Source organism: Heterodontus francisci, chromosome 13, assembly GCF_036365525.1.
Source record: "Heterodontus francisci isolate sHetFra1 chromosome 13, sHetFra1.hap1, whole genome shotgun sequence".
Classification (NCBI taxonomy): domain Eukaryota; kingdom Metazoa; phylum Chordata; class Chondrichthyes; order Heterodontiformes; family Heterodontidae; genus Heterodontus; species Heterodontus francisci.
The window spans coordinates 54,350,730-54,639,087 of record NC_090383.1 but is presented as its reverse complement, the minus strand read 5'-3'; the positions used below and the strand labels follow the sequence as shown (position 1 = coordinate 54,639,087).

At 44.9% G+C, this 288,358-nt stretch overlaps 2 protein-coding genes across 3 annotated transcripts in view; one reads left to right on the top strand and one right to left on the bottom strand.

Annotated features, from left to right (window-relative positions):
* sft2d1 (SFT2 domain containing 1) overlaps positions 1 to 16,365 on the bottom strand; it is a 179,438-nt gene extending 163,073 nt beyond the window's left edge. For both annotated transcript variants that reach the window (XM_068044835.1, XM_068044836.1), the window contains exon 1: positions 16,185 to 16,365. In XM_068044835.1, coding sequence (XP_067900936.1) covers positions 16,185 to 16,247 — 63 coding nt within the window. In that variant the 5' untranslated portion in view covers positions 16,248 to 16,365. The remainder of the gene's footprint in view (positions 1 to 16,184) is intronic.
* A 36,561-nt stretch (positions 16,366 to 52,926) lies between these two features.
* si:zfos-1056e6.1 (uncharacterized protein LOC107988029 homolog) lies at positions 52,927 to 228,395 on the top strand. The gene is made up of 9 exons (XM_068045797.1): positions 52,927 to 53,007; positions 78,700 to 78,767; positions 86,591 to 86,638; positions 92,908 to 92,972; positions 132,998 to 133,035; positions 142,413 to 142,492; positions 170,744 to 170,806; positions 183,285 to 183,335; positions 227,915 to 228,395. The coding sequence occupies exons 1-9, from the start codon at positions 52,938 to 52,940 to the stop codon at positions 227,966 to 227,968; spliced, it is 537 nt and encodes a 178-aa protein (XP_067901898.1). The 5' UTR covers positions 52,927 to 52,937; the 3' UTR covers positions 227,969 to 228,395.
* Positions 228,396 to 288,358: the final 59,963 nt, after the last annotated feature.

Here is a 288,358-nt window from a genome sequence, read left to right as displayed (position 1 = left end):
GAGGTTCAGATGGATTACATCCACGCATTTTAGAATAGTCCAGGGAAGAGATAGCACAGGCATTATTACACATATTTAACAATTTGTTAGAAAAGGGTGCAGTGCCAGAAGACTGGTGGATAAGCTAATGCAATTCCTATATCTAAGGAGGACAGAACAAATTTATAGACCAGTTAACTTTTAACACAGTTGGTAGGAAAAATGATGGAATCCTCACTAAAGGAGAGAATAGAAGAACATCTAAAAAGAATATAATAATGATAGTCAGCATGTATTTCAAAAGGGAAAATCTTGCTTGACCAACCTTATTGAATTCTTTGAGGAGATAACAGAGAAAGTAGACAATGGTAATGCAGTAGATATAATTTATCTGAATTTTCAAAAGGCCTTTGATACGGTGCCCCATAATAGACAAATAAGGTCAGAGAATGCAGAGTCAGGGGACAAGTGGCAGAATGGATTGCTAGCTAGCTTCAAGACAGAAAGCAGAGTGTGGGAGTAATGTAGTTATTACCAGTGGCAGAAGGTGGAAAGTGGTGTTCCACAAGGTTCGGTGCTGGGACCACTGCTGTTCACAATTTACATTTACAATTTGGACTTTGGAATCAAAAACCTTATTCCTAAATTGGGGGATGAAACCAAATTGGGAGGGAAAGTCAATACCGAGAGGACTGCAAAAAATTGAGGGCAGGACTAAACTTGCAGAATGGGCAAATAATTGGCAAATGAAGTTCAACATAGATAAATGTGAGGTAGTACAGTTTAGTAGGAAGAATAGGGAGGCCACTTATTACTCAGAATGTGAAAATCTAGGTGGAATAGAGGAACAAAGGGATCTCGGAGTACAGACACACTAATCACTAAAAGTTGCATCACAGGTTAGCAAAGCCATTAAAAAAAAACGAACCAAACACCAGGCTTTATTTCTAGAGGGAGAGAACTGAAAAGTAGGGAAGTTATGCTAATCCCGTAGCGAACCTTGATTAGACCACGCTTAAGAGAATTGCGTGCAGCTCTGGTCCCCATATTATAAAAATGGACGTAGAGGCACTGGAGAGGGCGCAGAGAAGATTTACAAGGATGATACCAGAAATGTGTGTATACACATCAGGAAAGGATGAACAGGGTGGGCCTCTTTTCTCTTGAAAAAAAGGCAACTGAGGGGTGACCTAATAGAGAGCTTTAAAATTATATAAAAGGTATTGATAGAATGGATACTGAGAGAATCCTATCACTTGTGGAGAAGAGCATAAATAGAGGCCATCAATATAATATAGTCATTAAGATATCCAATAGGAAATTCTGTTACGACCGAGGTGGGAGGAGTCCACTGTCTTTTCTAGTTCCACTACTCCACAGGTCACAACGTATATTTAAATGTTTACCCAGTTACCGATACGGTCAATCATAGACTCTACTCTTTATCCCAGAATAAAATACACCAACCAGGTTTCTTTAATAAACAGGGTTATCAGTTTATTATAAAACAAGACTTAACCAGTAACGAAGCAAAGCATTAACAGAGTGAAATACCTTAGCTCCTCACACGCATGCGTACACACACACACAAACTGAAAGAGAGAGATATTCTTTTTAGAGTTACAAAAAAAAGACAAAAAATACTTTGGCCAAATACTTGCTAATTCTTGAAAAAATAAAAAGATATTGAAAGAGGTCAGTTGTCCCTTTTTTGGTTTGGCATCCCAAATACGCGTGGTTGGCTGTCGCTGGAATATTTCTAGAACAGTTCTTTTTGGCGATGTTGAAGATCAGTTTGGCAGATTTTCCAGGCGAAATGTGTGATCAGGGGTTTTTGGCGCCCTGCATTTCAGGAGGAATGCAGCATCAATTTCTCTATTCCTTACACTCGCTTCAAATAGCTTCTCAAAGAGATGGAAAAGTTGGCAAGCTTTTCAAAGAGATGGAGAAGGCTGAGCTGGGGTGATTGCTCATGGCTGTTCTTTTTAAAACTCCAACTGACTGTCCAATGTGAAACCAAAACAATATCACAAGAGTCAAGCCTCCTGATCCCTATAAATCTTGACCTGTCACTTCTCTGTAAACATCTACCCCGAGTCAAAAAACCCCTGCTGGGTAATTATCTGAAGACAGGCGACCTCCAGTAAGGGCTGTTTACAAACCAAGTCCAAAAGACCTTATGACCTTTCCCAAATAAAACAATGTCCATAATTCTAAAATACATGAGTTCTCAAAAGACCCGAACAAAATATACAGAAGCACTGTCGTAACAATTCAGAAGAAACTTCATTACCCAGAGAGTGCGAGAATGTTGAACTCGTTACCACAGGGAGTGGTTGAAGTGAATAGTATAGACGTATTTAAGGGGAAGATAGGCAAGCACGAGGGAGAAGGGAATAGAGGGTTACGATAATAGATTTCGATGAGGGAAAATGGGAGAAGGCTCGAATGGAACATAAATGCTGGCATGGACTGGGTGGGCCAAATGGCCTGTTTCTGTGCCATATATCCTATGTAACCCCCTTCTCCAGTAAAATCTGCTCCAACATCTTTGACAATGTAGCACTCCTTCAGCCCTGAAGTACAAGCCTGAAATTATGTGGTCAATCTATGGAATGGGACTTGATTTCAGAACCTTCTGGTTCATAGGCAAGTATGATACCATACACTGCCCAATAATGAACAATTAAAAAACTGAATTGAGAACTTAGAAAACCAGAGCAACAACAACTTGCATTCATATAGCACCTTTAACATAGCAAATCGTCCCAAGGCAGTTCAGAGGAGTGTTATCAAACAATATTTGACACCAAGCCATATAAGGAGATATTAAGACAGATGATTGAAAGCTTGTTCATAGAGGTATATTTGATGAGCATCTTAAAAGGAAGACAGAAAGAAAGGTGGAGAGGTTTGGGAAGGGAACTCCAGAGCTCAGCGCAAAGGCAGCTGAAGATACAGCCGCCAATGGTGCAGGACTGAAAAAAATTGGGGATGTGTAAGAAACCAGAATTGGAGGGGCACAGAGATATCAGAGGGTTGTAAGACTGGGGGATATTAGAGAGATAAGGAGAGGCAAGGCCATGAAGGCATTTGAAAACAACGATTCAAATTTTAAAATTGAGTTACTACCAGACTGGGAGCAGTACCGTATTGAAGCAAATTTACTAACTTTCCTGTATTGTTCACATCCAACTTGAGCTATGAACCCTCTAATATCCTCCTTGCTGGCTTTTCTTAGTCCACCTTCCATTAACTCCAACTCCTCGAAAAGCAAATGTCATGTTCTGCCTGCACTGAGCCCTTCAAACTAATCACACTCTGCCTCATGACCGACATTAGCTCCCAGAGCCCCATGAAACATATGGAACCATTGCCCTGGTCCTTAAATCCCTTCAGAACCTCACTCCATTCAATTGTATCCCTGCAACCTGTCTCTGGGCTTATAAATTTCTGACTCTAGCCTCTTGTGTAATTGCACCTCGTTTCACTCCACCATTGGTGGCCAAGTATTTTGTTGTCATCTCAGTCTTACTATTTTAAATTTCTTCCCTAAATCCTTCCTTCTCCACTTCTCTCTTCACCTTAGGTGAGGATCTCTTGCTTTAAGATAACAATTAAAAATCCTTTTTGGAGCCCATTACTTACAAGTGTTTATGTGCCAGTTTTGTGTGTATGCAAAAACATAGGTGATGCAATGTTATTGGTAGTAGACAAGGTTATGGACAACAAGCTAGAACACAAACTGTTGATGCTTAGGTGCATATTGTTTAAACAAGTAGTACTGCATAATATGTTTCCGCAAAAAGGATATTAAACAATTAATTTTGAAGCTATTCAGTATTTTAACAGCAGGCAGAAAAACAGAAATGTAGATAATTTATACTAATGAAACATACTTGTGGACCCCAGGTTCGGTGTATTGAGAGAGCCAGAGTCTAAAGGCCTGAGGTCTTTACTGAAAGTAAGAAACCCATTTCCTGCTCATAGACAGTGATTTTTAAAGCTATGTTCAGCACCATCGTAATAACACTATTTGATATAGATAAGCTTCTGATACCTCAATTTATGCTGCACAACCGCTGTGGGGCAAAATTCAGTACACTAACAGCAACTGAAAAACTACATGCTGGGAATGTTTAGGAGTACCATTAGTCTAGTAGAAAGATGCAGATAAAAGAAATGTTTTCTTGTTGTGGAGATATTCCAGTTAACATCCCTTGTATTATACAGCATTGCTGCCCAAGGCCCTGCCTTAATAAATAAGGGAACAGTTACACTTGCTGGAAAAACCTCTCTTCGGTCCTGCTATTAGGCTAATGCATACCATTACAACATCACCATCCTAACTGAACTTGAGCTGAGCTTCCAAAAAAAGGACAGTGGCAGCACGAATACGAAGCTGGCTGAGTGACAGGAAAACAGTAGTGGTGAACTGTTGTTTTTTGGACTGGGGGAAGGTACACAGTGGGGTTCCCCAGGGGTCAATACTAGGACGACTTTTCTTGCTATATACGAATGACTTCGACTTGGGTGTACAGGGCACAATTTCAAAATTTGCAGATAACACAAAACTTGAAGTATTTTGAACAGTGAGGAGGATAGTGACAGATTTCAAGAGGACATAGACAGGCTGATGGAATGGGCAAACATATGGCAGATGAAATTTAATGCAGAGAAGTGCGAATCTATACATTTTGGTAGGTAGATTGAGAAGAAACAATATAAAATAAAGGGTGCAGTTCTGATGGGGGTGCAGGAACAGAGGGACCAGTACACAAATTGTTGAAGGTGTCAGGGCAGGTTGAGAAAGTGGTTACAAAGGCATACGGGATCCCGGGCTTTATAAATAGAGACAAAGTATAAAAGCAATTAAGTTATGGTGAATGTTTCTAAAACACTGGTTCGGACTCAATGCAGTATTGTGCCCAATGCTGGGCACCACACTTTAGGAAGGATGTGAAAGCTTTAAAGAGGTTGCAGAAAATATTTATGGGAGTGGTTCCAGAGATCAGTGACTTCAATTACACATGGATAGATTGAAGAGTCTGTTCTCCGTAAAGACTGGTTGCAGAAAAGATTCACAAGAATAGTTCCAGAGATGAGTGACAACAGTTGTGCATAGATTGGAGAAGCTGTTCTCCTTAAAGAGAAGGTTGAGAGGAGAATTGATAGAGATGTTCAAAATCATGAGGGGTCTAGACAGAAAATGTGCGCATTGGTGGAAGGGTCGAGGACTAGAACACACCGATTTTAAGGTGATTAGCAAAAGAATCAACTGTGACAGGAGGAAAACTTTTTTGCAGAGCAAGTGGTTAGTATCTGGAATGCACTGTCTGAGAGTGCGGCGTAGGCAGATTCAATCAAAGTTTTCAAAAAGGATCTGGATAAGCACCTGAGGAGAAACAAATTTTGGTCTATGGGGAAAGGGCAGGGGAATGGAGTAGCTGAGTTGATCTTTCAGAGCGCTGACATGGATACAATTTATCAAATGGCCTATTTCTGCACTGCAATCAATTCATGTTTCTATAACCACATATCCTCCTTCCAACAAAAAGAAAATCCTTAAATTGAAAGTGAAATACTGCAGTTGCTGGAACTCTGAAATAAAAACAAAAATTGCTGGAAATACTCAGCAGGTTTGGCAGTATCTGTGAAGAAAGAAGCAGAGTTAACATTTCAGGTCAGTGACCTTTCATCAGAACTGGCAAAGGTTAGAAATGTAATAGGTTTTAAGCAAATAAAGCCGGGGTGGGGAAAAAAGATAACAAAAGGGAAGGTGTTGATAGGACAGAGGGTCACAGAGAATAACTGACCAGAAGGTCACGGAGCAAGGGCAAAGGGTGTGTTAATGGTGTGGTGAAGGACAAAGTGTTAGTGCAGAGAGGGTGTTAAATGACAGAATGATGAACAGCCCTGGCCAAAAGCACAAACATGGAAAAAAAAGTGGGCGGGCACATGGTAAAAAAATGAATGATGAAACGAACTAAAATAAAAGTAAAATAAAAAATAAAACTAAAAATAAAAAAAGAGGGGCTCTGAAATGATCAAACTCAAATTTCAGCCCGGTAGACTGTAGCATGCAAAATCGGTAAATGAGATGCTGTTGCTGTTCCTCGAGTTTGCATTGATGTTCACTGGAACACTGCGGCAAGACCAGAACAGAGATGTGGGCATGAGAGCAGGTGGGTGTGTTGCAATTGCAAGCGACAGGAAGCTCGGGGTCATGTTTTCGGACTGAGCAAAGGTGTTTCGCAAAGCGGTCAACCAATCTGCGTTTGGTCTCCCCAATGTAGAGACCACATTGTGAGCAGCGAATACAGTATACTAAATTGAAAGTAGTACAAGTAAATAGCTGCTTTACCTGAAAGCAGCGTTTGGGGCCTTGGATAGTGAGGAGAGAGGAGGTAAATGGGCAGGTAATCCTGCGATTGCATGGGAAAATGTCGTGGGAAGGGGACAAGGTGTCGGGGATAATGGAGGAGTGGACCAGGGTTTCGCGGAGGGAGCAATCCCTTCAGAATGCTGACAGGGGAGGGAGGGGGAGATGCGTTTGGTAGTGGCATCATGCTGGACGTGGCGGAAATGGCAGAGGATGATCCTTTGGATGTGGGGACTGGTGGGGTGGAAAGTGAGGACAAGGGGAACCCCGTTGCGGTTCAGGGAGGGAGGAGAAGGGTGAGGGTGGAAGTGCAGGAAATGGGCCAGACACGGCTGAGGGCCCTGTCAAGCACAGCGTGGTGGGGGGGGGGGGGGGGGGGGGGGGGGGTGGAAGTCTCAGTTGAGGAATAAGGAAGACATATCAGAAGCGCTGTTGTGGAAGGTTGCATCATCAGAGCAGATGTGTCACAGATGGAGAAACTGGGAGAGTGGAATGGAATCCTTACAGGAGGCAGGGTGTGAAGAAGTGTAGTCGAGGTAGCTGTGGGAGTCTGTGGGCTTATAATGAATATTGGTAGACAGCTTATCCGCAGAGATGATTTTAGATTTTTTTTAGATTTAGAGATACAGCACTGAAACAGGCCCTTCGGCCCACCGAGTCTGTGCCGACCATTAACCACCCTTTATACTAATCCTACACTAATCCCATATTCCTACCACATCATCACCCGTCCCTATATTCCCCTACCACCTACCTATACTAGGGGCAATTTATAATGGCCAATTTACCTATCAACCTGCAAGTCTTTTGGCTGTGGGAGGAAACCGGAGCACCCAGAGGAAACCCACGCAGACACAGGGAGAACTTGCAAACTCCACACAGGCAGTACCCAGAATTGAACCTGGGTCGCTGGAGCTGCGAGGCTGCGGTGCTAACCACTGCGCCACTGTGAGACAGAGAAGTCGAGGAAGGGAAGGGAAGTGTCTGTTTTGGACCATGTAAAGGTGAGAGAAGGATGGAAATTGGAAGCAAAGTTGATGAAGTTTTCCAGTTCGGAACAGGAGCAGGAAGGGCACGGACACAGTCATCAATGTACCAGAAAAAGAGTTGTGGGAGGGGGCCCAAGGAGGACTAGAGCAAGGAATGTTCGACATATCCCACAAAAAGACAGGCATAACTAGGACCCATGCGGGTACCCATAGCAACACCTTTTACTTGGGAAGGGACGAGTAAGGAGTTTCCTCTACATTGGAGAGACCGAAAGCAGACTGGGCGACCGCTTTGCGGAACACCTTTGCTCAGTCCGAAAACATGACCCCGAGCTTCCTGTCGCTTGCCATTGCAACACACCCACCTGCTCTCATGCCCACGTGTGTGTCCTGGTCTTGCCGCAGCGTTCCAGTGAACATCAGCGCAAGCTTGAGGAACAGCAACAGCATCTCATTTACCGATTTTTCATGCTACAGTCTACCAGACTGAACATGGAGTTCGATAATTTCAGAGCATGACAGCCACCCCCCTTTTTCATTTTATTTTAGTTCGTTTCATCATTCATTTTTTTACCATGTGCCCACCCACTGTTTTTTTTTCATGTTTGTGCTTTTGGCCAGGGCTGTGCATCATTCTGTCATTTAACACCCTCTCTGCACTGCTTTGTCTTTCACCACACCATTAACACACCCTTTGCCTTTGCTCCGTGACCCTCTGTCCTATCAACACCTTCCCTTTTGTTATCTTTTGCCCCAACCTTGCTTTATTTGCTTAAAACCTATTACATTTCTAACCTTTACCAGTTCTGATGAAAGGTCATTGACCTGAAATGTTAACTCTGTTTCTCTCTCTCTACAGATGCTGCCAGACCTGAATATTTCCAGCATTTTTTGTTTTTATTAAAAAGAGAAAGCTCTTGTTCTGTTAGGCTGTGCAAGCCTCAATGCACTGACTCGTCCTATAATCACAAGGTCTATGGTAACAAGTTAGACAAACAGCATTTGTGGGGGGAGAAAAACAATGCTGCTACTATTCAACAGCACAAGCTCGCACATTTGTGCTAACATATCAGATCTGACGATGTCAAACCAGCATTTCCTCAGTTTAACTGAGAAGTATGAAACTGTACTGCTCCCAATTTTAAAACAATAAACGCTCCACAAATTCATTAGCTCATTTTTGGCCAGATATGCTTTTGTACCATCCAAATATGCTTCAACAAAGGAAAAAGGCTGAGATACTGGCAAAGCACCACTTTCAGATATAATTACTCTGTTGGTTAACTTGCAGATAACAGATTAGAACTGATTCTGTTACAGCAGTGTTGTCCAATACATTAGCCATATGTGGCAAATGGGGAATCCAAATATAGTTAATTATACATTCAGTGTCCGTAAAAGATCACAAGGCATTATGCAAAGAGCAGGGAAGTTCTCCCATTCTCCTGGCAGACATTTATCACTCAACCAACAACTAAAATGAGATAATCTGCTCATTTATTTCATTAATGTTTGTGGGATTTTGCTGAGCGCAAACTGACTGTCATGGTTCCTACACTAAAAATGTGATTACCCTTTGAAAGTACTTAATTGACTGTAAAGAGGTTCAGGATGTCCTGAGGTTGTATGAGATGCAATATAAATGCCAGGTCTTTCTTTAAATAAATAAAAAATGAGTAACATAAGCTGTTGTTGGGCATGTCATCCAATGTTCCCTGTAAGTAGCATGCATGGCCACGTAGCAACCCGAAAGGTACAGTGCAGTCCACTCAGAAGCTTTCCCCTCTAAGATACTATGCATGTGCAGCCATGCAAAAATATGTAAAGGTACCATGCACTGAAATAAACAGGCCACACACAGTGAAAAAAATTAGAGGGGACATTGATGCCATCTCAATAATAATTTGGACAGTCTAAGTATGTATATTTTTAGTGCATTTTTCCAATATCAAGATATTTTGAAACAAAGATGAAAAGGCTGAGGGAGTTCTGGGAGGCAGGGTGGGTGGGGGTTGTGGTATAGTGCTGAGGGAACATCTGCCAATGGTAAAATAGGAAATGAAAAAGCTGGAGCTGGAGGGGGGGGGGGGCGGGAAAGTTGCACATTGGGATGTATATTCATTGGAATTCAGAAAGAAAGAATGAGGGGGGATCTTATAGAAACATATAAAATTATGAAAGGAATAGATAAGATACAAGTAGAGAGGATGTTTCCACTGGCAGGTGAAGCTAGGACAAGAGGGCATAGCCTCAAGATTAGAGGGAGCAGATTTAGGACTGAATTGAGAAGGAACTTCTTCACCCAGAGGGTTGTTAATCTATGGAATTCCTTGCCCAGTGAAGTAGTTGACGCTACTTCAGTAAACGTTTTTAAAGCTAAGGTAGATATCTTTTTGAACAATAAAGGAATTAAGGGATATGGTGAGAGAGCGGGTAAGTGGATCTGAGTCCACGAAAAGATCAGCCATGATCTTATTGAATGGCGGAGCAGGCTCGAGGGGCCGGACGGCCTACTCCTGCTCCTAGTTCTTATGTACGGTTGTATTTTGAACATAACCCAACAGAAATCTCAAAGGTCAAAGTTCAAAAATTTGGAGTTTGGCTTTGAATATTTAATAGATTCAGCAAATCCAAACCACCCACTGAGATAATCTGATTTTAACATACTTACTCTTTTACTTAGTACATAGAATGAGCTACCTCCATTTTTAAAGGAATTAAGAAACATATTCACTCAAAAAGGTTAGAGATCTGATGCTTGAGTAAGATTGATTAATGCCTAGGTATTGATGTAATAGCTTGTGCTTGGTAGTTTATTGTATAAATATGACTAAGCAATGCCAACATGTAACAGAAAACAGTCTGATGGCAATGACTGAGTGAAAAATAATCTTGGTTTGCCCGACACAATAATTTAAATGACAGAGCTTAATAAGCTGAATGATCCTTTCAGAGACCACGCTCAAGGACTACTTATTCAATCTCAGATTGCAATATGAATAAGTTGGCCATTTTGGGGGAAAACCATTATAGTAAATCAAGGACTAAATAGCTAACTGGACTTGACTGAAAACAAAACGAACCGCATTACTACACTCACATGGAAGCATTAACTCGGAATTACAAGCCACCTCTTGTATGCAAGTTTGAGGCAGGTATCACAAAAGCTCAGATGGTGAGTCAATTACATGATCCATGGGTTGTCCGAAAAGAAGTTAGATCTTGAAGATGACCATATTAAGTGATATGGTGAACAATTTAATGGAATACTTTCTACTGCAATCAAGTGGCACATGAAAATGTTGTTTGTTTTTAAAATAAAATATACTACTCCTACTGTACCAATACACAGCACAATTATAGAAGACTGTCGGGCAATTCCATGAACCCTAATTTCCAGAGGTTGGATATATGAAATTAAATTCCTGTGTCATGAAATACACCAGCAAACTTAAGCATTTACATGTTCCTAGTATGTGTTAAAATACATTCATGTCACAGCTGTCTTCAAAAGATGTAATTGTTCCTAACTTACATAAATGGCCTGGATTCAAAAGCTCAATGCTAAGTAGTCAAATTTGCAGATGTCACTAAGCTAAAGTGGAATCACAGGAAGCAGATCAAAAATAACAAGAGTTGGAGGAGTGGGCAGAACAATCGATGAAATTTAATCCAGACTAGTGTAAAGTTGAGCACATAGGAAGGAAAAATAAACATGCATACTCCACAAATGGTGTAGAGCTAGCTAAGAATGAAGCTGACAGAAACTTAGGAGAAACAAAAGCAAAACACTGCAGATGCTGGAAATCTGAACTAAAATCAGAAAATGCTGTGAACACTCAGCAGGCCAGGTAGCATCTGTGGAGACAGAAACAGTTCACGTTTCAGGTCGATAATCTTTTGTCAGAATTGGACTTAGAATCTTACTTAGGAGTGATTCTATGTCCAATCAATGTGAAGCAGAAATAAGCAAAGCCAATAGGATAGTGGACTACACGGCCAAAACAGAATATGTTAGAGGAAGTAGTGACAAACATTGTAGCAGTCTTTGGAGTCAGAAATAGAACTATCGTTTCAGGTCTGTGACCTTTCATCAGAACTGGCAAAAGTTAGAAATGTAATCGGCTTTGAACAAGTGTAAGTGGGGGGGGGAGGGGGAAAAGAAGGACAAAAGTGAAGGTGTGTAATAAGGTGCAGGGCAGGAGACATTAAATGACAGAGGTGTCATGGAAGAAAAGGCAAATGGAATGCTAATAGTTGTCATTTTAATTCACCACCCCGCTCTCACGGCCACACTTCTGTCCTTGGCCTGGCAAAGTGTTCCAATGAAGCTCAATGTAAGCTTGAGGAACACCACCTCTTCTTCCGATTCGGCCTTCTGGACTCCACATTGAGTTCAATGATTTCAAAGCATTACTGCCACTGTTAATTATTTTATTTTTTAACCATGTGCCTGTCTTAAACTCGTTTTCATGATTTTGCTTTCGGACAGAGCTATTCATTATTCTGGCATTAACACTCTCTCTGGACTCATATTTTGTCTTTTACTACAACCAGTACCACTCCCTTTGCCTTTTGTCTGTGACATCTCTATCATTTAATCTCTCCTGCCCTCCACCCTATCACACACCTTCCCTTCTCCCTGCCCCCTTTCACTTGCTCAAAGCCTATTACATTTCTAACTTTTGCCAGTTCTGATGAAAGGTCACAGACCTGAAATATTAACTGTTTCTCTCTCCACAGATGCTGCCAAACCTGAGTATTTCCAGCATTTTCTGTTTTTATTTCAGATTTCCAGCATCCGCAGTATTTTGCTTCTATTGTTGTAACAGCCTTATTTAGATCCCACCTTGAATACAGCATCTAGTTCCGGTTGCCAAGAAACAGACATTCAAGAACTTGAGGCAGAGAAGAGCCAAAAGGCTGCTTTCTGTCAGAAGTCTCAGTTACTTAGAATTACATCACAATAAATTACTTAAAGTATGAAAGATAGATTGCGGCCAGAGGTTTTGACAAACTGAATACAAAATATAATTCACTGCTTTACTACTAGTAAGTGCTGCATTAAAGTTCCGAACATTTGAAGCCCTCAGCAACAAAACTGTGTAATAAAGGAGAGCTTACATTTCAGATATGCATAAATACATGGAAATGATATGACCTTCAAATGGCTTGGAACGCATACTGTCCATCCGACTGCTCACCGCCTCTGGTCCAGTACACCTACTCAGCATCTATGCTCCAACACTCTGCTCCCCACCTGAAGTTAAAGACCAGTTCTACGAGGAACTCCATAACATCATTAGTAGCACTCTCAATACCGAACATTTGTTCCTGCTGGAGGACTTTAACGCCAGGGTGGGGGCCGACCATGACTAATGGCCCTCCTGCCTGGGGAGCTATGGCATTGGAAGGATGAATGAGAATGGACAGAGACTGCTGGAGTTGTGTACCCATCACAACCTCAGCATCACCAACTCGTTCTTTCATACAAATCCCTGTCACCAGGTTTCATGGAGGCACCCAAGATCACGTCGTTGGCACCAGCGGACCTCATTATCACAAGGCGAGCCTCGATAAACAGTGTCCAAATCACACGCAGCTTCCACTGTGCAGACTGCGACACCGACCATTCCCTGGTGTGCAGCAAAGATAGACTCAAACCAAAGAAGCTACATCACTCCAAGCAGAAGGGCCGCCCGCGCATCAACACGAACAGAATTTCTTATCCACAGCTGTTACATAAGTTTCTAAATTCACTTGAAAAAGCCCTTCAAAACACTCCTACAGAGAATGCAGAGACCAAGTGGGCCCACATCAGAGACGCCATCTATGACTCAGCAATGACCACCTTTGGCAAACGTGAGAAGCAGAATGCAGACTGGTTTTAATTACACTTTGAAGAGCTGGAACCTGTCATAGCCGCCAAGTGCATTGCACTGTTGAACTACAAGAAAGCCCCCAGTGAGTTAACATCTATAGCACTTAAAGTAGCCAGAAGCGCTGCACAAGGAACAGCTAGGCGCTGTACAAATGACTACTGGCAACACCAATGCAGTCGTATTCAGCTGGCCTGACACCGGAAACATCAGAGGAATGTATGATGGCATTAAGAGAACTTTTGCGCCAACCGTGAAGAAGATCGCACCCCCACCCTCCCCCCCTCCAAAGTCTAAATCAGGGGACATGATCACTGACCAACGCAAGTAAATGGACTGCTGGGTACAGCACTACCTAAAACTGTACTCCAGGGAAAATGTTGTCACTGAGACCGCCCTCAATGCAGCCAAGTCTCTGTCAGGCATGGATGAGCTGGACGAACAGCCAACAAAATCAGAACTCAGTGATGCCACTGATTCTTTAGCCAGTGGAAAAGCCCCTGGGAAGGACGGCATTACCCCTGAAAAATTCAAGAGTGCCAAGCCTGCTATACTCTGTGCATTCCATGAACTGCTTTGGCTGTGCTGGAATGAGGGAGCAGTACCACAGGACATGCGCGATGCCAATAACATAACCTTCTATAAGAACAAGGGTGACCGCAGTGACTGCAACAACTACCGTGGAATCTCCCTGCTCAGCATAGTAGGGAACGTCTTCGCTAGAGTTGTTTTAACCAGGCTCCAGAAGCTGGCTGAGTGTGTCTACCCTGAGGCACAGTGTGGCTTTCGAGCAGAGAGATCGACCATTGACATGCTGTTCTCCCTTCATCAACTACAGGAGAAATGCCGCGAACAACAGATGCCTCTCTACGTTGCTTTCATTGATCTCACCAAAGCCTTTGACCTCGTCAGCAGACGTGGTCTCTTCAGACGATTAGAAAAGATCGGATATCCACCAAAGCTACTGAGTATCATCACCTCAGTCCATGACAGTATGAAAGGCACAATTCAGCATAGCGGCGCCTCGTCAGACCCCTTTCCTATTCTGAGTGGCGTGAAACAGGGCTGTGTTCTCGCACCTACACTGTTTGGGATTTTCTTCACCCTGCTGCTCTCACATGCGTTCAAGTCTTAAGAAGGAATTTTCCTCCACACAAGATCAGGTGGCAGGTTGTTCAACCTTGCCCGTCTAAGAGCGAAGACCAAAGTATGGAAAGTCCTCATCAGGGAACTTCTCTTTGCTGACGATGCTGCATTAACATCTCACACTGAAGAGTGTCTGCAGAATCTCATCGACAGGTTTGCGGCTCCCTGCAACAAATCTGGCCTAACCATCAGCCTTAAGAAAACAAACATCATGGGACAGGACATCAGAAATGCTCCATCCATCAATATTGGCGACCACGCTCTGGAACTGCTTCAAGAGTTCACCTACCTAGGCTCAACTATCACCAGTAACCTGTCTCTCGATGCAGAAATCAACAAGTGCATGGGAAAGGCTTCCACTGCTATGTCCAGACTGGCCAAGAGAGTGTGGGAAAATGGCGCACTGACACGGAACACAAAAGTCCGCGTGTATCAAGCCTGTGTCCTCAGTACCTTGCTCTACGGCAGCGAGGCCTGGACAACGTATGTCAGCCAAGAGCGACGTCTCAATTCATTCCATCTTCGCTGCCTCCGGAGAATCCTTGGCATCAGGTGGCAGGACCGTATCTCCAACACAGAAGTCCTCGAGGCGGCCAACATCCCCAGCTTATACACACTACTGAGTCAGCGGCGCTTGAGATGGCTTGGCCATGTGAGCCGCATGGAAGATGGCAGGATCCCCAAGGACACATTGTACAGCGAGCTAGTCACTGGTATCAGACCCACCAGCCGTCCATGTCTCCGCTTTAAAGACATCTGCAAACGTGACATGAAGTCCTGTGGCATTGATCACAAGTCGTGGGAGTCAGTTGCCAGCGATCGCCAGAGCTGGCAGGCAGCCATAAAGGCAGAGCTAAAGTGTGGCGAATCGAAGAGACTTAGCAGTTGGCAGGAAAAAAGACAAAAGCCCAAGCGAAGAGCCCTGACAACCAATTTTATCTGCCGTACCTGTGGAAGAGTCTGTCACTCTAGTATTGGCCTTTATAGCCACTCCAGGCGCTGATCCACAAACCACTGACCATCTCCAGGCGCTTACCCATTGTCTCCCAAGACAAGAAGGCCAGCCAAAGAAGAAGAAGAAGCTGAAAAGACAATCTGAAAAAAATCTTAGGGATATGACTTTTGCAAGCTAGGAATGCAGATCATATGCGTTTGCTTCCCGTATTGCATAAAGGGTAAATTTGAATGTCATCATCCATAATTTAATGATGTGTTTTTCCTTGCAACCAACCGAATTGCAGAAATTTTGAAACACGTCACTCGCTTCCTCAGCCACAGAATGTGTGCAGCCCACAGAACAAGATATACAAGGCGTTAAAGGGGAAGGGAATAAAATTCATAAGGCTACTGCAGAAAATAAACAATATATGCACCATTCATTTCGCACATGTTTTACTCCAGTTTGAGACTGGTCACCATGGCCAGCGCACTTTCAGTCAAGCTTGAAACAAAAAACACAGTCCTTCCGCGGATCACCTGTTTGCTGGACGGTCGGCTCGACTTTTCCCCGACTACTTATAAACCCCAAGTTTGCAACAGTTCCAGATTCAGGATTGATATTGACGGCGAATACTTTACAGTTTATCGTAAAGGTGCAAAAAAAACTTGTGCAGATGGAGCTAGGAAAATACGAAATCGAAGCAGAAAATACATTAAAGAAAGAGAATACTTCTTTCTGCAATGAGGGGGAGAGGGAGGGGTCTGCGGAGCTGCTACAATATTAACTCTGAGTGAAAGGTGAGGTGAGGAAAGCAGTCGCAGCCTCGGCCGGACACTCAGTGACAGTAAAAGATACAGCTGAGATTTTACCTGTGCTGTCAGGCCTTGCTCCTCATCCTCCTGGCCGCTTAGAACTCTCCGCAATTTCTCCATTGATTTTAACCAGAGAGCAAAAAAAACAACCGAAAATGAAACTTCCGCTAATCTGCCGACACCGCGACAGCCCGAGCAGCAACCGGAAAACAACGGCGTCACCCCTAAAACCGTCCCCGAGCTGCTGTGTTCCTCGTCCGAAGCCCGAACGGGATAGTGTGTAACACAAGGGGGGCGGGTCGCGTGAACTGGCTACCAGGCAGTGTTACCATGGAAATCAAAGAGCAAAGGCAGGTATGACAATACTTTGATTAAACCAGAGCACATCGACAGAATGATGAAAGACAGAACTTCGTAAGAACATTATAGGAGTCTGAAGCTGACTTCAACAGCACTTTTCCACCTTATCCACATATCCCTTGATTCTTTTTTGAGCCCAAAAAGCTGCCAATCCTAGCCTTGAATATACTGAATGACCGAGCATCCATAGCCCTCTGGATAGAGAATTCCAAAGATTCACAACTCTCAGTGAAAAAATTCTTTGTCATTTCAGTCTTAAATGGCCACCCCCTTATCCTGAGAATATGCCCTCTAGTTCTAGACTCTCCCGCCAGGGGAAACAACCTCTCAGCAACTATCCTGTCAAAGCTTCTCAGAACCTTACAAGTTTCAATGAGATCATCTCTGATTGTTCTAAACTCCAGAGAGTATAGGCCCATTCTACTCAACATCTCATCATAGACAATACTCACCTCAGGAATCAATCTAGTGAACCCTCACTGCATCACCTCCTAGGCAAGTATATCCTTCCTTAGATATAAGGAGACAAAGACTGTGCACGGTACTGCAGGTGTGGTCTCACCAAAACCCTGTACAATTGTAGCAAGACTTCCTTGCTCTTCTACTCTAACCCCCTTGCAATAAAGCCCAGCATGCTATTTGCCTTCCTTATACTTGTTGAACCTGCATGCTAACATTCTGTGTAAGGGCACCCAAATCTCTCTGAACAGCAACATTTAAATGTTTCTTCCCATTTAAAAAATAGTTTGGTTTTCTATTCTTCCAACCACAGTGAATAACCTCACACTTCCCCACATTATACTCTATCTGCCACCTTATTGCTTACTCATCTAACCCTTTGCAACCTGTTTGTGTTTTCACAGCTTACTGTCCCACGTAGCTTTGTATCATTAGCAAACTTAGATGGTCCCTTCATATTAAGTCATTAATATAAATTGTAAATAGCTGAGGCCCCAGCACTGACACCTGCCAACTTGAAAATGTCCTATTTATCCCTACTCTCTGCTTTCTGGCTGTTAATCAACCCTCTACACATGCTAATATTTTACCTTCAAATATATGAGCCCTTCCTTTTTAAGTGACACTTTACCAAATGCCTTTTGGAAATCTAAATATACTTCATTCACTGGTTCCCCTTTATCTAACCCGCTAGTTCCATGCTCAAAAAACTCTAATAAATTTATCAAATAGGATTTCCCTTTTATAAAACCACGTTGACTCTGCCTAATCATATTATAATTTTTTAAGTGCCTTGTCAACACCTTCTTCATAATAGATTCTACCATTTTCTGGATGACATGTTAGGCTAACTGGCCTGCAGTTCCCTGTTTTATGTCTCCCTCCTTTCTTGAACAGCAGCGTTACATTTGCTTCCAATCTGCTGGGACCATTCCAGAATCTAGGGAATTTTGAAAGATCACAACTAATGTATCCACCACCTCTTCAGCCACCTCTTAGAATCCTCGGACGTCGGTCATCAGGTCTAGGCTTTTAGTCCATTAGTTTCTCCAGTAGTTTTTCTCTACAGATATTAATTACTTTAAGTTCATCACTCTCATTAGTCTTTTGGTTTGTCATGAGTTTTGGTATGCTTTTTGTGGCTTCTACTCTGAAGACAGATACAAAATTTTTGTTCAGTGTCTCTGCCATTTCCTTATTCCCCATTATAATTTCTCCTGTCTCAGTCTCAAAGGGACCAATGCTTACTATTGCTACTCTTTTCCGTTTTACCTGTAGAAGCTGTTCCAATATGTTTTTATTTCTTGCTAATTCACTCTGATATTCTATTTTTTCACTATTTATTAACATTTGTTTTTTCCTTTGCTTGTTTCTAAAACTCTCCCAATCCTCAGGCTTACTCCTAATCGTCTCAAGATTATAAGCCTCTTCTTTTAATCTAATACTATCCTTAACTTCTTTAGTCAGCCACGGCTGGATCATTTTTCCTGTGGCGTTTTTGTTTCTCAACGGAATGCTTTCTCATTGAGAACTTTGAATTATTTATTTAAATGTTTGCCACTGCTTATCTACCCCCATACCCCTTATTCTGTTTTCCAAATCAACCTCAGCCAGTTCACCCTCATACCTATGTAATTGGATTTTAGTGTCAGATTCTTGTTTTTGACTTAAGTATGTCACTGTCAAACTTAATGTGACATTCTATCATATTATGATCACTCTGCCTTGTAGGATCCTTTACAATTAAAATACTAAACAACCCTGTCTCAATACACAATGCAAGATCTAAAATAGCCTTACCCTTGGTTGGTTTCATGATTTCTTGTTCTAGGAAACCTTCTCTGCAGGTCTACAATAAAAGGTCTCAGTTAAACAATGCATTTTTAGTCAGTGGCGAAAGAACGACACACACCATCCCAAAGTGCTTTACAGCCAATGAAATGTTTTTGAAGTCACTGTTGCAATGTAGGTAATGCGGCAGTGAATTTGCACACAAAAAGCTCCCACAAACAGCAATGTGATAATGACCTGATAATCTGTTTTTGTGATGTTGATTGAGGGATAAATATAGGCCAGAACACTGGTGATAACTCCTGTACTCTTTTTCAAAGTCGTACCATGAATTATGAATTATTATGCCATAATTGCAAGAAACAGCAAGGCTCTTCCACCAATCTGATTGAAGAATCCTCACTGAGAGTCTAAACCAGGAAGTGTAAAGCAGGGAATATAAATTAGATTAAACGATGTATAGGAAGCAAAATGGGAAATACAGATGTGATTAAGGGAGAGAGTCAAAAAAGACAGAAAAGTAAAAAAAAAGTTTTGAAGAAAACTCCAACAATAATTTTCTTTTGAGGCAATTTAAATTTTCAAGGCCAGAGATATTGTTCATCAGTAATTATTATTTCACACAATGTTAAAAACTCGCTCCTGCATGCACCAGCCCCAGCTTTTCAGACATTTTTAGTGTGGAACTAATGGGTAAGTACCCAAAGTTCACACTGTTGCAGCCACTTCAATGCTGAGTCAATTGGCGAGGACTGTAACAGTGCAGCCAGTGGCGGAATGGGTTATTTCTGACAGCATCTTAACTGAGCATGTGCGGATGCCAGAAATTGCTGAATGATTTACCCTGTTATAACGGTGAGCGCTGTTAGCCTCACTGTTGTTCTTATCACATAATCTGGCCCATAATTGGACCAAAATTTGCCCAATGTTGCATCACTGAGTTGGCATTTCACCCACTGATCCTCTCCAGAAGTGACTGGACTGTAAATTGTGTTCATTTAAATGTCCATTGGGCATACCCTTTGTAACATGAATGTGGGAGAGGGAATGCAAATTTCAATTCCCAAAAAGAAAACAATAAAGGTGACACTAGGTTCAGGTGCCCATGTGTCTCCAACAGAAGGATAGCTGCACAGGTGCCCTATCTTAAGGAGGCACCACAAGTATAATTTGAACATAAACTCTAATTATCTAAAATAACCTTATAATTCTAAATCATAACATAAATAGCAGGTTTATGGAGTTAGGCCGCAAATCAGCCATGCTCTTATTGAATGGCAGAACAGGCTCAAGGGGCTAAATGGCTTACTCCTATGTTCCTATGCCCAGAAGTCCTGAGCATTTTACTGGGCACTGCCCAGAAAAGACTGAAAAAGAGGTAAGCAAGCAGATCAATCCGCCCTGTGGGTTGCACTCATACTGAACATATGAATTGCTGTTTCAGCCAGGCTCAGGGAGAGTCACATGAGATGGCCCTTTGATCTGCCTGCCTCCCTCCAAACCAGGTACCCAAATATTTGAAGTGTGGGTGAAAATTTGGCCAAAAATTGAAGAACTGCCCCTTTAAATAATAAAAAGGACTGCAAGCTCCCACACTCCATGTAAGCATGAATCACAGTTTCAATTTTAGACCTAAAAGCGCCCTACAGTGGCTGAATATTGAAGCAACAGGCTGGGGGAGTAGCAGCTAATTATGGATATTTTTTATTCGTTCATGAGACATGAGAGTCACCAGCAAACCCAGCATCTATAGCCTATTGCTAATTGCTTTTGAGAAGCTGGTGGTGAGCCACCTTCTTGAACTGCTGCAGTCCATGTGGTGTAGGTACACCCACAGTGCTGTTAGGGAGGGAGTTCCAGGATTTTGGCCCTGCGACAGTGAAGCAATGGTGATATAGTTCCAAGTCAGGATGGTTTATGACTTGGAAGGAACTTGCAAACGGTGGTGTTCCCATTGCATCTGCTGCCCTTGTTCTTCGAGGTGGTAGAAGTCATAGTTTTGGAAGGTGCTGTCGAATGAGTAATAGAGTCATTATTGCGCAGAAGGAGGCCATTCAGCTCATCGAGCCCATGCTTGCTCTCTGTAGAGCAATCCAATCAGTCCCATTCCCCCACTCTATCCCCATAGCCCTTTAGGTTTATTTCCCTCAAGTGCCCATTCAATTTCCTTTTGAAATCATTCATTATTCCGCTTCCACCATCTGAACTGGGGTAGCCATATAAATACTGTGGCTACAAGAGCAGGTCAGAGGCTAGGAATCCTGCAGTGAGTAACTCACCTCCTGACTCCCCAAAGCCTGTCCACCATCTACACGGCACAAGTCAGGAGTGTGATGGAACACTCTCCACTTGCTTGGATGGGTGCAGCTCCAACAACACTCAAGAAGCTCGACACCATCCAGGACAAAGCAGCCTGCTTGATGGGTACCCCATCCACAAACATTCACTCCCTCCACTGCTGGTAAACAGTGGCAGCAGTGTGTACCATCTACAAGATACACTGCAGCTACACACCAAGGCTCCTTAGACAGCACCTTCCAAACCTGCGACCTCTACCACCTAGAAGGACAAGAGCAGCATGAGAACACCACCACCCACAAGTTCCCCTCCAAGCAACACACCACCCTGACTTGGAACTATGTCGCTGTTCCTTCACTATTGCTGGGTCAAAATGCTGGAACTCCTTTCCTAACAGCACTGTTGGTGTACCTACCCCAAATGGACTGCAGCTCACCACCACCTTCTCGAGAGCAATTAGGGATGGGCAATAAATGCTGGACCAGCCAGTGACGCCCACATCCCATGAACGAGTAAAAAAAAAACACTCTCATTGGCAGCAAGTTCCAGGTCATTACCACTCACTGTGTAGAAAAGTCCTTCCTCACATCCCCCTGCATCTCTTGCTCCATGCCTTAAATCTGTGCACTCTAGTCCTTGTACCATGGGAACAGCTTTTCTTAGTCTACCTGTCATGATTTTGTACACCTCCATCAAATCTCCCCTTAATCTTCTTTGCTCCAAGGAGAATAACCCCAGCTTCTTCAACCTTACCTTGCAGCTAAAATCCCTCATCCCTGGAACCATTCTGGTAATTCTCCTCTGCACCTTCTCAAGGACTTTCACATCCTTCCTAAAGTGTGGTGACCAAAACTGGATGCAGTACTCTAGTTGTGGCCTAACCAGAGCTTTATAAAGGTTCAGCATAACTTCCCTGCTTTTGTACTCAATACCACTATTTATGAAGCCCAAGATCCCATATGCTTTGATAATTACTCTCTGAATATGTCCTGCCACCTTCAAAGATCTATGCACACGAACCCCCAGGTCCCTCTGTCCCTGTACACTCTTGAGAATTGAGCCATTTCGTCCGAATTGCCTCTCCCCATCCATTCTGCCAAACGCATCACCTCACACTTTTCTGTATTAAATTCCATCTGCCACTTGTCTGCCCATTCTGCCAGCCTATTTATGTCCTGTTGCAATTGATTGGTATCATCTTCAATGTCTGCAACACCCCAAGTTTGGTATCATCAGCAAATTTTGAAATAATATTCTGTATTACAATATCCAAGTCATTTATAGTGTCGTGCAGGCTCCCACCTGCCAAGAATGAGGCATATTAATTTCACCACATGGACATTAAATTTCAAATAGTTGCTGGGAAGAAAAGAAGGCCTGATATAAGGGATTGCCAAGCCCATGGCTGGAAAGACATTTTTGCATATTAACAGACACTATTTGTAGACAAAGGACCATTCCCTGACCCACCCAATACACAAAGCCAGAAGTGGTTATACCAGTCATGTGACTACCCTGCTGGCCAACTTGGGGAGTTTTTGAATTGTAGAGACAGTGTTTGAACTGGCAGAAAGCTATTTGCTCCTGGACTGAGGCAGACCTCCTCTCCTGTTGCTCCCATCTCTTTCTCATGGAACTCCAAAAAATGATTGAAGATACATGAACCCCAAGAGAGTAAAGTCTCCCATAGTGAACAAGGCTTAAGAAGAATACTGGGCCCCAACGAAAAGCAAGATCTACCTACAAAAGGACCCTACAGTGAGCTCGAAGAACCGTAACAACTACTCTTCAGATATTACCTCAAATCTTTCCACTTTAAATTTTCTTCTGCTCTTTTCTGTCTCTGTTTGCACGTGTGTATCACGTATGCTTGCAAGCGTGGGGCACAGTGTGTATCCATAGGCATTAACCGAATTAGAGTTTTTAAGTTTAATAAAATTTCACCTTTCTTATTTATACATAAGAAAGCCTGTTTGTGCTTGTTTCTTTACCTTATAATTGGCAAGCGGTGAACAAGGATTCACCAAAAGGGAGCTAAAAATGCAGAGTGTTTAAAAAATAAAATCCTGTTACAGTAAGACCAGGTGAAGGCTGAAAGGGAACCCTAGACCTTGTTCTCACCTGGTTGTAACAGAAATTTGGGTGCTAGCGTCTGTGATTGACACACAGACAAACGAGAGATATTGGAAGTGGGAAGCCAAATTGTTCCCAATCAAAAAAAAGCAAGATTAATACAGATTTTCTTGTGGTTGTGTGTGCTTGAATACTAACATGTGTGCAACTGAAACTAGCAGCTCTTCAAGCCAGGGTGAAGTAACTTGGGATAAGTTAAAAGCACCGTCTATGGAGGAGTTGAGGAAAATGGCTGAGCACTGTACATGGCAAGGCTAGGAAGTCTGAACTCCTAAGACTGGTAACCAACCATTTTCCCTTGAATCTGAAGAAGCAGAAGCAGTGTTAGAAGCAGAGCCAGACAGGGTATTGTTAGCAAAGATACAATTGGGACAAAGGAAACTTGAATTTGAGGAAAGTGAGAGAGAGAAAGAAAAAGCCTTCCAGAGCAACGTGAAGAAAATGAAAGGAAGGAGAGAAAGGAAGAAAGACAGGAGCAGGAACAAGAGAGCGAGAGAAAGAATATTCCGGAAAGAATGTGAAGAAAGAGAACTGAAGCGGCATGAGTTAATTAGGGCGTGACAAAGTAATCCCAGTGAAAGCATGGCGACGATGGAGGAACGTAATTCAGGGCTGGGTATAGAATTGTTAAAACTAGCTCACCTAATCCCAAAATTCAATGAGGAAGATGTGGAGGTATTTTTGTGTCTTTTGAGAAACTGGCAAGGCAGCTAAAATGGCAAACTGAGACCTGGTCTCTTTTTACTACAAAGCAAGCTAACTGGAAAAGCCCATGAGGTTTATTCCCTGTTGCCAGATGTGAGTTCATCAAATTATGAACTGACCAAAAATGCTATCCTCGGGGCAAATGAATTAGTATCCGAAGCCTATCACCAAAAGTTTAGAACCCTCAAGAAGCAAGCTAATCAAACTTATCTGAAGTTTGAAAGAAGTAAGCAGCTGGCTTTTGACCAGTGGCTGAGGGCTGTTAAAGTACAGCTCAGCTATGGGAATCTCAGGGAAGTAATTCTGTCACAGGAATTTAAACACTCTCTCCCACTCTCCATAAGGACCCATGTAGAGGAGCAGCAGGTTCAGAGAGCCCGGCAAGCGGCCATTCTAGCTGATGAGTTTGCTTTAATTTATAAATCGGTTTCCTGGGGAAAAACTTTCCTAATCACCCCCACAAATCTGAAAAAGACAAAGGGTGAGAAAGCGATATCTGCCCAGGCACTTCTGGGAGAGAAAGGAAAGCAGGAGTCACAGGGTCCCTCCTCCAGCCAAAAAGGAAGGTGCTGTGAGTAAGAGTGAGATCCAGAGACCTGAGTGCTACCATTGTAATAAAGCGGGACATTTAAAAGCTGACGGCTGGAAACTGAAGGGAAAACCGGTAGGGTTAATCAGGGCACACCCGCTCAGTGAAGACGGGCACCTGATGGAAAGCACAGCAGAACAAGTTGTGGCTTTAACTGCAGTAATAGTGAGACCCAGGAAGCTTACGGCTGCAAGTGCAGGAAAATTTAATAGGATTCCTGAGGGTTATCAGGGTTTTGTACTTGAAGGGAAAGTAACCCCATACCCCTCGAGTGGGCCAAGCAAGCCCATAGTGATTCTCAAGAACACAGGGCCACTGGATCTCTTTTACTGGGAAAAGGCCTGACCTTTCCCCCAGAGAGTGCAGTGAACATCAGAATGGTGGTGAATGGTATTGAAGGGCAGTGTATGCCTATACCTGTACACTGGGTGCACCTGGGATGCGACCTAGTTTCGGGACCAGTGACAGTAGGGATTGTCCCTAGTTTGCCTGTCGACGGGGTTGACCTGCTCCTAGGTAATGATCTGGCGGGGGTGAAAGTGGTAGCCCACCCAGTAGTGAAAGAAAGCCCGCAGGAGGTCAGAGAGACAGAGCAATGGTGGAAGATGGACTCCTGCAGTTTCTGTGAATGTGTAGTGGATCAGGCCATGATCAAACTAGCTCCCCCATAGAATTCTGCATCGGCACTGTAGGCAGATGACCATGAGGTCTGCCAGTCCGAGACTTTCTTTGGAAAGTTAGAAGACCCAGGGAATGAATTAAATGCATTTTCCCTAGCTGAGGCTCAGCGAGCCGACCCAGTATTGCAAGAGTTAGCAAAGGCTGCCCAGTCTGAAAGTGAAACAGAGGGAGTCCCTGATTGCTACTATTTAAAGAATGAGGTACTGATGAGGAAATGGAGTTCTCCTCACAGACCTGAGAGCAAGGAGTGGACAGTAGTTCACCAGTTAGTGGTGCCACAGAGATACCGGTGAGAAATATTAAGAAGGGCCCACGAGACTACCGTGGCTGTACATGCCGGTATACGAAAGACCAAAACCCGCGTAAGACAGCAGTTTAACTAGAACTCCACAAAGATGTAGTAGAGTACTTCAGGAGATGCCACATGTGCCAAGTTGAGGGGAAACCCCAACCTACAGTGAAATCTGCACCCCTAAGTCCCATACCGGTGTTAGGAGGACCCTCCAGCAGAGTGCTGGTGAACTGTAAAGGACCCCCGCCGAGAACAAAAGGGGACAGGCAGGCACACGGCTGGAAAATGTTTAGAAAGGGAAGGGGAAAAAGCGACCAAGAGGGCAGGTTAAAGGAAGTCTGGGAGCAATCCTGGATAAAAACCCCTACTGTCCGGTCAGCCATCCTCGAAAAATTTGCAAAGTTAGACCCCACATCCACTTACGTAAATACAGACTCTAGAGCCCACCAGAGTTGCTAACAGCATTTACAGGATCTTGCAGAGACAAAGACCTCCAGGGGGCAGAGAAACCATGAGGGTGATGCCTCAGTCGAAGTGCCACAGGTGAATAAAGTAGAGTCTGCACACATACCTGTAGGCAGGAGTGTCCCAGAGAACAAAGGGGAGATTAACAAATAATGCTCCCCCACATTCAGACAAAAAAGGGAACCACCCATCCCCTGAAGTCAAAAGCCTTTGCATGATTCAGCAAGGCACTGAAAGAGTTCAGGATAGACCCATGACTGACTCTCTTGGAAAAAACTCCAATTTAGGGCTAATTAAATCTAACTCCCCCGCGCCCCCCCCCCCCCCAACTTTGGCAGCCTTCAACAGGAACGAAGTCCCTAGGCAGTCATGGCAATGGGCAAACTGAAGAAAAACTTCCCCAAAGAACTACATGGTTCCTCAAATGCCAAAAAGGAGAAATTAAAGCAGCACTGGTACCCAGAAAATACAGTTTTAATAAGCTTTAGGATTTACGAATGAATGGAAATGAATGAGAGAAATGCATGGTTTTCTGTATCTTATATATTTTCTCCCAACCCTTTTCATGAAATGCACCTTTTTTTCAAATCAGGGTGTGGAGGCGTCATGCAGGCCCCCACCTGCCAAGAATGAGGCATATTAATTTCGCCACATGAGAATTAAATTTCAAATTGTTGCTGGGAAAAAGAGAAGGCCTGACACAAGGGGTTGCCAAGCCCATGGCTGGAAAGACATTTTTGCATATTTGTAGACAAAGGACCTTTTGCAGACACTATTTGCAGACAAAGGACCATTTCCTAACCCATCCATTACACAAAGCCAGAAATGGTTGTATCAGTCACGTGACTACCCTGCTGGCCAACTTGGGAAGTTTTTGAATTGTAGAGACAGTGTTTGAACTGGCAGAAAGCTATTTGCTCCTGGACTGAGGCAGACCTCCTCTCCTGTCTGCTCCCATCTCTTTCCCACAGAACTCCAAAAAACAACTGAAGACAGATGAACCCCAAGAGAGTAAAGTCTCCTGCAGTGAACAAGGCTTAAGAAGAATACTGGGCCCCAACGAAAAGCAAGATCTACCTACAAAAGGACCCTACAGTGAGCTTGAAGAACCGTAACAACAACTCTTCAGATATTGCCTCAAACCTGTCCACTTTAATTTTTCTTCTGCTCTTTTCTGTCTCTGTTTGCATGTGCATATCGTGTATGCATGCTAGAGTGGGGCACAGCGTGTAGCCATAGGTGTTAACCAAATTAGAGTTTTTAAGTTTGAGTTTAATAAAATTTCACCTTTCTTCTTTAAACCTAAGAAAGCCTGTTTGTGCTTGTTTCTTTACCTTATAATTGGAAAGCAGTGAACAAGGATTCACCAAGGGGGAGCTAAAAACACAGTATGTTTAAAAAATAAAACCCTGTTATAGTAAGACCAGATGAAGGCTGAAAGGGAACCCTAGACTCTTTCTCACCTGGTTGTAACAATATAAATATATATTGTTACGAATGCGGCAGGAGCCACGCAGTGTTAATTCAGTCCCGTTGCTCCACAGGTCGCAGCATATTATTAAGCTTTCACCAAATCAGGAAAAACAGGCGAATTAAACACCCTAGTATCTCCAGAATGAAAGAGACCGAACCAGGTATCTTTAGACAAAAGCAAAACAACAATTTATTAAAACTAAATCGTAAACACTATTAAACCTACGTCTAAAGATCTTATAACTTCTTATTTTAATCTAACTCTCCCATACACATATACACTCAAAAGTAACAATAGTTAACTAATTTTAAGAATAAATAAAAAAGTATTTGTGTTTTACGTTCCTGATTAATGAGGTCTTCTGATGTGAGCATAATCAAAGTTCACTTGAAGTCTTCACTTGGATTTGATGAAGCAGTCTGCATTTGATAGGCATTCAACAGTTTGGTCAGTAGTATTAAACAGTTTTTTCAATGATAAGCACAGCAATATAAATAATTCGTTAAGAAAGAAAAGCTTTTCTTATTTACTGAGGGAATTAATTTGGTTAGTAGCCTCGTAGAATTTTTTCTTTAGAAAGAATAGAACAATTCCTTTCTGCAGATCGCCTCACTGGAAAAGCTCTCCAAACCAACTGCTTCAAACACATTTCTGCCAGTTACACACACAGTTAAAATGAACACATCATACCATGTGACCTCTCTCTCCTGCTGTTGCTCATGGTAACCAAAATGCAGCTGTGGTACACTGTGTCTCCAGATTTCTAGAATCTTCTCTCCCTTAAAGGTGCATTATTTTTAACAGTCTTAAAGGCACACTTTTTTTTAAACCAGGGAGAAAAAATAATTCAAGTTCTTGATGATATAAGAAAGCAGTGGTCCTATAGTGGTCCACAGACCCTTGGGAACACCACTGTTTACCAAATTCCAGTCTGTAAAACAACCATTTACCATGACTCGCTGTTTACTGTCCTTAAGCCAATTTTTTTATCCAAGCTGAAACTGACCCTCCAATTCCATGAGCCTCAATTTTATTAACCAGCCTTTTATGTGGGACTTTATCAAACACATCCTCAAAATCCATATATACAACATCCATTGCTTTCCCTTCATCAACTTTTTCTGTTACTTCATTAAAAAGTTCAGTTAGATTAGTCAAGTACAATTAGCCTTTTACAAATTGACTCAAAAAATCTAAAATCTGTTAGTTTTTTCCCCTGATTATTGTTTCTAAAACTTTACCCACTACTGATGTTAAACTGGCTGGCCTGTAGTTATTAGGAATGTCCTTACACCCTTTCTTGAGTAAGGGTGTCACATTTGCCACTTCCTAATCCTCTGACATTCCCCTGTATCAAGGAAAGATTAGAAGATTATGGCGAGCCCTTCCACTATCTCCACTTCCACTTCCTTTAGCAATCTGTGATGCAAGCCATCCGGACCAGGTGACTTATCCACTCTCAGCCTAGTCAGCCTTTCCAGTACATCCTGCCTATCAATTTTCACCACATTCATTTCCTCTACCATCTCTGCTTCTACTGATGTTTTGTCAGCATCCTCCACCTTAGTAAACACTGAGACAGAGTACTCATTAAGCATTCTAGCCTCGTCCTGCACCTCTAAGCATAGATCACCCTCCTTGTCCCTCTTACTACTGACATGAGAAGTGCAGCGGTGACAAAACAGAAACAAATGGAAGATAAGTTAGATAAATTAAACATGGAGAAACTGTTCCCATTAACAAATGGTGCAAGGACAAGGGGTCACAGATTGAAAGTTTTGGTCAACAAATGCTGGGGGTGGGGCGGGGCGGGATATGTGGAAGCACTTTTTATGCAGCAAGTGGTCATGACCTGGAACTCAGTGCCCACAAGGGTGGTGGAAGCGGAGACGATCAATGACTTCAAGAGGAGATTGGATGGCCACCTGAGAGAAATAGGCTTGCAGGGCTACGGGGATCAAACCTAGGAGTGGGACTGACAGCATAGCTCAGTGAAAAGCCGGCATGGAACCAATGGGCCGAATGGCTTTCGTCTGTGCCATAAATGACTCTATGACTCTCTCTCTATGACTTTAAGAGTTACAAAAATAAGAACAATTTTAAAAGGCTGGTACATTTGCTGTCAATAAAATGGAGGATATATCACATGACCCATACCAACTCCTGCACTAAAATCCACATCAACTAGAACAGAAACCAATTAACCCAGTCTACATGGAAATGAGACAGCTTATCACATATGGATGTGAGCTATACATAAAACGAGCTAAAACAAAGACACTTCTAGACTCTACATCTCCAGCTACCCTTCACCACAATAGAGTGTAAACAGCCCACATATTATCAAAATGGGGCTATCAAAAGCTATTGTACAGCCAACAGGAACTAAAACCTAAAGTCACATGGGCAAAACTAATACTTAATGAGTTTACCTTTAAAGATAATAATTTTGAAGAACAAAGGAGTCTTTCCAGATCAGCCACCAAGTCATCAACATCAGTCTGGTCTCTCCAGTCATGCGGTCAACATCGAAAGCCATCTTGAATTTCAGCACAAGACTGAGAGAGAGAGAGAGAGAGAAAGAGACCAGTTCCAGCTAACACCATTGAACCCTGCTGAGAATAGCTGAAAGCCAACTGCAGCAGATAAAATAGAGTGCCTTTGAAACAACTCCTGTGCCTGTGAAAACTGAACTAAAAATATCAGCACTGTCTTCAAATTGAAGTGAACCGCCAGAAGTCTTTAGCAACCCAGCAAAAACAAGACAACCAGCAAACAGGCCTACAACTTTAAAACTCACCTTTCGAGAAGATCCCACAAGTTTTCTTGAAACAACAGACTTTTACACCTTGCACTCTTAACAGTTCTTACCTTTTACCTTCTAGCTATCTCTTCTTGAGTGTGCTTGTGAGATTGAATGTGTGCATGGGTGGCATTGCAAACATTTCAGGTGATTTTTTTCAAATAAATCTTCTGTTTTAAACCTAAGAGAAAACCTGCCATTATCTGTTTATTTGGCAAACAAAACACAGGGGCTAAAACACAATTTAAACAAAAACACTGTGGTCAGTTGGGAGGTGAACAGTTGAAACCAGCCATGCATTTCTCACCTGGTTGTAACACTACCCACTTATTATTTGCATGCTGGTAGAAGATTTATGGATTCCCTTTTATGTTAAATGCCATTCTATTCTCATATTCTCTCTTTGCCAGTCTTATTTTCCTCTTCAATTTCCCTCTCAACTTATTGTATTTGGCCTGGTTCTCACTTGAACAATTCACCTGACATGCATCACACACCCACTTTGTTTAGTTTCATCATAATCTTTAGCTCCATCATCATCCAACGAGCCCTGGCTTTGGTTCCCTTAACCTTTCGCCCTTGTTGTAATGTACCTAGATTGTACCTGAAATGTCTCCTTCTTAAATATCACCCATTGTAGAGCATGGCTACCTGACCTAAGATTCCTGAGGACCGGAGCGGAAGCAGGCGGACCTGGGAGGAGGCTGATCCAGAGCGGGAGCTGAAAAGGAAAGAGCGGGGCTCGAGGCCCTTACCTGGTGACCGCGGCGGCGGCAGGCGGACCTGGGAAGAGGCTGATCTGGAGCGGGACCTGAAAAGGAAAGAGCGGGGCTCGAGGCCTTTACTTACCTGGAGACCAGAGCAGCGTCAGGCTCTGTCTGTGTTGGTGCGCGCTGAGATTCGAAAGAGGAAAAAAAAACCTACAGTGACATCACGGGAAATCTGTAAGGTTATTGGTTGGTTAAGTAACAGCTGTTAGTGCATTTAAATAGCTTTAAAAAAGGGAAAGTTTTTTTGAAAAAAAACCTCAAAACCTACCGCATAAATAGTAAGGTGAGTACTACTAAGAGTGTGTTTTAAAAAAAATTAATGTAATTTATTCAGGACTTTAGATTGTATTGGGTAGTGTTTGGAGTAGAACAAGGCCCCTATTGTAATTACTATTTATAGGAGTAACTAAGTAATCTAAAGGTAAGTCATGGCAGGAGAGCTCGCACCCGTGATATGCTCCTCCTGCACTATGTGGGAAATCAGGGATGCTTCCAGTGTGCAGGAAGTGTATCCATCTGCAGCTACTGGCTACCCGCATTACGGAGCTGGAGCTGCGGGTGGATTCACTATGGAGCATCCGCAATGCTGAGGATGTCGTGGATAGCACATTTAGTGAGGTGGTCACACTGCAGGTAATGGCTGCACAGGCAGAAAAGGGATGGGTAATCACCAGGCGGAGTAGGAGGTGCAGGCAGGTAGTGCAGGAGTCCCCTGTGGCCATCCCCCTCTCAAACAATTATGTTACTTTGAATGCTGTTGGGATGGATGACCTCCCAGGGGAAAGCAACAACAGCCAGGTTCGTGGCACCACGATGGCTCTGCTGCACAGCAGGGGGGAAGACAGGGAGAGCCGTAATGATAGGAGATTCAATTGTAAGGGGAACAAACAGGCGTTTCTGTGTCCGCAAATGAGACTCCAGCATAGTATGTTGCCTCCCTGGTGCTAGGGTCAAGGATGTCTCGGAGCGGTTGCAGGACATTCTGAAGGGGGAGGGTGAATAGCCAGTAGTCGTGGTACATGTCGGTACCAACGACGTAGCTAGAAAAAGGGATGAGGTCCTGCCAGATGAATTTAAGGAGTTAGGAGCTAAATTAAAAAGCAGGACCTCAAAGATTGTAATCTCAAGATTACGACCTGTGCAACGTGTTAGTGAGAATAGGAATAGGAGAATAGACCAAGTGAATGCGTGGCTGGAGAAATGGTGCAGGAGGGAGGGATTTAGACTCCTGGGACATCAGGACCAGCTCTGCGGAAGGTGGGACCTGTCCAAGTGGGAAAGGTTGTACCCAGGCAGGACTGGAACCGATGTCCTCACAGGGGCGTTTGCTAGTGCTGTTGGGGAGGATTTAAACTAGAATGGCAGGGGGATGGGAACCTGAGCAGGGAGACTGAGGAGGAGGAAACAAGGATAGAAACGAAAGACAGGAAACAAAAAGGCAAAAGTGGAAGGCATAGAAACCAAGGGCACGAAACAAATAGGGCCATAGTGCGAAATAATGCTAAGATGACTAAAAATGTTAAAAAGACAAGCCTAAAAGCATTGTGTCTCAATGCGCGGAGTATTCGCAATAAGGTAGGCGAATTAACTGCGCAAATAGATGTAAACGTATACGATATAGTTGCAATTACGGAGACATGGCTGCAGGGTGACCAAGGATGGGAACTGAACATCCAGGGGTATTCAATATTTAGGAAGGACAGGCAAAAAGGGAAAGGAAGTGGAGTAGCATTGTTAGTAAAAGAGGAAATCAATACAATAGTGAGGAAGGATATTAGCTCAGAGGATCCTGATGTGGAATCTGTATGGGTGGAGCTAAGAAACACCAAGGGGCAGAAAACGCTGGCGGGGGTTGTATATAGACCCCCAAACAGCAGTGGTGATGTAGAGGATGGCATTAAACTGGAAATTAGAGATACATGCAATAAGGGTGAAACTGTAATTATGGGCGACGTTAATCTACATATATATTAGGCAAACCAAATTAGCGATAATACTGCAGAGGAGGAATTCCTGGAGTGCATACTTGATGGGTTCTTTTGGTCCAATACGTTGAGGAACCAACAAGAGAACAGGCCATCCCAAACTGGATATTGTGTAATGAGAAAAGATTAGTTAACAATCTTGTTGTGCGGGGTCCCTTGGGGAAGAGCGACCATAACATGATAGAATTCTTCATTCAGATTTAGAGTGAGAGAGTTGATTCCCTGACTAGTGTCGTCAATCTAAATAAAGGAAATTATGATGGCAGGAGGTGCAAGTTGGCTATGATAGATTGGGGAATGTTACTTAAAGGGTTGACAGTGGATAGGCAATGGCTAGCATTTAAAGAGTGCATGGATGAATTACAACAATTATTCATTCAGTTCCGAAGAAGGGTCACTGACCCGAAACGTTAACTCTGCTTCTCTTTCCACAGATGCTGCCAGACCTGCTGAGTGATTCCAGCATTTTTTGTTTTTGTTTTTATTTCAGATTTCCAGCATCCGCAGTATTTTGCTTTTAATTATTCATTCCTGTCTGGCAGAAAAATAAAACAGGAAGGGTGGCTGAACCATGGCTTACAAAAGAAGTTAGGGATAGTATTAGATCCAAGGAGGAAAAATATAAAATGGCCAGAACAAGCAGCAAACCTGAAGATTGGGAGCAGTTTAGAATTCAGCAAAGGAGGACAAAAGGATTGATTAAGAAGGGGAAAATAGAGTATGAGAGTAAGCTTGCAGAGAACATAAAAACTGACTGTAAAAGCTTCTATAGATATGTGAACAGAAAACAAGTAGTGAAGACAAATGTGGGTCCCTTACAGTCAGAGACAGGGGAATTTATAATGGGGAACAAAGAAGTGGCAGATCAATTAAATACATATTTTGGTTCTGTCTTCACAAAATTACCTCCCAGAAATGTTGGGGAACATAGGGTCTAGTGAGAAGGAGGAACTGTATGAAATCAGTATTAGTAGGGAAATGGTGTTAGGGAAATTGATGGGATTGAAGACCGATAAATCCCCAGAGCCTGATAATCTACTTCCCAGAGTACTTAAGGAAGTGACCCTAGAAATAGTAGATGCATTGTTGGTCATTTTTCAAAATTCTATAGACTCTGTAACAGTTCCTATGGATTGGAGGATAGCTAATGATTAGGGAGCCATTCTATTGTCTCCAGGCACTGTCTCTTAGTATGTAAATATTTTCCTGCCACAGCTGATCTCTTTAAACAAGTCATTTCTTCATTCCAGCAACAGTTTAAAATTAATGTTCATATGACAAAATGAATATGCTTCATTCTTGGCAGGTGGGGTCTTCATGGCAGTTAGGTTTTCTTGTAGGTTATAAAAAACAGAAAATTAATTGTTTATTGAGCAGTACGCCTTATCCCAAAAATGTCACAATCACATCCACTCACGCATTCACTTACGCGTGCGCGCACAAACACACAGAGACACCCACACACACAATAGAGACAGATAGAGAGGGAAAAAAGGAAAGTGATTTTTAGTGGGGGGGAGGGGGAGGGGGTGCGAAGTCATGACAAACCTGTTGAATTCTCCTGGAAATCAAGTTCTCGAAGGGTTCAGGACTGAGATGATTGCAATTTTCTCTCTTGATTGAAAGTTCATTTGAAGATGGCGGATCACTTCTAGTTCACTGCTGTCTAGTGTAGATAGGGCATGTGCCTTCTGGCTTGTTGGAAAATAAGCTACTGGATGTTGCTCTTTCTCTCTCTTTCTCTCTGGAGTCTCTCTCTCTCTAAGTTCCTTTTTTAAGGTCAAACTATGTTAATTCTTACCTCCTGGTAGGAGACACTGTAGTCTCTTCTGCATGGTGATTGCACAATAGTCCAGGATGTGACTACTTTGCACCTTCTTTGTCTCAGAAGAAGACATTTAGTTCGGAAATGTTTTAGGATGGGTGCAGTTGACACCTCTTAGCTTTGAAGAGTTGGCCTTTGTCCTTGTCAGTTTTAAGACATAAAGACCAAGCTTTTTTCTTTGGCTGCCATTTTGGATGCATTATTCACTTTTTAAAATAAAGGGTAAGGACAGAAGAATTGTCTCCCTAAAGGGCATTAGTGATCCAGCTGGGTTTTTACAATATTCTAGACGTTTCATGGCCACCATTACCAATACTAGCTTTTTATTCCAGATTTATTTAATTAACTCTTTAAATTCCCCAGCTAACTTGGCGGTATTTGAACTCATGTCTCTGGATACAAGTCCAGCAACACAATCACGATGCTACCAAACTCATAAAGATAGTGCTGGAGGGTGCCACCAAAATGGTAAGTTTTAAGTTTTGCATAAGAAATGGGAGCTGGAGTAGACCATTTGGCCCTTTGCGTCTGCTCCACTATTCAATAAGTTCATGGTGGATCTTCTACCACAACTCCATCTTCCCGCACGATACCCACATCCCTTAATTCCCTTAGTACCCAAAAATCCATCGCCCTCTGTCCTGAATATACTATACTAAACATCCACAGCAATCTGTGGTAAAGAATTCCAAAGATTCATAACCCTGGCAGGTGGGGTCTTCGTGGCAGTCAGGTAAATGAATGAAGACATTTCTCCTCTCCTCTGTCCTAAATGGCCTACCTGTTATTCTGAGACTGTGACCCCACGTACTAGATTCTCTAGCCAGGAGAAACATTTTCTCTTAATAATTCCCTTAAGAATTTTATATGTTTCAATGAGATCATCTCCCGTTCTTCTAAACTCTAGGGAATATAAGACTAGTTTCTCAATCTCTCCTCATATGACAATCTTCTCATCCCAGGAACTTTTGTTGTACTCCCTCTCGGGCAAGTATTTCCTTTCATAGGTAAGGAGACCAAAACTGAAGACAATACTCGACATGTGGCTTCACCAATGCCCTGTATATTTGTATTAAGACTTCTTTACTCTTACAGATAAACCCCTTTATAACAAAAGCTAACATACCATTTGCCTTCCTAATTGTTTGCTGTAATACATGTTAACTTTCTGTGATTCATGTACAAGGACATCCAGATCCCTCTGAATGCAAACATTTTCCAGTCTCTCACCATTCAAAATTTAGTCCGCTTATTTATTTTTCCTACCAAAGTGGATAACTTCAACTTTACCATATTGTATTCCATCTGCCACGTACCTGCTCACTCACCCAACCTATCTATATCCAATTTCAGCCTCCTTGCATACTCCTCATCATTTACTTTCCCACTTAACTTTGTATCATCTGCAAACTTGGATACATTACACTCAGTCCCTTCATCTAAGTCATTGATATAGATTGTAAATAGCTGAGGCCGAAGTACTGATCCTTGTGGTACCCTGCTAACCCAAAAATATTCCGTTTCCTCTTACCCTCTGTTTTCTGTCCATTAACAGTCTTCAATCCATGCTAAAATATTAACACCATTTCCTATGAGTCCTAATTTTCTGCAATAACATCTTGTCTGGCACCATACCAAATGCTTTTTGAAAATCCAAATACACTACATCCCTGGTTCCTCCTTATCCATCTTACTCGTTACATCCTCAAAAAACTCTAACAGGTTTGCCAAACACGATTTCCCTTTCATAAATCCATGTTGACTCTGCTTAATCCTATTATGATTTTCTAAGTGTCCCGTTACCATGTCCTGACGAATAGATTCTAGCATTTTGCCTTCTGATGATGCTGGGCCAACTGGCCTATAATTTCCCATTTTCTCTTTTCTTCCTTTCTTAAATAACAGGGCTATGTTTGCCACTTATGGATTCTTGGGAACTGTTCTAGAATCTAAGGAATTCTAGAAGATCAAAACCAATGCATCCACTAGCTCTGCAGCTATCTCTTTTAAAATCCTTGGTCCTTGTCAGGTCCAGGGGATTTATCGCCACTTAGTCTCATGAGCTTCTCCCGTATTATTTCTTTACTTATACTGATTTCCTTTAGTAGAGTCATAGAGTCATAGAGTTATACAGTGCAGAAACAGGAACTTCAGCCCATCGTGTCCATGCCAGCCATCAAGCACCTATCTATTCTAATCCCATTTTCCAGCACTTGGCCCATAGCCTTGTAGGCTATGACGTTTCAAGTGCTCATCTAAATACTTCTTAAATATTGTGAGGGTTCCTGCCTCTACCACCCCTTCAGGCAGTGCGCTCCAGATTCCAACCACCCTCTGGGTGAAAAATGTTTTCCTCAAATCCCCTCTAAGCCTTCTGCTCCTTACCTTAAATCCATGCCCCCTGGTTATTGACCCCTCCGCTAAGGGAAAAAATTTCTTCCTATCCACCCTATCTATGCTCCTCATAATTTTGTATACCTCAATCAGGTCCCCCCTCAGCCTTCTCTGCTTTAAGGAAAACAACCCTAGCCTATCCAGTCTCTCTTCATAGCTGAAATGCTCCAGTCCAGGCAACATCTGGTGAATCTCTTCTGCACCCTCTCCAGTGCAATCACATCCTTCCTATAGTGTGGTGACCAGAACTGTACACAATACTCCAGCTGTGGCCTAACTAGCGTTTTATACAGCTCCATCAGAACCTCCCTGCTCTTATATTCTATGCCTCGGCTAATAAAGGCAAGTATCCCATATGCCTTCCTAACCACCTTATCTACCATGTGCTGCTGCCTTCTGTGATCTATGGACAAGTAAACCAATGTCCCTCTGATCCTCTGCACTTCCTAGGGTCCTACCATCCATTGTATATTCCCTTGCCTGTTAGTCCTCCCAAAATGCATCATCTCACACTTCTCTGGATTAAATTCCATTTGCCACTGCTCTGCCCATCTTACCAGCCCATCTATATCGTACTGTAATCTAAGGCTTTCCTCCTCACTATTTACGACACCACCAATTTTCATGTCATCTGAGAACTTACTGATCATACCTCCTACATTCACGTCAAAATCATTAAATGTACACTACAACCAGCATGGGTCCCAGCACCGATCCCTGCTGTACACCACTGGTCACAGGCTTCCAATCACAAAAACAACCCTCGACCATCACCTTCTGCCTCCTGCCACTAAGCCAATATTGGATCCAATTTGCCAAATTGCCTGGATCCCATGGGCTCTTATCTTCTTACCCAATCTCCCATGTGGGATCTTATCAAAAGCCTTACTGAAGTCCATGAAGACTACAGCAACTACTTTATCCTCATCTGCACACCTAGTCACCACCTCGAAAAATTCAATCAAATTTGTTCGACATGATCTCCCCCGACAAAGCCTGCTCACTATCCTTGATTAATCCCTGCCTCTCCAAGTGGATTCTTTTTTCCCTACCACTGATGTTAGACTCACTGGCCTGTAATTATCTGGTTTATCCCTGGTTTATCTCGGCCTGGGGATTTATCCACTTTTAAGCCCGCTATAACTGCTAATATCTCCTCCCTTTCAATGCTAATTTGTTCAAGTATATCACAATCCCCCTCCCTGATCTCTACACCTACATCGTCCTTCTCCATAGTGAACACAGATGAAAAGTAATCATTTAAATCTCACCTACGTCCTCTGGCTCCATACACAGATTGCCACTTTAGTCCCTAATGGGCCCTATTCTTTCCCTTGTTATCCTCTTGCCCTTAATATACTTATAAAATGCCTTGGGATTTTCCTTTATCTTGCCTGCCAGTATTTTTTCATGCCCCCTCTTCACTCTCCTAATTACTTTTTTAAGTACCCCCCTACACTTTCTACACTCCTCTGGGGCCACCACTGTTTTCAGCCCTCTGAATCTGCCATAAGCCTCCTTTCTTTTCCTTATCCAATCCTCTATATCCCTTGACATCCAGGGTTCCCTGGACCTGTTGGTCCTACCCTTCACCTTTACGGGAATATGTTGGCCCTGAACTCTCACTATTTCCTTTTTGAATGACTCCTACTGGTCTGATGTAGACTTTCCTACAAGTTGCTGCTCCCAGTCCACTTTGGCCAGATCCTGTTTTATCATATTGAATTCGGCTTTCCCTCAATTCAGTACATTTATTTCCGGTCCATCTTTGCCCTTTTCCATAACTACCTTAAATCTTACAGAGTTATGGACACTATCCCCAAAATGCTCCCACACTGACACTTCTGCCACTTACCCAGCTTCGTTCCCTAAGATTAGGTGCAGTACCACCCCTTCTCTTATAGGACTTTCTACGTGGTGGCTCAAAAATCTCTCCTGGATGCACCTTAAGAATTCTGTCTCCTTTAAGCCTTTTGCACTAAGACTATCCCAGTTAATACTGGGGAAGTTGAAATCCCCTACTATTGTTACCCAATTATTTTTGCACCTCTCAGAGATTTGCCTACATATCTGCTCCTCTATCTCTCCCTGACTGTTTGGAGGCCTGTAACTTGTCCATCTAGCTGCATCATTCTTTGAGACCAAATGCCTTATTGATGAGGCAGAGCGACGGCAGAGAAGGAAAGGAAGCAAATCCTGATCTCTGAATCAATTAATTAATTAATGATTAATGGGAAAATACTGAGAAGTGTAAAGGAAGTGAGGGACCTTGGAGTGAATGTCCACAGATCCCTGAAGGTAGCAGGACAGGTCAATAAGGTGGTTCAGAAGGCATACGGAATCCTTTCCTTTATTAACCAAGGGAAAGAATATAAGAACAGGGAGGTGATGCTGGAATAAAAACAAGAAATGCTGGAACCACTCAGCAGGTCTGGCAGCATCTGTGGAAAGAGAAGCAGAGTTAACGTTTCGGGTCAGTGACCCTTCTTCGGAACCGTGATGCTGGAACTGTGTAAATCATTGATTAGGCCACAACTTGAGTACTGTGTGCAGTTCTGGTCACCTCATTACAGAAAGGATGTCAATGCAGTTGAGAGGGTACAGAGGAGATTTATGAGGATGTTGCCAGGACTCGAAAAATGCAGCTATGAGGAAAAATTGATAGGCTGGGGCTTTTCTCCTTGGAACAGAGAAGACTGAGGGGAGATCTGATTGAAATGTACAAAATTTTGAGGGGCCTGGATAGAGTGGAGGTGAACGGTCTATTCACCTTAGCAGAGGGGTCAGTGAACAGGGGGCATAGATTTAAAGTGATTGGTAGAAGAATTAGAGGGGAGATGAGGAAAAACATTTTCACCCAGAGGGTGGTGGGGGTCTGGAACTCACTGCCTGAAAGGGCAGTTGAGGCAAAAACCCTCAACTCATTCAAAATGAGTCTGGATATGCACCTCAAGTGCCGTAATCTGCAGGGCTACGGACCAAATGCTGCAAGGTGGGATTAGAATAGGTGGATCATTTTTCAGCCGGCACAGACATGATGGGCCAAGTGGCCTCTTTCTGTGCCTTAAACTTTCTATGATTCTATGAATCCCATTACCCCGTGGGACGTCGTGCCCCCTGTGCCCAAAGATCTGTGGGTCGAGAATCGGCCTGTTCAGTCACATGAAGAAACTTGTGACCCTGAGTAGATGTCATCCTTGAATTGCGGGTCAGCCGCCGCCAACTGATTTCTTTAAATTTTTTTTACTTGGCTTATTGCAGATTCAGGAGGAGCAGGGGTACTCCTCCTGGCTCCACATATAAATGTAGAGGCTACTGCACTCATCGCTTGCCCCCCTTACTGATTGCATTCCCCAGCCTCTCCCAAGGACCTTGGCTAGTGTCTGATCCATCTGATCTTGCTGCCCACTGTAACCATCTCTGGGGCCACAAATTTCTTTTTTTATATATATTCTTTCACGGGATGTGGGTGTCGCTGACAGGCCAGCATTTGTTTATCATCCCTAATTGCCCTTGAACTGAATGGCTTGCTAGGCCAATTTAAAGGGCAGTTAAGAGTAAACCACATTGCTGTGGGTCTGAAGTCACATGTAGGCCAGACCAGGTAAGGACAGCAGATTTCCTTCCCTAGAGGACAGAAGTGAACCAGATAGATTTTTACAACAATTGATGACAGTTTTATGGTGCATTTTTTGAGATTAGCTTTTAACTCCAGATTTTTTTTTGAATTAATTGAATTTAAATTCCACCAGCTGCCATGGTGGGATTTGAACCCCTGGTGCTGAATCTTACGAAGGTGCTGCATTTTATGGCGGCGCACTCTGATGGCAGCGTGCATCCCGCGCAGATGCGTCGTCCCTGAGCCCTGCAATATTATGCGCAGGGGCTGATTTAAATAGAGGGGGTGGAGTGGTTGCCCCCAATGATGCCATTTTTAAAAGCTTTAAGCCCTGAGCAAAAATTTGAATTTTTAAAGGTGTTTCAGTTTTAATTTTTATTAAATAAAAATTTATGTGATGGAGGCCCTTCCCCAACCCCCCAATGGTCATTTCATTGCCCGAGATAACCAAAACTTGCCTTTTTCCTTACCCAAACTTTACCCCCCAACCTTCTAACTTTTGCCCTTCAACCCCTTCCCACCATCCCCACATCCAATCAAAAGTGTTTTCCCCGCTCCCTCACCCCTCCTGCCCTGCAAATTTTATTCCTCCCCCCTCCCCACCAGGTTCTCGCCTCAGAACACTGTACGGAGTTCTGAAGGCGTGTGAGGGATGAACGGCAGCCGTAAAATCGGCGTGGGATGGCCGCCGCCTGCAGGTAGGATCATTTACATGTCATTACTGTGCATTTAAATATTTAGATAAAGGGCCCGCCGCCAGGTGGTATTTTACCGGCCTCCCCCTGCCGTGACCAGCGGCGTCAGGGGACTGGTAAAATTCAGCCCATGTCATAGAGAGATACAGCACTGAAACAGGCCCTTCGGCCCACCGAGTCTATGCTGACCATCAACCACCCATTTATACTAATCCTACATTAATCCCATATTCCCTACTACATCCCCACCTTCCCTCAATTCTCCTACCACATACCTACACTAGGGGCAATTTACAATGGCCAATTTACCTATTAACCTGCAAGTCTTTGGCTGTGGGAGGAAACCAGAGCACCCAGCGGAAACCCACGCAGTCACAGGGAGAATTTGTAAACTCCGCACAGGTAGTACCCAGAACTGAAGCGGGCTCGCTGGAGCTGTGAGGCTGTGGTGCTAACCACTGCACTGCTGTGCTGCCCTCAGGACGTCCTCAGGACCTTAGCCTGAGCCTCTGAATTACTAGCTCAGTGATCTTACCATTTACACCACCATCTCATAAAGTCTGAAATTGTAGTTTTGATTCCTTCTTCCACAGATACTGCCTTACCTGCTGAGTGTTTCCAGTATTTTCTATTTCTTTTTCCACGGATTTTCAGTCCCTGCACTGCAGCTGTGCTGGCATACTCTCAGTCAGACTGAACCAATCTCTATAATTGAATCTAATTTTTACATCTGTATACTATGACAAGTAACATAGAAACAAATAACATAATCTTTTGTCAGAAGTTAACGACATAGCAAAACATGTTTCATTTGGAAGTATGCAAGTTAGTGAACAATACAGAGAAAGCAAACATTACTTTGAACTACTGCATAACAGTCAAGGGGGCACATGTTCAAAGAGGCATAGGGCAAATTTAGGACTGTTTTGAGGAGGTTCTTAAAAGGATGATCAACAGGTATTGTAATGGAGGCCTAAAGCTTTAAATTAGGAAACAGTTGTGATGGGAAACTATACCTTTTTTGAATGTATGAATTAGAATCACAGAATCTTAGAATGGTCACAGCACAGAAGGAGGCCATTTGGCCTGTTGGGTCTATACCAGCTCTCTGCAAAAGTAATTCAGCTAGTCCTACTCCTGCCCTTTCCCCTTAGTCCTGCAATTTTTTACTCTTCAGGTGCATATCCAATTCCCTTTTGAAAGTCACGATTGCATCTGCCTCCACTACCCGCTCAGGCAGTGCATTCCAGATCTTCACCACTTACTGCTTAAAAAAGATTTTCCTCATGTTGTTGTTGGTTCTTTTAAAGCGGTGTCCTCTGTTTCTCGACCCTTCTGCCAATGGGTGCAGTTTCTCTCTATCTACTCTGTCTAGAGTGCTCATGATTTTGAACACCTCTATCAACTCTTCTCTCAACCTTCTCCTGTCTAAGGAGAACAATCCCAGCTTCTCCAACCTATCCATGTAACTGAAGTCCCTCATCCCCGGAACCATTCTTGTAAATCTATTCTGCACCCTCTCTAAAGCCTTTACATCCTTCCTAAAAGGTGGTGCCCGGAATTGGAATTAATACCCCAGTTGAGACTGAACCAATGTTTTATAAAGCTTAATCATAACTTCCTTGCTTTTGTACTTGAAGCCTTTATTTATAAAGCCCAGGATGGGCTAAATGACCTTTTTATACTATATCACTGTCCATCTATATATGATATTGTTGAAAGATCTGGTATTAATCACTTGGAGCTACATTGCAGAAACAGAAGTGTATAAATTTTCTGATGAAAGGTTATGACTTGAAACGTTAACTCTGTTTCTTTCTCCACAGATGCTGCCTGACTTGCTGAGTATTTCCAGCATTGTCTGCTTTTGTTTCTGATTTCCAGCTTATGTCGTATTTTATTTTTGTATAAAATGTCTGCTTAGCACCACCAAATGACTGAAACTAGGGAACAACAACAATTACAACATGAAGCATGATTCAGTGTAGAAGTCAGATAGTATCTCACAGTGACAAGAACTAACTGCTGAAATAAAGCTGTGCTTTTATTACAGGTAGTGGCTTTAGAGCAATGTGAGGCCCATTATATTGTTGACTCTGTTCTCCTCCAGTCTAGAAAATAAAATATTATGCCAAAAGCATTTTATTATTTTAATGCTACAGTAGCAGTCAGTAAGGATGAATCTCATTGAAGAAATGGTATTCTGTACGTTCATATATTTCATAAAATAAAACAATTTGTTGGTTTACATCTTGTTTCGCCTTGTTAGGGTATTTTTCAGTGTGCATTCTGCATTGGTGACACATGTGAGATCACAGTATCTAGTACTGCACCAATGGTTCTATGTTCAGATCCTGAGGTTATGCTACTCTTGAAATAGATATCAAGCAGTAAGGTGCACTTTAGATTGGAGGGGCCACTTAGGGGGGTGACCCGAGAGAACAGCTAATGTAAAATTTCTGAAATCTGAAACATTGTTGACAGCAGGAGTGTGATGTGAATTGTACTGGTGGAGCGAGGGTATTTTAAAATGCTTCAAATTTTAAAATGAACTTTCTAGTAATAGTGGTATTTAAAAATGTTGACACGATTAATTGACACAGACAAAAAAAATTATATATTAAATTAAAAAAATTGAGCCGCTCATTTGACTATGCAGGAAGGAAAACTTGCATTATTTAGTGTCTCTCACAACCTCAGGATATTCCAAAGTGCTTTCCAGCCAATTAAGTACTTCTGAAGTCATAGAGTCATAGAGTCGAAGTGTAGTAACTGATGTAGTAAGTATGGCAAACAATTTTCACACAGCAAAATTTCACATAGAGCAATGTAATAATGACCAGATAATCTGTTTTGGTGATGCTAGTTAAGGAATAAATGTTGGTCAAGCCAGGAATAACTCCCTTGCTCTTCTTTGAATTAGTGCCAAAGGATGTTTTACATCCACCTGACAGGACAATTAGAAGGTTGGTTTAATATCTCATCTGAAAGATAACACCTCCAACACTCCCTCAGCACTGGATTACATGCTTAAGTCTCTGAAGTAGGGCTTGAACCCACAACCTCTGACTCAGGCAACAGGGCTACCAACTGAGCCGTGGCTGAAACCTCTAGATATATAAAGAGCGGATGTTCCCATTAGAAATGTTGAAACTGGAGAATGTAAAAGAGTAAGAATGAAAACAATGAAAGTTAGAAAAAGAGAAAAAAGAGAGATAGGGAGAAGAACAATGTAGGCTGCAGGAAGACAGATAACAACACAAATTCATGGCAAGTGAGATGGAGAGATTGTACTGCATGAAGCCAAGGAGAAAACAAAAAAGTATTGATATGACATCAGGAAGCTCCATCCAGTACTGTGATTAATGAAAATAATGGCCCAAGGCTAGCAGTCACAAGGTAACATTCTTCTTCTTTGGCCTCCTTATCTCGACAGACAATGGGTAAGCGCCTGGAGGTGGTCAGTGGTGTGTGGAGCAGCGCCTGGAGTGGCTATAAAGACCAATTCTAGAGTGACAGGCTCTTCCACAGGTGCTGCAGAAAAATTTGATTGTTGGGGCTGTTACACAGTTGGCTCTTCCCTTGCGCCTCTGTCTTTTTTCCTGCCAACTGCTAAGTCTCTTTGACTCGCCACACTTTAGCCCCGCCTTTATGGCTGTCCGCCAGGTAACAAGGGGTCACTGAATGTGCGAGTCAAGGCAGTCTTATACTAAACAAATGGTATTGAAGTAAGACAAAGGCCAAAGTAATTTTGAGGGGATGAGAATGAAAGGGATGAGAACGCGGGAAGATAAACAAGAAAAAGAATTGACAGACAAATAGATAGAACAGCAGTGGGAAATACTTAAAAAGGTGGTCAATAGAGATCAGGAGAAATATATTCCACGAAAAAATTGAAACAAACTATCCAATAATGAAATGCCTTGAATGAATAGAAATAAGGGCAAAATTTAAACTAAAAAAAAATACACTAAGTCTTTATGCACTTCTGACTGCAGCTCTGGCTCAGTTGGTGTCACTGCTGCCTCTGAATCAGGAGGTTCTCGGTTCATGTCTCACTTTCGGAATTCAGCATAAAAGTCAAGAAGCTGACAGTCTAGTATAGTACTGAAGGAGTGCTGCAGTGTTGGAGGTGCTGTCCTTCTGATGAGACATTAAATTAAAACCCTGTCTGCACCTATTAGGTGGATGTAAAAGATCCTATGGCACTATTTCAAAGGAAAGCAGGGGAGTTATCCCTAGTGTTCTAGTCTATGTTTATCTCTCAATTAACATCACAAAAGCAGATTATCTAGTCATTATCACATTATTGTTGTTGTTGTTGGAGCTTGCTATGTACAAATTGTCTGCTGGATTTCCTACATGACAACAGTGACTAAACTTCCAAAGTACTTCATTGGCTGTAAAATGCTTTGGGAGGACCTGTAGTTGTGAAAGGTGCTGTATAAATGCAAATCTTTCTTTCTTTCACATAGACAAGAAAGGGGAGGATAGGACCAATATGGGATGAACAACTTGAACTCATAGGTAATGACAGTGAAATGGCAGAAATACTGAATCATTTTACTTTGCTTCAATATTTACCGGGAAGACAAACATGTTCTGGTTTCCATCTTACAAAAAGGATATAGAAACACTGGTAAAGTACAAAAATGATTTACTAGGATAATACCAGAACTAAGAGATATAACTAAAAGCTAAATACTGCAGATGCTGGAAATCTGAAATAAAAACAAGAAATGCTGGAAACACTCAGCAGGTCTGGCAACATCTGTGGAGAGAGAAGCAGAGTTAACGTTTCAGGTCAGTGACCCTTCTTCATAAGAGATACAATTAGCAGGCTGGGGATCTTTTCTCGAGAAAAGAGAAGATTGAGAGGTGATCTAATAGAGGTCTTTAAAATTATGATGGGGTTTGATAGTATAGATGTAGAGAAGATGTTTGCACTTGTTGGGGTTCCAAAACTAGGAGCCATAAATATAAGAGAGTCACTAATAAATTCAAAAAGGAATTCAGGAGAAACTTCTTTATTCAGAGAGTGGTGAAAATGTGGAATCTGCCGCCACATCATGTAGTTGAGGTGACTAGAGTGGATGCATATAAGGAGAAGCTAGATAGGTACATGAGGGAGAAAGGATTAGCAGGATATGTCAAAAGGTTGAGTTGAATTATGGTGGGAAGGACTCATGTGGAGCAAAAGCTCTGACATAGAGCAGTCAAGCTGAATGATCTATTTCTATGCTGTAAATATTATGTAACGCTATGTGATATCTGGTGTGGGGTTTCTTGCCATCAATGGCATTCACAGATATAAAGCTGGTAATAGTCAGAGACACAGGGCGGCACAGTGGCGCAGTGGTTAGCACCGCAGCCTCACAGCTCCAGGGACCCGGGTTCGATTCTGGGTACTGCCTGTGTGGAGTTTGCAAGTTCTCCCTGTGTCTGCGTGGGTTTTCTCTGGGTGTTCCGGATTCCTCCCACACGCCCAAAGACTTGCAGGTTGGTAGGTAAATTGGCCATTATAAATTGCCCCTAGTATAGGTAGGTGGTAGGGATATATAGGGACAGGTGGAGATGTGGTAGGAATATGGGATTAGTGTAGGATTAGTATAAATGGGTGGTTGATGGTCGGCACAGACTCGGTGGGCTGAAGGGCCTGTTTCAGTGCTGTATCTCTAAACATTGAAATCGCAACCAAAGTTTTTTTGGTATCTGTGAGGTGTCATTGGGTTTCTACTTACTATTTAATGGTACAATTCTTTTTCAGGGTCATGCCATCAATGAACAAACAGTAGGAAGCAGATCACAGAGGTCACAGATCTTTAACTGCTGATTTCCTAAATACATCTATCCTAACAAACATATATATCTCGTATAATTTTGGGGGACAGGGTGACTACTACTGCCCAGTCAAAAAGCAGACCACATTCCTATGAAATTGTCTGATTGTGCATAAGCACAATTTGGCCTAACTGGGTAAAGCACATCATAAAGCCATAGTCCACTTAGGATGTCACTTCTTCAAAAAAAGTCAAGGTGGTTGGTCAGGCAAGCTCTTCCCTCTCAAAATCCAGTATGACTGATTTTTTAAATTATTATTTAAAAAATAATCTTCAAGTTTACATCTGATAATTGATTCCAATATTTGCATGGAATTGGGGAATGTAGTTACATGTTTCTGATTCATCATATTCAAATGTGGGCACCACATTAGACTGCTTTTAATCCAGTGGTACCACCTTCCCTCCACCCTCCACCCCCCCTTCATATCTTTCCTAACAATTAATGATTGTCAATAGTTGGTATCCTTCCATCTACAAAAGGTGATGGACACACAGCAAACAATCCATTTAGGTGTGGTGTCTTCTCTTGGTGCACCTTTGTTGATGGCTGTGAAGGCCAATCCTTGAGAGGCAGGTTCTGCCACAAGTGCTGCACGTGAAACTGCCAAGTGACGCTGTGAGTTGTTGTTTTTTGACATTGGCGCCTGTTGCCAAGCTGCTGTAGCAACTGGTCATCGTAATAGCACACACCAGTCCACAGGATGTGTTGCCATTTCCCTCTTTCACCAGCTAGTGACTCCCATGTATGATGGTCAACATTTAGGGCCTTCATGTCACACTTACAAGCATCCTTGAAGCAGAGATTTGGGTGCCCCACTGGTCATCTGGCCCCAGCTACCTCACCATATAGAAGGTTCATGGGGTGCAACCGTCATCCATCCTGCGGACGCGTCCAATTGAAGCTGCCTCTGTTTGATTACTGCCAACACACTTGGGAGCTCTGCCTTTGTCAGAATGCACCACAGACAGCGAAGATGAAAATTACTGAGTTTTTTTCCCTGGTAGCTGTAAGTTGCCCATGTTTCACAGTTATCCAACAAGATGCTGAGAACACAGGCCTTATAAACGATCAGCTTGGTCCTAAGGGTCAGCTTGTTATCCCATGCGTGTTTCATGAGTCGGCCAAAGGATTTGAAAGGCCAAGATTCTGGGAAAAATTGTCTGTCCACTGAAGCTCATCAGTCTCATCCACTCCTTCAATGACAACATGCACTGCACTGTACACTTTGATAGCTCCACTTCAAACAGTTTTGGAGTGAAGAATGTACTGAAACAGGGTTGTGTCCTAGCCCCCACTCTGTTTGGCATCTTCTTCTCTATGCTCCTGACCTTCGCCTTCCATGCAGATATGGAAGGAGTCTACTTGCACACTAGGTCAGACGGCAAGCTCTACAATCTATCAAGGCTGAAAGCAAAGACAGAAACAAATCATGTCCTGATCAGAGAACTCCTCTTTGCTGATGATGTTGGGCTAGTCGGTTGCACAGAAACTCAGTTACAAAGATTCATGGCCTGTAACTTGTTCTCCTTTACGATAAGCCATCAAGAAAACTGTGGTCATGGGACAAGGTGTTGCATCTCTGTCCCTGATCACACTAAATATCAACCCACTGGAAGTGGTTAGCAAATTCTGCTACCTTGGGTCCACAGTGACAAACGATCTGTCCCTTGATGCAGAGCTTGATGCATGCATCGCGAAAGCAGCTACCACCTTTGGTGTTAATGATTGTCAATGATTTACAAATACATACATCTATGGGAATTTATTGTTTTTGAGCTCTTTAGTCACTTTAAAATCTATAACCTATTATTTCCTTCTTTATTTTACTTTTGAATTATTATTAGTCCATTTAGGGTCACATGTTTTTAGCCTGAGACAGCTTTTTTAAATTGTTTTATTCTGCAAGCTTTTAAAGATGATCTACTTATTATTTTAACATCTTACAGTTCTGATGAAAGGTTATGAACCTGAAATGTTGGGCAGAATTTTAATGGGCAAGGAAAGGTGGGCACAGGTGTTGGTTTGGTTAAAGAGGTGAAGAGTGGCATTGGGTCAGGAATCCAACATCATCCTCATCACTTCCAGGTTTGACCTGGATGGGTTTGGAGGCAAGTGGGGAACCCCCGTGCAGCTGTTGGGAAACTAATTAAAATATCCAAATAGGTCATTAAGTCTCACTTTAACCCTGCAATCTGGCTTTAACAGCCAATGTACAGGTTCCAGGAGGTGAGTACACAGTGGGGAGTAATTAAATTGATGAGCTGGGAAGACTTTAAAGACTGAAATCGACACGTTTCTGGTTAGCCTGAGTGACTGGATTGTGCTGATAAAATTAATTGTCAGCCTGAAATCACTACATTAAGCATCAATTGCAACTTTTTGGAGTTACTTTCAAGTAAAGCATGGCTACCCGACCTGAACCTGACCAGACCCGTCAATGTGTCGGGTTCGGGTTGGGTCGGGTCTCTCTTTCGGGTCCGGCATTTGGGCTCGGGTCAGGTCGGGTTGTACGTGGACACAATGCTGCCTTGCTTAGGGAGGGAAGTAATCTTCAAAATTAATTTAATTACGGTAGTCGGGTTGGGTCGGGTCAGGCCCGGGAAAAAAATCAAAGGACTCGGGCCTGAGTTGGGTTCAGGTTGGATGTGGTCGGGTTGGGCCCGGGTCGGGTTTCAATTTCATACCTGAGCAGGCCTTTACTTTCAAGTGCCTTGGAGTATACTCAGCTGCATCTCAAGTTCCTTGCTGTCAGTCTGCATTGCAACATGAGAGCAACCTATGCAGCAGTTGCCTGGACCTCTGAGCAGGAGATGCAGGATCAACCACACCAGCAGCAACAGCAACAACAAGGACAACAGCAGCAGCAACATGACCAGCAGCAGCTGCCTTCTCCACAGCCACATGCCACTCAACAGGACAGAGGGAATGGACAGAGAGCTCCAGTTCGAAAGAGGCGATGCCCCCAGCATGGAGTCTACAGGCAGGGGGTGAATTCCCCCTGACAGAATGACAGAGCAACAGTGCCTCAGGAGGATCAGGCTCTTGCCAACATCTGCAGCCTCCTGGAACCAGATGTCTTTCCAAGAGGACCAGGTGGGCACGCATTGCTATGGGGCATCAAGATCACCACAGCCTTGAATTTCTTCACCTTTGGCTCTTTCCAGAGATCAGCTGGAGACTTTTCCAGGATATCACAGTCTTCTGCCCACAAGTGCATCACCCAGGTCACTGATGCCTTGTTTTCCAAGGCTGCCAATTATATCGACTTTGCAATGGATGGGACCACTCAAACACAGAGGGCTGTTGACTTTGCTGCAACGGCTGGACTTCCACACGTCCTGGGCTGATTGACTGCACACTTATGGTAATCAAGGTGCCATCAGATCAGCCTGGAGTCTTCATCAATCACAAGGGATTCCATTCCCTTATTGTTCAGCTAGTTTGTGACCATGCATGTTTGCACTAGATATCCAGGGAGCTGTCAGGACTCCTTCATTCTGTACCAATCACATCACCCACATTTTTTCTCTCTACCACACAGCCTCAGTGGTTGGCTCCTGGGAGACAGAGGCTACCCTCTGAAGACCTGGTTGCTGACCCCAAAAAAGAACTCTACCAATGAACCAGAGGACAGATACAACTGCAGCCATATCATGACCAGGGCAATGATTTTAAAAAAGCGATTGGGTTGCTCAAGATGTGGTTCGGATGCCTGGACAATGTTGTGTGTTTGCCTTTAAGAGTAATGTTCCTTTAAGATCTTTGTATGCTAATCAGCCAAGTACCAGGACATAGTCATGCGACTGCTTGCCAGAGTCACTCTGTAACTGTAACACCAAATCCTGTAAATAGATAGCTCTGTACTGTATATAATAGTTAGCTGTTTAATAAACCTGTTTGAGACCTTCAACAACCTGGACTCCACAAGTCTCATTTATGTTGCATAAAAGGTTCTCATTGCATGTTTCTCATTACAGACAGATCTGGAGGCACCTTCAATATGCCCCATTAAGTTTCTCCTGGATTGTTGTGGTCTGCTGTGCCCTTCACAACATTGAGCTGCAGAGAGGTGTGGAGCTGGAGCAAGAGGAAAGTGGAGAGCGGCTGGCATCCTCCTCCTCTGAGGAGGAGGGAGAGTAGGAAGAGGAGGAACCAGATGTGCTCAGGGTGCAGTTGTACGCCTGGCAGCCAGAGAAGCCTGGAACAGACTCATCCAGATATGCTTCACGTAATAGGTGTGCATGCAGCCATCTGAGAGTGCCATCAGAAACCCTATGACCACCCCTCCATCACCACCACCTCATGACATACTTTATTCCGACAGTGAAGCAGCCAACCATAATATTCACACCCTTTCCTCCTCATAAAGGTGGATAATACCATTCACCTGATTACTGCTGTTCAGGGTGGATGGGGGTTGCAAGAAAGTAGAGGCCATGAGAATGAGGAATTCAAATAAAGTCTTTCGTTCATTTAAATGAACATAGTTATAACTGCATTGATATTGGTATAAGCACCTTTCTGGGTCTTCCTTCCATTCTACTCTTTGTGAATGTTTCACCACCAAGATTTCCTGCAGCCATTTTGACCCCTGCAGGGGTCCCTATAAATGCTCAGCCATCATTGTCGGGTTTGGTGTGCCATTCTGCTCGCCCTATCTGATTATTCAGGAAACCCAGAAGACAGGATGCGAATATCATGGCTGAGTTAAAGAGCCATGGCAAAGCCTGGTCCAGCAGTAATTGAGTTCTTGACCTGTTCCAGGTCCCATCATTTCGTCAGTGACTATGATTTGAAAATTCCGCCTGTTAACTCTGTTTCTCTCTCAACAGATGGTGACTGACGTGCTGAGTATTTACAGCATTTTCTGCTATTATTTCAGATTTCCAGCATCTGCAATACTTCACTTGGGTGCTTTTAATCTTATCTCAATGCCCTCTTTGATTAAAATTCTCCCTGGTGCCCCTTATTACACTTCTCAACTTTGCCTTTGGTTCTTGCAGATGCCCCTCCCCCCACCTTCAATTTAGCTTTCTGCTTTTAACAACTAACTTTTTTTCTCTTTGAATTAAGTTAGATGCTCTCTTTTTAATAAATGTACATTTTCCAATACTACCAATTTTTAAAACATTTTCTTACGTTAGGGATTCCTTTTTAGTTCTTCACCCCATTTCTTATGCTGACTCTTCACACCCTTATTTCCGCTTTAAGATCTGGGTAAGACTGATACAAATTTGGTCCACGGTAGGAATTTATAATCTACTGAACATTCCTCGTCATTTGATAGATTTTTAATTATTAAAAATTTGCTATAAATAATATTAAGAAAATGTATCTGATTAACTACTACTCAAAACTATGGAAACCAGTTCACCATCCAAGTGCTTTTTATTGTTAATTATTGTTTCATGCAATGTTTGCAATGGGCACCCTTCGATTGGATTGTTCTCATCTTTTCCCATATTGTGTGCCTATTCTTCACTCCGCGACCATCTACGCTCAGCGCCGGATAATACCTGGGAATTGTAGCTGTTGCCATGGCTGTGCCGCAGTTCCTGATTGGAGGGGGCAGTGTGACATATACCCACAAGCAGTGTATTCTGCCGGACGCAGTTGTCAGTGAGGGCGATGGCTTTTGCAACTGACAAAGCAGGTCCAACCTGTATTTGGATTGCTTTGAAAAGATTGGATCTGAACGGTAAGGACGCCACCAAATAGGGTTTGCGGCTAAATCCTATTTATTTTGTTGTTGTACTGACACTTTACAGAACAGAGGAAGCGCTGTCATCAAGTGGTTGAGCAAGATTTACTTAATATGTGTCTGTGGATATATTTATTCATTAAATTGGCCCAAAATTCCTATCAAAAGGACGGCAAGGCTACCAGCTATTGTTAATGTGCAAGTGTCACAGCAAATTCAGGCGAGGGCAGATGTACGATTAAATATGGAAATTGAGAAGTTGCAGTTGGAGACGTGCTGTTCCTCCGTTAGCGTCTTGCTCTTTGGTTCCCCGTTCGAATGCAGTGTAAAGATCCTGTAGTTGCACGATAGATACGAAGTAAACTCATTTCAATCTTTAAAAAAAAATCAATCTAGGTACCGTTTTATTGACGTGTTAGTTACTGCCCGTCATCCTCTCTGGCACTGAAAATTAATTATTGCAATTGTGGAGTCTCATTAAGATTCTAATTGTTGTTGGAGACTTAAAATTTTTTTAAAAACTTATTCTTCCTGTCTCTTTTTCTCTCTCTTTCTTAGTCCAATCTTTCTTTCCTTCGCATTATTTGTTTTCCTGGACACGATTTGATATTCTAAATTACAATTCCTTCTCAATCTTTGAGCAGTTCATTTCACAAGCCTTCAGTCTGATTGCTAAGGAGATGGACAATTGTTTACCATGTTCACTCTGATGCCAGATACCCTATAGAAGGCGCTACACACTTCCAGCAACTTGCGTGGCAAAATATCATTAACATTTTGTTAACATTAAATGGACAAGGGCAAGTCTAACTAACAGCGGGCACTGTTCCTTACCCTGTCACGGCAACTCTGTGCCAATATATCATCATACATTTATTGTGGGATAATGTACATTATACAATAAGTGTGAGAATAGGTTACAGATTGACCTTGCTAGTTTGAAAAAAATGCTGGAGGGAAAGGAAATCTCTAAAATTAAATGAGTTAAATTAAATGGATGCAAGTCATCAACTGTCTGTTGGTTTACAAAAAGAAATGCGTGTACCAAGAAACTGTTAGAGGTTCCAGAGGAGGGGCTTTTCACAATGTTTGGAATATGGAGCTTTTTGATTTGATTTGATTTGTCTTGAAATTTTGGTTGTACATATAAAGTCAAATTTTTATTTAGAGAGTAGGAAATTTGTTAATTGTATTTAATTGTATGCAGGTGGTGGCATTAACTGAAGATTCACTTGTTCCCCAATAAATAGACACAGATTAAAACTGTGGTTGTTGGGTTAGGCGATGCATGCTTTTAATGTGTAATTCTGTAAATAAATGCTTATAAAAGTGTGTAAAGATTGGCTTCAGTTCTATCCTTCAACAACTGACTTTCTGGAATGTAACACTTCACCCAGGCATTGCCAAACAAAGTATGAAACAGAGCTACATCAGGAGATATTAGGGCAGATGACCAAAAGATCGGTCAGAGAGGTGGGTTTTAAGGAGTATCTTAAAGGAGGAAAACGGCATAAAAGTGGAGAGGTTTAGGGAGCGAATTTCACAGCTTAGGGCCTAGGCAGCTGAAGTAACAGATTAAAATCAAGAGGCCAGAATTAGAGGAGTGCAAATATCTCGGAGGGTTTGTGGGGCTGGAAAAGATTACAGAGTTTTGGATGATTTCAAGCTTATGGACGGTAGAGTGTGGGATGCCTGCCAGGAGTGTGTTAGAATAGTCAACCCAGTAAGAAATCCAATAAGGAATTCAGTTGAAACTTGTTTATCCAGAGAGTGCTTAGAATTTTTTTATTTTTAATTCCAAAATATACTTTATTCATAAAAATATGTAAAAAATACATTATCAAACAGTTTCAAACAGCACCAAGTCAAAAATTACAAACAGTGCAAAGGAGGTCCGTTTCCTTCAATACAATCACGAGTTGCCTCACAACCCTTCCATTTCATTGTCGTGTCAGATACATTTTTACATTTTACAGCAGACAAAATTTTCCCGATACAGTTCGAGGGGTTTTCCATGGATCCAGCCCCTCAGTTCAGCTTGGTAGGGGGGACCTTACACAGTGGTCTTTCCCCATTGAGCCTTTGCTGCAGCTGCCCCAAGCTTTAGTGCATCCCTCAGCACAGAGTCCTGGACTTTGGAATGTGCCAGTCTGCAACATTCGGCTATGGACAACTCTTTGTTTTTTTTAAAATCCAAAATATACTTTATTCATAAAAATCTGTAAAAATTACATTGCCAAACAGTTTCCAAACAGCACCAAAAAATACAAACATTGCAAGGGAGATCAGTTTCTTTCAATACTGTCATGAGTTTCTTCCCAACCCTTCCGTTTCACAATTGTCATGTCAATTACAGTTTTACATTTACAGCAATTCAGAATATTAATGATACAGTTCGAGGGGTTTCCCATGGATCCAGCCCCTCAGTCCAGCTTGGTGGGGGAACCTTACACAGTGGTCTTTCCCCATTGAGCCTTTGCTGCGGCTGCCCCAAGCTTTAGTGCTTCCCTCAGCACGTAGTCCTGGACCTTGGAATGTGCCAGTCTGCAACATTCGTTGGTGGACAACTCTTTGCGCTGGAAGACCAGCAAGTTTCGGGCAGACCAAAGGGCGTCTTTCACCGAATTGATAGTCCTCCAGCAGCAGTTGATCTTTGTCTCGGTGTGCGTCCCTGGGAACAGCCCGTAGAGCACAGACTCCTGTGTTACAGAGCTGCTTGGGATGAACCTTGACAAAAACCACTGCATCTCTTTCCACACCTGCTTTGCAAAGGCACATTCCAGGAGGAGGTGTGCGACCGTCTCTTCCCCACCACAGCCAACGCGGGGGCACTGTGCGGAGGGGGCGAGACTTCGGGTGTGCATGAAGGATCTGACGGGGAGGGCCCTTCTCATCACCAGCCAAGCTACGTCTTGGTGCTTGTTTGAAAGTTCTGGTGATGAGGCATTCCGCCAAATGACTTTGACGGTCTGCTCGGGGAACCATCCGACAGGATCCACCGTTTCCTTTACCCGTAGGGCCTTGAGGACATTCCGTGCAGACCACTGCCTGATGGACCGGTGGTCGAAGGTGTTTTCCCGCAGAAACTGCTCCACAAAGGATAGGTGGTACGGCACGGCCCAACTGCATGGAGCGTTCCGCGGCAATGTGACCAGGCCCATCCTTCGCAACACCGGGGTCAGATAGAACCTCAGCACGTAGTGACACTTGGAGTTTGCGTACTGGGGATCTACACACAGCTTGATGCAGCCGCACACGAAGGTGGTCATTAGGATGAGGGCCACGTTGGGTACATTTTTCCCGCCCTTGTCCAGAGATTTGAACATCGTGTCCCTCCGGACCCGGTCCATTTTAGATCCCCAGACGAAGCGGAAAATGGCTCGGGTGACTGCCACGGCGCAGGAGTGGGGTATGGGCCAGACCTGCGCCACGTAGAGCAACAACGTGAGCGCCTCGCACCTGATGACCAGGTTCTTACCCACAATGGAGAGAGATCGCCGCCCCCACATGCCTAACTTTTGTCGTACCTTGGCTACTCGCTCCTCCCAGGTTTTGGTGCACGCCCCGGCCCTTCCGAACCATATCCCCAGCACCTTCAGGTAGTCTGACCTGACGGTGAAGGGGACAAAGGATCGGTCAGCCCAGTTCCCAAAGAACATGGCCTCGCTCTTGCCGTGGTTAACTTTGGCTCCCGAGGCCAGTTCGAACTGGTCGCAGATGCTCATCAGTCTGCGCACGGACAGCGGATCCGAGCAGAAGACGGCGACGTCATCCATGTACAGGGAGGTTTTGACCTGAGTGCCTCCGCTGCCTGGGATTGTCACCCCTCTTATGCTCGCATCCTTCCTAATAGACTCAGCAAAGGGTTCAATACAGCAAACAAACAAGACCGGGGACAGAGGACAGCCCTGTCTGACTCCAGATTTGATCGGGAAACTTTCCCACCCGTTGATTGAGACTGCGCTACTGATGTTTGTGTAGAGCAGTTGGATCCAATTGCAGATTCCCTCCCCAAACCCCATTTTGGAAAGCACGTCCATCATGTAGGTGTGCGATATCCTGTCAAAAGCCTTCTCCTGGTCCAGGCTGATGAGGCAGGTGTCCACCCTCCTGTCCCGTACGTAGGCGATCGTATCCCTGAGTAGCGCGCAGGCTCCACAAAACACATCCAGTTGTCTCTCAAACCAGTCTTTTGAATAGAAAATATTATTTTGATATGTTAATTTGTGATTAACCCCAGGCTTCCCGACAGACACAGAATATCACAGAAGATGTCCTCTCTTAAACAGGAACCACACCTTAGGCAAAGCATTGTAGTCTTTAAGTATATCATTGAGATATTGTGAGTAAATGCTGCAGTAATATGATGTTTAAAACATTTCTAAAACCACAAATTGGAAAATAAAGTCCATAGGGAAAATCTAGTTATTATAATTTTTTAAAATTCATTCATGGGATGTGGGCATCGCTGGTTAGGCCAGCATTTATTGCCCATCCCTAGTTGTCCTTGAGAAGGTGGTGGTGAGCTGCCTTCTTGAACCGCTGCAGTCCTTGTGAGGTAGGTACACCCACAGTGCTATTAGGAAGGGAGTTCCAGGATTTTGACCTGACGACAGTGAAGGAACGGCGATATAGTTCCAGGTCAGGATGGTATGTGGCTTGGAGAGGAACTTGCAGGTGGTGGTGCTCTCATGCATTTTCTGCACTTGTCTTTCTAGTTGGTCAGAGTTGTGGGTTTGGAAGGTGCTGTCTAAGGAGCCTTGGTGCGTTGCTGCAGTGCATCTAGTAGACGGTACACACTGCTGCCACTGTGGTGGAGGGAGTGAATGTTTGTGGATGGGGTGACAATCAAGTGGGCTGCTTTGTCCTGGATGGTGTCGAGCTTCTTGAGCGTTGTTGGAGCTGCACCCATCCAGGCGAGCGGAGAATATTCCATCACACTCTTGACTTGTTCCTTGTAGATGGTGGACAGGCTTTGGGAGTCAGGAGGTGAGTTACTCACTGCAGGATTCCTAGCCTCTGACCTGCTCTTGTAGCCACGGTATTTATATGGCTACTCCAGTTCAGTTTCTGGTCAATGGTACTCCCTAGGATGTTGATAGTGGGGGATTCAACGATTGTAATGCCATTGAATGTCAAGGGGAGATGGTTAGATTCTCTCTTGTTGGAGATGGTCATTGTGTAGTGCAAATGTTACTTACCACTTATCAGCCCAAGCTTGGATATTGTCCAGGTCTTGCTGCATTTCTACATAGAGTGCTTCAGTATCTGAGGAGTCACGAATGGTGCTGAACATCGTGCAATCATCAGCGAATATCTCCACTTCTGACCTTTGTGATTGAAGGAAGATCATTGATGAAGCTGTTAAAGATGGTTGGGCCTAGGACACTACCCTGAGGAACTCCTGCAGTGATGTCCTGGAGCTCAGATGATTGACCTCCAACAACCATAACCATCTTCCTTTGTGCTAGGTATGACTCTAACCAGCAAGAGTTTTCCCCCGATTCCCATTGATTTCAGTTTTGCAAGTCTCCTTCATGCCATACTCGGTCAAGTGCTGCCTTGATGTCAAGGGCAGTCACTCTCACCTCACCTCTTGAGTTCAGCTCTTTTGTCCATGTTTGAACCAAGGCTGTAATGAGATCAGGAGCTGAGTGGCCCTGGCGGAATCCTAACTGAGTGTCACTGAGCAAGTTATTGCTAAGCAAGTGCCACTTGATGGCGCTGTTGATGACACCTTCCATCACTTTACTGATGATTGAGAGTAGACTGATGCGGCGGTAATTAGCCGGGTTGGACTTGTCCTGCTTTTTGTGTACAGGACATACTTGGGCAATTTTCCACATTGCCGGGTCGATGCCAGTGTTGTAGCTGTACTGGAACAGCTTGGCTAGGGGCACGGCAAGTTCTGGAACATAGGTCTTCAGTACACTTGCCGGAATATTGTCAGGGCCCATAGCCTTTGCAGTATCCAGTGCCTTCAGTCGTTTCTTGATATCACGCGGAGTGAATCGAATTGGCTGAAGACTGGCATCTGTGATGCTGGGGACTTCAGGAGGAGGCCGAGATGGATCATCAACTCGGCACTTCTGGCTGAAGATTGTTGCAAATGCTTCAGCCTTATCTTTCACACTGATGTGCAGGGCTCCCCCATCATTGAGGATGGGGATATTTGTGGAGCCAACTTCTCCAGTTAGTTGTTTAATTGTCCACCACCATTCATGGCTGGATGTGGCAGGACTGCAGAGCTTGGATCTGATCCGTTGGTTATGGGATTGCTTAACTCTGTCCATCACATGCTGCTTACGCAGTTTGGCACGCAGATAGTCCTGTGTTGTAGCTTCACCAGGTTGACGCCCCATTTTGAGGAATGCCTGGTGCTGTTCCTGGCATGCCCTCCTGCACTCTTCATTGAACCGGGGTTGGTCTTCTGACTTGATGGTAATGGTAAATAAAGAAGCTTTCTAATTTCTGTTGTAATTTCAGTGTGGCGGGAATGGGTGGGGGGGGGGGGGTGGTGGGGGGTGGCAGGAGGGAGTCATGTCCTAAGTTTGAAACTAAGTTATTTCCTTTTAGTTCACATTGTAACTATTGATACAAAAGCAAAGTGTACTGAGGATACTGGAAATCTGAAGCAAAAACAGAAATGCTGAAAATATTCAGCAGGAGCGGCAGCATCTGTAGAGAAAGAAACAGAGTTAATGTAGTAGGTCGTGACCTTTCATCAGAATTGTTTTGTTTTTGTTCCAACTCTTGGTGTTTTTTAGATTTACTAACATAGGAACATACAAATTAGGAGCAGGAGTAGGCCACCCGGCCCTTCAAGCCTTCTCCGCCAAACAATAGGTTCATAGCTGAACTAATTACTCCACATTTCCAACGACCCCCAATAACCTTCCACCCCTTTTGCTTATCAAGAACCTATCTACCTGTGCCTTAAAAATATTCAAAGACTCGGTTTCCACTGCCTTTTGAGGAAGAAAATTCCAAAGACTCATGACCCTCTGAGAGAAAAAATCCTCCTCATCTCTGTCTTAAATGGGCGACCTCTTATTTTTAAAAAGTTCTCGATTCTCCCACAAGGGGAAACATCCTTTCCACATCCACCCTGTCAAGACCCCTTCGGATCTTATATGTTTCAATTAAGTTATCTCTTACTCTTCTAAATTCCAGTGGATACAAGCCTAGCCTGTCTAATCTTTCCTCGTAAGACAACCCGCCCATTCCAGGTATTAGTCTAGTAAACTTTCTCTGTACTGTCTCCAATGCATTTACATCCTTCCTTAAATAAGGAGACCAGTACTATACACAGTACTCCAGATGTGGTCTCACAAATGCCCTGTATAACTGAAGCATAACCTCCATACTTTTGTATTCACTTACCCTCACGATAAATGATAACATTCTGTTAGCTTTCCTAATTACTTGCTGTACCTGCATCCGAACCTTTTGCGATTCATGCACTAGGACACCCAGATCCTTCATCATCTCAGAGCTCTGCAATCTCTCACCATTTAAATAATATGCTTTTTTATTCTTCCTGCCAAAGTGGACAATTTCGCACTTTCCCACATTATACTCCATTTGCCAGGTCTTTGCCCACTCACTTAACCTATCTATATCCCTTTGTAGGCCCCTTATGTCCTCTTCACAAGTTACTTTCTGACCTATCTTTGTGTCATCAGCAAACTTAGCAACCATACCGTCGGTCCCTTCATCGATGTCATTGATATAAATTGTAAAAAGTTGAGGCCCCAGCACTGATCCCTGTGGCACACCACTTGTTACTTCTTGCCAACCAGAAAATGACCCATTTATGCCGACTCTCTGTTTCCTGTTAGCTAGCCAATCTTTTAACCATGCCAATATGTTATCCCCTACACCATGAGCTTTTATTTTCTGCAATAACCTTTGATGTGGCACCTTATCAAATGTCTTCTGGAAATCTAAGTACAATACTCCCACCAGTTCCCCTTTCTCCGCAGCACATGTAATGCCCTCACAGAACTCCAACAAATTGGTTAAACATGATTTTCCTTTCACAAATCCATCTTGACTCTGCCTGATTACCTTGAATTTTTCTAAATGCCTTGCTATACCGTCTTTAATAATAGCTTCCAACATTTTCCCTAAGACAGATGTTAAGCTTAATTGGCCTGTAGTTTCCTGCTTTCTGTCTCCCTCCCTTTTTGAATAGAGGAGTTACATTCGCTATTTTACAGTCTAAAGGAATCTTCCCCAAACCGAGGGAATTTTGGAAAATTAAAACTAATGCATCAACTATCTCACTAGCTACGTCTTTTAACACCCTCGGATGAAGTCCATCAGGACTTGGGGACTTGTCAGGCCACAGCTCCAACCATTTGTTCAGTATCACTTCCTTGGTGATTGTAATTTTCTTCAGTTCCTCCCTCCCTTCCATTTCCTGACTTACAGCTAATACTGGGATGTTACTTGTATCCTCAATAGTGAAGACTGATGCAAAAATATCTGTTCAATTCATCTGACAGCCTCTTATTATCCATTTTTAATTCCCCATACTCACTTTCTATAGGACCAACACTCACTTTGTTAACTTTTTTCTTTTTCAAATATCTGTAGACATTCTTACTATCTGTCTTTATATTTCTAGCTGTATTTCTCTCGTACTCTAATATTACCTTCCTTATCAATCTTTTAGTCATTCTTTGCTGTTTTTTATATTCTGTCCAGTCTTCTGACCTGCCTCCCATCTTTGCACAATTATAGGCTTTTTCTTGCTATCTTTAACTGTTTTAGTTAACCACGGATGGCGGGACCCACCCTTGGAATTTTTCTTTCTTGTTGAAATGTATTTGTTCTGTGTATTCTGAAATATCCCTTTCCATGTCTACTACTGCATCTCTATTGACCTATCCCTTAACCTGATTTGCCAGTTCACTTTAACTAGCTCTGCTTTCACGGTCTCATAATTGCCCTTATTTAAGTTTAAAATACTAGTCTTGGACCCACTTTTCTCTCCCTCAAACTGAATGTAAAATTTAATCATATGATGCTGCTACCTGGGGGCGCCTTTACTATGAGGTCATTAATTAATCGTATCTCGTTGCACAATACCAGGTCTAGCATAGCCTGCTCTCTGGTTGGCCCCAGAACATATTGTTCCAAGAAAATATCCTGAAAACATCCTATATGTCGGTTAAAATCCCTCATAATTATCGCTCTATCTTTCTGACAAGCTGCCATTATTTCTTCCTTTATACCCTGTCCTTCAGTGTGGTTAATGTTAGAGGGCCTGTACACCACTCCCACAAGTAACTTCTTGTCTTTATGATTTCTCATCTGTACCCAAACTGCTTCTACATCTCGGTCTCCTGAACTTAGCTCATCCCTCTCTATTGTGCTAATACCATCATTAATTTACAAAGCTACCCCTACACCTTTTCTTAGCTTCCTGTCCTTCCAAAATGCCATGTACCCTTCAATATTCAGGTCCCAATCTATGTCATCCTGCAGCTATGTCTCTGTAATGGCTATCAGATCGTACTTATTTATTTCTATTTGCACTCTCAGCTCATCTGTTTTGTTTCGAATGCTCCATGTATTCAAATACAGAGCCTTTAGTTTTGTCCTTTTTTATTATTTTTGTAACCTGTATCCTTATCTGTTGATTTACTCTTAGATTTGTACGCTCTGTCCCTTCCTGTCACAGTCTGTTTATCATTTCCCATATTAATACCTTTCTCTCTTGTCTTGTCTCTGCTCCTTGATTTACCATATCTTCTCAAATTTGATCCCCTGCCCCCACTATTCAGTTTAAAACCCTCTCTGCTTCCCTAGTTATATGGCTCGCTAGAACACTGGCCCAGCACGGTTCAGGCGTAGACCATCCCAACACTACAGCCACCACTTCCCCCAGTACTGGTGCCAGAGTCACATGAACTGGAACCCACTTCTACTCACCAGTCTTTGAGCCACGCATTAATTTCTGTAATCTAAATTTGCCCTATTCCAATTTGCACATGGCTCAGGTAATAATCTCGAGATTATTACCTTTGAGGTTGGGCTTCTTAGTTTGGCACCTAATTCCTCATACTGACTATGCAGAACCTCTTTCCTTGTTCCGCCTATGTTGTTGGTACCTACATGGATCACGATGACTGGATCCTCCCTCTCCCACTGTAAGTTCCTTTCCAGCCCTGAGCAGATGTCCAAAACCTGGCACCGGGCAGGCAACACAGCAGTCTGGACTCTCGCTCTTTGCTGCAGAGAACAGTGTCAATCCCCCTCACTACACTGTCCTCTACTACCATTTTTTTCTCCCTTCACTTGAATGGCTTTCTGCACCATGGTGCCATGGTCAGGTTGCTCATCCACTCTGCAGCCCCCACTCTCATCCAAACAAGCTGAAAGAACCTCAGAGTTGTTGGACAATCGCAAAGGCTGAGGCTCCTGCACTCCTATCCTCTGGGTCCCCTTACCTGCCTCAGCTGCAGCCACACTTTCCTGTCCCTGAGCACTGACCGAATCAGAAGACCCTATTCTAAGGGGTGTGACCGCCTCCTGGTACAAAATGTCCAAGTAACTTGCCCCCTCCCTGATGTGTCGCATTGTCTGCAGCTCAGACTCCAGTTCAATGACTCTGAGCCGAAGCTCCTGGTGACCGGAGCGGCGGTTGGCGGACCTGGGAGGAATCGCATCCTGAGTGGGACCTGAAAAGCAGAGAGCGGGGTTTGAGGCCCTTACTTACCTGGCGACAGGAGTGGCGGCAGGCTCTCTCTCGCTCTCTCTGTCTGTGCCGGCGCGCACGCTGTGATTCCAAAGAGGGAAAAAACTTAGTGACATCATGGGAAATCTGAAAGATGATTGGTTGGGTATGTATCAGCTGTTAGTGCATTTAAATAGCTTAAAAAAATAAGGGAAATTTTTTTTTGAAAAATAACCTCAAAACCTACCGTATAAGTGAGAAGGTGAGTACCACTAAAGTGTGTTTTTTTTTAAATTATTGTAATTTATGAAGGACTTTAGAGTGTAGTGGGTAGTGTTTGGAGTAGAACAAGGCCCCTACTGTAATTAGTATTTTTTTATCGGGAGTAACTAAGTAATCTAAAGGTAAGTCATGGCAGGAGAGCTCGCACCCGTGATATGCTCCTCCTGCACTATGTGGGAAATCAGGGATGCTTCCAGTGTCCCTGATGACCATGTGTGCAGGAAGTGTATCCATCTGCAGCTACTGGCTACCCGCATTACAGAGCTGGAGCTGCAGGTGGATTCACTGTGGAGCATCCGCAATGCTGAGGACGCCATGGATAGCGCGTTTAGCGAGGTGGTTACACCGCAGGTAATGGCAGAAAAGAGATGGGTGACCACCAGGCGGCGTAGTAGGCACAGGTAGGTACTGCAGGAGTCCCCTGTGGCCATCCCCCCCCTCAAACAGATATACCGCTTTGGATACTGTTGGGAGGGGGATGTCCTCCCAGAGGAAAGCAGCAACAGCCAAATTCGTGGCATCATGGATGGCTCTGCTGCACAGCAGGGAAGGAAAAGACTGGGAGAGCCATAGTGATAGGAGATTCAATTGTAAGGGGAACAGACAGGCGTATCTGTGTCCACAAACGAGACTCCAGCATGGTATGTCGCCTGCCTGGTGCTAGGGTCAAGGATGTGTCGGAGTGGCTGCAGGGGGAGGGTGAACAGCCAGTGGTCGTGGTACATGTCGGTACCAACGACATAGGTAGAAAAAGGGATGAGGTCCTGCCAGATGAATTTAAGAAGTTAGGAGCTAAATTAAAAAGCAGGACCTCAAAGGTAGTAATCTCAGGATTACTTCCTGTGCCACGTGTTAGTGAGTATAGGAACAAGAGAATAGACAAAGTGAATGTGTGGCTGGAGAAATGGTGCAGGAGGGAGGGATTTAGGTTCCTGGCAAATCGGGACTGGTTCTGGGGAAGGTGGGACCTGTACAAGCGGGACGTGTTACACCCAGACAAGATTGGAACCGATGTCCTCGCGGGGCGTTTGCTAGTGCTGTTGGGGAGGATTTAAACTAGAATGGCAGGGGGATGGGAACCTGAGCGGGGAGACTGAGGAGGAAGAAACAAGGATAGAAACGAAAGACAGGAAACAAAAAGGCAAAAGTGGAAGACATTGAAATCAAAGGCAAGAAAAAATAGAGCCATAGTGCGAAATAATGTTAAGATGACTAAAAATGTTGATAAGACAAACCTAAAGGCATTGTGTCTCATTGCGCAGAGTATTCTCAATATGGTAGGCGAATTAACTGCTCAAATAGATGTAAATGCATATGATATAGTTGCGATTACAGAGACATGGCTGCAGGGTGACCAAGGATGAGAAGTGAACATCCAAGGGTATTCAATATTTAGGAAGGACAGGCAAAAAGGGAAAGGAGGTGGAGTAGCATTGTTAGTAAAAGAGGAAATCAATACAATAGTGAGGAAGGATATTAGCTCAGAGAATCCTGATGTGGAATCTGTATGGGGGGAGCTAAGAAACACCAAGGGGCAGAAAATGTTGGTGGGGGTTGTTTTTAGACCCCCAAACAGCAGTGGTAAAGTAGAGGATGGCATTAAACAGGAAATTAGAGACGCATGCAATGAAGTGCAACTGTAATTATGGGTGATGTTAATCTACAGATCGATTAGGCAAACCAAATTAGCAGTAATACTGTAGAGGAGGAATTCTTGGAGTGCATACGTGATGGTTTTTTGGTCCAATACGTTGAGGAACCAACTAGAGAACAGGCCATCCTAGACTAGGTATTGTGTAATGAGAAAGGGTTAGTTAACAATCTTGTTGTGCGGGGTCCCTTGGGGAAGAGCGACCATAACATGATAGAATTCTGCATTAAGATGGAGAGTGAGAGAGTTAATTCTGAGACTAGGTTCCTGAATCTAAATAAAGGAAACTATGAAGGTATGAGGCGCGAGTTGGCTATGATAGATTGGGGAATGTTACTTAAAGGGTTGACAGTGGATAGGCAATGGTTAGCATTTAAAGAGGACATGGATGAATTACAACAATTGTTCATTCCTGTCTGGTGCAAAAATAAAACAAGGAGGGTGGCTCAACTGTGGCTTACAAAAGAAATTAGGGATAGTAGGTGCAGTTTAGAATTCAGCAAAGGAGGACAAAGGGGTTGATTAAGAAGGGAAAAATAGAGTATGACAGTAAGCTTGCAGAGAACATAAAAACTGACTGCAAAAGTTTCTATAGATATGTGAAGAGAAAACGATTAATGAAGACAAATGTGGGTCCCTTACAATCAAAAATGGGAGAATTTATAATGGGGAAAACAGAAATGGCAGACCAATTAAATATATACTTTGGTTCTGTCTTCACAAAGGAGGTCACAAATTCCCTCCCAGAAATGTTGGGGAACAAGGGGTCTGGTGAGAAGGAGGTACTGTATGAAATCAGTATTAGTAGGGAAATGGTGTTAGGGAAATTGATGGGATTGCAGGCCGATAAATCCCCAGGGCCTGATAATCTACATCCCAGAGTACTTAAGGAAGTGGCCCTAGAAATAGTAGATGCATTGTTGGTCATTTTTCAAAATTCTATAGACCCTGGAACAGTTCAAATGGATTGGAGGGCAGCTAATGTAATCCCACTATTTAAAAAAGGAGGTAGAGAGAAAACAGGGAATTACAGACCGGTTAGCCTGACATCAGTTGTGCTGAAAATGCTAGAGTCCATTATAAAAGATGTAATAGCAGACTACTTGGAAAACAATGACAGGATCGGACAAAGTCAACATGGATTTATGAAAGGAAAATCATGCTTGACAAATCTACTGGAAGTTTTTGAGGATGTACCTAGTAGAATAGATAAGGGAGAAAATTGAAGCATATGGGATTGGGGGTGAGGTACTGACATGGATAGATTACTGGCTGACAGACAGGAAACAAAGAGTAGGAATAAACGGGTCTTTTTCTGAGTGGCAGGCAGTGACTAGTGGGGTACCGCAGGGATCAGTGCTAGGACCCCAGCTATTCACAATATATATTAATGATCTGGATGAGGGAATTAAATGTAATATATCCAAGTTTGCAGATGACACAAAGCTGGGTGGGAGTGTGGGCTGTGAGGAGGATGCAGAGAAGCTCCAGTGTGATTCAGACAGGTTGAGTGAGTGGGCAAATACATGGCAGATGCAGTATAATGTGGATAAATGTGAGGTTATCCATTTTGGTGGCAAAAGCAGAAAGGCAGATTATTATCTGAATGTTGATAGATTGGGAAAGGGGGAGGTGCAGCGAGACCTGGGTGACCTTGTACACCAGTTGCTGAAAGTAAGCATGTAGGCGCAGCAGGCAGTTAAGAAGGCAAATGGTATGTGGCCTTCATAGCGAGAGAATTCGAGTACAGGAGCAAGGATGTCTTGCTGCAATTATACAAGGCCTTGGTGAGACCACCTTCTTTTGGGCCTCCTTATCTCAAGAGACAATGGAGGTGGTCAGTGGTTTGTGAAGCAGCGCCTAGAGTGGCTATAAAGGCCAATTCCAGAGTGACAGGCTCTTCCACAGGTGCTACAGAGAAATTTGTTTGTTGCACAGTTGGCTCTCCCCTTGCGCCTCTGTCTTTTTTCCTGCCAACTGCTAAGTCTCTTTGACTCGCCACATTTTAGCCCTGTCTTTATGGCTGCCCGCCAGCTCTAGCGAACGCTGGCAACTGACTCCCACGACTTGTGATCAATGTCACAGGATTTCATGTCGCGTTTGCAGACGTCTTTAAAGCGGAGACATGGACGGCCGGTGGGTCTGATACCAGTGGTGAGCTCGCTGTACAATGTGTCTTTGGGGATCCTGCCATCTTCCATGCGGCTCACATGGCCAAGCCATCTCAAGCGCTGCTGACTCAGTAGTGTGTACAAACTGGGATGTTGGCCGCCTCGAGGACTTCTGCATTGGGCATACGGTCCTGCCACCTGATGCCAAGTATTCTCCGGAGGCAGCGAAGATGGAATGAATTGAGACGTCGCTCTTGGCTGACATATGTTGTCCAGGCCTCACTGCCATAGAGCAAGGTACTGAGGACACAGGCTTGATACACTCGGACTTTTGTGTTCCGTGTCAGTGCGCCATTTTCCCACACTCTCTTGGCCAGTCTGGACATAGCAGTGGAAGCCTTACCCGTGCGCTTGTTGATTTCTGCATCAAGAGACAGGTTACTGGTGATAGTTGAGCCTAGGTAGGTGAACTCTTGAACCACTTCCAGAGCGTGGTCGCCAATATTGATGGATGGAGCATTTCTGACGTCCTGCCCCATGATGTTCGTTTTCTTGAGGCTGATGGTTAGGCCAAATTCATTGCAGGCAGCCGCAAACCTGTCGATGAGACTCTGCAGGCACTCTTCAATGTGAGATGTTAAAGCAGCATCGTCAGCAAAGAGGAGTTCACTGATGAGGACTTTCCATACTTTGGACTTCGCTCTTAGACGGGCAAGGTTGAACAACCTGCCCCCTGATCTTGTGTGGAGGAAAATTCCTTCTTCAGAGGACTTGAACGCATGTGAAAGCAGCAGGGAGAAGAAAATCCCAAAAAGTGTGGGTGCGAGAACACAGCCCTGATTCACGCCACTCAGGATAGGAAAGGGCTCTGATGAGGAGCCACCATGTTGAATTGTGCCTTTCATATTGTCATGGAATGAGGTGATGATACTTAGTAGCTTTGGTGGGCATCCGATCTTTTCTAGTAGTCTGAAGAGACCACGTCTGCTGACGAGGTCAAAGGCTTTGGTGAGATCAATGAAAGCAATGTAGAGGGGCATCTGTTGTTCACGGCATTTCTCCTGTATCTGACGAAGGGAGAACAGCATGTCAACGGTCGATCTGTCTGCACGAAAGCCATATTGTGCCTCAGGGTAGACGTGCTCAGCCAGCTTCTGGAGCCTGTTCAGAGCGACTCGAGCAAAGACTTTCCCCACTATGCTGAGCAGGGAGATTCCACGGTAGTTGTTGCAGTCACCGCGGTCACCTTTGTTTTTATAGAGGGTGACACATCTGGAGTATTGTGTGCAGTTTTGGTCTCCTTATCTGAGTAAGGATGTTCTTGCTATGGAGGGAGTGCAGCGAAGGTTCACCAGACTGATTTCTGGGATGGCAGGACTGATGTATGAAGAGAGATTGGGTTGATTAAGCTTGTATTTGCCAGAGTTTAGAAGAATGAGAGGGGACCTCATCGAAACCAACAAAATTCTAACAAGACTGGACAGACTAGATGCAGGAAGGATGTTCCCGATGGCGGTGGAGTCCAGGACCAGGGGTCACAGTCTAAGGATAAGGGGTAAGCCATTTAGGACTGAGATGAGGAGGGATTTCTTCACCCAGAGAGTGGTGAACCTGTGGAATTCTCTACCACAGAAAGCAGTTGAAGCCAAATCATTAAATATATTCAAGAAAGAGTTAAATATAGTTCTTAGGGCTAAAGGGATCAAGGGATACGGGGAGAAAGCGGGAACAGGGTACTGAGTTTGGATGATCTGCCATGATCGTATTGAATGGCGGTGCAGGCTCGAAGGGCAGAATGGCCGGCTCCTGCTCCTATATTTCTATGTTTCTATGCAAACACTTACTGCAGACGTGTTTGCCCTGGATCACACTGGCATCTCGGAGCTCCCACATGCTGCAGCCGTGACACATCACTTGTCCTGCCATCCTTAATTGTTTGAATAAACTACTTTTTCATTCAATTATTTTATTTTTTTCTATATATTTTATTAAGCTTAACACTCGTTCCTTTGCTGTTTTAAATATTAGGATTAGAATGGACCTTAATCACTTCCCAGATACTCACCAAACAGGTAGCTTCTTCCTAAATCAATCACCTACCTGCTTGCCTGTGATATTTGATGCTATGTTTGATTTAAATTAAATTATATTAAAAGCTTACCTGTATACTCACCCTTGCTCTCTATGTTGATTGTGATGTCACTTTTCGATATTTTTCCCTGCTCCGCTCCCCCCGTGCTCCTACGTCTGACATATTGTGTGAAGTCTTGCATGAAGCGCGACTCCCTTCCTTTAGAATCACTCGAGGGTGCTGCCTTGTTTACAGGAGAGCTTGGGCCCAATGTACTCAATTGGGATGCAGACAGTTAGTTAAGGTCAGGTTAAATTACTGGTACCAGCCAGTTCAGAAGCAGGATTTACATCTAACCCTTGCCAATTTGATCAGGGTCAGTGCACATTTTACAACTGTTTCAGTGTATTGAACCCATGTGACCGATTGGCAAATTGTTCGGTAATGAACCAAGAACTTGCAGAAAATCTTCTATTAGTTTCAAAGTCTGACTTGAATTACTGTGTGTTTTACTTGCAGGGTATTTTCAAGAGAGTATTGAATCAATTGTGTCTGTGGCATAGACACGATGGGCTGAATGGTCTCCTATGTTGTAAATCTCTATGAATTTCTGTGTAAGAGAGGGAGACTACTCATAGACCCCTCTGGAGGGGAAAGGAGACTACTGAGCCTTCCATAAGAGACCTCCCATAAAACCCCACTGGAGAGAGACCCACATGAAGGGGAGAGACTGAACCTTCCAAGAGAAATCCCAATTGGAGGGAACAGGCCTGGCGTTTCAGCACCCAGTTTCTCTGAGGGATCCTAAATCAGGTATTAGGCCCATCATTAGCTTATGTAAGGAGCCAACCGCCTGTCTTCGGCAGCCACTCTGGATGTCTGAATAATGACCTCAATCAATCCTGGATCGGACGCTCTTCAGGCGCCCTTGGAACGCAGGATATTGGTGCCTGAAATTAGGCACCCAAATGGGGTAATAAGATAGCTTTGATAAAGAGCTCTGACCTGTTAAAGATTAAGTAAGCCACTAATGTTGTTTATTAGCCAACTGTCAATCTATATTGGTTTATGCTTGAAAAAATAGTAACTGATGATTTTTATGCCAAATCTCTTGATTTTTAAAAGTTTCTCTCCTGATTTATGAGATGATGGAGTTGGCATTCCAGCAGTCATTTGCACTGGAAGTCATCAGTCTTCCGCGAGCCATGCTGCAGCCACTGGGATTATACCGTGTAGGAGCACTAGGCCAGGCAAAGACCTTTTAAGACAGCACTAAGGGAATGCACAAGGGTGATTAATTGAAGTTTGTATGCAATATGGCATGATCTCATTTCTAAATTTGATTTAGAATATTTATTCTGTATTTTCTTTTAATTTTACATTATGGCAAGCAGACACTGTGATGGTCAGTGACAGAGGGAGGAGGGAAGTAAGGTGTGGGACTGTTGGTGAATGGGGAATTGGGGTTGTGGTTATTGGTATCGCCCTTGGATGAGTTTATCATGGACAGCCTGGGCAGAAAGGGCTGCCTAAGTTGCCTCCTCTCTTCGCCGCCTTCCTCCTCCTCCTCCTAATGCTCCTGCTCCTCAGCTGTTCACCCTATAGCTGGTGGCAAGGGCTGTTCCCTCATGATGGTGAGTTGTGCAGCATGCTGTAGACTATGATAAATCTTGACTGCTGAGTGCTGCACAGCTCCTCTAAAGTGATCCAGGCAACCGAAGCATTTTATCAGCACACCAATGGTATGCTGTACCTATTTTGGACTCCATTAAGTCTAAGGGACGCAGACTTGAAAGGTTATCGTGGACAACTGATTTAGCCATCCACCGCCAGATCTCGCTGGACCGTTTAAAACATGAACGGGTCCTGCTCCCATCTGCTACAACTGCTCACTATTCCAGGATCATCCTGGAATGCAAAGATAATCCTGGCTTCTTTCCTCTACTGTAAACTGTTTTCCTAAACCCATCTGCCACTAAGATCGAGACCATCTGATTAGCCTCCTCTGCTACATCCCACCCTTCTACCAGCCCACCTATAATGTGCTCCCATACCCTAGTCCTGAACTCGTTTCTTTCTGTAGTTTCTCTCCTTTCTCCCCTCATGCCCTCTCTGAGCTTATCTTGTCCATGGGACCCACCTCCTGCTCCCTTGATCCTATTACCAACAAACTGTTGACCACCAAACTGCTGACCACCCAATTTCCCCTCCTGGTTCCCATATTAGCTGATCTCTTCTTTTTCCCTCTCCTTTAAATCTGCCCTCATCACCCCTCTCCTCAAATACCCAACTCTTGACCCCACCATCGTTGCAAACTACCGCTCCATCTCCAACCTCCCTTTCCTCTCCAAAGTTTTAGAATGTGTTGTCACCTCCCAAATCCATTCCCATCTTTCCCAGAACTTAATGTTTGAATCCCTTCAATCAGATTTCCGCCCCACCACAGTACCAAAGAATTGTTACCAAAGTCACAAATGACATCCTCTGTGACTGTGACAAAGGTAAACTTTCCCTCCTCATCCTTCTCAACCTGTTTGCATCCATTGATACGGTTGAACACACCGTCTTCCTCCAACGCCTCTCCAATGTCGTCCAGTTGGGTGGGACTGCTCTCATCTGGTTCCATTCTTCTGTATCTAATCAATGCCAGAGTATCACTTGCAATTGATTCTCTTCCTGCTCCCACACCGTTACCTCGGTGTCGCACAAGGATCTATCCTTGGTCCCTTGCTATTTCTTCTCTACATGCTGCCCCTTGGCAACATCATCTGAAAGCACAGAGTTAGTGTTCACATGTATGCTGACGACACTCAGCTCTGCCTCATCACCATCTCTCTCGACTACTCTGCTGTTGCTCAATTATCGGACTGTTTATCTGACAGCCATTACTAGGTGAGAAGAAATTTCCTCCAAGTAAATATTGAGGAGGACTGAAGCCACTGTTTTCAGTCCCCGTTCCGAACTCTGTTTCCTAGCTACCGACTCCACCCTGACAAGAGTCTGAGATTAAACCAGTCTTTTCACAACCTTAGTGTCACATTTGACTCAGAAATGAGCTTCTGACCTCTTATTCATGCCATCACTAAGACCGGCTAATTCCAACGCCGTAGCATTGCCCGATTTCTCCCCTGTTTCAGCTCACCTGCTGCTGAAAGCCTCATTCATGCCTTAGTTACCTCTAGACATGACTATTCCAATGCACTCCTAGCTGGTCTCCTACATTCTACTCTCCATAAACTTGAGGTCATCCAAAACTCTGCTGCCCATGTCTTAATTAGCACCAAGTCCCGTTCCCCTATCACCCCTGCACTCGCTGACCTACACTGGCTCTTTGATTTTAAAATCTCATCCTTGTTTTCAAATCCCTCCATGGCTTTGCCATTCCCTATCTCTGTAATCTCCTCCAGCCCCACAACCCTCCAAGATATCTGTGCTTCTCTAACTCTGGCCTCTTATGCATTCCCAATTTTAATTACTCCAGCATTGGTGGCCACGCCTTCAGTTGCCTAGGCCCTAACCTCTGGAATTTCCTCCCGATACCTCCCCACCTCCCTTCCTTACTTTCCTCCTTTAAAACAGTCCTTAAAACCTATCTCTTTAACCAACCTTTTGGTCATCTGAACTAATATCTCCTTCTGTGTTTTGGTGTCATCTTTTGTTTTATAATGCTCCTGTGAGGCACCTTGGGATGTTTTATTACATTAAAACTGTATATAAATATAAGTAGTTGTAGTATTACATTTTCTGTGTCAGCATGGCTTCCATTTTATGCATGCTGTGAACATGCATGTCCTTTGCATCCTGGAGTCATCAGCCATGTTGTCAGTGGATAGCGCGTGTCACCCAGTAGCTACCCTTCAGTTTGTCATGGTGGCTTAAATGCAGCTGACGGAGCGAACTGCTGCAGGTTAAAGGCATCATGACTGCTGCCAGTATACCGGGCATTGACCTGTATGATTCTCTCCATATATTCACACACCAGCTGAATCATGAGGGAGTGGAATCCATCTTGGTTGCTTTATAGCTCATAGTTGACATGTGGCGCCATTGAAAAGCGATGCGCGATATGCAGTCAGTGGTACTCTGCAGCATGGGGGACCCTGCAATCCTAGTGAAGCCACATGCACGCTCCACTTACTCTGCTCTGGCAAGACAGAATGAAATGTAGTTACCTGTCAGGCTCAGTGACCTCCCTTACATAACAGTGAAAGGCAAACTGTGAGCTGTTTCAAATATGTCCAGCTTCAGCCTAGAAGGAACCAGATAAAAATTCATTGCCATGGTCATCTTGCCAGTCGTTGGCATTGTGGTCCTTGCTGTGCTCTGAGGTTGCAGTTGTGCTACAGCAAGTGTCATATTTCAGTGAAGGCACCCTTACTGAAGTGCAGACGTCACACACATTGTTCCTCACTGAGATTCAGGTAGGACAACTCCCTGAACACCCTGGGTGGATATGGTCTTCTGCTGAGAGTACTTTTCTCTCTCCTACTCCACCTTCCAGCAGCTTGTCCTGCTCTGTGTGACCTACGTTCATTCTTCAAGTCTTGTTGTAACCAAATGGCGTGGTTACTCGTGCACCCATGTAGGGAGCAACTGGTTTATGCAGAAGCCACACCAGTTCCTGTAGAGTTCTGCAACTTTAAGCAACTATAGAATGCACTAAACACTTGCCGAATTGAAGCGACAGCCAGAAGAAATAAACCCACAATTAACCTGTAAGCAGTTTGTGATCCCTTTAAATAGCACGGGTGGGTGGATCCTTCCTGCAGCTAAACACGTACTTAGTGGTGGGAGCTGAAGAGAGGATGTTACCTGGAGCATTGAGCTCTAAAATGGCACCAGTGGTGCTAAATCAGCATTGCACTCTGATTGGTGTCATGATCTGCCAGTTCTGCATGCTTGTGGTGGCTGTTCATTGCACACGATAATGACCTAAACAATATAATGTCTGGTGCAACTCACTCCTGAAGTGTGCATGCATATTGTGGATGTCATTTTGGAGATCTGGGGACACTCATAGTGCCCAAAAAACAATCCCTGTGATTTTGAACTCAAGAAAATATATAGTGCAGACATATAATTTGCAACACTTATATTTTCCAGCAGTTTATTAGAGTTTTAGCTCACCACCATATTGTCCAGACATTGATTTTGCATTCAGCGGTGAAGAAACGGTGATCGCCACTTACCTTGAAGATAGTTGCCCACATAGATCGAGCGATCTCTGTGATGTGGATTTCCCCCTTCCCAATGGCCATCTAAATCTGGCGCCAAGTCAAGGAGATTTCCAGGCATGGAGCAGTGAGTGATATCAGCAAGCAAGCTAAGCAGCCAATCACATTGTCACAGATTGCAAACCAGGAGGTTAAAAACAATTTATTCTTCACTTTGAACTTAAATTTTCAGAGTGAAATAAATGATTGGATTTAGATAGAAGCTAAAATATCAATAAAAACAAATATTTTAAAAACATTTAAAAAATATGTGGATATTTTTTTATCATAATGGTGTAATTTAACATTCCACAAATATAGTATCAGCTTTTCAGGCCAATGAGGACGCTTAGCATTAATTAAGAGGTTAGTATGCTGTTAAGGGTTTTGACAGAGTCCAGCAGTGGAGAGTAGAACTTCTTGTCATTTCATAGATTTCCCATGGATTGCAGTCTGAAGGTGCCTGAACAGTGCATCCTCTGGAGAAGGATAGAATCACTGATAGCAACTTTTGGGTTTCCATGTTACTCTGCACATGTGCAGACTTTAGAAGTTGCTGTCAGTTTTAGTGGAGTAATGCTGGTGAACACTAACAGTTTTGCCATCATTGCAGAAATTGCCATCAATTTCTGGGCCAATGATTTCATCATCACTCAAAGTAATTCCACTTATCAAGGAGTAGAAATTCGTCTCGGGTGGTGACGCAAAACGGGTGATATCAGATCAGCTGCCTGTTAAGCACAGTGCCTGATATTCAGTTTCATTGCCTATGGTGGCTGATCCGATATTGCCTGTTTTGCGCCACCGCCTGAGATTAATTTCTACTCTCGAGTGTTTTGTACTGCAAAGAGTTTTCAACCATTATAGAGTAGAGGAGATTGGCAACAATAGTATTTTCCAAAGGACTTAAGCTGAAAATAATATACCATTAGTCCACCTACTGGCTCGAGAAATGCCTAGGGATCAGTGTCTTTGTTATGGAGAAAGTCACCTTATTTCTAGAGCATTTGATTGAGTGCATTGCTCTGAAGTTAAATTGGCAACTATTTAGAGGTTTGTGCAATTAGTGCTTTGTAACAAGTTTGCATTCAATTTAATTCAATGAGCACTAATGCTGCGGAAGATGAGTTTCTGGAGCGTGTTAGGGATGGTTTTCTAAAGCAGTATGTTGAGGACTTTTAGATCTAGTACTATGTAATGAGAAACGGATAATTAATAATCTTGTTGCAAAAGAATCTCTAGGGAAGAGTGACCAAAATATTATAGAATTTTACATTATGATTGAAAATCAGGCAGTTCAATCTGAAGCCAGGGTGTTAAATTTGAACAAAGGAAATTATGAAGGTTGAGGGGCAAATTGGCTGAGGTGGATTGGGAAAATATATTAAAAGGTGCGACAGTACATAGGCAATGGCTAGTCTTTAAAGAATTATTACATAGTTTACAGCAACTATATATTCCTTCAAGGCACAAAAAACCCAAAATGAAAAGTCAGTCATTCGGGGCTAACAAAGGAAATTAAAGATTGTTCAAGGTTAAAAGAAAAAGCCCATAAAGTTGCCAGAAATAGTAGTAAACCTGCAGATTGGGAGGATTTTAGAATATAGCAAAGGAGGACCAAGAAACTGATAAAGAAAGAAAGAATAGAATATGAATGTAAATTAGCAAAAAACATAAAATTGGACTGTAAAAGCTTCTATAGATATGTAAGTAGGAAACGTTTGGCAAAGACAAATGTGGGTCCATACCAGGCAGAGTCAGGAGAATTTATAATGGGGAATAGAGAAGCTAAATGATTACTTTGTGTCTGTTTTCACTGAGGAAGATACAAGAAATCTCCCAGAATTAGAGATCCAAGGGATTATGGGAATGAGGAATTGAAGGAAATTAGTAAGAAGGTTGTATTGGAGAAATTAATGGGGCTGAATGTTGATAAGTCCCTAGGACCTAATATGCATTGGTGATCATCTTCCAAAATTCAATAGATTCTGGAACAGTTCCTGCAGATTGGAAGGTAACAAATGCCACCCCACTCTTTAAGAATGGAGGGAGAGAGAAACAGGGGACTACAGACATGTTCGCCTTACATCAGTAATAGGGAAAGTGCAAGAATCTATTCTAAAGGATGTGATAAATGGACACTTGGATAATAATGATCTGATTGGACATAGTCAACATGGATTTATGAATGGGAAATCATGTTTGACGAACCTGTTGGAATATTTTGAGGATGTTACAAACAGAACTGATAAAGGGGAGCCAGTGGACGTAGTATACTTGGATTTTCAGAAGGCCTTTTGCTAAAGTCCGCCACAGGAGGTTGGTTAGCAAAATTAAAGCACATGGGATAGGAGGTAATATATTGGCATGGATTAGGATTGGTTAACAGGCAGAAAACAGGGAGTAGGAATAAACGGGTCATTCTTGTGCTGTGACTCGTGGGGTACCTCAAGGATCAGTACTTGGGCCCCAGCTGTTCACAATATATATCAATGATTTGGATGTGGGGACCAAATGTAATATTTCCAAGTTCGCAGATGACACAAAACTATGTGGCAATGTGTGCTGTGAGGAAGATGCAAGTTGGCTTCAAGGGGATTTGGACAGACTTAGTGAGTGGGTAAGAACATGGCAGATGGAATATAATGTGGAAAAATGTGAGGTTATCCACTTTGGGAGGAGGAATATATGTGCAGAGTATTTCTTAAATGGTAAGAGATTAGAAAGTGTAGATGTACAAAGGGACCTGGGTGTCCTTGTCAATAAGTCACTGAAAGCTAACCTGCAGGTGCAGCAAGCAATTTGGAAGGCTAATGGTATGTTAGCCTTTATCATAAGAGGATTTGAGTACAGGAGTAGTGAAGTCTTGCTTCAATTGTGTAGAACCTTGGTTAGACTGCAGCTGAGAACTGTGTGCAGTTTTGGTCCCCTTGCCTTAGGAAGGATATTATTGTCATAGGAGTGCAACAAAGGTTCACCAGACTTGTTCCTGGGATGGCAGGACTGTCTGATGAAGAGAGGTTGGGGAAACTGCACCCATATTCTCTAGCGTTTCGAAGAATGAGAGATGATCTCATCGAAACCTTAAAATACTTAAAGGGATAGAACAGTGTTGATGCAGGTAAGATGTTTCCCCTAGTTGGGGAGTCTAGATCCGGGGGACAGAATTTCAAAATAAGGGGGAAGCCACTTAGGACTGAGATGAGGAGAAATTTCTTTACTCAGAGGGTTGTGAATCTTTGGAATTCTCTACCCCACAGAGCTGTGGAAGCTCAGTCATTGAGTATGTCTGAAGCAGAAATTGACAGATTTCTAAATACCAATGACATTAAGGGATATAGGGATAGTGTGGGAAAAAGGCATTGAAGTGGATGATCAGCCATGGTCATATTGAATGGTGGAGAAGACTTGATGGGCTACATGGCCCACTCCTGCTCCGATGTTCCTAATTTCTATTAGTTTTGATAATATGATAGAAACTGTCTTTGAGTGACAGTATTGTTTAGGCACTAAATAATCACTCAAATGTTAAAATCTGTATTGGTGTTCATGTGTGATACATTTAGATTGACATATTTAAAAATGTAGGTCGTGTCCCAAAGATTTATTTATATATCAAGTTGAATTATGAATTGAGTTCTTATAAATGAACATCTATGCTACGTTTTTTTCAGATGATGAAGTTACTGATGTCAAAGATATCTGCATTGTACGAGGACTAGACACAGCTGCTGCTAAGCAGGTACTTTAGGAACATTTACTTAAGTATAGTTTTTACTATTTCAAGTAAGTTTGCAGACAGCAAGTATTCTTCAGTTCTGTTAACTGATTATTTTGGTAATGTCAGATTATGCGATTATATGGGTCCATTTTACCCCCTTTGAAAAATACATCTTTTGATTAAATATGCATTGTAGCAGATTAGTGCATTATTGTACAAAGTTACAAGGATGCCATTTCCACATAGTGAGCTCTTGATCTCAGTTTGGGGAAGGTGTGGCACTTCCCTAGATTAATTAAAAATTAGAAATTAGAAAGTAAACAATATTGGTGTTGCTTTTAAGCAGAAGCCATTTCAAGAGCAGAGACTTGGGGGGAATTTTCACAGCTCCGCGGAGGCGGGTTTGGAGGCAGGGAACTCTGACATGGTCCCTCCTCCGGGCAAGCTTTCCTGGAGTGGGCTGCCACTGGAATTGGCAACCTGCTTGATGGAGGTATGCAGGCAATCAGTGTAATTAAGGCCCCAATTAGAGTCCATTTTCTGACAATGGAAGTTTCCCAGTATTGCCTTGGCCCTCTGCTGTGTTGGGAACCAGGCTTCACTTCAGGAGTGGCCTCTTGGTGGGAGGTTGGAGGGACATTGGTGACTGAATGAAATTCCGGTATACGGGAGCCGCAGGTTCAGAGGTCGAATTCCATGGGTTAATTGATCTGAGTTTGATTGTATTGTCACTCTGCTTGATTGCTTAAGCCTAATTTTGAAACTGAAACTAAAAGAGAGGCTGGAAAGTTCTAGTAAATACAAGAGTGTTTTGAAAGATATTGTACTGAAATCTTGTAAATATTGAGATATTTTAAAGTACAGTAAATAAACCGGGTTGATTTAGAAGTATTGTCAAATCTGCATTGCTCTGAGATAAATCTGATATATATATATATATATATATATATATATATATATATATAAATATCCAGAAAACCAGCGAAAACATAACAGTGGCTGCAGGCATTCCTGTGAAGGAATTTCCCGCTCCACTCTGAGGGCCCTCACAGTTCTGGGCCTTGTTTGTTTAAACTGACTTTGGAGCCTCTCGTGAGCACCTCTATTTTGGGGCACCCCCTCTGTCTCCCTCTTCCTCAGCAGTGCTCACCTCCCCTGGTGGAGCTGCCGGACAGACATTCCTGCGGGCCTTCCCATTGGCTCTTCCGCATCCTGTTCCTTAATTGGATGGCAATTAGTAGGCAGCTCTTGTAAACCAGCATTGGCGGTCACGCTGTCGGGAACCGCACGTTTGGGACCTACAAGTGGTCCCAATGTCAGGTTTCTGACACCGTGGGAAAATTCAGCCCTTGAAACCAGGTTACCTGCCCTTTTAGTCAGGGAATTATTTTTTAGCTGGCATGAAAAAAAGAACACAAAGTTATAGGAGACTAAATCATTTCAACGACATTAAATATTGTGCATTGCTCTGTATGTTGAACAAACCTTGGTCCCAAAATTATATTCCTTTTCTGGCATTTTGTCTGTGTGAAATTGGAGCAAGTACTTTTCCTTGAGGGGAAATTGAGGTAGTAGCTGTTTATTGTTTTCAACTCCCAAGTTAATCTTTACTGCCTCAAATGTCCAATTGTATTTTGTTCCTCTCTGCAATTCATCTGCTGAATCTCCAGTCAGCTATTATATGTAAATGATGCATCTCCCTCAATATGCCATGAGGAAAATCGAAGATGAGTTGGTTTTCACTGCTCAATCTTATCCAGGTAGGTTCGGAAATCTCTCATACAAAAACTATTTTTTTTTGTTCTTCTTTGTATTTCCCTTGCGCCCAACACTTTTTACTATTACCAATGCTAAGCTGGTGGATGTTGGTCTCTCAGGGACAGCAATTACCCTAAAGTGGAATTTGCCTCAAGTTTCTAAGGAACCACTTCAGCCGTCCATGGCTTACTTCATTTCCCTCACTGGTGTAGTAGGAACTAGCATAGGCACGTTAGTTTGCACAAAGGGTAGTCTATGTGGTAAGAAGTAGGTGTAAATAGGGAGAATTGATTTTGTTGGCACTTCTTGCTCTTGTTTAAAGTAAAGACAGTTTGATCACAGAATTATGAGTTCATTTCTCTATCTGCTTTCAAGTTTTGGGAGTAGGATGATGACGGGGAAATGGAGACTTCTGTCTTATGAAAGAAGTTGGCAGAATTCTTGGAAAGTGAGTGACTTTGTGAGGTTGCATGTTCAGTGGGGGAAGCACAGACAGGTGTGTAGTGACATTGGTGAGTCAATCTATATGTACTGGAAGTTCTGGGCTATCAGTTGTACAGTCTTGCTCTGGCATCTGGCTTTCCTGTTCCACTCCTCTCCTAGTGCATTCTGTGCATGCTGAGGGGATACCTAAGTAAGACCTAAATAAGAGATACTTTCAGTAACCTAGCTTCATCTATATCTTCATCTTTCTCTTCTTCCTAACATGAAAATAAAGGTATTTCCATTGAGAAATGCTTATTTGGAGTGCACAGTAGTACCTTGAGTAGAGCTGAGTAAAGGGAACAGCAAAATTCCTAACTGAACCATAGATTAGCATCTAACATAAAAGGGAACCAAAAGTCTTTTGTAAACACACAAATAGCAAAAGGATAGACAAAAGCAAGGGTGGGGCTGTTCAGGGGCCAAAAAGGAGATATTCTTGTGCAGGCAGAGGGCATGGTCCAAGTACTTAATCTGTACTTTGCATCTGTCTTCACTTGAGAAGAGGATGCTGCCAATGAAGCAGTAAAGGTGCCTGCAGTAGCAATATTGGATGGGATAAAAATAGGTAAAGAGGTTGTACTTAAAAGATCAGCAGTCCTCAAAGTAGAAAAGTCACCAGGTCCAGACACGATGTATCCTAGATTACTGAGAGCAGTAAAGCTCGAAATTGCAGAGGCTCTGGCCACAATCTTCTAATTCTCTTTTGATATGGGAGTGGTGTCAGAGGACTGGAGGATTGCAAATGTTAGTGCTCTGTTTTAATAAATGGGAGAGGGATGGGCCCAGCAACTACAGGCCAGTCAGCCTAACACCATGGTGGGGAAAGGCTTAGAGAGAATAGAACATAGAACAGTACAGCATAGTACAGGCCCTTCGGCCCACTATGTTGTGCCGACCCTTTAACCTACTCTAAGATCAAACTACCTACATACCCTTCATTCTACTATCATCCATGTACCTACAATGGGCAGGGTTTTCCATCCCAAGGCAGGAAGCAGAAGTTGGGGCCATATCAAGGTTCTGAACCTGCATCCCCCGCCCCCCAACAAGGGGAAACAGTGATCTCCCCGGACTTTCACAGGGCACCCCTTAATTAGCCTAGAGATGGGTTTGGCGGGAATGGAAGTGGGACTGGCCAAGTGTGGACCTGATTCAAAGAGACCAGTGGCTGCTGTTTTAGTGCTTTAAATTCAGTTTGGAAGATCATAGAATCATAGAATTATAGAATGCCTCAGGAGAACCAGAGACCTGGAACCCGGGGCAGGGCAGCCCGTCAGCTCGCTGATATGGACCTGGAGGTCCTCCTCAAGGCTATAAGTTTGAGGAGGGAAGTCTTCTTCCTGGAGGGTGGCAGGAAGAGACCACACATCCAGATCAAGCAGGCCTGGATGGAGATAGTTGACACAGTCAGCAGACGGAGTGTGGCCCGCAGAAGTTGGATCCAGTGTTGCAAGAGGTTTAGTGACCTGATGCACTCTGGCAAGGTGAGTGCCATCCCCAACCCTCAGGACAGGTCTTTGGATATTTACCCTCCAGGAGACATACTGGTTGAGGAGCCTCTTGGTACATGCTGAGCATGGGAGGGTTGTGTGCGCAGGCCACTTACTGACCCCTCAGAATAGCTTAGAGCCATAGTACTGAAGAGGACCTGCCAGCACTGAAACATGCAGCTTCTAATGAATAGGACATTGGCCAGAGAGGCCAGCAGTGCCTCTCTCTTTTGTCCTTGCAGGAGAAACGGGCCCAATGCCCATGAGAGGGCCCAGACAGGTGGAGGGTTCCCTAAATTCACAGTATCACTGCCATGGAGGAGGGAGCCATGGATATCGCCAGGGTCGCAGACAAAGAGCAAGTTGGGCAGGACGAGATGGGCATCCACAGTGGAGATGGTGATCAGTGAGTGCAATGCGCTCATTAAGGGGCGCATTGCACTCCATCCCGTTGGACAGCATACCGGAAATTGAGTTGCCATTGGAAAGCCTCAGCACTGTAGAACCCTCTGCTCTCCAAGGCTAGTTCTCATGATCTTGTGTCTCCCACAAGTGCAGACATTGATGCAGTGAGTCCAACTCCCTCACCATCATTGGGCCAACAGCATCAAAACAGTGCTCCGAAGAGGCACTGCCACACCTTACAGGCACACCCTCAACTAGTGCAGATACAATCACCTCAGTGGGTCCTCGCACATGGTTAGATAGGGTGGCACTGTTGATGAGCATGGCAGTGAGCAGGAGGAGGTGGCAAAGGCAGAGGCAGCTGTGGGCAGTCCCCCTCAGAGGAAGAGGAAGGAGAACAGACACAGCCCTGCTCAGCTGGGCACAGATGCAGGGCCTCAGGAGTCACAGGAAAGGAGACTCTACCTAGACCAGCAGCAGCAGATGTGCTCCCACATGTCAGATCAGAGTTCCTTGAGACAGGGTGCGATCATGGGCTGAGAATGGAGGAGTCCATCCAGCTCAGATGTGCCACCATGGCTCAGGGCTTTGAGTGCATGAGCCCCTTCATTGAGAGAGTGGCCAATCTCATGGAGAGCCATATGCAGCAGCACTTGGAGTGCATGCAGGAACTGCACACTGATGTTCACAGGATGCATTCAACACTGTGTCGCCTTGACTGTTCAGTTGTGCTGATAGCACAGGGATGTCTGGAGGGGATGCCAGTTGTGCCTCAGCTGGTGCTCCCTTCCAGCCATCCAGAACGCCAGCCAAAGGCTAAGGCAGTCACTGAGGAGGATGAGGGTGCCACCCCTCACGGGACACCATCATCATCTTCGGCCTCCTTTGCCCCTCTGGACGGAGCATCTTTGCAGCAGGGTCCAGTGATGGAGACTGCCTCCACAATGATTTCAGGTGCAGAAGTCTCTGGAGATGCCTCCATGGGCACTTCCAAGACGAGAACGATCGTCACATACATCTCAGCTGCAGGCAGAGACAAGTGAGCAGGCTGCCTCCACCTCCTCCAGGGCCACAAAGAGAGCACCACAAGAAGCAGTCAAATGTGGAGGCCACTGTGCTGGGGAGAGCACTGAGTGGGTCACTGGCGTCCTCTACCTGTAACTGTGTACTGTTTTCATTTATGAGCACCATGTAAGTAAGGACACATGGAGCCAGATGTGTGAGCCTCCTGTTATTAATGGTGGGCCAAGAAAAGAGGTGTGAAGTGGTGAAGGAGAGCAAGGGTCTGTCTACAGTGACGGTGAAACCTCTGGGCAGATGTACGTCCTTCATTGGTGGTAACAGTTCAGAGTTCCAGTCTGTATCTTCAATGAAAATGATAACACAGGCAGCTCAGAGTGAGTTCCATTCCATGCCTTTCATCCTGAGTCAGAGGGGCTCAGCTGAAACGTTCCTGAATCAGATGATCCCTGATGTTGATGGCACCCCTTTGGGGTCCTCGAGCCCTGTGCTGCCAGTTTGCCTACCCCATATTGACCCCCCACCCCCAACCCTAAACGCACACTTTGTCCCCTTGCAGAGCCCCTGTGACCCCAGACCCTTTGCAGAGCCCCTGCTAGCCTGGATCCCTTTGCCGATCCCTCTGCAGCCCCAGACCCCTTTGCAGAGCCCGCAGCATCGCACTCCCACAATGGTCTGCAAAGCCCCCTCTTCCCCTGCAGCAATGCTGCAGGCTGCCTACCCATCATGCCAATGTGCCCTCTTGCCTTTGTGCTGCCAGGTTGCACTGGTTGTGAATCGTGCCGCCCGCCATTCACATAATTGCTCATTGATCATTAAATCATTTATAATATTTAAATATATTTAAATCAGCATTTCGGCTATTTAAAATAGATTCCTGTCGCGTTGTGGCAACGGTGCCACTATTGTGTTTTGCCACCAGTAACAAGATCCAGAACCAATTTCGTGACGCTGGATTTACGGGTGGACAGATGCATTGCGATTCTCCACCCCCCATGCTACCATTCCCAGCCAATCGGCTGTGCAAAATCCAGCCCAGTGTTTGCAGGTTGTGAGATTTGGGTGTGAGGCTTACAGCAGTGCTGAGTGTGTGAGTGTGCTGAAACATGAACGTCAGGTAAGAGTCCTGATTGATTGAGATTGTTGATAGTGAGTGATGGGACTGTGTTGAATTGAGCAGTGTATGAGGCATGTGATGCAGTTGGTAGGGTATGGCATTCACAGATGCTGTCACTAACCTTGTCCACTCGTGTGAGATCATTGAACCATTTGTGGCACTGCATCCAGGTCCTCGGGGCTTGACTCCTGGCATTGACCTTCACAGCTCTCTGATCGCACTGTCTTCTGAGCATGTGGCTGGAGTGCTCCCCGGCCCCCAACAGCTACTGGACATCTGTCCTCTTTTCCACCTCCTCCACAAAGGTCACCATTGCAGCGTCTAAAAACTATTGTCATGCAGGCCCCCACCTGCCAAGAATGAGGTATATTAATTTCACCACATGGACATTAAATTTCAAATTGTTGCTGGGAAGAAGAAAAGGCCTGTTCTAAGGACTGCCAGACCTTGGCTGAAAACAAAGGCATTTGCATATTAACAGACGGTGCTTGAAAGGACAAGACAATCCACAAAGCCAGAAGTGGTTATACCAGTTGGTCACGTGACTACCCTGCTGGCCAACTTGGGGAGTTTTAAATTATAGAGGCAGTGTTTGAACTGGCAGAAAGCAGAATGCTCCACGACTGAAGAAGACCTCCTGCCTGTCTGCCTGCTCCCATCTCTTTCTCACGGAACTCCAAAAACCCACTGAAGACATATGAACCCCAAGAGAGAAAAGTCTCCCACAGTGAACAAAGTTTAAGAAGAATACTGGGCCCCAATGAAAAGCAAGATCCACCTACAATCAAGGACTGTACAGTGAGCTTGAAGACCTGTAACAAAAACTCTTCAGATATTGCCTCAAACGTTTCCACTTTATTTCTTCTCTTTTTTTGTCCCTATCTGCATGTGTGTATCACGTATGCGTACTAGCATCGGCGCGTTGTGTATCTGTAAGTGTTAACCGATTTAGGGTTTGTTTAAGTTTAATAAAATTTCAATCTTTCTTCTTTAAACCTAAGAAACCCTGTGTGTGTACTGGTTTATTTGCCTTATAATTGGAAAGCGGTGAAGAAGGATAAACCAAGGGGGAGCTAAAAACACGGTTGGTTTAAAATTAAACCCTGTTACAGCAAGACCAGGTGAAGGCTGAAAGGGAACCCTAGACCTCTTTCTCACCTGGTGGTAACACCGTGGAACCCAGTCTCACCCATGTTATGCCATTCTTCCGTCTGTCCCAGGATAGAATCAGTTATCGAACGACTTCCAACACCTGCTCCAGCCATAATACTTCCTGCTTAAGAGATGCAGCCTGACTTTACTTAGTTTTAACTGGTGGAGCCTCTCATGAGTTTGGACACAGTTAGGACTCATGCATGCTGAAATAATGCTAATCAGCAGGTAGTATGAAGTTGGTGTGCTGTCTGCGTCACATTGAAATCACGCTGGGTAATCACACATCCCAATCCCCATGCCAGTTTTCGGGGCTATCAGGTTTATTTGATGTATTTTAGAATATGCTATCATGGGCCTGCTCATTTATTGGTGCTGAAATGACCAATTGTAACCTTTTCTGTTTTAAATAACAGGTTCTCTTTACATCTTTTGGGATAGAAGATACCACCCTTGTTTTAAAGGTAATACTGATCTTTAAAACTTTTCAAAATAAATGTGCATAATTAATGATACCATGGATAGCAATTAAAACTTTCTGATTCTACACTTGAATGTGCAATTTTTTTCTTAATTACCTATGTGACAAAAATAAGAATTCTTACCTTTTCTTTAATATACTACAAAAGCAAAATTAACAAATGGAGACTATTTTTTCATGAAGTACAAAATGCCTGCAAGAAACAGGCTGCACGGATCATGAATTAGCAACTATATCTCTTCTCTTCACAGGCTGGCTGATTAAATGCAGCATTCAGCATACTACAGTGTAATTTGCTATTGTTCTCATGTTCCAACAATTCTGCTCTGTCGACCCTATTCTCACAATACTGCTGACCATCCAACTTCGCTTCCTGCCTCCCACACTAGCTTGTATTGTAAACTATTTCCTCTTCATACATACTGTCCCACTCTCTTTCAAAATCGGCCTCATCCACTCCTCCTTTCAATCCTCTGTCCTTGTAAACTGCCTCCCCATCTCCAATCTTCCTTTCCTTTCCAAAGTCTTTTGAATGTTTTGGCACTTCTCCAATCTTTTCCCAACTTTCCTGCAACTCCATGTTTGAATCCCTACTACAGTACCTAATCAACATCACAAATGACATCCTCTGTGACTGTGGTGCACCATCCTTTCTCAACCTCCTCAATCCCCCTACAGCCTTTAACATGGCTGCCTGTATTGTATTTCTTCAACTCCTCTCCTTTCTGGGATAGCGAATTCCAAAGATTCACAACCCTTTGAGTGAAGAAATTTCTCCTCATCTCAGTCCTAAATGGCCAACCCCTCATTCGGGGACAGTGACTCATGTTCCAGATTCCCCAGTCAGGGGAAACATTTTCTCAACATCCACACTTTCAGGCCCCTTAAGAATTTTGTTTCAATTAGATCAAGTCTCTTTCTTCTAAACTCCAGGGATATTAGCCTAGTGGACTCAATCTCTCCTCATAAGACAATCCCTCATCCCAGGAAGCAGTCTGGTGAACCTTTGTTGCACTCCCTCTAGGGCAAGTATGTCCTTCCTTAGGTAAGGAGATCAAAATTGTACAGGTGTGGCCTCACTAATGCCTTGTATAATTGTAGAAAGACTTCTTTACTCTTATACTCCAATCCCTTTGCAACAAAAACTAACGTAATTTGCCTTCCTAATTGCTTGCTGTATCTGTATGTTTACTTTCTGTGATTCATGTACAAGGTTTAGAGGGATTTTGAGGGAAAAAATTTTCGCCCAGAGGGTGGTTGGAATCTGGAACACACTGCCTGAAGTGATGGTAGATGCATAAACCCTCACAACATTTAAGAAGTATTTAGATGAGCACTTGAAATGCCATAGCATACAAGGCTACGGATAAAGTGCTGGAAAATGGGATTAAAATAGATAGGTGCTTGATGGCTGGCACGGATTATGATGGGCCTAAGGGACTGTTTCTGTGCTGTATAACTCTGACTTAATGAATGCAAACATTTCCTGGTCTCTCATCATTGAAAAAAAATCAGCTTTTTTATTTGTCCTACCAAAGTGGAAAACTTCACACTTTGCCACATTGTATTCCATCTGCCATGTTCTTGGCCACTGACCCAACTTATCTATATCCCATTGCAGCTTCTTTGCATCCTCCTCACCACTTACTTTCACAATTAACTTTGTATCATCAGAAAATTTGGATACCCTACTCTCAGTCCTCTCATCTAAGTCACTAACATAGATTGTAAATAGCTGAGGCCCAAGCACTGATCCTTGCCGTACCCAGCTAGTTACAGCCTGCCAACCAGAAGATGTCCCCTTTATTCCTACTCTCTGTTTTCTGTCCATTAACCAATCCTGAATCCATGCTAATATATTACCTCCAATCCCATGAGTCCTAATTTTGTGAAATAACCTCTTGTGTGGCACTTTATCAAATGCTTTTTTGCAAATCCAAATGCACTACATACATTAGTTCCCCCTTATTCATCTTGTTAGTTACATCCTCAAAAGCTCTAACAGAGTTGTCAAACATGACTTCCCTTTCATATGAACATAGGAAAATAGAAATATGTGTTGGCCATTTAGCACCTCTAGCCTGTTCTGCCATTCAATGAGATCATGTTTGATTTGTGACCTAACTCCACCTTTACCCCATATTTCTTAACACCTTTGGATAACAAAGATCTTTCAAACTCAGTTTCAAAATTAACAATTGATATAGCATCAATTGCTGTTTGTGGAAGAGCATTCCAAACTTCTACAGTCTTTGCCTGAAGAAGTGTTTCCTAGTTTCACTCCTGAAAGATCTGGCTCTAATATGCCCCACAGTCCTAGACTCCCTAACTAGCAGAAATAGTTTTTCCCAATCTACCCTATCTGTACCTCTTAATATCTTGAAAACTTCAATCAAATCACTCCTTAACCTTCCAAATTCCAGGGAATAGAATCCTAGTTTATTGAATCTGCCCTCATAGTTTAACACTTGGAGCCCAGGGATCAGTACACTGCACTCCCTCCAAGGCCAACATATCCTTCCTATGGTGTGGTGTCCAGAACAGCTCATAGTACTCTGGGTGTGGTCTAACTAGTGATTTGTATACCTGAAGCATGACTTCTACCCCCTTGGATTCTATCCTCCTAGATATAAAAGCCAGCAATCCATTCGCTTTTTTGACTTTTTTTTTCTGTACCTGTTCATGAAATTTTAAAGATCTGTGTACCAGAACCCCCAAGCCTCTTTGGACCTCCGCTGTTTCTAACTTTCGGACATCACTAGTCATGTCCTGTCAATTAGAGTACCTGCCCATTATCCCTGCTCTCTGCCTGCTTCTGCTCAGCCACTTTCCTAACTAGGTCAATAATTTGCCTTCAATTCCATGAGCTTCCATTTTTCTAGCAGTCTCTTAGGAGGGACTTTATCAAATGCCCTCTGGAAGTCCATATAAATAACATCCATAGACATTCCCCTGTGCACTACTTTATTCACCTCTTAAAAAATTTCAGTCAGTCTTTCATAAATTTGTGTTGACTCTGCTTAATCATGATATGATTTTCTAAGTGCCCTGTTACAACATCCCTAATAATAGATTCTAGCATTTTGCCTACTACTAATGTTTAGTTAATTGGCCTATATTTCCCTATTTTCTCTCTTCCTCCTTTCTTAAATATCAGGGTTTTGTTTGCAATCTTCCAATCTTTGGGAACTGTTCTAGAATCTAAGGAATTCTGGAAGATCAAAACCAATGCATCCACTATCTCTGCAGTTACCTCTTTTAAAATCCTAGGGTACAGGTCGTCCGGTCTAGGGGAGGGAGGGAGAAAGAAAGGAGAAAAAAAGAAGATAGAAGGCTAGACCCTTGGTTCTTCATTGTTTCCAGAATATTTTTGTGTCTTCTACCTTGAAGACAGATGCAAAGTATTTGTTTAATGTCTCTACCATTTCCTTATTCACCACTATAATTTCAGTTGTCTGTGCTTCTAATGGGCCCATATTTATTTGCTATTCCTATTTACATACCTATAGAAACGTTTACAATCTGCTTTTGTGTCTCTTGCTAGTCTACTCTCATATTCTGTTTCTCTTTCCTTATCAATTCCTTGGTCCTCCTTTGTTGAATTCTAAAATCCTCCCAATCCTCAGGCTTACTATTTTTGGCAATATTCTATAAGCCTCTTCCTTTGATCTAATGATATCTTTAATTCTTCTTGTTAGCCATGTTTGGACCACTATTTCTATTGGGGTTTTTGTGCTTTAAAGGAATTTATATTTGTTGCAAATTGTGTATTCTTTAAATGTGAGTCATTGCTTGTCTACCGTCATATCTTTAATGTAGTTTCCAAATCTACCTTCGCCAACTTGCCCCTCATACCTACATAGTTTTCTTGGTTTAGATTTAAGACTGCAGAACTCTATGGTACAGGGATCTGGGTGTCCTGGTACATGAATGACAAAGGTTAGTGTGTAGGTACAGCAAGTGATTAGGAAGGCAAATGGAATAGTGTTGTTTATTGCAAGGGGAATAGAATATAAAAAGGTTTGTTCAGTTTGCTTACCCACTGTTTTTTTTTTCATGTTTGTACTTGCGGCTGTTCAATTTTCAGTCCGTTAACACCCTATCTGTACTAATGGGAGTCAAGTGTTATGGGGGCCAGACAGGAAAGTGGAGTTGATGCCACATTTAGATCAGCCGTGATCCGATCAAATGATGGAGCAGGCCTGAGGGCCTACTCCCTCTTTTTTTTTCAATCCTGCTGCAAAGAACTCATGAAGTGAATCCCTGCCTTCCACACCACTCCTTTAGCCTGCAATTAACCTTCTAATCTGTTTATCCCTGTGCCAATTGGTTTGTGGAGAAGGCAACAATCCAGTGATTATTACTTTTGAGGTTCTGCTTTTTAATTTGGACCTTAACTCATCAAAATCTCTCAGCAGAACATTATTCCTTGTTCTATCTATGTAATTGGTTCCTACGTTCCAACTGGATCCGCCCCCTCCCACTGCAAGTTTGTCTCTAGCCATGAGGAGATTTCTTTAACCCTGGCAAAGGGCAGGCAACACGACCTTCAGAACTCCCGGTCGCAGCTGCAGAGAACAGTATCTATCTCTTGACTTTACTGTCCCCTATCACTACCACATTCCTTTTCACTCCCCTCATTGGAATGGCATCCTGCACTAATGCGCTAATGTCAGGTGGCTCATCCACCCTGAAGTCCTTGTTCTCATCCACACAGGTAGTAAGTATCTGTTGGTCAAAGTCAAGGGCTGAGACTCCTCCATCACCACATCTTGGATCCCTATACCTGCCTGACTCGTAGTCACACTCTCCTGTCTTTGAACACTGACCAACTCTGAAGTATTACTTAACCTAAGGGGTGTGATTTCCTCCTGGAACAAAGTGTACAGGCAACTCACCACTCCCTGGTGCCCCACACTGTCTGCATTTTGGACTTCAGCTCAACAACTCTGATCCGAGGTTCTTCAAGCTGCAGACACTTACTGTGGATATGGTTGTCCAGGATTATAATGTTCGGCACAAGCTCCCAAATGTTGCAGTTACGACACACTACCTTCCCTGCCATGTCTATCTAACCTAACTTATTTATTTATTTGATTAGTTAATTATTTTTTAATTGAAACTATCAATTTTTTTTATTATGTAACTGGCTTATTTAGTTTGTTATTAATTTAGTAAAGTAAAAGCAATATACAGTTTCATAGTTTAGAGACAAAAGGAAACACTCACCAACTAGTGGAGGTAAAAAAGAATAAAAAGCAGCACCTTTTTTCCCCTTGGCACAGAAATCCCACTTGCACTAAATTCCCAACTTTAGCACTCTTTCATCACCACTCTGTTGGACACTCTTGAGCATTCTTACATTGAACACTCTTCCATTGAGGCTGCATCCAGACTGTGGACCTGCACTAGCACAGTCCCGAATCAGAGCTTTCTGTCATTGGTTGTTGCCTGTTTTCTATTGCTAAGCCTGCCATTCATCCAGTTAGCAAATTTTCCAAAATCCCATGAGCCTTGATCTTTTGTTGCATTCTTTCCTACATTCTCATGTTGCAATGAGGAAGGCCTGACTATAGATTAAGTTGTACTTTAAATGGAACAATTAACAGCTAGCTCTGGTAGAAGGTCGAGAAAATTAGGAAAGTGAATTTACTGCATGGATGAATTTATTAATCTTGTCTCCGCCCTCTTTTTAATTTATTTTTCTTATCTATTTAGAGATACAGCACTGAAACAGGCCCTTCGGCCCACCAAGTCTGTGCCAACCAACAACCACCCATTTATACTAATCCTACATTAACCCCATATTCCCTACCACATCCCCACCATTCTCCTACCACCTACCTACACTAGGGGCAATTTACAATGGCCAATTTACTTATCAACCTGTAAGTCTTTGGCTGTGGGAGGAAACTAGAGCACCCGGCGGAAACCCACGCAGTCACAAGGACAACTTGCAAACTCTGCACAGGCAGTACCCAGAACTGAACCCGGGTCGCTGGAGCTGTGAGGCTGTGGTGCTAACCACTGCACCACTGTGCCGCCCTGTCCTTGAAAACTGAAGAAAATGGCAGCTCAAACGCAGATCGTCACCTCAGTAAACATTTTTATATTTATTTTCAGCTGATGGCTGTCTAAGGGCCAATCAAATTTTAGCTTGTTACCTCTTCCCTGGGCACCTTGCTGTTGCCAAAATATAAAAATTTCTTCTCATTAGATGTGTGACATATTCTTAAACATTTTATTTTCCAGCTTCGAAACAGTCGAGGTTCTTTGGTTCCAATTAATGGTGATGTGAACGTAAACAGCAAAGAATCGTAAGTCTAAAGTATTGTAATTAATAATTTGATCTGTTGCATTTTCCAGTCATTGTAGCAGAAGTGACTCAATCCAACCATATAATTTTGATGTACGGGGTTCCTTGGAGCACTGTTTCATCCCAATCTTAGCTTCCTCTCCATAACTACTCTGTTATCAAGATCATATTCTTCCAGCTCCACTACATTGGCCACTTCTGTTCCACCACCACCAAAGCCATTGGCTATGCCATGATTATCCTAAAACCTAGCATCTCCACCATTCTTCTGGCTGGCTTCATTAAAAATGCTTGTGTTCTCACCTGCACAAGGTCCAGTACTCCCATTACCCTCATTCTCTCCAAGCTTCACTGACTACCTGCATCCTCGTGAGTTGTCGTCAGGGTTCTTATTCTTGCCCACAAATCCCTCCACTGTCTTGCTCCTTCCTACCTTAGTGATCTCCTCCAGCCTTACCTGCCCACATGCATCCTCTGCTCCTTTAACACTAGGCTATTATGTCTCCTGTTTCCTGCACTCCATCATTGATGCTTACTTGTTCAGCCATGTCACTTCTGTTCTTTGAAACTCCCTGCCTAGTTCTCTCTACCAGTGAGGAGTACTTTAGAAATGCAAGTATTGTCACTGCCCTGTACTTTAATACAAAATTTCTGGTCAAGTGTAACACTGATTTAAACTTACTGTTTTGCCCCAGTTTGCTATTTTTTAATGCAGTACACAGAGCACGGTTGTTTTATTGTCTAATATTATCTAAAGATGGCACTGAATACGTAAGAAGTCAAATGTTATGCCAATTAATTACATAAATTTTCTGAAGACACTGTGGGTACTGATTCAGAAGGATGAACAAATCCAAACAATTTGAGGGTGCTGAATGTACATTTCACACTGAAGCATGATGAAGGTATGATAATTTTTATATTGATTTATTACTAAGAAAATAGCAGACTAGGCATAAAAATACATCTGTACACTGTCAATGACAAGCTGCTGCATATATATGAAATTGACAGCACCGATCAGTTACACCATAAGTTCTCAATCGGGGATCTGTGAGAAGGTTTTCAGGGGTCCTCCAAAAAAAAACTTACATGAACTAAAGTCGGTGCTTAATTTCAGTAATCAGAGCCAAAATGATGCCTGCACCCAATGGGCAGAATTGTAACTGCCAGGTGGGTGCGAGTTCAGGTGTGGATGGGGGGTTTAAATCCCTGAAAAATGTCAGCGGATTGGAAACCAACATGATCCACCCACATCTGGATTTTACTGGGGTGCATCTGGAGGTAAGCGGGAAACCCTTGTGTTGCTGTCGGGTCAGTTGTTTAAATATTTATAGAATTAATGAATGGAGTCTTTAATTCTGAAATCTGGCTTTAACAGCTAGAGAATGGATTTCTCAAGCTGTGTGGAACTCGCCAGTCAGCAAGGTGAGAGCACTGCGGACAGGCATTGTTCAATAAAACAGGCTGGAAAGCAGTGAAACTGCATAGATTCTGCCGTGACTATGGGCAAGGCTTGTGTTCACAGCACTTTTTCTGAGAGTGTGCTTTCACTGCTTCACAGGTGATTTCCAATTTTTTGGAAGCCCTTTCAGCTACCTTGGATGTTATTCACTTTAATCTCAACTTACCTGCTGTCAGCCTTCAGTAGAGCAAAGGAGCAGTTTATGCAGCTCTACCTTGGACCTCTGATGAGGAACAAGAGGAGCAGCATCAGCAACACTAACAGCCACAGGAGCAACACCTCCAGCAGCACTAGCTGCATTCTCCTCAGACACCCGCCACTCCACAGGACAGAGGGGATGGATACAGCCTCAAGCTCAAAGTAGGCGATACCCCTAACACAGGCAAATGGTTTACAGACAGAGGTTCAGCTTTCTCGAAATGTATGAACATCAGTGCGTGAGGAGGTCATCCTTTTCTGGTAGGTTGTTGCCAACATCTGCGCCCTCCTGGAGCAAGACCTCCTTCCCAATGGACCAGGTGGGCACGCACTACCAGTGACTATCAAGCCAACTGTCACTGGAGGGCGACCCCTGGTTCTCTGTTTTTCCCTGGAATTGTGTTCTCTCTTTTTTAAGGAGAGAAAGTAGAGAGTTGTTAGGGTGAGAAATGGATTTTTTATCATTCTTTCATGGGTTGTGAGCATTTCTAGAAAGGCCAGCATTTGTTGCCTATCTCTGATTGCCCTTGAGAACATGGTGGTGAAATGCCTTCTTGAACCACTGCAGTTCATGTGGCATAGGTACATCCACAGTGCTGTTTGGGAAGGAGTTCCAGGTTTCTGACCCAGTGACGGTGAAAGTCAGGATAGGGTGTGATTTGGAGGGAAACTTGCAGGTGGTGGTGTTCCTATGCATTTGCTGCCATAGTGGTCATGGGTTTGTATAAGGAAGCTTGGCGAGTTGCTGCAATGCATCATGTAGATAGTATACACTGGCTGCCACTGTGCACCAGTGGTGGGGGGAGTGAATGTTTAAGGTGGTGGATGGGGTACCGATCAAGCAAGCTCGCTTTGTCCTGGATGGTGTTGCACTTCTTGAGTGTTTTTGGAGCTGCACTCATCCAGGCATGTGGAGAGTATTCCATCACACTCCTGACTTGTGCCTTGTAAATTGTGGACAGGCTTTGGGGAGTCAGGAGGTGAGCTACTCACTGCAGAATTCCCAACCTCTGACCTGCTCTTGTAGCCACAGTATATACATGGCTGGTCCAGTTCAGTTTCTGGTCAATGGTAACCCCCTGGATGTTGATGGTGGGGGATTAAGTTAGTTAGTTAGTTAGAGATACAGCACTGAAACAGGTCCTTCGGCCCACCAAGTCTGTGCCGACTATCAACCACCCATTTATACTAATCCTACACTAATTCCATATTCCTACCACATCCCCACCGGTCCCTATATTTCCCTACCACCGACCTATACTAGGGGCAATTTATAATTGCCAATTTACCTATCAAGCTGCAAGTCTTTTGGCATGTGGGAGGAAACCGGAGCACCCGGAGGAAACCCATGCAGACACAGGGAGAACTTGCAAACTCCACACAGGCAGTACCCAGAATTGAACCCGGGTCGCTGGAGCTGTGAGGCTGCAGTGCTAACCACTGCGCCACTGTGATAGTAATGCCATTGAAAGTCAAGGGGAGATGGTTAGATTCTCTCTTGTTGGAGATGATCAGAGCTTGGCACTTATGTGGCATGAATGATACTTGCCACTTATCAGCCCTTGCCTGAATGTTGTTCGGGTCATGCTGCACGTGGACACGGACTGCTTCAGCGTCTGAGAAGTTGCGAATGGTACTGAACATTGTACGATCATGAGCGAGCATCCCCACTTTTGACCTTATGATGGAGGGAAGGCCATTGATGAAGCAGCTGAAAATCTTTGGGCCGCGACACTACCCTGAGGAGCTCCTGTAGTGATGTCCTGGTGCTATGTAGATTGGCCCCAAAAGCCACAACCATCTTCTTTTCTGCTAGGCATGCCACCAACCGGTGGAGAGTTTTCCCCCTATTTCCCATTGACTCCAGTTTTATTAGGGCTCCTTGATGCCATATTCGGTCTAATGCTCCCTTGATGTCAAGGGCAATGACTCTCACCTCACCCCTGGAAATCAGTTATTTTGTCCATGTTTGGACAAAGGCTCTAATGAGGTCAGGAGCTGAGTGGTCCTGGCGGAACCCAAACTGAGCATCGGTGAGCAGGTTATTGCTGTGTAAGTGCCACTTGATAGCACTGTCCACGACACCTCACATAACTTTGCTGATGATCAAGTGTAGACTGATGGGGAGGTAATTAGCTGGATTGAATTTGTCCTGCTTTTTGTGGACTGGGCATACCTGGGCAACTTTCCACATTGTGGGGTGGATGCCAGTGTTGTAGCTGTACTAGAACAGCTTGACTAGGGACATGGCCAGTTCTGGAGCACAAGTCTTCAGTACTACTGTTGGGATGTTTTCAGGGCCCTTAATCTTTGCGGTATCCAGTGCCTTCAGCCATTTCTTGATATCAGATGGAGTGAATCGAATTGGCTAAAGACTGGCATCTGTGATGGGGACCTCATCAGGTGGCTGAGATGGATCATCCACTTAGAACTTCTGGCTGAAGATGGTTTCAAATGCTTCAGCCTTGTATTTTGCCCAGATGTGCTGGGCTCCTCCATCATTGAGGTTGAGGATATTCGTGGAGCCTCCTCCTCTGGTTAGTTGTTTAATTGTTCCCTACCATTCACGACTGGATGTGGTAGGACTACAGAGTTTTGATTTGATCCATTGGTTATGGGATTGCTTCATGCTGTATATCTCATCATGCTTTTTCTGTTTAGCATGCTTGTTGTCCTGTGTTCTAGTTTTACAGGGTTGACATCTCATTTTTAGGTGTGCCTGGTGCTGCTGCTGGCCTCCCCATTGAACCAGGGTTGGTCTCCTGGCTTGCTGATAATGGTAGTGTGCGGAATATGCCAGGCCATGAGGTTACAGATTATTGTTGAGTACAATTCTGCTGCTGTTGATGGTTCACAGCGCCTCATGGATGCCCAGTTTTGCATTGCCAGATCTGTTTGAAACCTATCCCATTTAGCACAGTGGTAGTGCCACACAACAGGATGGAGGGTATCCTCAATGTGAAGGCGGGACTTTGTCTCCACAAGGACTGTGCGGTGGTCGCTCCTACCAATACTGTCATGGACAGATGTATCTGTGGCAGGCAGATTGGTGAGGATGAGGTCAAGTATGTTTTCCCCTCTTGTTGGTTCCTTCACCACCTGCCGCATGCCCAGTCTGGCAACTATGTCCTTTAGGATTCATCAATGGCCTTCCCTCCATCATAAGGTCAAAAGTGGGGATGCTCGCTCATGATTGTACAATGTTCAGTACTATTCGCAACTTCTCAGACGCTGAAGCAGTCCGTGTCCACATGCAGCATGACCCGAACAACATTCAGGCATGGGCTGATAAGTGGCAAGTATCATTCATGCCACATAAGTGCCAAGCGCTGATCATCTCCAACAAGAGAGAATCTAACCATCTCCCCTTGACTTTCAATGGCATTACTATCACTTAATCCCCCACCATCAACATCCAGGGGGTTACCATTAACCAGAAACTGAACTGGACCAGCCATGTGTATACTGTGGTTACAAGAGCAGGTCAGAGGTTGGGAATTCTGCAGTGAGTAGCTCACCTCCTCAGTCCCCAAAGCCTGTCCACAATTTACAAGGCACAAGTCAGGAGTGTGATGGAATACTCTCCACATGCCTGGATGAGTGCAGCTCCAAAAACACTCAAGAAGTGCAACACCATCCAGGACAAAGCTAGCTTGCTTGATCGGCACCCCATCCACCACCTTAAACATTCACTCCCCCCACCACTGGTGCACAGTGGCAGCCAGTGTATACTATCTACATGATGCATTGCAGCAACTCGCCAAGCTTCCTTATACAAACCCATGACCTCTATGGCAGCAAATGCATGGGAACACCACCACCTGCAAGTTCTCCTCCAAATCACACCCATCCTGCCTTCAAGAATATCACTGCTCTTTCACCGTCACTGGGTCAGAAACCTGGAACTCCTTCCCAAACAGCACTGTGGATGTACCTATGCCACATGAACTGCAGTGGTTCAAGAAGGCAGTTCACCACCATGTTCTCAAGGGCAATCAGAGATAGGCAACAAATGCTGGCCTTTCTAGAAATGCTCACGACCCATGAAAGAATGATAAAAAATCCATTTCTCACCCAAACAACTCTCTACTTTCTCTCCTTAAAGAAGAGAGAACACAACTCCAGGGAGAAACAGAGAACCAGGGGTTGCCCTCCAGTGACAATTGGCATGATAGTCACTGGTAGTGCGTGCCCACCTGGTCCACTGGGAAGGAGGTCTTGCTCCAGGAGGGCGCAGATGTTGGCAACAACCTACCGGAAAAGGATGACCTCCTCACGCACTGATGTTCATACATTTCGAGAAAGCTGAACCTCTGTCTGTAAACCATTTGCCTGTGTTAGGGGTATCGCCTACTTTGAGCTTGAGGCTGTATCCATCCCCTCTGTCCTGTGGAGTGGCGGGTGTCTGAGGAGAATGCAGCTAGTGCTGCTGGAGGTGTTGCTCCTGTGGCTGTTAGTGTTGCTGGTGCTGCTCCTCTTGTTCCTCATCAGAGGTCCAAGGTAGAGCTGCATAAACTGCTCCTTTGCTCTACTGAAGGCTGACAGCAGGCAAATTGAGATTAAAGTGAATAACATCCAAGGTAGCTGAAATGGCTTCCAAAAAATTGGAAATCACCTGTGAAGCAGTGAAAGCACACTCTCAGAAAAAGTGCTGTGAACACAAGCCTTGCCCATAGTCACGGCAGAATCTATGCAGTTTCACTGCTTTCCAGCCTGTTTTATTGAACAATGCCTGTCCGCAGTGCACTCACCTTGCTGACTGGCGAGTTCCACACAGCTTGAGAAATCCATTCTCTAGCTGTTAAAGCCAGATTTCAGAATTAAAGACTCCATTCATTAATTCTATAAATATTTAAACAACTGACCCGACAGCAACACAAGGGTTTCCCGCTTACCTCCAAATGCACCCCAGTAAAATCCAGATGTGGGTGGATCGTGTTGGTTTCCAATCCGCTGATATTTTTCAGGGATTTAAACCCCCCACCCACACCTAAAGGACATTATTGAACCAGATGGGTTTTTACAACAATCGACAGTGGTTTCATGGCCGTCATTAGACTGGCTTTTTAATTCCAGATTTATTAATCAAATTCAAATTCCACCTTCTGCTGTGATGGGATACGAACCCATGTCCCCAGAGAAATACCATGGGTCTTTGGGTTACTAGTCCAGTGACAATACCACTATGCCACCGCCTCCCTTTGAGTGAGTTCCTATTTGCACAATAACCTTTTATGTGGCAGCTTGTCAAATGCCTTCTGGAAATCCAAGTACAGTACGTCTACAGGCTCCCCTTTATCCACGGCACATGTCACATCTTCAAAGAACTCCAATAAATTGGTTAAACATGATCTCCCTTTCACAAAGCCATGCTGCCTATTCCTGATTACCCTGAGTTTTTCTAAATGCCCAGCCATAGCCTCTTTAATGATCAATTCTAACACCTTCCCCAGGACAGATGTCAAGCTAACTTGCTGTTTTCTGCCTCCCCCCCCCATTTCTTGAATAGAGGGGTTATATTTGCTATTTTCCAGAACCTAGCAAATTTTGAAAAATTAACACCAATGCATCTACTACCTCATTAGCCACCTCTTTTAAGACCCTAGGATGAAGCCCATCAGGACCCGGGGACTTGTCAGCTCGCAGCTCCATTAGTTTGGTCAGTACTGCTTTCTTAATGATTGTAATTTCCCCAAGTTCCTCTCTTCCTTTCACCTCCTGATTTACAGCTATTACTGGAATGATTTTTGTATCCTCTATAGTGAAGACAGAAGCAAAATATTTGTTTACTTCATCTGCCATTTCCTTATTATCTACTATTAACTCCCCATTCTCACTGTCTAGAGGACCAACATTCAGTTTACTTACTCTTTTCTTTTTTAAATACCTGTCAAAACTCTTGCTATCCATTTAAAAATATCTAGCTAGCTTCCGCTCATACTCTCATTTCTTTCTCCCGATTAACCTTTTAGTCATTCTTTGGTCAGAATATAAAGAATGGCAATCATCTGACTTGCCACTCATCTTTGCACAATTATATGCCTTTTCCTTAACTTTGATGCTTTCCTTAACTTCTTTAGTTAACCACGGATGGTGGGCCCTCTCCTTCGAATCTTTCTTTATAGTGGGAATATACTTATTCTGAGTATTCTGAAATATCCCCGTGAATGTCTGCCACTGCTTCTCTATTAATCTATCTCCTAGCCTAGTCACCCAGTTCACTTCAGCTAGCTCAGCTTTCATGCCCTCATAGTTGCCATTATTTAACGTCTTAGACCCACTCTTGTCTCTTTCAAACTGGATGCAAAATTTAATCATATTGTGGTCGCTACTACCTGGAGGTGCCTTTACTCTGAGGTCATTATTTAATCCTGTCACATTACACAATACCACGTCTGATATAACCTGCTCTCTGGTTGGTTCTAGAATGTGCTGCTGTAAGAAACTATCTTGAAAGCATTCCATAAACTCCTCATCCAGGCTACTATTGCCAATCTGATTTTTCCAGTTTATGTGCAGATTAAAATCACCCATGATTACTGCCGTCCCGTTATCACAAGCACCCAATATTTCTTCTTGTATACTTTGTCCTACATTATGTTAGATGTTACACCTTTGTTCAAGAAAGGTTGTGGGGATAAACCCAACAATTATAGGTCAGTCCGTTTAACCTTGGAGGTGGGAAGGCTTTTAGCGTTGATAATCCGGGTCAAAGTTAACAGTCACTTGGACGAGTGCAAGTTGATTAGGGAAAGCCCATTTGTTATAGGCAAATTGAGTTTCACTAACTTGATTGAGTTTTTTGAAGAGGTACCAGAGATGGTACCAGTCATGGTAATGCGGTTGATGTGGTGTACACGGAGTTCCAAAAGACTTTTGATAAAGTGCCCCATAATAGACTTACCAGTAAAGGTGAAGCCCATGGAATAAATAGTGACAGTAGCAACATGGATACAAAGTTGGGTGAATGACAGGAAACAGAGAGTAGTGGTGAACGGTTGTTGTTCAGACTGGTGGCATGTATACAATGGGGATTCCCAGGGGTCGGTACTAGAATCACTGCTTTTCTTGGTATATATCAATGACCTAGACTTTGATGTGCAGGGCGCAATTTCAAAATTTGCAGATGGCACAAAATTTGGAAGTATTGTGAACTGTGAGTAGGATTGCGATAGACTTCAAGAGGACGTGGGCTGGTGGAATGGGTGGACACATGGCAGATGAAGTTTAATGCAGAGAAGTGTGAAGTGGTAAATTTTTGTGTGCAGAATGAGGAGAGGCAATATATAACAAATGGCACAATTCTAAAGGGGGTGCAGAAACAGGGAGACCGAGGGTATAGGTGCACAAATTGTTGAAGTTGGCAGGGCAGATTTGAGAACGCAGTTAAAAAGGCACATGGGATCTTGAGCTTTTTAAAAAGAGGCATAGAGTACAAAAGCAAGAAAGTTATAATGAACCTTTATAAAACTCTGGTTCGGCCTCAAGTGGAGTCTTGTGTCCAATTCTTGGCATTGCACTTTCGGAAGGACATGAAGGGTGCAGAAAAGATTTATGAGAATGGTTCCATGGATGAGGGACCTCAGTTATGTGAATAGATTGGAGAAGCTGGTGCTGTTCTCCTTAGAGAAGAGAATGTTGAGGGGAGATTTGATATAAGTATTCAAAATCATGAGGGAACTAGACAGAGTCGATGGAGAGAAACTGTACCTTTTGGCAGAAGGGTCGCGAACCTGAGGACACCCATTTAAGGCAAAAGAACCAATGACACCATGAGGAAAAACTTTTTTATGCAGTGGATGCTTAGGATCTGGAATGCACTGCCTGAGAGTGAAGTGGAGGCAAATACAATTGGGGCTTTCAAAAAGGGATTGGAAAAGCACCTGAAGAGAAAAGAAATTGCAGGGCTACAGGGAAAGGGTGGGGCAGTGGGATTAGCTGAGTTGCTCTAGCAGAGAGCTGGCACAGGCATGACAAGCCAAATGACCCTTTTCTGTGTTGTAACCATTCTATGATTTCATGATTCTACTTGGAATGGAAAAATTGCAGAGATATTGGAAAAGAGCAGGTGAATGGGAGAAACTAGATAGCTGTTTTAAAGATCTGGCACAGATGCAGTAGGTCGAAGGGCCTCCTTCTGTGCTGTATGCTGTAGGCCTCAGAAAGTTAAGTGTGAAGACCTAAGAGAAAGTTGTTGTGTTTGTGTAGCTGTCTGGCAGTAGCACATAACATTCTGATAACTCTTTCTGTTCCATTCCAGTACTGTCACACCTCATTTATGACACAGACACTTGCAATAGTGACTTTGAAATTTTGGGGGCTTTGCCGCCTGTCGTTAAAACCATGGGCCACTTTTGTTTGTAGGAGAGCAGAAGGCGTCAATTGAAAACAATTGGCATCATCACCAATATGACTTGTCAAGACCCGGCTCTTCCCTCTCCCCACCCACAATAATTATAGAGAAATGGTTTTAGTTACTCGTTAAGTGGTTCTCAAATGAAAGAAGTTTTGAGGGAAATGGGAATTAAAAATTGTGGATATATGTATGTAGGATGGAAATACATACGCAGGATGAAAAGAAGAAATGACTCTTTTGACATAATGGTGAACTTGCAAAGTTAGCTAGGAAATGCAGTTTTACTAGGGCTCCTACAGAAAACCCTCAAGTGTCTGGATAAAAGAAATGGCTAAAACAGATAGAGGCAGCAAAGTTTCTATTTCATAATTAATAAAAAAGGAACAGCAATGCTGAGAAATTAAATTTTTTTTTACCACATTTTCCATTCAATCAGAGAATCAAACATCCTCGTGTCCAGCAGTTCACTTTTTAATTGCATGGTAAAATAAAAATGACATACTAGACTCAGAACTGAAGCAAAATCAGAAGAGAATTATGATTGTCAACTTCCATTATGCAGACCAGCCAGCACTCAACATTCTGCAGGAGTTCCACATATTAAATTGGGATCTCACAAGCATGGTCTGTGCTGGTATCAGTTATCTTGCTTTCCATCAGTATAGCAGAGCAGGCTTGAGGCCTGTTCCTATGTTCCTATAATGCAAGAGAATACTTCAGAGTTAGGACAATGTCCCATAGGCGTGGGAGTAAACTTTTATTGAGAGTATAGATCCTGTAATTTTCGTAAATTGTATGTGTGGGAGGCACTCCATGGGGGAAAATCTTACTAGCTTCGCAGAGGTGGATTTAGAGGCAGGGACAAGAGGAAATAAAAAAAGTTGTGTGTTGGGTCGGCTCCCCAATGCTTTCCTGCCTCTGTGTGTATTTGCCAGAGGTGGACTAAAAGTAGCAATTGTTGCCCAACAACTACAGGCAGACAATTTACATGTAATTTGGAACAGTTGAACAGAATGCGAGGCAATCTTGTGAATGGCGCCTGGGCTTCCCACTGTTTTGGCTGTTCCCACTGTTTTAGCTCCCTGGTAAGTGAAGAGATGGACTCGCAGTGAGAGATCAGAGCACCATTAATGTTCACGTTGCAGAGGAGCTCAGTGGCAGCAAATGGGAAAGCTGCTGGTTGCCCGTATCGCAGCCTTGCCATTGTGCTCTGAAATAATGGAGACGGATGTCTACGCTGGCCATATTCATGCACCTTTCAGATACTCTGTGGATGCTAATGGCAGCTGCAGTGCCTCTCTGCTGCTCCATCAGTGTGGCCCTCTGCAGCACTCCCACTGATTTTACAGTGGGGGCTGCTGGCCTGCATTGGAGTGGCCTGTGATACTCTGCGCTCCGGCCTTGGAAACCCGCCTGCTGAACTTAATTGGATGGCGAAGGCGGAGGTGGTTGTAGAATAAGGACGTAAAGGGTGAATACTGAAGACAGTGAGAGAACACTGGTGAAAGATCACAGACCTGAAATGTTAAATGCCAGACCTGCTGAGTATTTCCAGTACTTTGTTTTTATTTCTGCATTATGTTAATTTACAGTTGTGATATTCCAGTTCTGGTGGGACAGCATGGCCGGGATTTCATGTTGGGTGGACGGGAACCAGTCATCGACTGAAAAGGTCAGTGGCGAACCCGCTTCCACCTCACCTGGAGATCCGACCCGCATTTTATGGGTCCCCAGGCTTTAATTGTTCTGAGGAGGGACTTCCACCCGCTTGAGGGAGGAAGTTCCGCCACATTGAGCCGCTGGCCAATCAGTGGGCTGGCAGCTCTTAGTCCCAGCAGCGCCACCGGGAGTGGTGGCCACTGCTGTGACTGCAGCCCAGCCAAAGACATGGAGCAGGGAAGACAGGTTTTAGTTGCCTCGCTGAGGGTAATCGGTCAGGCCCCGGCGAGGCAAGGGTGGTTGGTTGGGGCGTGTTGGGTGCTGGGGGTGGTTGGGGTAGTGATGGCGGCTTTCCATCGGGCACCCTGTGCCTGATGAGCAGGGCCTCCCCGAAACCACCACCCCCCGGGACGATCTCAGCCGCCTGGTTTTTACAGGCGGCTTTTCCTGACTGCAGGATGCCTGCTTGTCGCACGTAAAATCCACGTGGAGGTGGACGAAGGCCCTTAAGTGGTCGTTAAATGGCCACCTATGGGCCTTGATTGGCCTAGGGCAGGCGGGCCATTTTCTGCTCCCCCCGGCGAATGTAAAGGGGTGGGGGCGAACTCCCGGCTCGGGAAAGCCTCCCGGGGCCTCCCGCTCCATTTCACGCCACCCACCCCCACCACCATCCGTCCCATTGGGGTGGTGTAAAATTCCAGCCCATGTATCTAGATCTGATGCAACCAGCATCTCTCCACTTTGGAAAATGTGCTGTTGAGTATTTTTATCCCTTTCCCAATGATTCACATGACTCCAATATGGTATATTTTTACACAAGGGTCAGCACTTATATGTGATTTAACAGTAGCTAATAGTATGAGAATTATATATGTATACTATAGCTGCAATTACCACTATGTGTTAGCAATTCCATTAATTTTACGAGTGTCAGGATTCTTCTTTCAGTTAACAGTTTTGCAAAGCTTGACAGATTTTAGGTTATATGGTGTCAAACAACCTTGTGCAGGTCAATTACTGTATACTTGTTTGTTTGCTACAAAGAGGGGTTTGAATAACTAATATTAAAATTTACACATCCAAGGATACAGGTATTACAATGAATTTATGTAGCTTCATTTGTTAATGACTATCAGGTATATGTTTGTTAATACAAAAATAATGACACAGAATACATACTCGATACAGATTCCACAGGTGGCAGAATAGTCTTTCAGTACGAAAAGTAGGAAAAGCCCAATAAAAGTTCCCAAAATCATTAAAAATAACCGTACAGATTTTGGTGAACTATTTTAATCATATATATTTATTGTACCTGCTGCTCAAAAATATCAAATTAAAATTTGCCTGCAACAAAAGTACAATCTATAATCTAATAAAATTGCGAGGTGGCTTTAATAATGTTGACTTGACGCTTGTTAAATCATTCTATACAGTTAAAAGGCTTACTGTGATAGCCTCAGGGTGGCTTTGTCTTTGAGGGCAAAGTTAACCTCTCCAATCTGTTGGCTGGTATTTCTGATGGACCCCACACATTTATATTCAAATAATAAATACATTAATTGTTTTTGAACACCAGCTATTTAGTACAATGAGGTTTATTTTAATCAAATATTTAATCAGTAAATAATCTGCTTAAATGAATGAAATCTCAATGTGCAATCCAGGAAGGATCTAAAGGGAGAGCTAAGAAGAGCAAGGAGAGGACACGAGAAGTCATTGGCGGATAGGATCAGGGAAAACCCTAAGGCTTTCTATAGGTATATCAGGAATAAAAGAATGACTAGAGTTAGATTAGGGCCAATCAAGGATAGTAGTGGGAAGTTGTGTGTGGAATCAGAGGAGATAGGGGAAGTGTTAAATGAATATTTTGCGTCAGTATTTACAGTGGAGAAAGAACATGTTGTCGAGGAGAATACTGAGATTCAGGCTACTAGGCTAGATGGGATTGAGGTTCACAAGGAGGAGGTGTTATCAATTTTGGAAAGTGTGAAAATAGATAAGTCCCCTGGGCCAGATGGGATTTATCCTAGGATTCTCTGGGAAGCTAGGGAGGAGATTGCAGAGCCTTTGTCCTTGATCTTTATGTCATCATTGTCGACAGGAATAGTGCCGGAAGACTGGAGGATAGCAAATGTTGTCCCCTTGTTCAAGAAGGGGAGTAGAGACAGCCCTGGTAATTAAAGACCTGTGAGCCTTACTTCGGTTGTGGGTAAAATGTTGGAAAAGGTTATAAGAGACAGGATTTATAATCATCTTGAAAAGAATAAGTTCATTAGCGATAGTCAGCACGGTTTTGTGACGGGTAGGTCGTGCCTCACAAACCTTATTGAGTTTTTCGAGAAGGTGACCAAACAGGTGGATGAGGGTAAAGCAGTGGATGTGGTGTATATGGATTTCAGTAAGGCGTTTGATAAGGTTCCCCATGGTAGGCTATTGCAGAAAATACGGAAGTATGGGGTTGAAGGTGATTTGGGGTTGAAGGTGATTTAGAGCTTTGGATCAGAAATTGGCTAGCTGAAAGAAGACAGAGGGTGGTGGTTGATGGCAAATGTTCATCCTGGAGTTTAATTACTAGTGGTGTACCGCAAGGATCTGTTTTGGGGCCACTGCTGTTTGTCATTTTTATAAATGACCTGGAAGAGGGTGTAGAAGGGTGGGTTAGTAAATTTGCGGATGACACTAAGGTCGGTGGAGTTGTGGATAGTGCCGAAGGATGTTGCAGGGTACAGAGGGACATAGATAGGCTGCAGAGCTGGGCTGAGAGATGGCAAATGGAGTTTAATGCGGAAAAGTGCGAGGTGATTCACTTTGGAAGGAGTAACAGCAATGCAGAGTACTGGGCTAATGGGAAGATTCTTGGTAGTGTAGATGAACAGAGAGATCTTGGTGTCCAGGTGCATAAATCCCTGAAGGTTGCTACCCAGGTTAATAGGGCTGTTAAGAAGGCATATGGTGTGTTAGCTTTTATTAGTAGGGGGATCGAGTTTCGGAGCCACGATGTCATGCTGCAGCTGTACAAAACTCTGGTGAGACCGCACCTGGAGTATTGCGTGCAGTTCTGGTCACCGCATTATAGGAAGGATGTGGAAGCTATGGAAAGGGTGCAGAGGAGATTTACTAGGATGTTGCCTGGTATGGAGGGAAGGTCTTACGAGGAAAGGCTGAGGGACTTGAGGTTGTTTTCGTTGGAGAGAAGGAGGAGGAGAGGTGACTTAATAGAGACATATAAGATAATCAGAGGGTTAGATAGGGTGGATAGTGAGAGTCTTTTTCCTCGGATGGTGATGGCAAACACGAGGGGACATAGCTTTAAGTTGAGGGGTGAAAGATATAGGACAGATGTGAGAGGTAGTTTCTTTACTCAGAGAGTAGTAGGGGTGTGGAACGCCCTGCCTGCAACAGTAGTAGACTCGCCAACTTTAAGGGCATTTAAGTGGTCATTGGATAGACATATGGATGAAAATGGAATAGTGTAGGTCAGATGGTTTCACAGGTCGGCGCAGCATCGAGGGCCGAAGGGCCTGTACTGCGCTGTAATGTTCTAATGTTCTAATTCTAATTTCCTTGTGGCTTTCCATATTTTACCATGTTTAAGTGAATTGGTTAGCCCATTTAGATGAATAAATTGTTACCATCTGCAGCTCATTTAAAACTGTAACGATGTGATTTATTAACTTCAACAAAGCCATTTGCAATATCACAATCTAAAGACAAATGATTTGGCGCATCTTAGTTTATGATTCATGATCAGAAATCCAACAGGCTGTTTAATGGTTCTAATGCTGTCTTGTTTAAATGTAGATGAAAATCAACTTCAGTAACTACTCATTTCGTGATCCAATATGATTTCAGCATAAAAATTTCTTGTGTAGAGTAGATAAATAAAATTCAAAGATCTAGACAAATTAAGTGGATGGGTTAAAAAATGGTAAATAGATGTCAATGCGATTAAATGTAAAATAATGCAGATTGGTGATGTAGATTGGTTTTGATTGGCATAAGTATAAAGAGAAAAGATTTGTGTATTAAAAATAGAAAATGCTGGAAATTCTCAACAGGTCTTGCAGCATCTGTGGAGAGAGAAACTGAGTTAACATTTCAGGTCAATGACCATTCCACTGAACTGATGATTATTAACTAAAGTGCTATCCCTATGTTGCCTCTTAGGCTAATCATGTGTTGGGATAGTTGCCAAGGGTGTTTGATCCTATGTCAAAACAAGTTAATTGAATTATATGTAACTTGGTAAGGGCAAGGTGACGATGCTACCTTCTTTACTGGTGTTAAATTAGCTGGTCTGGAACTTGCTGATTCATGTCTCAATCCTGTTTTAAGTATCAAGTTTACGTGAGACACTATCCAATATCCTCATTTTAGTATATTCGTGTGTTTGTAAAGGTCTTAAAAATGTAACTACTGTTCTGACTGTTCTCTTAATTATTTAAAGTATACAATCTGGTCCAATCGTCCTGGAGTCATTTAACTGTTAAACAGGGAAAGAAACTCCCTGCAAGAAGTGTGAAAGGTGACTGAGATGGCAATGCGAGGAATAAGTTCAAGTAATAGGAACATCTGGAAAAAGAAGCAGAAACTGGCAGGAAAGGCACCAAAACAAGACATCGGAGTAGAGTTTCCACTTGGTTGTGCTGATTTTATTTGATGCAATTTGTCCAAATTGGGGTAACGTCTGCAAATGATAGTAGAGTTTTAAGTGGAAAGTATGCTCAGTGCAAATCGAGTTTCCACAATCTTTTGCTTTAGTTTAATAAACATCACTCTGGAAGTCAGCCCTGCCCACAAAAGTGGCTATACCATGCCCCCAGGATGAACTCATCACCACTGGGAGTTTCCGTTAAATTGTGTCTTCAAGGAGGCTCTAAAAATTAAGCTGGTTCTTTTTCTAAGAAACTGACTACTGTAGCCCGATATAACAAGCAAATGGTTCTGAATATTTTTTAAAAGTCATTTTCAGTAATTTAAAATTGGGTTACTCACAGATTGGCACTGTGATTAAAAATGCTTTTTCATGATGCATCCATTTTCAGTGGTATTCGTCAAACATTACCAAGTTGCCATTCTTAAGTATGTCAAGGAATATTTTTTAAAGCAAATTTAAAAAAAATGATGTATTAGGATGCTGCCTGATTCTGCTGGTTCATGGTAGATTTTGTTTTTGGCAAATGAATGCAGGGAAACTAAAAAAAAACACTTCGCAAATGGGTGCAATTTTCAGTGCACTTTGCACTTGGATCAGCGATTGTGCCCAAACTCTACTCCATTAATTGTTGATACTCCAAAATAACAACAATCTTTCTATTAACTTTAATTGCCCATTGCCTTATTGTGATATTAGTGTAATCTGATCAAAGATCATTTGACTTCAGGAAGAAAGATCTTCAACTCTCCTACAAACATGGGATTAATAGCTAATCCCTTGTTTACAACATCTTCCTGAAGTCAAATGATCATTTAAAACTGTACACTCCCTTATATAAGCAAATTTGATTTAAAAAATTGTGTACTGTCACTGAGCTTTTAATCAAATTTGAGAATGTAACAATTGGAACAAAAATATCGTATATCCGCAAGGGTGGCTCTGTAAATTTATTAGATATAAACAATGAATTGGCATTAGTGGAACCTTTTGAAATGTAATGTTTCTATTTTAATCATTATGCCATGGATGACTATTATTCACACAAAATTTTCTTCATGATTAAAATAACTTGCCTTCTAATGCACTTTGTAATATATTGGGGGAAGTTATTCGGTATATTTTACTGTGTAATGTCGGAAATAGCGTATGCAAGATTACTCGGAAAATTTCAGCAAAACACATCCATCCACTTTACAATAAAATCTGTAGGTCTCCTATGACGTTGCTCAGGGAATTATATGGATCAGATCTTGACCAAAATTTTACACACCACCACCGCCCCCTCCTCCGGTGCAGGCTGGGAAGCAGGGGGGATGTAAAATTGAGTGGGAGGTGGGGTCGCAAATGGCCAGCCTATCCCAGACCAACTGAGACCCTTAAGTGACCAATTAATTGCCACTGCCGCTGGCATATTACCAGTGATAGACAGGCATTTCAACACCTGAGGAGGCTGCCCAGGAATACCTAGTGGCCTCCTTGCAGGTTGGGGGTGGCTCTTCTGATCGGCAACCCTGTGCCTCACAAGGTACACGCCACCCCTGCTAGAACACCTCTTCCTCTCTCAATCGACACCCCCACTCCCCCGCTTTGCTGGGGCCCTCCCCAGTGAGTCCCGATCCCACTTACCTTTTCCAGGGCCTCCTCCATTGTTGCTAGTCCTGGCTGGATGCATTCCCAGCAGTGGCCACTGTTCCCAGTGGCACTGCTGGGACTGAAGAGCTCTCCACCCTCTGATTGGCCAACAGCCTTGGAGGAGGACTTCCTGCCTTAGAGTGGGAGAAGCTCCGACCGAGGCCAGTTAAAGGCCTGGGCCACGTAAAATTGCTATGTGGCTTCCAGGGTCGTCGTTGGCGGGCTCCCCCCCCCCTCCCCCCCTCAACTTTTTAGCTGGTATGTGGGATCACTGCTGCAACGTAAAATTCCAGTCCTTATTTCTCCACTCCTGCTATTTCCCAATGGTTAGAGCATCATCAGAAGTTGAACTGTTGCCTAAACTGAGATGCTGAATTATTTTCTGCTTGCTGCCAGCAATACAACATTAGATATTGTATAACATATTTAATTGCCTGTATGTATTTATTTTTCTGTGTCTTCTATTCTTTGTAGCCCTCTTTCTTTGTCTTTATATTCCTTTATTTCTTGTTGTCACATCTGCTTCATCTTTCTTTCTGCTCCTCTGTTTGGGTCAATTTTAACAGGCATTGAATTTGTGCTGATAGACTGGGTCATCAGGCAGACAGCCTGATGAAATGTATGAGAGGTCCAAACTATTTTGGTGGCTGGGACCCATTAACCTATGTCAAACAAGCTGCCCACATTTCAGTGTTAAGGTGCAGCTCACTAATGTGGGGGGAGGGATTTCAGATGGACTCAGTGTCATTATAAAGAGAGACTGTGGCTGTAAAATTGGGCTCTGTAGTGCCTGTAGGTTTGGCGCAATGAGTGCTGATTTGGAACCAAAATGGCATCTGCACCACATGTGGACACTTGCAGCACTTCCTATGTTGGAGGCCATTTCGGGAAAGTCAGTAGCATGGGTGTTAGGGGTGTGCGCTGGAAGGATGTAGACTGGGCAGATCGTGATGCCAGCCAGTCTGTCATGCTGATTTGATGCCAGTGCTGCCATTTTGTACCTTGCCGCTCTAGCTAATGCCCTGTCTTAGCCTCCCATAGCCAAACATACGTTCAGCAGTAGGTAGTAGGAACGAGTCCCCCCCACCAGCGCGATTTAAAGTGATCGTCTCATACTTGCAAGTCAGTTACAGGTTACTTCCGATTGCCTCTTTGAAATTGTGGAAGTGCTGGGAGTTTGAAGAGATTACAGTGGTGAAGGCCTTGGTTGTGACTGTAGGGGCTTTGCACACACCACTTGCTCTCTGTCAAGGGTGCTATAGTCACTGTCTCCCTTGGTCTGTAGCATGAGAAGGAGATGGTCCAGAAGCAGCAAATAAGAAAACAAGGTGCTCACAGAGGGAGGAGGAGGAGGGGGAAAAGGGCTCGCTAGCAGGAGGCCTTATCCATCTTGTATCTTTTGGGAGCACACCTCTTATCTCTAGTTAAGGCAGGAGCAGTGAGTGTGTCATCAGTGATTCACAATAGAGGTGCTCTCAGAACTCTGTCATCTCTTTCAACCAAGTTTTCAACCTCAGATTAGGGCAAGGACAGTGCTGGCAGTTGCGAAGGTGATCATGACCATAGATTTCTGTTCATCGGGATCCTTCCAGGTTGGAGCAGGTGACATCTGTAAAATCTCTGTTTTCTGTCCACTCTTGCATCAGAGAGGTGACTGAGGCTGTGTTTGCCAGGAGAGGGGACTTCATTGTGTTCTCCCTGAATAAAGAGAAGCAGGTAGACCGTGCATGCGCGTTTGTCAGTATAGCGGGCTTCCTCATGGTGCAGGGTGCCAGCGACTGTACACCTGCGGCTTTGCAGGCACTACATCTAAATGCTGAGTTGTACTGCAACCGCAAAGGGCACCACTCGACGAATGTGCAGTTGGTATGTGACCATGCACAGCATGCTGGTGAATGCCCTGGATCCTGGCAGCAGTCATGATGCATTCATTGTATGCAAGTTCCCTCTTTCCTCAATCATTCAGCCACCACGTCACATGAGAGAGTGGCTGCTTTGCAACAAGGGCTATTGCTCTACACATGGCTCATGACTTCCCTCCGCAACCTAACCATGCAAGGCAATAAGCGTACACAGACAGCCGTACTGCCATGAGAAGACAATTAGGGTGCTGAAGCAAAGATTCCACTGCCTCATAAGAACATAAGAAATAGGAGCAGGAGTGGACCATATGGCCCATAGAGCCTGCTCCATTATTCAATACCATCATGGCTGGTCTTGGGCTTCACTCCACTTTCCCGCCCACTCCCCATATCCCTTGATTCTCTGAGTGACCAAAAATCTGTCTATCTCAGCCTTAAATATATTCAATGATGGAACATCCACGACCCTCTGGGGTAGAGAATTCCAAAGATTCACAACCTTTGAGGGAAGAAATTTCTCCTCATCTTAGTCCTAAATGCTTATCTCTTATCCTGAGACTGTGCCCATGTGTTTCAGATTCCCCAGCCAGCAGAAACAACCCCTCAGTGTCTACCCTGTCAAACCCCTTCAGAACTTTGTAAGTTTCAATGAGATCACATCTCATTCTTCTAAACTTGAAAGAAAATAGGTCCAATTTACTCAGCCTCTCATCATAGGACAACCCTCTCATCCCAGGGACCAATCTAGTGAACCTTCGCTGTACCACAGTGTATCTTTCCATGGCCGCTCTGGAGGAGCCCTCCAGTACTCACAGGACCGAGTGTTCCAATTTGTGATGATCTTCTGCATCCTCTACAACCTGGCCATCGCGAGGATACTGCCCTTGCTGCAATGGATTCAGCAAGCACTGAAGGAGGAGAAAGAGGAGGATGCGGATGAAGGGGTGATGCAGCTGGCACTGGCACTTTATAGACGGCTGTATTTGAGTGCCTCATTCAATTCCAGTTTCTGTGAGTACAACCCCAGATCACCATTGTACAGCAGTCTCACGCCTTATCATCCCTCTGTTCGAGCCCATCATTACTCTGGGCCACAGTCCTGAAATAAAAGCCACCACAAATCAAACATTCCATGTCAACTTTATCCAACAAACCTAGAAAAGTTAACTTGTGCATTCCCTTAGTGCCTGTCTTCTATGTACTTTCGCTTGGCCTAGTGCTCCTACACAGTTCTACCCCTGTGGCTGCAGCATGGCTGGTGGGAGCTGTTGACTTTCAGTGGAGGAGACTACACTTGGCCTTGCAGGACAACCTCGAGCAATCCTGTGCCTAGAAAGTCTGGCTTTGGAGTACACCGACGCGGCATCGGAGGCAACAGTCTGGGATGGCTGGCTGACAGGCAAGAGCAAGGGCACTGACAGACTGGCAGTGCTGGGAGGACAAATGCTGCCATCCTGACAGAGGACATTCTCCAAGGAGCTACCAGGGGTGGTGTCTAAGTAATCCGAGAACTCTACTGGAGCACAGTTTGCTGGACTGTTGTGAAATCCTGAAAGCCCCTTTGACCGGTATCAGCAGCCATGATGGCAGCGGTCTGAGCCTGCACGGCAGCAAACTGAGTTTGCATGTTAACAAAATAATATTTCATGAGCTCAGTCTGAGCTTCCACTGCAGCATTGAGGCGTTAGGTGGCTTCTGCTTATGCTGCAATGGAAGCTCAGTCATCAGCCATCAGACGATGCATCATTGAAGTCCTCATCTGAGTCCCCTTTGAGGAGCTGACACCTTGTCCTGGCTGCGGCCCCCTTGTGCCCAGTGGCTCACACACATGCAGATCCTGCCTCTATACTACCCTCTAAAGTTTGCGCAGTGCCAATACCTGAGTCGGTATGGTTGGAGTGTGACCTGGCTGGAGTGAGACATTGAGTGGCGATGGACAGGATTTTACTGTTCGTGTGGAGGTCCCGACATTGGGCAGAAATGCGTGGCGCCAGGATGCACAAGCGGGCGGTGGGACTTACCCCTTCATTTTACCATTAGCAGCCAATTAAGGGGCTGCTAGTGGGGAGGCGTCCAATTAAGGGTGGCAGTCAGGCCCTACTGCCAGCAGCTTGTACGCAGCTGGGATTTTTAAAGACACTTGTGCAGCAGTCAGCCAGCTTGAACCCAGAGGCAAGAAGGAGAAGGTGGACAGCTGAGAAGGCAGTATAGCAATGGTGACAGAAATAGGAAGGGTTGCCCCATGCTATAGCGCTGCCTCCCTTGATGCACTTGTGGAAGCAGTCTGTGAAATGTGGCAGGTCCGCTTTCCAGAAGATGAGAGGAGAAGGCCAGCAAGTGTCACCAAGAAGACGTGGCTGGAAGTGGTAGATGTCGTGAGCAGCCAAGGTGTTGTTGCCAGAACCTGGGTCCAGTGCAGGAAAAGATTTAATGCCTTGCTGCAGTCAGGAACGGTGAGTGGCATTTACAGTTGGCAACTGGAAGCCCAGTATTAATTGAAAGGTGTTATGACCGAGGCAGGAGGAGTGCACTGTTTGTTCTAGTCCATCTTTTCCGCAGGTCACAATATATATTTAAATTTCCCCACTTACCAATATGGTCAATCATATACTCTATATTTCCCAGAATAAAACACACCAACCAGGTTTCTTTAATAGACAACAAAATTATCAGTTTATTAAAAAACATGTCTTAACCAATAAAACATGCACACATAAATTGAAATATTAAAGCCCCTTATTTATCTTAGCCTCTCCAACACACACACATACACACCGGTTAACTGGAAAAATGAAAGGAATTTTTGTTTAAACACTGTAAACCAAAACAGGAAAACCAACCACTTAAGATGAATACTGATTGTGCTTGAAGACAAAAAAAAGATATGGAAAGATGTCCTTTGTTTTGGTTTGGCATCCCAAATGTGTGTCAGCAGCTGTCACTGGGATCTTCCGAGAACAGCGCAGTGGTTAGCACTGCAGCCTCACAGCTCCAGCGACCCGGGTTCAATTCTGGGTACTGCCTGTGTGGAGTTTGCAAGTTCTCCCTGTGTCTGCCTGGGTTTCCTCCGGGTGCTCCGGTTTCCTCCCACATGCCAAAGACTTGCAGGTTGATTGGTTAATTGGCCATTCTAAATTGCCCCTAGTATAGGCAGGTGGTAGGGAAATATAGGGACAGGTGGGGATGTGGTAGGAATATGGAATTAGTGTAGGGTTAGTATAAATGGGTGGTTGATGGTTGGCACAGACTCGGTGGGCCGAAGGACCTGTTTCAGTGCTGTATCTCTAAACTAAACTAAACAGCGATGTTGAAGATCAGTTTGGGTAGGCTTTTCAAGAAATGCAGCAACAGAGGTTTCAGTTCCCATACATTCGATACGCAGCGTTTCTTCAAATATTCAGGGTTTCTTCAACTACAGGAGGAAATAGGAAACTGACACGCTATTTTCAAGAGAGAGAGAACTGGGTCTTTGGCAGGCAAAAAGCAGTTGTCTTTTGCAACTGTTCAAATTGAAACTGAAAACAGTCCCAAAGTCAAGCCTCCTGACCGTTGTAAATCTTGACCTGTCACTTCTTTGTAAACATCTCCCCGACTCAAAACAACCCCTGCTGGGTGATTATCCACAGACAGGTGTCTTCCAGTAAGACTTGTTTACAAGCCAAGTCTAGGAATCTTCTGGTGACTTTCCCCCCCCCCCAAAAACCACAACGTTCAGCATTTCTTCAAGATTCCAGTTGAATCAGTGTCCCTAATTCAACTGTAAGCCCTTAAAACATATTTTACAATAAGAAAAATGCTCTCATAGCAAGAGCGCCAACGATACGTGAGGCCAAGTGGTAGACCCATGCATGGGCAACACCAGGCACCAATGTTGACATTGAGACATCCAGTTATCATTTACCCGAGACCCATGCTCAGACATGGGTGAATGATGCATTGAGGTGGCTGAATGGCTACCTCACCATGCCATCCCAGTGGCTCTGTGCTGCACGTTTACAATGCCCCAGAGTGACCAGCACATAGGCGCCATGAGACAGTACTGACGCTGCCTATGCTCATGCTTGCGGGAGAGCGCACTCGGAATGCCAGAGGGTGCCAATGGACTGGAGGTGGAGTTGATGTTATCGCTGTGGTGACACTGATGAAGGAGGAGGCCATACACATCAGATGAGTCAATGCAGGGTAGCCTGTCACTGAGGGCGAGGCAGGTGTAGAAGATATGGAGAGTCCTTAAAGATCTGGCTGCATCCCATATTCCCTACACCATGTCTGGCATGTGGCACCTTTACTGCCACTGGAAGCTCCTAACCAAGAGGAGGCAAGAGGCCTTGGTTGACTTTAATATTTTCTGGCCACCTGGTCCAGCAGCAGATGAGGGACAAACCAGAAATGCAGCAGCACTTAAAAGCTCACAGAATACAATGCCATGCGAACAGACTGCATCACCTAATTCTAGCAGAACCTCTATCGGCACAGAAAAATGCACATTGGTGGGCTCTGCTGCATGTGTAGCGTGGGTGGCACAATCTGGTGAGCACTTCATAGAGCACAAGAGGAGGTAGTGGAGGCAATGACAGCTGCAGCCACTTTCCCTTGGAGGAGTGAAAGGAGGCCCAACGATGTGCAACTCCATGCAGATGACGAGTCTCGTGTGTCAGCAGTAAAGCAGCAGAGGCTTCAGCTGCTGCATTAAATGTGTGAAGATCTGTTGGAGTTACCTGAGGCAGTGAAGTCCCATGTGCAAACGATGGAGGAGTCCTATTGGTTCTATCTCTCTGACATGTGAAAGCATGGCCTCCTCTATTGAGAGAGTGGCAACCCTCATGGGGAGACACATGGAGAGTAGGACTGATTGAATGCAGGGGCTGTGAACAGACATCCAGCGCATGGCCTCATCCATGAGGTCAATGGAGCAATGCATGGGTGAGATGGGCCAGTCATGCATCTCCCCGTTACCAAGAGCTCAACCCCTCCAGACGACCACAGGAGTGAAAGTGAGTTTTCAGATGGCGGGGAGGGGCAGGCTTCAGGCAATGGGAACTCCTCTCCGGGCGCTTACACAACTGAAGACACATCTTCAGTCCCTTCAATGGCGGCACACTTGCTGGATTCCATTCTGATTACTGAGGTGGCTCCTGCTCTAAATGTGCCTGGCCCCAGTAGGGTTCAGGTACCCCAAGGACGCAGGCCACGTCCGCCTAATACACTGGATCAAGAAAGGCAGCAGTTTGCCTCCACATTAACTCCAGGGGGAGCACCCCATAAGAGTTACTATAAGTGTGCACCTAAATGCATGGACTAGCATTTGGGGTTCACTGCGTGATATTATTTTGCTACATGTAAGCGTGTTTGATATATAATGAAAGTTAAAGTTGGTGAAATGCAATCTCTAATGAATTGTATTTTTATTTCAATGCAATAGTAACCAGATGTTAAATCCAATGACAGCATGGTCTGTAAAGGCGAGGGACTCGTGAGTACCTGGTTTGATGAAGGCCTTTGCACATTCTGGTTATGGGCACACAGAGATGCTGGGGGTCTCTGATGACAGGTCAGCAAGCACACCTCTGGGGGAGAGATTCTTGGCTCAGAATGCACCTTTGCTTGTCCTCAAGTGAAACATCTGCAGATCTGAGAGTTGTGCCTCTCCCTACCACGCTTGTCAGTGTCCTGTGGCCTGGGGGCCCCTGACACCCCCGCCTTCATTTGGCACCTGTTGAGGTGCCTCATGATCACATTTCTGCTTTGAGGATGCAGCTCATTCAGTGTCTTCCTCTGGCTCCAACTACTCCTTTGTGGAGCGCCAACTTGTACAATGTGCGGCAGATGGGCTAATATGCAGAATTGAGGGTTCATATTGCAGGGCTCCTCCAGATTTTTTGAGGCATCAAAACCTCATGTTCAGCAAGCCAATGGCCTGCTTGATGGTAGCCCTTGTAGTCATATGACAGTGGTTATATGTGTCCTCTGCCTGTGTGTTGGGGTTGCGTACAAATGTCAGAAGCCATGACTTCAGTGGATACCCTGATCCCCCAGATCTAGCCATGAAGGCTCTCGGGTGGCCTGAAGAACTTTGGCAATTGGGACTGCCTAAGGATGTATGAGTTGTAGCAGATTCCTGGAAACCCCGCACTCCACCTGCATGAACTGCTTATGGTGGTCACACACGACCTGAACATTGAACAAGTGGAAGCACTTTCTGTTCACAAAGGCACCTGGCTGCTGTGAGGGAGCCTTGATGACCACATGAGTGCAGTAAATGACCCCCTGCACCTGAGGAAATCCAGCATGACCCCAAAGCTGACTGCTCTCTCAGCCTGACTGACCTGATTGGTTGGGAACTTGATATATTGGCCAGTCTGACAGTAAATGACAATTGTGACCTCCTTTATGCCGCAATGGGCCGCTGACTGAGAGATGCCACAAAGATCTCCAGATGATCCTTGGAATGATCTGCTGGTGAAAAAAATTGAGTGCCAATGACACCTCCAAGGTGACAGGCATTGGGTGGCTGTCACTTCCCAGTGGCCTCAGCTCCAGTTCCAACATTCCGTTCAGCTCCACCATCACCTCCCTGGAGAAGTGCAGTCTGCATAGGAATTGGTGCATAGACATCTCAATGAACCTCAGCCTCTGCCAGTACACGTAAATTGGGTAGTGCCTTCTGTGACCAGGCTGTCCTCTCTGCCCCTCATCATCCACCTCCAATGGCTTCCTCAAGCCACTGGAACTGTTCTGGCTTCTACACAGCCACACCATGTGGCTGGCTGCCCATCTTTGGGCTACTCACCCCCTCACTGGAGAAATCAGAGTTTGAAAATACTAACCCCATTCCCAGATGAAGCCTCCACTGGCTTGAGCCGCCCTGGAACCATTGTTCTGCCCCCAGTAGCTGCTTAGGACCTGGGAGACACCTTTCCAGTAAAAAAATCACTTTGGCCCCACCCTCTGCAGAGCCTCCAAATGTGATAACTTGGCTTGGTTGAGGAAACACTGCAGACAGGTTCACAGACCTTCCATTTATCTTCACAACTCTGCTGGTGCTGATAACTCACCTCATTGCAGTAGGTGAGCCTCCATGCTTCCTGTTTGCCACTGGTAGGATTAAAATCACCTGGGAAAATCCTGCTCGATTGGCTCCTTAAGAGTCTTCAGTGTCTGCCCCCCTCCAGTCAGTCAGCCAGTGATCTGCCACGCCAGCCACTTTTGGAAAAATCGGCTGATAGCAGGACAACGTCAGGGAGCCTGCCCGATGTGGGCAAATGCTATTTTACCAGCCCTCAACCCCCGTCTGCATTCCCACCTCCAAGGGGCTGGTAAAATTCTGGCTGATGCTTCTTCATCAGGTTTTTGTTCCTCTAGAACTTCAGCCTCCCTCACTACTGCCTGGCCATGCAGCAGTCCTTGGGTATCTGAAAGTAGAAAGGCAGAGGGGAAGGGTTGGAGTAAGGGAACGAATGGTGGGGGAAAGCAAGCAGTACATGGTTACATTATCTGTAGCTGATAACTCAAAAGAGATTTTGCGATGACAGTGTAGCAGGATGTGAGAAGGGATATTAGGTAGGAATGTATCATCATCCTCGATAAATTCAGCCCTGCTGCTGGGCATAGCCTCAGTTGTGGCCACACCAATGAGTGGCAGTACTGTCTGCTTCATGGGGTTAAGGAGATGCATCCGCGCCTGCCCACTGCCATTGGGTACTGCTGCCTCCAATTGTGTGCCACCTTGTTCTGGAAGAGAGTGAAATATGTCAGTGAGTGTGGTGCAAGGTGATGTGACTGCCATCGTTGAATAACTGGAAATTTATGTAAGCTGTGAGATGTGTGTGTGACTTGCAGCAGTGCTAAGTGTATGAGAGTGAGGTGAGACAATGGATGTGAGGTTGAAGTTGTGATTGATAGAGATTACTGGTAGGCGAGTGAAGGTAATGAGTGGAACAGTGTGTGAGGCTCGTGGTGCATTTGTAAGGAAATGGCATATGAAGTTGAATATGCTGACTTTGACCACTGGTGCAAGGTCTATGAACTTCTTCTGCATTCAGGTTCTCGGGTCTAGACTACTAGTGTTTATAGAGCTACTAGAGCAGACGGTTATCTGCTCCCACTGCCTTCTGCATTCCTGTCTGGAGGGCCCCCTGGCCCCCTGAGGGAACAGAACCTCTCTTCTCCTCTGCATTTCCTGCAACAAGGCCTCCAAGTGCTTCATTGGAGAACCTTGGAACACACTCTCTGGTTTGTTATGCCATTTATCAAGGTTCTTCCTGCTCAGTAACTCCTCTTTCGCCGCTGAAGCTAGAATGCATTTTGCCTTAAAGAGTTGTGTAGGCTAGCTCTAAGTGTTGCTTGCTTTGCAGGAGCTTGGGCCCCCTGCTGAGACATGCAACAACTCGGCAGTGTATTCACACCTCTATTATAATAATTCGCTGGCAGCTTGAAGTTTTCATGTTGCCAACATGACTTTGCATGGGTGTAGGCTAATCATGCATCGCGGTCCCTGCCCCCATCTTATGGATTTTTAGCCCTCATTTAAATTGAGATGCAACCTCTTAAAGTGAGGATTTTCTTTTGTTCTGCATATTGGAAGGTGAACCTGAAGGACTGCTCTGCGCACTGGTATTTTTGGATGCTGCCATTTAGAACTTGCTTCATAAAGTGAGGACATGCAGGAATCTGTAGATTGCCATGGCAGGTGCTGCTGCAGGCCTGATGGGAGATAGTGGAGCTGGGAGTGTACTACAGGCCTCCAAACAGTCAGGGAGAGATAGAGGAGCAGATATGTAGGCAAATCTCAGAGAGCTGTAAAAATAATAGGGTAATAATAGTAGGGGGATTTCCCTAATATCACCTGGGATAGTCTTAGTGCAAAAGGCTTAAAGGGGGCGGAATTCTTAAAGTGCATACAGGAGAGCTTTTTGAGCCAGTATGGAGAAAGTCCTACAAGAGAAAGGGAGGTACTGGACCTAATCCTAGGGAATGAAGCCGGACAAGTGGTAGAAGCGGGGGAGCATTTCGGGGATAGTGACCATAACTCTGTAAGATTTAAAGTAGTTATTGGAAATGGACAAAGATGGACTGGAAATAAAGGTAGTGAATTGGGGGAAGGCCGATTTCAATATGATAAAATGGGATCTGGCCAAAGTGGGAGCAGCTACTTGTAGGAAAGTCGACATTTGACCAGTGGGAGTCATTCAAAAATAATAGCGAGAGTTCAGAGTTAACATGTTCCCGTAAAGGTGAAGGGTAGGACCAACAAGTCCAAGGAACCCTGGATGTCAAGGGACATAGGGGATTGGATAAGGAAATAAAAGGAGGCTTTTGGCAGATTCAGAGTGCTGAAAACAGAAGAAGTCCTAGAGAAGTATAGAAAGTGTAGGGGGGTACTTAAAGTAATTAGGAGAGTGAAGAGGGGGCATGAAAAAACACTGGCAGGAAAGGTAAAGGAAAATCCCAAGGCGTTTTATAAGTATATTAAGGGCAAGAGGATAACGAGGGAAAGAGTAGGGCCCATGAGGGACCAAAGTGGTAGCTCCTGTGTGTGGAGCCGGAGGACATAGGTGAAGATTTAAATGATTACTTTTCATCTGTGTTCACTGTGGAGAAGGACGATGTAGGTGCAGAAATCAGGGAGGGGGACTGTGATATACTTGAACAAATTAGCATTGAAAGGGAGGAAGTATTAGCTGTTTTAGCAGGCTTGAAAGTGGATAAATCCTCAGGCCCAGATGAGATGTATCCCAGGCTGTTATGTGAGGCAAGGGAGGAGATAGCAGGGGCTCTGACACAAATTGTCAAATCCTCTCTGGCCACAGGAGAGGTACCACAGGACTGGAGGACAGAGAATGTGATACCATTATTCAAGAAGGATAGCAGGGATAAACCAGGTAATTACAGGCCGGTGAGTCTAACATCAGTGGTAGGGAAACTATTGGAAAAAATACTGAGGGACAGGATTAATCTCCACTTGGAGAGGCAGGGAATAATCAGGAAATAGTCAGCCTGGCTTTGTCAGGGGGACATTGTGTCTAATAAACTTGATTGAATTTTTCGAGGAGGTGACTAGATGTATAAATGAGGGTAAATCAGTTGATGTAGTCTACATGGACCTCGGTAAGGTTTTTGATAAGGTCCTGCATGGGAGATTGGTTAAGAAGGTAAGAGCTCATGGGATCCAGGGCAATTTGGCAAATTGGATCCAAAATTGGCTTAGTGGTAGGATGCAGAGGGTAATGGTTGAGGGTTGTTTTTGCGAGTGGAAGCCTGTGACCAGTGGTGTACCGCAGGGATCGGTGCTGGGACCCTTGCTGGTTGTAGTGTACATTGATGATTTGGATGTGAATATAGGAGGTATGATCAGTAAGTTCGCAAATGAGACGAAAATTGGTCATGTCGTAAATAGTGAGGAGGAAAGCCTTAGATTACAGGGTGATATAGATGGGCTGGTAAGATGGGCGGAGAAGTGGCAAATGGAATTTAATCCTGAGAAATGTGAAGTGATGCATTCTGGGAGGACTAACAAGGCAAGGGAATATACAATGGATGGTAGGACTCTAGGAAGTACAGGGGGTCAGAGGGACCTCAGTGTACTTGTCCATAGTTCACTGAAGGCAGCAGCACAGGTAGATAAGGTGGTTAGGAAGGCATATGGGATACTTGCCTTTATTAGCCAAGGCATAGATATAAGAGCAGGGAGGTTATGATGGAGCTGTATAAGACGCTAGTTAGGCCACAGCTGGAGTACTGTGTACAGTTCTGGTCACCACACTATAGGAAGGATGTGATTGCACTGGAGAGGGTGCAGAGGAGATTCACCAGGATGTTGCCTGGGCTGGAGCATTTCAGCTATGAAGAGAGACTGGATAGGCTAGGGTTGTTTTCCTTAGAGCAGAGAAGGCTGAGGGGGGACATGATTGAGGTATACAAAATTTTGAGGGGCATTGATGGGTTAGATAGGAAGAAACCTTTTCCCTTAGCAGAGGGGCCAATAACCAGGGGGCATAGATTTAAGGCAAGGGGCAGTAGGTTTAGTGGGGATTTGAGGAAAAATTGTTTCACCCAGAGGGTGTTTGGAATCTGGAACACACTGCCTGAAGGGATGGTAAAGGTGGGAACTCTCACAACATTTAAGAAGTATTTAGATGGGCACTTGAAACGCCATAGCATACAAGGCTACGGGCCAAGTGCTGGAAAATGGGATTAGAATAGGTGCTTGATGACTGGCACAGACACGATGGGCCGAAGGGCCTGTTTCTGTGCTGTATAACTCTATGACTGAGCCTCCACAGCCTTCCGGGGTAGAGAAGTCCAAAGATTCACCACCCTCTGAATGAAGAAATTCCTCTTCATCTCAGTCCTAAATGGCCTACCCCTTATTCTGAGACTGTGTCCCCCAGTTCTAGATCCCCCAGCCAGGGGAAACATCCTTCCTGCATCAATCCTGTCGAGCCTTGTAAGAATTTTGTATGTTTGAATGAGATCACCACCTTGCCGCTTTTCTGCTCTGTGACACTTCTCCATCTTTGACCAAGCTTTTGGTCACCGGTCCTAATATCTCCTTATGTGTTTAGATGTTAAAGTATGTTCCATAATCACTCATGTGAAGTGCCTTGAGACTTTTAACTATGTTAAAGGTAGTATATAAATGCAAGTTGTTGTGTTGCACTGCTTGCAGCATGCCACTTTCATCATGTATACATCTGCATGCCTCATACAAAATCACCAGCCTTTGATGGTGTCACACACTAAAGCGCTGGGCTTCTTTCTGCAAAACAAGTTGTCACACAATACCCAGGAGCAGATACAAACAAGACAACTTCTATCCAGGTCCTATGTCCCATGAAGCAGGAAGCCCTGGAGATTGTGGCAGAGATCTCCCTCAGAGTGTCAGGGTTGGGGAGTCGAGATGATTTGAGCCTCAGGGTCTCTGCCATTTTCTATTTTATTCTATCTGTCCTTGATGCACAGTACTTTCAGGAAGCTGGCCAAACTGGTGATGCCTCACCGTTCCACATGCCTGAGGCTCCATAACCTGCACAGTACTTGCTTTTCATTAAGAGAAAAATACTGTAGATGCTGGCACTCTGAAATGAGAACAGAAAGTGCCAGAAATAAACAGAAGTTCTGGCAGCATCTGTGGAGAGAGAAACAGAATTAATGTTTCAAGTCTGCGACCCTTCATCAGAACTCGCAAAAATTAGAAATGTAACAGTCTTTGACCAAGTGAGAGGGGGCAGGGGGGAAGTAGAACACGAAGGAATGACTGTGATAGGACGAAGGGGGGAGAGGTTAAATGTCAGATGTCATGGAACAGAATGCAAATGGAGTTCTAAATAGTTGTCGCAAAAGACAAAGCATGAGTTCAAAGAGAGTGCGAATGCCAGAATAATGAACAGCTCTGTACGAAAGCAAAAACATGAAAAATAAGTTCAAGACTAGCACATGGTTAAAAAATAAATTAAATTAAAAAGGAATATATATATATATATATATATATATATATGGTCTGAAATTATTGAACTCAATATTGAGTCCAGAAGGCTGTAGAGTGCCCAGTCAAAAAATGAGGTGCTGTTCCTAGAGCTTGCATTGATGTTCACTGGAACACTACAGCAGGCAGAGGACAGAAATGTTGCCATGAGAGCAGGGTGGAGAATTAAAATGGCAAGTGACCGGAAGCTCGGGATCATGCTTGTGGATCGAGCGGAGGTGTTCTGCAAAGCAGTCACGCAATCTGCATTTGGTCTCCCCAATGTAGAGGAGACTGCACTGTGAGCAGCGAATACAATATACTAAATTGAAAGAAGTACAAGTAAATCACTGCTTTACCTGGGAGGAATGTTTGGAACCTTGGATGGTGAGGAGAGTGGAGGTGAATGGGCAGGTATTACACCGAGTCGAGGTGTCGGGGGTGATGGAGGAGTGGAGCAGAGTGTCGCGGAGGGAATGATCCCTTCAGAATGCTGACAGGGGAAGGGAGGGGAAGATGTGTTTGGTGGTGGCATCATGCTGGAGGTGGCGGAAATGGCGGACGATGATCCTTTGAACGTGGAAGCTGGTGGGTGGAAAGTGAGGACAAGGGGAACCATGTTGTAGTTCCGGGAGGGAGGGGAAGGGGTGAGGGCAGAAGTGCTGGAAACAGGTTGGACATGGTCGAGGGCCCTGTCAACCACAGTGAGAGGGGATCCTCTGTTGAGGAAAAAGGAAGACATATCAGAGGTGCTGTTGTGCAAGGTTGCATCATTGGAACAGATGCGTTAGCGATGGAGAACCAGGAGAATAAAATGGAATCCATACAGGAGGCTGGGTGTGAGGAAGTGTAGTCAGGGTAGCCGTGGGAGTTGGTGGGCTTCTAATAAATACTAGTGGACAGTGTATCCCCAGAGATGGAAACAAAGAAGTTAAGGAAGAGAAGGTAAGTGTCAGAGATGGACCATGTGAAGATGAGAGAAGGGTGGAAATGGGCAGCAAAGTTGATGACGTTTTCCAGTTTGGGCGAGCTCCTCTCTCTGATGCTGAATGGTCTGTACTTAGCAAAGGACTTGGTTTTATACTCTTAGGCCCCCACTTCAATGAATTTCGTGCTTGGCGTGATGTTGAGCTTTTCTTCCATCACCTTCGCCTCCAGGCTCACTTCTTTGGCCAGCAGTCCTCCCCCCGACCAGCAGACCCATTCACCCACCTCTAGTACACTCCCTCCACCTGGACCCCACCCTCTGGCCTCTTACCCGCTCTTGATCTTTTCATTGAAAACTGTTGACATGACATTGTCCATCTTAATTTCTCTGGCCCCCTCACTCAGTCTAATCTCTCTCACTCTGAACTTGCTGCAGTCCATCCTCTCAAGTCAAACCTTGACATTGTTATCGAACCTGCTGACAAGGTTGGCACTGTTGTTGTCTGGCGTACCAACATCTACCTTGCAGAGGCTGAGCGCCAACTCTCAGACACTTCTTCCTACCTCCCGCTGGACCATGACCCGACCACCAAACATCAAGCCACTGTCTCCAGGACTGTCACTGACCTCGTGTCCTCTGGAGATCTTCCCTCTGCAGCTTCCGCCCTCATAGTCCCACATCCCCACACAGCCTGCTTCTATCTCCTTCCTAAAATCCACAAACAGGACTGTCCCGGTCGACCCATCATTTCAGCCTGTTCCTGCCCCACTGAACTTATTTCCTCCAATCTTGATTCTATCTTTTCTCCCCTTGTCCAGTCTCTTTGCGTCATTTCGACAGTGTCTAGTTTCCTGGCCTTAACTGTCTCCCCGACATTTCTGACCCATTTCCTGCACCTCTACCCTCACCCCTTCCCCTTCCTCCCAGAACTGAGACAGAGTTCCCCTTGTCCTCACTTTCCACCCCACCAGCCTCCACATTGAAAGAATTATCCTTTGCCATTTCAGCCACCTCCAGCGTGATGCCACTACCAAACACATCTTCCCCTCCCCTCCCCTGTCAGCATTCAGAAGGGATTGTTTCCTCCGTGACCCCCTGGTCCACTTCTCCATCATCCACGAAACCTCGTACCCTTCGCACGGTACCTTCCCATGCAGTCACCTCCTCTCTCCTCACCATCCAAGGCCCCAAACATTCCTTTCAGGTAAAGCAGCGATTTACTTGTACTGTTTTCAATTTAGTATACTGTATTTGTTACTCACAGTGCAGTCTTCTCTACATTGGGGAGACCAAGTGCAGATTGGGTGACCACTTTGCAGAATACCTCCGCTCGGTCCGCAAGAATGATCCTGAGCTTCCAGTCGCTTGCCATTTTAATTCTCTACCCTGCTCTCATGCCCACATTTCTGTCCTCTGCTTGCTGTAGTGTTCCAGTGAACATCAATGCAAGCTCAAGGAACAGCACCTCATTTTTTGACTGGGCACTCTAAAGCCTTCCGGACTCCATATTGAGTTCAATAATTTCAGACCATGAGCCCTATTATTTTTTGTTTATTTATATATTCTTTATACTTTTATTTATTTTTAGCCGTGTGCTAGTCTTCAACTTATTTTTCATGTTTTGCTTTCGTACAGAGCTGTTCATTATTCTGCCATTAGCACTCCCTTTGAACTCATGCTTTGTCTTTTGCTACAACTATTTAGCACTCCATTTGCATTTTGTTCCATGACATCTGCCATTGAACCACTCCCCACACCGTCCTATCACAGTCATTCCTTCTTGTTCTACTTCCCCCCTCCCCCCTCTCACTTAGTCAAAGACTGTTACATTTCTAATTTTTGCCAGCTCTGATGAAGGGTCGCAGACCTGAAACGTTAACCCTGTTTCTCTCTCCACAGATGCTGCCAGACTTGCTGAGTATTTCTGGCACTCTTTCTTCTCACTTGCTTTTTATTGTTCCCTTTGTCTATTTGCAGGTCCCTCTCTAGAAACAGCCACTTCTGAAGAAGAAATTAGTCAAGCCAGCCTCTCCAGCCTTCACTATCACTCAAACTCTCTTCACCAAATACCAGCACAGAGATCAGAACCCCAGGTGAAATAGATAGTGAGGTGAGGGGTCTACAAAGGGTGAAGTTTACATCACAGGTGAGCAGCAGCTGACAGTGGTGGTAAGGACAGTGGAGGATACAGAGGACGAATCTAGGTCCAAGCACTGCTAAAGAGTGCACAGATTAAGACTTCAATGCTCCAGGTTTTAACAGAAGGATCTTTGAAGTGCTCCAGCAAATAGTGGATCGGTTGGACTATCTGTTGAGCAGCTACCATATCATGGTGGAGAGTTAGGTGCCACCAAATCAGCTGCTTCAATTGTATAGAACCTTGGTTAGACTGCACCTTGAGTACTGTGTGCAGTTTTGATCCCCTTACCTTAGGAAGGACATTATTGCCATAGGGGGAGTGCAACGAAGGTTAACAAAACTTGTTCCCTGGATGGCGGGACTGTCCTATGAAGAGAGATTGGGGAAACTGGGCCTGTATTCTCCAGAGTTTCGAAGAATGAGAGGTGATCTCATTGAAACCTACAAAATACTTAAAGGGATAGACACTGTAGATGCAGGTAAGATGTATCCCTTGGTTGGGGAGTCGAGAAACAGGGGACACAATTTCAAAATAAGGGGGAAGCCATTTAGGACAAAGATGAGGAGAAATTTCTTTACTCAGGGGGTTGTGAATCTTTGGAATTCTCTACTCCATAGGGCTGTGGAAGCTCAGTCATTGAGTATTTTCAAAGCAGAGATTGACAGATTTCTAAATACAAATGACATAAAGGGATATGATGATAGTGTGGGAAAAAGACATTGAAGTGGATGATGAGCCATGATCATATTGAATGGCAGAACAGGCTCAATGGGCTGAATGTCCTACTCCTGCTCCTATGTTCCTATGTAAGTATGGAGGTGTCCACTTCTAGAATATATAGTATTCTGGTACAAGGCATGACTTGTCTGCTGTCTACCGTGGAGTGGATGGTATCTTCTGTGGAATCTGCAGGAAAGCCTCTAGCGATAGCTTTTTTTGAAGGTCAGACTGCTGGCATTGGACCTCTGGCTTCCACCATCTCCTCCAGCCTGGAAAGGCTGTGCAACAGCACGGACAGATGGGATTGATTGGATGAGGGGTTGGTTTGTCACAGAATTCCTGCACTCTGTTCTCGCGCTATTCATTGGGAGAGCAGATGCGCAGTCCCATGGGACTGGATCTGGCACTGTTGGAGCTACACCTAGTGCCCTGTCAGGAGGGCGGTGCATCAGCGGCATCTTCATACTCTTATTCAGTGCCAATTTAGATGCCACCAAATCAGCTGGACCAGACAACCCTGGCAGCAGCTGAGATGCACCGGTCTGTAGGCGATCCCATTTGGAGTTGCATTGCTAGAGCTCACCCACCATGAACATTCCCAGTATCCTTGTTGGAATCAGAAGAGCCGTCTGCTAGCTATGCTGAAACCACAAGTGTACTTTAAAAAGACACTATTGTGTCGTGCCTGGATGAATATGTTGTTACGACTAGGTGAGAAACATGTCTAGGGGTCTTTTGCTGTCTTTACCTGGTTTTATTATAACAGGGTTTTATTTTTAAACACACTGTGTTTTGAGCTCACTCCCTTTTTGTGAATCCTTGTTCACAGCTTTCCAATTATAAGGCAAAGAAAGCAACACACCAGGTTTTCTCAGGTTTAAAGGAGAAAAGTGAAGTTTATTAAAACTTAAACTCTAATACGGTTCAGGCCTCTGGATATACAACGCGCCCACGCAAGCGTGCACATGTGATATATAGATGCAGATAGGGACAGAAAAGAGAAGAGGAAAATATAGTAGAGAGGGGTTTGAGGCAATATCAGAAGAGTTTCTTGTTTACTGTGCTTCAAGCTCACTTGATTGTAGGTAGTTTTGCTGTTCGTCGGGGCCTAGTGTTCTTCTTAAACCTTGTTCACATTGGAGACTTTTCTCTCTTTTGAGGTTCACGTGTTTTCACAAGATTCAGTTTCGTGGGAAAGCGATGCAGGCAGGCAGGACTGGAGAGGTTTTGTTCCAACCAGAAGCACATGGCTTTCTGAGTTCAAATCCTCTGTTGGATATTCGAATTCAAAACCTCCAACAGTCAGTCATGTGACCAAAACTGGTCTGACCACTTCTTCTGTGCATTGGGGAATAACGACGGGGTCCCCGTTGTTCCAACACATCTGTTACGATTCAAATGTCTTTCCAGTCAGGGGCTTGCACTTTTAAGTTTTAATGTTCATATGGTGAAATCATGTGTGCCTCAGTCTTGGCAGGTGGGGGGGGGTGGGGGGTGGGGTTTGCCTGACAATATAGTTTTACAGCATTTGATGAATTCATTAAAGCGAAGCAGACGTGTTTGACTCCGATTGGCTCAACATTAGCTGAGGCCGAAAACGAGCCAGAGATGAAAGATTCAGAGCCCTCGTGACCTGGATAGCCACAGGCAATGCATACCCACCTCTAATGGTAGATTCCTGGTCTGGCTGCAGCTGGTGACATAAGGTAGTGATAGGCTCAGGGCTGAATTGGAGCCTATTCAGGCATTTTGCCTCAATGATGTCAATCTATGTAGGATTTGGAGGATACTAGTATCGTTGTTGCCCTCCCACAGCAGTCTTCCTACAGCTTCCTGTGCAGCTTTATGGAATTTTTGTGGTTGTTACTTCTGTTGCTTGTGCTCTTCTTCCTCCATCATCCAGGTGGGTCTTCTCAGGAATGCTGCCATTGCTATGATGACTCACAGGTTGTAGGAGCCTGAATATGCTTCAAAAAGCCAATGAAATAGAGTGCTGTGCAATAAGCTAGGCTTAGATTCCAAGTATACCTAGTGAGTCACAAAATCATGTTCAGACCCCTTTAAATATCATGCCAAATGGCTCATCTGCTTTTTGTCCCAATTAATTTCTTGAGTAAGTCTTGCACTAAGAATCTCTCCTGCTGTTTGCTATTAAAATCGCAGCAAAGGTTCTAACTGAATTATCGGACCAGTATTCAGAGATTTTATTAATGCTGCCACTTGATACAGATGAGTGCCTAGGCTGCCTGGATCCTAACCGCAGGCAAAATGGTGACAAACACTGTGCATTTGCCATTGGCGTGTTAAGTACTCACCCAGTGTCACGCTCGCCCCTTTCAAAGCGGGTTAAAATTGCCTGTTTGACTCATTAATATCCTCATCTCTCATTCCTCTTTGTTCACCATACTTAGTTTGTTTTTTTTTCCTGGTACTGAAACAACACATGCAAAATAAAGGCAACAGATGAAGAAGCCTATTGTATAACTGGGTGTTACAGAGTAAGGAAAGCTATCCTGCAGGCCAATGCTATAAATCCATCTGAAAGGAGTCAGGGAGAGAGGCAGAAAATTGCCACCTTTTCCTCCCTTCCCACCAAAACACCTAGTGTAGCAGGCATGCGAGGTGGTGACTAAAAGCATGCAGCATCAGTCCCCCACCATTGTCCTGGATGTGGCTGATTCATATATAAGGCCATCAGACTGAATTTCTCAAGGTGGTCTGGGTACCAGAATCTTAGCAGTGTCTCAGTGGAACCTTGCACTCATCAATCTGTCAGTGAAACCCTGCAGCTGTGAACATAAGAATTACTCAAGACTGGTCCGTTAGGTGTCTCATGTCTGAAATGAAGCACAAGCATCAGGCAGCGGCATTGTGCTAACTGTGGCTGCCGACATACGTTCACTTCATAATCATGGAGGAAGTAAATGCACTGTATTTGATATATAGATATTTATTTGATATTGCTTAAAACAAGAGCCCAGTATGAGATGCCGCTAGATGATATTTGAAGAACTAATTATGAAATTGCAGGCTGGAGACTATAGGCACACTTATTGATAAACTTTTCCCTTTAAGAGGTGGTGTAGTTGTGACACTCCTTGAAAGACATCTGGAGTTGGACAGTGACACATCATCCTTACTTGCTGCGTTGCTTGTACGGCTGTTTCCTCACTGGCATTTTCGGCTTCTTATTCTAACATTACCATCCTGGTCACTGATCCACATGCTGAGACCTGTTTCCAGGACATATAGCAGGTGACATTTATTCTAGAAACCCATTGAGGGGATAGTTATTCCAATCACTTAAGCATTACCACGTTAGTTCAACAATAGGGATTCTTGTTATCGAGGTTTCCTCTTGTGACTGTAATGCAGTGTCTGATAGATATGGGAAAACATTTGATACAATGAGAATTTATAATAAGATTTTTTTTTAACAGTGAGGTTCCATTACATATCATTGCAAAGTAAATTACGGATAAGGGAGGCGATTTGTAAACATGTGGTTTTCCTACCATAACATATAGCTGAATTTTGAACAATTCCAGAGATTTTGCCTCCGCTACCTTACTGGGGTCACCATTCCAGGTATTAATCACTCTGAAGTGTGAAGTATGAAGTGTTTCTTGAAGTTGGTCCTGAACTTGCCTTTTACCAGTTTGTACCTAGGTCCCCTTGACCTGTAACCTGAAGGCGTACTCAGGATTAACTTTTTCTGTTGCCCTTTGTATCTTGTATATCTCAATATATGTTGTAATCATAACGGTACCAAATAGATTTATAGGTTGCAGTGTTACCTTGGCATTTGGAGTCACAAACTGCTCGAGCTTTGCTGTTCGGATTCATGATGTCATCTATAACCTGATGTTATGTTACTGCTCAGTAATGACTCCTATGTAATTATGATTCTCCATTTAACTTGAATTATGTTTCCATTTTACAGACCATATATTCTAGAAGTAGCAAAGCTGTCTCAGCATGGTATGTATTTTACTAATACAATTGAATTATAATTGGACTTTACTGTTCACAGGAGGAAGGTTCACAGGAATGTGGGGTTGTAGGAGAGTGGGTTGCAGGAGAGAGGGGCACAGGAATGAGGTTCACAGGAGAGAGGTTCGTAGGAGAGAGGAACACAGGAGGATGACAGGAGGGAGGTTCGCAGGAGGGAGGTTCGCAGGAGGGAGGTTTGCAGGAGAGAGGGTGACAGGAGGAAGGTTCACAGGAGGAAGGTTCACAGGAGGAAGGTTCACAGGAGGGAGGTTCGCAGGAGAGGGGTTCACATGTTGGGAACATGTTAAAGACACCACCACCACCTTTAAAGTTCTTCAACTTTGGCTTCTTCCATTATGCCACTGGAAACCTCTCGAGGATCTCTCATTTCGCTGCCCATATATGTACATGGTATGTTTCGAATGGGTTGATTGCCAGGGCACCGATTTATGTCAATTATGATGACAGTAGCCAGAATGAGCGGGCACTTACATTCGCTTCTCTGACTGGTTTCTAGTATCATCACTTGCACACACATCGTAATCTGAGGATACCGCATCAATCAGCAGTTTTTATCACCCTCAAAGGATTTTATTTCATCAACGCATAGCTGTTGTACAACCACAAGAAATGGTTAATTTAGATGTGTGCCAGATTCCCTGGGAGCTGTCATGATGCTTTTATACTTCGACAATTCAACGATCCAGACCTTTTTATTCTGGAAACAGATTTAAGGGCTGACTTGTAGGAAATAAACGGTACCCTTCAAACTTGGCTCATAACACCTGTGAGGCACCTCACCAAGGAAGCACAGCAATGCTACAATGGGAGCCATATGCCCATCAGGTGTGTCATAGAGCAAGCCATCAGCATGTTGACGTTGTGCTTCAGAGATCAATATGGGTCTGGAGGCACTTTTCAGTACTCAACTGCCAGGGTGGCCAGGCTAGATGGCTACTTGTTGGCTGGTGTGGACACTGTTATAACTAGGTGAGATAGGGGTCTAGGGGTTCCCTCTCAGCCTTTGCCTGGTCTAACTGTAACAGGGTTTAATTTTAAAAACACTGTGTTTTTAGCTTCCCCTCAGTGAATCCTTGTTCAGTGCTTTCCAATTGTAAAGCAAATAAATCAGACAGGTTTTCTTAGATTTAAATAAGAAAGGTGGAAGTTTATTCATCTTAAACTCTAATTCGGTTAACAACTACGAATATGCAACGCGACCACATGACCGCATGCATGTGTGATAAACACACGCAGATAGAGACAGAAAAAGTAGAAGGAATAAAGGGGAAAAGTTTGAGGCAATATCTGGTAATTATTTACAGTCCTTTAAGTTCAATGTAGAGTCTTTGGTTGCCGGTAATTCTTGCTGTTCGTTGGGGCCCAGTTCACGCTTCACCTTGTTTCGATGTTGGAGTCTTTTCTCTCTTGAGGTTTACATGTCTTCAGTGGGTCCAGACGCTTGTGAGAAAGCGAGAGAGAGCCAGCCATGAGAGAGGCTGTCTTGTGCCAGGTTCAGTTACAATCTGCAGTCTCTGTTCAAAACTATCCTGTGAGCACAATTCAAGCCTCCAAGTTGGCCAATAGGTTAGTCATGTGACTAAGTTTTTTCAACAAACTCCTGCGTTTGTGGATTCCAAAGCTCTCAGTGGGGGATGTAATGCTGTCTCTTACACTGACAAGGTGTGGATCACCATTGCCCAGACCAATCTCTGTTAATTGAATCAGTGAGCAATTCTTTTGTCTCTCCAAGCACTGTCTTTTAGTATGCAAATGTGCTCCAGCCAAGTGTCTGGTGATCTCTTGTAAAACAAGTCATTTCTTCACTCCAGCCACAGTTTAAAATTAATGTTCATAGAACAAAATTAATATGCCTCATTTTTGGCAGGTGGGAATCTACATGACACCTCCACACCTAGTGGAATGAAATGCAATTTTTTTAAAAAGAGCATTTCATTAAAAGGGACTAGAGAGAAGTTAAGTGCAGGAAAACACACATGCATCTCTCATTCATTCAGAAATCCTAACAGTTGTTACAATGTGTCTTTTCTTGGTAGCAGTGCTGCTTTAAAGTGCCCTTTTTGGCATCCCAATAAACATGTGGTTTTTGGGGAAGTTTTTCTGTTTGCACATTTCCATGACTGCCTAGGGTGTCTTTGTTCTTGTTGAGGTCTGCAGGTGGAGGTTTAGATTTAATTAACCCAAAGTTAGAGTTCTGCTCATGGGTGTCGGCAGTGGGCAGTTCCACTCTCAACTCTCTTTCAGTGCTTCGATGAGTCATGCAAGGGCTTTTAGCTTAGGGGATGGTTGGTTCCCTTTTTTCCTGACTGTCGGGGTGAATTCCTTGCTAATATTTCCTTTGTGCTTGCAGGTGTTTGCCCAGATTCAACTGTACTCCCCTTCAGTACTTTGACTAGCTGAGGCATCACCCTCACAGTTTCTCTGCCCTCGTGACTTTCTTTGTCTCTGCAGGTTCCTGTAAATGCTGTTAACCACTCTGTTGGGGTGCTTCTAGTGTCTGCATTCACATAGGAGGATGTGGGGTCTAACTTTTCAAATATTTCGGGATTGGCTGACCCGACAGTAGGGGTTTTCATCAGGGATTTCTCCCGGACTTCCTTTAACTTGCCGTCTTGGTCCCTTTTTCCCCTGCCTTTTATAACCTTTTGCCAACTTTGTGCCTCTGGGCCAAATGGCCTCCTTCTGTGCTGTAAATTTCTATGAAGCAGTATGATGTGCTGCGTCTTACACATAATTGTGCAGCACATCTCCAGGCCAGCTGTGTACATTGCTGCCCAGGATGCCAGGGAAGCCCTCATAGCTCAAATGTGCAGTTAGTTATTCCAACAAGAACAATAACAAATGAATACCAATACCATCACCACCAACAGGCCCCAACTCCATCTTTACACAAAACAGTCCTTCAACCACATTTACACCTATTGCACAGGTGCACAATGGGTTCTGTTATGTATTGATATTCACCATGAAGCAAGTGAAAGGGCAAGTTGATACTTGGGATGCAACAATGGACAAGATGTGGAAATGTTGTTAGTCAATAAATTTTATATGGCATTATAAAAAAGTAAATTAACAACACAAAATTTTGTCAAACACTCATTTGCATATCTCTGCTGATTTGCAATTGCTTTTACTCACACTTCCTACCACTTTTACGTGGTGTATCATGTCAGCAGATGTTGAGGCAGGCTGCTACAATCCCTGCTCTGTTTGCTGCTCTGATTGCAGAGATGCCTTTGGCCCATGATTCTGGGTTTCTGAGCCCTGAGGAACCCGCCAAAGACTGCTCCACCTGCACCTGTGCAGAGGCAGACTCGGACATTGGGAGACAAGGCGGCATGTCAGGTACTGACTTGAAGCAAAAAGTGAGAAGTGGGAGTCCCACTTTCATGTCCCTTTCACCATTATCCCTCTCCTGGACCAGGAGCACATCACTTTCACCAGTCTGCTGCACACCAGATTGGTGAAGATCAGTGCTGTGTTGTAAGCTCGCATAAAGGTATCTGTCAATCTGTTTAAGGTGGCAGAGATGTTGGTGTCCAAAGTCAGCTGTGGTCAGGACCTTCATAGACTGATCTGAGAGCATGACTGGAAGCTCTGCGAGGGCGGTCACTCTCTCTGTGCCAGACAATCTCACAATTACCTGCACCACCAATCCTCTCATATTTGAGTTCTCCTCCATCCTCTTTGCTGTTGTGCAGAGTGTGTGCTGCATGTCTCTTGGTACCTTGCAAATTTACTGATGCTCCTCTCACATTCTCTTTCACATAGATGGTTCTGATGATAGGTCACAGACCTGAAACATTAACTCTGCTTCTCTCTCCACTGTTGTTGCCAGACCTGCTGAGTATTTCCAGTACTTATTGTTTTTATTTCAGATTTCCAGCGTCTGCAGTATTTTGCTTTTATCTTAGTGCTAACTTTACTTCCAGGTTTCACGCATGTATTTCCCCCTGCGCTCTCTCAACGCCCTTTCTATTGTCAGGGCCGCTGTTCCTCCAACTCTGGCCTCGTGCATCTCCTCTCCCATTGGTGGCTATGCCTTCAGTTGTCTAGGCCCATGTTCTGGAACTCCCTCCCAAAACCTCTCTGTTTCTCTATCCCTTTCCTTTTAAGCCCCTCCTTACTATCCACCTCTTTGACCAAGTTTATTGGTCGCTCTTTTATCTTCTTCACTGTCCATTTTTGTCTGACTATCGGCTAAATTTGAACATTTTGACCTGCTCACAGCGGGGATGGCCGACAGCCTGCCGAGAACCTGGGTTTTTAGGCAGTGGGTTTGTCGGCCAATTAGACTGTTGAAGCTTCACTATTTAAAGGGACCATGTGGGGGTCAGAATGGAAGCATTCTACAACCGTCAAGAAAGAGCCAGCTACCTTCCTGGTGGAGTGTCAATGAGGGAAGGCTGCAGCACAGTTCTCAGATGCATCCCGTGATATGGGCTTTATGGGCTTGCAGGGAGATTCTGTTTTCAGCAGACATGAGGAAGAAGCCTGCCTTAGAGACCAAGCAGGTGTGTTGGAAGTGGCAGAAGAGGTGAACAGCAGGAATGCGGTCCCTCGCTCCTGAATACAGTGCCTCAAGAGGTTCAATGATCTCATCAGGGCAGGAAAGGTGAGTAGCATGTCACATTTAACCCCTTAGTCTGACTTCCCCAGCCTTCTCCCGCACAGCACTCCTCAGACCAACAGCTAGAAGATGGACCCAATTCCCTCATTTGAGGCACATTCTTACATCTCCATCTGACCATTCACAACTGACATCCATCCTCATCTTATTCCCTTACAGTGACCCTCCACAAATACTAACCATCCATCCTCTCAACATGTTCCATTTCTCACACTCATACCTCTCTTTCTCTTCTTGCAGGAGAAGAACACCAGGGAGAGGCAGAGAACCAGAAATGGTCCTCTAGTCGTCACAACCTTGGCCTCTGCAGAGGAGATGTGCTGCAGATAAGCAGAGTTTCAGCATGCATGATTAATGGCAATGGATCTACCTATGACAGAATTAGATTCCACATAGCCACATGGCATATAATACTCACTCATGTTGACTTGCTGCTAGCAGGCAATGAAAAATGATGATCTGAACGGTGATGACTGAGAACCCTCTCAACTTCTCAGTTCTAATGCATGACTTTCATTTGAATACACCAAAAGGGTTCTTACCTACATACCAACTTTAGAAAATGAGGAAATATTCACATTAAATATGAACTTACAACCCATTTCCCTGATTAAAATACCAAATTAAATTGCTGGATGGCTTTTCCTGTATCCTTGTCTTCTTGGGCCATATGAAGGAATGAACTAGACTTTTAGCAACGTCATGGAATTAAATGTTTCTGCAAAAGCAGGTCCTGCTAGTGTCCCTCAGGAGCTGGTGCTGGAGAGGAGGTCGTACACTCTGAGGAAGCACTCTCACAGGACTCGTGCACCCTGCACCAGCTCAGATACACACACTTCGGCAGGTAGGTAGTTATTACGTGGTGAGGCATACATCACAAATGAGCAGGAGCTGATATTGGAGACAGGGACAGCAGTGGAGAGTTCCTGTGGGAGGGTGAAGGACCCTCAAACTTCTGCTCAGCTGGACACAGAGGCTGAGCCTCAGGGTCATCGACGAAACAGAGTTTTCTGGAGCAGCGTCAGAAAATGGATGAGGTTCTGTCAGCATTTCCAGAGGCACTGTGCACAGTTGGAGAGAACTTGGAGGAGTCTGTCTCCACCATGTGTACCATGATTTCTCAGGCCTTTGCACTGGTGTCCACCTCAATGGGAAGAGTGGCCACCTGCATTGGGAATCAGATGCAGCAGGCAACCGAGTGCATGCTAGCCCTGATCAATAGCCTGCAAACTCAGTCTGCCAGCTTAATCAGGATGGAGGAAAACTTCACCTTGGTCATTCAGTGTTTCACCGAAGTGCCATAAAGTGCTCTCCAGCTCTTGGCTAGCAGGGAAATGCAGGTGAACCATGTTAGGAAAGAAAGTGAACATGGAAGGGGGGACTCTTCTGAAGCAGCTCCCAGTCCTTCCCCTTGCCCCCCACCACTTCAGTCAGAGCCCCCATGTGCTGCCTTCTGTCCCAATGACTAAGTTTGTCCCTAGACAGGGCAGTCTTTGGCAGGGCCTTTAAGGGTTGCCAAGATCATCTGAGTAGTCAGAGCTAAAGCCTGGCTACTCATGTGTCGGGTCGAAATTTCGAGTCCAGCATTCGGGCTCGGGTTGGGTCGGGCTGGACAGTGCTGCTTCTGGGAAGTCACGGGAACAGGCTTACCCATGATTCCCCACAACTCCATCTGCAGGAATAGCCTGCTGCCGGAACAGATGGAAGAGATTCGGGTCAGGTGCGAAAAAATCTTAAAGGGCTCGGGCTCGGGTTGGGTTCAGGTTGGTCGTGGTCAGGTTGGGCCCGGGTCGAGTTTCAATTTTATGCCCGAGCCAGGCTTTAGTCAGAGCAGGGGAATGAGCAGCCTGCCTCGAGCTCCATTGAAGCCACAGGGGTAGCACCATGTAGGAGTAATAGGAAAAGGAAGAAAAAGAATTTGTAGCTGCACAAGGATAATTACTTGGGCATTCAAAACTGTTAAATTGTTACAGTTATGTTTAATGTTTATGATTCATAAACTTTATTTCAAAGCTCCATTGTCCCATCCTCCCCATTGTTGCCTGCCACCTTCAGCCTTGAGGACAATGGTATGACAATAGTCATAGTCATAGAGTCGTACAGCATAGAAACGGGCCCTTCGGCCCACCGTGTCCATGCCAACCATAATGCCTATCTAAACTAATCCCATCTGCCTGCATTAATTCCGTATCCCTCTATGCCTTGCTCATTCAAGTATCTGTCCAGATGCCTCTTAAATGTCTTCCTGCCTCCACCACCTCCTCAGGCAGCTCATTCCAGATACCCACTATTCTTTGTGTGAAAAATTTACCCCCTTTGATCCCCTTTAAACTTCCTCCCTCTCACCTTAAAGCTATGCCCTCTAGTTTTAGTCACCCCTACCATGGGAAAAAGACTCTGGCTATCTACCCTATCTACGCCTCTCATAATTTTATATACCTCTATCATGTCCCCTCTCAGCCTTCTTCGCTCCAGGGAAAACAGACCCAGCCTATCCAATTTCTCTTTATAACTCAAGCCCTCCAAACCAGGCAACATCCTTGTGAATCTTTTCTGCACCCTCTCTAACTTCATCACATCTTTCCTGTAGTGCGGCGACCAGAACTGTACACAGTACTCCAAATGCGGCCTAACCAACGTTATGTACAACTGTAACATGACGTCCCAACTTTTGTACTCAATGCCTTGGCTGATGAAGGCAAGCATGCCACATGCCTTCTTCACCACCCTGTCTACCTGTGTTGCCACCTTCAGGGAACTATGTACTTGCACCCCGAGGTCTCTCTGCTCAGCAACACTCCCCAGTGCTCTGCCATTCACTGTATATGTCCTGCCCTGTTTTAACTTCCCAGAATGCATCACTTCACACTTGTCTGCATTAAATTCCAATCTGAAAAACAACCCTCCACTACCACCCTCTGCCTCCTATCACCAAGCCAATTTTGTATCCAATTTGCTAGCTCACCCTGGATCCCACGTGTTCGAACCTTCTGGACCAGCCTATCATGCGGGACCTTGTCAAATGCCTTGCTAAAGTCCAAGTAGACAATGTCCATTGCCCTGCCCTCATCAATTCTCTTGGTCACCTCCTTGAAAAACTCAATCAAATTTGTGAGACATGATTTCCCACGCACAAAACCATGCTGACTATCCATAATCAGTAGTAGAAGACAAGTAATGGGTGTGAAAGGAGTGGATTGTTGACTGTAGCAATGCTTTGTGCTGAAGACTAGGCTGGGATGGGGTGGGGTTGGGTATGGGGGCACACTGGGCTCAGCATTTATGGGCCAGATGGCCGCACGCCTCAGATTAGCTGAAGGTGCCTGAATGAGTCTGTCCTGGGCATCGCTGACAGCTAAATGAGCATCTGCAGGTACCTTGACTACATAAGTCTCCTGCTTCTCCTCTGAAGATGCAAAGTGATTATCACCTTCCTCCTCTGGCAACTACAGTCCGCTCTGTAATGCCATTATCATTCTGGACACCCTTGCTGGTGCAGACTGAAGGGTACCCCCAGATCAGTCAAGGCACCTGATTCATATCTTCAGTGTCTTGATGGCTTGCTGAATGACTGATTGCAGTTTTATCACTGGGAAAGAGTCCAGGTAATTTCCCACAGGGAAGGAGGAAAAACATGTGAATCTAAGGATTAAAACTATAACTGGCCAGCCCTCCTTCAAACCATTGCACTGCACATGAAATCAGCAAAAATTTGGCAAGTTAGTACTGAAATAAAAGTCTCCAACCCAGCAATTGGACCATTGATCATGCCTCCTCAGACTTACAGTCTCCCCTATCCTGAGACCTGCGATCCCTACCTGAAGCCATCAACCCCGTCCTGCAATCCCTTACATGAGGCCCACGGTCACTTACCTGTGGACCAGTGCAGTGTTAGCAGTGGTCCAAACTTGTGTGGCTTCCTTTCATAGCCACTGAATGGGAATGAGGTCCATGGTCCAATATATGGGGCTCCTCAGACCTTACTATTTATTCATAAGTGGGTTAAGTTCCAAGTATCAGAAGTGGCATTCCCAAATTTGTCAACCTCTATTTCTTCAGTATTTGATTGTATTCAAAGGTGAAATTTTCAGGTAGAGTGCATCTTTTACATAATTTAAACATGGCTGTATTGATGCCAAGAAGTGCATGGACCGAATTTTTTACCTGCAATTTGCACAAACTGAGTTGACACTTCTGAATAGAAGTCGCAAAGTTGAGGCTAGGGGCTACTTTAGATTAGATTAGATTAGAGATACAGCACTGAAACAGGCCCTTCGGCCCACCGAGTCTGTGCCGACCATCAACCACCCATTTATACTAATCCTACACTAATCCCATATTCCTACCAAGCATCCCCACCTGTCCCTATATTTCCCTACCACCTACTTATACTAGTGACAATTTATAATGGCCACTTTACCTACCAACCTGCAAGTCTTTTGGCTTGTGGGAGGAAACCGGAGCACCCGGAGAAAACCCACGCAGACACAGGGAGAACTTGCAAAGTCCACACAGGCAGTACCCAGAATTGAACCCGGGTCCCTGGAGCTGTGAGGCTGCAGTGCTAACCACTGCGCCACTGTGCCGCCCTAGGGTCAAGATAAGCAACTGTGGTGTCAAGGGAGTTAGTCACATGGCCACTTTCTCGGACTGAATAAGGGACATAAATTATGCAAAATTATGAATCTCTACCAGTTTGTTCTTTTCTTTTCAGTTGTCCCCAAGCCTCGTACTGATGCCATGACAGTTATCAATAAAGGTTTGAAGAACAGACTGCAAAGCATCATGAAGAAGGTATGAAAAATGTTCTATGCTTGCACAGCAATACAAAACATTTACCAGACATTCCCGAATCAGAACACCAGGAATAAATAAAAAAAAACATCTGGAGACGATTTTAATTGTGATATAATTTGTATTTATATGGGGTTTCACAAAACATTAGATAAGCGTTGAGAACTGGTGATTCAGGACAATTATTTACAAAGATTAGTAACAAAAATACACAATTTTAATTCTGCTTATAGAAGGTTAGATGCAATATAATTTAGAGATAGAGGGCACAAAATTGGGATCGTTTGCGCCCATTTTTTGGGCACTACGAGTGCCCTTAGACCTCTGAAATGGCATTTGTCGTGCTTGTGCACACTTTAGTGGTGAGTTGTGCCAGATACCATCTTGATGAAGGTGTTAGCATGTGTGCAGTTAATGGCCAGTGGAAGTGTACAGAACAGGCAGATCATGATGTCAGTCAACATGCAACACTGATTGAATGTAGCTGTGCCATTTTGGAGTTCGATGCTCCAGTTAATGCCCTGTCTTAACCTCTCACAGCGGAACATGCTGAAGACCCCCTACCAGTGCTATTTAATGGGATATGAACATATGAATTAGGAGCAAAAGTAGGCCATTCGGCACCTCGAGCCTGTTCTGCCATTCAATAAGATCATGGCTAATCTGTTGTGTTTTGAATTCCACACTCCCATCTATCCCCAATAACCTTTGATTCCCTTGCTTAACAAGAATCTATCTACCTCCGCCTTAAAAATATTCAATGACTCCGCCTCCACCACCTTCTGAGGCAGAGAGTTCCAAAGTGGCACAACCCTCTGAGAGAAAAACTTTCTCCTTATCTCTGTCCAAAAAGGGCGGCCCCTAATTTTAAAAGTGTCCCCTTGTTCTGGACTCACCCACAAGAGGAAGCATCCTCTCCACATCCACCTTGTCAAGACCGTTCAGGATCTTACATACTTCAATCAGACTTCCCCTCACTCTTCTAAACTCCAGTGAAAACAAGCCCAGTCTGTCCAACCTTTCCTCATAAGACAACCCGCTCATTCCAGGTATCAATCTAGTAAACCTCCTATGAACTACCTCCAATGCATTTACGTCCTTCCTTAAATAAGGAGACCAAAACTGCACATAGTATTCGAGATGTGGTCTCACCAATGTCCTGTATAACTGAAGCATATCATCCTTGCTTTTATTTTCAATTCCTGTCGTAATAAAGGATAGCATCATGAACATAAAGGGATCATCAACTACTTATATGTTAGTTGCTGTGTGATTTTGTCTGGCTGTTGCTTAGATTCTATAAGTGTTGGTGCTTTCTATAGTTGTTTAAAGTCTGCAGGGAGTGGTGTGGCAGGTGCTGAAGGAGTTTTTGCTGACTTCAAGGCTTTTTCATAAACCAGTTGCTCCCAGATATGTGTGCACTAGTAGCCATTCCCTTGGAATATTGCATGACTTGGAGATTGAACAGAGGCCCTGCAGAGTAGGACAAGCTGCTGGAAGAGGGAGGAGGAGGAGGGGGGAGAAGCGCAATCAGCAGGAGGCCATATCTGCCCAGTGGATTCAGGGAGCAATTCTCCGATCTAATCCTCAGTGAGAAACAATGGACTGAAATTTCCTGGCTCATTGGGGTCGGCTGGGAAGTGGGAGGGGTTGGAATATGACAGAAGCCTGACATCTTCATGTCACAGCTGGATATTCCGAAGGGCGGCTGGCATGGTGGGAGGACCTCATGTTTACATGCGGTTGACAGGTAATTACGTTTGTTAAACAGACAATTAACTGCAATTTCACGAGGGTTTTTGGATTTTTCTACAAGTGCATGGAACCACGGGACTTCAGAGCCTCACCGGGTATAAGGAGTGTGAGCTAGTGGGAGGTCAGTTCTGGCACCAGACAGCAGCCATCAAGAAGCCTAGCATGGCTTGCAAGGAGGGTGGAACAGCGCAGGCCAATCAGGAGAAGGGGAAATGTATCCAGCACTGTGGGGGCATACCACCAGAGTGCCAATTTGGAGTTGGCACATTTGTGGGTAAAGCAGGGGTGGTAAGAGGCCCTGAAGACTGAGTGAATCCACCTGCCATGGACCTCATTCACTCAGGTTTCGGTTCCTCCAGTGAGAAGAAGCAACAGACAGGGAGAGAGTTGTAGCCACAGGCAGTGGGGTGGGGGGGGGGGGGGGGGGTGGCAGCAGCAACCAGAGAAGCAGCAGGAGTGCCAGCCTTGGGGAGAGGATGGAGGAGAAGGGCATAGAGGGGCACACAACCAGCCTTGTGTGCGAAGGAGAGGTTACCCACCACAGAGGATCTATCATCTGAGGATCAGCTACCTTCAGATGCCTGAGATGTCTGAGCAGCAGCGTCACTGAAGACTCTATCTCTCCAGGGAGGCCATCACAGAGTCCCAGTCTGCTGTACCATCATTATTTGAGCCACATATCAAACCAGAGTGTGGCTGCTGAACGACAAGGGTTATCTGCTGACTACCTGGCTCATGACTCTGATGCATATCCCAAATATACGCGGCCAGGATGCATATACTGAGAGCCGTGCTGCGTCAAGAAACACAATTGGGGTGCTCAAGCCACAGTTCCCCTGCCCGGACCTCGCTGGAGGAACCCTGCAGTACTCACTGGAATAATGTGTCGTGATTAATTGGGGTCTGCTATATCCTGCATAACCTTAGCATCATGAGGACACAGCACTTGCCATCAGGAATGTGTTGAACAGCAGAGGAGAAGAAGGAGGAGGAGCAGGAGCAGCAGGAAGAAAGGAGGAGGCAAACAACACATTCTCTTTTTAGTCTGTCTGTCTGTATCATCTCATCTGACTATGGCTCCAGTGAACACTACCCTAAATCCCCATTTTACAACAGTCACACACCTTACCTTCCCTCTGATACTGACCATCACATCACCCTCCTGGTGACAATACTGAAATAAAACCATCACAAAACAACCATTCCAAGCTAACTTTATCAAACAAATCATGCAATATTCCATGCAAACATCAAGTAGTCACCCTTGTGGATTCCTTTAGTACTTTTGTCTGTCCGAGAGCTCCTATGCAGTGCTACCCCAATGGCTGCAGTATGGCTGGCAGAAGGCTGCTGACCTTCAGTGAGGGAGACTGCAGATGGCCTTACAGGACGACCTTGGGCAGCTTTGGCCTGAGAAGACCCAGCTCTGGCCCATCTTGACGTGCAGCAGCAGTCTGGGCTGGCTGGCTGACCGGCAAAATCAGGGAGGCTAGCAGAGTGGCAATGGTGGGAGAACAAATGCAGTTATCATGAGAGAGGACAACAGGCTCATGTTCCATGAGTCACTGCCACACCCACAGGGCAGGGCTTCAGCAATCCTGGTAAACTACGGGATTGTTTGAGACCCTCCATGCCCCTTTGAGCACTGGTGTCCGCTGCTATGATGGCAGCATTCTGAACCTACATGGCACCAAGCTGTGATTGCATGACATCCATCCGAGCTTCCACTGTAGCACCCAGATGTTGGGTGGCGATTGCTTGTGCTGCATTGGAAGCTGAAACATCGGTCATCAGATGCTGCAACATGATTGGGTCCGCAAACATTCTCATGGAGCTGATCATCACTTTCACACTGGAAAAGGTGGGCTGCAAGCTCTGCAGAAAGCCCTGTGCCAAGTTGGAGCTGGACCCCTCCATGCTTATTGACTGTTACAGCAGGATTTCTGGCAGGCCAGCCAATGCAGTAAGCATTGTGCATGCACATCAGCATCTTATTCATAATACTCAGCAAGTCTGGCAGCATCTGTGGAGAGAGAAACAGAGTTAATGTTTCAGGCCAATGTCCTTTCAACAGAACTGAGAAAAGTTAGAAATGTAATAGGTTTGAAGCAAGTCAAATAGGGTAAGAGCCAAAGGGAGTGGTAATAGGACAAGTAAACAAACAAAAGATGTGTCTAGAGGATGTGTGTATGGCAGACTGATGAACAGCTGCCATCCAGAAGCAAAAACAAGGGAGAAACTAGACTAAAACCGAAACCTACAGAGGAAAGGGAAACACAATGAGGGCCGAGATTACAGTCTGAAATTACTGAACTCAATGATGAGTCCTGATGGCTGTAAAGTGCATAATTGAAAGATGAGGTGCTGCTCCTCGAGCATACGTTGAGCTTCATTGGAACACTGCAGTAGCCCGAGCACAGCGAGCTCAGTGTGAGAGCAAGGTGGAGAATTAAAGTGACATGTGACTGGAAGCTCGGGCTCATTCTTGTGGACTGAACAGAGGTGTTCCGCAAAGTGGCCACTCAATTTGCATTTGGTCTCCCTACTGTAGAGCAGATTGCATTGTGAGCAGCGAATACAGTATACTGAATACAGTAAATTAAAAGAAGTACATATGAATCACTGTTTCAGCTGGAAGGAGTATTTAGAGCTTTGGAAAGTGAGCAGATAAAAGGAGAGGTGTTGTATCTCCTGTGCTTGCATGGAACGGTGCCATGGGAGGAGAGGAGGTGTTAGGGTGATTGAAGAGTGGACCAGGGTGCCGTGGAGGGATTGGTCCCTTTGGAATCCTGAAAGGGGAGAGGAAGGTTTTTGGTGATGGCATCAGGCTGGAGGTGGTGCATTTGATGCAGTATGATTCATTGAATATGAAGACTGGTGAGGTGGACGGTGAAGATAAGGGGAATCCTATAATGAGTTCTGGGAGGGAAGGGAACAGGGAGAGCAGAAGTGCAAAAAATGGGATGGACATGGTCGAGGGCACTGTCAACCATGGTGGGGGGAATCCTCAGTTGAGGAAAAAGGACGACATACCTGAAACTTGAAATCAGAACAGATGTGACAGAGATGGAGAAACTGGAAGAATGGCATGGAGTCCTTAAAGGAAGCAGGGTATGAAGAAATGCAGTCAAGGTAGCTGTGGGAGTCAGTGGGCTTATAGTGAATATCCATTGATAGTCTATCCCCAGGAATGGAGACAGAGAAGTCAGGGAAGGGAAGTGTTGGAGATGGACTGTGTGAAGCAAAGTTGGTGAAATTTTCCAGTTAAGGGCAGGAACAGAAAGTGGCACCTAGACAGTAATCAATGTACTGGGAAAAATGATGAAGGAGGAGGCCTGAGTAGGACTGGAACAAGGAATGTTCCACATATCCCACAAAAAGGCAGGCATAGCTATAGCCCATGTGGGTGCTCATGGCAGCACCTTTTATTTGGAGGAAGTGAGTGGAGTTAAAGGACAAGCTGTTCAATGTGAGAACAAGTTCAGCCAGGCAGAGGATGGTGGTGGTGGATGGATACTGATTGGGCCTCCATGCAAGGCAGAAGTGCAGAGCCCTCAGACCATCCTAGTGAGGGATGGAGGTGTAGAGAGATTGAACGTCATGGTGAAGAGGAGATGGTTAGGGCCAGGAAACTGGAAACTGTTAAAGTGATGGAAGGCATCTGAAGAGTCACAGATGTAGGTGGGAAGAAACTGGACAAGGGGGAGAATAATAGAGTTGAGATAGGAAGAAATCAGTTCAGTGGGGCAGGAACAAGCTGAAGGTATAGGTCAAACATGACCGTCCTATTTGTGGATCTTGGGAAGGAGGTAGAAGTGAACTGTTCAGGGCTGGGGGGGCCTATGAGGTTGGAGGCCATGAAAAGAATATCTCCAGAGGAGATGAGGTCAGTGACAGACCTGGAGGTGAAAGCTTGATGTTTGGTGGTGGGATCATGGTCCAGGGGGAGGTAGGAGCAAGTGTCGGAGAATTGACAATTGGCATCTGCAAAGTGGAGGTGTGCTCACCAGACAACAGCAGCACCATTGTTGTCAGCAGGTTTGATGACAATGTGAGGATGGACCTGAGAGAACGAACAGGTTAGAGTGAGCAAGGGGAACAGAGAAATTGAGATGGCCGAAGCCACGCTGGCAGTTCTCAATGAAAAGATCAAGAGAGGGTAAGAGACCAGAAGGAAGGGTCCAGTGGGAGGAAGAATACTGAAGATGGGGAAAAGGATCCTTTGTGCGGAGGGAAGACTACTGAGGTGGGACTATAAAGGGATGAAGCTGAGGCTTTCTCTAAGGACAGATCTTTCAGGTCAGAGACGGGAAGGTCGGAGGGTATCGTGAATACACAACAAGGGGTAAGATTGGAAGAAGGGATGGGGTCAGAGGGAAATGAAGGGGAAGAAAGATCCGGAGAGGTGTTGGTACTCTTGAGTTGGTGCATCTTACAATCCTTCACACCTGAAAGGCAGAAAAATATTTTTTCTTAAAGCGACCGATGAGATGAAGGATGAAATGAAACTGCAGACAGGAACAGCATTGATATAGAGCGAGTCAATGATGCTGAAGAGAGAGGTCGAGAGCACACCTATGGCAGCGCATGCGTTGAGTGCCGATCTCGGGTTGTGGTGAGAACAGCAGTTCGAGCAATGCTGGATGTCTAGGAGATATCTATAATCGTGGGTGGATCCGAAATAGGAAGGGTGGAATTTCAGTTAGAATCCACGTGGAATAAGTTGGAGCAGGAGTCTGTTGCTGAGGCAGGAGATGTAACTGTGAAAGCAAATTTTGTCAGATACACGATCAAACATAAGAAAGGAAATAGAAAGCAATGAAGGTGAACAAGGTAAAAGAGACAAATGGAAATCCTGCCGAAGGGAAAGAGCAGAACTTCTCCGAGGTGGGCATTCCTGAAAGAGAAGTGGCAGTGAACACTACTACAAAAGCAAAATACAGCAGATGCTGGAAAACTGAAATAAAAGCAGAAAATGCTGGAAATACTCAGCAGTTCAGGCAGCATCTGTTGGGAGAGAAACAGAGTTAACAGGCTGAATTTTACTAGCCCTCCGATGCCGGGAGGACCCAGAAAATTCTTCCAGGAGAAGCCCACCTCAACCTCTGATGCCAAGAAGACTCCACCGCATTTTACTGGTGGAGGCAAGGCATCGGTGCACCCGCCCCCCCGCCCCCACCACCCAGTTGCACGACGGTGGAGCCTTCATTTGCATAGTAAAATTAATCCAAATGCATGTTAATAAACTTAGCTGGACCAGGCGGCCGTCCCACGCTGATATTCCGGCCAGTGGCCGGAAGTCCCATGCCTTCGGATCCCCGTTTGGGGAACTGCGGTGAGACACTGGTGGGGAGGGGGGAGGAGTGTCATTTTCAAGTCGGGAGGGAGGGGAGTGGAGAAAAGTGATTCCATTGGCTGAGGGGATGGTGAGAAGGGGTTGAAGGGCAAAGATCATAATGTTTGGGGGTGAAATGGGACCGGCAAACCATTGTTTTCGGGGGGAGTGGGGGGAGAGGGAAAATGAAACCTTTCTATATCATTGTTGAGGTGGGGGGGGAGGGTTGATGGAAGAGGGGCCTCGCTTGTTTTTTATTATGACCTTTCACATTTTCCCTTTAAAAATGCAGATTTCTTTTAAGGGCTTGAAGCCCTTTAAAAATGGTTCCAGCATCCTGCACGGTGGCGCCGGACATCATTTCCCAGGACGGTGCGCCCACCCCGTTTACATCATGCGGGGAGGCCGCTCCACCGCCCCCCTCCCATTTAGCGAGCACATATGGCGTGTACGCTGCTCGTTCCGCTGAGAACAATGGCGATCTTACAAAATTCAGCCCAACGTCTCCGATCAAATGACCTTTCATCAGAACTGGGAAAAGTTAGCCTTTTATTTGTAGGCCACCTCATAAAAGTCCTCATCTGAGACCTCTACAGCAGAACTCATGTGATTTTGTCCTCACGGAAGTTGACATCTGAATTATCCTCTCCCCTCCCCTGCAGGCCACTTGTGCATGGTGCCTCAGCAGATCCCGATTCTACGCTACCCACTAAAGTATGCATAGTGCTAATATCTGAGTTGGTGGCTGTGAATGTGTGATCGAGTGATGGTGTTTTATCATCGTAAGTGTCCTGCTCCTCTTGGACTTCATGCTTCTGCACCACTGCTTGGCCAGATGGCAGCTTTTGGGTAGCTAAAAGGAGAAAGGCAAAATGGTAGTGTTGTGGGGAAGGAATCATGAGGGGCTTGCTTAGGCCATCTGCAGCTTGTAAATCAGAAGAGATTGTGGAATGAGGGGGAAGTGGGATATGAGAAGGAGGATTATTTAGGAACATAGTGTCATTTTCTATGGTTTTAGCCCTGTCTCTGGCCATGGCCTCAGTTGCAGCCACCCCAATGATTGCCAAAACAGTCTCCTCCAATGAGGTAAGGACATACAGCCGTGCCAGTCTCTTGCTGGTTAGGTACTGCTTCCTGTGGTTGTGTGTCCACCTAGTCCTGCAAAAGAGAGGGAAATGTGCCAGTGAGTGTGGTGCAATATGTTTGGGTGAGGTGGTTGTCATAGTTGAATATCTGGCAGTGCTTCCTTTATATTCTTTCATGGATGTGAGCATCGCTGGCAAGGCCAGCATTTATTGCCCATCCCTAATTGTCCTTGAGAAGGTGATGGTGAGCTACCTTCTTGAACCACTGCAGTCCATGTGGGGTAGGTACACCCAAGGTGCTGTTAGGGATGGCATTCCAGGATTTTGATTCATGACAGTGAAGGAACAGCGATATAGTTCCAAGTCAGGATGGTGTGTGGCTTGGAGGTCAACTTGTAGGTGGTGATATTCCCATCCATCTGCTGCCCTTGTTGTTGTAGGTGGTAGAGGTCATGGGTTTGTGCAAGCTATGAGATGCGAGTGTGAGCAGCGTCAAATGTATCAGCATGAAGTGAAGTAAAGCTATGAATGTGAAGTATGAGTCATGACTGGTAGAGAATGGTGGTCGGTGAGTGAAGGGGGTGGTTGGTATGAGGCTAGTGGTTAACTTGGAAGGATTTGCAAGCATAGGAAGATGCATTCACTGACTTGTGTGAGGTCATTAAAGTTCTTCCTGCACTGTATGTAGGTCCTCGGGATGAAACTGTTTGCATTGCCAGCAATGGTTATCTGCTCCCATCGCCTTTCTCAGTGTCTGGCTGGAGGTCCTCCTGGTCCTGGTGTGTAGGCCACCTCTTTTTTCCTGTCCACCTCCTGTACCAATGTCTCCAGTGATGGGTCTGAGAGCCTTGGAGTATGTTGTCTGCCCTTTTGCTTCATTTTCACTCTTCCTGCTCAGAATGTCTTTTGCAACCAGTTGCAGCATCTCGACTGCTCCACTTTCCCGCCTCCGCCGAAATTAAGTTCAGTGCGAGAAGGCCTGTGAATGGCCTTCCTACCCTTCCACCAATTGAGGCCTTAAGTGGACAAGTAATGCCCAATTAATGGCCTCATCCTGCCACTGTTGCAATTACCCGAGCGGCCCTGTCGCCGCATGGGAAGCACAGCAAGAAAAAGAAAAAATGTGCACGTTGCTTGCCGGCTCGGGGGGTGGGGGGTCTCTCGTTGAAAGGCACTTAGTGCTCACTGACAGCCAACTCTCTGCCTTTGCTGCCAACCCCCCTACACCCCCCTCCCCTGTGACCCTCACCCCGCGAGGTCTCCTGCCCTGATCTACTTGTGGCCTGGGTCCAGCACCAGCCCTCGGCCTCGGGTGGGTGCTCCAATGGCACCTCCGTGGTGGTGCTGCTCAGTATAGAGTTGCTGGCCTTTGATTGGCTCAGAGGGCAGGACTTCTGTGCTTGGTCCTGTGGAGGGCTCACAGCTGTCCAGAGAAATGCCTAATTGGCACTTGATTCGGTGGGCCTCTCACAGAAGGGGCGGTGTGGGGTTCTCAGTGGTGCTTTTGCCAGAGGTCGAGGCCTCTGTTGATAAGATAAAATCCCGGTGCTGGTCATCATCCTCCTCATCACACTCCAGGTCTTCCTGCTCATTGGTGCTTTGTTTTTCACCTTGTGATGTGCCCTCTGTCAAACTAGTTAGATTCTCCTGAGTGTGTGTATCTGGGCTCATGCTTGAATAAGTATAATGCCGCAGTGGAACTGGTGAATTAGGTGCAGGAATGGACTAGCTGGAGCTATCAGGTTAATCATCAGATCCTTCTTTCTGTTACTAAAGGATACAATGATAGTCATTTTCGGAGGGTGCACTCTTACTTTTGTTTCAGATTATCAACCAGAACCTGACTGTTGTTGTCCAACATCTTCAGCTACTACCGTCCTCCTGGTGTATCTGCCTAGAAGTTGTAGAACTTCCTTCTGATGCCTCCTTATGGACCTGATGATTGCTGTTCTTTCACCTGTGGCACTTAATTTCTACTGATTATGGATGAACTTTCTCTTTGCAAAGAACATGAAGCTTTATCAAGTATGAGTTTCATCAAGTTTCTGCTGACATTCCACATTCCACTGTGATTATAGTTTGAGGCACAGGTTGCATTTCACTCAAACACTGCACGTCGGTGTCAGAAAGTAGAATAGGTAACAGTGGAATGCCAGGACAGAGCTGCAGGCGTGTGTGTGTTCGTGTGTGTTCGTGTGTGTTCGTGTGTGTTCGCGTGTGTTCGCATGCGTGTGTGTGTGTGTGTGTGTGTGTGTGTGTGTGTGCGTGTGTGTGTGTTTTGGGGGGTGCGGGGAAGAGGTGGTGATAGGGGCCTGATGGTATCTTTTGCATTTAAACTGTGTGGACATTAATGGTATGGAGTGTGGCAGTCACTCAAGCTTCCACTTCTGGGTACTTAATGCCGACACTTACCTTGGCCAACCAGGTATGGTGATTAAAATATTTCTGCAATTTATTTCTTTTTAAATTTCCTTGTGCAGCTAGATGGAGCTGGAGTCATTTATGGCCCTGAAATGTACAACAGAGGGCTTCAGAAATGCCACAAATGTTTTGTGCAATTTTTTTACCTCAAATATTGAATTAATTAAAAAGGTAGTCATACCAAATAGTTGAACCCAGTTCCTCATTCTTATGTAATTGTTAAGGGACTCTGAAACAACAATGTTATGACAATGCTTCTACATTTTTTGTTTGGTATTTTTTTGAGGACTCAAGTATTTTAGAAATATGGACGTTATTTATTTTCGGAAAACTGAAAAGGATTCTATGGGGTCATCGGAAGGTTTTTTTGGACTTGGTTTGTAGACAACCCATACTGGAAATCACCTGTCTTCAGGTAAATACTCAGCAGGGGATTTTTGACTTGGAGAAGATGTCTGCAGAGAAATGACAAGTCAAGATTTATAGGGGCCAGGAGGCATGACTTTTTGATACAGTTTTTGATTTCACTTTGGACAGTCAATTGGGGTTTGGACAGTGTTCTGAAAGGAGTTTAAGAATCAACCTGCCAAGGATAAAACCCCAGCTCAGCCTTTTCCCATCTCTTTGAAAAGCCTGCCAGCTTTTCCATCTCTTTAAGAAGCTCTTAGAAGCGAATGTAAGAAATAAAGAAATTGATGCTGCATTCCTCCTGAAAGGCCTGCCATAAACCCCTGTTGCTGCATTTCTTCTGGAAAGCCTTCCCAAACTGATCTTCAACATCGCTTGAAAAGAACTGTTCTAGAAAGATCCCAGTGACAGCCATCTACACGTATTTAGGATGCCAAACCAAAAAAGGGACAATTGATATCTTTCCATAATTTTTCTTTTTTTCTTCAAGAATTAGCAAGTATTTGGCCAAAGTATGCTTTTTTGTCTTTTTTTGTAGTTCGAAAGAAAAAATCTCTATTTTCGTTTAACTGGTGTGAGTTTGTGTGGGGCTAAGGTAAAAAGGGAACGTTCATATTTCAATCTGTGTGTTAATGCTTTGCAGTGTTACTGGTTATGTCTTGTTTTATAATAAACTGATAATTTTGTTAATTAAAGAAACCTCCTTCGTGTATTTTATTCTAGGATTAAAAAAAGAGTCTATGATTGACTGTATCGGTAACTGGGGAAACATTTAAATATATGTTGTGAAGTGGAGAATTGGAATTAAAAAAAACAGTGCGCTGCTCCTGCCTTGGTCGTAACATATAATTGGGGCTCTGTGCAGGATAACCCAATGCCGATGACGTACAATTGTGAGTTGAGTAATAATAATTGAAAAGAGGAAAAGTTTAAAAAAAAAGGTTTCTTATGCATTAGAATAGTATTTACACTACTGGAATGGCAGTTGCTATAATCTTTCTGGGGAAGGAGGAGATAGATATCCCTGAGTGATTTGAGAAACTTAACCAAGGCTAGGCAAAAGGATTTGGCAGAATTGTTGGTGTTAGAGTTAAAACCAGGAGCTAAGAAAGCAGACATAATTGCAGTAATAGCACAACATTTGCAATTAGAAGAAGAAGGCAAACCACATGGTGGTATAGTTGAATTAGCTAAAATTCAGTTGCAGATGAGGTAGCTTTAAATTGACAAAGAAAAAGAAATAGAATTGGAAAAAAACAAGCTTGAATTTCAGAGAAAGTGAAAGAGAAGGAAGGGAAGTCGAATTGAAAAAGATGGAACGAAGACGAAGGGGTGGTCTTGACCCCAGTGAAAATTTTGGTGGGAAAAGATCTGCCTCAGCCCAGGACCCGGTGGAGAAAAGTTTAAATTTGTACAAGTTCTCCCGAAACTTGAGGAAAAAAAAAGTAGAGGCATACAGATGAAGTGGCCAAAGGAAAGCTTGAGACTGCTTATGCAAAGCAGGTTGATGGGCAGAGCTCATGATGTTGATGCCATGCTTTTTGAGGATATGTCTGCAGATTATGAGATGGCAAAAAAGACTATTTTCGCTGCTTATGAGTTGGTCCCTGAAGCTTATTGGCCAGAAATTTTGGAACCTCCAGAGACAGTCTGGGCAAACTTACATAGAATTTGAGAGGGTAAAACAAATTAAATTTTCTCATTGGATGCGGGCACTTAACTGTAGAGGCCACAAGAAACTCAAGGAACTAATTCTCCTGGAAGAATTAAAAAATTCACTTCCTCCATTAGTAAGAACTCATGTAGACAGCCAGAAAGTTTTAACAGTCAGACAGGCAGCAGAAATCGCTATGATTATAAACTTGTATGTACTTTTGAGTACAGGAGTAATGAAGTCTTGCTTCAATTGTATAGAACCTTGGTTAGACCGCACCCTGGAGTACTGTGTGCAGTTTTGGTCCCCTTACCTTAGGAAGGATATTATTGCCATAGAGGAAGTGCAATGAAGGTTCACCAGACTTGTTCCTGGGATGGCAGGACTGTCCTATGAAGAGAGATTGGGGAAACTGGGCCTGTATTCTCTAGAGTTTTGAAAAATGCGAGGTGATCTCATTGAAACCTACAAAATACTTAAAGGGATAGACCGGGTAGATGCAGCTAAGATGTTTCTTTCTGGTTGGGGAGTCTAGAACCAGGGGACACAATTTCAAAATAAGGGGGAAACCACTTAGGACAGAGATGAGGAGACATTTATTTACTTAGAGGGTTGTGAACCTTTGGAATTCTCTACCGCAGAGGACTGTGGAAGCTCAGTCATTGAGCATGTTAAAAGCAGAGATTGACAGATTTCTAAATATAATGATATAAAGGGATGTGAGGATAGTGTGGGAAAAAGGCATTGAAGTGGATGATGAGCCATGATCATAGTGCATGGCGGAGCAGGCTCGATAGGCTGAATGGACAACTCTGCTCCTATGTTCCTATAAGCCCAAACACTTTGTCCATCACCCCCACAAACCCGAGAAGGTGGGAGGGTGAAAGGAAGGTAAATGGCCGGGGACATGAAGAGACAGCTGAGAACACCCCTGGATCTCCTCCTCAGGCCAGAAAGGAAGATGCTGAAGGTGGAAGTAAGGTCCACAAGCCTAAGTGTGACCATTGTGCTTTGTGCAGAAGCTGGAAGTTGCGGAGTAAGCCCATGGGACTTATTGGGGTGCACAAAACCATGAAGAGAAAGAGGCCCTGACCGAGAGTATGACAGATCAGGCTGTAGCTCTGACTGCAGCTGTAAGGCCAAATACAAAAACCATTGTGAGTGCAGGGGTCGTGAGTAAGATACCTGAGAGTTATAGGGAATTCTTGTCAAAAGGAAAAGTAACTCCTTATCCCTCAAGTAAGGCAGGTAAACCTAAACATATACTTATGGATACAAGAGCCACCCAAACTCATTTACTGGAGAAAAGCATAACTTTTCCACCAGAGAGTGCATTGAATACCAAGGTGTTAGTGAATGGTATCGGCAGGGTGTATATACCCATACCTTTGTATCGGGTGCACCTAAAGTGTGAGCTAATGTCTGGAATGGTAACCGTAAGAGTTTTCCATTGTTTGCCTGTAGACGAAGTTGACCTACTGCTGGGGAATATTATGGTAGTAGCTTCTCCAGTAGTAATGGAACGACCATATGAAGTTAAGGAGACAGAACAGTTGCAGGAAAAGGTTCCAGGAATTTTTCCTTCATGTGTAGTGAAGTGTAGTATAGCGAGCAATGGCTAAACAAGTTCCATTGTCAGAGGTAAAATTGGCACCACAGTCAGTTGAATATCTGAAACTTTCTTTGGGGATTTGGATAATCCGAAGGAAATGTTCAGCAGGTCCTCTCTAATCAAGGCTCAGCAAACCAATCCAGAATTAAATAAAGTGGCACAATCGGCTCTAACTTAAGCTGAGGCAAAGAGAGTTCCAGAAGGCTACTATATTAAAAATGGGATTCTGATAAAGAAGTGGGGATCTCCTCACAGACCTGCAGATGAAGAATGGATGGTTGTTCACCAGATAGTGGTATTGCCCAAGTATCACCGGCAAATATTAAGGATAGCGCATGAAATTCCTATAGCGCGACATGTAGGGATCCAGAAGACCCAATCACATATGGGTCGACATTTTTATGACTTGGTCTTTCCAAGGTCGTGGTACAGTTTTGTAAAATGTGCCATACGTGCCAGATTGGGGGAAAACTGCAACCTGCCGTAAAACTGGCATCTCTAATTCCCATACCAGTTTTTGGGGAACCATTTAGCAGGGTGTTGGTAGACTGTGTAGGACCTTTACTGAAAACAAGGACACCAATATATACTCACTATCATGGATATGGCTACTCAGTTCCCAGAGGCCACTCCCTTGAGAACAATTTCTGCTAAGGTAGTGATAGAGAAGTTAACCCAGTTCTTCATTAGATATGGATTACTGATTGAGGTTCAGTCGTATCGAGGTTCCAATTTTAGGTCTAAAACTTTTCAGGAAGTTATGGATAATTTGGGTATAACACGGTTAAAGTCTTCAGGATACCACCTACAGACACAATGGGCTTTAGAAAGGTACCATCAGACCCTCAAAACGATGATCAGTGCATACTGTCATGAATATCCCCATGATTGGGATAAAGGGCTAGAATTTCTTTTATTTTTCAAGAAGAATTCACCTAATGAGTCAACTGGTTTTAGTCATTTTGAATTAGTTTATGGGCATGAGATAAGTGGTCCTCTAAAACTAATTAAATAAAGGTTTGTAGAACAGCGGGATGAATCTTCTGTGTTAGATTATGTATCCGTGTTCCGGGAATGGCTCACGAGAGCCTGCAAAGTGGCTCAGGAACACCCAAACAACTACGAAGAAATGGGCAGACAAGCATGCCAAGACATGAACATTTCAATCAGGGGATGAGGTGTTAGTATTACTCCCTTTACAGGGTGAACTGCTGAAAGCACGGTTCAGTGGTCCATGTAAAGTGGTCAAAAGAATTGGTAAAGTAAATTATTTGATTGACACCCCAGATCGCCGGAAAAAGAATCGGCTGTGTCTTATCAATATGTTGAAACAATTTCATTTCCGGGAGGAGAATAAGCAAGCACAGGTACTTCAGGTAGTAGGGACAGTGAAGGATGAAAGGGATAGTGAAGATGAGGCAGAAGGAGGCCGAGACAATTCTCAAATTGAACCTCCTACAATCCGGTTAGTTAATACTGAATTGTTAGGGAGATTGGACAATATGCTTTAATATTTACATGCAGAACAATGAGAAGACCTAACAAAGCAACTCATGGCATTTAAAGGAGTCTGTAGGGACCAGCCAGGATGTACAACCTTAGCTATGCATGATGTGGATGTAGGGGAATCCTTTCTTATAAAACAGCATCCTTATTGCTTAAGTCCAGAGAAACAGGCCCAGGTAAAAGCAGAAATCCAATACATGCTGGAAAACCACCTAATTGAACCCAGTCAAAACAGCTGCAGTTTAATAACTAAACCTGATGGTTCAACTAGATTCTGCATAGACTACAGAAAGATTAATGCAGCAGACTCCTACCCAATTTCTCGCTTGGAAGACTGTATTGACAGAGTAGGCAGTGCCACGTTTTTTACAAAAATAGATTTGTTAAAGGGATACTGGCAGTATCTTAGCACACCCCAAGCTAAAGAAATATCGGCCTTTGTCACACCAGACGGTCTTTTCCAATGCCGAGTGATGCCATTCGGGCTAAAAAATGACCCAGCCACTTTTCAGAGACTAATGAACCAAGTTTGTAGCCATTGTTCCCAACTGTGTGGTTTACCTTGATGATGTGCTGGTATACAGTGACACTTGGAAGGACCACTTGAAACAACTAGAAGCTCTGTTTAGAAAATTACAATCGGCTAATTTAATAATAAATCTTGCCAAAAGTGAATTTGCTAAAGTGAGGGTAACCTACCTAGGGCATATAGTAGGGCAATGACAAGTGTTGCCAAGAACAGTGAAAGTACAAGCATTGGTGGAGTTCCCTATCCCTTGGACTAAGTGAGAATGAGGTTTTTGGGGATGTGTGGTTTCTACCACAAGTTTGGACCAAATTTTAGTACTATAACTGCTCCACTGACAGATTTGCTACAAAAAAAGCAAACCAAGGTAGTGTGGTCAGGAGAGTGCCAAGCTGCTTTTGAGAGGCTGAAAGCCATTTTGATTAATGAACTAGTGTTGGCTGCTCCAAATTTCACTAAGCCCTTCAAGGTAACAGTTGAAGCAAGTGACCTGGGGGTTGGTGCAGTTCTGTTACAAGATGATGAATCAGGCATAGAAAGGCCAGTGGGATACTTTTCCAAAAAGCTAAATCGACATCAAAAAAGATATGCAACAGTCGAAAAAGAAAGCTTAGGCTTATTATTAGCTCTTAAGCATTTTGAGGTCTATGCACACCACAACTGCAGAGAGACACTGGTATATACTGATCGTAACCCCCTAGCCTTTGTGGAAAAATTCAAAAACCAGAATGCTAGACTATTCCGATGGAGTTGCAACCTTTTCATTTAAAATTATCCACATTGCGGGAAAAAGTGTGATTGCAGGTGCCTTGTCCAGGATTTAATTTTGCTTTGAGTTATCTGAGCGCAAAGATGGTACAAAGCAGAACTGTATTAGCTACAGGTAAAGAGTGTGTCCGTGAAAATGTGTTTTAAAATATTTTTCATCTTTTTTTCCCCACTCAGTATAATGAAACGCATTTGAAAATGGTGTTTCATTCCTCCAAGGATAGAGATGGTAGGCTGGGTGTTGCTGAAGGGAAAAAGAAACACTGTTTAATTCTAATGTCTCCCACTGCTCCTTCCCGATATTCCCCTGCTTCTTGACAAATTATAATCATTGTTGACTTTATCAGCTGATGCCCTGCCAAAAAAGCAAGCTTGCAAACGCAGGTCCCTCCTCCTTCAAAATGTGCTGATTCCTTGGGTTGGATTTTACCTTAGGTAAAAGTCAGTAGCGAACCCGCTTCTGCCTAGCCCGGGGATCCATCCCGCATTTTACGGGTCCCTGGACTTTAATTGTCCCAAGGTGGGACTACCACCCGCTTGAGGGAGGAAGTCCCGCCTCAGCGAGCTGCCAGCCAATCAGTGGGTCGACAGCTCTTAGTCCCAGCAGCGCCACCGGGAGTGGTGGCCACTGCTGGGACTGCAGCCCAGCTGATGACATGGAGCCAGGAGTGAAGGTAAGTTGTGTATGCCTGTCCAGGGGGATCGGTCATGCCCTGGTGAGGCTAGTGTTGTCATTTGGGGGAAGGGGGAAGGGGTGTCTTGGATCTCGGGGGTGGGTTGGGAGGCAGTGCCGGCCCTCAATCGGGCACCCTGTGCCCGACTGCCATGGCACCCCCGGCGCCCGGAAAGGCTGACAGCTATCGCTGGGCGGCCTTTCACGTCCCCAGCGTGCCCGCTTGCCATGGGTAAAATACCTGTGGAGGCGGGTGAGGGCCCTTAACTGGCCGCTAAGTGGCCACTAAAGGGCCTTGATTGGACTCGGTGGGGCAGGCCGTTTATCCCCCCCGCCTGACTGCCGTAAAGTTGGCTGGAGGCGGGAGCGTGGCAGGTACACCTCCCAGAGCCTCCTGCTCAATTTTACACTGCCCCCATCCATCCCCATGCCACCATCCAACCCGTTGGGATGGGGTAAAATTCAGTCCCTTGTGTCTGTTAAGTCTGTGTTTGCATTATAACCAAGTTAATCTTCTTTGAACTGAAATTATGAAAATACGCAATTTCTCATGAATATGATTGAACCTATTAAAAGTGGCATCAATCGAGGAGCCTGACCATACCTTGTGCAGCACAGGGATTTTCTAGATTTGGTTCGAGGTGAATTTCTGTTAGAAGCCTGTTTAGGGCGGCACAGTGGCGCAGTGGTTAGCACCGCAGCCTCACAGCTCCAGCGACCCGGGTTCGATTCCGGGTACTGCCTGTGTGGAGTTTGCAAGTTCTCCCTGTGTCTGCGTGGGTTTTCTCCGGGTGCTCCGGTTTCCTCCCACAAGCCAAAAGACTTGCAGGTTGATAGGTAAATTGGCCATTATAAATTGTCACTAGTATAGGTAGGTGGTAGGGAAATATAGGGACAGGCGGGGATGTTTGGTAGGAATATGGGATTAGTGTAGGATTGGTATAAATGGGTGGTTGATGTTCGGCACAGACTCGGTGGGCCGAAGGGCCTGTTTCAGTGCTGTATCTCTAATCTAATCTAATCTAAGTCGGATAGTCAGGTGGTGAAGGATGGATCACTGGGGTCTAGTCTTTTATATACTTACAAGCTTTTTTTTACAGAGACACACGTTGCATATCTTGCACCTCCGACTAGCCCTCTTTCAGTCTGCTATATATATGAACACAGTTATGTCCCCAATTAATACACACCACTTGAATTTAACACTCAACTGATACACAATTAACAAATATCAGTGGGTTATAGCATTGCTTCTAGTTACAGGTAGGATACCTTTTGTCAATGATTTTAAATCTATGCTTTCTTGGCCAACTTGCCTGAGGGAGTAGGTTTTTTTCTATCTATCAAAACCTCTAATCAACTTAAAAACCTCTATTAGATCACCTCTTAAACTTCTCGGTCCCAAGAAAAACATTCCTAATTTTTCCAACCTCTTCTCATAACTGAAGTCCCTCATTCATCCTGGTAAACCTCCTGTTTACCCTTTCTAAGGCTTTACATCTTTCCTGAAGTGTGGGGCCCAGAATTGTCCATAATACTCCACTTGAGGTCTAACCAGTAATTTATCACGTTCTAGCATGATCTCTTTGCTCTTATATTCTATTCCTCTATAAACTCAAGTAACCTAGTTGCTTTTTTGAAACATCATATCAAGTTGTCCTGCCACCTTTAAGGATTTGTGTACATGGACACCAAGGTCTCTTTGCTCATCTACACCTTTCAAAGTTGTGCCATTTATAGAGTATTGCCTTTCCATATTAGCCCTCCCATAGTACATCACTACACTTCTTCACATTGAACTCTGTCTGCTATGCTTCTGTCCATTTCACAATCCTGTCTATGCCATCCTGAAGTCTGCAACTATCTCCATCACTATCTGCCACGTTGCCAAGTTTTGTCTCATCAAAAACTTTATAATGCAACTCCCTACACACGAGTCTAGGCTGTTTATAAAAATTGAAAAGAGTAATGGACCCAAGATTGACCCTTGGGAAATACCACTGCAAACCACCTCCCAGCCTGAAAAAACATCCATCTACCCACTCCTGTCCCCATGCTTCCTGTCACTGACTAATCCAGGATGCATTTCATCTGGACTAGGTAACTTTCCAACTTTCAATACTGCTAATCTTTTTAGTATGTCTTCTCTATCTATTACAGTCCTGTCCATAACGCCCCTCTCCTTTTTAGTGTAACCTTCATATCATCTGTTTCCTTTGTGAAGACAGATGCAAAGTATTAATTTAATCCTTTGGCCATGTCCTCTGCCTCTGCATGAAGATTTCCTTTTAAGTCCTTAATAGGCCCAATTTTGTCCTTAGCTAACCATTTACACTTTATATATTTACAAAATGTTTTAGGATTCAATTTAATGTTTTCTTTTCTCCTAAACTCCTACATTATGTTGCTCCCAGATTAACTTTTTCAATTCCTTCCTGTATTTTCCATAATCTTCCTGATTATTAACTGAATGGCACTCCTGACATTTGTCACAAGCCTCCTTATTCAGTTATATTTAAATTTTTATTTCCTTTGTTATCCACTGTGCGTTCTCTTTGGATGGTCTGACTTTTCCCTTCAAAAGAATCTGTCTAGTTTGTATCTGAACTGCCTCTTCCCTGAATGCCTTCCATTGCTTGTTACTGCTTTACCCTACAATCGCTTTCTCCAATCTACTTGTGCTATGTCCCCTCTTAAATAATTGAAATGAGCTCATCCTCATTTGAGCCTTTAATCCTTCGATACTTTATGTTCTCTTTTCATAATTACTCTAAGGGTTGAATTTTACCGGCCCCTCGACGCCGCGGGTCGTGGTGCAGGGGCTAATAAAATGTTGTGGGGAGAGGCCAGCCTCGACCCACGACGTCGAGAAGAGCCTACCATATATTACTGGTGGCAGGAGGACCTCTGTGCGGCAGCCCGCCGCCTGGCAGCGGGCCCTGCATCTGCACATTTAAATCAACAGTAATTATAGTCATATTAACTTACCTGTCATCCCACGCTGGCTTTACAGCCTCCGTTCAGCCTTTGCTTGCCTTCGAAACTCCACATGGAGTTCCAAGGTGAGAACCTGGTGGGGAGGGGGAGGGATAAAATTTTCAGAGCGGGAGGGGTGGAGAAGCGGGGAAAACAATTTTAATTGGATTTGTGGATGGTGGGAAGGGGCTGAAGTGTAAATGTAAAGAGGTTGGGGGAAAGTACGGGTTGGTAATAAAGTTTCTTTTTCTGCTAATGTCCCGTAAGAAAACACTGTGGGGGTAGGGGGGGGGGGGATGGGAAATGGCCTCCATTATGTATTTAATTTTTATTAAAAAATCCTTTACAATATTTCTTTAAAAACTAAAATTTCTCCCAAGGGCTTGCAGCCCTTTAAAAATGGCGGCGGCGCCTGCTCAGTGGTGCCAGACACCATTGCTGGAGACACGGAGGCCACTCCCTCTATGTCATGGGGGGCGGCCATTCCACTCCGTCACCCCCTCCATTTAAATGAGCCCCCGCGCGTAATATCACGAGGGCTCCTTGGTGGCAATTCCGTGTCGGAAGGCCGCCAAGATGAAAGCTCGCCATCGTGGAATGTGGTATGCTGGTAAAATTCAGAACTAAAACTAAATTATATTGTGGTCACTGTTAGCTAGATGAGCACCTACGATAACACACTCCACTTAGAACCATAGCAACATTACGGCACAGAAGGAGGCCATTCAGCCTACCATATCTGCACCGGCTGAAAAAACAAACAGCCCAAACTAATCCCAATTTCAAGCACCTGGTCCATAGCCTTGCAGGTTACAGCACTACAGAGTTGACAAGGTTTCTGCCTCCACCACTGATCTGTGCCCTGAATTCCAGACACTCACCACTCTCTGGGTGAAAAAGTTTTTCCTCATGTCCTCTCTAATCCTTCTATCAATCACCTTAAATCTGTGCTCCCTGGTAATTGACCTCTCCACTGGGGGAAACAGGTCCTTCCCGTCTACTCTATCTAGGCCCCTCATTATTTTGTACACATCAATTAAGTCACCCCTCAGCCTCCTCTGTTCTAAGGGAAACAAGCCTTGCCTACGCAATCTTTCCTCATTGCTGCACCTTTCAAGTCCTGGCAACATTCTTGTAAATCTCCACCGTACTCTCTCCAGAGCAATTATGTCCTTCCTGTAATGTGGTGACCAGAACTGTATGCAATACCTCAGCTGTGGACTAATGAACGTTTTATACAGTTCCAGAATTACATCCCTGCTTTTGAATTCTATACCTCAGTCAATAAAGGAAAGCATTCCATATGCCTTCTGCACGACTCTATGTACCTGCATGCCACCTTCAGAGACCAGTGGACATGCACCTCAAGGTCTTTCACTTCCTTTACCTCTCTCAATATCCTCCCGTTTATTGTGTATTCCCTTGCTTTGTTTGCTTTCATGGGCTGAATTTTATTGGGGCGCCTGCATTCGCCGGCCGCTGCTGAGCCCCCGTGATATTACCCGCAGGGGCTCATTAGAATCACGGCGCCGAGCCGCCCTCCCCATACTACGTGGGGAGTGGCGGGACATTTGGCACAGTGAGAGAGTTTTTGACAGCTGTGCAGCAGGTGCTGCGGCCCTATTTAAAGCGCCCCAGCACCTGCTTCCTGACAGCTGTCAAAGAATACTTACCTGACTACTGAAGACTGGGGCTGCTGTCAATCTGGTAGCAAAGCAGAAAGTGCTGCAGAAATCCACCAGGTCAGGCAGCATCTGTGGAGAGAGAAGCAGAGTTAACTTGTCCAAGTTCACAGACCTGAAAGTTAACTTTGCTTCTCTGTCCACAGATGCTGCCTGACCTGCTGAGTTACTCCAGCACTTTCCGCTTTGCTGCCACATACTTACCCTGCTGTGTCCCAGTGTCCTGTGAAGTTGCGATCCTCTTCTTCCACTCAAGTGTAACATTCCTTCTTGTAGGCGTGCCACACCGGGGTGGATAATCTTAAATTTGCACATTCCAGGACGTGAGTCTTAAATCGACCATAAAAGGTATTACAGAGGTTTACAGAGAACACACTGACACAAATGGGAATGCACGGTGTCACAGCAATGTAAAACTAACACGTGTGTCCTTTTCTCTCTGTGAATGATGTGTGCCAGCGTGTAGCGCCAATGTCACATCCCTTTGCATCGTTGGCCCTTCAGAAGAACCAACCTTTGCAATAACATCATTGCCATGCCACCATTACTCATGAGCGTCTCCATGGATGCAGTGACATGGATATTGGCTCAGTCAGCTGCTGCCTCCAATGGTTTACACAGGGATGCTGAAGATGTGGACTGGTGCACAGCAGGTGAGCGAGGGTGATGGATGGCTTGCAGAGCTCATATCAATTCCTATGGAGCAGACAGCCTTTGTCTGATAAGCCACTTCCGTATATCCCGACCTCACTGATAGTCCTGCGTGCAGAACCTGGGTGCCATCTGCCCTCCCATCCATTTTCATGTTGTAGGTGTTCAGCATCTTCATAGTCCGAGGAGGAATCCAGTTGACGTCTCTCCTCATCATGCCAGGCCTGGCCCCTATTGGGTGCGTAGTTGTGCAGAGCAGCAAAGAAAGGAGCTGGCCTTTTCGGCCCGTAGTACAGGGTATCACCCTATCCATACAGGCACTGGAGACGCTCTTTCAGCATGCCGATCTCCTGCTCAATGGTGACTCATGTAGCTCAGTGGCTGGAGTTGTATCTCTCCTCTGCAGCAGTGGTGGAGTCTCTCACTGGTGTCAGGAGCCATGTCTGCAAAGGATAGCTCTTATCTCCAAGAAGCCACCCCTCCATTTGAGCCAGTTCAGTGAACAGCGATGGCAGCTGGGATTGGCGCAAGACCCAGGTGTCATGGCAGCTGCTTGAGAAGCGGTCACAGATTTGCTGCAAGCATCTGCGGTGTTCACAGACCAGCCTCACGTAGATTGAGAGGACTCCTTTAATGGTGATGTCTGCAGGTGGTAGCCTGGCAGTAGGCCCAATAGCCACATGAGCGTGTCTATGAACATTACAAAATATGGTTCTCCGGCAATGGTGAGAGTCCGTCCTGAAGCAGACATCCTCACTGGCCCTCCAGTGCAGGGCATCGGTGACCTCCCTGATGCAGCGGTGCACTGCTGACTGTGTGACCCCACTAAGGTCTCTGGTGGGCCCCTAAAAGGCTGCAGAAGCGTTAGCTTGGGAACCGCTGCCACTATGAGGAACAAAGGCATGGGATGTCCACCGGAGCCCATAGGCTGCAGGTCATCCTTGATCAGGGCACAGAGACGTGTCACCACCCTCTCTATATGCGCAATCTCCTCTGACACTGGTTCTCTGACATCCGATGGCATGTCATGTGGGGCCTCTAGATGCACGGCAAACGTAATGGCGAGCTCCCCTGGGGGGCTGCTGCTCATGACTGGGGGCCTCTGCGTGGATCGCACCTGCCTGTTGGTATTGCCTCTGACGCATTTGGATCCTCACATGCAGAGGATCACACAATGTAGGATGAGCCATACCTATTTCCATGTGATAAATAAAGTTGAACCCTGCATGTATTCGAAGGTTCCTAACAGGACATGGATTGGTGTTGATGGGTACATCAGCTGCTTTCCTGGATCAACTATGTGGTGTGCCATGGCATTGCCCATCTTGGCCAACACTCAGAGTGGCACAGCATGACTACATCAAGATCCTACCAGCTGAATCGATTGCCCCCACCATCCATATAAACCTAATGCTCCTGCCCTTTCTGGCACCCTCCCCACACACAGGGTGCCCAGTGTGCCATTGCCCCCTCACAAAGACAGAGCATACACTATTAACAGAGGGATGGTACACAGTACCTCCCTTCATGCCAGCACAGCTTTCCTCCAGTTATCCCAGACACCCTCCCTTTCAGAATGCAGAGTGAGACCCCTGTGTATCCCCCCCTCCTCCCTTTAAGAATGCAAAGTTAGACCCTGAATTTCCCCCTCCCTCCTCCCTTTAGGAATACAGAGTTAGACCCCTGAATACCGCCCTACCTCCTCCCTTTAGGAATGCAGGGTGAGGCCCCTGCATATCCCCCCTCCCTCCTCCCTTTAGGAATACAGACTTAGACCCCTGAATACCCCCCTCCCTCCTCCCTTCCGTAATGCAGAGTGAGACCCCTGAATAACACAACCTAACTTCGCTAGCGACAACTTATGCCTCTGAGGACCCTCCGGACTTACAGATCGTTAACAGGACGGCAGGTGACGGCCACCTGTTCAATGAAAAATCCGGCAGTGTCGATGGAGAGGCGGCGGGCTGCATAATCAGCAAAGGTAAGTAATCATTACCATAAGTTAATTGTGGTGCCACTGCCATGCGGCGGAGGGAGCCTCACCGAGGTCCCGCCACCACCGGTAATTTGAGGCTGGCCCTTCTCGACGTCGAAGGTCAAGGTGGGCTTCTCCCCGCAGCATTTTACCGGCCCCTGCGCTGCCACCCACAGCATCGAGGGGCCGGTAAAATTCAACCCCATTTGTCTGACCAGTCTGCTACGTGGGACCTTGTCAAATGCCTGACTAAAATCCATGTAGACCACATCCACTGCACTACCCTCATCAATCCTTCTTGTTACTTCCTCAAAACCCTCAATCAAATTAGTAACACATGACCTTCCCTTAACAAATCCATGCTGACTAGCCCTGATTAATCCATACCTTTCTCAGTGACAGTTTATCCTGTCTCTCAGATTTGATTCTAATAATTTACCCAACACTGAGGTCAGACTGACCAGCCTATAATTATTTGGCCTATCCCTTGCATCCTTTTTAATTAATAGTACAATGTTCGCAGACCTCCAATCATCTGGCACCTCGCCCGTATCTAGTGAGGATTTGAAGATGACCCTCTGCGCATCCACAATTTCCTCCCTGGCTTCCTTTAACAACCTGGGATGCAATTCATCCGGCCCTGACAATTTATCCACTTTCAAGGATGTCAGACCCTCTAGTACTTCCTCTCCCATTATGCTTATTGTATCTAATATTTCACACTCCTCTACTTTTTCTACAATGTCTACATCATCCCTCTCCTTTGTGAAGACAGAGACAAAGTACTCATTAAGAACCCTGCCCACATCTTCTGCATCCACACATAAGTTTCCTTGTACATCTCTGATAGGCCCTACCCTTTCCTTAGTTATCATCTGGCTCTTAATGTACTGATAAAACATTTTTTGGGGTTTCCTTGATTTTACCTGCCAATAATTTTTCATGTCTTCTCTTTGCTTTGCTAATTTCCTTTTTTACTTCACCCCTGCACTTTCTATACTCCTCTAGGGTTTCTAAAGTATTAAGTTTCTTGTGATTGTCATAAGCTTTATTTTTTTGCTTTAACTTACCCTGTAAGCTTCGAAATAACCAGGGGGCTCTAGATTTGGTCATACCACCCTATATCCTTTATTCTTGTGGGGACATGCCTACACTGTGCCTGTAGAATCTCACTTTTGACTGCCTTCCACTGGTTTGCCACTGATTTTCCTTAAAGTAGCTGAATCCAGTCCACTTTTGCCAGATCACCTCTCAGTTCCACTTACCCTTTTTCATCTTCCAGAAAGAGATCCAACACTGCTTCAGCAAAAGCAAAGTACTACAGGTGTTGAAAATCTGAAATAAAAACAGAGAATGCTGGAAATGATCAGCAGCATTTCTGAAAAAAAACCAGACTTAACTGGCTGAATTTTTCCTGCCCCTCGACGCCGCGGAGAGAGGCCCGCCTTGACCCACGACGTCAAGAAGGGCCTGCCGCATATTACTAGCGGCGGGGGGGCCTCGGCATGGCACCCCTTCCCACCCCCGCCGCCTGGCAGCAGGCCCTTCATCTGCGTATTTAAATTGACAGTAATTTTATTTATATTAATTTACCTGCCGTCCCACGCCGATCTTACGACCTCTGTCCAGCCTTCGCGCACCTTCGGAACTCCGCAAGGAGTTCCAAGGCGAGAACCTTGTGGGGGCAGGGGAGTAATAAAAATTTAAGGGCGGGAGGGGTGGAGGAGTGGGGAAATCAATTTTTATTGGATGTGGGGATGGTAGGAAGGGGTTAAAGGCCAAATGTTATAAGTTTAGGGGGTTAAGTGCGGGTAGAGAAAAAGGAATATGTTGGTCATTTTGGGCATTGAAATGACCATTGAGGGGTTGGGAAAGGGCTATCCACATATTTAATAAAAATTTCACACTGCTGCCCATTTAAAAATTTGCAGTAATTCTAAGGGCTTAAAGCCCTTTAACAATGGCGCTGGCACCTGAGCAGTGGTGCCGGACACTGTTGCCAGGGACACGGCAACTGCCCCTCTATGTCATCGGAGACAGCTGCTCCGCCTCCACTATTTAAATGAGCCCCCATGCATAATATCGTGGGGGCTCGGTGGCTGCTGCTGAATGTGGGCACGCCGCTGTGTTTAAAGTGCGGCACCGTGGAGCGCGGCGCCCAAATAAAATTCAGCCCAACATTTCAGGTTGACGACCTTCCGTCAGCACTGCTTTCTTCCTAGTTGGAATGGAGACATATTGATTGAGAACGTTTCTCCGTACACATCCGAAATTCATTTCCTCCCTACCCTTAGTACTATGTTTTTCCCAGTCTGTCTTAGGGTAATTAAAGTCTCCTAATATTAATACTCTATTTTTGCTGCACTCATTTGAACTTCGCTAAAAAAAACTTGTTCGTTCATCTCCTTCTTACTGTTTGGAACGCTATAAAAAATTCTCAGCAATGAATGGCCAGTATTAGGTTATTTTAAACATGAAAGAGGTTAACATTTAAGGATAACATGGAATTGCTATTTGAATGAGACAATAAACAAGTATTAAAAGTTCAAAAAGAAGATTGAGGGAAAATATCGGCCGGCACATCAGGGAGAACACCCCGCTCTTCAAATAGTGCTGAGGATTTCTTTTATACCCACCTGAGAGGGCAAACACATCGCATCGCAAAAATGGTACCTCCAACAGTGCAGCACTCCCTCAGTACTGCTCTGGAATGTCAAGCTAGATTTTGTGCTCAAGTCTGTGCACGCACAACCCACAAACCCACAACCTCCTGATTCAGGTGAGAGTGTTACCTATTGAACTACAACTGATATTTTATGTATTAACAAACCCTTTTGTTATTTTCATGCCTTTCTATTGCCACATAACACCAGTAACATCACTTAAAATAATTTATTTTACGTGAAATATTTTGAAATATTTCTAAGAAATGTAATGAGATGGAATATAAATACGATTGTTCTTTGAGTTAAATCAAGGATGTATGTCACAGTTTAGCATCTACGCAAAAGTTTTGGAATGGTTTTAATGTTTTCATGGTAAATTAGCATGTATAACATCAACAATGCTGACTTAATAGTTGCAAATTACACACTAAATTAACAGTAAAGCTACTTATAACATATAAAGGAACCAGGAAGTAATTTTTATCGTGCTGTTCTTTTCCCATCAGTATTCAAATGCCAGTAATTTCACTGATGCCATTTTTGTAAAATCTCTTTTAGATTGAGAGAATAGAGGAACTGGCACCAGAAATAAAAATGAGACGGCAAGACAAGCTAAATGAGGTACACATCATCTGATATCAACAAGTTAAATAATAATTCTACTATTGGGATTAATATAACCCCTGTGTATCGAATAAAGAAGTTAACTCTTTTATTTAAAAGCGAAATACTGCGGATGCTGGAAATCTGAAATAAAAACAAGAAATGCTGGAATCACTCAGCAGGTTTGGCAGCATCTGTGGAAAGAGAAGCAGAGTTAACGTTTCGGGTCAGTGACCCTTCTTCGGAACTGACAAATATAAGAAAAGTCACAGATTATAAACAAGTGAGCTGGCGGTGGGGCAAGAGATAACAAAGGAGAAGATGTAGATTGGACCAGGCCACATAGCTGACCAAAAGGTCATGGAGCAAAGGCAAACAATATCTTAATAGTGTGTTGAAAGACAAAGCATTAGTACAGATTAGGTGTAAATACACTGAATATTGAACAGCAGCAAGTGCAAACCTGAAAAAAACAGTGGGTAAGCAAACTGAACAAACAAAGGTGAAATGAAATAAATGCAAAAAAAAGATTGTAAAAAATGTAAAAAAGAATGTAGAAAAAGGAAGAAAAAATAACTAAAAATGAAAGTAAAATGGGGGACTGTCATGCTCTGAAATTATTGAACTCAATGTTCAGTCCGGCAGGCTGTAGTGTGCCTAATCGGTAGATGAGATGCTGTTCCTCGAGCTTGCGTTGATGTTCAGTGGAACACTGCAGCAATCCCAGGACAGAGATGTGAGCATGAGAGCAGGGGGGAGTGTTGAAATGGCAAGCAACCGGAAGCTCAGGGTCCTGCTTGCGGACTGAGCGGAGATGTTCCGCAAAGCGGTCACCCAGTCTGCGCTTGGTCTCCCCAATGTAGAGGAGACCACACTGTGAGCAGCGAATACAGTATACTACATTGAAAGAAGTACAAGTAAATCGCTGCTTCACCTGAAAGGAGTGTTTGGGGCCTGGGATAGTGAGGAGAGAGGAGGTAAATGGGCAGGTATTACACCTCCTGCGATTGCAGGGGAAGGTGCCCTGGGATGGGCAGGTATTCGCTGCTCACAGTGTGGTCTCCTCTGCATTGGGGAGACCAAGCGCAGACTGGGTGACCGCTCTTACTACCCAGACCCTTACTACCTCTTCAAAAAATTCAACGAGGTTGGGCAAGCAAGACTTGCCCTTTTGAAATCCATGCTGACTGCTCATTATTATATTTTTGGTTTCTATATGTTCTTCTATTCTTTCCGTTATTAGGGATTCCATTATTATTTTTCTCCCACCACCACCAATGTTCTTGGGGCTCGTGCTGTTTTTCCTTTTATCCCCGCCTCTCACCTCTGGTCCTGCTCTTGCCGCCGCTCTTGGGCCTTGGTCTATGTTGCATTTTGATTCTCCCACCAGGAGAAATAGTTTCTCTGTATTGACTCTATTTTATCCTTTAATCATTTCCAATATCTCAATTAGATCACACTTCGACGTTCAAGCCAAGTAAATGCAACCTGTCGTCATAATTTAACACAAGGCTGGGAACCATGGAATACACATTCTGTCCCAAGTGGGAAATCCTGAATGCTTCTCATGGCCTGGATGACCATGGGCTGAATTTTACCGGTCCCTTGACGCCGCAGGTTGTAGCGCAGGGGCCGGTAAAATGCTACGGGGAGAGGCTCACCTCGACCTGCGATGTTGAGAAGGGCCCGCCGCATATTACCGGCGGCAGTGGGACCTCTGTGCGGCGCCTGCACCCCCGCGCCACCCCCCCACCATGCCCCCGCCGCCTGACAGCGGGCCCTTCATCAGCATATGTAAATGACCATGTAAAATATTTAAATAAACTTACCTGCAGGCGGCGGCTGTTCCACTCCGATATTACAGCCGCTGTTCGTGCTCCGTGCGCCTTCGGAACTCCGTATGGAGTTCTGGGCAAGAACCTGGTGGGGAGGGGGAGGAATAAAATTTACAGTGCGGGAGGGGTGGACGAGTGGGGAAGTCAACTCTTATTGGATGTGGGGATGGTGGGAAGAGGTTGAAGGGCAAAAGATTGGAGGTTGGGGGTGAAAGTTTGGGTATTGGAACAAACAACGGATAGTCATTTCATTGCCTGAGGTGACCATTGGGGGGAGGGGGGCTGGTGGAGGGCAGTGGTTGGGGAAGGGCATCCATCACTTATCTTTCAATGTATTAAAAATCTTTTATACCCTTTAAAAATTAAACTTATTTGTGTGGGCTTAAAGCCCTTTAAAAATGGTGGCAGTGCCTGCGCAGTGGCGCCGGATGCCATTGCCAGGGACGCGGAGGCCGCCCCCTCTACGTCATCGTGGAGGCCGCTCCGCCCCTTCTATTTAAATGAGCCCCCGCACATAATATTGCGGGGGCTCAGGGACGGCGCATCCGCACGCAATGCCCGCCGTTCTTAGAATGTGCCGCCGCGAACTGCGGCGCACTCAGAAAATTCAGCCCCATATGTTCAGCAAGTGTCACCAGCTGGAGCAGCTCGAGCTCTGAGTTTTGGAGCTTGAGTGGCGGCTGGAGTCACTACGGGGCGTCTGCGAGGTTGAGAGCTTTGTGGATAACATGTTTCTGGAAGTAGTCACCCGCAGCTTAAAAATGTACAGGCAGAGAGGGAATGGGTGACCGCCAGAAGGACAAGGAGACGCAGGCAGGCATTCTGACTACAGTGAGAGTGATGGTTCCTCTGGGGAGTGCAGGCAGAGCCAAGTCCATGGTACAATGGATGACTCAACTGCACAGGATTGGGGGGACAGAGCATGCAGAGTGGAAGAGTGATAGTGGTAGTGAATTCTGAAGGGAATGGTTAGGCACTTAGGCAGCAGACATGACTCCAGGATGGAATGTTGCCTCCCTGGTGTCAGGGTCAAGGATGTTACTGAGCGGCTGCAGGACATTCTGAGGGGGGAGGGTGAACAGCCAGAGGTCATGGTTCATTTTGGCACCAATGACACAGACGGAAAGAGGGATGATATCCTGAAGGAAGAGTTTACGGTGCTAGGAGAGTGATTGAAAAGCAGGACCTCAAAGGTAGTAATCTGCGGATTACTCCTGGTGCCATGTGCTAGTGTGTGCAGAAACAGGAAGATAGTGCTGATGAATAACATGACAGGAGAGATGGTGCAGGAGGGAGGGTTTTAGATTCCTGAGGCATTGGGACCACTTCTTGGGGAGGTGGGACCTGTACAAGCCAGATGGGTTGGACCTCAACACAGCCGGCACCAATATCCTCGCAGGGAGTTTGCTAGTGCTTGTGGGGCGAGTTTAAACTAACTGGACAGTGGGATGGGAACCAGAGATTAGATTGAGAAGGGAGAGAAGAGAAGTTGGAAATGAAAGGCAGGAAATTAGTAAGTGCTTTTGGAAGGTAGTGGAAACAAAGGCTAGAAAATAGACGACAAGGGATTTTGGCAGTGCTAAATGGTATGGACTTCAATGCAAGAAGTCTAGGGACTAAGGTAGATCAGCTGAGAGCACAGAGTGACATGTGGGAGTATGATATTATAGCTATTAATGAGACATGGTGGAAATAAGGGCAGGAATTGCAGCTCAATATTTCTGGTTACAGGGTTTACAGACAAGATAGAGAGGGGGATAAAGAAGGATGGGGGTTGTTCTCAATGTGATTAAAGAAAATTGTAGCTGTGAGGAGGGATGATATGGTAGAAGGATCTTCAAATGAGGCCATATGGGTTGAACAGAACAACAAAAATTGTGCAATCACACAACTGGGAGTGTACTCTAGACCCCCAAACAGTCAGTGGGAGATGGAAGAATAAATACGTAGCCAAATTTCTGAGAAGTGCAAAAACAATAAGGCAGTAATAGTGGGGAATTTCAACTACCCTAAATTAAACTCAATAGAATCAGAGTGAAAGACGCAGGTGGAGCAGAATTCTTAAAATGCTTTCAGGAGAACTTTTTAGCCAGTACGTAGCAAGCCCAACAAGAGAGGGGGCGATTCTGGACTTAGTTTTAGGGAATGAAGCTGGGGAAGTGGAAGGGGGATCAGTTGGGGACCACTTTGGTGGAAATGATCATAATTGAGTTAGATTTAGGGTAGTTATGGAAAAGGACAAAAATCGACCAGGAATAGAAGTTCTCAATTGGGGAAAAGTAAATTTTACAAAGCTGATATGATTTTGCTAAAGTGGATCAGAAACAGCTACTTGAAGGTAAATCAATGCCAGATCAGTGGGAGGCATTCAAGGAAGCGAAAAAGGGTCAAGGTCCTGGCTGTCCAGGTGCTTAAGGGAGACGATAAAGAAAAAAATGGGAAGCTTATGACACATACCGAGGGCTCATTACTGCAGAAAACCTGAAGGAATGTTAAAAGTGTAGGGGTGAAATTAAAAAGGAAATTAGGAAAGCAAAGAGAGGGCATGAAGAAATATTGGCAAGTAAAATCAAGGAAAACCCAAAGATTTTTTATAAATACACAAAGAGCAAAAGGATAATTAAAGGAAGAGTAGGTCCTATAAGGAATCATAAGGGTAACCTGTTTGTGGAGGCAGAGGAAGAGGATGTTGGTCTGGTATTTAATGAATACTTTGCAACTGTTTTGACAAAAGAGAGGGACGATACGGACATTGCAATCAGGGAGGAGTAGGAGTGTGAAATATTAGATGAAATTAACATAGTGAGAGGGGAAGTATTAAGGGGTTTGCATCTTTGATAGAGAATTGGCACCCCATCTACAAACATTCACTCCCTCCACCACCGACGCACAGTGACAGCAGTGTGTACCATCTACAAGATGCACTGCAGCAATGCACCAAGGCTCCTTAGACAGCACCTTCCAAACCTGCGACCTCTACCAACTAGAAGGACAAGGGCAGCAAATGCATGGGAACACCACCACCTGCAAGTTCCCCTCCAAGGCACACACCATCCTGACTTGGGACTATATCACTGTTCCTTCACTGTCGCTGGGTCAAAATCCTGGAACTCCCTTCCTAACAGCACTGTGGGTGTACCTACCCCAAATGGACTGCAGCGGTTCAAGAAGGCAGCTCACCACCAGCTTCTCAAGGGCAATTAGGGATGGGCAATAAATGCTGGCCTGACCAGCGATGCCCAAATCCCATGAATGAATTAAAAAAAAAAAATCCCCAGGCCTGGATGAAACATATCATATGCTGTTAAGGGAAGTAAGAGAAGAAATAATGGAGGCTATGACCATCATTTTCCAAACCTCTCTGGTTACAGGCATGGTGCCAGAGGCCTGGAGGACAGCTAACATTGTACTATTGTTTAAAAATGGAGAAAGGAATAGACCAAGTAATTACAGACCAGTCAGCCTACCCTGGGTGGTGGGAAAATTATTGGAGATAGGATAAATCTTCATTTAGAATGACACAGATTAATCAAAAACAGCATGGATTTGTAAAGGGAAGGTTGTGCCTGACTATTATTATTGAATTTTTTTGAGAAGGGTGGGTCGTGAGGGTAGTGCATTTGAAGTAGGCTGTATGGATTTTAGCAAGGCTTTTGATAAGGTCCCATATGGCAGACAGGTGACAAAAGTAAAAGCCTGTGGGATCCAAGGAAAAGTGGCAAGTTGGATCCAAAATTGGCTGAGAGGTAGGAAGAAAAGGTTAATGGTCAATAAGTCTTTTAGTGACTGGAAGGCTGTTTCCAGTGGGCTTCTGCAGGTCTCCATTCTAGGGCACTTGCTTTTTGTGGTATATATCAATGATTTGGACTTGAATGTAAGGCATATGATTAAGAAGTTTGCATACAATACAAAAATTGGGCATGTGGTGGATAATAAAAGAATGACTTTAACTGCAGGAATATATCAATGGCCTAGCTAGGTGGGTGAAACAGCAGTAAATGGTGTTCAATCTGGAGATGTGTGAGGTAATGCATTGGGGAAGGCTAGCAAGACAAGGTAATACACAATAAATGATAGGATACTGATAAGTGTAGAGGAACAGAGGGACCTTGGAATGCATATCCACAGATCCCCGTAGGTGGCTGGACAGGTAGATAAGGTGTCCTTAAGAAGGCATATGGGATACTTTCCTTTATTAGTCAAGGCACAGAATATAAGAACTGTTGGGTTTATATTATGCATCATGTAGGCTTTGTTTTTTGCATCAATGACAGATATCATCTCAGCTGGGTAGGTCTCAACAGCCCTAGTTGCGGGTTCTGCCTTTACCAAATGAATCTTCTGCTGCTTCATAGATGATTGAGCTCACTAACTTCTAAGCTTCATCGATGCCAGCATTGGTGCTTCCCATTAAGGCTTTGGTGGGTATCAAGTGCTCTAATGACAGTGTGAAGTGCTGGTATTTTGACATCATTGCTTGTGCAAGGGATGTTGATGTGTGGCGGGCTGTCATGTTTGGAGCTGTGGAACTTTCAGGGGTGCACTTTCTGCTGCTGATGAAAAAGTGGTCAATGTCGCAGTCTGTGCTGTGGTAAATGTGGGTATGAAGAACACTGGGCTGATCAGGCCTACTCGTGATGACTGGGTCTAGTTGGAGCCAATGTCCAGACCTTGGGTGACGCCATAATACCTTGTGATGATGTCTGCCCTGGAAGAAGGTGTTGGTGATGCAGAGTTCATTCAGGGCACAAAGCTCAAGAAGGCATTGTCTGTTATCGTTGATCTTGCCCACCCATGACGACTGAGGCACATTGGCCATGAATCACTGTCTTCCCCAACATGTGCACTGAAGTTGCCCAGAATGGATAGCCTCTGAGTGCACACCATAAACCCAATAGCTAAGATGCTGCATAAACTGAAAGTAGCCAAGACAGCCGTTTTTGTTGCCTCGCCGGAGTGATAGATCGAGCCCCAGCAAGGCAAGGGTGGTGATTTGGGGGGATGGAGGGTGTGCTGGGTGTTGGGGGTGGTTGGGGCATTGGGGGCGGCCCTCTGTTGGGCACAGTGTGCACGTTCATGAGGACCCCCCCCCCCCCCCACCCCCAGCTGTCAGAAAGCCACCTGCTTTTGTCAGGCAGCTTTTCTTGGGTATGGGACGCATCTTGCCATGTGTAAAATCCCCGTAAAGGTGGGAGAAGGCCCTTAAGTGGCCATTAAGTGCCTTCAGGACTTAAGGGCCTTGATTGGCCTGGGGCCGTTTTTCATCGCCACGCCCTGTGTAAAGCGGCAGCGGAGGCGAGAGTGGGTCGGGAAGGGCCCCCGCAGCCTCCTGCTCCATTTTACGCCACCCCCTTGCCACCATCCTGCCCTTTGTGGGGTCGTAAAATTCAGCCCTTAATCTTAGTTTTGAAACTTTCAATTGACCTCGTCTCAAAAACATTTTGGAGAAAGAGTTCCAGATTTCCACTACCCTTTATGTGAAGAAGTGTTTTCTGACATGACTCCTGAATGGCCTAGCTCTTATATTAAGGTTATGCCCCATTGTTCTAGACTCCTCCACAAGAGGAAATAGGTTCTCTCTCTTTACCCTGTCAACTCCTTTAGTTATCTTAAATCCTTCTGATAATGCAGTTTCCCAATTTCTTGCCAGTTTGAAGAGTTCCAAAGCACCTTGAAGTTCCGTGGATTGCCATGCAATTTATTCTGCTTGCTTCTTACTGCCGCAGATGCATCTTCCCTCCAATCAGTGGAGCAGAGGGGGATGCACCGAAAACCTAAATCCCTTCACTTGCTATTAGAGCAGAACTGGAAAAATGGCAGGCAGTAAGATCTGCTTAACAGGAAGCAGGAGGAATTTGATAGTAAACATTTTCTTGTGTGGGAATTTGGCGGAAAGTTTCCCACCCCATTTTCTCCCTGGAACATCTTATATTTGAATATTTTTGCGTTAAATTTCTAACTATATAAAGACGCTCAAATTTGTTATAAGTTGCGACACATAATTTGTGGTGATTTGGAATCAGTATTAGTCAAATGATATACTTATATGAATTGATAAAGTTTATTTCAAGGAAAGGATATAATCAACTCTCTGATTTTCTGTAGTGCATGAATACAATACATTTCTGGTTCACTATCAATAACATCGATAGGAAGTTGCTGCAATTGAAGGATTGCTGTACCTTCTCACTCACTGTTTGCATTACCTTTGTTATGATTGCCATTATGGATAACATTCTATGACTGCCAAGTTTAATATTGATCACATCATGTATAGATAAAGGCCTGGACTACCAGCCTGCCAGGGTCGGGATCGGAGATGGGCGGGAGCTGAAAATAGCTCCTCCGGCTGGCATGCTGTTTCCCCGACTCCAACCCACTTCTGGGCCATTTTTGTGGAGATATGATTGGGGGGTCAGCAGAGCTACGCACACACATGCGGTGGGTAGCTGACACAACTCATTAAGAGCCACTTAATGGCAATTAAAGTAGGCTGACTGGGAATTTCCAGTCATCCTCTACGTGCCCGCAGGTCGCAAGCTCCATGCAGCCAGCACTCTAGGCAGGCCTACAGGCCCTTTCTGCCTACCAGGATGCAGGAGCAGCCACAGGCCGTCCAGTAGAGGGGTGCTCCCCACAGCGGTAGCCTTGCTGCAAAACTTTAAAAAGGTTGGAGAGGGAGCGCCCCCACCTTGAAGAACCCTCTCTCTCACTTACCTTCCATCGCTGCCTGCTGCTTTTTCCAAGCTGGAAGGCCTCTGATTGGCCCTCCAACTTTGATAAGGACAGTGAGCCTGTCTCCAGCCCATATAAAGGGCTCCCCCATGAAAATCACAACTGTTTTCCCCCCAGGGCAGGTTCAGGACCCAGCAAAAGTCCCAACCTCAGTTTCCCACACACAGAAGGAAAATCCTTCCCAAAGTGTTGTTTTTCATTCCACGTGTACAGTAGTTTTTTTTATATATTCATTCATGGGATGTGGGCGTCACTGGCTAGGCCAGCATTTATTGCCCATCCCTAATTGCCCTTGAGAAGGTTGTGGTGAGCTGCCTTCTTGAACCACTGCAGTCTATGTGAGGTAGGTACACCCACAGTGCTTATAGGAAAGGAGTTCCAGGATTTTGACCCAGTGACAGTGAAGGAACAGCGATATGGTTCCACGTCAGGATGGTGTGTGGCTTGGAGGGGAACTTGCAGGTGATGGTGTTTCCATGCATCTGCTGGCCTTGTCCTTCTAGGTGGTAGAGGTTGCGGGTTTGGAAGATGCTGTCTAAGGATTGCTGCAGTGCATCTTGTAGATGGTACACACTGCTGCCACTGTGCGTCGGTGGTGGAGGGAGTGAATGTTTGTAGATGGGGTGCCAATCAAGCGGGCTGCTTTGTCCTGGATGGTGTCAAGTATTGTTGGAGCTGCACCCATCCTGGCGAGTGGAGAGTATTCCATCACACTCCTAACTTGTGCCTTGTAGATGGTGGACAGGCTTTGGGGAGTCAGGAGGTGAGTTACCCGCCGCAGGATTCCTAGCCTTTGACCTGCTCCTAGCCACAGTATTTATATGGCTACTCCAGTTCAGTTTCTGGCAATGGTAACCCCCAGGATGTTGATAGTGGGGAATTCAGCGATGGTAATGGCATTGAATGTCAACGGGAGATGGTTCGATTCTCTCTTGTCGGAGTTGGTCATTGCCTGGCACTTGTGTGGCACGAATGTTTAGTTTAGTTTAGAGATACAGCACTGAAACAGGCCCTTCGGCCCACCGAGTCTTTGCTGACCATCAACCACCCATTTCTACTAATCCTACACACTAATTCCATATTCCTACCACATCCCCACCTGTCCCTATATTTCCCTACCACCTACCTATACTAGGGGCAATTTATAATGGCCAATTAACCTATCAACCAGCAAGTCTTTGGCATGTGGGAGGAAACTGGAGCACCCGGAGGAAACCCACACAGACACAGGGAGAACTTACAAACTCCACACAGGCAGTACCCAGAATTGAACCCGGGTCGCTGGAGCTGTGAGGCTGCGGTGCTAACCACTGCGCCACTGTGCCGCCTTTATTTGCCACGTATCAGCCCAAGCCTGGATATTGTCCAGGTCTTGCTGCATTTCTACACGGACTGCTTCAGTATCTGAGTCGCGAATGGTGCTGAACATTGTGCAATCATCAGCGAACATCCCCACTTCTGACCTTATGATTGAAGGAAGGTCATTGATGAAGCAGCTGAAGATGATTGGGCCTAGGACACTACCCTGAGGAACTCTTGCAGTGATGTCCTGGAGCTGAGATGATTTACCTCCAATTGCCACAACCATCTTCCTTTGCGCTAGGTACAACTCCAACCAGCAGAGAGTTTTCCCCCAATTCCCATTGACTCCAGTTTTGCTAGGGCTCATTGATGCCATACTCGGTCAAATGCTGCCTTGATGTGAAGGGCCGTCACCCTATCCTCACCTCTTGAGTTTTGCTCTTTTGTCCATGTTTGAACCAAGGCTGTAATGAGGTCAGGAGCTGAGTGTTCCCCAGGCTTTTGTATTAGGGCCACTGCTCTTTTTGATATATGCTAATGACCTGGCTTTGGATATAGGAGGCTTAATTTCAAAGTTTGCAGATGACACAAAACTTGAAAATGTAGTGAACAGAGAGGAGAATAATGGCAGACTTTAGGAGGATGTAGATGGACTGGTGAAATGAGCAGACTCATGGCAGATGAAATTTCATGCAAAGATGTGTGATGTGATGAATTTTGGAGTGAAGAATGATCTGTGGAGGAGTTCAGATCTTTGAAGATCATTGAGCAATATTATGACATTCAAGGCTTAGTTTTGTAATGGCTTTTTACCATTTCTATCTGATATGAAGATCCTAGTTAATTATAGTAGTCTAGCCAAGTTTTGTGTGAAGGTGGCCATATTTGGACAACATTTCTAAGCCCCTCTTCAAAAACTGAACAATGAATAAGGCTATTTGACCATGTGCACAATGCTTAATGTTAACACTGCTTCATAATTATGTAAAGAAGTAGCAAGAAAACAGGAAACATGGACAAGAAGGGTCAAACAACATCATTCTATGCTAAAATCTTTATTAAGTTAAACAAGTGACGAATATTTGCCAATGTGAAAGGTTGCAACTGCAACTTGAGTACTATATGAAGCAAAGCATGATTTCATGCAGAGCTTGGGATAGTTTGATCTAGCATGTCTAAATGAAGTGTCTGGAGCAACTGCAACCTTTATACTTAAAGCTCATTAATCATCACAAAGGCCTTTGATACAGTTATCAGAAAGGGAATCAGGGACACAAATCTATTTGTCCTGGCAAGACCAATAACATGATCAGGCAACTCCATTGTGGCATTCTGGGCACAATAGTTACTGATGATACCACAAACATATTTCCATAACTATCTCCAAGTTCCCCTCCAAGTCACCCACCATCCTGACTTGGAAATATATTGCCATTCCTTCGTTGTAACTGGGTCAAAATCCTGGCATTCCCTACCTAACGGTAGAGAGGGTGTACCTATATCACATGGACTGCAGCAGTTCAAGAAGGCACGTGCTGAAGGGCAGTTAGGGATGGGCAATAAATGCTGACCTTGCTAGCCATGTCCACATCCCATAAATGAATAAAATAAATCAAATAACATGAAACAAGGCTACATGCTTGCTTTGTGCTTCCTTGAGTTGTTTATTGCAGCTATGCTGGATGTTGCATATTCGATTTAAACAGGGGCATCTCTGTCAACTCTGGATAGATTGTGGGATTTTCAACCCCTGCAGACAAAGAGTCAGAGATAAGACTATACTCTTCTCATTCTGAAGCTGATCTACATTGCGTCATTGGCTTTCTGGATCAGCCTTCCATTATGAGTTGGCCACCAGCTTAAGTTAAAAAACAAATGCATGCAAAACCTTTCTAGCCTACAATAACTGACTAGGATCTCCACATTGGATTGAAATGGTAAAAAGCCATTACAAAACTAAACCTTAGAATTCAACCAAGATCATGGTCGGCGACACAAAGCTAAATGGCATGGATGGTCAGTTGCAACGCACGCTTGAACCAGGACATCAATAGCCAAATCAAAAAGGACAATATGGGACGTAATTACCACGTCATTGTGTTTGGAACCAAAACAACATTAAGTTATAGGCAAAGCTGTTAGTTTAAGTATATCTGACCTGACACTCCTTATTGCTGACATGAATGTCTGAAATGGGAAGCGTCCATTCTCCAACATTCCTCACCTTGATGAAAAATATAAATTTAAGGAAGAGTCTGAAATTAGGCCAGGTACATAAAACAATGCAGCAGCTGTTTAAATATTTCATTGAAGTATTGAAAATAAATGGTTTATCATTGTTCAACGAAGATGTTAATTTTTAAGAGACTGAATTTGCACTGCCAATCTGTTGACCTGTCTAACAATGGAGGTCACAAACCACAGTTACTGCCATTTATTTTATAGTTCCACATAATTTATGCACATTTAATTATTTCAAAATTTAATTTGATCACAGATTTTTGTTCTGGGGTAGGAATCTTGCACATCCGTGTTGTCACAAACAATTATGGAATTTGTTTAATAACAAAATACTGGAATATCCAAATATGTTTAACTGTTCTGCTGTTTATTTCCTATTTTAGGAAATAGAGTTGTTGAACCAGAAGCTGCGATTTTTAAATCAGAGAATGCAAGTAAGTACTGTACATTCAAAGTATTTGAGATAGATAGAGACTTATTGGAAAAATTGGCTAACCTCCGAAAATGGGCATGGAGATTGTGGTACGGGAATAAGCCAGGCCCATTCATTGCATTGCAGGCAATAAGTTTAATTGGTGCTGCCCGTTTTTTAAAATGATTGTCGCGTACAGCCAACGCTCCTTGCTCTGTTCATTGGGTGCATACATCAATACTGGGCCTGATACCGTGAGTAGCTAGTGCAATTAAAGGCAGCATGCGCATCTTAAAGGGGAGGTGCATTGTGGCTGCAAAAAGTGTTGGGAGTTTTTTTCAATCTGGGCTGCGATACTTTGAGCACTGGCTGAAGATGCGAGAGCACGAGCATCTAGGTTTTCAGATAATGCACTGGAGTTCTTTGTGGAAGAGGTAGAGAGAAGGAGAGATGTCCTGTATCTGTAGGTGTCGGGAGGCCTTCCAGACAGATGCTCAGGAGGTAGTGGGAACAAGTAGCATTGGAGATCGATGCCAGGAGTGTTGCCCCAAGAACATGGATGCAGTGCAGGAAAAAGTTTAATGGTCTGACATGAGTTGTCAAGGTGAGTGAGTTCATCTTCAAATAGCATATCCTACTAACTACACCACTATCCTCATCCACTGCTGAATTCTCTACACCCCTCTCATCAATATACCAACAATCTCTACCAATCAGTACTCAACCCTAAAATTCATAGACTTTACCTCACCCTCACATTACTTAGCACTGTTGCAAGCCTCGCACCACAACTCACAAACACTGGCAGCTATTCACCCATGACAGCCACATCAGCCAAACATACTACAAAACACTCACTGACAAAATTCTCTCTTTCTTGCAGGAGAAGATTGTAAATTGTATTTCAGTTGGGTGTTAATTGTATCCAGGTGTTGTATATTAATTGGGTAAACTACCTGTGCTCATACATATAAGAGCAGGCTGAAATAGTGGGATTTTTTGGGTTATATATGCATGATACGAATGTATGTGTCTGTAAATAAAAGCTTGTGCGTAAACACTAGGCTCCACTATTCTATCCTTCACCACCTGGCTATCTGAGTTTTGACAAAGGTGGTGCATAATAGGAAACAGCAGGAAAGAACTGGAGAAGGGCAAGCATGGAGGAGACAGTGCTGGGCATCATGGGAAGGGGCATCACTGACATAGTGGTTACAGATAGGGCTAAAGGGATTGATGATGAAGGCATCTACAAATCTAGTCCTCCTTCTCTCATCCCACTTCTCCCTCATCCCTCAATCTAATCTGACTCACAGGTTGTAGATGGTGGGCAGAATTTAATGCAGCCATTTAAGGTAGGTATGTTGGCATGGGGGGAATGGAGAATTGCATTGGAGCTGTCCCCCCAGAAATCTGATGTCAGCTCTGTACTTTGTCAGCAGCAGGAAAGCACCATGGCGGCATGACAGCCCAAGGCGATGGGGAGCTCTTTTAAATTGCTGAACTGATCTTTTAAATGCATTTAAATATAATGTTATGACTGGGTGAGGAAGGATTCTCAGGCTCCCCTCATGCCCCTTTCCTGGTTTGGCCGGAACAGGGTTAACTTTTAAAACACGGTGTTTTAGCTCAACACCTCAGTGCTCTCTAATTGTAATTGTAAATGAACCAACCAGACAGGCTTTCATAGGTTTAAACAAGAAAGATGTAAGTTTATTAACCTTAACACTCTAACTCCATTAAAATGACTGAAACACATGGTGCAACCATGCCAGCATGAATATGAGATAAACACACACACACACACACACACACACACACAAATAGGTAAAGATGGGGAGAAAGAATAAAGAGGGGGGAAGGTTTGGAGTAGTAAATAGAATTCAGTTACTGTCTTTAGTTTGGATGTAAAGTCCTTGATTGGAGTTAATTCTTGCAGTTCTCACTGGGAAAGTGCACACTTTCAAATTTGTTTCGCTGGTACCAGAAGGCTGAAGAGGTCCTCTGTCTTGAGGCTTAAGTTGCTTCCATAGATCCCTGGGCTGGGACTTTGCTTGGGAGAGAGACAGGGAGAGAGGGCTTCCTGCTCTTTGGTCTTCCATTTGCAGTCTGCCCCAAACCTTTCCATCAATTCCCAGTCTGGCCAGCAGGTAAGCCAAGTGACCAGCTCTTTGAAACAACATCTTCTGGGGAGGCTTGTTGATTCCCAAAGTTCTCCAGTCACGCTCAGTGGGGGGTGGAGGTTTGTCTCTGACAAAATCAATGGCTGTCAATGTCTTTTGATCATCACTATTGACAAAACCCATCTCACTAATTGAATCAGGGAGCACTTCCATTGTCTCTTATTCAACTGTCTCTCAGAATGCAAATGTGCAGCCATGTTTTCAGCCATTCAGCTCTGTGATCTTTTTAAACAAGTTATGTTCAATGTCCAGTAAAAGTTGAAAATTGTTCCATATGACAAAATTAATATGTTTCCATTTGGCAGGTGTGGTTTCCTGCTGGGGGACTTTAATGCCAGGGTTGGGGCCGACCATGACTCATGGCCCTCCTGCCTTGGGCGCTATGGCACTGGTAGGATGAATGAGAATTGTCAGAGACTGCTTGAGTTATGTACCTATCATAACCTCTGCATCACCAACTCATTCTTTCACACTAAACCCTGTCACCAGGTTTCCTGGGGCACCCAAGATCACGCCGTTGGCACCAGCTGGACCTCATTGTCACAAGGCGAGCCTCTCTAAACAGCGTTCAAATCACACGCAGCTTCCACAGTGTGGACTGCGACACTGACCACTCCTTGGTGTGCAGCAAGGTTAATCTCAAACCAAAGAAGCAGCATCACTCCAAGCAGAAGGGCCATCCGCGCATCAACATTAGCAGAATTTCTCATCCACAGCTGTTACGTAAGTTTCTAAATTCACTCGAAAAAGCCCTTCAAAACAATCCCACAGGGGATGCAGAGACCAAGTGGGCTCACATCAGAGACGCCATCTATGACTCAGCAATGACCACCTATGGCAAACATGTGAAGCGAAATGCAGACTGGTTTCAATCCCACATTGAAGAGCTGGAACCTGTCATAGCCGCTAAGCGCATTGCACTGCTGAACTACAAGAAAGCCCCCAGCGAGTTAACATCCATAGCACTTAAGGCAGCCAGAAGCACTGCACAAAGAACAGCCAGGCGCTGCGCAAATGACTACTGGCAACACTTATGCAGTCATATTCAGCTGGACTCTGACACCGGAAATATCAGAGGAATGTATGATGGCATTAAGAGGGCTTTTGGGCCAACCATCATGAAGATTGCCCCCCTCAAATCTAAATCAGGGGACACAATCACTGACCAACGCAAGCAAATGGACCGCTGGGTGGAACACTACCTGGAACTGGTCCCGAAACTAGGTCGGACTCCAAGTGCACCCGATGTAAGGATACGGGATTACACTGCCCTCCAATACCATTCACCACCATTCTGGTGTTTAATGCACTCTCTGGGGGAAAGGTCAGGCCTTTTCCAAGAAAAAGAGATCTGGTGGCCCCTGTGTCCCTGAGGATTAGTATGGGCTTGCCTGCCCCACTCGAGGGGTATGGGGGTATTCTCCCTACAGACACAAATCCTGATAACCTTCAGGGATCCTATTTTCCTGCATCCACAGCAGTATTTTTTCTGGTTCTTACTGCTGCTGCGGTTAAAGCCACAGCCTGCTCAGCTGTGCTTTCCATCAGGGTCCCTTCTCCTTCACTGAGTGGGTGTGCCTTGATTAACCCTACAGGCTTTCCCTGTAGTTTCCAGCAGTCAGCTCTCAGATGACCTGCCTTATTAGAATGGAAGCACACAGGTCTCTGAGTCTCACTCCTACTTTCAGCACCTTCCTTTTTGGCTGGAGGAGGGCCCCTTGTGTGTCCTGCTTTTCTTTCTCTCCCAGGACTGCTTGGGCTCCTATCACCTTCCCACCCTTTGTCCTTTTCAGATTTGCGGGGTTGACTAGGAAAGGTTTTCCCCTGGGGAACTGACTTGTATATTAGAGCAAACTCATCAGCCAGAACTGCGGCTTGCCTCACTGTATGTACTTTTTGTTCCTCCACATGGGTCTTTATGGAGAGGGGGAGTGTTTTAAAATTCCTTGAGGAGAATTACCTCTCTGAGGTTTTCATAGCTGAGCTGCACTTTAAGAGCCCTCAACCACTGGTCAAAAGCCAGCTGCTTACTTCTCTCAAACTCCAAATAAGTTTGATTAGCTTGTTTCCTGAAGGTTCGGTATTTCTGGCGGTAAGCTTCCGGTACTAGCTCATATGCCCGAGGATAGCATTTTTTGTCAGTTCATAATTTGATGAACTCTTAGCTGGTGACAGGGAATAAACCTCATGGGCTTTTCCTGTTAGCTTATTTTGTAACAGTAGTGTCCAGTTCTCAGCCAGACATTTTGACTGCCTTGCAAGTTTCTCAAAAGATACAAAAAATGAGCCACATGTCCCTCATTGAATTTTGGAATCAGTTGGGAAAATTTTAAAAACTGAGTTCACAGCCGTGAATTATGATCTCCATATTGGCATGCTTTCACTTGGCCTACTCTGTTGCCCCCTAGTTAACTCAAGCTGCCTCAACTCTCTTTCCTCCTGTTCCTTCTGGAATTTTTTTTTCTCTCCCTCTCCTGTCTTTCTCTCCTCTCTCTTTTTCTCCCTCCTATCTCTCCCTTTCTCTCCCTCTTTCCCTGTCTTCTAATTCAAGTTTCCTCTGTTCCAATTGTATCTTTGCTAGCAATACCCTGTCAGAGTCGATTTATAACCCTGTCTTTGATTCATCAGTTTTGAGGGAAAAATGGTTGGCCACTAGCCTCAGGAGTTCGGATTTCCTAGCCTTGGCACGGAAAGTGATCCCACACTGCTCAGCCATATTTCTCAACCCTTCCATAGACAGTGCCTTTAACTTATCCCAAGTTACTTTACCCTGGCTTGGGCAGTTACTGGCTTTGGTCGCGGACATGTTAGTTTTCTAGTACACACAACCACAAGAAAACCTGTCTCGAAATCTTTTCTCTTTTTTTGATTGGGATCAATTTTATTTCCTACTTTCAATTTCTCATTTGTCTGGGGGTCCAATCCAGATGCTAGCCCTCAAATTTCTGTTACAACCAGGTGAGGAAGGGTTCTGAGGCTCCCTCTTGTCCCTTTCTTGGTTTGGTCAATACAGGGTTTAATGTTTACAAACACCGTGTTTTAGCTTAACACCTCAGTGAGTCCTTACTCACTCCTCTCTAATTGTAATTGAACCAACCAGACAGGCTTTCTTAGATTTAAACAAGAAAGATGTAAGTTTATTAACCTTAACACTCTAACTCGGTTAAAATTACTTAAATACATAAACCAACCACGCTAGCATTCATATGAAATAAACAGACACACACAAATAGATACAGAGGGGCAGAAAGAATAACGGGGGTGGGGGGGGGGGGGGGGGAAGGTTTGGAGCCGTAAATGAAATTCAGTTATTCATTTGGATGTAAAGTCCTTGATTGGAGTTAAGTCTTGCAGTTCTCGCTGGGGCCCAGTGTACACTTTCAAACTTGTTTCTCTGGTACCAGAAGGCTGAAGAGGCCCTCTGTCTTGAGGCTTAAGCTGCTTCCCTGGGTCCTTGGGACTTTGCTTGAGAGAGAGACAGGGAGAGAGGGCTTCCTTCTCTTTGGTCTTCCAATTGCAGTCTGCCCCAAACCTTTCTGTGAGGCACAATTCAATCAATTCCAAGTCTGGCCAGTGGGTAAGTCATATGACCAGCTCTTTGTTTGAAACAACATCTTCTGGGAAGGCTTGTTGATTCACAAAGTTCTCCAGTCACCCTCAGTGGGGTGGGGTGGAGGTGGGGGCCGGTGGGTTTGCTGGAGGTTTGTCTCTTATATAGTCAATGGCTGTCAATGTCTTTTGATCATCACTATTGACAAAACCCATCTCGATCATTGAATCAGGGAGCACTTCCTTTGTCTCTCTATTCAACTGTCTCTCAGAATGCAAATGTGCAGCCATGTTTTCAGCCATTCAGCTCTGTGGTCTTTTTAAACAAGTTATGTTCAATGTCCAATAATCGTAAATAGTGTGCCATATGACAAAATTAATATGTTTCCATTTGGCTGGTGTAGTTTCCATCACAATAATTAATCGCAATTTAATGATATGTTCTCAATTGTGTGAATGGCAGTGACACTCACGTGCCTTCGGGTTCATGTCCGTTAAAACCTGGCAGCACCAAGGCAAGAGGCTTCAATGCTGTCATGGGGAAGCCGTCCTGAGCATTGCTGCAAAGGGGAAGAGGAAGGTTCGGAGACCATTGTTGGAATGTGTTGCTGTGGGCTCTGCAAGGTAGTTCGGGGTCTCGTGGGCTTTGCAAGGGCATTCGGGTTCCCAGGGACTCTGCAAGGGGGTTCGGGGTCTTGGGAGCACTGCGAGGGTTCAGTGTGGGTGTGAGGGGGTGTTGTATTGGGTTATCAGATAGCTGTTTGATGTGATTGTTCAGTCACACTGCTGAACAGTGTTCAAAGTGTGTGACTCAGTGTTCAGTGTGAGTGACTCAGTGTTCAGTGTGAGTGGCTCAGAGTTCAGTTTGTGTGAGTGACTCACACAAATGTGAGTGTGTGCCATCAGCAGGGTTGGGCTCTGAGCTTCATCAGGGACTTCGCCAAGAGAATTGTCAACAGATCAGTTGCCAAGGCAGGGTTGTCTCTGCATCAACAGTGATCTGCAGGCCCTCAGGTCACCTTGTATGGGTTTCATGCACCCTGTATTTTTGGACCCTGTGCGTTATGCGGCACCTCCAATGGAGGGAGGGCCAACAGGCAGCTGCACCTGCCCGTGAAGCTCCACACCAAAAGCAACAGCAGCCGGCCAGGCCAAGAAGGGCCCACATATGCCAGAGAGTGTACTGGACTCAGATTAGCTACCTCCAAATGTCCAAGTGCCATTATCAAGGAAGACTACGGCTCTCCAGGGAGGCTGTCACCGCTTTGCTGCACGATGAGTTGTGACCTTTGGGATTTAGGGGTCACCCCATGTCAATGGCCCTAAACTTCTACACATCTGGATTTTTCCAGGGATCCACCTGGGACATGTGTGGGGTCTCACAGGCAGAAGCGCACCGCTGCATCAAGGAGGTGACCAATGTCCTACTCAAGAGGGCCTGCGACTATTTGTGCTACCGGACCAACCCTGACCGTCAGTCCGAGTGGGCCATCGGATTCAGGGCCATTGCTGGATTGCCCAAGGGGAAGGTGTGATAGATTGCAGGCACGGGGGCATCAAGGCTCCCAGGGATCAGCCAGCCGCTTTCATCAACAGGAAGGGCTTCCATTCAATGTTCAACTGATCTGCGAATACCAAAAGCGTTTCCTGCAGGTGTATGCCCGCTTCCCGTTAAGCAGCCACAACGCCTACATACTTCGACAGTCCCAGGTGCCACAACTTTTCATGCCCCCCATTTGCCTTCAGGGATGGATTCTCGGGTACAAGGGGTATCCATTGAAGACGGCTTCTTATGCCTGTGAGGAACCCTTGCAATGCAGTGGAGGAGAGATACAACACTTGCCATGGCTCCACTCGAGCAACCATCGAGCAAGCCAATAGGCTACTGAAGATGAGGTTCCACTGCCTCAATCCATCTGGTGGAGCCCTGCAGTATTGCCCAGTGAGGGTTTGCATTTTGTGGTGATTTGCTGTGCTCTGAGCAATCTAGCACTGCAGGGGGGTGGGGGGGAGATCCTACATGACGATGAGATGCCTGAGTGACACTCATCCACCAATGAGGAGGATGCAGAGGAGAGAGAGTGGCAAGCAGTAATGGATGAAGAAGAAATGGTGCTGGAGGTCAGACAGGTTGAGAGATGCACAAAGGAGGCAAGAGACAGCCTCATAATTACCTGTTCCCAGCCACCGTGATGTCCACTCGCTGAGAATGTAACAAAGACTCACTCTCAGGCATGAATTCTGTTGCTTCCTTTCCATTTGTGTTCCCTGACTTGTGGCCAGTTACAATGCATGCTCATGCCGGGAGAACATATGTTAATGAGGGCTCTGATCACATTGGCATGTTAATATCTATGGTCACAGTGGGATTTCACTAAGGGGAAGTCAACAGCTCACAATGAAGGCATAATGGAAAATAGCTTTCAGACAATGATGGCTAATGATTTGTACAAAAGAGCTTTTAATTGATGACAATATTACATATTATTTACACCTGTGAGTCCCAAAGTGTGACTAGGTGGTTTTCTTAAAACGTTTGCGAGTGCTGCTATGCAATGTGGTCCCTGCAACAGCAGCTGTGCTGGAGGCAGGCTGCTGATCAGGCTGCCCCTTGGCCTGTGATGAATTTGGTGGACATCCTCTGGCTGCCTGAGGCCTGGAAGGTCCTGGCTGCCTGAAGGTGTCCTGCGCTGGTACAGGTCTCTCCTCAGGCATTGCGCTGCTGGAGCTGCGCTCACTGGTGGAGGGGCTGAGGAGCCGGTACCCAAACATGGAGCGCCCTTCGGGGAGCCCCCAGATGTGGTGGTCAGCCTCTCCTCCTCCTTTTCAAGGTTCTATTGAATCTCCCTGCTCAATTGTTGTGATTCATCTTTTGACAGGTCATTAATCTGCACAGTTTCCTGTAGGAGAAACATACCCACAACTAGTGCGAGTGTGCTAAGACAGGTGGAGGTGTCCCAGTCATCAGAGTCCTGACAGTGGCTGAAGAGGAGGCGGCAGAAATTGTGAGAGAGGCGGGAGGCAGGGCAATCACAGATGGCAAGCAGGATCCTCACGGCGTAAGGATAAAGGGTCATCTTCAGTCTTGCAGCCATGTGTGCACACCAAAGGAAAATGTGCAAACTCATGTTGAGCTGATGCTTAAAGCGCCTCTGTTTGTGTCTTCACTGTAGGTTCCCGCACTTGAGTCTGTGAACGCTGCAATGCCCAAGAGTCCTCTGGGGAGGAAGATGAAGCCAATACCCCAGAGGGTGCGCTGTTACCTGCCTCTTCTACCTCCACCAGCGCAGATACATCCACACGCTCTGCGGGGGGTTTAAGATTAGAATCTGGGTCACAATCTGGTGTGCATGGTAGAGACATGTCCCAGAAGCTGAGGGAGAATGTGCCAGCCGGGTGCCCTGATAATCGGAGGATTGCTGGGAACCAGATCCCTGCACAGCCCCATGCTGATGATGATCCTCTGTTTGTTGCTATGAGAAGTCTGCTGGATGTGCAGCAAAGCCATGTGGAAAAGATGTCGGAGATGTTGCGGTCATGTGTGGTTTTGCGTGTGCCATGGAGGAGTCCATGCAAGCCATGATGTCTGCCATGTCCCAGGCATTTGAGTGTATAGCTTCCACAGTCAGGTATTTGGCGAATTCCATAGCGAATCTGGTTGAGCATTCAAGCTATATCCGCTCTGACCTGCACTCCATCACTGTAGCCATGGGTGTTAAACTCCAGAAAGCTTGTTATGGAAGGATAATGCTGGAGCCTATATTTACTCAGTTTGACATTTATTAGACAGAGTAAAAGAATTACAAAATGTAGCTCCTCACTCAAACCCTCCACCAGTCTCAGGAAATGTCTGCTTATAAGTACTCAAGAAAGACCCCAATTAACAATCTCCACCTGCATATAATCAAACAATTGATGCACAATTAACAATGGGCTCTGTGCAGCAGAGTGTAAGCGAGAGGGGGACAAGGAACCTGGACCTCCCTATGGGCGCTCCTTCCCCTCATGGAGACAGACAGGTGCCATTTTGCACCCAGCGCAGGGGACAAGCGCGTGCCAGCTGCCCTGAGGCCTTCCTCTCATGACACCCCCAGGTAAGCGACGTTTCCTCTTCCAGCCCCCCCCACACCTGACATTGACCCCCTTACCTCCAGCAGGTGAGCACATGGAGGATACTCAAGTACCAGTGCTGCAGATCCTCAGTAGGATGGCGCCATCAAGGCTCCGTTCCTCCAGAGAACGCCTGCCATGGTCATCCAGAGCAATGGGGCAGCGCACTGAGCAGACTGCCTCCACCTTAAAGGCCTGCTCAGGTTGGGAAAAAGAACCCGACTTAAACCCACAGCGGACCTAAGTCCGACCCAGCCCGAGTCCCTCTGATTTTGCCCTGCGTCCGACCTGACCCGAGCCCGGCCCGACCAACCCTTTACTTACCTTCCTGACACCGAACCTGCTGGAAGCTGCAGCGCATGTGTGATGATGTCATAGTGACATCACTTGCTCACTGCGCAGACTCAGTCTCGTCCCAGACTCCCAGCTCAGGTAAGTTTTTTAATTTCAATCCTTACCGGCAAAGCACTTACCATATGTGTCCGGTCCGACCCGGCCCAACCCAGACTCGGCCTGACCCAACCTGAGCCCGAAAGCTGACCCCAGAAAAGGGGCCCGACCCGACCCGACCCGAACCGGACACATGCCGGGGGTCCCTTCAGGTTCGGTTCGGGTAGCAGGCCTTTACTCCACCTCAGCTGCTAATATCAGAGCAGCACCTAGATGTAGTGGTGGAAAACATAAAAAGAATTAGTTTTGAGCACAAAGATGGCATGGGTGCTGTAAATATTGTGCCCATATTGCGGAAGTTTAAATGCACCTTTATTTACTTTAATATTTGATGCAGTCTCGTAAATCATTTGCTTTATTTCAGATGAAAAGGAAAATGTTCATTGGAAGCCTATGGCAGGAATGCATTGATACTTGCAAAGCATTTCAGAAAGTGTCCAGTGTCCATTTATCATAGCTATTTGAGTCTTCAGTTTTCAATTATGACTGTATATCATTTGCAGATTTTTCACTTTTTTCACTACCAATGTGCTTTATATTTGTTGTTCTGCAGTCACACCTTTACTTTCCTTGAATTGGGGTGTTTTTGGTTCCATGGTAGCCCTGAGAAGATTTGATCTGCTGGTCACAGCAAAGTGCAGCAAAGTTGTAGCACCTATGTGTGAGGGTTAATGCCTTGATGCAGGACAATTTTTCCAATGATGACGCAGGTCTCTTTTAATGAAGTTGATAGCATACAGGCCGTAAGGCACATCTCCACTGCATGTGCCTGTGCTGTTCTCAGAAGAGCCTTTCTTTTTGATGACAGCAATGAATAAGACCTCAGGTATATGTGAACATATTTGCAGAATGTATTTTATTTCTCCTATCAAAGTTCCTTTATGAAGTGGCTTACTGTTGGTTGAAACATCCAAATATGAGGTTCTCCCTGATGTCCCTTGCATGTCTCTCCATGGCCCTCATATCGATGGCGGCATCATTTGCATTGTTGTCCTCCTCCTCCCCATTTTCTGAGTCATCCTCATCTGAGGAGGACTGGTGTTCCTCCTGTTCCTCTGCCTGCAGAATGTTGCCGCGTCTAATGGAAAGATTGTGTAAGGCATAGAAGACAATGATTATTCGTGACACCCTCTCTGGCACATACTGCAGAGCCCCTCCAGACTTGTCAAGGCAGCGGAAGTGCATTTTCAGCATGACAACAGTGTGTTTAATAATGGCTCTGGTGGAGGCGTGAGCAGCATTGTACCTCTCTTCAGCAACGCTTTGGGGATACCGCACTGGTGGGTCATCAACTATGTACAAAGGGGTGACCCTTATCACCCAGGATCCAGCCATCTACTTCGGCTGGTTCCTCAAAAACTGCTGGCAGCTGTGAGTTCCTCAATATGTATGAGTCATGACAGCTCCCTGGGAAATGTGCGCAAACATGCATGATTCTTCTCCTATGGTCGCAAACCAGTTGTACATTCGAAGAGTGCAAGCCGTTGTGATTCACAAAATGCAACAGGCTGGTCCCAGGGAGCTCTAATGGTTATATGAGTACAGTTGATCACCCCTTGCACTTTAGGGAAATGAGCGATGGCACTGATCTTGCTGCCTGGCTGTCCTCATCTACAGGTAAGTACATGAAATCATTGTCAACTCAAAATAGGGCATTGGTCACCACTTTGATGCACCTGTGTGTCACAGACTGTGATATGCCACATATATCGTCCGTTGATCCCTGGAAGTCTCCGCCAGCAAAACAATTGAATGCAGCAGTCACCTTGGGGGCAACTGGCATGGGATTCCCACCAAAGCCAAGTGGTTGCAGGTCATGCTGCAGGATCCTACAAATTTCTGTGCCCATTTCACGTGGCAGCGTTAGTCTCACTGGCATTGCCTCTCTGACATTTGTAGGTAATTTGTCCTTGTCCTGAGGATGCGATGGTGTGTCAGTGCCTGTCTTTGATAATTTCGTTCCTGGATGTTATCATTCGGAGCATCCACACCTTCTTGTTCTGTCTGTTGCTGGTATTCAGGCATCATGAGTTGAGGGAAAAGAGCCCTCCTTAGTTGCTCCCTCTGCTCTTCTTCCCGTGGTATTAGACTAATTGGGGGTATGAGACCCATGTTGGTGCAGCTTTTCAAATAATGAAATAAGCATTCCAATTTAGCCCGTTGTTGTCAGTCAGCTGAACCATCGAGGCAATGAGCAGTTCACTTTTATGTCTTAGAATATCAGTCAGGTGGAAATCTCATCCACTATCATTTGTCTCCTCCCACTCTCCTCGCAATCCTTGAGTGGCCATGTGATTTGCATTATCATTGGAGAAAATGGGTGTATGGCAAATCTTCCCACCTTCCAACCTCCTCCTGCCATCTTCTAGCCTGCACCCATCACCCTTGACCCACCCAGTGTAACCTTAACCCTTCCCTCCATTGCTGTTAAACCTCCCTGCATTACCTTGAACAGTGTCACAATCAATTTATTCATGCCATCCGTCCCCCCGTTCCTACTGCTGTTACCATCAACATGCTGACTCCGATCCTTGATCCTCCTCAAATCCACTTTAATATTATTGCTGAGTCCCGTTCCCCTCCCTATGATGTTGCAGAATACCAAACCTGAAGTCTCGACCTTCCCCCCCCTGTACAGAATCCATTTGCCCCCATTGACTGTGACTCTGCCGGCCAGTACCCTGAATTTGCCTCACAGGTCCCCGGCGTTGACAGCACTCATCTCTCCCATTAACCCACCACCTCCACAGCCGCCCACATCCAGCTTCAGCAGCAATAACAACGTCTACGCCTCCTGGATGCTCCGTTTCACTCTCTCCTGCTCCTCCATGTACCCGATCACCCCACCCTTTCCTCCCCTCCTCCGTCCCCTGCTCCTCCATGCACCCAATCATCCTACCCTTTCCTCCTTGAGTACTCTCCCCTGTTCCTCCATGTACCTGTGCTTTTGCCAACATCCCTTGAGAAGAATCACCGTTGCAGGTGCTGAGCCTGGAGACAAATAGCCTTTCCCCTCACCACAACCCAACCCTGGTCTCTTTTCATTTCAGATACCCAAGAAATGGATCCTTGCCAATCAGAAGAGGAAGAAGACAGTGAAGATCGAGAGACATTGTCACTTGATCTTACAGGTTTTGCTTTGACTTTGAAGCCCATCGTTTCCAACATTAAAGGGTGGTCACCTCCATTAGCACACCTATTGAACCTACCATTGCAGCATAAACAGCTTCCATCAAAGTACTGAGTGTTGCAATGGAAGCTAAGGCTGTTGCCATCATAGCTATGGATTATAGTGTGTAAAAGGTCTTCCAGGGAATCACAACAGTCCATCAATCTGTTCTCCAACAGATCGGTAGGACGCCTGAGGCCTTGCTCCAGGAGAAAAGTAGTGGCTCCTTGAAGGGGTGACCCTTATCACCCAGGATCCAGCCATCTACTTCGGCTGGTTCCTCAAAAACTGCTGGCAGCTGTGAGTTCCTCAATATGTATGAGTCATGACAGCTCCCTGGGAAATGTGCGCAAACATGCATGATTCTTCTCCTATGGTCGCAAACCAGTTGTACATTCGGAGAGTGCAAGCCTTTGTGATTCACAAATGCAACAGGCTGGTCCCAGGGAGCTCTAATGGTTATATGAGTACAGTTGATCACCCCTTGCACTTTAGGGAAATAGCCTGCTGTCCTCTCTCAGAATGACAACATTCCTGCTTCCACCACTGCCACTCTGCCAGCCCAGAGTCCTGCTGCCCAGGCTGGGATGGTGCAGACTGATGCCAGGCCCTCTAGGCCCAGAGTTGCTTGAGGTTGTCCTGCAAGGCCATCTGCAGTCTTCTCCATTGAAGGTCAGCAGCCCTCCACCACCCATGCTGCAGCCACTGGGAAAAATACTCGTAGGTGCACTAGGATAAGCAAAGGCACATGGAAGACATGCACTAAGGGAATGCACAGAGTGATTAGATTATTTTTGTGTTCATTATGTCATGATTGAACTTATGAAATTGGATTAGAATTTTCTGATGGTTTATGTTGTTGAAAAGTGGACTATGTGATGGTCATTGACAGAGGAAAGGTTAAAAGTGTGAGTCTGTTGGTAAATGGGGAGATGTGTTTGAGGGTACTCGTATCGCTCATGATCTATTTGATCACATGGAGCTCGGGCAGAAAGGGGCCATTATGGCCGCCCTTCCTCTTGATCATCCACTTACTGTTGCACCTCCTTCTCCTCTTCCTTGTGCTTTTTCTCCTCAGCTTCTCACTTAGGCACGGGCTGTTCCCTTATAATGGCTAGGTTGTGCAGCTTGCAGCATAGCAGCACAAATCTCGATCCCCACTCAGCTGGAACTGCAGGGCTCCTCCAGAGGCTGCTCCTGGTCCAGGCAGCAGGAGTGCTGCTTAAGGATGCCAATGATGTGCTCCAAAATGTTCCTTGTGGCAGCATGGCTCTCATTGTAGGCCTGCTGTGCATGTATGCATGGGTTCTGAACAGGAATCATGAGTCATGTCCTCAGTGGATAACCTTTGTTGCCCAGTAGCAAGCCTGTGACTTTCTGTGTTGGGTGAAATACAAGTGGTACAGAGAACTGGAATAGAATGAGGGAATTAAAGAATTATGACTACTTCCAGGATAACGGGCATTCACCTGTGTGATGGGCTACCTATGGTCACATACCAGTTGCATATTGAGGGAGTGGAATCCCTTTCTGTTCAGTATGATGGAATACTCTCCACTTGTCTGGATGGGTGCAGCTCCAACACTCAAGAGGCTTGACACCATCCAGGACAAGGCAGCCCCCTTGGATGGCATCCCACCTACAAACATTCACTCCCTCCACCATCGATGTACAGTGGCAGCAGTGTGTACCATCTACAAGATGCACTGCAGCAATGCACCAAAGCTCCTTAGACAGCACTTACCAAGCCCACAACCTCTGCCACCTAGAAGGACAAGGGCAGCAGTTGCATGGGAACACCACCACCTGCAAGTTCCTCTCCAAGCCACATGCCATCCTGACCTGGAACTATATCGCCGTTCCTTCACTGTCGTCAGGTCAAAATCCTGGAACTCCATAATAGCACTGTGGGTGTACCTACCCCACATGGATTGTAGCAGTTCAAGAAGGCGGCTCACCACCACCTTCTAAAGGGTAATTAGGGATGGGCAATAAATGCTGTCCTAGCCAGCGATGCCCACATCCCATGAATGAATTTTAAAAAAGGTATATGGCCAAGTTCACATGAGGAATACGCAAGGCAATGGGCTGGATTTTGTGCTCAGCCTGAAGGTGGGTTTTAGAACGGGGGTGGGGGGGGGGGGTGGTTGGTGGGGTGAGGTGCGGGGTGGCGAATTGTAGCAGAGTCATCCACCACAGAACCTGCCGCCATATTGCCAGCTTCCAATCTTCCTGGAAGTGGCGAAGGTCCATGGTGGTACTTCCGTTGCTCTGCAACGGGACTGTAATTTAAATATATTAAATAACGTTCTGCATTAATTAGAATGCAGTTCGCCGCGATCCGACCCTCCGTTTGCAATGTTCTGCTTGACATGTAGCACTCACATGCCTTTACTTTCCCATACTTGAAAAGCTGGCACCACTGAGGCCAATCCTCGGTGCCTGCAAAGGTTAGGTAAGTTTTGCCTTGATATGCTGTTGAATGTTTTTCAAAATTGGATATTGCCACGAAGGTTAATCCGCAGATGTGAGGGGAGGTTGAAACGTTGCAAGTGGATACTGTTGTGGTGGGAGAAGTGGGGGGAGCTCTGCAAGTGGATACACTGTTTGGAAGGGGTGTCCAGAACTGGGAGACCGTATATGTTGCTTTTGTCAGTAGTCCAGTGCAGGTAACTCAGATAGTCATGATGGCTCTCACTTGTTTAAAGGTTGTGCGGGTAATGTCAGGCCATACCATAGAGCTCATGCCGGAATACTGCTGAAGCAGGAATTAACATAAATCTCTGCTCAGGTAGTTGTACTTGACCTTTTGAAGGAATCTGAAGTTACCAGTAACATAGAGATGGGTATGAGCCAATCTGTTTTTTTGGATCCCCTTGCTGTGATGAGGCATCTCCACTGGAGGCAGGCCCAAGAGGCAGGTATGGCCCAGGAGGAAGCTCCAGATATGAGCAGCAGCAGCCACCAAGGCACAGAGGAGCCTAGAGACGCCAACAAGTCTACAGGGCACGGATGACATACCTGAAGATGTTGGAGTGCCAGTGCCAGAGACGACTGCGGATGACTTCACACACCTCTACGCACTGCTGAATGATGATTTGCATCCAATGGGCTTTTGTGGTCACTTCATGTCTGTGGGCCTCAAAATTGCTGTGGTCTTTATCTTCTACGTCTCTGGATCATTCCAGGGATCCACCAACGACATCTGTGGGGTCTCTCAATCCGCAGGAGGATTGTTCAGGGGGGCTGGTGACAATGTGCACGACAGGACAGACCCTGAGAGCCAGGACGAGAGGACCACTGGATTTGGGGCCATTGCAGAATTCCCACTGGTACCAGGTGTCATCGATTACACGCATGTGGCCATCAGTGTTCCCATGGACTGCTTTCATAAACAGAAAGTGGTTTCATTCCATCAATGCCCAACTAGTGTGCGACCACAGAAAGCTTCCTACAACCACTTAACAGCTTCCCGGGCAGCTGCCATGACTTGTAAAAACTGCGCCAGTCCCAGGTGCCACTGCTTTTCACTCCCCCACTCAACCTTCAGGGATGGATTCTTGGGGATAAGGGCTATTCCTTGATGAAATAGCTTCTGACACCAGTGAGGAACCCAAGCAATGATACTGAAGAGCATTACAGTATCTGCCACGGCTCCACCAAAGCAACCATCAAGTAGGCCATTGATATGCTGAAGGTGCTCTTCTGCTGCCTCAATAGATCTGGTGGAGACCTACAGTATGTACCAGACAGGGCTGCCAACAGCATTGTTGTCTGCTGTGCTCTGCACAACATCGCAGTGCAGAGGGGGGGGAGGCCTTGCAGGATGAAGAGGTACAGGAGCAAGACACATCCTCCAACAATGAGAACACAGAGGGCACACAAGAACAAGCACGCATGGGAACACAGAGAGCAGTGATGGAGGCCGGACATGATGAGCAGCGAGCAAGGGATGCAGGGCAGAGACTGATAATTGGGCGCTTTCAGAATCCCTGAACTTCAATAATTATGTTTGAAAGCACAACTCACCATCATGCATGCAGTCTCAAGTGCTCTGCCTCCGTAACATCCGTCCCTCCAGCATGACTGGCAGCAGCAAACTGAGCCATTGCCCATGTGTCATCATTCGTGCAATTATACCTCATGCATATTGGCATGGTAATGATGTCAGTGATCACACTGGCAGTACTGAAAGGCTTATGGTGTAATTGGAAGAAACATAATCACTCTATGGTGGAATGTGGTTTTCAGACCATAAAGGCTAATAATTGCAGGGAAACACATTTAATTAAAGTATACATGACATATCTGTCTCACCTGTGAATACCCATATGTGTCAAGGTATCTTTTTAATATGTTTGCAAGTGTGTCTTCGTGGTGTTACCGCTGCGCTGGCAGCTGAACTGGAGGCAGGCTGCTGATCAGGATGCCCCTTGGCACGAGATGACTTCAGCAGTCGACCTCTGGGTGCCTGAGGCCTGGAGGGCCCTGGCTGCTTGAAGGCTTCCTGCACCAGTGCAGGGCTGTCATCAGGCATCACAGCTGCTAGAGCTGGACTCACCAACAAAGAGGCTGAGGATCTGGTGTGCACACTCAAATCACCTTGACGGGAAACTCCAGATGTGGAGAGCAGCCTCTCAACCTCCTTCTGGAGGCTCGTTGGAAGCTCACTGCTCTGCAGAGAAGGACCAGGAGTGGGAACACTCTCCAGGCTCTTGGCCCTTCTGTAGCCCAGCCACTGCTGATTTAAGGTCGTGGCCAAGGCGAGGGTTTGCGGATCAAGGTGCATCTGTGGAGGGTTGCCAACCTCTCCATGGATGAACCCATGCGTTCCTATGCCTAGAACATGGCAGCGGTGATAGCATGGATGGACTCCTCCATTGTCCGCTGAGGGTTGTGCATGGCCTCTGGCATTTCTGCCAGATGTTGCCTTACCTTTCCCTGCAGCTCCAGTATACACTGTGCTGTCAACACCAGAGGCTCATCATCAGCCTGGGGCTCAATGTAGGCCTGGACACTCACAGTCCTCTAACTGTCAGAGGCTTCGGCTGTCTCAGCCACAACCAGCTGCTCAGGTGCATGTGTGGTGCTCTCACCAGCCTGTGACCCCGAATCTAATGCCAATCGGATACCCACCGAGATGCGAATATCTGCGCTGGTGGAAGGTGCAGGCGTGTCATGGGACGGTGCATCCTATAAATGTATCTCGTCCTCAGAGATTGTTGTTGTTCCCTCGGTGTCCGCCAGCATTTGCGAGCACCACCCTGCAAGATTCGTTGTGAAGAACAGATATTTAGATGTTATGGTACACGTCGCAATGATGACAGCATAGTGTTTGTATATGAAATGTAATTTCTATTCATTCTGTGTTTGTCAATATTCACAGACTTCAACTGGGACTCCGAGCTTGATGTCTGATATGGCACCTGCTCCTTAGCTCCCGGCTAACTACAGCGCCTTCTCTTCGGTCTGTGATAGAGGCAATAGGTCCTGCGCCCCGCTACCAGTCCTAGCCGCCCCTCTACTGTTGTGTGCCCTGTCCTCCTGAAAGATCAAGATGCAGTCACTGTTAAGTTCCATCTCTACTGCCCGTCAATGCTAACGTGGGCCTCTGTAAGAGGTTCCGTTCCTGCACCCCCTTACTACAGTTCTTGGACTTTACGAATTACAAGAACAAAATTGCACACAAGGCAGGGTTTGGCTTAACCATGAATTGTTGTTTTATTGAATCCAATAATATCCCTAATGCAGACACCTCTATGGTTAGTTGAAACAGAAATAAAACAAAACTATCCTCAGTACAAAACCTCCTGCAGTAATTAAATATTGACACCCCAATTCCCAGCTGAACCCATCAGCGATTTGACCACTGTTCCCAGTTACCCAAAACAAAGTCACTACGACTTAGCCCAAACTTACAAATTTCAAGCAAAAACACTACTCTTAGTCCCAAACTCTCAGACCAATATCATCATGAATTGGCTGAACACAAATACGGACAAAAACACGACGCTTTTTCCCCAACTCTCAGACCAAGATCACTACAATTTGGCTGAAAACACTTACAATCACCCACACATCCGGTTGGTCCCGGTGTTGATTGTAGGTCCTGAGTCATGATGACTAATCTTGACCCTTCTTCCGACTGCAGCCCGGTCACTCCGATGTGGCTGCTTTTTATAATAAAATGATTCAGGACTTCTAAGATATATAATATATGAAATGCTGGAACCACTCAGCAGGTCTGGCAGCATCTGTGGAAAGAGAAGCAGAGTTAACGTTTCGGGTCAATGACCCTTCATCGGAACTCATGAAGGGTCACTGACCCGAAACGTTAACTCTGCTTCTCTTTCCACAGATGCTGCCAGACCTGCTGAGTGGTTCCAGCATTTCTAGTTTTAATTTCAGATTTCCAGCATCCGCAGTATTTTGCTTTTATCTTCTAAGATATATGTTCAATTGTTCATGCTGTGCTGTGTCCAGCAGGTAAATATCCTTTAGTTTATTACATGCCTAGCCCAGACAAATATGATTAATTCATACTGGATGCAACATTACAGTTCTTTTGTGGCAGAAATAACTCAAACAAATCTTCAGACTCTCATAAAATAAAAGCAAAATACTGTGGATGCTGGAAATCTTTTTCCTCTTTAAATTTTTTTTGTGTTTATTTTATTTTATTTCGTCTTAGTTTGTTCAGTTTGCTTACCCACTGTTTTTTTCATGTTTGTACTTGTGGCTGTTCAATTTTCAATCCATTAACACACTATCTGTACAAATGATTTGTCTTTCAACACATTGTTTGTCTTTGCTCCACGACCTTCTGGTCAGCTATTCTGTGACCTTGTCCTATTTACACCTTCTCCTTTGTTGTCTCTTGCCCCACCCCAGCTTTACTTGCTTATAACCTTTCACATTTCTAATATTTGCTAGGTCTGAAGAAGGGGCACTGACCTGAAACGTTAACTCTGCTTCTCTCTCCACAGATGCTGCCAGACCTGCTGAGTATTTCCAGCATTTCTTGTTTTTACTTCAGACTCTCATGTTGTTTAAACAAATTCTCTTCCCGTTTTGAGGCAGTTCAGTAACAGCACCTGGCTCTGAAGTTGATGGAAGTGAATGTTTCACCCCTCTCCCTGAGATGTTATAATGGCCAGATTCCAGTACTATTGTCTATGATGATAGCCTTGTTATCATATCGAAGGCATGTCCCTTGCACCATTGTGCAGGGTAATCAGTCTCTTGATTCCATTAGCCGATGGCAAGTGATGGCTTTTCCTCTGGTATCACTGTTTGGATTCCTTTTGATGAGCCACTGTCTTTTCACTAAATGTCCAAATTAACCCTTTTCTGCCCAGCCAGTGCTGCTGGCTGCAGTTTGTCTTTTTGTATTGTAATCCAAACATGAGGTCAAAGCATGTCTGTGGGTCTCAATATTTTATAGTCCATAGATTTTCCCAGTTGGAGGGGATTCCGATCCTACATCTCCCCCCTTTAATAGCTCTTTTATTCTAGAGATATTATTTCCGATGAACCTTCTCCGTGATGAGTGTATTTTAGGCTCCATCCTAATTTTACATTTCTTTGAACCGTCTTTCTGTAAACAGTCTATACATTCGCATCCATCATCCCAAATCCCTCCTTAAATAATCTTTACGATTTTCTCTTTTTACTTTTCATTTTAACTTACATGATAATTTTAACACATACAATATTACAATCTATTGTGCAATTACCAATACATGTGAAACAGTTTGAATCCAGGAAGGGATTTCGATATGAAACCCAATATCCCACCAAGATGGGGTTATTTCCCTGATCTCATCTCCCGTGTCCCTGTTTTTTTGTTCGAGAGTATAATAATGCTTTGGGAGAGCTCCACTTCCTTTACCAGTTTTGTCAAATGCTCGGGTAATGATGGGATATCATTCCCAAAATGGTCTATGTATTTGTGGAGGTTTGGCAAAGCATCGCTCACTATCAGATTTACTGTGGTCTGACTAGAGATAGGGATCATCCTTTCCTGTGAAATTTGTCCCTGTATCTGGGGTTTAAAACAAAAGGCTGAGAGCCCTACCCTCACCACCTCCTCTCTGGCATGTGGCTTCGTGTTCTGCTCTTTCTGGCCAGTCACTCTCAATTCTGAGAAGATGATTCATCAGGCCATACATGTCTGGAAAAACTAGTTTTAATTCAGCACTTTTAAAACATCAGTAAACTACTTCAGAACCACCAAAGCCACTCCTTGTAGACTGTTCAAACATTAGCCAAGGGTAGGAAACCTCTAAAAACATGTACAATGACAGCAGCTGCCAGAAGAAATTATGCAGCAATTATCCAGTAAGTACTTCATAATCCCTTTAAATAGCACTGCCAGGAGATCCTTCATTTTGTTTAATGCACATTCAGCTGTGCAAGGTTGAGACAGGCTGGAGTGCAGCATTTGAAAAGACAGTGCTGGCATCAAATTAGCATTATACAGCACAGAAACAGGCCCTTCGGCCCAACGCGTCTGCGCCAACCATCAAGCACCCATCCAATCTCATCCCATTTTCCCACACTTGGCCCGTAGCCTTGTATGCTAAGGAATTTTAAGGGCTCATTTTTTTTATGTAGAGATACAGCATTGAACATGCCCTTCGGCCCACCGAGTCTGTGCTGACCAACAACCACCCATTTATACTAACCCTCCAGTAATCCCATATTCCTTACCACCTACCTACACTAGGGGCAATTTATAATGGCCAATTTACCTATCAACCTGCAAGTCTTTGGCTTTGGGAGGAAACCGGAGCACCCGGCAAAAATCCACACGGTCACAGGGAGAACTTGCAAACTCCGCACAGGCAGTACGCAGAATCGAACCCGGGTCCCTGGAGCTGTGAGGCAGCGGTGCTAACCACTGAACCACTGTGCTGCCCTATCTAAATGCTTCTTAAATGTTGCGAGGGTTCCCGCCTTTACCACCCCTTCAGGCAGTGTATTCCAGATTCCAACCAGCCTCTAGGTGAAAAATATTTTCCTCAACTCCCCTCTAAACCTCCTGCCCCTTGCCTTAAATCTATGCCCCCTAGTTATTGACCCCTCCACTAAGGGAAAAGGTTTCTTCCTACCTAACCTATCAATGCCCCTCATAATTTTGTATACCTCAATCAGGTTCCTCCCTCAGCCTTCTCTGCTCTAAGGAAAACAACCCTAGCCTATCCAGTTCCGAAGAAGGGTCACTGACCCGAAACGTTAACTCTGCTTCTCTTTCCACAGATGCTGCCAGACCTGCTGAGTGAATCCAGCATTTTTTGTTTTTGTTTCAGATTTCCAGCATCCGCAGTATTTTGCTTTTATCCTAGCCTATCCAGTCTCTCTTCATAGTTGAAATGCTCCAGCCCCAGGCAACATTCTGGTGAATCTCCTCTGCACCCTCTCCAGTGCAATCACATCCTTCCTATAATGTGGTGCCCAGAACTGTACACAGTACTCCACCTGTGGCCTAACTAGCATTTATACAGCTCCATCATAACCTCCCTGCTCTTATATTCTATGCCTTGGCTAATAAAGGCAAGTATCCCACCTGCCTTCCTAACCACCTTATCTACCTGAGATGCTGCCTTCGGTGATCTATGGACAAGTACACCAAGGTCCCTCTGTACTTCCTAGGGTCCTACCATCTATTGTATAATCACTTGCCTTGTTAGTTCTCCCAAAATGCATCACCTCACACTTCTCAGGATTAATTTCAATCTGCCACTGCTCCGCCCATTTTACCAGCCCAACTATATAGTCCTGTAATCTAATATCTAATCACTATTTACGACACCACCAATTTTTGTGTCATTTGCGAACTTACTGATCATACCTCCTATATTCATGTCTAAATCATTAATGTACACTATATACAATAAGGGTCCCAGCACCGATCCCTGCAGTACACCACTGATCACAGGCCTCCATTCGCAAAAACAAACCTCGAGCAACACCCTCTGCCTCCTTCCTCTAAGCCAACGTTGGATCCAATTTGCCAAATTGCCCTGGATCCCATGGGCTCTTCCCTTCTTAACCAATCTTCCATGAGGGACCTTATCAAAAGCCTTACTGAAGTCCATGTAGACTACATCAACTGCTTTACCCTCATCTACACATCTAGTCACCTCCTCGAAAAATTCAATCAAGTTTGATAGACACGATTTTCCCCTAAAAAAGCCATGCTGACTATCCCTGATTAATCCTTGCCTCTCCAAGTGGAGATTAAGCCTGTCTCTCAGAATTTTTTCCAATAGTTTCCCTATCACTGACATTTGACTCACTGGTATATCTCTGCTACACTTCTTGAATAATGATACCACATTCGCTGTCCTCCAGTCCTCTGGTACCTCTCCTGTGGCCAAAGAGGATTTGAAAATTTGTGTTGGAGCCCCTGCTATTAAAGGTCTGCAAAGGAAACCCGACCGAGCCCGAATACCAGACCCGGAAGTGCGACCCAACCCGAACCCGACACATGTCGCGGGTCCCATCAGCGTCGGGTCTGCTACCCGAGCCGACCCCGACAGGACCCGAAGACATTGTAGGGTTCGGGTTCAGGTCGGGCCATACTTCCGGGTCCGGCATTCGGGCTCGGTCGGGTTTCCTTTGCAGACCTTTACCTCACATAAAAGGCTATCCAACAGGGCATTGCAGTCCTTTACCTGCAATCTCCTCCCTTGCCTCACATAACAGCCTGGGATACATCTCATCTGGGCCTGGGGATTTATCTACCTTTAAGCCCGCTCAAACAGCTAATACCTCCTCCCTTTCAATACTAATTTGTTCAAGTATATCACAATTCCCCTCCCTGATCTCTGCACCTACATCGTCCTTCTCCATAGTGAACACCGATGAAAAGTAATCATTTAAACCTCACCTATGTCCTCCGGCTCCATACACAGATTGCCACTTCAGTCCTGAATGGGCCCTACTCTTTCCCTGGTTATCTTCTTGCCCTTAATATACTTATAAAATGCCTTGGGATTTTCCTTTATCTTGTCTGCCAGTGTTTATTCATGCCCCCTCTTCGCTCTCCTAATTACTTTTTTAAGTACTCCCCTACACTTTCTATACTCCTGTAGGCCCTCCGCTGTTTTTTGTGCTCTGAATCTGCCATGAGCCTCCTTTTTTTTTCCTTATCCAATCTGCTATATCCCTAGACATTCAGGGTTCCCTGAACTTGTTGGTGTTACCCTTCACCTTTATGAATGACTCCCACTGGTCTGATGTAGACTTTCCTACAATAAGCTGCTCCCAGTCCACTTTGGCCAGATCCTGTTTTATGATATTGAAATCTGCCTTCCCCAAATTCAGTACTTTTTTTTCTGGTCCCCCGATGTCCTTTTTGATAATTACCTTAAATCTTACAAAGTTATGGTCACTATCCCCGAAATGATCCCCCACTGGCATTTCTCCCACTTGTTCGGCTTCATTCCCTAAGATTAGGTCCAGTACCGCCCTTCCTCTTGTAGGACTCTCTAGGTGCTGGCTCAAAAAGCTCTCCTGAATGAACTTTAAGAATTCCGTCCCCTTTAAGCCTTTAGCACTAATACTATCCCCTCTAATATTGGGGAAGTTGAAATCCCCTACTATTATTACCTTATTATTTTTACACCTCTCTGAGATTTGCCTACATATCTGCTCCTCTATCTCTCCCTGACTGGAGACCTGTGGTACACTCCCAGCTAAGTGATTGCCTCCTTTTTGTTTTTAAGTTCTACCCATATGGCCTCATTGGAGGAACCTTCTAAGATATCATCCCTCCTTACTGCAGTAATTGACTCCTTAATCAACAGTGCAATGCCGCCTCCTGTTTTCCACCCTCCCCTATCACGCCTGAAGATTCTGTACCCTGGGATATTGAGCTGCCAGTCCTGTCCGTCCCTCAACCATGTCTCTGTGATAGCAATAATATCATATTCACATGTGTTAATCAATGCCCTCAATTCATCTGCCTTACTAGTAAGTCTCCTTGCGTTAAAATAGACACAATCCGGCCTTGCATTATTTGCTTTTGCCTTAACAGGTCTATATTTGCTCTGCCCTCCAGACTGACTTAGTTTCCCCTATATTTGATTATACGTCACCCCCTACTGTACCTCCACTCTGTATCCCAGCCCCCTGCAAAATTAGTTTAAACCCCACCCCCCACAACAGCACTTGCAAAACCTCCCAGCAAGCATTGTTGGTCCCATTCCGATTCAGGTGCAACCCATCCAACTTGTACAGATCCCACCTTTGCCAGAAACAGACCTAGTGATCCAGGAAACTAAAGCCCTCCCTCCGACACCATCTCTTCAGTCACGCTCTAACTTCCTATTCCTATACTCACTAGCATATGACTGGGAGTAATCCAGAGATTACAACCTTTGAGGTCCTGCTTTTTAATCTGCTACCTAGCTTCGTAACACTGCTTGTTATAATCTGGCTGCTCTGCATACTGATGGCCAAGATTGCATTGGGTGTATTTCCCATCAGAAGTGTGCATGCACATCTCCGTTGTGAAGTGTTTGCAGACAATTAGACAAGACAAGGCATTTTATCCATGAATAGAAATGCTTCACGTGGCCAGGAAAAGTTAACGCACTCGAGGCTGAGCCACTAGGTTGCGAAATTTAATTTTTAAGTAGTGAAGAGCCAGGAGACAATGTAGGTCAATGAGAATAAGGTAATGAGCAGTGAGACTTAGTATAGGATAAGATACAAGCTGCAGTTTTGGATGAGTTTCAGTTTACAGCAGTTGTAAAATGGAAAACTGGCAAGGAGAGCATTGGAATAGTTGAGTCTGGATGTGTCAAAGGAATGGATGAGGATTTCAGCTGCAGATAAGCAGGGCCCAGAGCAGATATGGGTGATGTTACAAAGTAGAATGCTCCCCTAGCCTTAATTAGATTTACTGTATGTTTGGAAGCCACAAGTGTACTGGCCTCCTGAGGACCCCAAGTGACCTCACCGGGGGAAGCCAAGCCAGGCAAGAAAACTGGATCTCCAAAAACTTTAGTAGAATTCATCTTTGTAACTGCAGGCATGGATCCAGTGGTTCTTCCTCCTGACCACAAGTATTTCAGTGGGGACAACTATGTTAACTGCCTGGATCGTGACCTGCGCAAATTCAGACCCCTGTATCCAACAACTTCTATTTAATATTGAAATTATTAAAATGTATTTTAAAATGTATAACCATCATGGATAATCATAAATTTTGCACTTTAGAATTCTTGAGTGGACAGGTACATGCTTACAACATCCCTTGGCATCAGGTGTCGGCCACGTGCCTGTACATGGACACCAGTATCTGTGGTAAAAGATGTTGAGGTCTGTGACTGGTAATTTCAGGGACAAGAATTTTTTCGTTGGCTTCTTCTTTCTGACCAGACTGACTTTCACAGTTGATGGGTGCTGAGAGTGGAAACAGCAATTTCTGACTTTCGGACAGCTTCAGGGTTTCTCAGTGGGTTCCGATTTTTTTTTTAAAAGCCCGCTGGAAAACCTTGAATCTGTTTGAAGTTTGGAGAGGGTGGGGGGGGGGGGGTGTGAGGGAGGTGAGGGGGGAGATAGAGGGGGGCAGAAATGGAGAGATAGAGGGGAGGGGAAAGAGAGAGAGGAGGGGAAAGAGAGAGAGGGACAGGGCAGGGAGAGAGAGAGAGAGTGGAGAGAGAGAGACAAAGAGAGGAGGGATGGTGAGGGGGAGGGGCAGATAGAGAGAGGGGGAGAGAGAGGGCAGAGAGAGGTGGATAGAGAGAGAGAGGCAATCAGAGCAGGAATGACACATGGAGAGGGAGGAACCACACAAGGGGAGGCAACACAGAATGGGGGACAACACAGAGACGGAATGACACGAGAGGGGAACGACACAGAGCAGGGAGTGAACAATACAGAGAGGGAGGATAACACAAAAAAGGGGATAATACAGAGGAGGGATCACAAAGAGAGGGGAACACAGAGGGAGGGGGGACTCAAAGATGGGAGCACAGAGAGGGAGGGGAGAGAGACGTAGAGAGGCAGACAGAGAGAGGAGGGTGAGAACGTGATCAAGATCACTGCTGACAGATGAACATATATCTGGAATTCTCAGCATTGTTGCAAGAAGTGTGTGGGCTGACATTGATTACTTGTGCAAGCAAATAAATTCTAGGTAGCTCACTAAATCAGTGTTCAACATAGTGACGAGAAAGTAAGTCAGTAAGAAAGTAAGTCTTCTCATTTAAAGCTTCTTCACAAAAATACACATTTGCTTTGCTTTAATTAATAGGAAGCTAAAATTTTCATGCTTTTATCTCTCAGAAGTTGTCTCAGTGGCCCCTTTGTAAGACAAAGTTTGTAATGTGGCCTCCCACGTGAAAAGTTTGGACAGCCCATCTCTCTCTCTGACCTCCCTCTCTCTGTCCTTCTCTCTCTCTCTCCCCCTCTGTTTCTCTCAGTCCTCCTCTCTCTGTCTCTCTCCCCCACTCCCTAGCAGCTAGGTTATTTTAAAACACGGGTTTAAAGGCTTGTGTTATCAAACTCATTTTAAAATGGCAAAAGTCATTTAGGAAATGTCTGGATTTCTGCACTCTGGCACACATTACTTTCATTTTTGACACAAGCTTAGTGACATGTTGAAGTTTGCTGGACTTTTACTTCTATACAAATGTCACAATTCCACTGCTATGCGTTTGGTATCAGATTGTTCCAGAACTTGTATTGAGGGGAAAACAGGCACAAAAATCCAAGGAATCACCAGAGGTCAGCGCTGAAAGTTCCTCATGAATGCAAGAGTACAATGTAATTTAGCTGAGTGATACTGGCAAAAGCAGGATGCTGCTGACCTGTATACAATAGTTAGTTAAATGCAAACTAAAGGATATCTTTAATAAACCTTAAAAATCTATGATTAAAAAGCCACGAACGGCTCCTCGGCCACAACTTCAAAATGCCCGCGGGAGATGTGAGGCTCGTAGTGCATCTGCAGCGCAATGTCAGCGAATTCCTGCTGGTAATGGCGCCCGAGGCTGTCGCTCACCTCCCGGAGGACGCGGACGAGCTTTCCCGGTGTCGATGGTGGGAACTGATGAAATGGTTTATTACCTGCACCCCCCTTCCCCCCTCCCCTTCCCCTTCCCAGCTCCACTCTCCCTGCTCAACCCCCTTCCCCCCTCCCCCACCCCCTCCCCCCTTCGCAACCTCTACCCAGCTCCCCCCTTGCACCATCTTCCCCCTGCACCCCCTTCCCCTGCATCCCCCCTCCCCCTTACAGCCCCCTTCCCAGCTGCCCCGCGCACCCCCTTCCCTCCACCCCTCCCCCTCGCATCCCTCCTCCCACCGGCATCCTCCTACCCCTGTGTAGGGGCCCTAACACCCCCACTGCCTTGTGGGAGTCTCAGGAGAGACCAAGGCTAAGGGAGTAAACCCTAACAGAAAATCCGGATCGGAACGCCCGAGGCGGTCATGTGTCACCTTTGGAATGTTTCCGGCAGTTCCTGCAGCCATACCGGTGCCAAACGTCGTGCTCTGCACTCCTTTGGACCCCACCAGAAAGGCCGAGAGGGGGGTTTTGATGCTTGGGCAACTCTCAACTTCCATACATTCGCCCAGGCATGCGCCATGGAGAGGTCACTCCATAGTCGCCTCACAGCGACCGAAACAACACGGAAGGCAGCAGTTACGGGTTATAAGTCCAGCTCAATTGGGGTAGAGATTGGGTGCCACGGGTTGCCTTTGTCAGTGGGAGAGGTCATCGCACCTCACTGGACAGCTACCGCCCGCCTCAAACCGTGCAGCCCCCGGTCAATAAGGTCTGTCCCACCACAGTCCATCTGCTTCAATGGGTGCTTGGAGCTCAGGGTCATTGCCCAAAAAGTGGACTGCAACACTGCACCAAACAGCACGAAAAAAGGAAAGAAGGTACCAGCCCTTCGTTTTGCAAGCTGGAACGTCAGAACTATGTGTTCTGGCCTGTCAGAAGACCTTGCGCAAATCAACGATTCTCAGAAGACCGCCATCATTAACAACGGGCTCGGTAGACTCAATGTAGACATTACAGCACTTCAGGAGACACGCCTCCCTGCGAGTGGATCTCTAACAGAGCAAGACTACACCTTCTTCTGGCAGGGTAGGGATCCTGAAGAACCAAGACAGCATGGAGTGACTTCGCCATCAGAAACTCCTTGCTCAGCATGATAGAGCCTCCCTCAAATGGCTCGGAACGCATACTGTCCATCCGACTGCTCACCACCTCTGGTCCAGTACACCTACTCAGCATCTATGCTCCAACACTCTGCTCCCCACCTGAAGCTAAAGACCAGTTCTACGAGGAACTCCATAATATCATTAGTAGCATCCCCAACACCGAACACCTGTTCCTGCTGGGGGACTTTAATGCCAGGGTCGGGGTCGACCATGACTCATGGCCCTCCTGCCTTGGGCGCTATGGTGTTGTAAGGATGAATGAGAATGGACAGAGACTGCGTGAGTTGTGTACCTATCGTAACCTCTGCATCACCAACTCGTTCTTTCACACCAAACCCTGTCACCAGGTTTCATGGAGGCACCCAAGTTCACGTTGTTGGCACCAGCTGGACCTCTTCGTCACAAGGCGAGCCTCCTTAAACAGTGTTCAAGTCACACGCAGCTTCCACAGTGTGGACTGCGACACCGACCACTCCCTGGTGTGCAGCAAGGTTAGACTCAAACCAAAGAAGCTGCATCACTCCAAGCAGAAGGGCCACCTGCGCATCAACACGAGCAGAATTACTTATCCACAGCTGTTACAAAAATTTCTAAATTCACTCGTAAAAGCCCTTCAAAACACTCCCACAGGGGATGCTGAGACCAAGTGGGCCCACATCAGAGACGCCATCTATGACTCAGCAATGACCACCTATGGCAAACGTGTGAAGAGAAATGCAGACTGGTTTCAATCTCATTTTGAAGAGCTGGAACCTGTCATAGCTGCTAAGCACATTGCACTGTTGAACTACAAGAAAGCCCCCAGCGAGTTAACATCCGTAGCATTTAAAGCAGCCAGAAGCGCTGCACAAAGAACAGCCAGGCGCTGCGCAAATGACGACTGGCAACACCTATGCAGTCATATTCAGCTGGCCTCAGACACCGGAAACATCAGAGGAATGTATGATGGCATTAAGAGAGCTTTTGGGCCAACCTTCAAGAAGATCGCCCCCCACAAATCTAAATCAGGGGACACAATCACTGACCAACGCAAGAACATGGACCGCTGGATTGAGCACTACCTAGAACTGTACTCCAGGGAGAATGTTGTCACGGAGACTGCCCTCAATGCAGCCCAGCCTCTACCAGTCATGGATGAGCTGGACGTACAGCCAACAAAATCGGAACTCAGTGATGCCATTGATTCTCTAGCCAGCAGAAAAGCCCTTGGGAAGGGCGGCATTACCCCTGAAATAATCAAGAATGCCAAGCCTGCTATACTCTCAGCACTCCATGAACTGCTTTGCCTGTGCTGGGACGAAGGAGCAGTACCTCAGGACATGCGCGATGCCAATATCATCACCCTCTATAAAAACAAAGGTGACCGCAGTGACTGCAACAACTACCATGGAATCTCCCTGCTCAGCATAGTGGGGAAAGTCTTTGCTCGAGTCGCTCTAAACAGGCTCCAGAAGCTGGCCGAGCACGTCTACCCTGAGGCACAGTGTGGCTTTCATGCAGAGAGATCGACCATTGACATGCTGTTCTCCCTTCGTCAGATACAGGAGAAATGCCGTGAAGAACAGATGCCCCTTTACATTGCTTTCATTGATCTCACCAAAGCCTTTGACCTCGTCAGCAGACGTGGTCTCTTCAGACTACTAGAAAAGATCGGATGTCCACCAAAGCTACTAAGTATCATCACCTTATTCCATGACAATATGAAAGGCACAATTCAGCATCGCGGCACCTCATCAGACCCCTTTCCTATCCTGAGTGGCGTGACACAGGGCTGTGTTCTCGCACCCACACTGTTTGGGATTTTCTTGTCCCTGCAAATCTTCAGAAGAAGGAATTTTCCTCCACACAAGATCAGGGGGCAGGTTGTTCAACCTTGCCCATCTAAGAGCGAATACCAAAGTACAGAAGGTCCTCATCAGGGAACTCCTCTTTGCTGATGATGCTGCTTTAACATCTCACACTGAAGAGTGTCTGCAGAGTCTCATCGACAGGTTTGCGGCTGCCTGCAACAAATTTGGCCTCACCATCAGCCTCAAGAAAACGAACATCATGGGACAGGATGTCAGAAATGCTCCATCCATCAATATCGGCAACCACGCTCTGGAAGTGGTTCAAGAGTTCACCTACCTGGGCTCAACTATCACCAGTAACCTGTCTCTAGATGCAGAAATCAACAAGCGCATGGGAAAGGCTTCCACTGCTATGTCCAGACTGGCCAAGAGTGTGGGAAAATGGCGCACTGACACGGAACACAAAAGTCCGAGTGTATCAAGCCTGTGTCCTCAGTGCCTTGTTCTCTGGCAGCGAGGCCTGGACAACGTATGTCAGCCAAGAGCGACGTTTCAATTCATTCCATCTTCACTGCCTCCGGAGAATACTTGGCATCAGGTGGCAGTATATCCAACACAGAAGTCCTCGAGGCGGCCAACAGCCCCAGTTTATACACACAACTGAGTCAGCGGCGCTTGAGATGGCTTGGCCATGTGAGCCGCATGGAAGATGGCAGGATCCCCAAAGACACATTGTACAGCGAGCTAGTCACTGGTATCAGACCCACCGGCCGTCGATGTCTCAGCTTTAAAGATGTCTGCAAATACGACATGAAGTCCTGTGACTTTGATCACAAGTTGTGGGAGTCAGTTGCCAGCGATCGCCAGAGCTGGCGGGCAGCCATAAATGTGGGGCTAAAGTGTGGCGAGTCGAAGAGACTTAGCAGTTGGCAGGAAAAAAGACAGAAGCGCAAGGGGAGAGCCAACTGTGTAACAGCCCCGACAAACAATTTCTTCTGCAGCACCTGTGGAAGAGTCTGTCACTCTAATATTGGCCTTTATAACCACTCCAGGCGTTGCTCCACAAACCACTGACCACCTCCAGGCGCTTACCCACTGTCTCTTGAGACAAGGAGGCCAAAGAAGAATCTATGATGAACTGGCTACAATTGCTTACCAAAACTCATGCTGCATTTACAGTTTTAAAAACTGTCAGGGAAGGGATAGTAAAAATTTATTACTTTTTTATGACAGTGTTAGAAACAGCTATTAACTGATTTTATTTTTTTGCTGTGAATTGAATTAAAGGCCAAGTTTTACAGGTATGCCAAAGATTAATAACTTCTATGCGCATCATTTATTGTCCAGTTTGAGGGCAGATAACTTGAGTGGCCAATGTCATTTGAAAGTTGTATCATATTACATTACATTCCATTAAAAGTGCATCATTGCTGACAGTTAAGAAATTTGACTTGGACTTAAATTGGTTAGTCTGGAGTACAATCTTACAGATAGTAACTAAGCATTTGATAACTGAATAATGCATGCAGTAACAACCACTCAACGTTTTGCAGAAAATCTTTTTGTTAATAATTATCTTGTCAGAGCTGAATCACAATCGACAGTGATATACTAAGATATAGACATAAGTGAATTTAAAAGAATTGCTTTATTGGAGGAATTGAAGTGTGCTCTATATTTGTAATTATGTTTATCTAATTTTGTCACTAACTTTGGTGAGTAAATAACATTTTGTCCATGGGAGATTCTGTTGTTTCTGTATTTTAGAATCCAGGACCTGGTTTAACAGTCTGTCAAGATGAATAAACTAGTTTTGGCTACCTGCCGTTAATCTCTCTGCCCCTTCCTGTCCCACTCTGCTTTTCTGTTTTATATGACTCTTCTGAAGTATTATCTGCTCCATCCTATAAAATTCTCCTGATTTGGAGATCACTGTCCTTTTGTTGGCTGCCCTGTCTTCAGACACATACTACAAGCAGGTTGAGAAGTTGCACAAACATTGTCCATCATGGGTTAAATTGTCTTGTGACAACAGCAGTGTGAGAAATGGTCCGTCTTCCTATTGCTGATTTTCTACTGCCTCACCTCAATAATCAAAATAACAAAGCTCTCCTTGAGCTTTATGGTTTATTGAATGAATTTGCACTCCTGACACAGTGTGAATCCACAGAGGTCATCCAATAAGGTCCATCTACCAACCCATGACATAGTGACTTGCTCTATCCTGTCAACAAAGGTAATTTGCGTTGGCATTGTATACTATTTTGCTTGCAAGTTAGCTAATACAGTTGTGCTGCTCTCCATTGATGTTTGTATGCTTAGCTACTTTTTTTATAGGGAGAAATGTGTTTTAAATCGGACTGTGTTTTGATGGCATTAGATTGTCCCATGTCTGTGGCTGAGTCAAAAATTTTGTCAAATGTCTATGGTGCACCATGTCAGTGCCTATTCCTGCTTGGCATTTGGTCATGACATGCAGTGAGCACTGGTTATTGGAATTCAACGTTTCTGGGAAGTCTTGGGTTAGTTATTTATTTAGTTGATGGTATAGTGTAAGTATTTGTTGTCTACATTTTTTGATGGGTCATTTCTTCCTTCCCACACCACACATCCATTCTTAGTTTTTACTACTCCACCATTGGTGGCTGTGCTTTCAGCTGCCTGGGCCATAACCTCTGGAATTCTCTTCCTAAGTGTCTCTGCCTGTCTTTCCTCCTTTACGATGCTCCTTAAAACCTACCTCTTTGACAAAGCTTTTGGTCATTTGTCCTAATGTCTCCTTATGTGTCAAAGTTTGTCTGATAATGCTCTTGTGAAGCACCTTTACATGTTTTACGACATTTTAGGTTCTATATAAATGCAAGTTATTGTTATTGTTGCTGCTGATGCTCCAAATTACTTGGCAGCAGTCATGGTGAATAATTTCCTACAGTTTTCTCTGAAGGTCAGAGTGACCAAACAGCTGTGACTTATTTTCAAACTGCTAATGTTTCATGGGAAAGTAACCTGATTGCTTACCTCACATACATAGAATAAATCCATTATTATGCATTCACCATTTAAGACATGTGCATTGTATTTTGAAAATAGGATCTAAAACAATTATTTACTTTTTGTTAATTCCCTCCTTTTCTTCTGCTGGGCTTCTTTTTTAAGCATACATGCACAAAATTTGCCTGGAAGTTCAACTGATTTTTTTTCTTGCAATTTCTAACTTTGGATTCTTTCCACATTTTATGAATGAAATTTCAGTGACTCTTATTTTGTGTCAGTTAATAAATCAAAATCAAGATAGTTGGTGGATTTCCATCTTGCTTCAGAAGGTTTCAATTCTATTGGTGTTGCATAATGTCTATTTGTCAACCAACAGCCATTTGTAACAATGCTGCTTTCACACTTCTGAATCATCTAAATGTGCAAAGAACAAAAAACTGGTGGTTTATCTATCTTGGCTCCATGCCCTTATTAACTTGACTTTTGCTATCAACCATCGATCTGACTGATACCTACCATCAAGGTGGGCCTGGCTCAACCCCTTCTGTCAAATCACATGCAAGTTAATGTCACAACTTAGGTTATCAGGTAATATCTATATGGATGACAATATCAGGGAGACAAAATTCCAAGGGTTTGAGTTCCGATGATTGAATGAAAAAATACAAAAATTAGCAAATGGTCAAAGTAATTCCTTTCTCCAACATAATCATTTTCACTAAATAAGATAATACATTGTGATAATATTAGCATCTGCAATTCATGTAGAGTTTATAATTTATATTAATGTCCAGTAGCACTGGTAATTCATTAGTTATTAGATGTAATCTGATAATGATGGATCACCTGTCCTTTATAGAACCAGCCCCATTTTCCAATGTATTTGTTTTGCAATCTTCCATTTCAACATTTCTAATGGGAATGTTTGCTGGCTGTTTTTTTTTTCTTCTGCAGCCACATGAGCTCGCTCTATCACTTTCTGAGCCCCTATCATCACAGGGTAGATTTTCGTCTTCAGATGGTAACCTGGTGGAGTGAACCGCCTGCACATTACAGAACCTGCATGAATTTTATTTGTTAGCCAATGTTGAGCGATAAATTTCTGGAAGTGGTTCCAGTTGATCTGAGAGTATGACTGCCCTAAGACTGTCAAGTAGATGGATGAACACATCAATTATCTTATGACCTTGCAAGCAGCAGAAACCATTATATAGAGAGGGTTATAGTCATATTCACTGTCTGGGCAGCAACCTGGCAGAGCAGTTCTCCCGTCCATCCTCGGAGCAATTAATTTGTAAATTAGCCCTTATGTCTGCTTAGTGCAATTGAATTAAGCACAGATGGACGGGACCAAAGTACAGTGTTTTAAATTCAACAAATTGGGCACAAAGCCAATAACTGTTGACCTCTTAGAAATACTGCAGAACAATCAAATAAATCAAGTGAGCTCATAAGATATGAGGCTGCCAGTTGTGCAATGATTACAGGGTATTTCACTTTCTATACATTATCAGAGTGATTTCGGGCAGATAAAAAAGGCTATGAAGTGTGTCCTTAAATTGCAGTTCACTAGCATCTAGTATAAGATAATTGTTGTATGAACTCTTTCTAGACTAATACAAACAAAGCTGAAGGGCAGGCATAAAGGTTTGAACGTAAAGCTTTAATGGAGGCTTGTTACTTCAGCTTACACATGTGAATTGACTAACAAGAGGACTGAATCACATGATATTGCATCACTTCCTGTGATGACATACATATTAGCAAAAACATATATTTAAATTATTGTATTTAACAAACCAATAAATACAGTATCACAGTATCCCCCTTCCCTGAAATGACAAACCCATATAATAGAATATTAATATATATATGAATAAGCAACCCTTATGCAATATAGGAAATTTGACAACTATAACATTATTTACATAAAACATTCAACTGTAACAAGAACATTTGGAACATGCCTCTTCAAGGTGTTGTCGACGTTTGGAACCGTACTGTTCATTGGCTGACTTGACCTGTATCATTGACATCTGGGTGTGTTCCTGAACTGTCCATTCTCTCCTCCTGAAGATTGTGTTTGGGAGGATTGTCCTCAGTTGTCAGCCTGTTGCTTGTTGTCTCTTTGTCTTCAAAACGTACATGGGTACATGTAGGCGATGCTGGGTGGTTGCCTTGTGCTTGGCTAGCAGAGAATCCTTTGAGGTGAGATCGAATCCTTCGCAGTACTGCACCATTTTGTGTTGTCATCGTATAAGAACGTGGTTCTTTGCAGACCTTGGACACCTCTGCTGGGATCCATGTCTGTTCTTACGGGTGTAGGACCTTCACCTTCTGGCCAACGTATAGTGGCGGTAATCCTACACCTGCATGCATGTCATGTGCATCTTTTATCTTCTCTTGTTTCTGACTTAACCGGTCTATGATCAAGGACGACTTGGTGAGATGATAACTTGGTAGTCTGGTTCTCACTGGTCGAACAAACATAATCTCAGCAGGTGATGGCAATCCGGAGTCTAATGGCATTGCGTGAAGATGCAATCACGTAATTTGGATATCTTTCCCAGTTTCTGAACACTTATTGAGCAGCGATTTGACTGTCCTGACAATATGTTTAGCCATCCCATTTGAAGGTGGATATGTGTATTGTGATGTGACATGGCTGATGGACCATCTTTCACACATATTCTGGAAAGGTTTTCCCGTGTATTGTGGACCGTTGTTGAATACCACTGCAGTACTTGATGTGTCTTGAAGCTTCTGCACAATAGGAAACTTGGAGTGTTAGTCACTAGCAGATCTCCTCCGCCCACAGAGCACAGATCTGTTGCTGTCTTGATCCATGGCGATGATGGTATGTCATACAGTTGGTGAGGTTCTTTTTGTTGACTAGCCTGGTGTTTCTGACACGCATCACAAGATCTCACCAGCTGATCGATGTCCTTGCTGATGCCGGGTCAGAACATTGACTCATGGTTGTCTCATCTTTTTCATTTCAAAGGGTCCTTGGCTGAGCTGTCCAAGTATGTCAGACAGAAATGTTGCTGGGATGAGTACTTGACGTTCTTTGAATAGAACTCTATTGAATATACCAACTTTGTCTCTGTATGGCCAATATGGTCTTAGATCCATAGGGATCTCCTGAATGGTCTCAGGCCACCCCCCCCCCCTACAATGATTTGTCATAGTGCTCGGAGTTTGGGGTCTTGAAGAGTCTCCCTTTGGAATTCCTCTCTCTTGTTTTGACTGAAGCACATGAGATCTACATTGTAGACATCCTCCAAACTTGCACAGACTTTGGGCTGAAGTTTATGCTCCTCTGGAAGGTGGGTTTTTAGGTGTAGGGGGGGTGCGGAGAATCATCATGGAGTTGTCCACCACAGAACTCGACGTTGTAATGTTACGACTGCTGTGAAGGCATTGACATTTACATATGTTAGACGCTCTTTAGCATACATCGGAATGTAATTTGTAGCGATCATAGCAGGCGTTCGCAATCTTGTATTGGGCATGTGGCACTCATGTGCCTTCAGTTTTGTGTCTTTAAAAAGCCTATCACTGAGGCGAGAGCCCTCGGTGACTCGTAAGGGTAATTTACTTTACCGCTGTTATCTAGGGGAAGTGGTTGGCTGGAAGAACTCGGCAACTGCAATGTCTGTGGGGGCATGGGAGGTTAGAAGAACTCAGCAAGTCATCTGACTGTGAAGGAGGGGTTAGGAGAACTCTGCAAGTGGCGTGTCTGTGAAGCAGGGCAGTTGGGAGAATACCGTAAGCAGTGTGTCTGTGAAAGGGTCGCGGGGGCTGTGGTTTGGAGAACTAGGTAAGTGTAGTGGTGGTTTTCTTTAGGAAGGCCAGTGTAGAGCACTGAAATGTTGTTGGTTTTGAATGGCGGGACAGCTTCGAGGGGCTGAATGGCCTACTCCTGTCCCTATCTTCCTATGTTCCTATGTTTCCTCATGATGGTTCACACTTTTGGAAATATTGCAGGTCCAACATCAATCCATACCATCAAGGTAATGTATGTTTCCCGTAACCAAAATTCAAACATCTCTTTGCCCAGATAGGTAAGCTTAACCTTTGAAGGAAGGCGAAGGTCCAAGGAGGATAGAGATGGGTATGATTCACCCTGTTTTCTTGGACCCCTGTGCTGTGCTGAGGTGAATCCGCTGGAGGCGGGACCAAGAGGCAGCTACGGAGCAAGTGGAGCCTCCCAGACGAGAGCAGCAGCAGCTGAGAAAGCAACAATGAGCACAGATACAGCAGCGATAATATAGAACTCGCCTGACATATCTGCAAATGTCTGAGCGGAACTGCCGGAGAAGATTATGGCTGTCCAGAGAGGCCGTCACAGACCTTTGCGCACTGCTTAATGACGATTTGCGACCAATGGGATTTGGTGGTCACCCTTTGCATGTAGCGCTGATGAATACTGTGACCCTAAACTTTTATGCCTCTGGATCATTCCAGGGATCCACAAACAACAAGTGTGAGGTCTCTCAAACCGCAGTGCAACACTGCATCAAGGAGGTGACCAATGCTCTGTTCAGGAGGGCTGACGACTATGTGTGCTACAGGATAGACCCTGAGCGTCAGGCCGAGAGGGCCATTGCATTTGGGCCCATTGCAGGATTCCAACAGGTCCAAGGTGTGATCGACTGCACGCATGTGGCCATCAATGATCCCATGGACCAACCAGCTGCGTTCATCAATAGGAAAGGTTTTCATTCCGTTAATGTGCAACTTGTATGTGACCACACAAAGCGCTTCCTACAAGTGTGTGCCCGCTTTTCGGGAAGCTGGCACAACGCATTCATACTTGACAGTCCCAGGTACTACATCTTTTCACTCCTCCCGCTCGCCTTCAAGGTGTATTCTCGGGGATAAAGGCTATCCATTGAGGATGTGGCTTCTGATGTCTGTAATACCCCAGCAATAATGCGGAAGAGTGTTACAATGTCTGCCATGGCTCCACCAGAGTGACCATTGAGTAGGCCATTGAAGATGCGGTTTGGCTGTTCAATAGATCTGGTTGAGCCCTTCATTATGCCCCCACAGTGTGGTTTGGCTGTTTGATAGATCTGGTTGGGCCTTCAGTATGCTCCCACAGAAGATTGGACACATTGCTGTGGTCTGCTGCGTTCTACATAACATAGCACAACAGAGGAGGGAGGTGTTGAAAGAAGAAAACATAGAGTCATAGAATCAGCGTTACAGAGTCATTTATGGTGCAGAAAAAGGCCATTCGGCCCATTGAGTCCATGACGACTCTTCACGGTGCCATACTGTCAGTCCCAGTCCCCGGCTCGATCCCTGTAGACCTGCAAGTCTATTTCTCTCAGGTAGCCATCCAACTTCCTCGAAGGCATTGATTGTCTTTGCTGCCACCATCCTTGTGCACAGCAAGTTCCAGGTCATTACCACCCCCTGCTTAAAAAAGTGCTTCCAAATATTCCCCTTGCATCATTTGCCCCCAAACTTTCAATCTGTGTCCCCTAGTCCTTGTACCATTTGTTTATAGGAATAGTTTTCCCCTGTCTATCTTATCTAAGCCTGTCATAATCTTGTACACTCCTATTATATCTCCCCTCAATCTCCTTTGTTCTAGGGAGAACAGACTCAGCTTTTCAAACCTAACCATGTAACTAAAATCCCTCATCCCTGGGACCATTCCAGTAAATGTCTTCTGTATCCTCGCAAGGGCCCTCACATCCTTCCTAAAGTGTGGTGAGCAGAACTGGATGCAATATTCCAGTTGGGGCCTAACCAGAGCTTTATAAAGGTTCAGCATAGATAGCTTCCCTGCTTTTGTACTCAATGCCTCCATTTATAAAGCCCAAAGATCCCATATGCCTGACGAACCACTCTCTCAATATGTCCTGCCATCTTTAAAGATTGATGCACATGCACACCAAGGTCCCTCTGTTCCTGCATACTTGTTAGAACTATGCCATTAAGTATATATTCCGTCTCCCTATTCCTTCTGCCAAAATGCATCACCTCACACTTGTCAATATTAAATTCCATCTGCCGCCTACCTGTCTGCCCATTCTGCTAGCCTATCTATGTCCTGTTGCAGGTGGTTCATTATCATCCTCACTGTTTGCCACACCTCCAAGTTTGGTGTCATCAGCAAATTTTGAGATTCTACTCTGTATTCCAAGATCCAAGTCATTTACATCGAGCAAAAAAAAGCAATGTCCCCGCACTGACCCTTGGGGAACACCGCTGTCTACCATCCTCCAGTCTGAAAAGCAACCATTTACTGCGACTCACTATTTTCTGTCCTTAAGCCAATTTTTTTTTATCCAATTGGACACTGACCTTTCTATTCCATGAGTCTCAATTTTGTTAACCAGCCATTTATGTGGCACCTTATCAAATGCTTTCTTAAAATCCATATAAACAACATACACCACATTCCCTTCATCGACCTTCTGTTACTTCGTCAAAGAATTCAATTAGATTAGTCAAGCATGATCTGCCTTGTACAAATCCATGCTAGCTATCCATAATTAACTCAAACCTCTTCAAGTGTCAGTTGATATTTTCCCTCATTATTGTTTCCAAAACCTTACCCACCACTGATGTTAAACTAACTGGTCTGTAGTTGCTAGGACTGACCTTACACCCTTTCTTGAATAACAGTTTCACATTTGCCGCTCTCCAATCCTCTGGCATCTTCCCCGTATCCAGGGAAGATTGGAAGATTATGGAAAACCCTTCTGCTAGCTCCATCTCCACTTCCTTTAATTACTTGAGATGCAAGCCATCTGGATCAGCTGACTTATCAACCCTAAGCATAGTCAGCCTATTTCGTACCTACACCCTCTCAATTTTTATCCTAACCATTGCCTCTACTCTCTCTGCTTCTACTGATATTTTGTCAGCCTCCATTTCCTTTGTGAACACTGATACAAAGTATTCATTAAGTAAATTAGCCTTGCGCTGCGCCTCTAAGCATATATTACCCTCTCTATCCCTCATCAGCTCCACTCCTCCTTTTACTACTCGCTTTACTATTTACATGCCGATAGAAGATCTTTGGATTCCCTTTTCTATTTTCATATTGTCCCTTTGCCTGTCTTATTTTCCTCTTCACCTCTCCTTTCAACTTATTGTATATGGCCTGGGTTCTCACTTGATGAGTTCACCTGACACGCATCATAAATCCTTTTTTTTGTTTTATCATCATCGCTATCTCTCACATCAACCAAAGAGCCCTGATCTTGGTTCCCCTACTTTTCAGCCTTATTGGAATATTCTCAGCCTGTACCTGAAGCATCTCTTCCTTAAAGATAACGCATTGTTCTGGTACAGCTCTTCCTGCCAGTCTTTGGTTCCATTTTACCCTGGCTAGATCCCTTCTCATCACGTTGAAATTAGCCTTCTTCCAATCTAGACATTCTAACTTATTTTGTTCCTTGCTTTTGTGCATTACCAGTCTAAACCTTATGATACGATGATCACTCTTACCCAAGTGCTCCCCCACAGACACTTGGTTCACTTGGCCCACCTCATTTCCCAGCACCAGATCCAGCAATGCCTCTTTTTTAGTTGGGCTGCGAACATACTAAACAAGGAAGTTCTCCTGAACACATTTTAGAAATTCTTCCGCCTCTTTACCCTTTACTGTAAAATTATCCCTATCAATATTTGGGTAATTAAAGTCCCCCAATATCACCACAGTATAGTTCTTGCACATCTCTGCGATTTCCCTGCAGATTTGTTCCTCTATCTCTCATTATTCAGAGGCCTATAGAATACCCCTTATAGCATGATCATACCCTTTTTGCTCCTCAAATGTAACCAAATGGATTCTGCCCTTGCCCTTTCCATTTCTAGCACTACAATGTCTTCTTTAATCAGCACTGCTACCCCACCTCTCTTTTTTTCCTTCTCTATCTTTTCTGAACACTTTATATCTTTGTATATTAAGCATCCAGTCCTCACTATTTTTAAGCCATGTTTCCATTACATCATATTCCCATACTGCTATTTGTAGTTCAACAACTTTATTCACCACACTTTGTGCATTTATGCACATGCATTGTAATCCTGTTTTTGCAATCCTCGTCGTCCTTCTCAGTCCACGCCCATCTAATACATAACTTCTCCCTTCTCTAGTACTGTCTAACACTCTCACTCTGACCCCATCTAACACTTTGCTATTTCCTACTTTAGTGCTATCTGTCTCTTCCAATTCTCATGTGGGAGTATGAGACTTCCTCTGATGAAGAGGACACAGAGGGCACACAAGGCCAAGAACCTATGGAAGATCCAAGCAGAGTGATGGAGGGCAGACATCTTGAACAGCGCGCAAGGAAGTCAAGGCAGAACCTTATAATGGAGCATTTCCAAAATCCATACTTGCAATAACTATGCTTCTGACAAAAACTCATCCTCATGCATGTAGTGTCAAGTTTTCTGCCTCTGTGCTATCTTGCCCTCCAGCATGAATGGCAACATTCATTTCAGCCATTGTCCATGTGACATCATCAGAGTAATGAAACAGTCATGCTCACTGGCATGTTAACTATGACAGTGGTCAATTTGCCAATAAATTAAGGTGTTTGAGGGAATTGCAGGAGTCACAATAATGCCATGGTGGAATCCGGTTATCCGTAAATGAAGGCTAAGGATTTACACCAGTGAACATTTAATTACATTAAATGCCATTAATACCCATGTGTGTCAAGGTGTTTTTTTTTATATGTTTGCATTTGCTTCTGCATGGTACATCCCCTGCGACAGCAGCTGGACTGGAGGCAGGCTGCTGATCTTGATGCCCCTTGGTTTGGAAGCTGGAGTGCACTCAGGCATTGCGGCTGCTGGAACTTGGCTCACTGATGGAGGGGATGAGAAGCTGCTGTGCACACTCAAATTGCCCTGAGGGGAGAACTGAGATGTGGAGCGTATCCTCTCCTCCTTTCTATCAGGCTCATGAGAACCTCCCTGCTTACCAGAGAAGGACTAGGAGCTGGAACATTCTCCGGTCTCCTGGTTCTTCTCTCGCCCTGCCATTGCTGAGTGGACCTCATGGCCAAGGCGAAGGTTTGCAGGTCATGGCGCATCTGTGGAATGTGGCTCTCCAAGAAGGTCACCAACCTCTCCATGGATGAAGCCATGTGCTGATATACCTGGGACATGGCAGCAGTCATGACATGGATGGATTCCCCCACTGTCCGTTCAATGATACGCATGGCCTCCGCTAGATGTTGCCTTACCTCTCCCTGCAACTCCAGCATGCCCTGTGCTGCCAAAACCAGAGGCTCGTCATCAGCCTGGGCCTCAGTTTGGGCCTGGCCACCCACATTCCTCTGACTATCAGCTGTCCTCAGCTCAGAGCTCAGCTGTCTCAGCCTCAGCAGCTCTCACCAGATTGTGACCCTGATTATTTTACTTCTAACAATTGGATGGGGAGGCAGAGAGGGTACGGGGGAAAGTAAAAATGGTTGGGAGTTGCAACAAGGCCAGACACACAGAGCTCCAGCCAAATTTAACAGCAGGACCTCATTATATTTTTTTCTGCCTCTTCCCACCTGGCATACAGACAAGTTGGGGACAGTTACTGGGAATTGGGAGCAGGTAAAACAGGAGATTGGGGCTTGTGGAATGGTGGCAGGGGGAAGCGAAGCAACTGGACAGAGAGAAGGCTGGTGATTGGGGCTTGGGGAGGTGGAAAGAGAGAAGCAACTAAGAGAGGGAGGAAGACAGAGATGGGGTCCTTGGAAGGAGGTGTGAAGAGAGAGGGAACCAGGAGGCGGAAGGCTGGAGATCAGTGCTTTGTCAGGGAGGGGAGGCTTGTCCCTGAACATTTCATGGAGCAACTGTCAGTACTTGGAGGGGAGGTCTGTGATCACGTTGTTGGCGGGGCGGGGGGGGTGGGTGGGGAACGGGTAAGAATGGCTGTGATTGGCAGAGGGGAGGAAGAAGGGACACTCATTCTTAAGCTACAACATAAGTAGCTTTGAAGAGACTAAGGGGACAAATATTGCACTTTGGTCATTTTCAAAGTAATCATTGCTTGAATTCTGGTTTCTTTAATTTTATCAAAGCATATTATCTTCTTCAAGATATAAGTACACCAACAGACTTATGTTTGTACTGTCCTATTTTCTTATTATTTCTCTTCAAGAGATTTTAGTGACTTCTCTTTATCTCTCTCTAGATTGCAGACTCCCACAGTTGGAAAGGCATGTTTAAACATCCACCACTATGGTGAATTCAGCAGCTCCAGCAACCGGTTAACCTTGTATTTCATGAAAACTTCCAAAATAATAGTTGCAGCCCTCTGGAAAAGATGTAATTATGACATTACAGACTATTACCTCATCAGGAGTTTCTTGATTGCCATCAAAAATGCTTTGATATCATTCACAATGCAAGTTTCCTACTGTTCAAAGCAGGATTTTAGCAAAAACAAAGATGTCAAATTTGAAATGCTGTTTAGTGTAAAATTATGCTGAACAATCTAACCAGCAGGGTTGAGATAAAATGATTGTGTATGAAAAGTCTGTTGCAGAATTTGTTCAAAATGATATTGATTGTGAACCATGTTGTACTCACCTTCATATACTCTGCGGCAAAGAGCTCTCATGACTAATTCTCAGTAATTGTTTCTTAGAGGAAGAAGGCTTTCATAATGTTTCATAACTGTCATCAGTTTCTTAGAATAATGTGTAAAAATATAGAAATGTGAAATCTTTGTGATGTAATGGAAAATTTCTGATAGATGCATCATACGAAATTAAAATATATAAAATGTTTTGGGTGCAGCAAAGCTGTAGGAATGTACACATAAATTTTTGGTGCTTTTCAGGCTGCGAACACAGCCATATATGAACTCAAAAGCAAAATTCTGTGGATGCTGGCTTCCACCCTACCACAGATCTTCCCTTTTGTTTGTTTCCCAGCCTTCCCCTTTTTACTTACTTGAAACCTTTTGCACCTCGAACTTATACCAATTCTGATGAAAGGTCATTGACCTGAAACATCTGGGTGACAGGAGTATCGACCATCGGCAAAAGCACTAGCGAGAACCCTATGTCGCCTCCTCTGGGGAAGGCCCGCCAGATCAAGTGCCAATTAGATAAGCCACAAGTAAGTCAAGGCAAGAGGGGTTTCGTGGGGGAGGAGGGGTCAGCAGCAAGGGCAGGGGTGACACTCATCGGTGCCCCCCCACCTTCCTGATGCTGGTTCCCTCCTCTTGACACTGTGCATTTGAACGAGGGACCCCACCTCTACCCCCACACTCCCCCTTCCCCCCACCACTGGAGCTGGCAAGCAATCCACATGGATTTGCTTGAGGTCCTCCCCGTGCAGCGACAGGCCCGTCTGCTACTGGGCTAATTCCGGCGGCAGTGGGATGAGGCCCTTAAACAGGCATTAATTGTCCATTTAAGAGCCTCAATTGGTGGCGGGGTGGGAAGGCCTTTCTGCGGCCTTGCTGCCCCAGAATTAATTTGGGTGGAAGCGAGAAGGTGATGGGGCTCCCCCAACCGACACCACCCTGCCCGATTATATGCTCTCCCCGCCTCCAAACCTGATGTGGGAGAGAGCATATAATCCCCCCCATTGTGTCCAGTTCTGGGCACCACACTTTCAGAAGGATGTTAAGGCATTAAAGAGGTTCAGAAAAGGATTCACAGGAATGGTTCCAGAAATTAGGAACTTACGTTATGTGGATAGGTTGGAGAAGCTGTGTCTGTTCTCCTTGGAGAAGAGAAGATAAAGAGGAGTTTTGATAGAAGTGCTCAAAATCATGAGGGGTTGGGACAGAGTAGATAGGAAGAAACTGTTCGCATTGGCTGAAGGATCCAGAACCAGATTTAAGGTGATTGGCAAAAGAAGCAACAATGAGAGGAAAACCTTTTTTGTGCAGAGAGTGGTTAGGATCTGGAATGCACTGCCCAAGAGGGTGGTTCAAGCAGGGTTAATCAAGGCCTTCAAAAGAAAGCTGGATTATTATCTGAAGAGAAAATATTTGTAGGGCTATGGGGAAAAGTCAGAGAATTGGGACTAGGTGAGTTGCTCTTGCAGAGAGCTGGCACAGACGTGATGGGCCAAATGGCCTCCTTCTGTGCTGTAACCATTCTATAATTCTATAACGGAAACCTGCATGAGGGGAGATGACATCTTTCCCCAAAATGAAGCCTCCCTGCTTGGCTATACCTTGCACCACTTGCCCAACCAGACTGGCACCAAATAAAACATTGATCTGTCCCCTACTCTTCTGGCATTTTGTCCTCCTTTATTATTATTTGTCCTCCTTTCTTACCTTGATTCACCCCTATTGCCTCTCATTTAAAATCCTCCTCCTGTACCACCCACCCAAGTACCATAAAATGTTCACATTGAGATATCTTCACTGTCTTCCTCCCTCATCCTCTGCACCGAGCAACTTCTCAACCTTGGTGATTGCAAACTCCACCTCAATTCATCATGCTTCTCTCCTCTGAGTTCATTGTCCTTTTATCCTTCCTTAATTTCCTCCTCCATATAAGCTCACCTACCCATATTCACAGTCACCCCTTGACCTTATGATCTAATGTGTCCTCTTCATTCCCATTATGTCACTCACAGATGAAGCTATCTCCACTCTCATCGCCTCCCCCCACCCCACCTCCCAACCTTACTTCCTTCTGTGTCTGTCCCTGAAAACGCACAGGACCCACCTCCTACTCCCTCAGCCCTATTTTACTGACTACCCGAATTTCCTTCCTAGCCCCCATGTTAGCTGATATTGTTAACAGTTGTGTCTGCTCAGTACTGTCCGCCTTTCCTTCATATCAGCCATCATCACTCTTCTCCTTAAGAAAACAAATCTTGGCCTCTCCATCCTTGCAAACTACTGCGCCCTGACTGTGCCATCTCTAACCTCCCTTTCCTCTGTAAAATTTTTGAACATGTCGTCGCCTCCCAAATCCGTGCCCATCTTTCCTGGAAGTCCATGTTTGAAACCCTCCAATCAGATTCCGTCCCTGCCACAGTACCCACACGGCCCTTATCAAAGCCTATGTGACTGTGACAAAGGTAAACTGTCTGTCCTCATTCTTCCCGACCTGTTTGCAGTCTTTAACATGGTTGACCACAAATAATTTTGGGAAGACTGGAGCCAACATCTACAGTCCTCTCCACAAACTCTGCTCCCTTGCCACTGACTTCACGCCTATTCTTTGCACTGTCTGTGGCTGAACAGACCGTTGGCAACCTTGGTGCCGTGCCTGAATCAAAATGAGCCTCTGACCGCATGACTAATCTGGCCTATTTCCACCTCTGTAACCTCACCCAACACTGCCCCATCTCAGCTTATCCATTCCTGAAACTGTCATGCATACAATTGTTACCTCTAGCCTAGCCTATTCCAATGCACACCCTCCGTAAACCTGTCTGCATCTCTACCTCTCTTTCTTCCTTTAGATGGTCCTTAAAACCCACATTATCAACCAGCTTTTTGTCATCTGTGCCAATATTTCCCTGTGTTAGTTGGTGCCAAATTTTGTTTGATAATTCCACAGTGAAGCACCTTGGGACATTCTATTGCATTAAAGGCACTATATAAATACAAGTTGTTGTTGGAGTTGATATATAGATACAGGTGGTTGTTGGAGTTGATTTTAAAGCCCCCACTCCACTACCCCTTCCCCCAGCCGGAGAAGCAGGGGTGTTATTCAGCAGGACTGAACTGCAGATTGGTTCATTTGGCCAATATCCCCTGCAGTGACAACTATAGGTCCTGTCACATGAAGGCTTCATGTCATACTTTCCTTGACTGCTCGTCCTCACCTACCAGGAAACCTTCAAAACATGAAGCAATTACACTTACCTGGGAATCTTCAGGCCACAATCCATCCTTCGACAGGTTTCCAAGGACAGGACCCACCTTTGGTTTCACTAACAGTTAATACACCATCAGGGATTGTTTGACATCATCGGACACCAACATTTAAATAGTGATGAGGCCCCTCAGCTGCCTGTAAAGGTATTGAAGATGATATGGTGTGACCAGGCTGGTAAGTCCATTTGCTCCAGTTTAACCTTCCCACACACCATTCCTATCAGGTGGGGGGAAAGGGTTTAATATTAACTGATTCTGATCCTCCCTACCTTTCTAAGTACTCCTTGCACAGCTGCAGCTATTTGCCACTTGAAGCGCAAGTGTAATATAACAAAGGAGTGATTATGTAGCACCAGGGAACCAAAAATACCCTTGCAAATGATCAATGTGCAAGCTTGAAAATTCTCCCAGGCAAAAAACTGGGCCCAGAATTTCCCCACCTGAGGGGAATTGGCAGCCTGTCCATATTCGGGAGCTGACAATTTCTCTGGAGAACTGAGGAGAGGTTGACACCCAAAATAGTGATAATTACTTTTCTTTCGAAATGCTGATGAACCTGTTGAGTCTTTCCAGTATTTTCTTATTTTGGTATGGAAGGTGTTTATGGAATTTACACAGTTCCTGCAAGGGGGTGGAAGGTTATCAGGGGTCGGTGGAAATGTGGGGTAATCAGTTCAGCCATGAACTTATTGAATGGCGGAGCAGGCTCAAGGGGTCGTGTGGCCTACTCCTGCTCCTAATTTGTTATGTTATTGTGTAAATTATGCCTAGCCACAAAATCATTAAGGTAGATGCGGACCAGAGGGGCAGGTAGAACCTCAACCCTGTTGAAAATGTGCCAGTAATCTGATGAAACAGAAACTCCTTCCATACCAAAATAAGAAAATACTGAAATACTTAGCAGGTTCATCAGCATTTCGAAAGAAAATTAATCATCACGATTTTGGTTGTCACTCTCCTCAGTTCTTCTGAAAAATTGAGGCAATAATATGTCCTATCGCATTCCAGATGCTGATGGAGCTGCTGTGTATTTTCAACCCTTTTCAATCCTTTTATTGTCAGTTTTCGGTATTACAGTTTTTTTTTCACTCCCTTTTATTTCTTCCTCTAAGTTTCCCTCATGCACTAAACCTGAACTCACATCCTTCTCTAATTTCTCTGCTGTCTTGTCTCTTTGCTCTCTGAGCTCAGATTGGCATAGGATCCACCTCCTGCTCCCTTAGCCCTATTTCGCTATCTAAGTTTCCTTCCTGACGCCCAAATTAGCTAATATTGTTAATCGCTTTCTCTCCTCAGGCTGTCCCCCTTCCCTTCATATCAGCCATCATTGCCCCTCTCCTTAAGAAACAAACCTTGGTCTCTCCATCCTTGCAAATTGCTGCTCCATTTATAACTTCCCTTTCCTTTGCAAAATTCTTGAACATGTTGTTGCCTTCCAACTCTGTGCCCATCTTTCCCGGAACTCTATGTGTGAATCCCTGCAATAATGTTCTGCCCCTGCCACAGTACCTACATGGCTCTTACCAACGTCACAAATCCTATGTGACTGTGACAAAGGTAAACTATCTGTCCTCCTCCTTCTCGACTTATTTGCAGCCTTTGACATGATTGACCACACCATCCTCCTCCAACGCCTCTCCTTGGTTATCCAGCTGGGTGGGGCTGCACTCACCTGGTTCCATTTTTATCTAATCATAGCCAGAGTTTCAGTTGCAATGGCCTCTCCTCCTGCACCTGCACCTTTACCTCTGGTGTCTTCCAAGGAACTATCTTTGGACCTCCTATTTCTCTCCTACAAGCTGCCCCTTGGCATCATCTGAAAACACAGTGATAGTTTCCACATGTACGCTGATGACACCCAGCTCTCCCTCACCACCACCTCTCTTTACCCCTCTGCTATTTCTAAATTGTCAGACTGCTTGCCCGATATCCAGTACTGGTTGAGCAGAAATTTCCTCCAAATAATTTGGAAAGACTCAAACCATTGTCTTAGCCCCCTGCACAAACTCTGCTCCCTCGTCATCGACTCCATCGCTCTCCCTGGCAACTGTCTGTGGCTGAACGACACTGTTGGCAGCCTTGGTGACATACTTAAACCCAAAATGAGCCTCCGACCGCATGACCAGGCCAAGACTAAGATCGCTTATTTCCACCTCTGTAACATCGCCCGACTTTATCCCTGCCTCAGCTCATCTGTTCTTGAAACCGTCATGCATGCCTTTGTTACCTCTGGTCTTGTCTATTCCAATGTTCTCTGGCTGGCCTCTCACATTCTACTTTCTGTAGACTTGAACAAACTCTGCTTTCCGTGTTCTAACTTGCACCAAATTCCGTTCACCCATCACACATCTCTATTGGCTACCAGTTCAGCAATCACCTGATTTTGAAATTCTCATCCATGTTTTCAATTCCCTCCATGGCCTCACCCCTCCCTATCTCTGCAATCTCCTCCAGCCCTACAAAGCTCTGAAATATCTGTGGTCCTTGCAGTCAGGCCTCATGAGCATTCCCGATCTTAATTGCTCCACCGTTGGCAGCTGTGCCTTCAGCTGCCTAGGTCCTTCCTTAAACCTCTCTGCCTCTCTTCCGTCAAGATGTGCCTTAAAACCTATGTCCTCAACCAACCTTTTGTCATCTGTACTAATATCTCCTTATGTTATTTGGTGCTAAATGTTGTTAGATAATTCCACAATGCAGCACCTTGACACTTTCTACTGCATTCAAGGCACGATATAAAAACAGGTTGTGTTGAAGTTGATGTATAGAACAAATGATTAATGTGCCTGCTTGAAAGTTCTTCCAGGCAAAGAAATTGCGCCAAGAACTTCCCCAGCCTTGGGGAATTGAAAGCCTACCAATATTGTGTCCACACAAGATCAGGGGGCAGGTTGTTCAACCTTGCCCGTCAAAGAGCGAAGTCCAAAGTACGGAAAGTCCTCATCAGAGTCCTCTTTGCTGACGATGCTGCTTTAACATCTCACACTGAAGAGTGCCTGCAGAGTCTCATCGACAGGTTTGCGTCTGCCTGCAATGAATTTGGCCTAACCATCAGCCTCAAGAAAACGAACATCATGGGGCAGGACGTCAGAAATGCTCCATCCATCAATATTGGCGACCACGCTCTGGAAGTGGTTCAAGAGTTCACCTACCTGGGCTCAACTATCACCAGTAACCTGTCTCTAGATGCAGAAATCAACAAGCGCATGGGTAAGGCTTCCACTGCTATGTCCAGACTGGCCAAGAGAGTGTGGGAAAATGGCGCACTGACACGGAACACAAAAGTCCGAGTGTATCAGGCCTGTGTCCTCAGTACCTTGCTCTATGGCAGCGAGGCCTGGACAACGTATGCCAGCCAAGAGCGACGTCTCAATTCATTCCATCTTCGCTGCCTTCGGAGAATACTTGGCATCAGGTGGCAGGACTATATCTCCAACACAGAAGTCCTTGAAGCGGCCAACACCCCCAGCTTATACACACTACTGAGTCAGCGGCGCTTGAGATGGCTTGGCCATGTGAGCCGCATGGAAGATGGCAGGATCCCCAAAGACACATTGTACAGCGAGCTCGCCACTGGTATCAGACCCACCGGCCGTCCATGTCTCCGCTATAAAGACGTCTGCAAACGCGACATGAAATCCTGTGACATTGATCACAAGTCGTGGGAGTCAGTTGCCAGCATTCGCCAGAGCTGGCGGGCAGCCATAAAGACAGGGCTAAATTGTGGCGAGTTGAAGAGACTTAGTAGTTGGCAGGAAAAAAGACAGAGGCGAAAGGGGAGAGCCAACTGTGCAACAGCCCCGACAAACAAATTTCTCTGCAGCACCTGTGGAAGAGCCTGTCACTCCAGAATTGGCCTTTATAGCCACTCCAGGCGCTGCTTCACAAACCACTGACCACCTCCAGGCGCTTACCCAATGTCTCTCGAGACAAGGAGGCCCAAAAGAAAAGAACTATTATCCAGAAAATCATTCAGGCAGGTCTGGGCCAGAGGACAGGTGGAACTTCTACTCTGTTGAAAATGTGCCAGTAATCTGGTGAAACAGGAAATCTCAGAATTTTCCTGGAGCTGCTTGTGCTCCCTGGCTGTAAATTCTATAAGCTCCTTCCCGTACCAAAATCAGGAAATACTGGAAATACTCAGCAGATTCATCAGCATTTCTGAAGAAAATTGATCATTAATATTTTGGGTGTCAACCGCTCCTCAGTTCTTCCACATTTACTTCTCAGATCTTGTGAACACCTGAAGCATTAACGTATCTTATCTCATTCTAGATGCGAATTGAGCTGCTGTGTATTTCCAATTCTCTTATTTTCAGGTTTCAGTATTTTCAGTTTTTTCTTTACTCCTTTTTATTCCTTCCTTGTAGTTTTTTTTCCCACTTACACCAATATTCCCCTGGACTTTTGTAGATTGTTGATTCACATAAACCCATTGTTTTTGGCCACAGCTGTGGTGACCCAGGGACCAGTCAGCAAGGATGTCATCTCAAAGGTGAATTGATTAAAAACAAAGGAGTAGTTGGCTGAACTTGGGAAGTTGGCAAAGACATAAATAATCATATTTTGTGCATTTGGTACAACCTGCATATTTATCACATAGTTACATTAATGACACCCTATCCCAGCTTTTTCCTTGATGTATGCAATGTTTGACCTTAATGGTAAGTATTGGCCTTGATTTGTGTCTAAGTCCAAGTAGAGTGTGCTATTAATGCCAATGGTATTAGTTTCGTTTTATGTAGGTAGGGCAAGGGAGATGGGTGGGAGAGATAACACGAGGTGTGAGCAATAAGCCCTTGCCAGAAAATTGTACCCCGATCACAATTTGATGTACTGTGTCATTTACACTTGTTTAAGGGCGATTTGCTTTCTTTTGGTTGCTGTGGCTGGCTTCACTCGTGCCCACCAACCTTTGTGTTTAGTGTGTAATTCCAACATGAGATCATAAGCTCTCTGCTGAGAATTGTGGTGTCATGCATGCATGCACTGTGCCAGTAATTGCTGGAATTTCTTTTGCTTCCTTTTGTCTGTTACTTCTGCTGGCTACTACGCTAGTTCTTAACTTCTTCTGTAGTTGTACACAGGGAGAAGTAAAGCAATTGTATTTAGATGATCAGATGGCGAAAGACAGAGGATAGAATAAATTTCTGGATAATACACCAGGAACCTGTGGGGTGAATTTCTTATTTCAGGTTTTAAACACCACTGGGAAATTTGGTGGCACTGGGAATAATGTGGTTAATCTTGTGCAATACCAGACCATGGCCAGAATATTTTACACCCCCCTGGGAGCAGGCAGGGAGGTGGGGGTTGGGGTGGGATGGAGGCGGGGTGCATGAAATTGAGTGGGAGGCGGTGGGGGGAGGGGCATTGGGGAGGATGCCGTTCCTATCACTGACTCGCCCCCGCTGCTATTTTACCTGTGGTGGGGGAGGTGGCAAATGGCCTGCCTGACCCAGGCAAATTGAGGCCCTTGAGTGGTCAATTAATTGCCACTGAAGGGCCTCCTCTTGTGCCCACAGGTATATTACCAGAAACAGATGGGCACTGCCGCACCCAATGACACCTGGCAGCCTCGTTGTGGGCTGAGGTGGGGTGGGGGGGGGCCCTCCTGATCGGGTACCCTGTGCTGTCCAGTGGGCCCCCCAGCAGCACCTACTGCCCCAACTAAAACTAAACCCCTCGGCCTACATTCCAACCCCCACCGAGGCCCAACCCCCACTCACCTGTTTTAGGCTGGTGTCCATGCTGGCTCCTTTCTTTTGGTGCAGCCCCCGCAGTGGCCACTGCTCCGGGTGACATTGCTGGGACTGAGGAGCTGCCGGCCCTCTGATTCGCTTGCAGCTCTTGGAGGCGGGACTTCCAACCTCAGAGGGGCAGAAGTCCCGACCGAGGGCAATTGAGGACCTGGGCCATGTAAAGTTGCTGTGTGACTTCTAGGCTCGGTGGAGACAGGCCCGCCCCTGCCTTTTCAGGGGGTGGGCGGGGCCACGGCCACCGTGTAGAATTCTGGCGCATATCAGGAAATCCTGAGAAGCTAATTTTTGAACTTGCACTGGAAATTTCATAAAAGTTACAGCACAGGATCATGCCGTTCAGCCCAATATGTCTATGCTGGTGTTTCTGCTGCATACAAGCCTCCTCTCACATATTTCTTGTAATCCTATCTGCATACTCTCTATTCCTTTCTCCCTCACGTACTTATGTAGCTTACCTTTAAAGGTCTCTATGTTATTTGCCTCAACTCCTCCTTGTGATAGTGAGTTCCACATTCTAACCTCTCTATCTGCACTTATTAGTGACTATCTTTTATTTGTCACATCTAGTTTTGAATCCCTCACAAACACTTCTACATGTAGCTGATCAAATTCCTTCATGGAGCAAGATTGCCAGGGCCAGTCAGGCAGGCCCTGGGGAGGAGTTGGGGGTACTGATGATTGTTGAGGGCGGGAGAGGGATGTTGGCGCAGGGACAGCTTTTGCTGCTGGGGCCCTCCATGGGCCGCTGATTGCCCAAGCAGGTGAGCCCCTCCCCTAGCCCACAGGGCAGTGGGAGGAGGCCCTTGTGTCCATTATTTGGCCACTTGAGGGCCTCCATTGGTCTCTGGGGGGGAAGGCTGCCCTCGACTTTCCCTGTCCCTGACAATATCAAATGGCATTGGAAAGGTGATGGGCACTCCACCTCCCGCTTTCCCTCGCTACTTTATAAGCGCCCATGCCACTCTGCCCGACCCTAGAGGGCAGATAAAATTCTGTCCTAAGTGTGGTGGAAGAGATTGCTGGAACATTACCACCACCACCACCAATAACAACAACTTGAATTTATGTCGCCCCTTTAATATAATAAAGCATCTGAAGGCACTTCACAAGGGCATTATAAAACAAAATGTGACACTGAGGTACATAGGGAGATATTAGGGCAGATGAACCAAAGCTAGGCTAAAGAGGTAGGGTTTCAAGGAGCATCTTAAAAGAGGAAAGCAAGGTAGTGAGGCAGAGAGGTTCAGGGAGGGAATTCCAGAGAATAGGGCCTTGGCAGCTGAAAGCATGGCCACCAATTGTTTTTAACCAATTGTGATTAGAATTGGGGATGCTCAAGAGGCCAGAATTAGAGGAGTGCAGATAGGTTGTAGGGCTGGAAGAGATTACAGAGGTAGGGACAGGCCAGACCGTGGAGGGATAAGAAAACAAGGATGAGAATTTTAAAATCGAGGCATTGCTTAACTGGGAGTCAGTGTAGGTCAGCGAGCACAGGGTTAATGAGACTTGGTGTGAGTTAAGACAAGGGCAGCAGAGTTTTGGATGTCTTCAGGTTTACGGAGGGTAGTATGTGGGAGGATGGCCATGAATGCATTTGAGGGGCAGAGTCGAGAGATGACGCAATGCTATTTTCAGATGTAAATGACCTAATTGGGCTGAGGGGTGAGTGTGACGCACAATCACTGGTGCCAGAACCAGCATGGAGGTGGGAAGTGGCTCCAGACTGAAATGTTGAAAGGCAGACAGCAACCATGACAGGGCTCGCCATTGCCTTGCAGGATGGTGCCGGCAGCAGATCAGAGAGTCAGCAGTGTTACAGTGCAAACAAAGTGGCCAAATGCTGAACAGCAAGGCAGGTGAAGTGCTATGTTTCAATCACACTTTCTATCCATTTCTTTGAATAACTATCAACATCAAACAATGTCCAACAAAAATAGAGTACAAGTGCAAGGAAGTAATGTTGAACTTGTGTAAGACACTAGTTCGGCCTCAGCTGAACTATTGCATCTAGTTCTGGGCACTGCACTTTAGGAAAGATGTGAAAGCATTGGAGAGAGTACAGAAAAGGTTCATGAGAATGGTTCCAGGGATGAGGAACTTCAGTTATGAAGATAGATTGGAGAAGTTGGGATTGTTTCCTTAGAGAAGGGGATTTGATAGAGGTATTCAAAATCATGAGGGGTCTGGACAGAGTAGATAAGGTGAAACTGTTCCCATTCATGAAAGGATTGAGAACGAGAGAGCACTGATTTAAAGCAATTGGCAAAAGAAGCAAAAGTGACATGAGGAAAAACTTTTTCACTCAGCGAGTGGTTAAGGTCTAGAATGCACTGCCTGAGAGTGTGGTGGAGGCAGGTTCAAGCAAGGCATTCAAAAGGGAATTAGACTGTTGTCTGAAAAGGAAGAATGTGTAGGATTATGGGGAGAAGGCAGGGGAATGGAACTAGGTGAATTGTTCATTTGGAGAGTTGCTGCAGACACGATGGGCTGAATGACCTCCTTCTGTGCTGCAATAATTCTGTGATTCTGTGAACTGTATTGCTCCTGACAGCTAATCACCTACGGGCACTGGACCGTTTGCTCTTCCCCCTCTCCTCTGAAAATTCCCTCTGGCTCTCCCCAGGTGAGCGGGTTCCCTCTCGTTGAAAATTGCAGCACATTCTGGAGGTGTCGGGATCCAGAGAGGTCTTCCAGGAACACAATCTTCAGTTCATGGCTGCAGCCGTGCTTGGCCCCTAAAGAGCTCTGAAAATTCAGCCCAGTGTTGCAGATTTAGTGTTATAGATTCACTTCATCACAGACTCTGTCACAGACTCACTTAGTTATAGCTTGAGATTATCTATAACTGGGAGCTATCTGATAATGGCTCAAGACTAGCTACTAAGAGCCTAAACTTTTGCTCTGAGGACATGGGTTCGAATCCCACCATGGAAGATGGTGGAATTAAAATTCAATTAATTGAAAAATGCAGAATTAAAAAAAAAGCTAGGCTAGTGGTGACCATGAAACCATTGTCGATTGTTGTAAAAACCCATCTGGTTCACTAATGCCCTTTCGGGAAAGAAATCTGCCATCCTTACCTGGTCTAGCCTACATGTGACTCCAGACCCATAGCAATATGGTTGACTCTCAAATGGCCTAACAAGTCATTTAGTTGTATCAAACATTACTACAAAGTCGATAAAGAATGAAACCAGATGGACCACCTAGGCACCGGAAACGACAATGGCAAACCCAGCCCTGTCGACCCTGAAAAGTCCTCCTTAATAACATCTGGGGTCTTGTGCCAAAATTTGGAGAGTTGTCCTACAGACTAGTCAAACATCAGCCAGACATAGTCATACTCATGGAATCATACCTTACAGACAATGTCCCAGACACTGCCACCAACATCCCCGGGTATGGTCCTGTCCCAGCGGCAGGACAGACCCAGCAGACATGGCAGCACAGTGGTATACAGTCAGGAGGGAGTTGCCCTGGGAGTCCTCAACATTGACTCTGGACCCCATGAAGTCTCATGATATCATGTCAAACATGGGCACAGAAACCTCCTGCTGATTACCATCTACCGCACCCCCCCACCCACCCCCCCTCAGCTAAAGAAGCAGTACTCCTCCATGGTGAATGCCACTTGGAGGAAGCACTGAGGGTGGCAAGGGCGGACAATGTACTCTGGGTGGGGGTCTTCAATGTCCATCACCAAGAGTGGCTCGGTAGCACCATTACTAACTGAGCTGGCCGTGTCCTAAAGGACAAAGCTGCTAGACTGGGTCTGCGGCAGGTGGTGTGGGAACCAACCCAAGGGAAAAACATACTTGACCTCATCCTCACCAATCTGCCTGTCGGAGATACATCTGTCCATGACAGCATCAGTAGGAGTGACCACCGCACAGTCCTTGTGGAGACAAAGGCACATTGAGGATACATTGAGGATACTCTCCATTGACCTAAGTGATCCCACAACTAATGGATCAGATGTAAGCTCTGCAGTCCTGCGACATTCAGTCATCAATGGTGGTGGACAATTAAACAATGAACTGGAGAAGTTGGTTCCCCAAATATCCCCATCCTCAATGATGGGGGAGCACAGCATGTCAGTACAAAACATAAGGCTGAAGCTTTTGCAACGATTTTCAGCCAGAGGTGCCGAGTGGATGATCCATCTTGGCCTCCTCCTGAAGTCCCCAGATTCACAGATGCCAGACTTCAGCCAATTCGATTCACTCCACGTGATATCAAGAAATGGCTGAAGGCACTGGATACTGCAAAGGCCCTGACAACATTCCGGCAATAGTACTGAAGGCTTGTGCTCCAGAACTTGCACAAGGGAAGGGAGTTCCAAGATTTTGCCCCAGCAACAGTGAAGGAACAGTGATGTAATTCCAAGTCAGGTTGGTGTTTGGCTTGGAGGGGAGCTTGCAGGTGGTGGCATTCCCATGCATCTCTCTCCAGGACTTTGAAATATCTGCTGTACAGTGTCCATGTTTCCAATGCATACAGGAGGGCAGGAAACATTCACTCCCTCCACCAACAATGCACAGTGGCAGCAGTGTGTACCATCTACTGCAGCAACTCACCAAGGTTCCTTCGACAGCATTTTCCAAACTCGTGACCTCTACCACCTAGGTGGACAAGGGCAGCAGGTGCATGGGAACGCCACCACCTGCAAGCTCCCCTCCAAGCCAAACACCAACCTGACTTGGAACTATATCACTATTCCTTCACTATCGCTGGGTCAAAATCTTGGAACTCCCTTCCTAACAGCACTGTGGGTGTACCTACCTCACATGGATTGCAGCGGTTCAAGAAGGCGGCTCACCACCACCTTCTCAAGGGCAATTAGGGATGGGTAATAACTGCTGTCCTAGCCAGCGACACCAAATCCCGTGAAGGAAAAAAAATCAATTTTCAGCCAGAATTGCCGAGTGGATGATCCATCTCGGCCTCCTCCTGAGGTCCCCAGCATCACAGATGCCAGTCTTCAGCCAATCCGATTCACTCCATGTGATATCAAGAAAAGGCTGAAGGCACTGGATACTGCAAAGGCTATGGGTCCTGACAACATTCCAGTAATAGTACTGATGACATGCTCCAGAACTGGCCGCACCCCTAGCCAAGCTGTTCCAGTACAGCTACAACACTGGCAACTACCCAGCAATATGAAATGTTTCCCAGGTATGTCCTGTGCACAAAAAGTAGGACAAATCCAACCCGGCCAATTACCGCCCCATCAGTTTTCTCTCGATCATCAGAAAAGTGCTGGAAGGCGTCGTCGACAGTGCTATCAAGCAGCACTTGATTAGCAGTAACCTGCTCAGTGACGCTCAGTTTGAGTTCCACCAGGGCCACTCAGCTTCTGACCTCATCACAACCTTGTTTCAAACATGGACAAAAGAGTTAAACTCCAGAAGTGAGGTGAGAGTGACTGCCCTTGAGATAAAGGCAGCATTTGACTGAGTATGACATCAAGGAACCCGAGCAAAACTGGAGTGAAGGGGAATCAGGGGGAAATTCTCTGCTGGTTGGAGTCATACCTAGCATAAAGGATAATGGTTGAGTTTGTTGGAGGCCAATCATCTCAGTCCCAGGACATCACAGCAGGAGTTCCTCAGAGTAGTGTCCTAGGCCCAACCATCTTTAGCAGCTTCATCAATGACATTCCCTCCATCATAAGGTCAGAAGTGGAGATGTTCACTGATGGTTACACAATGTACACAAACAATTCCAGACTCTTCAGATACTGACGCAACCCTTTTCCATATGCAGCAAGACCTGGACAGCATCCAGGCTTGGGCTTTTAAGTGGCAAGTAACATTCACGCCAAACAAGTACTAAGTAATGACCATCCCAAACTGAAGTGATTTATGACTTTAACCCCTTATAGGGACTAAACCAAATCAGGAGTACATCCCTCTGAATCTCCTTTAATTAAGTTCAAACCAGACAAATTCTTATAGACATTTATTTGGGTCCAAAGAATTGAACTAGCTTTCCCTCAAAGAAAGAAAACTAACAGAGAATATTACCATCTTTTGGATAGCCTATTTTTTAAAATAATTATGGCTGAGTCATAAATATCCCAGATATGATAAGGGTCTGAGAAATTATCTTCAATACATATCTCTCCACTTAAAGAGACACAGAGAGGGGGTTCTTGTCATTGTATACAGAATACTACATGAGACAATTTATTAACTTTTATATATTTATTAAAGAATTAAGTGAATAAGTATATTACAATATCAAATATTACTGAGAGATGAAATATATAATCTTATTTCTAACATAGAATCCAAAAGTTTAACCTTGCTAATGTTACAGCAAAATATCTTAGAATATCCATCAAAATTTAAAGTAAACTTTTACCTTAAATTCCCCGAGTAAGGCATGGGGTGTGAAGTATTGTTTGAGGAATTCAACACTTCTAATCTCTGCTTCAAAAACGGTCATGTTTATACTGTTGCTAAAGTGTCATATGACCTCTTAGCATATAGGTGTTACCTTTCTGTGTGTTTTTCTTGCTTTCAAGATCCATATTTGGTAGTATCATTAACTAACTTTCCATTTACTGTTTTACTGGAAATCCCCTGTTCTTGAAGTTATGAGCATTTATCTGGTCAAAATGTTTATAATTGTGTTTACTTGGCCTCTTGTTCCTGTAAGTCCATTCCATTTATTGTTTTATTACCTATAATTGCCTTTTTAAGGTACCTTAAAGCAACCTTTTGAGCCGATCTGTCTGCATCAACAACCCCATAAACTAATTAAGTTTATTGCTGCCTCTTATTGATGTCACACAGGATATTTCAATGTGTGTTTTTACCTTTAAAGTCCCTGGCAACAGAGACACTGAAATGGATTTCCCAACTTGTTTCTGGTTCATTACAGGGACCTGGAAAGACCTTGACATTTGTAACTCTACCTTCTTAAAGGGGAATGTCAGTGAGTCTTGAAAACTGACCATTTATTCAATCTTTAATTCTAAAAGGTATAATATATTAACTATATCTAAATTCTACTTAATTAAGCCTATTATACCTATATTCCATCACAAAACAAGAGAGAATTTAACCATATCCCCTGGATGTTCAACGGCATTACCATCACTGCATACCCACTATCAAGATCCTGGGGGCCACCATTGACCAGAAACTGAACTGGACTGTTGATAAATACTGTTGCTACAATAGCAGGTCGGGACTGGGAATTCTGCAGCGAGTAACTCACCTCTGGTCTCCCCAATGCCTGCCCAGCACCTACAAGGCACAAGTCAGGAGTGTGATTCAATGCTCTCCACTTGCCTGGATGGGTGCAGCTCCATAAACACTCAAGAAAATCAACACCATCCAGGACAAAACAGCCCGCTTGATTGGCACCCCATCCACAACAATGCACAGTGGCAGCAGTGTGTACCATCTACTGCAGCAACTCACGAAGGTTCCTTCGACAGCATTTTCCAAACTCGTGACCTCTACCACCTAGAAGGACAAGGCCAGCAGATGCTTGGGAACACCACCACCTGCAAGTTCCCCTGCAAGCCACACACCATACCAACTTGGAACTATATTGGCCTTCCTTTACTGTTGTTGGGTCAAAATCCTGGAACTCCCTTCCTAATAGCACTGTAGGTGTACCTACACTGCAAGGACTGCAGTGGTTCAAGAAGGCAACTCACCATAATCTTCTCAAGGGCAATTAGGGATGGGCAATTAATGCAGGCCTAGCCAGTGACGCCCACATCCCATAAACAAATAAAAAAAAGACTCACTCAGTCACAGACACAGTCACAGACGCAGTGTCACAGACTCACTCATAGACTCATTCAGTCACAGGCTCCTCAGTCACAAACTCAATGTCACAGACACTCTCCGTCACAGACTCTGTCACAGACTCACTCTGTCGCAGACTCACTCAGTCACAGACTCAGTGTCATCTACTGACTCAGTCACAGACTCAATGAGTCACGGACTCCGTCACAGACTCAATCACAGACTCAGTGTCACAGACTCACTCTGTCGCAGACTCACTCTGTCGCAGACTCACTCAGTCACAGGCTCAGTCACAGACTCAGTGTCACAGACTGACTCGGTTACAGACTTGGTCACAGACTCACTGGCCAGGATTTTACGTTGGGCGGATGGGAGCTGGCCACCGACTGAAAAGTCAGTGGTGAACCCGCTTCCTCCTTGCCTGGGGATCCATTCCGCATTTTAGGGGTCCCCAGGCTTTACTTGTTCTGAGGAAGGACTTCCACCCGCTTGAGAGACGAAGTCCTGCCTCATTGAGCTGCCGGCCAATCTGCGGCCGGCAGCTCTTAGGCCCAGCAGCGCCACCCAGAGCAGTGGTCACTGCTGGGACTGCAGCCCAGCCGACCACAGAGGAAGACATGGAGCCTGGAGTTAAGGCAAGTTTAGGGCCCTGGCGAGGCAAGGGTGGTCGGATGGGGGAAGGGAGGCGTGTAGGGTGTTGGGGGTGGTTGGGGTAGCGGGGGTGGCCCTCCATTGGGCACCCTGTGCCGGATCATCTGGGCCCCCCTCTCCCCCACCCCGGGACGATCATCAGCCGCCTGGTATTTCCAGGCGGCTTCTCTGGGTCTTCGGCCGCCCACTTGCCAGTGCGGACATGATGGGCCGAATGGCCTCCTTCTCTGCTATAACAATTCTGTGATTCTGTGAATAAACATGGATGCAGCACTGTGACGAGATGGTACTGAAATATCAGCCTAGATTAGGTACTCAGTCTCGAGAAGAATGAGTGAGTCTGTGACTGTGGATGATATCCATGACTGTGATTCTGAGTGAGTCAGTCTGTGAATGAGTGATATCTGTGCCTTTGAGTGAGTCTATGACTGAATGAGGCTGTGGCGAATGGTTATATGTATGACTGCCATGAGTGAGTGAGTCTGCAACTGTAAATTATTGTGACTGCGAGCTGTCACTGAGTGAATCTGTGAATAAGTGAAATTTGTGACTGTGTGTGATTATTACTGTGACTGAGCGAGTCTGTGACACTGAGTGAGTCTATGACTGAGTGGCCGGAATTTCACGGCACCCCAGCGAGCGGGACGGTGAAATAAAATAGAGCAGGTGGCTCCGGGAGGCCTTCCTGAGCCGATCCCGCCTCTGCCGCCAATTTACAAAGGGCGGCAGGGTGAAAAATGGCCCACCTGCCCCAGGCCAATCAAGGTCCTTAAGTGGCCACTTAACTGCAACTTAAGGGCCTGCGTGGCCACTTAAGGGCCTGTGCCCACCTCTAAGCGGATTTTACGCATGGCAAGTGGGCGGCCGAAGACCCAGAGAAGCCGCCTGGAAGTTGACCAAAAGCTTGGTCAAAGAGGTCGGTTTTAAGGAGCTTCTTAAAGGAGGAAAGCGAGACAGAGAGGTGAAAAGCTTTATGGAGGGAATTCCAGAGCTTAGGGGCTAGTCAATTGAAGGCAGGGCTATAAATGACTTGGTGCGATTATGAACATGTGTACAGTTCTGGGCATCACACTATAGGAAGGATGTGATTGCACTGGAGAGGGTGCAGAGGAGATTTACCAGGATGTTGCCCAGGCTGGAGCATTTCAGCTATGAAAAGAGACTGTTTTCCTTAGAGCAGAGAAGGCTGAGGGGGGACCTGATTGAGGTATACAAAATGATGAGGGGCATTGATAGTTAGATAGGAAGAAACTATTTCCCGTAGTGGAGGGGTCAATAACCAGGGGGCATAGATTTAAGGTAAGGGGCAGGAAGTTTAGAGGGGATTTGAGGAAAAAAAATTTCAGTCAGAGGGTGGTTGGAATCTGGAATGCACTGCCTGAAGAGGTGGTAGAGGCAGGAACCCTCACAACATTTAAGATGTATTTAGATGAGCACTTGAAATGCCATAACATACAAGGCTACGGGCCAAGTACTGGAAAATGGGATTAGAATAGATAGATGCTTGATGGCTGGCACAGACACGATGGGCCGAAGGGCCTGTTTCTGTGCTGTATAACTCTATGACTCTATGGGCAGCAGAGTTTTGGGTGACCTCAAGTTTACTGAGGATAGAGTGTGGGAGGCCGACCAGGAGTGCATTGGCATAATCAAGTATAGAGGTAATGAAGGCATGAATGAGGGCTTTAGCAGCTGATGAGCTGAGGCAGGGATGGAATCAGGTGATCTTATGGAGGTGGAATTAGGAACTCTTAGTGATGGGGTAGATGTGTGGTCGGAAACCCATCTCAGGATCAAATATGAGACCAAGGTTGCAAACAGTCTGCTTCAGCCTCTGATAGTGGCCAAGGAGAGAGATGAAGCCTATGGCTTTGGTCTTCTCAATATTTAATTGGAGGAAATTTCTGCTCATCAAGTACTGGTTGCCAGAAAAGCAACACTGATAATTTAGCTATAGTGGGAGAGTCGAGAAAGGTGGTGATGATGTAGAGCTGGGTGCTGTCAGCATACATATGTTTACAGATGATGTCACTGAAGGGCAGCATGTAGATGGAAAATAGGATGGGGCCAAGGATAGATCTTGGGGCATACCGGAGGTTACTGACTGGGAGAAGGAAGAGAAGCCATTGCAGCTGGTACCCTGTCTACGATTAGACAGTTAAGAATGGAACCAGGCAAGTGCTGTTCCACCCAGCTGGATGACAGTGGAGAGGCGTTGGAGGAGAATGGTCAAAGGCTGCAGACAAGTCAGGAAGGACGAGGAGGGATAGTTTACCTTTGTCATAGTCACATAGAATGTCATTTGTGACTTTGATAAGTGCAGTTTCTGTACCTTGGCAGGGCCAGAAACTTGATTGGAGGGATTCAAACTTGGAGTTCTGAGGAAGATGGGCATAGATTTGTGAGGCAATAACACATTCAAAAACTTTAGAGAGGAAAAGGAGGCTGGAGATGGGGCAGTAATTTGCAAGCACAGTGGGATCAAGGGTTGTTTTTTTGAGGAGAGGGGTGATGATGGCAGACTTAAAGGAGAGTGGGACAGTATCTGAAAAGAGAGAACCGTTTACAATATCAGCTCACACGGGGACCAGGAAAGGAAGTTGGGTGATCAGCAGTTTTGTGGGAATAGGCTTAGGGGAGCAGGAGGTGGGTCTCCTGGACAAGCTGAGAGCAGAGAGGGTATGAAGGGAGATAGGAGAGAAACAAGAAAGATGCAAATTCAGGATTGGGCAGTGGGGTGCTTTAGAGGAAGTTTGAATCAGGTAGCTTCGGGAAGAGATAGTTGTTCAAATGGTTTCGATCTTAGTGACAAAGAAGTCCATGAGCTCCTCGTGCTTGTTGTTGGAAGTGAGGGTGGAGGAGATAGGGGAGAGGGGTTTAAGAAGATGGTTGGCAATGTAGAAAAGATGCTGGGGTTATCTTTGCACTCCAGGATAGTCCTACAATAGTGAGGCTTTTCAGCAGACGAGAGCAGGACCTGATAGTACTTTATGTGGTCCAGCGAGATCTGGCAGTGACTAGTTAAACCAGTTGTCTGCTATATCCGTTCAAGTCTGAGTCTCTTGAACTTAAGGGAGGGGAGATGAGGTTTAAATGGCCAGGCTGAGAGAGAGTAATTGATTTAGCGGGCTCAACGATTGAGCATCCACAGCACTCTGGCCTAAAGTATTCGAAAGGTTCACAACCATTTGAGCAAAGAAATTTTTCCTCATGTCAGTCCTAAATTGCCAACCCCTTATTCTGAAACTGTGATCCTGAGCTCTAGAAATCCCAGCCAGAGGAACCAATATACCAGCATCTAACCTGTCAAATCCTCTAGGAATTTTATATGTCTTAATGAAGGGCAATCTGTGGCCCACGGAGTACTCCGAGAACAACCGTAGCCCTTGGAACCCCCTTCCCTTGGACCAAATGACCAACCTCCCCACCCCCCAACCCCTCTCACCGGGGCCTTTGGACTGGCCCCGGCGAACCCACCTCACCTACCAGTGTATTGGGGTTCTACTGCTGGGCCTGGATCCGAGGCTTCTGCAGTACTGAAAGGGGCTATCGCTCCCGGTGGAGCTGCTGATACTGCTGAGCTGCCTGCCCTGTGATGGACCGGCAGCTTTTGGAGGGGGGAGCCCTGTTCCTACAAAGTCTTTAAAGGATGGAGATCTGACCTCCTAAACCTTTCACCCCAAAATACCAGAGGATCGCTATGGGAGGCCCAAACATCTCAGAGGCGAGATATTCCCCCTGCCTTTTCGGCCTGGTGCTGGGAGCCCCACTTTCTGCACAAAATCCAGCTCCAAGCGTGGTTTCACAATACCGCTATATAATTGCAGTAAGACTCCTTTATTCTCACACTTCAATCCCTTTGCACTGAAGGCTAACATAGAGAAGTTTTGGCCAGGAACCACAATTCTAAATAGGGTTGAAGGGATAATTCACCTACTGCAAAGTATATTCTTTTTAGCGGCCATTTGTGTTGCTGGAAAAAGTGATGCAGTACATTACTATTTTCCTTATCATCTGACCCACTTGTGCAATTATCAGTGTGAACCCTTCAAATCGAAAATTGCCAATGTCACTTCATTATTTAAGGAAGGAGGAAGGAAAAACTAGAAAATTATGGCCTGTCATTTTGATCTCAATAATTAATTCATTCACGAGACGTAGGTGTTGCGACTCCAGCATTTATTGCCTATCCCTAAATGAACACTGAGAATGTGGTACATTAAAAGCAAAATACTGCAGATGCTGGAAATCTGAAATAAAAACAAGAAGTACTGGAAGTACTCAGCAGGTCTGACAGCATATTTGGAGAGAGAAGCAGAGTTAACGTTTCATCAGAACTGGCAAATGTTAGAAATGTAATAGGTTTGAAACAAATAAAGCGGGGATGGGGCAAGAGATAACCAAAGAGAAGGTCACAGAGAATAACTGACCAGAAGGTCATGGAGAAAAGGCATTTGGTATGTTAATGGTGTGCTGAAAGACAAAGCATTAGTCCAGAGAGGGTGTTAATTGATAGAAAAAGGAACAGCCAGGACCAAAGCACAAACATGAAAAAAACAATGGGTAGGCACATGTAAAAAAAATTAATGATGAAACAAACTAAAATAAAATAAACAAATAAAAAATAAAAAATAACTAAAAATAAAAAGTGGGGGCCCGTCATGCTCTAAAATCATTAAATTCAATGTTCAGTCCGGCAGGCTGTAGCGTGCCTAATCGGTAAATGAGATGCTGTTCCTTGAGCTTGCATTGATGTTCACTGGAGCACTGCAGCAATCCCAGGACAGAGATGTGGGCATGAGAGCAGGGATGTGTGTTGAAATGGCCAGCAGCTCGGGGTCATGCTTTCGGACGGAGCGGAGGTGTTCCGCAAAGCGGTCACCCAATCTGCATTTGGTCTCCCCAATGTAGAGGAGACCACATTGTGAGCAGCAAATACAGTATACTAAATTGAAAGAAGTACAAGTAAATCGCTTCACCTGAAAGGAGGTTTGGGGCCTTGGATAGTGAGGAGAGAGGAAGTAAATGGGCAGGTATTACACCTCCTGCGATTGCATGGGAAAGTGCTGTGGGAAGGGGACGTGGTGTTGGAAGTAATTGAGGAGTGGGCCAGGGTGTCGCGGAGGGAACGATCCCTTCGGAATGCTGACAGGGGAGGGGAGGGGAAGATGTGTTTGGTAGTAGCATCACACTGGATGTGGCGGAAATGACGGAGGATGATTCTTTGGATGTGGAGGCTGGTGGGGTGGAAAGTGAGGACAAGGGGAACCCTGTCGCACTTCTGGGTGGGAGGGGAAGGGGTGAAGATGGAGGTATGGGAAATGGGCCGGACATGGTTGAGGGCCCTGAAACTGGGAGAATGTAATGGAGTCCTTACAGGAGGCAGGGTGTGAAGAAGTGTAGTCGAGGTAGCTGTGGGAGTCGGTGGGCTTATAATGAATATTAGTAGACAGCCTATCCCCAGAGATTTTAATTTTTTTTAAATTAGAGATACAGCACTGAAACAGGCCCTTCGGCCCACTGAGTCTGTGCCGACCAACAACCACCCATTTATACTAACCCTGCAGTAATCCCATATTCCCTACCACCTACCTACACTAGGGGCAATTTACAATGACCAATTTACCTATCAACCTGCAAGTCTTTGGCTGTGGGAGGAAACCAGAGCACCCGGCGAAAACCCACGGGGTCACAGGGAGAACTTGCAAACTCCGCACAGGCAGTACCCAGAATCGAACCTGGGTCCCTGGAGTTGTGAGGCTGCGGTGCTAACCACTGCACCACTGTGCCTCCACTGTGCAATGGAGACAGAGAAGTCAAAGAAGGAAAGGGAAGAGTCAGAGATGGATCATGTAAAGGTGAGAGAAGGGTGGAAATTAGAAGCAAAGTTGATAAAGTTTTCCAGTTCGGGGGGGGGGGGGGCAGGAAATCCCTTTTTATTTTTAGTTATTTTTTCTTTTTTATTTGTTTATTTGTTTCATCATCCATTTTTTTTACCATGTGCCTACCCACTGTTTTCTTTAATGTTTGTGCTTTGGGCCAGGCTGTTCATTTTCCTATCAATTAATACCCTCTCTGCACTAACACTTTGTCTTTCAGCACACCATTAACATACCATTTGCCTTTGCTCCATGTCCTTCTGTCAGTTATTCTCTGTGACCTTGTCCTATCAACACCTCTTTGGTAATCTCTTGCCCCATCCCCGCTTTATTTGCTTAAAACCTATTACATTTCTAACATTTGCCAGCGCTGATGAAGGGTCACTGACCTGAAACGTTAACTCTGCTTCTCTCTCCAAATATGCTGCCAGCCCTGTTGAGCATTTCCAGCACTTCTTGTTTTTATTATTATTCAGAATGTGCTAATGAGTCACCTTTTTGAATTGCTGTAGTACTCCCACAATATGCTTAGATAGGGAATGCCATGAATTTTATGCTGTGACGATGAAAGTATGGGCATGTTTCCAAGCCAGGATGATATATGACTGGGAGGGGATCTTTGAAGTGTGTTCTCAGGTGTTTGCTGCCCTTTTCCTTCTGGGTGGTAATGGTCACAGGTTTGATGGATGTTACTGGAAGCTATCGTCAGGGACAGAGTGACTAAGCAGTTGAACATATATGAGCTGAACAGTATGGATTTATGAAGGCTAGGTCATGTCTGACTAATTCTAGATACACTTTTTGTAAAGGTCACTAACATGGTCGGTAACAGAGTGCCTATGGACATGATGCTTACTACCACCTCCATAATATTGCCTAGCACAGCCCCTGCCCCAGTTCATCTGCTGCTGAAACCCTTATCCATGCTTTTTTAACCTCTAAATGCAACTATTTCAATGCCCTCATGGTTGGCCTCCCACCTTGCCCTCTGCGTAAATTTGAAGTCATCCAACATTCTACAGCCCGCATCCTAACTCGCACCAAGTCCCATTCACAGATCACCCCTCTGCTTGCTGATCAACTTTGGCTCCCTGTCCAGCACTGCCTCAAATTTAGAATTCTTGTCCTTGTTTTCAAATTCCTCCATGGCCGTTCCTGCCACAAACTTTGTAGCTTCCTCCAGCCCTACAACCATTTGACGTCTCTGCGCTTCTATAATTATGGCCTCTTGTACATCCTTCATTTTCATCACTCCACATTTGGCAACCTAGTGCAATGATTCAGAAATTGAAATCCTCTTTCATTTCTGCACTTCCCAGACCATTTTTACACCTCTCATATTGTCCCTTTTACATTTTCAGTTTCGTGACAATCCCTTTCATCAGAAGTTTTAAATGCTTCTGAACAAGCCACTGCTGTGTATTTGTCAATAACCTTATCTTTAACTTCTCCAGTGCTTCTTTGTCTAACTGTTTCTGCTCATTTTCCTTTTCCTTTAACTCTTTCATTGAGCATTTCATTCCGTCGCACAGGATTTTGACCACAGTAAACGGCCTGGAGGCTATTTTCCCCACTGTAGCACTAAACAACCTCCAAGGTGGCCAAGAGAGGTCTTGCGCTGCAATGGCTGGTTAGCCTGCTTTTAGTACAAGACGCCACCTTTGTAAAGAACCTTAAGTGCGTGCTAAGAGCGCCCACAACAAGGATGATTAAGCTAAAATAAAAGCAAAATACTGCGGATGCTGGAAATCTGAAACAAAAACAAGAAATGCTGGATTCACTCAGCAGGTCTGGCAGCATCTGTGGAAAGAGAAGCAGAGTTAACGTTTCGGGTCAGTGACCCTTCTTCGGATGATTAAGCATCTGATTACCCAATAAATTTGCCCCTAATGCTCATTAAATGGCTGCACACCACTTTGCTGGCTAGCGCTGCAATTAATGACTCTCCTAACAGCAACCACCTGAACAGGAGTAAATAAGGCATCAGTGAAGATTTCAAGCACTACCTAAAACCATGCTCAGCTTTCATTTCGTGTTTGAGATCGACTGGCAACACTACATTTGAAGAGGACTTTGACAAGGCTTCGCCAACACCTTATTAACAATTTTTTTCTGGAAATTCCCTGAGGACTTCACCGAAAGAGAGTTAGTGCTGTGCTACTGTACCTAATTGTAGACCTTACATGCTTCACCAGGAGAAAGGGAGGGCTTTGCCATGGGCAACTTGCTAGGGGTTCCCCTTAGTCTGGAGGAGGAACTGGAGGAGGAGATGAGACCAGGGAGAGCAGAACCAGCTGCTGGAGGAGAAAGTGAAAGAAGGGACAAGAAGGCAAGGAGGGCTCTCAACAGGAGGCGCTATCCACCCAGAGTATACAGAGAGCACTTCTCCTACATTCACATGACCCAAGGCCAGTGCACAAGGAGGCTGCACTTTACCAAGGAGGTTGTTACAGAAATCTGTAGCCTTGTGAAAGGAAGATTCAAGCATCGCAGTACAGTCAAGCCTGTATTTCCTGTGGTGGTCAAGGTCAGAGTAGCATATAACCTTATCTGAATCCTAAATGATAGGCCTCTTATCCTGAGACTGTGGCCCCATGTTCTAGATTCCCCAACCTCTTAGTATCTACCCTGTCAAGCCCCTTCAGAATCTTGTATGTTTCAATGAGATGATCTCTCATTCTTCTAAACCCCAGAGAGTATAGGCCCAATTTGCTCAGCCTCTCATAATAGGACAACCCTCTCATCCCAGGAACCAACCTAGTAAACTTTCACTATACGGTCTGCAATGCAAGTGTATCCTTCCTTAAATATGGAGACCAAAACTGCGCACAGTACTCTAGATGTGGTCTCCCCAAAGCCCTGTACAATTATAGCAAGACTTCCTTATTCTTGCACTCCAATCCTCTTGCAAGAAAAGCCAACATGCCATTTGCCTTCCTAATTGCTTGCGGTCCCTGCATGCTGACTTTCTGTGTTCCTTGTACAAGTACCCCGAAGTCTCTCTGAACATCAACATTTACAAGTTCCATGCCTTTTAAAAAATATTCTGCTACTCTGTTCTTACTACCAATGTGAATAGCCTTACACTTCCCCACATTCTACTCCACCTGTCACTTTGTTGCCCATTCACTTAATCTGTCCTTATCTCTTTTCAGCCTTTTTGTGTACTCCTCACAGCTTACGTTCCCTCCTAACTTTGTATCATCAACAAACTTGCATATATTACTCTCTGTCTCTTCGTCTAAGTTACTAATATAGATTATAAATAGTGGAGGCCCCAGCACTGATCCTTGCAGCACTCCACTAGTTACAGACTGCCAACTTGACAATGCCCTGTTTAACTCTACTCTCTGGTTCCTGTCCATTAATCAATCCTACATCCATATTAATACATTACCCCCAACTCCATGAGTTCTTATCTTGTGTATTAACCTTTTTTGTGGCACCTTATCAAATGCCTTTTGGAAATCCAAGTATACATCTACTGGTTTCCCTTTATCTACCTGACTAGTTACATCCTTAAAAAGGTCAAATAAATTGGTCATACACGATTTTTCTTTCATAAAACCATGTTGACTTTGTCTGATCATACTATGATTTTCTAAGTGCATTAGTAGGACTTCCTGAATAATAGATTCCAGCATTTTCTTGGCCACTGATGTCAGGCTAACTGGCGTGCAGTTCCCTGTTTTCTCCTGCCCTCCTTTCTTGAATAGCGGTGATACATTTGTTAACTTCCAATCTGCTGGAACTGTACTAGAATCTAGGGAATTTTGGAAAATCATAACCAGCGCATCCACTATCTCTGCAACTACCTCTTTTTGAACCCTAGAAAGTAGGCCAACAGCTCCTGGGGATTTGTTGGCTTTTAGCTCCTTAAGTTTCTCCAAAACTTTTTCTCTGCTGATATTAATTACCTTAAGTTCTTCACTTCTATAAGTCTCTTGGTTACCCTCCATTTCTGGCATATAATTTGTATTTTCAACTGTGAAGTCAGACACAAAACATTTGTTGAACATCTCTGCCATTTCCTCATTTCTTATGATAATTTCTCCTGTCTCTGTCTCGAAGGGATCAATTTTTATTTTAGCTACTCTCCTTTTTATATACTTGTAAAAGCTCTTACAGTTTGTTTTTATATTCCTGGCTAGTTTACTTTCATTCTATTTTTTCCCTTTTTACCAACTTTTTGATCACTCCTAATCCCTAATCCTCAGGTTTACTATGATTCTCTTCAACGTTATAAAGCTCTTCCGTTAATCGAATACGATCTTTAACTTCCTTAGTAAGACACAGATGGATCTTTTTTTGCTGAGTTTTTGTTTTTTAATGGAATGTATTTTGCTGAACATTTTGAATTGTTTCTTTAAATGTTTCTCACCGTTTACATACTGCCATACCTTTTAGTCTATTTACCCAGTTAACCTAAGCCAGCCCTCCACTCATACCTATGTAATTAGCTTTGTTTAAGCTCAAGATTCTTGTATATAACTGGAGTATGTCACTTTCAAACTTAATATGGAATTCAATTGTATTGTTATTACTTTTTCCCAGCGAATCTTTTGCTATGAGATTACTGGTTAAACCTACCTCATTGCACAACGCTGGATATAAAATAGCTTTATCCCTAGTTGAGAACAAAATACTGCAGATGCTGGAACTCTAAAATGAGAACAGAAAGTGTCGGAAATACTCAGCAGGTCTGGCAGCATCTGTGTAGAGAGAAACAAGGTTAACATTTCATGTCTGTGACCCTTCATCAGAACTGGCAAAAGTCTTTAAGCAAGTGAAAGGGGGAGGGGGAAGAAGAACAAGAAGGAAGGACTGTGATAGGATGGAAGGGGGAGAGAGTAAAGGACAGATGTCATGGAACAGAATGCAAATTGAGTGCTAAATAGTTGTAGCGAAAGACAAAGCACGAGTCCAGAGAGAGCGCTAATGGCAGAATAATAAACAGCTCTGTACGAAAGCAAAAACATGAAAACTAAGTTTAAGACTAGCACACGGTTACAAATAAATAAATATAAAAATAAATAAATAATTTGAAAAAAATGAAAATATATATATAAAAAATAAAAATAATAAAAAAACAAAAATAATGGGGTGCACAGTCTGAAATTATTGAACTCAATATTGAGTCCAGAAGGCTGTAGTGTGCCTAATTGGAAAATGAGTTGCTGTTCCTTGAGCTTGCTTTGATGTTCACTGGAACACTGCAGCAGGCCAAGGACAGAAATGTGGCCATGGGAACAAGGTGGTGAATTAAAATGGCAAGCAACCGGAAGCTCAGGATCATGCTTGAGGACCGAGCGGAGGTGTTCCGCAAAGCAGTCACCCAATCTCATAGACAGTCATAGAGTCATAGAGTTATAGAGCAGAGAAACAGGCTCTTCGGCCCATCGTGTCTGTGCCAGCCATCAAGCACCTATCTATTCTAATCCCTTTTCCAGGACTTGGCCCGTAGCCTTGTATGCTGTGGCGTTTCAAGTGCTGATCGAAATATTTCTTAAATATTGTGAGGGTTTCTGCCTCTACCACCCCTTCAGGTAGTGTGTTCCAGATTCCAACAACTCTCTGGGTGAAATTTTATTTCCTCAAATCCACTCTAAACCTCCTGCCCCTTACCTTAAATCTATGCCCCCTGGTTATTGATCCCTCCGCTAAGGGAAAAAGTTTCTTCCTATCTATCCTATGTATGCCCTCATAATTTTGCATACCTCAATCAGGTCACCCCTCAGCCTTCTCTGCTCTAAGAAAAACAACCCTAGCCTATCCAGTCTCTCGTCATAGCTGAAATGCTCCAGCCCAGGCAATATCCTGGTGAATCTCCTCTGCATCATCTCCAGTGCAATCACATACTTCCTATAGTGCGGTGACCAGAACTGTACACAGTACTCCAGCTGTGGCCTAACTAGTGTTTTATACAGCTCCATCATAACCTCCCTGCTCTTATATTCTATGCCTCGACTAATAAAGGCAAGTATCCCACTTGCCTTCCTAGCCACCTTATCTACCTGTGCTGCTGCCTTCAGTGATCTATGGACAAGTACACCAAGGTCCCTCTGATCCTCTGTCCTTCCTAGGGTCCTACCATCCATTGTATATTCCCTTGCCTTGTTAATCCTCCCAAAATGCATCACCTCACACTTCTCAGGATTAAATTCCATTTGCCACTGCTCCGCCCATCTTACCAGCCCATCTATATCGTCCTGTAATCTAAGGCTTTCCTCCTCACTATTTACGACACCACCAATTTTCGTGTCATCTGTGAACTTACTGATCATACCTCCTATATTCATGTCTAAATCATTAATGTACACTACAAACAGCAATGGCCCCAGCACCGATCCCTGCAGTACACCACTGGTCACAGGCTTCCACTCGCAAAAACAACCCTTGACCATCACCTGCCACTAAGCCAATTTTGGATCCAATTTGCCAAATTGCCCTGGACCCCAGGGCCTCTTACCTTCTTAACCAATCTCCCATGCGGGACCTTATCAAAAGCCTTACTGAAGTCCTTATAGACTACATCAACTGCTTTCTCCTCATCCACACATCTAGTCACCTCCTCGAAAAATTCAATCAAGTTTGTTAGACAATCTGCATTTGGTCTCCTCAATGTAGAGGAAACCGCACTGTGAGCAGCAAATACAGTATACTAAATTGAAAGAAGTACAAGTAAATAGCTGCTTTTCCTGGAAGGAGTGTTTGGGGCCATGGATGGTGAGGAGAGAGGAGATAAAAGGGCAGGTATTACATCTCCTGTGATTGCATGGGAAGGTGCTGTGGGAAAGGGAAGAGGTGTTGGGGGTGACGGAGGAGTGGACCAGGGTGTCGCGGAGGGAACGGTCTCTTCGGAATGCTGACAGGGGAGGGGAAGGGAAGATGTGTTTGGTGGTGGCATCATGCTGAAGGTGGCAGAAATGGTGGGGAATGATCCTTTGGATGTGGAGGTTGGTGGGTTGGAAAGTGAGGACAAGGAGAACACTGTCGCAGTTCTGGGAGGGAGGAGAAAGGGTGAGGGCAGAATGCAGGAAATGGGTCGGACACGGTCGAGGGCCCTCTACCACAGTGTGGAGGAATCCTCATTGAGGAAAAAGGGAGACATATCATGGGCAAATTGTGGAAGGTTGCCTCATCAGAACAGATGCGTTGGAGACGGAGAAACTGGGAAAATGGAATGGAATTCTTACAGGAGGCAGAAAGTGTTGTCAAGGTAGCTGTGGGAGTTGGTGGGCTTATAATAAATACTAGTGGACTGCCTATCCCCAGAGATGGAGGCAGAGAAGCTGAGGAAGGGAAGGAAAGTGTCAGCGATGCACCATGTGAAGGTGAGAGAAGGGTGGAAATTGGAAGCAATGTAGATGAAGTTTTCCAGTTCCTAGCGACAGCAGGAAGCGGCACCGATGCAATCATTAATGTATCGGAAAAAGAGTTGGGAAAGTGGGCCTGAGTAGGACTGGAACAAGGAATGTTTGACATATCCCACATATTTCGGCATAATTTTCGTCGAACCAGTCCTGGTGATGATGATGCTCGAACCCTATGGTCTGGACACAGGAGTCTAATACCGCTGAGTTTATTTGTTCCCACTGTTCTGAAATTGAGTTGAATGTGTGAAGGTTTTCCAGATGGTCATGAGCTGCACTTGGAATTCCTCTCTTCGGTCGGCAAGGTGGATGTTGATCACCGATTGAATAAGTCGATGATCTGTCCAGCAGGCATCAGTCCCCTGCATGGATAGAGTGATACAGACATCACTTAGATCTTTGACTTGAACAATGACATAATTCTCAACAATGACTTGTTTACTTCTGTTCAGCTGATCACTGTTAGGAAAGGTTTTTAAATGCAACATCATTGAGGTAGTGGCGTAGTGGTAATGCCACTGGACTAGTAATCCAGAGGTCTAGGCTAGTTCTCTGGGGGTATGGGTTTGAATCCCACCACAGCAGATGGTGAAATTTGAATTCAATTAATAAATCTAGAATTAAAAAGCTAGTCTAATGGTAGCCATGAAACCATTCTGGATTGTTGTAAAAACTTGTCTGATTGATTAATGCCCTGTAGGGAAGGAAGTCTGGCCGACATGTGACTCCAGACCCACAGCAATGTGGTTGACTCTTAAATGCCATTTTAAATGGCCTTGCATGCCACTCAGTTCAAGGGCAATTAGGGATGGGCAACAAATGCTGGCCTAGCCAGTGATGCCCACATCCCACATCTGAATGTCAAAGAAAATCTACCAAAGTGGCATACAGCCTCTTTCATGGCTTCGAGCAAGCAATTTAATTGTCAATCAGCCCCTTAACAATCCTCAAGGCAGCTGTTCCTAGTGCTGGATTCAACTGCTTTAACAAGATGGTGTCTTGCACTAAACATGGGCTAAACTGGTGTTGCAGCATATAAGACCCCATATTGGCCAGCTCTTTATCCCTATAGCACCTGAACTGTTCAGTCAAAATTGCCCCCATTGTGTTTTAGATTCCAGTCTTGTTTAGAAATTCTGTTTGTTCCATAAAAGCTCGAATTTTAAGGAGCGCATAACCATGCTGATCAGTCTACATATTCTCCTAACTGTTCCATTGTTCAGATGAACAAATCCCTCTTAAAGGGATACCTAATAGAGGTATCCAAAATTATGAGGAGTTTTGATAGAGCAGTAGAGGAGAAACTGTTTCCTTTGGCAAGAGGGTTGAGAGTCAGAGGTTAAAAATTTAAAATAATTGTCAAAAGAACTAGAGGGTTTAAGGATAAACTTTTCTTTTCTTCTTTCACAGGATGTGGGCATTGCTGGCAAGGCCAGAATTTGTTGCCAATCCCTAATTTCCCTTGACAACTGGGTGGCTTGCTCGGCCATCTCAGAGGACGGTTAAGTGTCAACCACATTGCTGTGGGTCTGGAGTCACATGTAGGTTAGACCAGGTAAGGACAGCAGATTTCCTTCCCTAAAGGACATCAGTGAACCAGATGCGTTTTTATGACAATCAGCGATAGTTTCATGGCACCATTACTAAGAGTAGCTTTCAATTCCAGATATTTAAAAATTAATTTGAACCTGCGTCCTCAGGGCATTGGCCTGGGCCTCTGGATTACTAGTTCAGTGACATTACCACTATGCCACTGTTTCGCTTGTTGCATACAGAAACATCTGGCATACTGAAAGGCTGGTGGAAGTGGGTTTCATAGGTCTTTCAAAAGCCAATTGACCATTACTTGAAGGGGACTAATTTGCAGAGTTATTGGGGGAGAAAGCTGGGGCATGGGACTAAATTGGACAGTTCTTTCCAAGAGCTAGATATGATGTGCCGAATGGCTTCTCTATGTTCTGTAAGATTGTTTGATACTACTTTACTGCTTACTTTACCATCAGGTCTAGTGTGTCCTAATTGACCTAGTTTAAACCTAAAAGAACTGATAATTGTTGGAACTTGCATGCTAGTCAAAAATGAATTACATCTGGATATCATTATCAAATACGAAGATGTGTGTATCGGTGATTAGCTGAAACAATGGGAAAGGATGAACTGGTAACCGTATGCTTGAGCTTTCTTTAACAGTTGTAAAGGCTCAGAAACTTGTGCTAAATTAGGTAGGAAATTTGCCAACTGATTGACCATATCACAAAACTGTTGAAGACTGTGGATCGGCGTAGGAAGTGGAAATTCGCTAATGGCTCTCGTCTTTTGCAGGTCTGCCATTATGGCACTGCTGCTGATAATGTGTCCTAAAAAATGAATGGATGTTTTTGAAAACTCGCACTTCTCATTGAGTGTTAGGCCTTCATCCTGTAGACAATTCAAAACCACTCTAACCTTTAGGTTATGTTCTCCAATAGACTCTCAATGTACTAAGTGGTTGTCCATATGGCATATTATACCGTAAAGGCCCTGCAGAATATTCAACATAGTTCTCTTAAACATTGCTGGTGCTGACGTGATACTGAATGGTAGATGGTTAAAACAAAATCTTCCAAAGGGAGTAATGAAGTTATCAATAACCTTGACCTCTTACATATGAACATACAAACTAGGAGCAGGAGTAGACTATTCGGCCCCTCGAGCCTGCTCCACCATTCTATAAGATATGGCCGATCTGTTTGTGGACTCAACTCCACTTTCCTGCCTACCCCAATACCCTTTGACTCCCTTGTTTGTGAAGAATCCAGGTACCTCTGCCTTAAAAATATTCAATCACTGTGCTTCCACCGCTCTCCAGGGAAGAGACTCACGACCCTCAGAGAAAAAAATTCTCCTCATCTCCATCTTAAATGAGAGACCCCTTATTTTTAAACTGTGCCCCCTAGTTTTAGTCTCTCCCACAAGGGGAAACATCTTTTCAACATCCACCCTGTCAAGTCCCCTCAGGTTCTTATATGTTTTAATAAGATCACCTCTTATCCTTCTAAACTCCAATGAATACAGATCCAACCTGTCCACTTTTACTTATCCATTGGAACTTGCCGAAAGCCACTATTCGTGCCAAGCTTCATGATCACTGTACTTTTGGATAACTTTGCCAAGCTTTCATCCACTGAGGAGATCAGATAGACTTCTCATGCCACAGCCTTATTAAGTTAAGTCTATGCAAATGTGAAGATTACTGTTAGGTTTAAGAACTGGAATCTATCTACCTGGTCCCGAACACCACTCTGTAGGTTCAGTAACAGGAGAAATGACTCCCATCCTGGTCATGTCTTCTAGTTGATGTTGGACTTGCTTCATTATTGGGTGTGGAATTTTCCTAGGCATGGAAAGACACACTGGCTTAGCACCTTTCCGCAGTGTAATACTATATTCGGTCTTCAGTCTGCCTAGACCAGTAAACAATTTTGAGAATTCCTCTTAGAAGTGACTCCAGGATTCTTGTTGCCTAACTTCTTCTACCTTCTTTATAAGATAAAGGTCAATACAAGCTCTTCTACTTAAGAGAGAGAATTCCTGATTCTTTAGAACATACAATGTTCTAACATTTGCTTTCCCTTGCACTGGAGTGTTGCCCACAGCTTCCCCTTTACTTGGAGTTCAATCCCTCCTAGGCCATGTAATTGGGTTTCTGTTGGTTGCAGAAAATGTATTGATAACCACGGCTCTTTGTCTGATAAGATGGTTACACACGTCAAGTTTAAAATTAGTGATATGTCCATTGACATTGTTATGAGTGCTTCCTTTTTTTGGTTCACTTTTGAGGATTTGTGTTTTAAAACTGTAAAAAGGATTCCATAGATGCTGGACTTTGTTTTTTTTTTAAAGAGGTCATCAGAAGTTCTTTTGGACTTGGTTTGTAAACAACAGTTACTGGAAGGCACCTGTTTTCATAGAAGTACACAATGGGGACTTTTTGACCTGGGGCAAGATGTTTACAATGAAGTGACAGGTCAAGATTTATAGGGGTCAGGAGGCTTGACTCCTGAGATTTTCTTTGTTTTGCTTTGGACAGTGAGTTGGGATATGGACAGTGTTTTGAAAAGGAGTTAAAAAATCAACCTGCCAAAGACAAACCCCAACTCAGCCTTTTCCAGTTCTTTGAAAAGACTGCCAGGTTTTCCATCTCTTTGAGAAGCTCTTCGAAGAGAATGTAAGAAATAGAGAAATTGATGCTGCATTTCTCCTGCAAGGCCTGCCATAAACCCCTGTTGCCACATTTCTCCTGGAAAGCCTGCCCAAACTGATCTTCAACGGTGCCTGAAAAGAACTGTTCCAGGAAGATCCCAGTGACAGCTGTCTACACATATTTGGGACGCCAAACCAACAATAAAGGACATCTGAGATCTTCCCATATCTTCTCTTTTTACTTCAAGTATTAGCAAGCATTTGGTCAAAGTATTATTTTTGTCTGTTTTGTTTTGTAATAGCGCTCTAAAGAGAAAATCTCTTTATTTTTTCAGTTAACCAGTGTGTGTGTGTGGCTAAGGTAGAAATCTGTGTGTTTATAATAAGTTTTATAATAAACTGATAATTTTGCTGCTTATTATTGTAGGGTGGCACAGTGGTGCAGTGGTTAGCACCGCAGCCTCACAGCTCCAATGACCCAGGTTCAGTTCTGGGTACTGCCTGTGTGGAGTTTGCAAGTCCCCCCTGTGGGTGCTCCGGTTTCCTCCCACAGCCAAAGACTTGCAGGTTGATAGGTGAATTGGCCGTTGGAAATTGCCCTTATTGTAGGTAGGTGGTAGAAGAATGTTGGCGATGTGGTAGAGAATATGGGGTTAATGTAGGATTAGTATAAATGTGTGTTGTTGGTCGGCACAGACTCGGTGGGCCGAAGGGCCTGTTTCAGTGCTGTATCTCTAAATAAAAAAAGAAAGAAACCTGGTTGGTGTATTTTGTTCTGAGATAAAAATAGAGTCTTTGATTGACCGTATCTGTAACTGGCTAAAAATTGAAAATATATATTGTGACCTGTGGAGAAGTGGAACTAGACAAACAATGCAGTCCTCCCGCCTTGGTCGTACCACATATATATCTGCAGACCAAAATGCATGATTCGGATCATTGATCTAAGTAAGTATTTGGTTGTTCTTCTGAAGGATGTTGTTTAACTTTGTTAACTACTCTATTCTTGAATGCTGTTCCTTTTACACATGTCAGAGTATATGGCCAGAATTTTACATCCCCAAAGAGTGGGCTGGTGGTGGGGGTGGGGAGTGTACAATGGAGTGGGAGACTGGGGGGCCGTTCCCACCTCTGCTGCCGATTTATTCAGGGCGGTGGCGGTGAGAAATGTCCCACCTGCCCCAGGCCAATCAAGGCCCTGAAGTGGCCAAATATCTGCCACTTAAGGGCCTCTGCCCACCAATATGGGTATTTTACGTTTGGCTGATGAGCAGCTGAGGCCTCAGAAAACCCGCCTGATAAAACTAGGTGACCTTCTAGGGGACTGTGGTGGGGGGGGGGGCGGGTGCAGGGGGTGGGAGGCGCCCTCCTGATCAGGCACCCTGTGCCCCATGTAGGGCCACCCACAAAGCCCCAACTGTCTGCAATGTAAATTATGACTCCCACCCTCCCTAACCTCCTCCCCTCCCTTGCCTTGCCAGTGCCCAACTGATAGTCCCCGGCGAGGCCCTAAAAACATACCTTTTTTCCCAGGACATCTGTCATCTTCCTCCTGCAGCCGGGTATAGTCCCAGCAGTGGCCAGCGCTCCCAGCCCGCTGATTGGCCGGCAGTTCCATTAGACAGGACTTGCTGCCTCAATGAGGTGGAAGTCCAGCCCTAGACCACTTAAGGGCCTGGGGAGCGTAAAGTCTGTTCTGGATCCTCAGGCCTGGAGGAGGTGGGCTCGTCACCAACTTTTCGGCCGGTGGACAGCTCCTCCCGCCCACCGTAAAATTCCGCCCTATATTTTAGTTTGGCACATTTTACCAAAATGTCCAATTTTCTTACAGTGAAAGCATTCTGCTTTGTTTTCAGGACACTGTTCACGTCCGTGAGTACTTTTGGCCCAACATCGATGGCAGGGTTTAATAGTGTCTTTCGCTTTCACCCCAAATGTACCTTTTTTTTCTGGTGCCTCTTTCACAGAGCTCTGATTAAGGAACTGTGCAGTTGCTGGAGGTTTCCTGAACCAAGGTCTTGTGCTGTATCAAACACAGATCTAGAGTCCATTGGCATGTCAATGGCTAGAATCAACCTGTCTGATATGACCTTCTTGTAGGACAGCAGAACGTACTTCAGTACAAGTGTTTGAAAGGGTTAATGTTTGAGGCATTGTGAAGAATGCCTCTCACCGTGATGATGTAAGAGATCACATATGAGAGAGACTGGAGGAGAGCAACGCCTTCAGAGGAGACATGCAGACTTATGTAAAGCTGTATCTAGTTAAAATATAATAAATGAGTTAATGTTAAAATTACTGAAGACTCAGTGATCTCTCCCAGCAAATATACAAAAAGTGGCAGCAGACTAACCACAGACAATATGGTGGCAAGGGTGGTTCTTACCATACCACACCCAGAAGAATTTGAAAAATACTTAAAAGAAGGCTGACCTGGAAAAAGGTGCAGAACTTGAGAAGAGACTGTGAAAGAGCTCCAGAGCTACTCCGTGGATGAAGGAGGCATGGAGAGTCAGGGAATTGGCCTGTAGAGGTATTCCGGCTGCACCACAGAGGCGGGTCTATGAAGAAATTCCAGTCCAGCAATTGCAGGCTTCAAGTCAGAGAACCAAGCAATGGTCGGGGGATCTGGTGAGCAACCTGTAAAGGGAGTAAAAATATTTGTTCCTAACGGCACCAGGCAGGCAGCACCAGGAAAACAAAAGTCCTTAGCAAGGGTGGTTCCGAGGTCAGCGCCATTACAAGTGCCGAGGGCGAATAAAAGAGACCTTATTGTAGTAGGTATTACTGATGAATCCCAATCAGACTTATTGCAGTCTAAAGAAGACCTCACCCTAGACAAAGCAATTCAGCTGGTGAGACAAGCAGAGGTCTGGAAGAAGAACAGAGCAATCCTGAGAGGTGAAGAAAGACCTTGGTTCAGGAAACCTCCAGCAACCTTACAGTTCCTTAATCACAACAGTTTGAGAACTTCATAAATGAAATTGAGTCACATTCTCAGTTCACTGCATCACAATGGCTGGCAAGCTCAAAAAAGCTCCAAGAAGTTCATCATTTTCAGATGCAAGATGAGGATGCATCTGTATCCACCAATACTGTATGCAAGACTGGCCACCGAAGCATCCCAGTGGTAAGGGGGTGAAAATCTCCTTCATACACAGAAGGCTCTTTACTATTGTGGATGATTTGCTGCTATTTGAAGAGAGGTTGGTGATTGTCGACATACTCCGGGTAGATGTTTTGGAGAAAATACACCAGGGCCAAATGGATATAATGAAACGTACAGCACGGGCTCAGTTGTCTGTGTGGTGGCCGGGAATATCGAGAGAGAAAGAAGAAATGATTTTTAATTGCCAGTTACGCGCAGCACACGGACAGGATCAGAGGGAAACCCTTACCTCAGCCCAATTTCCAACTAGACCGTGGGAACTTCTGGGGATGAATCTATTCACGTGAAATGGAAAATCTTACTTGATTGTCATTGACTATTTTTCAAGGTGGATTGAGGTCAAATATTTGTATACAATGACAACTGAGACAGTGATTCGAGTGTTACAGGAGATCATGATATACCTGACCATAGTTTCCAATAGTGGACCACAATTTGCAATTGACTACTTCATGCACTTTGCAAAAAACTGTGGATTTATACATCTTGCAAGTTCCCCTAGATATCCTCAATCAAATGGTGAAGCTGAGAGAGGAGTCAGAACTATTAAAGAAACATGAAGATTTTCAAAAGGCACTCCTGAACTGTAGATCTACATGATTGCTATGTAATTAGCACCATCAAAACTGTTGATGGGAAGGAAGCTCAGAACACAAGTTCCCATCCTACCCAAAAAATTACTTCCAGGGCTAGAAGTCCAGGATTATCAGAGAGTTCAAGACAAAGAAAAGTCTTATCGAAAGCAGCAAGATTAAATTATAATAGGAAATATCGTATCAGGAACCTACCTAAGTTGATGGAAGAGATAAGGTATGGGTACGAGACCAAGGCAAAGAAGGAGTGATCGTCCAGAGAGATGAGAATCAAGAGAGATCTTATTTAGTACATACTTCAGAAAGTACTATAAGAAGAAACAGGAGAAATCTTTTTCTATTCATCAAAGACATCAATCAGTCATACATATGGACAAACCAGATGGTGAACTTGAAATTCAGAAAGCACTGGATACTACAAACCCCCTCAATGAAGGCTGTCCAAATCAAGAAACAGGAGTTCAGAGAAAGACTACTGATCTTCCACGTCTGACAACAACACGATCAGGGAGAGTGGTGAAGTCTCCTGACAGATTGAATCTGTGATGTCAGAGACTTGGGCGAAGATGGGGTAGTATGTCAAATTTTTTAAAAAGAATGTATAAAAATATATATGAATAAAGACTTGCGGGGAGGTGTAGTATAAAGGTTTGAAAGGGATAATGTTTGAGACAGTGTGAGGAATACCTCCGACCATGATGATGTAACAGATCACATGTGAGAGAGACTGGAGGAGAGCAACGCCTTTGGAGGAGTCACACAGACTTATGTAAAGCTGTAGATAGTTAAAATGTAATAAATAAGTTAATGTTAAAATTATTGAAGACTCAGTGATCTCTCTTAGCTAGACTAACCAAATACACAAAAGGTGGCAGCAGACTACATATGAACATATGAGCTGGAGCAGAAGTAGGCCATTTGGCCCCTCGAGCCTGTGCCGCCATTCAGTAATATCATGGCTGATCTGTTTGTATTTCGAATTCCACGCTCCCATCTGCCCCCCTCCCCACCATAATCTTTGATTCTGTTGCCGAACAAGAATCTATCTACCTCCACCTCAAAAATATTCAATGATTCTGCATCAACCACCTTCTCCCAAAGTCGCACAACCCTCTCAGAGAAAACAATTCTCCTCATCTATGTCCTAAAAGGGCGACCCCTAATTTTAAAACTGTGCCTCATAGTTCTGGACTCACACACAAGAGGAAACATCCTTTCCACATCCACGTTATCAAGACAATTCAGGATCTTATATACCTCAATCAAGTCTTCCCTCGCTCTTCCAAACTCCTGTGAAAACAAGGCCAGTCTGTCCAACCTTTCCTCAAGACAATCTGCTCATTCCAGGTATCAATCTAGTAAACCTCCTCTGAACCGCCTCTAATGCATTTACGTCCTTCCTTAAATATGGAGACCAAAATTGCACAGAGTATTCGAGATGTGGTCTCAGCAACGCCCTGTAAAACTGAAGCATAACATCCTTACTTTTATTTTCAATTCCTCTCGTAATAAAGGATAGCATTCATTAGCCTTCTTTATGACTTGCTGTAACTTTTTGTGACTCATGCACTAGTACACCTAGATCCCTGTGCACCTTGGAATTCTGCAGTCATTCTCCGTTTAAGTAATACTCTGCTAACCAAACATACAAGACATACCATTTCTCCAGCCATTGCCTCAGTGCACTACGCAAGTGGATTGTGAGAGGCAACACCAATCTGCCCAGGAACAAGCTTCAGAGATAGAGCCAGCAACAATCAGGAGCACGTTGCCGTGAGACAAGGGCCTTTGCAATCCTATGACCCTTTTGTACAGCATAAGCAGGCAACCGTCTCTTGGGGTAGTGACACTCAGATCGAACCAAAGAGAAGCACTAGAATAAATGGAAGAAAGGCATGTGTAAGCTGCCAAGGGAACCTTAGTAGGAAATAGTAGGTTGGCTTGTGTGCACTTTGGACCTTATTTCGTTAAGAGAGTATATGCACTAACATAGAATCATATCATTATACAGCACAGACGAAAGCCCATCATGCTTGTGCTAGCTTTTTGAAAGAGCTGTTCAACTAGTCCCACACCTCTGCACTTTTGCCATATTTTTCCTTTTCAAGTATATAACCAATTCCCTTTTGAAAGTTACTCTTGAACCTGCTTCCAGAATTGTTTCATGTCATGCATTTCAGATCATAACAACTCACTGTATGAAAACTTTTCTCATATTCTGTTTACTTCTTTTGGCAACTATTTAAATCAGTGTCCTTTGTTTACTGACCCACCTGCAGTGGAAGCAGTTTCTCCTTGCCAAAGCCATTCATAATTTTGAATGCCTTTATTAAATTTCCCCTTAACCTTATCTGCTTCAGGGAGAACAATCTCAATTTCTCTAGTCTCTTGTTACAAAAATACTTCTATATTTTTTGTTAAATATATGTTTTCTAAGGACTTATATTTAAATTGTGGAGATGGATTTATTGGAAGGCTGAAGATGTCATATAAGCTAGACTTTGCTTTGTTGTTGACAGTTCATTGAAAGGACACTAAGATATTGTTTAAAAACAGTCTTGCTGGAAGTCATGTGGTTTAAGCAATAAACACGAGAGACCTTGGTGACCTGGGGTCAAGATTTAGAGGGGTCAGGAGGCCTGACTCTTGAGATATTGGGCTGGATTTTAAAGGCTCTCCGATGCTAGGAATGATGGTGGTGGTGGGGGGAAGGGGGCACGGGGGAATAAAAAGCAACAGATGAGGCCCGCCGCCGACCCCGATGCTGGAAGGCCCCGTTCCGATCTCAGCGGCGGTGGCGAGACCTCATGGCGACCACCCCACCGCTCGGTGACGGGACTCACATTATAATTGATGTGCAGGCTGCAGTGATTCTGCCAGCAGGTTGGGATCTTCATTCCGCCAAGGCGCGACACCTGTGGGGAGGGGCGAAGAGGTAATTTTCTCCATTTGGGGGGTGGGGGAGTGGGGTCAAACGCTTTGAATTGGTTGAAGAGTTGATGGGAAGGGGTAAAGGACAAGGGGTATGAACTTTGGTGGGTGGGGGGGGGAAGGTATTTAACAATGGTAGGTATTCCGGGGGGCAGGGGGAAAGGCCAGGAATGATGTTTAATGCCATTGGGTGGGGGGGGGGGGGGTGGGGTGGGGGAGAGGGCATGGAAAGACTTTTGCATTCAATTTTTTTCAAACTGTACAATAACTGGCCCTTTAAAACTTGCTCTTTTCATTTAGGGCTCTAAGCCCTTTAAAAATGGTGCCGGAGCCAGCGCATTGGTGCCGGATACCGTTGCCGGGGACGGCTCCATGTCATTCGGGGGGGGGGGTGGGTGGCCTCCCTGGCCATACTGATGAGCTGCCGCGTTTGGAATCACGGTGGATCCATGACATGGGACACATATGTGCAGATCACAAATTTTTCCGCCGTCGCCTATTTTGGCGTCAGGTTTTTAAAATGCAGCCCATTGTTTATGGTTTCACTTTGGACAGTGTGTTGGGGTGTGAACTGTTTGAAGACAATTGGAGAAAACCAACCAAGAGAGCAGCCACCATCAGCTCACCCTCTTCCATCTCTTTGGGAACTTTCTGAGAATCAAGTGTAAGAAATAAGGAAACGGATGCTGCATTTCTCCTGGAAAGCCTGCCAAACTGATCCTCAACATCGCTTGAAAACATCCCAGTGACAGCCGTCTACGTGTATTTGTGATGCCAGATCAAAAAGGGACAACTGACATCTTTCCATATTGTCAGGCAAACTTCCCACCTGCATAGATTGAGACACACATGATTTCGCCACATGAACATTAAAACTTAAAATTGCAAGCCCCTGATCGGAAAGACATTTCCATGGTAACCGACAGTGTTGGAACAAGGGACAAAGATCCATTCCCTGACTCATTCAACCAACAATGAACTTTTGATTACCAAATTGTTGAAGGTGGGGGGAGCTCGCACTCCAGAGACTGTTAAGGTACAATCCACAAACCTCGTAGGAGAGACTGTTCCATATAAGGAGTTAGTCACATGACAAACCTGCTGGGCAACCTGGGAGTTTATTTGAATTTGAGCTCCCAACAAAGGAATTGGAACAGAGACAAAGCCGTGTGCTCATGGAGTAAAGATTTCTCCTGAAACTGAAGCAAGAATTACAGCCTCTCCTCTCCTGCCCGCTTCCATCTCCTTCCCATGGAACTGAATCTTGTGAAAACACGTGAAATTCAAAGAGAGAAAAGTTTCCTACATGAACATGGTTTTAAGAAGATTACTGGGCCCCAACGAAAAGCAAGACTACTTGCAAAAGGACTGCAGTGAGCTCGAAGCACCATAACAGGATATTGCCTCAAACTGTGCCACCTTATCTTTTTTTCTTCTCTTTTCTGTTCCTATCTGCATATGTATATTGCATGTGCATGTTAGCGCGAGCGCATCGTATATCCGTAGGCGCGAGCCATATTAGAGTTTAAAAGTTTTATGTTTTAATAAAATTTCATCTTTCTTCTTCCAACCACAGAAATCCTGTTTGTGCTCATTTCTTTGCCTTGTAATTGGAAAGTTGTAAACAAGGATTCACAAAGGGGGAGCTCAAAACAAAGTGTGCTTAAGATTAAACCCTGTTACAATAAGACCAGGTAAAGATAGTAACAGACTCCTAGATACCTTTCGCACCTGATCGTAACACAAATTGGGGGCTCGTCCGGGATTATTACCCACAGATAAATGAGTGGAATTGGAAGAGGGAAGCCAAATTGTTCCTAATCAAAAAGAGCAAATCAATACAGGTCTTTTTGTGGCTGTGTGTGATTGAATACTAACATGTCTGCAACTGAAGCAAGTAGCTCTCCAAGACAGGGTGAAGTAACTTGGGATAAGTTAAAAGCACTGCCTATGGAGGAGTTGAGAAAAATGGCTGAGCAACGTAGGATCATTGTACATGGCTTTTTTGTGGGCTTCATGTGAACTCAGCCATGCACCTGAACTGAAAGGAATTCCATGCCTCAATTTACAACTGTTATGTGGCCACAGGCAGCGCATCATTCAGGTCAATGCTCATTATCCTGGTAGCAGTCATGATGCATTCATTTTGTGGCTGTCCACTGTGCCAACTGAGCCACCATGGTAAATCAAAGGGTGGCTATTGGACAACAAGGCTTAGCCACCCATGACATGGTTCATGTCTCTGGTCCAGAACATTTGCAGACCAGGCATACAACAAGAGCCATGCTGCCACAAAGAATCTAATAGAGCATGCCATTTCCACCTTAAAACAATGCTTCCACTGCCTGAATTGCCTTGGAGGAGCCCTGCAGTACTCAACTAAGCAGGCCTCAGGATTTGTGGTGTTATGCTGCACAACCTAGTCTTCATGGGAATCCATTCCTTGTTATCATATATCAGGCGAGAAGCTGAGGAGGAGACAGAAGAGGAGGAAGAAGAAGGGAGGCTGCAAACTAGACAGCACCTTCCTGCATGGGCTCTACATGAACAAATAATCCACGAGCGATTATACGTAACCCCAAGTCCCATGCAATAAAGGAGCCACATTCCTTACCTTTCCTCTGTTGCTGACCACCAGATCATCCTTTTTCCCACCAAGCAAAAATAAGCCACCACAAAATATACATTCCAATCCAAATTTACAAATTAAGTCACGAACTAATCCCTCTTGCGTATTCTCTTAGTGCCTGTCTTTCGTGCGCTAGTGCCTTTCCTGGTGATTCTACAAGTTATTTCCCCACTGGCTGCAGCATGGGTGTTGGAAAGCTGCTGACTTTCAATTGAAGAGACTGCAGATGACCTTGGAGGGTGAGCTCCAGCAACTCTGGGCCTTGAAGGCCTGTCTGCAGACTGGACCAGCTTGCTCTGGCCTGCCGCAATTTGGACTGGTTGGCTGACAGAAAATAGCAAGGGCACTGGTGGAGTATCAGAGTTGGGAGCACAAATGCTGACATTCTGAGTGAGGACATCAGGTTCGTACTCCACAGAGCCTCTGCTACTCTCCTGGGGTGACACCCCAGCAATCCTAGTTCTCTGTTGGAGAACAGATTGTTGGACTGCACTGATGGCATATCAGTATCCAGTGCCATGATGGCAGCTGCCTCAGATTCCCTGGCAGCAAGCTGAGATTGCTTGACCTCAGTCTGAGCTTCCACTGCAGCACTCAGATATTGAGTGGCTGCTGTTTGTGCTGCAATGGAAGCTGAGACATCGGCCATCAGATACTGCATCATGGTTGCACCGCACGTGGGTTGATGGAGGTGACCGGCTGTTCCATGCTGGAAAAGATAGGCTCCAAGCTCTGTGCAAAGCCCTGTGCCATGTTAGTGCTGGACTCTGGACTCCTCCTTAGACACTCATTAGCCTTCTTCTGTAGTCTGGCCCATTGAAATCGACATCTTAGTCCTCTGCAGCAGAACTAGCACGTGGCCATGCCTTTCAGCAAGCTGACACCTGCACTATCCTTTCCCCCAGTCCTGTCTCCACTACACTGGTGCCCGGAGTCTCACACATGCAGATCCTTCCTCTATCCTAGCCTCTAAAATACATGCAATGTCAATCTCTGACTTGGTGGCTGTGACTGTGAAATTTAGTGACAATGTCCTTTCGTCTTCACTTTCTTCTGTCTCTTCCTCTACTGCCTTGGCCAATTCAAGATCTTGAGTATTTGAAGTTAAAAAGGAACAAAAGTTTGGGTTGTGGTGAGGGAAGAGGAGAAAGTAAAAAGTGTGCACTCACACCATCTGCAGCTTGTGAGTCAGAAGAGGTTGAGGGATGAGGGAGAAGTGGGATTAGAAAAGGAGGATTAGATATGCAGATAACCTCATCTTCAATGGATTCAGCCCCACCAGTGGCCATGGTCTCAGCAAAGGCCAGAACTGTTTCCTCCATGGGAGTTAAAAGATGCAGATGTGTCTCTCCTGCTCCCGTTAATTCTTGCTGCGTGCTGATACGTGCCATCTGCTCCTGCAAGAAGGTGGGAAATGTGTCAGTGAGTATTGTGCAATCTGTGGCTGTCATAGTTGACTAGCTGGCAGCATGTGCCAGCTGTGAGATGTGGGTCTGGGGCTTGTCACAGTGCTATCTGTGTTAGGGTGAGGTAAAGCAAATGAATGCCAGGAATTAATCCTGATTGATCAAGATTGTTGGCAGGTGAGTGTTGGAGGTGTGACAAATTAAGTAGTGAATGAGGAGAGTGGTGCAGTTGGTAGGAAATGGTCGTCGAAGATTCATTCACTGACATTGGCAATGCAAGTGAGGTCATTAAGCTTCTTCCTCAGCTGCATCCATGTCATCAGGGCTACATTCTTGCCATTGGCCACCCTGCTATCTCATGCCACTGCCTTCTGAGCATGTGTCTGAAAAGCCTCCAGCCCCCATTAGGGCACAAGACATCTTTCCTCTTTTCACCTTTTCAACTAAGAACTCTATTGCAGTGTCTGAGAAACCTGAAGGCATGCTTTCTCCCATTGTTAATTCTTCCACAACACAAGATTCAGAATGATCTCAGCACCACCATTAGCCACAGTGCACGTCCCTTTTAGGAGGCGCAGGTTAGCTTTAAATAGTGCGAGGCACTAATGATATTGGGTCCCCTGCTGATGCGTGCAGCCAATGAATAGTGTGGAGAGCGCTAGCTGCATGCAGAAATCATGCAAATGCACAGGCAGCATAAAGTTGGCATCCTGCTTATATTTCAGCAAACTGGCATGGGCTAATCATGCATCGTGACCCATGTGCCCAAATTCAAGGGTTATCCAATTTAATCCCCATCATCGACACCCAGTACAAGGTGAGGAAAATAGTGTGTCAGGCATTGTGACATCACACATGTTATTTGCGTCTCAAATTAATGGTGCCATTGGGCTCAGATATACACAAGATGACCCAGATCACACCAACCATTTCATTACTGGAAATGCTAATAATGCTGAGGTCTGATGTTATGAGTCTCTGCTCCTTATTTCTCTACTTAATGCACAAGGAAGAGACATACGCAGAACATTAGACTGAGAAATATCAGGGTCCAGGTCTCCACGTCAGGAATCAGTTTTCAGTTAGCTTAAGGCAGTGCTAAAGGGACAGTGACAGCATGGATATGAAGTTGACTTAGCGACAGAAAACAGTGGTGAACAGTTGTTTCTCAAACTGGAGAAAGCTATTCAGTGGAGTTCCGCAGGGGTCAGTATGGGGACCACTGCTTTTATTTATTTAGAGATACAGCACTGAAACAGGCCCTTCGGCCCACCGAGTCTATGCCGACCATCAACCACCCATTTATATTAATCCTACATTAATCCCATATTCCTACCACAGCCCTACCTTCCCTCAATTCCCCTACCTATACTAGGGGCAATTTATAATGGCCAATTTACCTATCAACCTGCAAGTCTTTGGCTGTGGGAGGAAACCAGAGCACCCGACGAAAACCTACGCAGTCACAGGGAGAACTTGCAAACTCTGCACAGGCAGTACCCAGAATTGAACCCGGGTCGCTGGAGCTGTGAGGCTGCGGTGCTAACCACTGCACCACTGTGCTTTTCTTGATTATGTATTAATGATCTAGACTTGGGTGTACAGAGCACATTTTCAAAAGTTGTACATGACACAAAACTTGGAAGTATTGTGAACTGTGAGGAGGATAGTGATAAACTTCAAGAGGACGTAGACAGGCTGATGGAATGGCCGGATACATGGCAGAAAAAATTCAATGCAGAGAAGTGTGAAGTGATCCATTTTGGTAGGAAGAACGAACTGAAGCAACATAAAATAAATGACACAATTCTAAATGGGCTGGAGGAACAGAGAGACATAGGGGTATACGTGAAAAATTGTTGAAGGTGGGATCCTGGTCTGTCTAAATAGAGGGCTTACAGTACAAAAACTAGGAAGTTATGATGAACCTTTATAAAACACTGTTGCAGCCTCAACTGGAGTATTGTTCCCATTGGTGGAAGTGTTGAGAACCAGAGGACACTGATTTAAGGTGAATGGTTAAAGAACCAAAAGCGACATGAGGAAAAACATTTTTACACTGCGTGTGGTTAGGATCTGGAATGCACTGTCAGACAGTGTGGTAGAGATAGATTCAACTGGGGCTTTCAAAGGGGAATTGGATAAGTACCTGAAGAGAAAACATTTGCAGGACTACGGGAAAGGGCAGGAGAGTGGAACTAGCTAAACTGCTCTTCCAGAGAGCTGGCATGGACACGACAAGCTGAATGGCCTCCATCTGTGCAGTAACTATTCGAGGATTCAAAGGCACAGGACACTCGCCAAACACGGAACAGCGATATACAGAGACAACTTTAGAGTCAGTTTGTTGAAATCCAGGACAAAATTGCTGCAAAGTAAGAATGCCTTAAACTTGTTCAAGAGTTTGGCAAATTTGTAACTTTCAGACAACTGCTCTATTGTTACCTTTACGTTGCTGCTGACATTACACCACCCTGCAATGTTAATGGTACAGATTCTACAGAAGTGGACCTGTGCAAACAAGATCACTTCAAGTAGAAGTGGTTTTGTAGCATAAATTCAGTGTAATAAGTCATTAAATAAACAGGGATTACCATGTGCGAGAGGATATGTTAAGGCGGGGGAGGTGGGAAGCAGTGGCACGGGGTATCAGATATTTATAAAAACCAAATGTTTAGGCTTCAAAATTCCTGGGCTTGGTAGAGCAATTTTCTGCGGGACCGGTAGCTGAGGTAAGGGAGGCAGAATTTGAGAACAACTCGGATTGTGCCTGAGGTGGAAATTAGTTATGTCCTGTTTTTGGGTCCATAACAGAATACGTGTAAGGAGCATGTGGCTGTATCGGGAATCCCAAAGCTGGTCCAGAAATTGGGCCTTGCACCCCATTTAGAACAGTGATTAATCCTCACTAAAAGAGGCCTTCAGTTGTCCCGGAAGGGAAGAGTAGGGGGACAGGATAATGGTGGGTGGGTCGTGGGGAGGTGGGGGGTGCAATCAGAGGTCAGTAGTGGCTGTCTGGAGTGCTGTGGAGCTGGGAGGAACACACCTGCTTGAATGTTAAAAGAAAAATCAATTTACCTACCTTTTCGATTATGCTAGATTGCCTTCATGCTTGGAAAACCTGAGGGGTGGGGGTGGGGGCGCGTCCCAACGTCTACACTGCTCAGAGCAGCCAATTCCTCAGAAAGGACCTAAAACAGGCACCAGACCTTCATTAGCAAATACAAGGGATCTAATGCTTGAAAAAGGGTGTGGCGGATAGTGGAATAAGAGGAAAGGACAAGGCCAAGAGCAGAGCAGTGGAGAAGAGTGAGGCTGAGAGCAGAGTGGTAGAAAAGACTGATGGAAAGACTGGTCATCGGGTGCGAGGCGCTCACGTTATTGCTGTATGTGGCGCAGGTCTGGCCTATACCCCACTCCTGCACCGTGGCGGTCACGCGAGCCATTTTCCACTTCATCTGGGGACACGATGTTCAAACCTCTGGATAAGGGCGGGAAAAATGTACCCAACTTCGCCCTCATCCTGATGACCACCTTTGTGTGTGGCTGCATCAAGCTGTGCGTAGAACCCCAGTATGCAAACACCAAGTGTCACTACGTGCTGAGGTTCTATCTGTCCGCGGTGTTGCGAAGGATGGGGCTGGTCACATTGCCGTGGAATGCTCCATCCAGTTGGACCGTGCCGTACCACCTATCCTTCGTGGAAAAGTTAGTGCAGAAAAACACCTTTGACCACCAATCCATCAGGCAGTGGTCTGCACGGAATATCCTCAAGGCCCTACGGGAAAAGGAGATAGTGGATCCTGTCGGATGGTTCCCCGAGCAGACTGCCAAAGTCATTTGGCGGAATGCCTCATCACCAGAACTTTCAAACAAGCACCAAGATGTAGCTTGGCTGGTGGTGAGAAGAGCCCTCCCCGTCAGATCTTTCCTGCATGCCTGGAGTCTCACCCCCTCCGCACAATGCCCTTGAGGTGGCTGTGGTGGGGAAGAGATGGTTCTGGAATGTGAAATAAAAACAAGAAATGCTGGAAATACTCAGCAGGTCTGGCAGCATCTGTGGAGAGAGAAGCAGAGTTAACGTTTCAGGTCAGTGACCCTTCTTCGGAACTGTCGGATGAGATGAAGGATGAAATGAAAATGTGGAGTAGAACAGCTTTGAGATAAGGTAAGGCGGTGCTGCTGGAGAGAGAGGTTCAGTGTGTACATGTGGCGGCGCATAGCACTGAGTGTGGATCACAGGATGCGGTGAGAATAGCAGTCCGAGGAACATTGTATTTCTCGGAGATACCTGTAATCCTGGGTGGATTCAAAACATGATGGGTGAAACTGCAGTTGGACTCCACGTGGAATAAGTCGGAGCCGGAGACAGTCACTGAGGAAGGAGATGTGACTGTGAAAACGAGTTTTGGTAGACACTTTATCAAACACCAGGAGGGAAATAGAAAGCAATGAAGGTGAACAAGGTAAAAGAGACAAACGAAAATCCTGTTGGAGAGAAGAGCAGAACTTCTTCAAGGTAGGCATTCCTGGAAGAGAAGTGGCAGTGAATTAAACACTAAAATAAAATTCATTCTGGAATGTGTCTTTGCAAAGCAGGTGTGGAAAGAGATGCAGTGGTTTTTGGCGAGGTGCATCCCAAGCAGCTCTGTAACACAGGAGTCTGTGCTCTACGTCTGTTCCCAGGGACGCACACCGAGACAAATATCATCTGCTGCTGGAGGACCATAAATTCAGTGAAAGATGCTCTTTGGTCTGCCCGAAACTTGCTGGACTTACAGCGCAAAGAGTTGTCCACGACCGAGTGTTGCAGACTGGCACACTCCAAGGTCCAGGACTACATGTTGAGAGATGCACTAAAGCTTGGGGCAGCCACGGCAAAGGCTCAATGGGGAAAGACCACTGTGTAAGGTCCCCCCAACCAAGCTGAACTGAGGGGCTGGATCCATGGAAAACCCCTCGGGCTTTATCCAGAAAATATGGGTCAGCTGCAAAATGTACATGGCATGTAAAATGAAATGGAAGGGTTGTGAGGCAACTCACTCCTGTATTGAAGGAAACTGATCTCCTTTGCACTCTTTGTATTGTCGACTTGGTGCTGTTTTGAACTGTTTTGTAATGTATTTTTTACAGATTTTTATGAATAAAGTATATTTTTGGAAAAAAAGAAAAGACTGAGGCCGAGAGAGGAGCAGTGGAAAAAGATGAGGCTGAGAGTGGAGTGGTGAAAAAGGATGGTCTGTGAGTCTGTAAGTGGTAAGGGAGAAAAATTGCAAAGTGACCTCACAGCACAAGGAGGGACGGCAGGAGTAAGTTACAGGGAAATATGTAATTTAACCTCTCTATAACTGAAACTATATCAAGTAGTTTAAAAACTAAAAAAAGTTAACTTAGTTCATTAAATACATTATTTTTTATTTATTTATATAAATAAAACAAGGTTAAATAGGGATGGCAGTGGAGGTGGTGTGCCACAACTGCTGCACTTAGGAGTTTGTGGAGAGCATCATGATCCCAGGCAACCACATCTACAGAAAGTATCTTCATCTTGAGGAACTTCAGCTCAGAGCTGTTGAGTGGAATCTGAGGTGCAGACATTGCAGGGCATCAGAGAAATGGGAAGTTACCTGGACACCTTGATCCCAGAAGTAGTCACACCCTTTTGGTTAGTTATTAATACAGGTCTGTTCAGTGGTCAGGGACAGGAGGGTAAGGCTGTGAGTCAGGCAGATAAGAGGACACTGGATGTAGTTCTGGAGGAGCCTTGGATTTTGCCCTTATCCAACAGGTTCATTAATGTCCTTTAGGGAAGGAAATCCGCCATCCTTACCCAGTCTGGCCTACATGTGACTCCAGACCCACAACAATGTCGTTGACTCTTAAATGCTCTCTGAAATGGCCTAGCAAGCCACTCAGTTCAAGGGCAATTAGTGATGGGCAATAAATGCTGGCCTAGTCAGTGACACCCACATCCCACAATTGAGAAAAAAAAACAGGTATGCAGCAATTGCTGCCTGTTTGCAAGAGGGCAAGTCTGCAGGGTAGATGAACAAACTGCTATGGGACCATGGTACAGGAGGCCATTCAAGTGGGGAAAGTGAAAAGGAATGTAATAGTGATAGGTGACAGTACAGTCAGGGGAATAGATACTGTTTTCTTCAGCCACAACCAGGAGTTTCAATGGTTGTGGTGTCTACTGGTTTCTGAGCTTGGGGGGACAGCTGAAGTCACTGTGAAGCATCAGGGAGGCTGAGAGTTTCCTGGGTTGTATGTTCAACGAGATGGCCACTCCACAGGCAGAGAGAGTTCAGGATAGTAGATGGGTGGCCATTCGGAAGTGGCAGGAGGTGCAGCAGTCTTAAGGGTGTGTGCCACTGTCAAACTGGCACTCAGCATTGAAGACTGCTGGGTGTGACGATACCCTGAAGGAGTATAGCCCAGACCAATGTGCAAGGGACTGGAGGGGAAGCAAAGTGTAGAAATGCAGTCGCTATAATAGATTCTATAGTTAGGGGACAGACAGGCATCTATCATCATGAGTCCCCACATTGTGTGTTGCCTCCCTGGTGCCAGGGTAAAGGACATCATGGAGAGGGGGGAAAATATTCTGCAGGGGTAAGGGACTGAACCAGAAGTTGTGGTATACATCAGTACCAATGACATAGAGAGGGCAGGTATTGAGGTCCTACCTAGATTTTCAGCAGGAAGTTAACAAGTAGGATCTCGAAGGTAGTAATCTGTGGATTATTCCCAGTGCCATGTGCTAGTGAGAGTAGAAATGGAAAGATAGGGAGGATCAATGTATGGCTTGAACATGGTGCAGGAGGGAGGGCTTCAGATTTTTGGGGCATTGGGACCAATTCTGTGGCAGGAGGCACCTATTCAAAAGGGATAGTTTGCACCTGAACAGAACTGGGACCAATGCCCTCACGGGGAGATTCATTTGTGGGGTTGAGGGGGGTTTAAACTAAATTGGCAGCGGGGTGGGCACCAGCATATAGATGTTCAAGAGGAATAAGGTTCATAAAGGAGTAAGAATGTTGGATAGTTCTAGAGAAGGAAGTAGTGCCATATTAGATAGGAGCAGACTAAGAAGGACAACAAGGAATACAAAGACAGGTTACAGGCTAGGTACATTCCAACAAGAGGGAAAGGCAGTGGAAAAAAAAACCAGGTCTCCTTAGATGAGGAGGGAGGTAGAAAATATGATGAAACAAAAATAAAAGTTGTATGATGCATCTCAGATGAATTCTTCAAGTGAGAACCAGGTCAAACAAAATAAGTTGAGAGAGGAAGTGAAGAGGAAAATATGACTGGCAAAGAGAGAAAATGAGAATAGAATGGTAGTCAACATAAAAGGCAATGCAAAAATCTTCTACCGGCATGTAAATAGGAAATGGCTTGGAAGAGGCAGGATGGGACCTATTAGGGATAAAGAAGGTGATATATGTTTAGAGGTGTAGGGCAAAGCTCACATATGTAATAAGTACTTTGTATCAGTATTTACTAAGGAAGTGGAGATGGTAGAGATAATGGGGTGAAGATTCACAGGCAGGATGCACTGGAAAGGCTGATTATGCTTGGAGTAGATAAGTCACCTGGTAGGGATTGTTTGCATCCCAGGTTGCTAAAGGAAGTAGGGGTGGAGATAGCAGAAGGGCTTGCCATAATCTTCCAATCTTCTCTGGATAGGGGGGAGTTGCCAGAGGATTGGAAAGTGGCAAATGTGACACCCTTATACAAGAATGTGCAGTACTAGCACATTCGCAAAGGCAGCCTCTTCCACTTAAACGTCACAGCGACGTTCATGCAGCTGCCCGGATTAAAGATGGCACTGCTTAATTTATCACAGAAAACAACTTCAACTCAAAAATCCCCTGAAAGGCTACCATCTCTGCCTCCAACCCACCCTCAACAGTCCCCTGCTACTCCTGCCATTGCTTTATTTGTATAATTTCTTGGATGTTTTGATTTTTTTTGACAAAGAAGGAACCCTGGTATGACACTGCTCCTTGCTTCCCCCCAACTCCACCATCCTGTTCTCTGGCCGCTCACTCCCTGCTTCCAACACCCCGTCTCCCCACCCCGGCCGCTTGCTCCCCGCTTCCCACCCCCCCATCCCGCTCTCCAGCTGCTTGCTGTCTGCTCGCCCCCCATCCCGCTCTCCGGCTGCTCGCTGCCCATTCCCCCAATACCCATCCTGCTCTCCAGCTGCTCGCTCCTCACCTCACCCCTGCCCTCCCTCCAGCCGCTAGCTCCAGGCCATGCCACTTCCCTCTTCTCGGTCACTTGTTCCCACATTCGATCGTTCCTCATCGCGCTGCCCGAAGAAGCAAGGCGGGCTGTGAAGGGTGATGAGGTGACATAGGAGCAAGTGGCTGAGAGGAGGGAAGTGGCGTGGCCTAGAACTAGCGGCTGGAGAGTGGGGTGGTGGGGTGGAGAAGCGAGGAGGGTGGAGCGAGTGGCCGGACAGTGGGGCGGTGAGGGGGGGGGGAAGCAAGCGGCCAGAAACGTGGGTGGCGGGAGCAGGGAACAATCAGCCGGGGAAGAGGGGGAGAAAGCGTCGAGGCCTGGAGCAAGTGGCCAAGGGGGTGGGAGAGAGTAGCTGAGTGAGGGGAAGTGAGTACCTGATGAAATTTTCCCACGCATGCGCCAATTAGTCCTGGCAAGACGTAGGCTGTGCATGCGCAGCATCTCACTGAGAGCAGGAGACCGTTTGCGCATGTGCGCAGCTTGGAGTGCTCTGATGACGTTGGTGGGCCACTGCGTTGTCAGGAGTCAGTTTGTTAATTAAGAGCCAGCATGGATTTGTAAAAGGCAGATCACGTTTGACTAATCTAAATGAATTTTCTGATTAAGTAACAAAGGAAGTTGGTGAAGGGAATGAAGATGATGTTGTCTATATGGATTTTAAGAAAGCATTTGACAAAGCAGCACATAAAAGACTGGTTAACAAAATTGAGGCACGTGGAATAGGAGGGTTAGTGTCGGCTTGGATAAAAATTGACTTAAGTACAGAAAACAGCAAGTCATCATTAATATTTGTTTTTCAGACGAGGATGGTAGACAGTCGTGTTTCCCCAAGGGTCAGTGCTCGGACCACTGCTTTTTTTGATATCTGTAAATGACTTGGCTATTGTAACACAGTAATATTTCAAAATTTGACAATGATATCAGTAATGTATTTGTATATTATGCTAATGATGGAATGACATGATGGCATAATGACACAAATCAACACTTTCTTGAACTGGCCAAGCTTGGTGTTCATTTTCTCTGCTAATGTCACCCGAATAAATTACAGAAAATGGTGACGAGGATGAGATCAAAGTCTGTAAATATAGGCAGCAAACAGCAGCAGGGAGTGCAGTGAACAAGATCAGGCAGCTCCCAGTGACCTACCTACTTGGTTGGAAGAAATTTTGGCTGGATTGTGCGAAGCCTAAGCCTCAAATTGTCTCCTGATTTGAATGGGATGCCGTTGGGTCCTAATGTCCATCGGATTCAAAGTGCTCATTTGGGTAAGAGAACATTTTCAACCACCGACTAGACTGGTTTTAGGTATCACTTTTATGGACATCCACAGTAAAGTGTTCATTGGGTTACTGTGAATTTGCAAATAGGAAAATATGGGATACATCCAAAGTCTAGGAACATATGAGAGGGCTCAAGAACCATTCAGTTCTTATATTGAAAGAATGGACATGTTTTTCAGAGATAATAACATTTTGGAACTTGAAGGTGAAAGTAAAGAGGTCAGGACACAGAATAAGGCAATTCTTGTGTACAAGGAACCAATTTTGCGAATGGAAATTGACCCGAAAGTGCATGAAACACTAACAAACCTTCTTGTTCCCAACAAAGCAAAGATGCGCCATTCAAAACAATCATCACCAAGTTGGAACATTTCAACCCTAAGCCACTAGACATAGTGGAAAGACACAAATTTGGAACTAGAAATCAGGAAAATAGTGAAAGAGTTGGTGAGTATATTGTGGCACTGAAGAATTCATTGCTACATTGTAACTTTGACACATTCCTGGTCCATGCATTACGAGAATGGTTCGTGTGTGGATTGTTGGATGAAAGAATCCAATCAAAGTTACTAAAGACCCAAAATCTTACATTTGAGCTCGTATGTAAGATTGCTCTTTCTATGGAGATGGCATCAAAGAATGCTCGGGAAGTTCTTCCTATCCCAATGACAATACAGCTTCTGTCCACTGTCAGAAGGCTTCCATCAAGCCTAAAATAGAAAGACCTATGCAGAAGAGTGCTGTTGATAGTGATTTAATGTCTTGTTATCATGGTCAGGGCAACCACATGACACAAGCATGTCAGTATAGAAATGTCAAGTGCTTTAATTGCCAAAAGAAAGGCCACATTGTAACTGCTTGTTGAGCGGAAGCCAAAGCAGGAAAGGCAACTCATTCCAGTAGTACTGGAAAACAGTGATGTCACAAGGGTGGAGTTCACAATCTAGAAGTGAATCCAGAGTGCTTAAGCAAAGAGGAGCTAGGGTTGTTCAGCATTTACGCCACTAGTAATCACTCAAATGACAGAGACTTTAGTATAAAGGTGTTGGTAAATCAATGGTACATTAGCATGCGCATTGATACAGCTGCAGATTGTTTCATTATGAGTAGACATACGTACGAAAGAAAATTCAGTGACATACCTCTAAATGAGAGCACAGTTCAGTTGAAAACCTATTCTGGTGAGGTGTTAGAAACATGTGGACAAATGGAGTGCAATGTCCAATATAAGGGCAAGTCTGTCAAGTTACGCATTGTTGGAGCGAGATACCTCAACAAACCAATGTTAATGGGCAAAGACTGGCGCCGCAAGCTGAAGTTAGACTGGAAGCATGTTTTCCAAGTTGAGGCCACCAAAAAGCTTGATCAGCTATTGAATAATTACAGCAACATTTTTGAGGACAGCTTTGACGGCATAATTGGTGAGAAAGTGCGCTTCCGAATTAGGCCTGATGCAAAACCAATATATTGCAAGGCTAGACCGGTTACTTATGCTCTCAAAACCCAGGTTAAAGAGGAACTAAAAAAGCTAGGGAGAAATGATGTGCTCGTGAAAACTGATCACAGTTGTAGTAGTGTCCAAGTTAGACAAAAGCGAAAGACTATGTGGAGACTACAAAGTCACAATCAACCAGGCAGTGGCTGATAAGCAGTATCCGCTGCCGACCTCTCAAGATTCGTATGTGAAGTTAGTGAGATCCAAACTATTCATGAACTTGGATTTGTCCTATGCTTAGGCACAGCTCAATGTGGAGTTAGAGAATCAGCAGTATCTCAAGATAAACACAAAAATGGGGTTATACTCCTACATGAAGCTGCCCTATGGTGTGAAGTCTTCTCCAAAAATCTTCCAAGCAACAATGGATAAGATTTTGCAAGGAATACCACATTGCTTGAGTAATCAGAATGTGTTGTTGATCACAACTACAACTGTGGGTGTATCTACCTCCCATGGACTGCAGCGGTTCAACTAGAGTATGGCACCCAGTTCTGGTCTCCACACTTTAGGAAGCATGTGAGGTACCTTGAGAGAGTGCAGAGGAGATTTACCAGAATAGTTCCAGGGATGAGGGAATTTAGCTACAAGGTTAGGTGGGAGACGCTGGGGTTGTTCTCCTTGGAGCAAAGTAGATTGAGGGGAGATCTGAGAGAGGTGTACAAGATTATGACAGGTTTAGACAAGGTAGACAAAGAAAAGCTGTTCCCATTAGCTGATTGTACAAGGACTAGGAGACAAGATGTAAAGTTTTGGGCAAGAGATGCAGGGGAATGTGAGAAGAACTTTTTTATACAGCAAGTGGTACTGACCTGGAACTTGCTGCTTATGAGACTGGCAGAAGCAGAAACGATCAATAAATTCAAAGGGAAATTGGATAGGCACTTGATGGAAATAAACTTGCAGGGCTCCAGGGATAGAGCAGGAGAATAAGACTGACTGGATTGCTCTACAGAGAGCTAGCATGGAAGTCAATGGACTGACAGTCTTCCTTCCATGCTGTAATGACTCTCTGATGTTGCCAAAAACAGGAGTAAAATTTAGAATTGAGAGGATTTTAGAATTCAGCAAAGGATGATGAAGAAATTGATAAAGAAAGAGAAAATACAATATAAAAGTAAACTAGCAAGAACCATTAAAACAGATTGTTAAAGTTTCGATAGGTATGTAAAAAGGAAGAGATTAGCGAGAGTAAATATGGTCCCTTGGAGACAGACACAGTAGAATGTGAAATCCCTCCTTCCTGGCCTCAGTTGCACAGTAAATGGTGCAGGCACCTACATACCAAACTTAAATGACCCTGACCCCAGGACTTTGAGGGGAGTCAGGATTGGAGACAAGTGTGGGTAGAGGTCTGAGATCTGCTTCCTCAATGCTTTTGCAGAAATTTCAGAGTCTTCTTTGAGGAAATGAGTGCATAATTCTTCATGGATTGTGCCAACGTAACTCTTCATTCAAGCAAACCTTACAAAACACATAGAACTGACCAATAGCTGCAAAATATTTGACAATTAACAACTCAAGAACAGCTGTGACATCTTAAAATAAGTAATTATATTATAAGCTGTGGATTTAAATGGCATTACTTGTACTGGAAGAATGAAAGCTATGAATACATGAAACAAAAGCAAAATACTGCAGATGCTGGAAATCTGAAACAAAAACAGAAAATGCTCAGACAGCATTTGTGGAGAGGAAAACAGAGTTAACGTTTCAGGTCTGTGTGACCTTTCATCAGAACTGGTAAAAAATGGAAATGTAATAGGTTTTCAGCAAGTGAAAGGGGGAAGAAGAACAAAAGGGAAGGTCTGTGATAAGCTGGAGGGCAGGAGAGATTAAATGAAGGTTTCAGGGTACAAAGCCAAAGTGGGTAGTAATGGGACAAATTAAGAAACAAAAGATGTGCCTGCATGAGGTGTAACTGACAGGATAGTAAACGTCCGAACACAAAGTTAAGGGATTAAGAAAGAAACAAGGGGTGGGGGGAAAAATCCCACCCTTTTATGTCCTCCTTCTCATCATCCAGGGCCCTAAACACTCTTTCATTTAGACAAATGCCGGTGAATTAAGGACAGCCAACATGGATTTGTTAAGGGCAAATCGTGTTTAACTAATTTGCTTGAGTTTTCTGATGAGGTAACAGAGAGGGTTGATGAGGGTCCCATCGGAGAACTTGGTTAAAAAAAACACATCCATGGAATCTTTTCAGTTTTAACACAAGTCCGCAAAAAATAAAAATATTAAAAGTAGCAACATGGATACAACATTGGCTGACTAACAGGAAACAGAGAAAGTAGTTAATGGTTGTTTTTCAGACTGGAAGAAGGTTTCTGGTGGAGTTCCCCAGGGGTTGGTTTTAGGACCCCTACTCGTCCTGATACATTACTAATAACCGAGACTTTTGTGTACAGGGCACAATTTCAAAACTTGTAGATGATACAAAATTTGGAAGCATTGTGAACTGTGAAGCGGATCATTTAGAACTTCAAAAGGACATGAACTGCTTTGTGGAATGGGTGGACAAGTGGCAGATGAAATTTAATATGGAGATGCGTGAAGTGACTCATTTTGGTAGAAAGGACGTGGAGAAACAATATAAAACAAAGGATACAATTCTAAAGGGGGTGCAATAGTAGAGGGACCGGGGGGCATATGTGCATAAATCATTGAAGGTGGCAGGACAAATGCACGGTTAATAAAGCATACAACATTCTCGGCTTTATCAACAGGGGTATAGAGTAAAAAGTAAGGAAAGTATGTTAAACTTGTATAAAACACTGGTTCCCCTCAACTGGAGAATTGCATCCAGTTCTGGGCACCACACTTTAGGAAGTGTCATGAAACCGTGCAATGTTGAATGATGATTTTTAATTCATCGGTTGGAAATCTAAATTAAACTTTTAAAAGGACAGCAGCTAAGATGGTCATCAAAATTTGCATTCCAAAGTATTGAGTTGGAGGCGCATATCTGAACAGCCGTCATCCACAATAATGGCTTGCGTGTTTGATTACTACCTGGTATTGCTATCATTAGCAAGATATTCAAAGCCATCATGGAACGTTAACACTAGGAGAGACGAATCACCAGTGGGTAAGCATTGAAACAATAAGACCTGAGAGATTGAAATTCTTAGACTTGAATCTCATGAAAGTGGAAAAAAAAATACATTGAGACAATCATGTGACAGTCTGTCTATTTGTGTGAAAACTTGGAGTTTCTTTTGCACCCAGCAGACAAGCTTTGAGTGCTAATCAGTGCAGGCCCCTAGGGGGGCTGCCTCTCTCTCTCTCTCTCTCTCACTTGCTCTCTCTCTCTCTCTCTCTCCAGGTAATACTGTAAATTTCAAACCCTGTCTGCAGATAGCAAAACATCCAAGTCTATTATTGCTGCAGACAAAGACTT

Bases quoted from the DNA above. Each gene is read 5' to 3' on its own strand.
- si:zfos-1056e6.1 (XM_068045797.1), top strand. From the start codon at position 52,938: ATGGCTTTTGCAACTGACAAAGCAGGTCCAACCTGTATTTGGATTGCT. The intron at 133,036-142,412 runs GTATGTATTTTA...TTTTCTTTTCAG, and splicing joins AGCAAAGCTGTCTCAGCATG to TTGTCCCCAAGCCTCGTACT. The intron at 170,807-183,284 runs GTACACATCATC...TTCCTATTTTAG, and splicing joins GGCAAGACAAGCTAAATGAG to GAAATAGAGTTGTTGAACCA.